The sequence below is a fragment of the Lepus europaeus genome, chromosome 9 (genome assembly GCF_033115175.1).
Source record: "Lepus europaeus isolate LE1 chromosome 9, mLepTim1.pri, whole genome shotgun sequence".
NCBI lineage: Eukaryota > Metazoa > Chordata > Mammalia > Lagomorpha > Leporidae > Lepus > Lepus europaeus.
In genome coordinates this window covers 70655736-70924902 of record NC_084835.1, presented here as the reverse complement: position 1 = coordinate 70924902, position 269167 = coordinate 70655736, and the positions used below count along the sequence as shown (strand labels likewise).

General features: G+C 41.0%; 1 protein-coding gene, 1 long non-coding RNA gene and 1 pseudogene across 5 annotated transcripts; 1 reads left to right on the top strand and 2 right to left on the bottom strand.

The window, feature by feature from the left end:
• Window positions 1-34096: 34096 nt before the first annotated feature.
• LOC133766575 (uncharacterized) lies at window positions 34097-251742 on the top strand. The gene is made up of 3 exons (XR_009866727.1): window positions 34097-34776; window positions 39648-39710; window positions 251726-251742. It is a non-coding gene; the product is annotated as an uncharacterized LOC133766575 (long non-coding RNA).
• Window positions 68678-149466, bottom strand: RBBP8 (RB binding protein 8, endonuclease). Of its 4 annotated transcripts, none has more exons than XM_062201452.1 (19): window positions 149311-149464; window positions 145847-146051; window positions 132249-132291; window positions 124036-124131; window positions 118926-119038; window positions 115976-116042; window positions 111922-112106; window positions 110367-110468; window positions 103829-103926; window positions 100946-101058; window positions 99048-99939; window positions 98845-98971; window positions 96226-96314; window positions 95355-95469; window positions 91280-91423; window positions 88104-88173; window positions 83157-83253; window positions 73429-73570; window positions 68683-68997 (listed from the first exon to the last, which is right to left on the bottom strand). In XM_062201452.1, the coding sequence occupies exons 2-19, from the start codon at window positions 145953-145955 to the stop codon at window positions 68900-68902; spliced, it is 2700 nt and encodes an 899-aa protein (XP_062057436.1). In that variant the 5' UTR covers window positions 145956-146051; window positions 149311-149464; the 3' UTR covers window positions 68683-68899. The 4 variants fall into 4 exon arrangements, with proteins under 4 accessions (XP_062057439.1, XP_062057436.1, XP_062057437.1 ...); XM_062201453.1 differs by having other exon boundaries at window positions 149224-149312; XM_062201454.1 differs by lacking the exon at window positions 149311-149464 and adding an exon at window positions 148826-148905.
• LOC133766691 (poly(rC)-binding protein 2-like) lies at window positions 204844-205904 on the bottom strand (annotated as a pseudogene).
• Window positions 251743-269167: the final 17425 nt, after the last annotated feature.

The window sequence follows — 269167 nt, the reverse complement described above, 5'->3', positions numbered from 1 at the left end:
TGGGCTGACGGGCCACGTGGAACTCTGCTGACCTGCAGAGCTAGGCATAGCAGCAGCATTCACAGCGCTAAACCGTGGAAGCAGCCCAAATGCCCCTGCACGGATGAATGCACAAACAAAATGTGGTGTCCACACACAAGGGCGTACAACGGAGCCTCAAGAAGGTGGGGGAGGGGGACGGGGTGTCGGTCACATGCCGCGCAGTGGTTGGACCTCGAGGACCTCATGCAAAATAGAATAAAGCAGTCACAAAAGGACAAGTGGCGAATGAGCCGCTTCTGTAAGGCCCACGGTCGAAGCAGACTGGTGGTTGCCAGGACCTGAGGGGCCAGGCCGGCCGCCTAGGGAGCTGGTGATCAAGGACACAGTTTCAGCTGTCAACAGGGAGAGCGAGCCCTGTGGCTGGATGGTGGTGCTGGCTGCGCCACAGTGTGGACACGCTCAATGCTGCTGAACTATGCACTTTAAAAACAGCTAAAATGATACACTTTACATCATTTAAATTACATGTATAAGTTTAAAGAGATCAAGTACTAATGGAAGACTAGAAATCAAGGTTCAGCTCTTTGGTTGACCAGGCTGGTGGATCTTCGCCAAGTTCGCCGCTCTGTGTCCCAGTCTCTCCCTCTAGGAAACAGCAGTCCTCGCTGGGACGTTCCTGGATTTGCTGTAGATCTGAGCTGAGGCCTCTGGGCCCACACTGCCTGACACAGTGCTGGGACTCGGGCAGCACTGCGTGTTAGTGTGCACGCAGGCTGCACGCGGTCCCTGATCAGGGACACTGTCTTCCCCCTCACCCGCCTCCCAGACCCATTTGGAGCACTCAGGAGCAAGGGAACAAGGTTAGGCGCAGGCCAGGGATGGCCGAGGGAGCTCAGACAGTGGGTGTCCCCCTGGGTCTTCCTGCCTGTTCGAGGGTCTCCACCCATCCCCACTGAGCCCCTCCCATCCATCCCCCACTGAGCCAGTTCCCCAGGGAGCTCTGTGCGCCTTCCCTTTGCTCTTCTCCACTGACCCCCAGAGAAGGCGCTCCTTCAATGCGCAACCTCCACTAGCGCCCTTGGGCCCGGAGGGAGAGGTGATCATGGGTGTTGACAGCAACAACAGCTCATTTTCTTCTGTTTTGATGAAACAATCATTTGATTGGAAAGTGCTTCCTGGTGTAGCAATTAAGGACTAGCTGGAGGAGAAGCTGAGAGCACTTAACCCAGCTAGTGATTAACAGCCGGGAGATGTTAGACCTGGAGGGGACTCGCGGCTGGTGCACACTCTGAAATTGGCAGCAAGAGAAAAAGAACAAAAGCAAGACCTACGCTGTTTCCTTTTAGGCTTGGAACGTTTAACGCTGGAGCGTGCGTTGCCATAGACACGTTGCTGGCTCTGGGCGGCTCTGGGCTGTCCACGCCTGCACCCAGCTGCCCAGCGATGCCACGTGGCTTTCAGCAGAGCAGCTGCGCGTTGCCAGCGCCTATAATGGATATCTGCAGCTCCGGGCTCCCACGGAAATCCTCAAGCCCTCACTTGTCACCGTAATTTCCTTGGGAAGTGTGTCTAATTACACGTTGCTTGCTGTGTGCTGCAGGCTGTCTTCTTGTATACAATCCACGAATTGCATAAAACCACGAAACTGTGAGGGCGCTCTGGAGTGCTCCAAATTGCTATGTAGTTGTTTTTAACTTGGTAGTTAAGCATTAGTAGGTGTAATAGGGCATCATTTACGTGAACAAAAACAACATTAAAAGAACAGCAAGGATCTCGTTCTTTAGAATTCTCTGTGGAGGTCAGAAACCGTTTCAGCAAGACGGCTATAAAAATGATGGACTTTCCAGCTCTAACCCACACACTGTTTATTTCAACCATGACAGCAGGGGATTCATAAATGATTTTGGAATGTTGCATGGGACCTGCCTTTCAGGAGACTTCTGATACTTTAGTTTCTTGGAGGTGAAGATATCGTTACCTCTGGACTCTCTGACGTCAGGAAATTCTCCAGGCTGTACAGCAATGCTCCGCACTCATTCCTGGAGGAGCCTCTGAAGTCAAGGGGAGTCTGCGTCCGGAAGCGACTGTTGCCTCGTGACGTCATCTCTAAGCTGGCAGGACTGGATAATTCCTTAGCTCCTACGTAAGGGGCAGCTGTCAGTCATGCAGACCGAGAGAGAGACAGAGACAGAGAGAGAGAGACAGAGAAAAGAGAGGGAGAGAGAGCATGGTGGGTTATTCAATGTCCCTTTAGCATTTTTACAGATAATTCAGTTACATAAGCAAGTCGTTTTGTTTGACAGGTTGCTTCAAACCATTTTCCTTTAAGAGCTTGCTCATGGGGGCAGGTTTTTGGCCTAACAGCTAAGACACTGGAGTCCCACATGACAGTGCCTACCTAGGTTTGTACCTGACTGTTCGCAACCCCAGCCTCCTGCCAGTGCAGACCATGGCAGGCAGCCATGAGGGCTCATGTAGTTGGGTCCCTTTGAGCTTCTGGCTTTAGACTTTAGCTCAGTCCAGCCCCCATGGCGTTTGGAGAGTGAACAGAGATCTTTCTTCCCCAACCCCTCACCCCCCGCCAGCCACACACACAAAAAAACTTGTCCTAGGATGAAACAATAGAAACATCTAGAAGCCTGTTAGATGTCCTCTCCTTGGCTCCATTCTCAGCCCCAGCTATAACCTCCATAAGGGCAAAACTCTGTACCACTGGGACCTGGTGCTTGCAGGTGTGGCTACTGGCACCAGGACACCACCAGTCTTGAGTGTCTGTGACCTGGCCTGCTCGGAGGCTTCCAGATTCCAAGCCTGAAGAAGGCTAAGGGAAAACCACATGTCATTGGCCATGGACCCTGTGGGGTGTGAAGCGGAGGGGATCACTCTCTGGGAATCTCAGAAATGAGTACACACAAATGTTCCAGAAGCATCTGTCCAGAGCCCATGGATGGCATTCAAAACTTCCTGACTCCAAATGGGACCTCATTAAAAGTCAGCACATTTTAAAACATCTCCTCACTGGTTCACTCCCCAAATGCCCACAGCAGGTAGGGCTAGACCAAGCCCAAACTGGGAACTAGGAATTCCATCCAGATCGCCCACGTGGTGGTAGGGACCCAACCATTGAGCCATCACCTGCTGCCTCCCAGGGTGCACATTTGCAGGAAGCTGGAATCAGAAGCATAACCAGGACTCAAACCCAGGCACTCTGACGGGGTACGTGAGCAAACCAAGTGGAATTTGAACCACTTGGCCAAATGCCTGCCCTCACTGTATACACTTAAAACGTATTTATAATTTGTGTGTCTTAGAATCAACGGGTGTATACCATGCAAAGATAAGTCAACAACGTAGCCTCTAACCATAGCTAAATACTTTTCAGAAACTGAGATAAGGTTTTAGAAAGAAGTACGTTTGCTTTAAATGAATGAAAAATCCACGTGCCTGAGGTTTGAATAAGCCTGAAATTCACAATTCATTTTTAACACTTGCCTTTGTTCTGCTTTTAGCATGATGATCAATCAACAGACACGTGAGTGAGTGCTTGGAGCAGTGTTAATGCTCAAGATGCCGTGCTAGTTTCATTGTTTCCTGACCAACCAGAACTCTATGTGAGTGAGTTTAATGTTTAATGTCTAGAAAAAATCCTGCCATCAATTCATGCTGATATTAGCGATTTAGAGTGTATTAAAATGTGGGGTAGGGGCAGGTGTCTGGTGCTTGGAACACTGGCATCCCATATCATAGTGCCTGGGATAGAGTCCTAATTCCTAATTCCTGCTTCCTGCTAGCGCATACCCAAGGAGGCAGCAGGTGATGGCTCAAGTACTTGGGTCACTGCCAGCTTTGTGGGAGACCTGGAGCAAGTTCCCAGTTCCTGATTTTGAACTGGCCCAGTGCTGGCTCTTGTGGGCAATTGGGGAGTGAAGCTGTGGATGGGAGATCTTTCTGTCTGTCTCTGTTTCTCTCTCTCTCTCTCTTTCAAATAAAATGAAACTAAATAACTGTTTTTTGTTTTTTTTTTTTTTTTACAACGTGGAGTAGAAGAAGGTTGAAGCCTCAGAATAAGGAGCTGAGAACAGTCTTTGTAAAAACTCAGTTACCAGTACACTGACATGATGTGTCAAAACTTTCTAGAAACTGTCTAGAAAAATTTGTCTTCATGGAAACTCTCCAGCTTTCCCTCCTCCCAGCATTTTATGTGGACCCAGCAGTACAGGAACATGTCAAGTGTGTTGTGTCTCCAGCTGCGTTTCCCAAGGAAAATATGCTGTTATCAAGTGTGTGCATGTTGTGAAATTTGTACAGCTTATCAGAATTTCCTCATTAAAAGAAATATGTGCCAGGAAGCAAGGCAATAACAGACACACACACACACACATATCCTTCAAAAACTCAGAATGCCTGTGTCAATATGATTTCAGATAAGCAGAAACCCAAACATCCAATATAATGTTGGCAAAGCAGCCAATATAATGTTGGAGCAGCCGGGACTCAAACTGGCACCCATATGGGATTGCCAGCACTGCAGGCTGTGGCTTTACCCTCTATGCCACAGCACCAGCCCCTGCAGATTTATTTTGTTCAGTTTGTATCAGGACTCAAATAAGTTAAAAAATTCTTGGCAGAATGGATAGATCAATGCTTTTTTTAAAAAATTGTATTTGAAAGGTAGAGACAGAGAGTGCTCCTATCTCCCCAAATGTCAGGAATGGCAGAGGCTAAGTCAGGCCAAAGCTACAAACTGGGAGCCCAATCCAGGTCTCTCTAGTGGGTGGCATGGAACCACTGGCCGTTTCCTCCAACAGTGTTCATTAGCAGGAAGCTGGAATCCAGAACGGAAGCAGGACTCAAACCCAGGCACTCCTATGTAGGATGCAGGAATCCCAAGCAGTGTCTTAACCCCTATGCCAAATTCCCACCCTGATATTGCTTTTTAAATTTATTCCAGATACCAATCTGTTACTCATTCAACAATTTTAGTGAATATTTTAGTATATTCCAGTCTACCATTCATGGTGCATTTAGGTGAATTTCTCTATCATGTTCAATTTTTTTTTAAAGAATAAATAAAAGGAATTTATCAGAGCATAGGGAGAGGTAGAGAAAATGTTTGGACAAGCTGTTCCCTTGAATTTGATTACACAAAGGCACCCAAAGCCCAGGAACTTGGCCCCTCCTCCCTGTGCAGCAGGCTCGCTCTCTCTCCCTTTCTTGTGCACGCCTGGGCTCGCTGCCTGGAGGTGGCCAGTGACATTTATGTGTATCAGACCAAGGCACAGGTGGCACTCGGCCAATAGAGCTGGGTGGGGAACTGAGGCCAGAGTACAGAGAAACCCAAGGACCTGGGCAGCAGTGACTCAGAAGCAGGCGAACTACAGAAGGGGAGACGCAGGGCTGAATGAGACAAGCCAGAGTCCGAGCACTTGTCAACTAGGACGGTTGGTTAAAATTGAAGTGCAAAGGCGGGACACAAAGGATGAGGCCTGTGCATATTTGCTTCCCTCCCTCCCACTCCTGTACCTTTTACAAGTGCACCCTCTCTTGTTCTATGGTTGCTCAAAACCTGCTCCTCTTGTAAGGTGAGTACTCATTCCCTCTGATTCACAAAGCACTCACTGCCCTCTCTAAGCCACACCTCTTCTTATGGTTTTGACTTAGATTGTGCAACTCACTCGGGACTTGGTCTTCTGGTGTCTCTTGGTATCTTTGCAATTGCCGTTGGAGTGTGGACTAGAACCTGATCAATAGTAAGAGAGGCCTGAGGGGAAGGCCAGACGTTCCTCCCTGTGACAGAGCTGCTGGCCTATGGTTTATTAACATTTTCCTGAGTGGAGAAAAGATTGTTCCCAGAGTCTGAAGCCCAGGCTGAGTGCTGCAGGGTTGAGTGGTCCAAGCCCTGCTGGGAATCTGGGCATGAGTTCCAGTGCTACTTTCTCACTACTTATACCATCTTCTCATTTTTCTCTCTAATTCTGCTTTAACTTTGTGCAACTGCTTCTAGATTCTAGGAAATTCTCCCCTCTTTCTCAGACTTGCAAATGCCCTGTTCTGATTGTATCTCAGCATTGTGTTGACTCTTGAATCGTGACACGCCCACAGTCGTTCAGGCTTGGGCTTTTCTGCCTCACTTCTCTCAGTTCCATGAAGGGCTTTGTGATTCTCCCTCTGTCGTATGTTCTTCCCAGGCCTGGACAGTGTGCCTTGATGATCAGATTCAAAGAAGAGCTCCCTGGACAGCTACTTTCATGCTTTGCTTTCCTCTCTTCAGTGCTGTTCAGTAGGGGGCATTAGTGGTACTGGGAGGGGAAGTTCTACGTCTTTATTGTTGGGTTTTTTTGTCTTTATTGTTTTTTAAAGATTTATTTATTTATTTGAGAGGCAGCATTACAGGGAGAGAGAGAGATCTTCCATCCGCTGGTTCACACCCCAAATGGCCGCAATGGCCGGCACTGCGCCAGGCCAAAGCCAGGAGGTTTTTCCAGGTATCTCTCATGGGTACAGGGGCCCAAGCACTTGGGCCATCTTCCACTGCTTTCCCAGGTGCATTAGCAGGGAGCTGGATCAGAGGTAGATCAACCACGGCTCGAACCAGTGTCCATGTGAGATGCTGGCACTACAGATGTTAGCTTTACCCGATGCACCACAGCGCTGGCCCCCAATTCTGTCCTTAGATTAAAGGAAGTTTAGCACCCTGGCCTTCCTCCGCTTCCTGAGAACCAGCATAGCCAGAAGTGAGTACAGCTGGCAAAAATGTCCTCACAGATTCCCAGATGGCCCCTGGGGAAGGCAGAGCACACCCAAGTGAGTCACTATTTTGGATGTTGCCTCTCCACCTTGCACCCCAGAATGTGCACACACCCTTCCCATTATTGTTTGTGATTCTATCAATAGGCTTCTTCTTTTTTTTGAAAGTTTTTCATATCTTTAAGTCATTCTTCCTTGTGGAGTTTGTTGTATTTTGCCTTGGAATGAGTCATATGCTTATTTTATTTTGTTTTATATTATGAGAAGTGCCAAACATACACACACAAATGAAAACTAATACGAGGAACCCCCATGGATCTGTCATCTGGTAGTTTCAACAGTCACCAACTCAGAGATGATCATGAACCTTTTGGATAAACTTCTTGATACTTTTTGGCTTTTTTAAGCCAACAAGGACTGAGGTGAAACCCTTGTTTAATTCTGTGGAATTGCAGCCTTCCTTAGCCCCCACATTCCTCCTGATTTGCTAGACTGGAACCCTTGTTGTCGCCACCTTCTTGGCTGCCACTGTCTTCTGAGAACAGACAAATGCTCAGACAGGTCAAGGATGTGCAGATGCGCGGATGCAGCAGAAGGAGATGCTCGGCCGCTGTCTGGAGGATGCGGGTTTCATCACTACTCTGTGTTTCGTCTGTGAGCGTCCGCTGCTCTGCAGCGGGCAGCTGGGAGCCACATCTCCCGTTTGGCGGAGTGCAATGCCGTTTAACACCATCTGCGTATCACTCCTGTTTCTGCTTCTGGTGTTTCCTGGAAAGCTCTCCAGCAGCCCTCCTGTTCTGTTCCCTGCCTGTCCTGTTGACTCGGACAAGGGTGTCCCTCTGTGAAGGTACTAATGGGCATGATCATTCTCAAGCTAGCACTTACTGAAAGCAAAGAGACTGATGTTCAGCTTTACCCATAAAAGTATTTTGAAAAAATGGGGCCAGTGTTACAGTGTGGTGGGCCAAGCTGCTGCTTGCAATGCCCGCATCCCATATCAGAGAGCCGTTCTGTGTCCCAGCTGCTCCGCTTCTGACCCAGCTCCCTATTCATGTGCCTGGAAAAGCAGTGAGCAGTGGCAATTCCTTGGGCTCCTGCATTCACTTGGGAGACCCAGATGAGGTTCTGGGCTCCTGGCTCCAGCCTGCCCCAGGCCTGGCTGTTGATGCCATTTGAGGAGTGAACCAATGGGTGGAAGATGTCTTTCCCCTCTGACTTTCCCTCTTTCTGTGTCAGTCTGCCTTTCAAATAAGTAAACAAATCTTTTTTTTTTTAAGATTTATTTTGCTTATTTGAAAAGCAGAGTTACAGCCGGCACGGTGGCTCACTTGGCTAATCTTCTGCCTGCGGCGCCGGCACCCCGGGTTTTAGTCCCAGTTGGGGCGAAGATTCTGTCCCGGTTGCTCCTCTTCCAGTCCAGCTCTCTGCTGTGGCCCAGGAGTGCAGTGGAGGATGGCCCACATCCTTGGGCCCTGCACCCACATGGGAGACCAGGAGAAGCACCTGGCTCCTGGCTTTGGATCCACGCAGCGCGCCAGCCATAGCGGCCATTTGGGGGGTGAACCAACGGAAAGGAAGACCTTTCTCTCTGTCTCTCTCTCTCACTAACTCTACCTGTCAAAAAAAAAAAGCAGAGTTACATTAGAGAGGGAGAAAGAGGAGGAAGAGGAGAGATAGAGGAAGGCAGGGGAGGGGTTGGGAGAATGAGAATATCTTCCACCTGCTGGTTCACTCACCAGATGGCTGCAATGGCCGGAGGTTGGCTAGGCCAGGAGCCAGGAGGCTCATCTGGGTCTTCACTAACCCTGTTGACTTATGGGAAGCTTTTTGAAGGCAAATTGATGAACCATGTAAACACTAAGCTTAACCTGGAGCACTCGTAAGTGTCTACCATTGACTGTGAGGCCTCTGAGCTCTTCAGTTTATCCTGAGCACCGTGACCTTGACCTGGAATGAAACTTTTGAGCCAGTTCTCACACTGAGTCATAGCCCTCCTCCACTTTTTTTTTTCTCCCCTCCAACTCCTTACCTTTGGTTGGGTGTTCAAAAAGAGCCTAGACCTGTGATGGGAAGAGCCTGGACAATTACCTAAGATGCAAGCAGCTACAGTGGAAGGAGATAGATGTTAAATGCTCAAAGCAAGCTCTCCAAAGGAATGCATAGATCTTTATATTCAAGCAGTAGGCGATCCATTGTGCAGAAAAGCCTTGTGGGCATACTTTTCAATTTCCACAATTCTGACTGTTTGATCTTCCTTTGTGCTTGTAACATTACCCCCAGATGAGCAGCTGTGGCAGCATTACTGTTACCATCGTTATTGATGTGGACCACACGAGAGTGATTTTAGCAACGTGCCTAAAACCTCACAGGTTCTGTAGCAAGGCAGTCTGGAGTGCAGGTCTCTGCCAGAAGAGAACCTACAGTTTGCTCAGCTTGGCTGCTCATTCTCTCTGCTTTCGTCAAGGTCTTAGTTGGTCATCATCCTGTCCAGCATAGCCATTTTTAAATTATTCATTTATTTAATTTACTCGAAAGGCAGAGAGACTGACAGAGAGCTCCTATCCATTGACTGGCAACACCTGGGGCTGGGCCAGGTGGAAGTGGGTACCCAGGAACTCAGTTCAGGCCTCTCTTGTGGGTGGCAGGGACACAACTACTGGGATCACCACCTGCTGCCTCCCGGGTCTCTGTTAGCTGGAAAGTGGAGTTCGGAACAGCTGAGACTCAAATACAAGCACTGTGATAGTGGATGCCGGCATTCCAAATGGCATCTTTACTGCTACACCAAAGGCACACCCCCAGCAAGACACTTAAACGGCTACCAGGGAGCCACCAGATCACTGTTGTGAGTTGTGGTCTATAAACACATGGAGACAAGTGGTTGTGGGAGCTCTTTGTAAGCTACCAAATCCTATTCAATAAAGACATGATGTTGATACAAACATCACATGGCACCTCTGGGTGAGCAAGTCATTGGGTCAAATTCTGTTTGCATCATCTCATTTAATCCTCAGAACGATCTGTACTGTTTTGTTGTTATTTTCATATATATGAGAGTACAAATATGGCAACAGCATAAATGTGCTTGACAAGGCAGCTTTTAATGCCACAGAGAGTACTCTGGGCAAAGCCCTCTCCAAACCATTGATGTTTACTAGAAACATGCGAGAGGAACAAGAAAGGCTGATGGGCACCACAGATAAGCCCAGACAGGCAGCTAGTCAGAGCTTTCTCTGGGGCGCGTTCATGCCTCATCGCTCACATCACAGGGATTTCCCGGCGGGACGGTTTATTTTAGGTGTCAGCTTGACTGGCTATGGAATGCCTAGAGAGCAGCTTGAGCGTTTCTGCTGGGTGTGAGGATGCTTCCGGATGACACCTGCCCGTGTATCCATCAACTGAATGGGCACGCTCCACACTCATTTTGGGGGGATGGCATCCAAGCAGAATAAGAAGGTGAAGGAAAGGCAAATTCTTTCTCTCTTCCGGAGCTGGGACAGCCTTCTTCTCCTGCCTTTGGACATCTGAACTCCAGGCTTTCCAGCCTGTGGACCCCGAGACTTAGGCCAGTGACCCCCCACCCTTGACCTTGCACTGAGAGTTACACCAGTGTCTTCCCAGGTTCTGAGGCTTTGGGGCTTGGGTGGAGCCATAGGACCAGCATCCCAGCATCTGCAGCTTGCACACAGCCCACCCTCCTCTGTGATCACACAAGCATATTCTGCTGGGAAACCCTCCCTCTGCTTTCTCTCTGTAGATCCAGAGAACCCTGACTAATATACTAAGCATCTCAAAATATTATTCTTGGGGGCCGGATGTTGCCATTGATTTCTCAACAATGTTGCAGTGGATTCTTTTCTGAGAGGAGGAGCGTGGTGGGGGCAAGAGGCGCGGAGTCACCACACAGACTCCTGGAGTCGGGTGAAAGTAGGCTTGAGGTGAGCAGCCCGCAGACTCATTTATTACAGTTGGAACAACATCTTATATAGCCAAGGCAGCCAATCTGGTCAAGGGGTGGTCTATGCCCCAACCAATCACAGCCTGTTGCCAGGCAGGCTCGGTTGCCAGGTGGGTTTCAAAGCCATTCCTGACTAACTGACGCTCGCTTGCCAGTGGCCACCTTGGCATGGCCTTCTCATTCCACCACATTTCCCCCTTTTCGTTTATTTTTGAGCAATGGGAGGCATGATTCTTGGCCATACCATTGTTGACCCCGTTTCCATGTGGTCTCCGTACGCAGCTGTGCCTGTCTTAGGTTGTCCCCCAGGGGATCTTACCCGTCATTGACTAACCAGCGCTCAAATCGAGAGACCACAGGATTGCTTGCTCAGATAGGGGTAGGAATGAGGAATAATGGTTATCAGGAATGGCATGACCGCACTCAGGCTGTGGGCCATTTGAGTGGCTGACCAGAGGTAGTGGAGTATAAAACAGTAACAGGTATGGCTATGGGCAGTTTCTCAGGGTAGGATGATAGGGCAGGTGCATCTGCTAACAAGGCGGAGTCTCGGTCTTGTTCAGCTGGTTCTGGTTGACAGAACAGCCGGTGCTGTGGTGTAGAAGGTAAAGCCACTGCCTGCAGTGCCAGCATTCCATATGGGCACCTGTTTGAGTCCTGGCTGCTCCTCTTCCAATCCAGCTCTCTGCTATGTCCTGGGAAAGCAGCAGAAAATGACCCAAGTGCTTGGTCTCTGCACCCATGTGGGAGACCCAGAAGAAGCTTCTGGCTCCTGACTTCGGATCAGCACAGCTCCAGCCATTGTGGCCATCTGGGGAGTGAACCCGCGGATGGAAGACCTCTCTCTCTGCCTCTCCTTCTCTCTCTGTGTAATTCAGACTTTCAAACTAATAATTAAATCTTTAAAAAAAACTATTCTTAAGAATTATTATGTAGCAGAGACCTGCAACTTACACAGAACAAATCATCCACTGCCAATCCTGTGGTCCGAGCTCCTGCAGCTTCTTCCTCACTCTGGCTCATTCATAAAACAAAGGAGAAGCCTTCAGAGGAAGGGAAAATGAGACTGAAGACAGTGAAGAAAGAACCAGAGGTTGAGTAGACGAGATGCCAGCTTCTTTCAGGATGATGTTACTTCCTTTTGCAAGATATTAGCTTGCCAAGGCATATGTAGTAAAGTGCTTCCTAAATGTCTAACAAAGAGGAAATGATAAACTACAGTGTTGTTTTAAAGACATATAATGGAATAGTAGGAGATGATTAAAATGAAAATTTTGGGGGGCAGACTTTGGCACAGCTGTTCAGACACCACTTGGGATGGCTGCCTCCTGTATTGGAGAGCCCAGGTTCAAGTCCTGGCTCTGCTCTCCCTTCTAGCTTCCTGCTAATGCACACCCTGGGAGGCACAGGTGAGGGCTCAGGTAGCTGGGCCCTGCCATCCATGTGAAGGACCCAGATGGAGTTCTTGGCTCTTGGCTTTGGCTGCCCCAGCCTTGGCCTTTGTAGGTGCTCGGGGAGTGAGCCAGCAAATGGAAGATCATTCTGCTCTTCTCTCTCTCTCTCTCGCCCTCACCCATTCAAATAAAAATAAATAAATAAGATTTTAAAGGGAAAAAGTTTAATATCTGAAAATAATATAGTGAAAATTAGGTTATAAAACTGTAAATAAGTATGATCAGAAAGCAGTTTTATATACACATATGTAATATATATCTTAAAATGCTAACAGAAATTATTGTTGGATATTGGGGTTATGAGGTTTTTAATTTAATTATTATGCTTTTCATTATTTTTCAAGTATGTACAATGAGCATTTGTTATTTTTATAATAAAAGGTGGATATGAAATAGTAAAGAAACTGTAGTTTGTGGTTTTAGTGCAGATAAGAGTTTCCAAAAACAGGGGCTGGCGCTGTGGTGTAGTAGGCTAAGCCTCAGCCTGCACTGCTGGAATCCCATATGGGTGCCAGCTCGAGTCCCAGCTGCTCCACTTCTCATCCACCTCTCTGCTATGGCCTGGGAAAGCAGTGGAAGATGGCCCATATGGCATTCCATACTTAAACATACTGGTTTAAGTCCCAGCTACTCCCCTTCCCATCCAGCTCCCTTTTAATGGCCTGGGAAAGCAGTAGAAGATGGCCCAAGTGCCTGGGCCCCTGCACCCACGTGGGAGACCCGGAAGAAGCTTCTGGCTCCTGGCTCCCAGCTTAGGATCAGCCTAGCTCTGGCAATTGTGCCATCTGGGGAGTGAACCAGCTGACAGAATATCTCACTCTGTGTCTCTCCCTCTGTCTGTAACTCTGCCTCTCAAATAAATAAATCTTTAAAAAAATAAACAAATAGAAAAACAAAGCAAAGTTTAGATGAGTGTTTCCCAGCCGTTGGCCAGCCGTCAGGGAGAGGAGAGAGGCACAGTCGCAGTACTCTGGACAGGGCTTTCGTGGGGGTTTATGAGAGCACCAAGGCCCCAAGTGTGCGCAACAGAGCTCAGCTTGGGGTCAAGGGCATGGGTGAGCTCCCTTTTAGCTTCCTGCTAGAAGTTTCCAGGTAGAAGAAACAGTGCCCTGTTTGCAGTGGGGACTGTCCTCGCCTCTCTGGCACTTCTACTTGCTGGTTTGGAACATTATTAAGCTCCTTGCCCTCTCTGGCTTGATATAGCGTGAATGCTACTGGAGGATTGGAGAGGGGAGAAGAGGAAAACTCCCCATCCCCAAGATCGAACCACTTGCCCCTTATGGTCATCCCGAATAACTAGGGCCAGGTCTATGTAGCCAGAGAAGGCACTAGGAGGAAGAGGACTCTGTGATGTGCTAGCCAGCATGTTCCAGAGGAGCTGAGAAAGCCTGGATGAGACTGGATTCTGAGCGTGCCGGCTCAGTGAAAATGGAACACAAGGTTGGCCGAGGGAGAGTTTCTCTATGTGGGAGCCCTCTCCCGGTGTACAGGGCACAGTGGCCTGGTAAGGGCTCCAGGGGACAGTGCTACCTGCCGAGCGCATGGCTCTCAGAGGCAGAAGAGCACCGAAAAGCTCAGCGTTACCAGAACCTTTGAGAAACTTGATGGCACTGTCCTCCCTGTCTCTCTGCCTGGAGTGGGGTTCCTGTGTGCAGCCCCCTAGGGTCTGGTGACGCTGAGTCCTGGCTTCCATTTATGCCCCCTCTTCTCCCTGTGCTTCCAGCCTTAGTAGCTTCCCATGGTTGCTACCCTGGTCTCTCCACACTTTCATCCCTCATACAAAGAATTCTCCTGGATTAAGTTCTCTCCAAAATATCCACGCTGGTTCCTGGGACCCTGACAATACAATAGGATTGTGCTGGAAAATGCACTCCAGCTTAAAGGCCCAGGGAGGTCATTCCAAGGATCTCTATGATGCCATACAATGCAGAGGCCACATACACCAGGGCCTGTGTTTGCAGAGAGTTATAAATAAGCCTGTGTCAAAGGAAAACAAGTTGAATATCTTGATAATCCGGCTTTGAAGGTGAGTTATGCTATCCAAAAAGCGATTTATGTCCTCAGGAATGTGCTTGTTGATTCCTGAGGCCTTCAAACAGTGCTTGCTCTCTTGAGAAGGAGCCTCCTGGGAGCACCTACATCTAAGAGAACCTCAACAGAGCCTGGACACAGGACGACAGCTCCACCGCTGTGCTGAGCGTCTCAGGGCAACAGCACATACGTAATTCTTTAAAAACCATCTTGGGGTAATTACTAGCTGCTTTTGAAATAAAAAAATGCTCAACTCTGTATTTATTGTCGGGATCATAATTTGTGAAATAAAAGAATTACCAGCTGTGAGAGTTTTGTCACCAATGGAAATCCATGTGCTAGTGGCCAGCAGAGAACAGTTCCTGGCTGTGCCCCATACACAAAGAAGGAAATCAAAATGCATGCATACACATGCAAATCTCAAGTCATCAATGAACAAGAGTGAGCCGCTCACGTGGCCTGGAATAAGTAGTGTCTATTGCGTGGAGCTTTGGAGGATGGCAAGGCATTGTGCAGGCGCGAGCAGAATAGGATTTCAAGAGCATTAGCTGAGAGAGTGAGCAACAGCCAGGTGAGACTGGAGCAGGGGTAAAACGCGACGGTGGGGTTGGCACTGTGGCGCAGCTGGAAGCTGCCACCTGTGACACTAGCATCCCATATCAGAGTACGGTAAGCACCAGCTGCTCTCCTCTGGTTCCCTGCTTATGCGCTTGGGAAAGCAGAGGATGATAAGTACCTGGGCCCCTGCCATCCATGTGGGAGATTGGGATGGAGTTCCTGGCTCCTGGCTTTGGCCTGGGCCTGTGGCCATTTGGTGAGTGAACCAGCAGATGGAAGATTCTCTTTCTCTCTCTTTCACTCTGCCTTTTAAATAAAACAAATAAGTACTTTTTAGAAATGAGAATTGCTTTTTAAGTTAGAACAAGCAGTTTTGATTTCGTGTTGTGAATCTTTCGGGGCAGGGGATGGTGAACACAGAAAGCTTTTAAACTGAGCTTGGGTTTTGCAAGTTCCTTGCATGTACAAGTTCCATAATATTTGTCAAACTGAATTGTTAAAAGATAATGGCACAGCAGCTACAAATTCTTCTGAATATAATTACAGTGCTTTGGGATGGGAACATTTTCATGCTAGGTGTAGTTAACACCTATTGTCAGTTTCCTAGCAACCATGCATCCTTTTGGTGGAAAAATCTTCAGGGTCACTTGAATGTTTCCACTTGGGAATCACTCTGAGAATGTAGGAGACATTTGTCTAATTCATTCCATACACTTACAGAGACTGCAAGCCATGGTCAGGGACCACCAAGAGCCTATGGAAGTTTGGGGTGGGGGCGGAACTGTGCTTCCGCAGAGAGGCCCCCGGCGTCCCACATGGAAGATGCGGTGACGCTCTCTCCGTTCGTGGGCATCTCATCTGGGTGTGCTCCTTACAGAAAGCGTAAACACAAAGGAGCTTGCAGAGAGAGGCTCAGATAACCTGTGAGGCAGGGGATTGCCGGATGAGTTCTGAGGGTGACACTGAGCGAGGGATGACAAAGGTGAAAGAAGCCAAGGGCTCACTGAGAAACATCAGGATACCAAGCATTGCTTTTGGGATGAAGGATCGCAGAGTGCGCGATGCACTTGGAACTAATGGTGATTACAAAGTCTCTGACCTCCAGGGAGGGCAGCGGTTTTTAATCACCACCAGAGACACTCCTGGGTTCCTCAGCTCAGAGATAGCTCAGAGGATCCACGTAACAAACCTTGCTAAGGCTAGCCCTCACCTAGCATTAGCTTCCCCATACATTGACCTTTCCACAATTTGCTATCCCTAGAAGCTCAACTTGGCTAAAAATTATAGTTTTGCTAAGATGCTCTATAAGCTCAATTTCCCAGCATTCCTTCGGGTACTGCCAAGTGTGTGCATGACACACAAGCTAATAAGCTCTGTCAGTCTTTGGTCAGCTGACTATTCACGGCCCCAGTCAATGAACTAGGATGAGTAAAGTAGAATTTGTCCTCCCCTACATGCAGAAAAATAACCTTTAAAGAAGTTGTCATTATCCTCAATTTAGAGATGAGTGAACAGAATCTTACAGAAGTGGCTTGATGACATTGGCTGGACCAGGGCCTGGGACACAAGCACCGAAGGGCCACAAGACTTACCAATGCACCACGGTGGCCTGCAGCCCACTTGTGCTCAATCAAGTGTCCACGCTGCTGACTGCCTTGGGCCTCTCGCTGGCACCTGGCCCTTTTCTTCTTGCTCTTCACAGCATTGCATGTTTCCCTCTCCTCCTTCCCCTCCCTGCGCCTCCTGCCTCTCCAGCCATTCCTTGCAGGCACCCATGGCAGGCATCTCTTCCTCCGGCCACCCCTTGTTGTTGCCCAAGACCTCAGTCCCCAGCCTCCTCTCATACCGCGAACACTCTGTGATGATTCAGCTACCGCCCTGGCTTCAGCCCCCACTCTCGGGCTGAGGCTGTGTAAATCTACGTCTCCACCTCAGATACTTGGCCACCTCCCAACCCGACTTCGCAGATTTGTATGCGTCTGTGAGGCTGTAACCCTAGAGAGCTCACGAGAAGTACCGAGTGCCAGGTCCTAGCAAGATCAACTCCTTCAGAATCTGATTTTCAACAACACCTCCCAGGCGATTTGTCCGTGCATCACCATTGGAGCAGCCCAGTTCTAAACCAGAGGTTTGCAAAGTGCAGTCCCCTGACCAGAATACCAGCATCCCCTGGGAACTTGTTAGATTGCCCAGCAATCTGTGTTTAATAGCTCCTACTGGTGACTCAGATACAGGCTCCGTTTTGGAAATCAGTGTCCCCCTGGCTGGTGGTTCTTAAATGTGGCTAATGCTGGAATCACTCAGGCATGGGTACTTCAAAGAGCTTATAGGAAGATGGAATTAAAAGACAGGCTTATTTTGGTGCGAAGATTTTTGAGATTCACGCGTACTCATAATGTCCCGGTCTATCTCCTGAGCCCATCTCAGCCTGAGCACTGGGGCTTGGCCTGAGCACGGAGTATAAGCCAAGCCTCCCCAGGTGATCTGATGTGGAACTGTGAGAGCCCCGACTCCTGTTTTCACACTACAAAGCACCCTCAGTGTGAAAACCAGTCACCCTCGGGGTGATTCAGCCTTTGCCCTGCCTCTACCACCACCCGTGTGTGTACAGCTCTTCAGTCCAGGCCCCCACACGCAGTTACACTGCCTTCCAGGCCCATGGGTCTCACATTTGTTTCTGGCTCTCCCATAGTCACCTCAAAGTGCAGTCCCCTGCAAAATCAACCATTTCTTTTTTGTTGTTGTTGTTTAAATATTTTATTTATTTATTTTAACTTTTATTTAATGAATATAAATTTCCAGTGTACAGCTTATGGATTACAATGGCTTCCCCCTCCCATAACTTCCCTCCCACCCGCAACCCTCCCCTCTCCCACTCCCTCTCCCCTTCCATTTGCATCAAGATTCATTTTCAATTCTCTTTATATACAGAAGATCAATTTAGTATAAAGATTTCAACAGTTTGCACCCACATAGAAACACAAAGTGAAACATACTGTTGGAGTACTAGTTATAGCATTAAATCAAAATGTACAGCACATTAAGGACAGAGATCCCACATGAGGAGCAACTGCACAGTGGCCTGAACGCCTATCTGGTTCAACGTTTGGTCAGAATTTGCTCATGCTGGGACACTCTGTTTTCCAAACACAGCCACTGTGTCTCTGGGGCCCCTCAGACAGCAGTAATCCATCCCACAATTGTGGAACAGACATTTTCTCAGCACCTGAACTTGATGCCGGCCCATCCACTCTGAAGGGGACAAGTCTCCATCGGCTGTGTGTGGTTTATGAACCGAACCTTAGCTTTGTGCCAGACATGACTTGTGGTCAGCCCACTCCTCCCTCCCCACTCCCACCTTCCACCATCCAGGGTGATCTCCTTGACTCCGTCAGGTGCGAAGAGGAGGGAGGAAAGGAGATCCTTCCAGAAGTGGGGCCAGCAACTGCTTGGGAGGGAAGCCGGTTGCCTGGCAACAATGCCCTCTCCTCACCATTCCTTAGGTGTATTTGTCATATTCCATTCCTTCCTTCCTTCTGTTCTCAGTATTTATGGTAGCTGGATTTTAGATACATAAAATACATACACATATATACAAAATAGGCACAAAATTACAAAACTATAGTAGTATATGTAGCATATAATGCCTATCAATTTGTTTGACAAAGATTTAAAATAAAGTGTGACAAAATACTGTAATTGCAGTAAAACTGATACACACAGGCTTTTTTTGGTTTGTTTTTTAGTCAGCTCCCACATATAAAGCAGAATATGTGGTATTTGTCTTTCTGAGTCTGGCTTATTTCACTCAACATGATATCCTCCAATTCCAATCATTTTACAATCTGCCCACATGAATGCCGTTGAACATCTTTCCTCTGATCACCATGTGCAGCCCTTGCCTATTTTGCTGCTGGACTAGAATGTAAATTTAAAATAGGTTATTTCCCCCCAAAATCAATTCAATATTAAGTTGGAAGAAGAAAGCTCACATCCTGGGATCAACTGGGCTTAGGTTTATATGCTGATATGGCGGGTCTTAAATATTCAGCTGTTTGAAGCTTCAGCTCTTCTATAAAACGAAGATGGCAACATCACGAAGTTAACTTGTGAGGTCTGTGAAGATTCTTGAGCCCAGAATAGTCCTTATACAGGACAAGATGATGAAACAATTACTATTAGAAGACCACGTGCCGGTGCCATGGCTCAATAGGCTAATCCTCCGCCTGCGGTGCCGGCACACCGGGTTCTAGTCCCGGTTGGGGCGCTGGATTCTGTCCCAGTTGCCCCTCTTCCAGGCCAGCTCTCTGCTATGGCCTGGGAGTGCAGTGGAGGATGGCCCAAGTGCTTGGGCCCTGCACCCCATGGGAGACCAAGAGAAGCACCTGGCTCCTGCCTTCGGATCAGCGCGGTGCGCCGGCCGCAGCGGCCATTGGAGGGTGAACTAATGGCAAAGGAAGACCTTTCTCTCTGTCTCTCTCTCTCACTATCCACTCTGCCTGTCAAAAAAAAAAAAAAAAAAAAAAAAAAAAGACCACATAAGGCTGATAGCAGTGAAGCAACTTATCCATGGTCACAGAGACGTAAGTCCCAGGGCTGCAACCCGAGTCCAATGTTTCCACTCCAAGACCAGACTTGCTTCTATGAACACTGCATTTTTAAATATCAACATGAAAATGTGAGGCTATACCGGGCAGTTTTTCCAAGGAACATTAACTAGATACATTTTACTTTTTCATTTTAAATTTGTAGTAGTGTTATTAATTTTAAAGTTATTCACTGGAAATACATTGTTACAGTGAAGTATTTTTTTTTTAAAAAAAGGAACATTTAAAAACATAAAAATAAAATAATAAAATTTCCAGGTAGGGATGCACATATCATATTCTTATATCACCATGATCCTGAATATGATATTTGTAGATCCTAGAGAAATGCACAATCTTCAAACAAAGATGTCTTCAACTTAGTCATTATTTATTTAACAGATATTTATTGAGTGTCTGCAAAGTGCCTGATCCTTCAAAATATTGAGCTGGGGCTGGTGCTGTGATGTAGCATGTAAAGCTACCACCTGAAGCACTGGCATCCCATAAGGGCACCAGTTCAGGTGCTGGCTGCTCTGCTTCAGATCCAGCTCCCTGCTAATGGTCTGTGAAAAGTAGCGGAAGATGGATCAAGTACTTGGGCCCCTGCACCCTTGTGGGAGACCCGGAAGAAGCTCCTGGCTTCACCATCAGAGAAATGCAAATCAAAATGCTGGCAAGGATATGGGGAAAAAGGCTCACTAATCCCCTATTGGTGGGAATGCAAACTGGTTAAGCCACTATGGAAGACAGTTTGGAGATTCCTCAGAAACCTGAATATAGCCCTACCATTTAACCCAGCCATACCACTCCTTGGAATTTACCCAAAGGAAATTAAATTGGCAAACAAAAAAGCTGTCTGCACCTCAATGTTTATTGCAGCTCAATTCACAATAGCTAAGACCTGGAATCAACCTAAATGCCCATCAACAGAAGACTGGATAAAGAAATTATGGGATATGTACTCTATAGAATACTATACAGCAGTAAAAAAAAAAATGAAATCTGGTCATTTGCAACAAAATGGAGGAATCTGGAAAACATCATGCTGAGTGAAATAAGCCAGTCCCAAAGGGACAAATATCATATGTTCTCCCTGATCCATGACAACTAACCGAGCACCAAAAAGGAAACCTGTAGAAGTGAAATGGACACTATGAGAAACAGTGACTTGATCAGCCCTTGTCCTGACTGTCGAGGAACAACTTACAATTTTATTCCTTTTAGTATTTTTTTGTTCTACTTAATATCATTGGTTGAACTCTTTAATTAATACACAATTATTCTTAGGTGTTTAAATTTAACTGAAAAGTGATCCCTGTTAAATATAAGGCCATAGCAGAGAGCTATGGGACATAAATCTGCACCCATATGGGATGCCGGTGCTGCAGACGGACGCTTAACCTACTAGGGCACAGCTTCAGCCCCCAAATTTTATTATGCATTCGATTATATTTTAAAATCCTTCTCCATCCAAAGACATTATACAGAAATAATAAGTCATGGGGCCGGCATTGGGGTGCAGCAGTTAAGCTGCCACCTGCAATGCAAGCATCCCTTATGAGCACCAGTTTGTGTCCTGGCTGCTCTACTTCCTACCCAGCTCCCTGCTAATGTGCCTGGGAAGGCAGTGGATGATGGCCCAAGCATTTGGTCCCTATCACCCATGTTGCAGGATCAGATGGAGTTCCTGGCTCCTGGCTTCGGCCTGGCCCAGCTCTGGCTATTGTAGCCATTTGGGGAGTGAACCAGCAGATGGATGATCTCTCTTTCTCTCTGTCTCCTGGAGTAGAGTTTCAGTGCTGCTGATCAAGGCTTGGTGGTGCAGCCCCCACAGCTTTGTTGCGGTAACAGCGGCTTCCTCACCGGATCTTTTCTGTGGCTTTGTGTTGGGTGCAGTTCTCTGCTATGTGGTCCTGAGTATAGTGTTTCAAGTCTGCAAATAATTGTGTGTGTGTGTGTGTGTGTGGTGGGGGGGAACTTTTTGCTTAAATGAGCCACAGTCAGTTTCTGTTACTTGCAATTTCCAATTGCATAAAATGGCCTAGCCTTGGGATTTTTATGAAGTAAAAAGAAACTGACCAATGCCAAGATCAGAATGGGAAATCTCAAAATCACTTTCAGGGATGCTCATTTAGTCCATTGGTTAAGATGCCTACACCCAACATTAGAGTGTCTGGGTTTGATGCCCAGCTGCAGCTCCTGACTCCTGCTTCCCACTAATGTAGACCCTGGGAAGCAGCAACAAAAGCTCAAGTCAATGGGTTCCAGTCACCCATGTGGGATACCTGGCTTAACTTCCTGGCTCCCAGTTTGGGCTCCAGGCTCTCTCAGGTTGTCGTGGGCATCTGGGGAGTGAACCAGCAGATGGGAGATCCCTCTCTTTCACATAAATAAATAATTTTTTTGAAGATATGGACTATTTGATGAAAGACTTAAAAACTAATAGATACCAATATAAAAAGAATCCTTTACACAACAAATAATTAAATCATCCAACAAACTATTTAACGAGCACATGCTGTGTGCCAAGTGTTGTTGCAGATGTTTGTCAACAAAACAAAAGCTCTGTTCAGCCTGGTCCTTTCTCCCACTCTTGGCCTTCAGTCACTGTGCTTAGCCTGGCTCAACCTCCTCCCAGAAGGCTCCAGGGGACCCCGCCTCTGTAACAAGTAGTAGCAGTCCCCTCGCTCTGCAGCTGGGGCTCATCAAGGCATCTCTTTGGCAAAAGAAAGCTGCTTCCTGCAAAGAATTCTTACACCACTGCTGAGAGGTTAAAACTGTCTTCATTTTGTTATCTGGGAAATTACTTCTAAAATACTTTTATCTAATCATTGCTAATGGATATAGGATTTCTTTTTTAAGTGATGAAAATGTTCTGGAATTAGACAATGGTGCTGGTTGCGTAGCGTGAATGTACTAAAATCACCGATGTGTTCCCTGTGGAAGGTGGTATGTATAAGTGGTATGTGAGTTACAACTCAGTAAGAAGCATATGACAGATTCAGCTATCGGCCCAGTGCCTGGCACAGAACAAGCGCTCAGTGAAGCTGTTTTAAAAGATGCTTTCTAGTGTTTCTTTCCCTGTCTCACCTATCCTTTAAAAGACAAGGCCCTTAGGAGACTTTATAATTTTCTAGTCTTCTCCCATTCACCACCTACAAACCAAATCCAGAGAGACTCCAGAGTCGATAAAACTTTGTAGCTTCTGTGTGCACCGTTGTGATTTTGGTTTGGACTTTGTGTAATTGGGAATTAAAGGCCTAACTCTTGCTCATTTTTTAAATTCAGTTGCTCAGGTGTTGGGGCTCAGAAGAAATGCCCTGACATATGGAGCTTTGGAGCTCAAAAGGCAGTCTCTGACTTAGTCCTGTACTCCTGTCTCCTTGTTCCAGTTGGATGTGTCCCCCAAAGGCCTACGTTTTGAAGGCTTGGTCCCCACAGCCTAATGCTTTTGGTTAATGGTTTCAACATGGAGAATTGATCCAATTATGGTTCTATTTGATAGGCCCAGTGGGAAATCCTTAGATCACTAGGGGCATGCCCTTGGAAGGTGGTTCTCATGTGAGTTGGGCCCGGCTTCTGTCTGCTTCCTGCTTACCACGTGATTCTCCCTCCAAATGTACTCCACCACCTACTGTTAGGTAGGAAGTTAGGTATGAGCTTATGTGTGCATGACAAAGGCCTAAAGAGAAGACTTCTGTGTCCAGCATATGCATCTACATCTCAAAGTCATCCCTATAATGTTTCAGGGGCAGCCCAGTGTTCGCATCCTGCCCTGCCCCCTTCTACCTGATAACCTGCCGGGTGGGGGTCCCCGCCCCTTCTGCCTGACAAATCTTCCACAATCTCCCAGATGCAGCCCAGTATCTGCATTTCAAATACCCTGCTCCGGATCCCCATTCTCTAGGAGGTCCTGCTCACCCTTCCTCTGAACCCAGGATGGCGCCAGCTAGGCTTCCTCTTGTCTGATACCTTCAAGGGAAAACTCAGATAGGAGCATCTTAATATTTACAGCCATAAAATCCTTTGTTTCAGGAGGAGATGTGTGAAGACAAAGACCCATCTCCTTAAAAACCCCCAGCCTCAGGACGGTGCGCTCAGCCCTCTGCCTCTATGCTGAGTTGGCCGCCTGCCTGGCCAGGTGTACTTTCTCCACTCAACCATGTAACCTTGCTCCTTCCCATGTCCAAGCGACGGCATTTACTCTCAGGTCCTGTCTGGAGAGGTGCCCATCCATTCTTGCGGATGTCCCTACCCTAATAAACCTTGCTACTTTTTACTTTCCACTACTCTGTCTCATGCCTGAATTCTTTCTTGTGCGAAGACAAGAACCCTCCATTTCTCCGGTAACACTGCCACCCTCAAAGATGTCATACCTGTGGGGCTGCCTGATCTTGGACTGAATATCCAAAACCATAAGCAAAAATAGACCTTTTCTTTTAATATTTTATGTATTTCAAAGGCTGAATTACAGAGAGTGAGAGCAAGAGAGTGAGAGTGCACGCAGGAGAGAGATATTTTCCATCTGTTTGCTCACCCCCCAGATGGCCACCATAGTTAGGATTGGGCCATGAGCTTCTCCTGAGTCTCCCACATGGGTGCAGGAGACTAAGTTTTGGGCCATTCTCTGCTGCTTTCCCAGGCACATTAGCAGGGAGCTGGATCAGAAATGGAGCAGCCAGCACTCAAGCTGGTGCCCATATGGGATCCACGTATTGCAGGCAGTGGCTTAACCTGCTACGCCACAGAGCTGGGCTCTAGACCTTTTCTTTTCTAAGTTAACTCCTCTCAGGTATTTTAGTCATAGTAAAAGAAAAAAAAAGCATAGTACACCTCTGCTCCTCTTCCCCTCTACAAAGCAGGCCAGAGAATCTAGAATTTCTTTATCCCAAGGCAGGCCATAGAAACTAAAGCCCCATGTCCCCAAAGCAAGCCATAAAACCCAAATGTATTAGTTAATCTTCCCACATCTTTTCTTTCTGTCTTGGAGCTGACTGTGGAGAACTTCTCTGATCTACCTTGTCTGATAGGAAACCCTAAGGCTCCCTGTTTCCGAGGGGGCTCCTGCCCCACACCCCGGAGGAAGGGGTGCTGCACAGGGAGGCAGCCACGAAGACTCTAGACAGGCCTGGCTGGGTCTGATTAGCCCTGGATGGAACCTTTTGGTCCAATAAATTCTACACAATTGTCAACTCTTCATCCAAAGTAAGCCTCACAACAGAGCAATTTCTCTTTGTCTTTGGTTCTCTCTGAAGGCTCCCATGGACATAAACCTATAATTGAACCAGTTATCCTTTTGTGTTGTTAACCTGTCTTTGTTAGGGAAGCATTGGCCATAACCCTTAAGAAGGGAAAGAAAGGTGTGATATCTTCTCTCCCTTACAATGGCCACCCCATAAATACTGGTGCTGTTTAATGAGGGCAGAACAGCTGCAATTTATATATTTCAGCCTCCCTAAGATTAAAGCTGAGAGGTACTGCAGCTGTTAAAAAGATCTGCTCCAGGCATCTCACCAGGGGCCTTTGTGCTCCCTCCCACTGATAGGTTTATATGAGGCGTTTGTCTTCTAAAGATCCATTTTTCTAAAAACCTTCAGAAAATTACCAAGGCTCTGCTTTCCTGCCTGGTATGTAAGAAGCTTGAAAGTCACCATTCGGCCCCAACAAATAAAAAGCTGAGCAGTAATCGCCTGATGGAGAACTGTAACCAGCAAACTCCAGAGCATCCACAGGTTGGTGGGGTGGGGGTTAGGCACGACTTGTGGAGTTCACGTGCAGGAGTTCTACCACATGCTCACAGGGAAGATTGGAGGAAATCCTCCTCCCGCGTTGGTCGTGGGGGGTGGGGTGGGGGGAGTGGGGATGGGGGTGAAAAGGAAACCTTCTGGAATATGCCTGTGCATTCTCTTCTTTTCTTTTGGACAAGGCTTGCCCTCAGTCAAGAAGCTTGACAACCAGAGCCTAACCTGCTAGGGTTTTATCAGAGGTTGCTGCCCTGGGAGAGGGAAACAGCTCCTCCCTCCAGCCATCCAACCCACCTGGGGGAGCAGAGAAGCAGTAGTGAAGCACACAGCCCAGGCTGCGATCCATGACGTCACTCAGAGCTATGTGTAGTAGTTTCTTCTACTCAAGATATCATGTCTGACTTTCAACAAAAATGAAAGGAAGGAAGGAGCGGGATTGAGAGAGGGAGGGAGGGCAGGCATTATGGTTATCTTCTTGGAATTGCACCTGTGAAATACATAAAATCTGTTCTCTCTATATTAACAAAAATGTTTAAAATTAAAAATTAAAAATAGAATCTGAAAAAATACAAAGGATACTAAGAGGCAAAAAACACCATTTGAAGACACAGAAATATCAGAAACAGAGTTAGATATTGTAGGACTGTTGGCATTATTGGATGAGGAATCTGTAAAACTATGAATACTTACAGTCTTTATAGGAAAAAGAGATGACATGTGACAACAGATGGATAATGAAGCCACAGAGATAGAAATTTTAAGAAGAAATGATAGAGATAAACATTGTAACAAATGAAGAGTGCCTTTCATAGGGCTGAGGGAAGAATCTCAAAGCCTGAGAATATGATGATAGAAATTGTCCAAACTGGAAAAGAAAGAAAAAGATTGGGGAAAATGTAAAAAACAGAATATTACACAACCGTGAGATGATTACCTAAGGTGCAACATATGAATCATGGAAATATCAAATGAGAAGAGAGAAAAGAACAGATGATCTTTGAAGCAATAATGACCAAGAATTTCCCTAAATTGTCAGACTCCAAACTACAGATCAGGGAAGCTCAGAGAATACCAAGCAATCTAGATGCCAAGAAACTATACTTCTGTATCCTATACGAACTTCAGAAAATCAAAGATAAGGGCTGGTGCTGTGGCATAGCAGGTTAAGCGCTGCCTGTGACACTGGCATCCTAAGTGGGCACTGATTAAAATCCCAGCTGTTCCACTTCTGATCCAGCTTCCTGCCAATGCATCTGGGGAAGCAGTGGAGGACGGCCTAAGTGCTTGGACCCCTCACCCATGCGGGAGACCTGGATGAAGCTCCTGACTCTTGGTTTCAGCCCTGCTCAGCTCTGGTTGTTACAGCCATGTGGGGAGTGAACCAGTGAATGGAAGCTCTCTCTTTTTCTGCCTTTCAAGTAAATAAATAAATCTTGAAAAAAAATCAAACATAACAAAAAAATCTTGAAGCCAGAGGGAGAAAAACACTTTACCTATAGACAAGTAAGGGAAAGAATTGCTTCTTACTTTTTCTCAGATACTATGCAGCAAGAAGATAGTGGAGTGAAATGTTTAAATTGTTTGAAAGGAAAAATGGCCAACTTAGAATTCTGTCCCCTTGAAAAAAGAGAAATAAAGACTTTCTCAGACATTTGACCTGCCTCACAAGAAATTTAAAAGCTCTTCAAAGAAAAGGAAAATGATTTAGGTCATCAACTTGGACCTACATTAAGAAAGGAAGAGAATTGGAGGACAACTCAGTGAAGGTAAAATAAAAAGGTCATTTGTCTTAAAATGATAATATCAACAATGCATTCAAGTGTGTATATTCATGTATATATGCATATACATGCTAGGTATGCTTTTGCATAGTAAAATGACTGACAGCCATGATAAAAGTAATGGAAAGGAGGGGTATTTTGTTATTATATTTGGTGATATTTGAAAAATTAACTTGGACTAGTTGTAAATCTAGATTGAAAACTATAGGATGACTACTAAAAAAGTTTTGAAAAAGTATGACTAATATGTTAAGCAAAGACAAAAAACAATTTATATAAACTGCTCAATTAAGCATGAAAGGAACAAAAATGTTAGAAGACAAAAATAAGAGCAAAGATAGCAAACAGAAAAGCATAACAACTATGGTTGATATTAATCCAGTTATGTCAATAGCCATATTCAATGTCAATTATTTAAAAATATCAATTAAAAGATAGATTGCCAGAATGTATCCAAAAATAAGATTCAATTATATGTTGTCTAAAAGGAATTCACTTTAAGTATGAAGGCACATATAGAATAAAAATAAAGGGATAGAAACAGGTATATCATGCTAATATGAATCAAAAGAAATCAGAAATAGCTCTACTGGGGCTGTCACTGTGGCGTAGCAAGTAAAGCTACTGCCTGTAGTGCTGGCATCCCATATGGGCGCCGGTTCGAGTCCTGGCTGCTCCACTTCCGATCCACCTCTCTGCTATGGCCTGGGAAAGCAGTAGAAGATGGCTGAAGTCCTTGGACCCTTGCACCCACATGGGAGACCCAGAAGAAGGTCTTGGCTCCTGGCTTTGGATCGGCACAGCTCTGGACATTGGCGGCCATCTAGAGAGTGAACCAACAGACGGAAGACCTCTCTCTCTCTCTCTCTCTCTGTAACTCTGCCTTTAAAATAAATAAATAAATCTTTAAAAAAAGAAAAGAAAAGAAATAGCTCTATTAATTTCATACAGAGCAGAATTCAAAGCAAGGAAAGTTCTCAGGAGAAAAGAGGGGCATTACACATGATAAAGAATCAATACTCTATGAAGATATAACAAACCTTAATGTGTATGCAACTAACAACTGAGCATCAAAATACATAGGTTAAAGCTGAAAGAACTACAAGAAAAATAGGTGAATCTATTATTATGATTGGAGGTCTTAATAGTCTTCTAACAAAAATGGATAGATCCAACAGGCATCAATAAAAGCATAGCTGAACTCAACAACTCCATCAATCAACTAAAGCTGATCAATATCATTAGAATACTCATCCAACATAGCAGAACACATATACTTCTCAAGCTCATATGGAACACTCAGCAAGATAGACTGCATTCTAGGCCATAATATATATCTTAATATTTTTAAAAGAATAGAAATCATACAATGTTAACCCTCAGACCAAAATGGAATTAAACTGAGAATCAATACTAGAGGGGCTGGCATTATGGTGCCACAGGTAAAGCCACCACTGCTCCACTTCCAATCCAGCTCCCTGCTAATGGCCTGGAAAAAGGCAGTAGAAGATGGCCCAAGTGCTTGTGCCCCTGCCACCCATGTGGGAGACCGAGATGAAGCTCCTGGCTCCCAGCTTCGGCCTGACTCAGCCCTGACCATTGCAGCCACTTGGGGAGCAAACCAGCAGATGCAAGATCTTCAAATAAACAAATAAATATTTTTTTAAAATTTTATCAATACCAGAATGATATTTAGAAAATCCTAATATTTGAAGACGACATACTTCTAAATAACACATTGGGCAAAGAAAACATCTCAACAGAAATTTTAAAATATGTTGAAGCAAATAAGAAGGCAATATAACATAAAAATTTGTGGGATACTGTGAAAACAGTGCTTATGGAATAGTCAACTGGTGAACTAAATTCACAGATAACCTTAGACTGTGGACTTTCAGGTCATAAAAAAAATGAGGCTTCAGGGTAAGTGTAGTGGGTTAAACTGCCACCTGGGACACCCACATCCCATATCAGAATACCTAGGTTCAAGTCTTGATGGCTCCACTTTTGATTCAGCTTCCTGTTAATGCATCCTGAGAGGCAGCAGATGATGGCTTAAGTACTTGGCTTTCTCCCACCCATGTGGGAGACCTGGTTGGCATTCTGGGCTCCTGGCTTTATCCTGGCCCACCTCTGGCTGCTGTTGGCATTTGGGGAGTGAACCAGTGGATGGAAGATCTGCGACTGTTTGTCTCCGTCCATGTCCCTTGTCCCTTTGCCTTTCAAGTAAATATTGAGAGAAGAAAGAAAGAAGGGAAAGAAGGAGAGAAAAAGAAAGAAATAGAAAAGAAAGAGGCAAATGCAAATTCCAAGGCCTGGGCCCATTGCTTTGGATGGGAAACTCTGGGGATGTGGTACAGAGGTCTGTATTTTAGCTCCCATCCCAGTGACTGGGTACACTGAAGTTCAAGGACTCCTGTGTTAATGGCTGATTTTCAGTACAATGCCTCTTGCATAACAGCTCAATAAATATTCAGTAAATAGAACAGTGGATGAATGACAAAATGAAAATTTGAGCTGCTGGTAGAGTTCAGGACAGGATCAAATCTTAGCTTTTTAATAATGGGGACAGCAATTTTAGCTCTTTTAGACTTCCTTGTGCTCCCTGGATGGTTTGTTGGGTTTGTGTGTTGTGTGGGTGTGTCTGTTTGTTCATTAGTTTAGTGATCACCATTCACTGCCAGTTGTAGAAGGCAACAAACGACAAAAACAATACCACATTGACGACAACAGACAAAACCCGAAAGTGCAGGTGCTTTGGGGAGTTGTAATGTAGTGAAACCATTTTGGTTCTAATTGGTACCTTTGAGGAAGAGCCCAGGTTGGTTTGTTAGGTATGAAATGAGCAGGATTCATTGTGAACAGCCACCTTTCTCCTCCCTCTTTCTGGAAGAACACTGAATTGGCTGGCATTGCCTTGCTCAGTTTTTCTTAGTGAAGTTAGAACTTGCTCGGGGATACAAGGACTTCCTCCATGAAAGGCTTTATTCGGTGAAGGAAACGTTTACATCCCTTCCAAGTTCCAACTGGCCACCAGCCTGGCTCTCTGTAGCCCCTTCTTCCCTTGCTCTGACGTTGGCTCTGCTGGGTCTCTCTTTGGCATTCAAGACCATAGAACATTCTGCCTTCCCTGGGAGTGAAATCAAAGCCAAGCAGAACCACTTGAAGTGAGTTTCCAGAGGCTCAGATGGAAGCCCTGGCATGTCCCTTGTGCCCAGAAGAGACTTGGGCTGAGAGATAAAGTCACTTTGGTTTCCTAATATGACCTTTGTCATAGTGGAGCGCACTTTTGACTTTCACTTCCTGTTTTAGTTCTACTAGGAAATAAGAAAATCTGCTGAGATTTAATTTCAAAAGAGCTTCTTGAAGAACTTTCTGTGCCAACTAGAGAAGTGAACAAAAACAGAATAGCTGTCAGCAGGGACTCCTGGCCAGGAGCCGCTATTTGCAAGGGAGGGGGGCGTCAGCCTTGCTTTGTGGAGAGAGGGAACACTTCCTGTGAGAGGGGACTGTGAATGAGGGCTCAAGAAGTGAGCCAGGACATCTGAGTAAAGCAAAGTGGATAACAAAGAACAGGGGCTGAGGGACAGAAGCAAGCAGGCTGCGTGGGGGAGCTGTGGCATAGCAAATGCATTGGGGGTCAGATGGAGAGGGAACTTGTGCCAGGTATTGAATTGTGGACTTGATAGGCCAGAGGCCAGGTTCAAGGTTTTTACCAGAGGGAATGAGCTGAGCCCATATGGTGTCAAAAAGTCACTCTACACAAAAGAAGTAGCACTTGGATGGTGGCTGGCATCCTCCAGGGAAGTGGTGAGAACAGCCAGAGCTAAGGCGGGGTCTTCAGTGGTAGTGGAAGGAGTTGGAGGAGCAGGTGGAACAGAACAGAGACCTTGCTGGGTGGCCCTCACTGCCTGTCCCCTGCGCTAGTTCTCTTTCCCTGATCCCACGGAACCACCAACGTCCCCCCCCAGGGCCTCCTTGGCAAAGCAGAGCATGCAGCGCCTGCTGAGCTGGAGGCACAGTTGAAGACAGCATGCCAGAAAGTTCTTGAAGGTATTGTATTTTGTCTGAAAAAAAAAACCTCATGTAAACCTTTGCAGTCTAATATAAAACGGGGGCTCCATGAAGCTGGGCCGTATCATTTCTTGTGTCCTCTGGGGCTGTCTCCTTCAGGGTGACACATACCCAGGTGTGCAGGGCCCACCCCCACGAGCCTGTCTGCTGACATCCCCTGCCCATGCTACACAGACAAGCAGGCCAGCTCACTTGGTGTTCTGGAGAAAATGGGTGCCCTTCTCTGCAAGCGAAGGGATTTACTGAATGGGATTTCTTTAAATGAATGTCATTGTTTTTCCCATCTAACACCCTTCGCTCCCCTGACTCACAGATACACAAGTTAATTGATTTTGCAGATCAGCAGTCAGCTAATTGGCAGGCCCAGGGTGCCTGAGTCACCACGGGAGGTCTAGCTTTAACTCCCTTGCAGGCTATTTTGTCCTTCAGCTTTGACTGTCCTGAGATTAATCATAACAGTGAGCTGTAAGGGGTACTTGCTGGGTGTCAGACACTACACTGGGGTACCCTATTTCATTTCCTCTTTACAGCAGGCTGAGGTACATGGTAGTGTGATTGTTTTTTCCTGTTTTATGGGTGAGGAAACTTAGAGTTGGAGACAGTTCATGTTTCTCAGAGTTCTATAGCTAGGACACAGACCAGCTGGGAGACGCTCTCAGGCCCTTAAGTTCTTAGCCTCTGTGCTGTGGGAATGACATGGACACTCTGCTGGGTGGCTACACCAGTGATGCTTGAGATCTTCTGTTTGACGCCTTTGTGACCTTTCAGAGGCTCAGTCTGACTCGGGTGGAGCTGGATGAAGCACCGGAGCTGTGAAATCTCACCCTGAAATTCTACTCTTTACCCTGGCTATCACCTGAGATCAAAGGGTGCCTAATAAGACTTCGGAATTAGAAAAAAAGTATGCTTTTTAAATTTTCACTGGACTCATGGGTAGACATTGCACAGATCACTGTATTTCAAAGGAAACCTGATTTTGTTCCTGTAAAACAGAAATGAAGACATCATCTCTAGCATTTAACAGTGCCTCAAGTTCTCCCTAAGCTGGGACGGCAACCTGGCGACCACCACTGCTCTATGCACACACATGGGGGAGGTGGCTTCTCCAGGCTGTGACATCCCTCTCCTTGCCACTTCAATTTTGTCTGGAATGCCCAGTGTGCTCCTCACTCCCTGCCTAACACTCTCTGGCTGTGTTTTATTCTCCTGTCATGGTTGCAAAGCTGTTTTTTTTTTTTCATCCTAGGTTTAAAAAAATGCAACAATCACTTGAAATCCCGCTATGGATTATCCCGTTTTTCTGCCGTGCCTGAGTAGGAATTGCTGCTGTACAAGTTGTGCTGCTGAAGCTCCACTTCATAGCCAGCTAGACACTAGTTTCTTGACATCCATATGGGATTTGTTCTAAGATCCCCTGGGGTATTGAAACTGAACCCCTATAATGCAGAGGCACGGCCCAGCCTCATGTCTGTCTCCCTCAGCCCGAGGTGTTCTTGCCTGCCCTTTGCAAAAAAGAATTCACTAAACGGAGAGAGAGGTACGACTGACTTGACAAGTTTCTGACTGCAGGATTCAAGGCGCCATTTGCTTCTCTTATAGATAAGAACCTTGGCGGCCAGCACAGTCCAGAGGGGTTTGTCTAGGGGAATTCCAGGTCTGGGCAGAATGTGGCTGCCACCTTCACGTGACCCCCCAGACCAACTGGAAGCCCACTGGCCATCATAAATCCCCCAAAACGCATGGCAACACCAGCCAATCCAAAGAAGGTCACGAGTACCGCTGACCAACCAGGAGGTTGGACATGAGCTGATCACGCACTTCTCAGCCCCAATTTCAATTTCAAAGAACTTTCACCTCTAGCCCCTTGGGGAGCTTGAGAGTTAAGCAATCGCTGCCGGCTCTTTGCTCTGGGATTTGCAATAAAAACCCAGTTTCCTCCTCCATCTGTTGTCAGTGACTGACTTTTCCGCATTGGGCAAGCAGACCGGTTTAGGGGTAAAGGACTTGTGGCACTTTCCCCCTCCTCCTGTTTCTCCTCCTTCCCCCTCCCGCCCCCACATCCTCCCTTTTCTAGAGACCCTTGGTGCCTAACCAGAGCCTTCTCAACTCCATGCAATGCAAATGGAAGAACAGATAAGCAGTACGGGGCAGCTAGGAAACAGGTAAGAGGGAAATTCCTAGAGACTTCAAAGAGCCCCCTACTCTTCAACCAGCTGCCTTCTACACTCCCCCCAAATTCCCTACTAACCGGATAAAACCTGAGTCCCAAATGTGCCCTGCGTGCAGTCTCTTCGCAAGAACAGACTGTTGCCAACCTCTTTGCTTCCAATAAAGCAATCTGTCTCTGTTGAGGTCGGTCTCTGTCTTCTTTATCTGTCTCTCTCTCTCTTTTTTTTACAGGCAGAGTTAGACAGTGAGAGAGAGAGAGACAAAGAGAAAGGTCTTCCTTCCATTGGTTCACCCCCCAAATGGCCGCTACGGCTGGCGCGCTGCTCTGATCTGAAGCCAGGAGCCAGGTGCTTCCCCCCGGTCTCCTATGCGGGTGCAGGGCCCAAGCACTTGGGCCATCCTCCACTGCCCTCCTGGACCACAGCAGAGAGCTGGACTGGAAGAGGAGCAACTGGGCAGAACCAGCGTCCTATCTGTCTCTCTTTTCTGGGAGTATAAAAGACCAGAACCCTGAGCTATTCCAGACTTAACGGGGGTACTATTGCAACACCTGCAACTAGCTTAGGGAGTTGCTCAGCAAGAATACCAAACTCCGTGGTGTAAAATGGAGTAGTAATTGCATATAACCTATGCATGTTCTCCCATGTATTTTAAATCATCTCCAGATTATTTTTGATTCCTAACACAATGTAAATGCCATGTAAGTAGTTATTATGCTATATTATGTAATTGTTGAATAACAACAACAAGAAAGCAAGTCTGTACATGTTAAGCACTGATGCATTTTTTTTCCTCAAATACTTTCAACCTGTGGTTAGCTGAACCTGTGGATGTGGAACCCACAAACATGAACAGCTGATAGCACACACACACACACACTCTACAGAACTGCAACCACATTTCTAGAGCACATTCTAGTTTTCAAATGGATCTCATTTACAGAATTTTCTCATTTGATCCCTGGTGATCATCAAGATGAGTATTAATCAGTATCCCCATTTTTCAGGTGAGGAAATTGCACAGGCAATCAAAGCCCAGATTGACAAGCGGGATTACATCAAATTGAGAAGCTTCTGCACTGCAAAAGAAACATTCAGCAAACTGAAGAGACAACTGACAGAATGGGAAAAATTATTTGCAAACCATGCAACTGATAAAGGATTAATAACCAGAATATATAAAGAGATCAAGAAAATCCACAGCAACAAAACAAGCATCCCAGTTAAGAAATGGGAAAAGGACTTAAACAGGCATTTTTCAACAGAGGAAATCCAGATGGCCAAGAGACACATGGAAAAATGCTCAGGATCACTAGCCATAAGGGAAATGCAAATTAAATGACAATGAGGTTTCACCTCACCCCAGTTAGAATGACTTCCATACAGAAATCAACAAACAACAAATGCTGGCAAGGATGTGGGGAAAAAGGTACCCTAATTCACTGTTGTTATGAATGTAAACTGGTAAACCCACACAAGGAAGACACTATGGAGATACCCCAGAAATCTGAATATAGATCTACCATATGACCCAGTCATCCCACTCCTGGGAATTTACCCAAGGGAAATGAAATCAGCATATGAAAGAGTTATCTGTATCCCCATAACTACTACAGCTCAACTCACAATAGCTAAGATATGGAATGAACCCAAATTTCCATCAACTGAAGACTGGATAAAGAAATTATGGGTATGTATACCATGAAATTCTACACAGTGATAAAAAAATGAAATTCTGTTGTTTGCAACAAAATGAATGAAACTAGAAAACATTACACTTAGTGAAATAAGCCTGTCCCCAAAGGACAAATGCCATATGTTCTCCTTGATCTGTAATAACTAATAGAGCACCTAAAAGGTAATCTATAGAAGTGAAATTGACACTTTGAGATGCAGTGATTTTGAACAGCTCTTGTCTTGGCTGTTGAACTCTTTAGAGTTAATCGTATGTGTATAAAATTATTTGAAAATAGGTCTCAGTAAAAATTAAGAATGGGAATAGGAGAGGGAGGAGGAAGAATGGTGGGAGTGTGTGTGAGGGGGCAGGTACAGTGGGAATAATCACTATGTTCCTAAAGTTGTACTTATGAAATGCATGAAGTTTGTATTCTTTAAATTAAAGGTTTCTGGGGGGCGGGAAATACATCAGATTGCCCCACTCCAAAGCAACTCTCAGTCTACATGAAGGAATGTGAAAATATGATTGGGAACAAATGAAAGGATTTAGGGTATGGCCTACTCCTGGCTGAGACAGGGACAACAAAGACAGACAAGACTGTTCCCACACAGCCTGGCTGGGCAGGAGTGAGTGGGAGGTTCAGAAGGAAAAGGCAAATGGGGAGGGTTGGTCATGGTGGAGCCCACTGTTGCAGACTCACAGCCAGATCTTTCCATATAGGGCATGGTACAGTTAACCACACTGCCCAATACTGCCCCCAACGGCAGCAGCCAGAAGTGAGTGGCTCACACTCAGCAGTGTTGGGGCCATATTCCCAGTGACGTGTGACACAGAAGTCTGGCTCCACTCAACATGTCTTGGGCACTCACGTGAATAAGTAGACCAGATGGGTGCCTCCCAATAATAGCAGGCAGCATGTACTCTGGAGTTGGAAAGGGCAAGCCAGCAGAATGGCCCCTCACTTCCTGGCTGCCCTATATGTTTTGCCTGAACCATTTACCATGGCTCTTGCTGGTTGAACTCCTTGCTTTGGCTCTACTTGGCAGATGTCTTTCTTTTTTGCTGGATTGGAGTTAGGATGCCTGGGCCTCATCTGTGTTCTTCAACCAACTCACCCTGAGACTATGGCAAGGCATTTAAATGTCTGTTTCTTCATTTTGAAAATGAGGGCCTGGGCCACTATACTCCCTGGTGTCTCACCTACACCCAGCATTTGCAGAGACATCAGATCAGGGTTATCATTATCTGGCACATCTCACAACCTTCTGATGGACTGAACGGGTTATTTATAAAAGTTGTTCAACTTTAGCAATTCCTTTTGTCAGATACTGTTAAGTGCTCCCCTGCCAATCCCCCTCCCCCATTTTCTTCCTGTCCCTTCTTCCCCAGGTTCAACTGGAAAAAGAGGAATTGGTCATAGGTTGGACACACTGTGTATATAAGAAATCATTGATTCCACTCAGTTTTAAGAGTACTAAATGAGCACAGGTTTGAGTCCCAAATGCTCCACTTTCCAATGCAGCCCCCTTTGAATGTGCCTAGGAAGGCAGCAGAAGATGACTCAAGTGCTTGGGCCCCTGCCACCCACATTGGAGACCGTGATGGAATTCCTGGCTCCTGGCTTCAGCCTGTCACAGCCCTGGCTGTTGTGGCCGTTTGTGGAGTAAACCCGTGGATAGATCTCTTTCTCTCTCTTCCTCTCTCTCTGTAGCTCCATGTTTCAAATAAATAATCTTTAAAAAAGAAAGAAGAAATGAAGCACTAACATATGCAACAATGTGGGTGAACCTCCAAACCATTATGCTAAGTGAAAGAAACCAGGCACAAAAAGCTACATATAATATAGTTATGTTTCTATAAAATACCCAGGAGTAGGCATTCGGAACAGTGGTAAAGTTGCTGTCTGGGACACCTGCGGTCCATATTGGAGTGCCTGGTTCAAGTCCTAGCTCCTCTGCTTCTGATCTACCTTCCTACCAATGAACACTTTGGGAGGCCACAGATGACGGCTTAAGTTGTTGAATCCCTGCTAGTCATGTGAGAGACCCAGATAGAGTACAGGATCCTGGTTTCAGCCTGGCTTAGGTCCGGTTGTTATAGGTGTTTGGGGAGTGAACCAACAGATGGAAGATCACTCTCTCTTACTCTTTCTCTCACTTTACTCTCTCTGCCTTTCAAACAAATAAATAATTTTTAAATAAATATTCAGAATAGATAACTCCAGAGAAACCGAAAGCCAATTGGTTGTTGTTGGGAGGTGCTGGGAAGAGTAGAAGTAGGGCAGAAACTTCCTAGGTGATCAGAGAGTTTTACTCTGGAGTGAGGGAAGCTTTTTTTTTTTTCCTTCAAGATTTATTCGTTTTTTTTTGAAAGGCAGTTACAGAGAGAGAGAGAGAGAGAGAGAGAGAGAGAGAGAGAGACTCTTCCATCCACTGGTTCACTCCCCAAATGGCCACAATGGCTGGAGCTGGGCCAATCCAAAGCCAGGACCCAGGAGCTTCTTCTGGGTTTCCTACGTGGGTGTAGGGGCCCAAGGACTTGGACCATCCTCCACTGCTTTCCCAGGCACATCAGCAGGGAGCGGGATTGGAAGTGGAGCAGCTGGGACTTGAACTGGTGCCCATATGGGATGCCAGCACTGCAGGTGGTGGCTTTATGTGCTATGCCACAGCACCGGCCCTAAGGGAAATGTTTTAGCACTGGGTGGAGGTGCTGTCACCTGACATTGTGAACACACTAAATGTCACTGGTTTGGTTCATGTCAAAGAAATTTTATGTTACATGAATTTCAACTTAATACATTATTGTTTTAAAAACCTAAAAAACAGTCAACAAGGTGAATATGACTTGTACACCATAATATGCCAATTCCTGTTATACAAGAGAGAATGGAATGGCTCAATGAAGGGTGAATTTTTATTGCCAGGGTGTTCAGGGTGTTTGCTGTTATATAATTATTTATCTCATTAAAGAAAAGGAATAAAGCAATTTTTCAAATGTAAAATTGGTAGAATCAAGAATTTCAATGATTTTAATGATTGTGAGGGTGCCTCCAAATGAAACCAGGTGAGTTTTGAGCAGATTTCAGGCTCAATTTAAATCTATTGGCCCGTTTGCTCAGTTTGGAAGGCTTTTACTATTTTTAGAACCCACTGGATGTGTCTCATCCAAATTTTAGGAACTAAAATAAATGTTTGGGATTTCTTTTTTTGGTCAACTTCCTGTTTCTAAGGAAGAACCTAAAAAAAAAGCCTCATGTAAAATGTTCCAGCAGCTTCTGGGACGTCAAAGAATCCCCCAAAATAGGGAATGAGTTTATTGTCAAGGAATCGGAAAAACACTATATAGTTTTCCTTAATAAATAGAGGGACTCTTTCTCAAAGACAATTCAAGGAATTTTGATCAGTTTTCAGTGCAATGACTCCACAGTATCTGAGTCAAATATGAAAACAATGCATGAGAAGACTGGAAGCTTGGGAACAGTGAGGAATTCTCACGTGGGGCTGCACAGATGGCCTGATAGTCCCCTTGCTGTTACTAGGTAATGGGAGCAGTTTGGAACCATGAAGAAAAGTAGATGCTTGCAAAGGGGAAAGAAGTTACTAAGAAACCATGTCCAGGCCAGTTTTCCCCGCATAACAGAGTTGGCCCAGGGCCATTTCCCTGCACAGCAAACACTGATGGATGACTTGTACTCGAAGAATGGCCGTGTTTAAGTTAGGGTAGCCTGAGTTGGACTTTAGAGCCCACTAGTCAGAAGCACTGGCTGACACTAGAATGGCTCACTCTTGAACAGGACAGTCTTCCATGCCTCGTTGCCTCCTAACCCAGGTGCGCAGCATTCTGGGATATCCCCGTCTCCTGACTAAAGCTGGTTCTCCTGGGAAGCACCACTGATTATAGGGTGAGCATCTCTATGCTGAAAATACGAAATCCAAAATGCTCCAAAACTTTCTGAGTTCTGACAGGATCCCACAAGTGGAAAATTCCACACCTGACCACGTGTGATGGACTGCAGTCAAAACACAATTGAAAATACTGTGTAAAATTACCTGTGGGCTGTGTAGATAAGGTGTGTATGAAACACAAATGGCTTTCATCTTTAGACTTGGGTCCCATCCCCAAGATTCCTCACTATCTATGTGCAAATATTACAAAATGCAAATAAAAAATCCAAAATCTGAAACACTTGTGGTCCCAAGCACCTTGGATAAGGTATATTTATCCTGGGTTTACATTACAGTGTGAACAAGTTTAAGGCAATGAAGCTTTCCATCTCGTCAAATGTAACCATGAAATAACAAGTGTGGCTTCTTGAATCTGGTTCAGGGGAGCAGACAGGAATAGAGTATTTCTGGCCAGATGCCTTGTTGGTGATCATGAAATTCACTTTGTGGAGGCAACCAATTCTGCCAAGATGACAGCTGGCCTCACAAGTGTAAAAGTTGTTGACTGGGGCAGTACTGTGGCATAGAGGGGCCCTTCTTGGAGTCCTGGCTGCTCCACTTCCAATCCAGCTCCCTGCTAATGAGCCTGGGAAAGCATCAGAGTATGGCCCAAGTGCTTGGGTCCTTGCACCTACGTGGGAGACCCAGAGGAAGTTCCTGGCTTCTGGCTTCCACCTGACCCAAGCCTGGCCATTGCAGCCATTTGGGGGGTGAACCAGCAGATGGAAGACCTCTCTCTCTCTCTCTCTCTCACTCTCTCTGTAACTTTGCCTTTCAAATAAATAACATAAACCTTTAAAAAAAGAAAGTTGTTGACCTTGGAACTGAGGATGAGAAACCTTGGGATGAACTGTGCATGGTATTTGTTGATAACAGAAGAAAACTACATCCAGGGTGGGAAAAAGGTTATTGGTGACTCATTTTTTTTTTCTTTAGGCTTCATTACCTTTTCCACAATGGGTTGTATCACTTTAAAAAGCAATCGGAATGCTAAAGAAGGTAAGACTCAAAAATTTTCTGCCTGCACATTCTTCTCCCTGGAGCATCCAAATTTCCTTCCAATTTGTCACTGCCACCCTTCCTTTCTGAAACTGCTTCTTAAAATAATTGCAGTGGGAAAATTCCAGGGATGACCTGACTGTAACTTTTGGTCAGATGGATCAATGTTCCCTGTCCACATAGCTGTGGACAGCTCAAAGGATTAGATGTTCCAATTACACGGAGTGTGGACAGATTGCCATGCTTGGTTTGACTGAAAGGGCCAGTTGAGTCATCTGGGAGCTGTTCCGTCCCTGGATGGAGACAGCCTGAGACATACTTGCTCCTTGGTCCTCTTCCCCATGTCCTACGCTAAAATGCTACAAATGCTATGTGCACTGTTCACCATCTCATCTACCCTGTGCAGTTGTGTCTGGATGGGGGAAGGGAGGACTTCTCCCTCCTATCACATCCCTAGTAAGAATGAATTTAGGGGCTGGTGCTGTGGCATAGTAGGCTAAGCCTCTGCCTAAAGTGCCAGCATCCCATACGGGCACCAGTTTGAGTCCCAGCTGCTCCACTTCCGATCCAGCTCTCTGCTATGGCCTGGGAAAGCAGTGGAAGATGGCCCAAGTGCTTGGGCCCCTGCACCCACATGGGAAACTCAGATGAAGCTCCTGACTCCTGACCATTTGGGGAGTGAATCAGCAGATGGAAGACTTTTTTCTGTCTCTCCCTCTCTCTGTAACTCTACCTCTCAAATAAATAAAGAAAATTAAAAAAAAAATGAGTTAAAGAAGGTGGGCCCCAGGATGTGCACCAGCACAGACTCCATGAGACCTGGAAAGGAAAGGAGAGAAAAAGTTAAAATGTATTTAGCATATGTAATCAAATCAACACATGTGTTCAGAACTAGATTTTAAATACTCCTTCCTGTCCAGGTCTCATTGATGCCATTCTGGGGACTCCGTTCATCCATCCACAGACATTTATTGCAGATCAGAGCATGCACTCTTCCAAACATTTCCTCTGATTGTCAGCACCTGCACTGTGTGCTGTGACTGGAAACACAGACTAGTGTCACTGAAGGAAAGCAGGACTGTTTGGCTCTCAAGAAAGTTGCCAGGGGGTCCATGTTGTAGCCCAGCCGCTGTGTGCCACACCGGCACCTCATATCCAAGCACTGCTCCATTTTCCACTCAGCTCCCTGCTGAGATGCCAGGGAAAGCAGCAGACGATGGTCCAAGTACTTGAGCTCCTGCCACCTACGTGAGAGACCTGGATAGGGCTGTAGGCTCCTAGCTTCTGCCTGTCCCAGAACCAACCACTGCAGCCATTTTGGGGAGTGAACCACAGACACCCTGAGCATGTCTTCTTGGGGCAGGAGCCAAGGAGGCTGGTTCTCGCCCCCACTGGCTGTGCCTAGCACATTCTCCCTGGTGAAAGCCCAGGAGAATGATTTTCCCTTTAAATAGGGTTTACAACTTTTTTTTTTCTGTTTAAAAAGAGACTGTGAATTGTTTAATATTTTATCAGAGATCACTGAGGTTGTTTTTTTTTTTTTTTAACATTTATTTATTTGAAAGGTAGAGTTACAGAGAGAGATAGAGAGACAGATCTTCCACCTAGTGGTTCACTCCCCAAATGGCTATAACACCTGGGGCTAGCCCAGGCTGATGCCAGGAGCCAGGAGCTTCATCTGGGTTTCCCATGTGATTGTAGAGGCTTATGTACTTGGGTCATTTTCCACATTAGCAGGGAACAGGATGGGAAGTGGAGCAGGTGGATTAGCAGGGAACAGATTGAACTGGAGCCCAAATGGAGGCTCAGCAGGAGGCAGCTTGACCCACTGCACTATAGCACTGGTCCCATTGAATTGTTTTTTAAAGATGTCTCTGAATGAACCTCCTGGAAATGTACACTGTTTAATGTCTCATTGCATCATAGAGTTTATTAACTTCTTCACCACTTCCTTCTGTGCTACACCTTTCTCAATAGTGGAAACCTATTTATTGGGCAGCCACCCCAAGGATCCAACTGAAGAAAATTCTGCAGGATTTTCCCCTCTCTTTCAACTGCTAAGTCCTTAAAGTGATATTGAGTAACAGAAAGTGAAATACAATTCCCTAGAAGGCCGAGCCTGGGCTAGGTTTTCTCTCAGACCTCGGAGAGGCATGAGTTCGTGCCGCCCTATTTTAAACTTACACCCCTACCATGCCAGAAAAAGAGGAAGAGGATTGGAGAAGACAATGGAAAATGAGCACTGGAAGTTGTGTGCTCATGGAACAGGGAAAGGGAAGAAGGAAGTAGTGGGAGAAACAAGTCTACAACGGGAATGAAAGAAACAGGAAAAACACAAAGATGACAACACCAGGGAGAGCCACAGGGGAAGATGGCCAAGAGCGTGGGATATGTGGGAAATGCCGTTCAGAGAACCCTGCACTAGAGGATAACAAGATCCAAGGAAGGAAAGAGAGAAAGAAGAAAAGCTGAGAGCAATGTTGAGAGGCCCAGGTGACAGGAACACCCTCTCTCTGTGATTCCAGGGGTTTGCTTAGAGTGGGGAGCAGCTCCACGGCTCTGCGGTTCCCAGGAGGAAACAGAATGCTGTGTGGGTCACAGCCTTGGGCATCCTGGCCTGCCAGAGCCAACTGTAAAATATTTGGGGATTTTTGTGACCTAGTTGCTACACGTTGTTTAAAAAATTAGATAAACTAAAAGCACAAACACTACAAACCCATCACTTCCTAATTGTTTTAGTAGGTTTTACTATCCTCTATCTGTGATTTGAAGGTTATCCACACATCTTGTGTGAAAATATTATGATAGTATTACTGCATATGCTTTCCCAACTCTGCCTTCAAATGAGTTCACCTGATAGGCTGAAATAAACCACAGTGGAGTATTTACACTGTGGAAATCAGAAGTCATATCATTCAGGGCTTAAAATATTAGCCTGTTGGGGTGGACACTGGGTGCAACAGTTAAGATGTCAGTCACTTGGGACACCAGCATCCCGTATTAGAGTGCCTGGCTCAAGCCCTGACTCCTTCACTTACTATTTAGCTTTCTGCTAATGCAACCCTGGGTGGCAGCAGGTGATGGTTCAAGTACTTTGTTCCTGCCACCCAATGGGAGACCTGGATTTAGTTCTGGGCTCCTGGGCTTCCGCCTGGCCCAACCTTGACTCTTGAGGGCATTTAGGGAGTGAACCAGCATATGGAAGCTCTCTCCGTGTCCCTTTTTCTCCTGTCTGTGTGCCTTTCAAATAAAGTGGAAAAAAATTAAAAATCAACCAATCTGCCTTAAAAAAATATGACTCTATTCACTCTCTGCATGTAATGACATGGTGGACAGAATGTTAATAATGTAGATTAAATTTAAGTCTATTGAATCTGAGCGATTGCATTGTAAATAACAAGAACTTGGGGAAACACTCTTTCAGTATTTAAAAACTATTATCCATTTCATCAAAAAATCGTTTACATCACTGAAGAATACCATTCTGACATCTTAGGTGTTTCACTTTTATGCTCATCATTAAATGAAAATATCAATCAGCATTCATGTCAGAGTCACATTTGTTCATCAGCTGCAACCATTGTTGACAAAAGTCATTTAAACCATTTCCTGAAAATTAATCAGCTGTGAGAATTTAAAATAAAGAGTCTCCTGGGGCTGGCACTGTGGCGCAGTAGGTTAATCCTCTGCCTGCAGCGCTGGCATCCCATATGGGTGCCAGTTCTAGTCCCAGCTGCTCCTCTTCCAATCCAGCTCTCTGTCGTGGCCTGGGAAAGCAGGAGAAGATGGTCCAGGTGCTTGGGCCTCTGCACTCGTGTGGGAGATGGGGAAGAATTCTGCGCCTGGCAGATCAGTACAGCGCCAGCCATAGCGGCCATTTGGGACGTGAACCAACAGAAGGAAGACTTTTCTCTCTGTCTCTCACTCTCAGTGTCTGTAACTCTGCCTCTCAAATAAATAAAGTAAATCTTAAAAAAAAAAAAAGAGTGTTCTATGTTTATTGTTATTTGCAAATTATGAAACACATTCTTCTTGGAAGAATTTCTAATAAGCTCACATACACATGTTCACAAAAGGTGTGTTTCGTTCTCGTTGGAGAGCCAGTTGTTACATTTTGTAGCATGTCACTGAGTAGTTTGGCCACAAGTCATGACCTCACTTGCCAGTGATGATGCCCAGAATTTTTGCTTTAAAAAACAACCTAGGCTAATCCTCCGCCTGCGGCGCCGCCGGCACACCAGGTTCTAGTCCCGGTGGGGTGCCAGATTCTGTCCCGGTTGCCCCTCTTCCAGGCCAGCTCTCTGCTGTGGCCAGGGAGTGCAGTGGAGGATGGCCCAAGTGCTTGGGCCCTGCACCCCATGGGAGACCAGGAGAAGCACCTGGTTCCTGCCATCAGATCAGCGCAGTGCGGCGGCCATAGCATGCCAGCCACGGCGGCTGTTGGAGGGTGAACCAACGGCAAAGGAAGACCTTTCTCTCTGTCTCTCTCTCACTGTCCACTCTGCCTGTCAAAAAAAGAAAAAAAAAAGAAAAGAAAAGAAAGAAAAAAAAACAACAACCTGTGACCAGCGGAAAGCATCAGCATATTTTCCTTCCTTTTACAAAAAGTGAGGGTGGGCTCTTGGCTTAGTGGTTAAGACATCTTCATCCCATAGAAGAGTGCCTGGTTTCAATGCCCGGACCCAGCTCCTGACTCCAGTTAATGAGACCCTGGGAAGCAACAGCAATGGCTCAAGTAACTGAATTCCTGCCCGCTACATGGGGGGTCTGGAGTGAGGTGTCCCCAGGTGTTTGGGGAGTGAACCAGTGGACGAGAGCTCTCTCTCTCTCTCTCTCTCTCAAACAAATAAGTCTTTAAAAAATTGTGGTAAAACATACCTCACATGGAAGTGATCGTTTTTAAGCATTTTAAAGTGCACAGTGGCATGTTTACGTTCACATCAGTGTGCAGTTGTCACCACCACCCATCTCCCCGACCTTTTCCTCTTCCCAGACTGAAGCTCTGTCCCCATTCCTCCCTTCCTCAGTCAGGTGACCTTATTCTAGCTTCTATCTCTATGAAGGTGCTACTCTATGTCTCTTCTCTAGGTGGAGGCAGGCACTATTTGCCTTTTAGCATGACGTCTTCAAGGTTTATCTATGTTGTTGTTTGGTCAGAATTTCCTTCCTTTCTACTATATGTATGGATGCGCACCTGTTTTGTTTATCCATTTATTCCTTGATGGGCATTTGGATTGTTGCCACCTTTTGGCTATTGTGAGTACGGCTGTTACGAACACGAGTGTGTAAATACAGCGTGTGGTTTTTCTTTTCCTTTGCGGAGGTCTTTAATCCTGGAGCTTCTGCTGGGTAGATGAGACCTGGTTGGACCAACATGCTACCCCAGGGCCATCCCAACCTTCCTCTTCCTAAATGCTCCATATCTGTTTCTGCTCCCTCTTCTCAAATACCAGGCTGTGTGCTCAAGGAATAGCACCCAGAGAAGCCAAGTTCAGCTGCTGATACACTACACAGTGAAGTTCAAGGTGAATCAAGAAACTGGGTGACAGAAACCACAGAGGGGTGTCTGGTGAGCAGGAGGTCTTTTGCACTGTGAGAGGCACCGGCCTTAGGGATTAGGGAAGCAGTCCGGGGCTTGTCCTTTTTCAGGGTCCGGCAATGCCACTGATGCTGAACGGCAAGTGTGGAGTGGATCTACACACACTTTTCGGGAAAATGCTGATAATAATCATCTTTCTTGATCTGTGCCTCATTGCTGAATATGTGACCAGCCTTTCCCAGATGGAATGAATTACTTACTATGAAAAATTCGTTTGAAAATAACATGCCAATCACCATGCTTCATTGTCAGCTTATCTTCCCCACCGAAGAGCTGAAAATAAAATGGAACATGGGAAAAGTTTCCCTTTTTTTTCTGAAGGAGAAAACAGACATTTTGGACTTCTATTTCTCTATTGGAGCAAACGGAAGAGCCATGTTCAGCAAGGCAAGGTCAGCGTAACGAATTTTTTAATGTGACATCAAAGGATGTGCCAACAGTGGAATCCACGCTTGAGAAGCGTACTTTCAGATGTATTTCTCAACTCTTTTGTCAGGCTTAGAAAAGCTTCCAAAGTTGGGGACTGCTGGCCCGTGCTGATATGTTAAGAACCTTGATAAAGTGGGGTAGAGCGTTAAAATGCTGTTAGGATTGCTGACCAAGGTTGAACGGAGAGTCCTCAGAAAGCTGAAAATAAGTCTACCATATGACCAGCCATCCCACTCCTAGGAATCTACTAAAGGAAATGAAATCAGCTTATGAAAGTTATCAGTATCCCCCATGTTTACCGCAGCTCAATTCACAATATCTAAGATATGTAATTAACCCAGATGCCCATCAACCAATGACTTGATAAAGAAAATGTGGTATATATACACTATGGAATATTACTCAGCCATAAAAGAGAATGGAATCTTGTCTTTTGCAACAAAACAGATGCAACTGGAAACGATTATACCTGGTAAAATAAGCCAGTCCCAAAAAAACAAATACCATATGTTTTCTTGATCTGAGGTAACTAATACAGTACAAAAAATTGTAATGTATACTTATTTGCATTGAAATCTGCATAAAATTATTCCTGTGCATAAACTGTTGAGAAGACATGGTTTAAAGTCTAAATGAACTGATTCTTTTCTTTTCTTTTTTTTTTTTTTTTTTTTTTTGACAGGCAGAGTGGACAGTGAGAGAGACAGACAGAGAGAAAGGTCTTCCTTTTCTGTTGGTTCACCCTCCAGGAGCCAGGTGTTTCTCCTGGTCTCCCATGGGGTGCAGGGCCCAAGCACTTGGGCCACCCTCCACTGCACTCCCTGGCCACAGCAGAGAGCTGGACTGGTAGGGCGGCAACCGGGACAGAATCTGGTGCCCCGACCGGGACTAGAACCCGGTGTGCTGGTGCCGCAAGGCAATGGTCATTTTTCTATTCAACTATAGTTTACAGCCATTGTCTACATTCTCACTAACTAGGGTATTTTTGCTTTTTACTCATTAAACTTTTTAAAAATATATTTTATTTATTATTTATTTGAGAGGTAGAGTTACAGACCGAGAGAGAGAGAGAGAGAGAGAGAGAGAGAGGTTTTTCATCTGCTGGTTCACTCCCCAAATGGCCACAATGGCCAGAGCTGGGCTGATCTGAAGCCAGCAGCCAGGAGCTTCTTCCAGGTCTCCCACGAGAGTACAGGGGCCCAAGGACTTGGGCCATCTTCCACTGCTTTCCCAGGCCATAGCAGAGAGCTGAATTGGAACTGGAGCAGCAAGGACATGAACTGGCACCCATATGGGAGGCCGGTGCCACAGGTGGAGGCTTAACCTACTGTGCCACAGTGCCGGCCCCTCGTTAACCTTCTTATGTGGTGAAGTATTAAGCCTTTTTACTGTAATATAAATTTAAAATATGTTATCTCATGAACTGAAAAAAAAAAGATGGAAAGAAGAAGGATGGGAGAGAAGAATGGAGGGAGGGAGGATCATCATGTTCTTAGACTTGTATCTACAAATCGTATTGAATCTGTTAATAATTAATTAAAAGTAAAATAAAAATGAAAAAAGTCTCACAGCAGCCACCTCCACACTGCCTGCACAGTGAGAAATTCTGCTCCCTAACTGCCCACAGCTCCTTGTCTTGGGACCTCTTTGGAACACTCCCAAACTGACTGTGTTCTGGACACAGTCACTACCAAGCGAGGCCTGAGTGACCCTCTCAGCTGTCTCCAGAGATTGCCAAGGTCTTCTCTGTGGAATGGGGCCAGATACACCGCACTGAAACCAGCCACTTTAGTCAGTGTCTTCACCCAAGCTGACTACTACTCCTTCTTTGATGCCCTTGCCCAATGGAACGAGACCGAATCCACAGAGCTGCAGGTGCACACTAGCCCCGGAAGGAGTGGGGGAAGGAACACTGTCCCTCTGCTCACAACACGTTTTACACCGAATGTGGGGGTTTCCTATCTGAGCAATTCTTGAATTCGCTGAAGACCTACTGGGTGTCCTATACTTGTTTCCATGGTGACCTTAACCACCAAGAGAGACAGCAGATCCCACAGCCCCGCAAGACTGCTCCCCACTTCAGGTGCCAATTGCAAGTGCAGGGTGTCCAGGACACTCACACCTCTCTTTGGCGTGCCTAAACACGAGGGTTCCCATAACACCCTCCTTAGAGCCCATCATTTGCTCTAATGGCTCACAGGACTCAGGGAAAGACTTTCCTTACTCTCGGCTTATCAGGAAGGGTACAAATGCACAGCATAGGAAGAGGTACCCGGGATGAGGTCTAGAAGGCACCTGAGTGCAGAAGCTCCAGTCCTCATGAGATAAAGACAGGCAGATAGGATCAAATCGATTAGATTTGTACGCTGGAGACCACGCCTTCGTTCTACCCCCGTGTGATCTCACGCCCCTACCTGACCACACCTGGACACCCACCTGCCAATCAGACTATGTAACTACTCCCCTTTGGGAATAAAATAAAAGCCTTGGAGCACAGTGGGCCCTACCCTTGTTGTCCCGTGCCTACAGGTGTGCGTCTTTCTGGCCGCCCGCTCTCTGCTTTCCTGCCTGCATGATTGCTCCACGTGGCACCTGGCCTGCTCTCTGCTTGGTATGGACCCAACTTGCTTCTAGACTTCTTTCTCCCCTAATTAAAGCCCTCACTTTCCGGTGCATTTCTCACTGAATAAAATGCTTAAAGACTTACCATGGGGCCTGATCTATTTGAGCTGATATTCAGAATTCTTAACTGAATAGATGGCAAGAATCCACAGGATTACTAATATATAAAATTACTAACAAGCTGGACAATATCACATGGAGTTGGGGTGCCGAAGCAATATAAATTCACTGCTTAAGGTTGCAATGGAGGCCACTGATAAATAGCCCAATCTCTAGCTCTTCTCCCCAGAACTGAAGGTGGAGGTGGGGGGTGGGCTGGGAGTTCTAAGCTCTAATGATGCCTTGGGTTTCCAGCGACTAGCCCCCATGCTGACATTGTCTAGGGGCGCCAGCCACCAGTCAGTTCATTAGCATCCAAATGCCCTCTCCTACCACTCTGAAATTCCAAAGTTCTTCCATGCTCTGCTGTCGGGAACTGGCAGCTAAGGCCAAATACCAAAACAAAAGACTCTCCTGTACCCCTCTATCAGGAAATTACATGGTTTTAGGGTCTCTGTACCAAGATCTGGAGATGAACACCAAGTATTGTAACATCTTATCATATCACAATACCACTGAGGGGAATCCTAAGCATCTAGGGAACTGACTTGCTTTATCACTTTTTTTTTTAAACTTTTATTCAATAAATATAAATTTCCAAAGTACAGCTTATGGATTACAGTGGCTTTTTTCCCCCCATAACTTCCCTCCCACTGGCAACCCTCCTATCTCTCACTCCCTCTCCCATTCCATTCATATCAAGATTCATTTACAATTATCTTTATACACAGAAGATCAACTCAGTATATATTACGTAAAGATTTCAACAGTTTTCACCCACACAGAAACACAAAGTGTCAAGTACTGTTTGAGTACTAGTTATACCGTTAATTCACATACTACAACACATTAAGGACAAAGATCCTACATAGGGAGTAAGTGCACAGTGACTCCTGTTGTTGACTTAACAAATTGACACTCTTGTTTATGGCGTCAGCAATCACCCTAGGCTCTTGTCATGAGTTGTCAAGGCTATGGAAGCCTTTTGAGTTCACCAACTCTGATCTTATTTAGACAGGGTCATAGTCAAAGTGGAAGTTCTCTCCTCCCTTCAGAGAAAGGTACCTCCTTCTTTGATGGCCCGTTCTTTCCACTGGGCTCTCACTCCCGGAGATCTTTCATTTAGGTCTTTTTTTTTTTTTTTTTTTTGCCAGAGTGTCTTGGCTTTCCATGCCTAAAATACTCTCATGGGCTCTTCAGCCAAATCAGAATGCCTTAAGGGCTATTCTGAAGCCAGAGTGCTGTTTAGGACATCTGCCATTCTAGGAGTCTGCTGTGTATCCTGCTTCCCATGTTGGATTGTTCTCTCCTTTTTAATTCTATCAGTTAGTATTAGCAGACCCTAGTCTTGTTTATGTGATCCCTTTGACTCTTAGTCCTATCATTATGATCAATTGTGAACTGAAATTGATCACCTGGACTAGTGAGATGGCATTGGTACATGCAACCTTGATGGGATTGAATTGGAATCCTCTGGCACGTTTCTTTCTTTCTTTCTTTCTTTCTTTCTTTCTTTCTTTCTTTCTTTCTTTCTTTCTTTCGGACAGGCAGAGTGGACAGTGAGAGAGACGACAGAGAGAAAGGTCTTCCTTTTCCATTGGTTCACCCTCCAATGGCCGCTGCGGCCGGCATGCTGCGGCCGGTGCACCGCGCTGATCCGAAGCCAGGAGCCAGGTGCTTCCTCCTGATCTCCCATGCAGGTGCAGGGCCCAAGCACTTGGGCCATCCTCCACTGCACTCCCGGGCCACAGCAGAGAGCTGAACTGGAAGAAGAGCAACTGGGACAGAATCCGGCGCCCCGACTGGGACTAGAACCCGGGGTGCCGGCGCCGCAGGCGGAGGATTAGCCTATTGAACCGCAGCACCAGCCTGGCATGTTTCTAACTACCATTTGGGGCAAGTCCGAATGAGCATGTCCCAAGTTGTACATCTCCTCCCTCTCTTATTCCCACTCTTATATTTATCAGAGATCACTTTTCAGTTAAATTTAAACACCTAAGCATAATTGTGTGTTAATTAAAGAGTTCAACCAATAGTATTAAGTAGAACAAAAAAAATATTAAAAGGGATAAAGTATTAAGTTGTTCCTCGACAGTCAGGACAAGGGCTGATCAAGACACTATTTCTCATAGTGTCCATTTCACTTCTACAGGTTTCCTTTTTGGTGCTCGGTTAGTTGTCATGGATCAGGGAGAACATATGATATTTGTCCCTTTGGGACTGGCTTATTTCACTCAGCATGATGTTTTCCAGATTCCTCCATTTTGTTGCAAATGACCGGGTTTCATTGTTTCTTACTGCTGTATAGTATTCTATAGAGTACACATCCCATAATTTCTTTATCCAATCTACAGTTGATGGGCATTTGGGTTGGTTCCAGGTCTTAGCTATTGTGAACTGAGCTGCAATAAACATTAAGGTGTAGGAAGCTTTTTTGTTTGCCAATTTAATTTCCTTTGGGTAAATTCCAAGGAGTGGGATGGCTGGGTTGTATGGTAGGGTTATATTCAGGTTTCTGAGGAATCTCCAGACTGACTTCCATAGTGGCTTAACCAGTTTGCATTCCCACCAACAGTGGGTTAGTGTCCCTTTTTCCCCACATCCTCTCCAGCATCTATTGTTGGTAGATTTCTGAATGTGAGCCATTCTAACCGGGGTGAGGTGAAACCTCATTGTGGTTTTGATTTGCATTTATGTAATGCCACATCTCAAACAAATAAATACATCTTGCGTCTAGGTTCATCAGGGATATTGGTCTGTAATTTTTCTTTCAATGCTGCATCTTTTTCAGGCTTAGGGATGAAGGTGATGCTGGCTTCATAGACCTTCTAAGAGAGCTCAGGATCTCACATGGGATTATAAACCACAGGCAGACTCCCAGGAGAGGTAGAGCTCCCCAGATTCTGCTTTCAGCACTGAACCTGCCAGGCTGGGTGCAGAGACACTGACATCAGGAGCACAGGTAGCAGCCAGATGAAATACCAAAACCAGATGCCTGCAGGAACAGCCACAGCACCTTCCTGGAACCTCTTCAGTGCTTTCTTTCCAGCATCCCAAGTGCTCTGGGCTTCCTGCTGCCCGCAGCCACACAAGAGGGACCCCTGTTGTGCAGAGCAGCTTTCTGGAACAGTGAGGAACTATGGGAACCCAGAAAGCAAACCCTGGAGTGCCCTCCAGCCTCTACTGTGCTGCCTCTCCTGGGCAATGTCTGGTCTCTGTGTGCCATGAGAAGTTGGTGCCTTGAAATTTTCTGTTTTATCTTCAGCAATTCACTTTCCAGAAATCCTACCCTAGAACTTGTTTTCCTTTTTAAAAAAACACTATTTATTTATTTGAAAGGCAGAGAGAGAGAGAGAGAGAGAGAGAATCTCCAATTAGGTCTTCCACATGGGTGACAGGGACATGGGTATTTTGGCCATCCTCCACTGCCTTCCAGACACAGTGGAGCAGAGTAGCTGGGATTTGAATAGGTGCTCCGGTATAGGATGCTGGTGTCACCAGTGGTGAGTTAACCCTCTGTGCTGCGATGCCAGTCCCTAATTTCCCTTACCAGCATGGCGGTAGGTTACCTGAGAAGTGAATCACTGGCAAGGTGGGAATGGCAATTAAAATGGTCAGTGTATTAAGTAGGGTGTTCACATCTTTAAACAAGAGACCCCTGGAGGTAAAGTGCTATTGGGCATTGCCTAAAACCTCCATTATAATATGGTGCTTGGTGGATGTTCGAGGGGCGTGTCTGCGGCTGCTGTGGTTAAGCTACGTAAGATTGGACCACCGGCAGGGATAGGTCTGCTTTAGTTCCGGACACGTGGACAGTGCATGATCCCTATACTTTGCTTAAGATGCCCTTATGCGTGGTCCACCCACACCTGCATGACTTTTCGCTGATTGGCTCTCCTGCTGTGCATGTCTTTTTTTTTTTTTTTTTTATAAGCCTTATAAGCCTGTACACTTCCTCAATAAAGTAGTTCCTGCTTTGACAGAACTCACGGGTGCTTGCTGTCGACCTTACCTTTCCCATTCGCCTTGTTGGGGAGTGCTTGTACTGTTCCCTGCTGGTCAGGGGCCAGCCTCAGGCTTAAGACCCCAACAAAGTGCCTGAGTAGGAAGAAGTAATTCTGTAATGGGGGACATGTCAGTGAGGTCAGAGGCACATGGGCTGATTCTGGAGCCCCTGCAATTACAGCCTGAGGAATTAAATGATCACTTGATTGGAGGAGGAGACAAAAATCTATGCAGCAGGGCTTTGTCTCCTCCCCAGATGAAGGCTATCATTTTTTGCTTCAGTTTCTCAAGGATGAAAAATATGTAATGTTTACACTGTCAGAGGACAAACAGAGCCATGATACATGTCTTTTTTACATAGTTGATTTCATAGGTGATCCTGTTTCTAACACTTCCATGTTGTTCCCCTTTGTAGACGTTTGGACATTACTTAAATAGGCTGTGTTTTAGTATTTGGGAGGGGGGCACGTCTCCTCCTCATGCCTCCCCACTGTCCTATTTTCCAGATTAAGGAGACTTTCACCCGCTTTCTATGCAGAATGGGAGGAAGGGGTGCAATGAGGAGCACCTTTGGATAATTCAGCAGCTGTGTCAGGTTAATGTGGCTATCCCTCTCTTCTGGAACACATGGGGTGCACCTGAGGGTAAGTTTGGGGACAAGTAGTACTGCCGAGTGGAGACTGTGTACCTGAAATGCACACCTACAGGCTGAGCTATCAGCCTTCTGCATGCTGCAACAGCACACGGTCAAATTGGCTTTCCTTTCACGTCCTGAATTATGAAACAGGGTTGTGTGTGTTTTGGAAAGTCCCCTGTGACCGTTCTCTTAAAGTGCCAGTTTGGTCTTTTGGTTCTCATCTGGTCCTGGGCAGACTATTCCACACACCCGTCTAGTCTTTGTTGACTTCGCTGTGAGCAAATAAGTGGTTGATTAATATTTATGGAATAAAATTTGCTCTTCAAAAATGACAGCATTTAAATGACCACAGCCTGGGGGGTGAACCAATGGAAGGAAGACCTTTCTCTCTGTCTCTCTCTCTCACTAATAAAAAAATTAAAATAAATAAAAAATAAAAAAGGGGGCCGGCGCCGTGGCTCATTTGGTTAATCCTCCGCCTGTGGCGCTGGCATCCCATATGGGCACCGGGTTCTAGTCCCAGTTGCTCCTCTTCCAGTCCAGCTCTCTGCTGTGGCCCGGGAAGGCAGTGGAGGATGGCCCAGGTGCTTGGGCCCTGCACCCGCATGGGAGACCAGGAGAAGCTCCTGGCTTCAGATCAGCGCAGCGCACCAGCTGTAGCAGCCATTTGGGGGGTGAAGCAACGGAAGGAAGACCTTTCTCTCTGTCTCTCTCTCTCACTGTCTAACTCTGCCTAAAAAAAATAAAAATAAAAAATAAAAATAAATACATGGCCACGGCCAAGGAGTGACACCTGCTCTGTCTCTGCTGCAGAGTTCGAACATTCAGAAAGTAGGCAAGGGCCAGGCCCTTGGAAAAGATTTTGGCAGGATGGAGCCCCTCTGTGCAACCTTACTCGGAGATGCTGACCTACCCGTCCTCGCGTGCCCTGATGGCAGTGACCTCCTCGCTGGACTGTTGTACTCAGCTGTCTTGTCCTGACTGTCCACCCCACAACCTGCAATGCCTCTCCTGTTCTACTGCCTCCAGGCCTTTGCTCATGTGATCACATCTCCTGTATGAGATCCTGTCTGCCCTCTGCTCTCCCAGTCTTCCTAAATCTTACCTAGATTTCAAGGCTCTGCTCTGGTTCTCACTTCTCCAGGACTTGTTTTCTGATTCATCATCATCATCTCTGCAGGCCTGGAAATAATGATGGCACTGAACACTTGCTACATAGTAGTCACTCTAGTAATCTCTCATCACCTCATTTAATCCTTTTTTTTTTTAGTTTGAAAAGCACCATTACAGAGAGAGGGATGGGAAGAGACAGAGAGAGAGGTCTTCCATTCATTGGTTCACTCCCCAAATGGCTGCAATGGCTGGGGCTGGGCCAGAAAAGAGCCAGGAGCAAGGAACCAGGAGTTCCTTCCAGGTACAGGGGCCTAAGCACTTGGGCCATCTTCCTCTGCTTTCCCAGGCACATTAGCAGGGAGCTAGATCAGAAGTAGAGCAGCATGACTTGAACCGGCACCCATATGGGATGCCAGTGCTGCAAGGCTTCGGCTTTACCCACTAGACCACTATACAACTACGCTGGCCCCTCATTTAATCCTAATAGCCTTATGACTTGTGGGTGTGGGGAGCGCGGAGAATTTGAGAGCACTGGCCATGTCATACTCGATGACAGAGCAGGAACTCCAGCCCTGATCTGCCTGGCTCTGAAGACCATGCTGTCAACTGCTCTCCAGTCTTCCGCCTTCCTGAAAAGTGCTTGTGATCTACTTGTGGGAAGCTGACGATGCTATATGGGACGTCCAAGGTCACACACTGAATTCTCTCATCTTACTGATGAGGAACCTAAAGTCCAAAGTGTTGGTTCAGTCAAGGTAACACGGTGAAGTGTTGGCAGAGCCTAGACAAGCAGCAGCTTCCTGGTTCTGACTCAGTTCTCATTTATTCATTGAACAAGTCTAATGAATCCATGCAGATAGATGTCTTAAGATGAGGATGAGTAAACCCTTGCCTCCTCCTCTTGTAGCTCTGTGCAGAAGCTCCATGTACCACTCATGGCACCAGTATAGTACCCTTGTCATTGGCCTCCAGGCACCTACACTCAGAGCTATGGCAGTTCCATAGGAGAGGGTGTGTGGGAGACTGGAGGGGGACGATGCTTGATTACAGCAGCTTACTCCTTCACAGGACAGTTTAGGAGGTGCTGAAAGACCCTATTTATGAAGCTGATTCACATCTGCTCAGGTAACTCTTTCAAAAATAAGCCTTAGAAAACAGTAGGTCTATGTTGTGTGTATGCATGGGTGCAAACTGTTGAAATCTACGCTAAACATGGAGTTGGTCCTCTGTATATAAAATCAAACTAAAAATGAACTCTAATGAACAAGGAGATGGGTGAGGGAGAAGGAGGTGGGCTGGGAGGTGGGGGGGAGGGTGGGTATGTGGGAAAGAACTACTATATTCCTAAAGTTGTATCTAAGAAAAAAATGCATGCATTAAATAAAAACTTAAAAAAAGACCCACAAGAAAAAAGAAAAAGAAAACAGTAGGTCTAGGGGCCAGCACTGTGATGCAATACATCACATTAACAAAGTGAAGAATAAAAGCCATATGATTGTCTCAAAAGGTGCAGAGAAAGCACTTGATAAAATACAACATCCTTTCATGATAGAAACCTTAAGCAAACTGGGTATAGAAGGAACATGCCTCAACACAATCAAGGCATTATATGACAAACCCATGGCCAGCAGCATATTGAGTGTGTTGTATTGCATTGATTGATTTGTATAGGTTGAATCACCCCTGAATCCCTGGGATAAATCTCATTTGTTCTGGGTGGATGAAATTTTAAATAAGTTGGATTCAATTAGCTAGTATTTTTGCTGAGGATTCTTGCGTCTATGCTCATCAGAGATACTGGTCTATACTTCTCTTTGTTGTATCTTTTTTGACTTTGGAATTAAGGTGATGCTAGACTCATAGAAGCAGTTTGGGAGGATTCCCTGTTTCAATTGTTTTGAATAGTTTAAGAATTGGGACTAGTTCTTTAAAGTTTGGTGGATTCAGCAGTGAAGCCTTCTGGAACTGGGCTTTTCCTCATTGGAAGGCTCTTTATCAGTGATTCAATCTCCCTCTTGATTGTTGATCTGTTTAGTCTTCTGTGTTTTTGTGCCTCAATTTTGGTAAACTGTGTCCAGAAATTTATCCAGTTCTTCTAGATTTTCCAATTTGTTGGAATATAGCTGTTTATAATAATTCCTGATGTTTCTTTTTATTTCTGTGCATCAGTTGCAACATCTTTTTCATTTCTGATTTTATTAATTTGGGTCTTTTGTCCCTTTTTTGGTTAGTTGGGTCAATGGTTTATCAATTTTTTTTTTTTTTACAGGCCAAGTTAGACAGTGAGAGAGAGAGAGAGAGACAGAGAAAGGTCTTCCCTTCCATTGGTTCAGCCCCCAAATGGCTGCTACGGTCGGCGCGCTGCGCTGATCCGAAGCCAGGAGCCAGGTGTTTCCTCCTGGTCTCCCATGCGGGTGCAGGGCCCAAGCACTTGAGCCATCTTCCACTGCCTTTCTGGGCCACAGCAGAGAGCTGGACTGGAAGAGGAGCAACCGGGACAGAATCCAGCGCCCCAACCAGGACTAGAACACGGGGTGCTGGTGCCACAGGTGGAGGATTAACCAAGTGAGCCATGGCGCCGGCCTCAATTTTATTTTTTTTTTTAAAAACCAACTCTTCATCTCATTGATCTTTTGTATGGTTTTTATTTCAATTTTTTTCTTCTCAAATTTTTATTATATCTTTTCTTCTACTAATTTTGAGTATGATTTTTTTATTTTTCTAAGTACTTGATATGCACTTAGATAATTTATTTGATACCTTTCCAATTTCTTGATGTAAATACTAATTGCTGTAAACGACTCTCTTAACACTGCTCTTGCTGTATCCCATAAGTTTTAATATGCTGTGCTGCCATCTCATTTGTTTCAAAGAATTTTTTCATTTTCTTTTTGAATTCCTCCATGACTCACTGTTTATTCAAGAGCACGTTGTTCAGTCTCCATGTGTTTGTGTCTGTATATTTTCTAGTTTTTTTTTTTTTTTTTAATAACGGTAAATGGCGGTAACAACAATGGCATGGGACTTGGAAGGCAGCAGGTGCTTTTTTTTTTTTAAAAGATTTTATTTATGTATTTGAGAGGTAGAGTTACAGACAGTGAGAAGGAGAGACAGAGAGAAAGGTCTTCCTTCTCTTGGCTCACTCCCCAGATGGCTGCAATGCCCGGAGCTATGCCAATCCAAAGCCAGGAGCCAGGTGCTTCTTCCTGGTCTCCCATGCAGGTGCAGGGGCCCAAAGACTTGGACCATCTCCTACTGCTTTCCCAGGCCACAGCAGAGAGCTGGATTGGAAAGGAGCAGCCGGGACTAGAACCGGCACCCATATGGAATGCTGGCGCCACAGGCGGTAGATTAACCTACTGCACCACAGCGTCGGTCCCTAGAGTTTCTTATGTTGTTAATTTCAAACTTCATTTCATTGTGGTCAGAAAAGCTTCATGGTATGATTTCAACTTTCTGAATTTATTGAGACTTGTTTTATGGCCTAGCATATGGTCTACCCTAGAAATGTTCTATGCACTGATGAAAGCAATGTGTACTCTGTGGCTACGGGATGAAATATTCCGTAGGTATTGATTAGATCCATTGGGTCAGTATATAGATTAACTCTGTTGTTTCTTTGTTGATTTTTTTGTCTAGCTGATCTGTTCATTGAAAAAAGTGGGGTGTTGAAGTCTCTCAGCATTATTGTATTGCAGCCTAAGTCTCCCTTTAGATCCATTAACATTTGCTTTAAATAGCTTGGTGTCCTAGCATTGAGTGTAGATACATTTATTGTAGTCACACCTTCCTGTTGAATTGATCTCTTAATCAATAAATAATAACCTTATCTGTTTTACTCATTTTTGTCCTAAAGTCTATTTTGTCCAATATTAAGACAGCTATTCTACTTCTTTTAATTTGTATTTGCATGAAATATCTTCTTCATCCTTTCACTTCCAGTCTCTGTCTACCTTCACTGTGGTAAGATGTGTTTCTTAAAACAAACACATTTAGCCAGTCTGTATCTTTTAGTTGGATAATTTAGTCCACTTACATTCAAGGCTATTATTGATAAGTAATGATTTGGTCCTGCCAGTTTTCCATACATATTCCTAGTGTTTGGTTTGGATTTCTTTTGTACTGTTGCTAGGAACTTTTCTACCTTCACATTCTTTCATGATGCTGATTATCTTTCTCTATTTCTGTGTGTAGTACATCCTTAAGTATCATTTGTAAGGCTGGCAAGGTGGTGACAAATTCTTTCAATTTTGTTTCCTAAGATCTTTATTTCACCTTTATTTATAAATGAGATTTTCACTGGGTACTGTATTCTGGGTTGACAATTTTTTTTTTCCTTTAAGGACTTGGACTATTGCTCTCCATTATCTCCTACCCTGCAGGGTTTCTGATGAGAAATCTGCTATCATTCTAATTGGAGATCCTTTAAAGATAATCTGACATGTCTATCTTGCTTATTTTAGGATCTTTTCTTTATGTTTTACATTTTTTTTTTAAATTGAGCATGTTTGTTTCGGTGTCAGTTTCCTTAAAAAAAAAAAAAAGATTTATTTTGAAAGTCAGAGTTACAAAGAGAGGGAGAGGGGGAGGAGAGAGAGCGGGGTGGGAGAGAAAATCTTCCATCCCCCGGTTCATTCCCCAGGTGGCTGCAACAGCCAGGGCTGGACAAGTCCAAAACCAGGAATCTGAAATTCCATTTGGGGAGTGAACTGGCAGATGGAAGATCTCTCTCTTCCTCTCTTGCTCACTACCTGTGCCTTTTAAATAAAGAAAGTAATTTTTTTTTAAAAAAGTTTCCATTTTCTTAAAAACAGGTTTTTATCATAGCTTCTTACCCTCCCATCCAGTATCACTTTACTATTTGACAAACTTCGACATCTTGAGGGGAAATCTGTGAATGAGGCTCACGTCTTCAGTTTTGTCAGTCTAGTCTCTGGGACCACTGGGAGTTCTGTTGGGTTCTCTGCCTCCTAAAAGTGACCTTCTGGTCGGTGAAGCCTGGACTTCTCAGCCTCCTGCCTGAGCGGAGAACTGCAGAATCAGTTCACCTGGTTGAGATTTCTGCCTTCTCCATAACACTAGTACCTCCAGGCACACTGTTGCTTCAGCAGCTCTCTAATGCATTTCAAAAGACGGTTTCTGTAATTTATCTGACTTCTCTAGTTGTTCTTGAGGGGGGTTCCAGTACTGATCTACAACCTAATCTACTCTGCCCAGAAACCTTTATTTATAAATGAGATCTTCACTGGGTACTGTATTCTGGGTTGACAGGTTTTTTTTTTTCCTTTAAGGACTTGGACTATTGCTCTCCATTATCTCCTACCCTGCAGGGTTTCTGATGAGAAATCTGCTATCATTCTAATTGGAGATCCTTTAAAGATAATCTGACATTTCTATCTATATACTATTCTCTAATTCAGAGGCTTTCTCTAGCTTGACTACATCTTTTTTTCCCTAAGAATTGACTTAAGATATTGCCTAGAGGTTGGCACCGTGGCTAAATAGGCTAATCCTCCGCCTTGCGGCACCAGCACACCGGGTTCTAGTCCCGGTCGGGGCACCGATCCTGTCCCGGTTGCCCCTCTTCCAGGCCAGCTCTCTGCTGTGGCCAGGGAGTGCAGTGGAGGATGGCCCAAGTGCTTGGGTCCTGCACCCCATGGGAGACCAGGATAAGTACCTGGCTCCTGTCTTCGGATCAGCGTGGTGCGCCGGCTGCAGCGGCCATTGGAGGGTGAATCAATAGCAAAGGAAGACCGTTCTCTCTCTCTCTCACTATCCACTCTGCCTGTCAAAAATAAAATTTAAAAAAAAAAAAAAGATATTGCCTAGATCACTAGAAAAATACACCCTTCAATTTTTGCGTTCCTTTCCCTCTTTTCCCCCCATATTTCTTATAAAAATAGAAAAATGGATAGGCTAAAGTTGGTCTATTTCATCTTCTATTTGTTCTTCCAACTCTTGGTTAAAATGTTAGTAAGCAAGAGAAGGGCTGGAAGGATGAATGAGTGATTCAACACCTGAGCGAATAAATGGTTAGGACAAATAGAAAAAAAGAAAGGAAGAAAAAAAAAAAAGCAAATCACCAAGTGGTTAATGAGTAATGGGCACCCTTGAATTAGGGTGGAATGTAACATTTTTGGCAAAATATTCACTATATGATTGCTAGTGAATTCTTGAATATGCAACATTCACTTTAGAATTAGGGATGAATTCACTGCTATTTTTAAAAGCTCTACAATTACAAATGACATGTAGAACAAGTCCCTCATTTACAGTGGAGACCTCATCCAAAGATTCTTACTTATAACGTCCCTTGTTACCACTGGGTTGGTTCTAGGCTCACCGAGGAGAAATTGTGTCTTAATCATCTTTGCAAGCTTGGCTGCCAGCTTTGTTCTATAACACTCATTAAGTGGTTGCTACATCTCTTTTGCATTTCAGTGCTCCCAAGTTGGCCCAGGTGCTCTGCATACTCAGAATATTCTAATAGGTGAGTAGAGTCTGTCTGCACAATGACTCCCTGCCTAACCACCCTCTGCTGTCACCTTCCAAATCCATTTTATGTTGCTGGCTTGATAATTTTATCTAAATTAATGTATTACTCCTAGATCAAAATATATTTTCTGTCAGAGAATGCTTGAAACTTAACGTTTTGCTATTTATTTTTCCCTACTGTCATATTTCTTAATTTGCCTAATTCTAATGATTTGGGAACTTGTTAAAATTATATATGCTCAGAGGCCAGCGTTGTGGTGTGGAAGTAAAGCTGCTGCCTGCAATGCTGGCATCCCATGTAGGGACCAACTCTGGTCCTGGCTGCTTCATTTCTGATCCAACTTCCTTCTAATGCCTTCAGAAAAGCAGTGAAGCATGGCCCAAGTGCTTGGGCCCCTGCATTCATCCGGGAGACCCAGATAAAGCTCTTGGCTTGTGGTTTTAGCCTGGCCCAGCCTTGGCCATGGTGACCATCTGGGGGGTGAACCAGAGGATGGAACACCTCTCTTTCTCTCTCTCTAACTCTGCCTTTCAAATAAATAAAATAAATCTTAAAAAAAAAATGCTCATACTATACCTGAATCAAAATTCCCACAGGAGGAGCCTGAGAATTTCTACTTAAAAGACACCTGGGGCTGGCGCTGTGGCTCACTTGGCTAATCCTCCACCTGTGGTGCTGGCACCCCGGGGTCCTAGTCCCGGTTGGGGGGCTGGATTCTGACCCGGTTGCTCCCCTTCCAGTCCAGTTCTCTGCTGTGGCCCGGGAAGGCAGTGGAGGATGGCCCAAGTGCTTGGGTGCCTGCACCCACATGGGAGACCAGGAGGAGGCATCTGGCTCCTGGCTTCGGATTGGTGCAGCACGCTGGCCGTAGCGGCCATTTTGGGGGTGAACCAACAGAAGGAAGACCTTTCTCTCTGTCTCTCTCCCTCTCACTAACTCTGCCTGTCAAAAAAAAAAAAAATAGACACTTGGGTCACTTTTATGATTAGGTACTTGTGGTCCGTGTACCTGTGGCATTAGAAGCACTTGAGAACATGTGAAAAATACAAACGTTTGGGCCTTAACCCAGACTCACTGAATCAGAAACTTTGGAGTGAGGCCCAGCAATATGTATCAATCCTTCCAAGAGATTTTGACATATGCTGAAGTTTGAATACCACTTCACTATACTGTAACATTGCTTAGGGTAGGGCTCTCAAACTTGACTGTACACTAGAATCATCTAGGGAGTGTGGACCCTACCCTCAGACACCCTGATTTAATTGGTCTGGGATATAGTGAGCATTTGATTGGGATATCAATAATGCTGATTTGCTCTAAGACATTATCTGCCATCTATAACTCTCCTCACAATTTTTTAAAAAATTTTTAATTTTTTTAAAAAATTTTTTGACAGGCAGAGTGGATAGTGAGAGAGAGAGAGAGAGAGAGAGAGAGAAAGGTCTTCCTTTTACCGTTGGTTCACCCTCCAATGGCTGCCATGGCCAGTGTGCTGTGGCCGGCGCACTGCGCTGATCCAAAGGCAGGAGCCAGGTGCTTCTGGTCTCCCATGGGGTGCAGGGCCCAAGCACTTGGGCCATCCTCCACTGCAATCCCGGGCCACAGCAGAGAGCTGGCCTGGAAGAGGGGCAACTGGGACAGAATCCGGTGCCCCGACTGGGACTAGAACCCGGTGTGCCGGCGCCGCAAGGCGGAGGATTAGCCTGTTGAGCCACGGCGCCAGCCTCTCCTCACAATTTTATATTTATCTGATTGGATTTCTCAGCGGATAAATTGAGTGACTGAAACAAATTCAAACCATGACAGATGATTGCTATTGATGTTCTGTATATTTAATTTGAATAAAAGGATCTGCTAATGATTTGAAAATCACAGGCCTATAGAGTTTAAACCCCTGGTAGTTTTGCATTCAAGATGGAAGTTGACTGCCTTTGTTAATAACACTCCACAGGAACTCTCCTTTCTAACATCTATACCATCTATACCAGACTGAGTCCCAGATGCCCTACGTTCTAGTTCCAACCCTTTGGGACTTTGGCAATTGCTAATTTTTTTTTGGGCTTCTCATCACTCATAAGAAAGAGGCTAGAGGGCCAGCGCCGTGGCTCAATAGGCTAATCCTCCGCCTTGCGGCACCGGCACACCGGGTTCTAGTCCCGGTCGGGGCACCGATCCTGTCCCGGTTGCCCCTCTTCCAGGCCAGCTCTCTGCTGTGGCCAGGGAGTGCAGTGGAGGATGGCCCAAGTGCTTGGGTCCTGCAACCCATGGGTGACCAGGAGAAGCACCTGGCTCCTGCCTTCGGATCAGTGTGGTGCGCCGGCCGCAGCGCGCCAGCCGTGGCGGCCATTGGAGGGTGAACCAATGGCAAAAAAAAAAAAAAAGAAAGAGGCTAGAAAGAAATTATCTGTAAGGCCCCTCTGACTCTTACGAATTTAGCATTTTTTTTTTTTAAGATTTTATTTATTTATTTGACAGGTAGAGTTACAGACAGTGAGAGAGAGAGACAGAGAGAAAGGTCTTCCTTTTTTGTTTTCCATTGGCTCACTCCCCAAATGGCCGACATGGCCGGAACTATGCCGATCCAAAGCCAGGAGCCAGGTGCCTCCTCGTGGTCTCCCATGCGGGTGCAGGCGCCCAAGCACTTGGGCCATCCTCCACTGCCTTCCCAGGCCACAGCAGAGAGCTGGACTGGAAGAGGAGCAGCCAGGACTAGAATCCGGTGCCCATATGGGATGCTGGCGCCGCAAGCGGAGGATTAACCCAGTGAGCCATGGAGCCAGCCCTGGATTTTAGCATTTCTACATTGAAGTTAGTTTCCCCTTTTAGATGGTGCTGTTTCTTCCTCTCTGCCTCATTAGATTAGCTCATCCTAAGGCATAGTTTGGGTCCTAATTATCCTCAGGACTTCTCTGGCACTCAGGCTAAGCATTGGTGACCTCTTCGACATCGTTATCTGGTCTGCCACTGGGTGAAACGATCTCACATATCTCCTGGCATCCCTAAATGCCCAGCATGCGGCAGGCACAGAGGAACCTTTTTTTTTCTCCCTCTTGAGACCATGAATTCTTGCTTTCATCATTTGTTTTATTCCAACAATGGCTAGATTGAAAGCTCTTTTTGGTTGAATGAACTTTAATTACTATACAAAGGAACCAAACTCATATCCTATTTATCTGAGAAATTTTCTTTTATGATTGCTCAGTCCCTAGATTTTGACTTATTTCTCCAAAAATGGCTCTCTTCTGGCCTCTGCTGGTGTGATAGTAGAAAATCATTTCATTAATTCTTTGTTAAAGAACTCAAGTGTAAGAACACTTCAGTTTTCTAAGGAACCAAACTAGGGCATTAATTCAACTAAAGACTCAGATGTCTCTGAAGCTGCTAGATATATCAAGAATAGATAGTAGGAACCTGTGCTGTTGGGGTAGTGGGTAAAGCTGCCACCTGTGATACCAACATCCCATATGAGCACCAGTTCCAGTCCTGGCTGCTCCATTTCCAATCCAGCTCTCTGCTGTGGTCCGGCAAAGAAGATGACCCAAGTCCTTGGGCTCCTGCACCCATATGGGAGACCTGGAAGAAGCTCATGGCTCCAGATCAGCCTAGCTGCAGCCGTTGTGGCCATTTGGGGAGTGAACCAGTGGATGGAAGATCTCTCTTTCTCTGCCTCTGTAATCTGCTTTTCAAATAAATACATAAATCTTTTTAAAAGATAGTAAATTTGAGACATAATTCAAATATTTGTATCTGAAGTGGCATTTTTGAAAGTACAATTGATGTTTGTTAGGAAGCCAGGGAGAACGGAGTAAGATTCTAGGTGTCTGCTTCTTTTTTAAAATTAGATTTAAAAAATTATTTATTTAAAAAAATTTTTTTTCATTTGAAAGGCAGAGAGACAGAGACAGATCTTTTATCTGTTGGTTCATTCCCCAAATGCTTGCCATGCCAGGTGGAAGCCAGGAGCCCAGAACCCAATTTGGGCCTCCCACATGAGTGGCAGAGAACCAAACACTTGAGCCATCATCTGCTACCTCCCAGGGCGCACAATAGCAAGAAGTTGGAATTTGAAACAAAGACTCGAACCCAGGTACTCTGATATGGGATGCAGGAGTCTTAAGTGGTATTTTAACCGCTACACCAAACACCCACTCTAGATGTGCACCTTTAGACATTTGCTTCTTTGGAGAAAATTTGTCACAACTTGTCTGATTCTGATGCTGTTACTTAGTATTTTGGTGAAGATAGAGTACTTAATAAAGGTCTGTTAAGTAAATGTTATTTAGTTTATATTAACTCTATTCTTTTGTTTGTAACTGAATTATGAATTACAGACATTCTTGGGAGGAACATTTGCATCTTTTACCTATATTGCCTTTTCCTCCTAAAGATTTATTTATTTATTTGAAAGTCAGAGTTGGGAGAGAGAGAGAAAGATCCTCTATCCACTGATTCACTCACCAGATGACTGCAATGGCCAGGTAAGGACTGGGCTGGTTTGGGCTAGGCCAGGCTGAAGCCAGGGGCCAGGAGCTTCTTTTGGGTCTCCCACATGGGTGGCAAGGGCCCAAGCACTTGGGCCATCTTCTGCTGCTTTTCCCAGGCTATTAGCTGGGGACTGGATAGGAAGTGGAGCAGTGGGGACTCAAACAGGAGCTCAAATGGCATGTCATCCTTGCAGGTAGCAGCTTTACCCGCTATGTCACAATGTTGGCTCCACTTACACTATCTTCTTAAAAAAAAGGTTACAGGGACGGAGAACTCCCAGCCTGGAGGCTGCCTAAGACCTGAGAGATCATCTGGTCTGGCTCTGCCACGGGCAACCAGCAAATCTATAGGAGGCTAATTTTTAAGTTGATAATTTTTTATGGCCATTGAATAAAAAAATATTTGAATATAAATACTCAAACAACCCTTGGCAGAAAAAAGGTTCCCCACCCTTTGAGGACCCTGTGTCATACTGCAAATTTTCCATTTAAATGCATCCTTCGAGTTAACTCAAGTGTTTTTGAAAAAGTGTCTATTTCATTACAGCATTTGAAGGCAGAGGTGGTCAACAGCAGTTAAAAAGGGAGACGGACATCATCAGTACACTCATCCTCACTGGGTGACTGAAGATGAAATAAAACATGCTAGTAACAAATAGGTTGGAAGCCTGTCAAGCTACTATCAGCAAAACAATTTCTACCTCTCTGCCTAGGCTGCTTTTTAAGGCTAAATTGACTTAGAGATACACAGCTCTCACTGATATGGGACAGGCAGGGAGTTAGTGAGGGAAAAAGAGAGAAGAGGCTTCTAGCAGTTTCTGTGCCTTAGCCCTTGCACCCCTAAAAACCCCACCCTCTTCCAATACAGCACATCCACTTTTCCATGATGCACCTGAGCCTCCCGTCAGGCAGCAGATGCCATGAAAAACAATTTGCTGAACTCCACGTGGAGATGCCATGAACTCTTCCCAAATTCCACATTTGTATATTTGGTTAGGGCACTACCACCCAGCCAATAAAGGGGAAAAACTAACGGGTTAGTGCGGTTCTCCACCACGAGACTGCCCACATTTGCTTTTGTGTGTACTAATTTCTTTAAATAAATCCTGCTCCTACTCCCATTATTGCACCTTATCTATGTTTCTGCTTTGAATTTTTTATAAAGATTTATTTATTTGAAAGAGAGAGAGAGAGAGAGAGAGAGAGAGAGAGAAGGTCTTCCCTGCTTGTTCACTACCAAAATGGTCACAATGGCTGGAGCTGAGCTGATCCAAAGCCAGGAGTTTCTTCCGGGTCTCCCACGTGGGTGCAGGGGCTCAAGGACTTGGGCCATTCTCCACTGCTTTCCCAGGCACACTAGCAGGGAGCTGGATCAGAAGTGGAGCAGCCGGGACTTGAACCAGCGCCCATATGGGATACTGGTGCTGCAGGCCAGGGCTTTAACCTGCTGTGCCAAGTGTTGAATTAATTTCTTACGCTGAGATAAGAACCTGGAATAAATACAGCTAGGGACTTCTATACTCCTACAACATAGCCATACATTCTGTGTTTACCTGTTTAAACTCAAATGTCTCTCAAATTCTTATCCTTTAGAAGCACAATATTACATAAGAGCTCTGATTCTGGAACTAGGCAATAGATTTTGACTTCAAAACTACCAGTTATTACAGTTAGCCACCCCTGTGACAATTGTGGCCATTGAGACATAGGGAAAGTTACTGGGTAGGACTTCTTGGAAAATTTTTTCAAAAGGGACAAAACCCCATGGCATGTATTTTTTTTCCCCTTTCTTTTTGTGTAGAACATGGACATGAGGGTAAGGTAGTGTATCAGTCATTCATAACCAAGGATGAATGGCACATACACAGTAAGGAAGGGCAGAAATCTAGAAGTCTGGGTACTAGGGGGTATTACACAGCTGCACCAGTGGCTTAAATGGCTGACACAGGCTTTTTTTTTTTTTTTTTAAGATTTATTTTATTTATTTGAAAGAGTAACAGAGAGAGGGAGAGAGAGAGGGAGAGGGAGAGGGAGGGAGAAGAAGAGGGAGAGGTGTTCCATCCACTGGTTCACTCCCCAAATGGCTGCAAAGGCTGGAGCTGAGCCGATCTGAAGCCAGGAGCCAGGAGCCTCCTCCTCTGGTTCTCCCATGTGGGTGCAAGGGCCTAAGGACTTGGGCTATCCTCTGCTGCTTTCCCAGGCGCATTAGCAGGGAGTTGGATGGGAAGTGGAGCAGCTGGGACTTGAACCATATGGGATGCTGGCACAGCAGGCTAGGGCTCTAACCTGCTGTGCCACAGCATTAACCACTGACCCAGACTTTAAAAAAATAAGAAAAGTAAAGCTAGTCATTTATTGTCTAATCTGTTATTTTTTGTATTTTTTTTTGTAGCTTAACATTATTAAGTGATATAAAAGGTCACATCATTATTTGAGGATTGAAAATGAAAAACCTATAGAAAGAGTGTAACACAGTTCTGGACATATAGTATGTGACAAATAAATGGCCACTGTTATTTTTGGACAATTAGTTGACTGCTAGCAAAGCGTTAAAGTCAATTTGAGAAGGGGAGAAAAATGTTGAACAGAAGTGATGATAGCACTGTAAAATGTAAAAATTGTAAAAAAATTCAGAATCAGATTCAGCGCCAAACAATGTATATACAGTAGATATTCAATATATGCAATTTATTTTCCTGTCCTATCTGTGAGAACACAAACTGATGATATTCATTCACATAAGAACTCTGATCAACAGGAGACTAGACTAAGCAAAGAGGTTTTAGGAACACTGAGAAGTAAAGATCAGATCTATAAGGTCACTTAGATTTTTTGAGGCATTCAATATTTCTTGTATTCCTGCTTACGGAGTACTGTAAAGATATGCATGAATTAAAGGAATACACAAAAGACACTGGAATACACAAAATGCCTCTAGAAAAGGGGACACGGATTTGGTCAGTCCTCTTAATGACTCAGATACCAGGTTCCAATGGAAAAGACAGTTGTTAAGTATAAAAATCTATTTTAAAGTTAAATTGGAAACTCAAACATTAATCAGAGAAATAATACAACTGAACTTGAACACATGGGCAGAGAAGTAAACCAATTCATCTTGAAAACTGTACCAGAAAAATGAGTATAATTGGAAAATATGTGAAGAGCTAGAATACGATGACCAGATCGGAGGATGGTGTTAATTTACAGTATGTGGAACAGGAAAAAGGAGGATGTTTGTGGTCCCTATGAAAGGAATGTACCACAGAGTAGTGAGTATCTCATTCCACTTCAACAAAAGAATCTGGAGGGTTAAAAGGACTATTAAAATTTAGCCTTTTTCCTTTAAGGGAAGATGAAGTAAAAAGAAGATACCAAAGCCAACAACAAATCACAGACTACAACTATCTTATTTTCAAAACTGTAATTAGGTATTACCAAATAAAGTAAATAAACAACTCTTAAGAGTGCAAAATGAAAACACCTTCTTGTTTTAAAGGTGCAAAACCAAGAAAATACAACACAAATATATCCACATTTTAAATAGTTACATGGTGAGTAAATGGCATTTTAAAACATTTTCAATAGAAAACTGATTTATAAGTCAATTTATAGGAGATTCAAAAAATCAAATGTTTAATACCAACTTTAATTATAAATAACTAAAAAGAAAAACCATCCTCTATTCTTCTATTTTTGCATCAACATCTACGTCTTCTGTTCCTTGCCTTTTGGAGAAAACATTGCGTTGTAAGGCTGCCGTCTTTTTGGACGAGGACAAGGATCAAGATCTTCCTTAATGTAACCTTAAAAACAAATTACAAATTTAGAAGACTGCATTTGCAACATATATTTCTCTCAGCACTTTTTTAGTAAACATTTTAATTGATGCCAAGTTGATGTGATTCTCCTGGTTGCTAGCTGTGTGGTGCTGAGGTATGATCTCTCAGCATGAGTTTCTTTAGTAACAATAGCAGCAGCAAACATTTACCACATGCTTTATATAAATCATCTCAGGTAACGCAGATTCTTCTGAAGTAGCTTCCACAGACCTGCTTCACAGACGAGGTGATGGAGACCCAGGCGAGGTAAGTAACTCACTCAAATTCACAAAGCTAGGAGTGAGAGAGCTCTATCTAGTAGCAGAACCAGTGTTCTTAGGATACACTTTCCTCTTCTGCCTCCCTTAGGTTGCAAGTGGGAAAAACTGCTAAACATGAACTCTATTATTATGACAAATTCCAGGTGCTTATCAAAAAGACTTTACAGTAGCTATTTCATTAGATGACATGCCTCTTTACTCTTCAGACCATTAAGACTTTTTTCCAAGGTGTCCTCAGTCACATAATTTCCAGGAGTTGACTGAACTCTGCCATACCCCAAGGCCCCATTAGGACTATAACCAGAAGTTCTATCCAAACTACCTGGTTCTGTGGGATGACAAAGCAGAGAGACATTATGTCAAAGGGGACTTAATCCAGCTTGTTAATGATAAAGTGGAAATATGGTAAATAGCATCAAAGACTTCGCATCTTTCAGAAAAACTAACAGTTGACTATCTGTAGCTTATCAAAATGAGAAAAGTTGTGGTGGGCATTATAGTGCAGTGGGTTAAGCTGCTGTTTGGAATGTTTACATTCCCTATGGAAGTGCCTGGTTCAAGTCCCAGCTGCTCTGTGCTTCTGATCCAGCTTCTTGCTAATGTACCTGGAAGACAATGGATGATAGCCCAGTCTTTGGGTTCTCGCCACTCATGTGGGAGAGCAGAATGGAGTTCTTGGCTCCTGGTTTTCACTTGGCCTAGCGCTGGCTGTTGTGGGCATTTGGGGAGCCAAATAGTAGATGGGAGATTTCTGTCTCTCTGCCTTTCAAATTAATTAAAAAAACTCTTTAAAGAAAAAAGTGAGGAAGGGTCTCTACTTTTCCTCAAACAGACCATCAGAAAAGAAGTGTTGCTATAAAATGGCAATTTTAGGAGGTAATCTTATCATCTGATATGCATTCAACGTTATTTTATCTTCTTCTGGGCAAAGGTTTTATATGTTTATTTACAACTTATAAATACATGCCTGAGACCTGAAGTTTACTAATCAATGAAATCTTTCATAAATCTAGAAACCAAATTATAAATATTCTGAATAGCACTGTATTTTCCAGTCACATTTCAGAAGATACATCATATTTCCAAAAAACTCAGTACTTTAAACTACAAAGTAAGACTTAGCCTTAACTGGGTAGTCTTTAGACCATGTGGAAAAAGAGCAAAAAAATACTAATTAAGTTCAATTAAATTTATTTATGCACACATTTGATGTCAATATTTATCCCTTATGTCTTAGGATGATTTTGAGTTGAAAATTCTTCATAAAATTTGAATAGATCCTCTTATTGAACACTACACCAACATTCCTTTAATTACATCTGAGTTTTAGACTATGTTCCAAGAAAAACCAAACATCCCACCTAAGAATATAGTTCTGTAGGGAGTAAAATCTTTAGAATTAAAGAGGTGCCTTGATAAAGACTATTAGATGGTCTGATAAAATCCGCTGGAATGCTATTTTCACAACAAAGGGCTTGCTGAGTTGGACACTGCTTAGTTGAGTAACTCTTTTAAAGCTATACACTCTAGAGCATTTATTTCATTTAAACCAGTGGTTACAATAAAGTTCAGGCTCAATGACTATGCATGATTGAACTTCCTAAATACTGGGATAGTACAGATGGCTGGTAATAGCCTGGCACAGAAGTGGGAGTATGCTGTCCCAAAGACAGTTACTACGATGTGAGGACTCTTGGCCAAATCTGGGAGAAAATTAACATAAAACCAGGAAAGTCTGTATCCACATTATTTTAGCATAGCACTCACTGAAGGTACGTAGTAACAGTAAGATAATAACAGAAATTGCTACTTATGATCTTTTATTGTCACCTTTAAAGATGTATATATTCTCAAATTATATTAACTACTAAGTGCTGCATGTGAGTGAGCTAGTTGCATGTCAACAGGCAAACCAACATCCTTTTTATTCAGACATGGCTTATGAACATCCAGCATTCTGGGTGAGGTTTTAAATATAAAATTAACATAATAGATTTAAAAAGATACTCTCTTTTTAGCAATAAAAACTTGCTGGCAACTTGTTGCAGTTGAAATAAATAATAATGTCATTTTGACATTAGGATGAAAAAGAAACTTCTTTCTGAAACTTGAATGATAAACTAAGATAATACATGCAATCACATTATAGTAATTACAAACAGTGTCTGGTCTTAATTAAATTACTAGATGAGGGGCAGGAGCTGTGACACAGGGGGTTAGGCTACTTGGGATGCCCACATCCCATAGAGTGCACATTCAAGTCCCAGTTTCTGTACTTCTGATCCAGCTTTCTGCCAATGTATACCCTGTGAGGCAGCTGATGTGGCTCAAGTGCTCTTGCCCCACCACCCATGAGAGAGACAGGGCTCTTGTGTTCAGTTGGTCCAGCCCTGGCTGTTGTGGGCAACTGGGGAGTGACTCAGCAGATGGGAGACCTCTCCCCTTCTCTCCCTTGCTCTTTGACATAAATGAAAATAAACAAACATTAAAAAAATTACTATCTGAGCACCAAAGGGAAAACCTGTTAAGTGAAATGGACACTATAAGAAACAATGAACTGATCAGCTCTTGTCCTGACTCTAGATGTACAACGTAATACTTTATCCTTTTTAGTATTTGTTGTTGTTTTTGTTGTTGTTGTTCTAGTAATAGTGGTTGAACTCTGTAATTAACACACAATTACTCTTAGGTGTTTAAATTTTAACTGAAAAGTGATCCCTGTTAAATTTCAGAGTGGAAAAAGAGAGGGAGGAGATGTACAATTTGGGACATGCACAATCAGACTTGCCGCAAATGGTGGAGTTAAAAATGTGCCAGGGGATTCCAATACAATCCCATCAAGGTGGCATGTACCAATGCCATCTCACTAGTCCAAGTGATCAATTTCAGTTCACATTCGATGACTCTGATAGGTCTAAGAGTCAAAGGGATCACACAAACAAGACAAGTGTCTGCTAATACTAACTGATAGAATCAAAAAGGGAGAGAAAGATCCAACATGGGAAGTGGGATACACAGCAGACTCATAGATTGGCAGATGTCCTAAACAACACTCTGGCCTCAGAATCAGCCCTTAAGGAATTTGATCTGGCTGAAGAGCCCATGAGACTATTGTAGGCATGGAAAGCCAAGAAACCATGGAAAAGAAAAAAAGAAGAAGACCTAAATGAAAGATCTCTGGGAGTGAGATCCCAGTGGAAAGAACAGGGCCATCAAAGAAGGAGGTACCTTTCTCTGAAGGGAGGAGAGAACTTCCACTTTGACTATGACCCTATCAGAATAAGATCAAAGTCAGCGAACTCTAAAGGCTTCCATAGCCCTGGCAACTCATGACTAGAGCCTAGGGAGATTACTGACGCCATGAACAGGAGTGTCAAATTGTTAAGTCAGCAACAGGAGTCACTGTGTACTTACATCCCATGTGGGATCTGTCCCTAATGTGTTGTCTAATGTGCAGTGATGCTATAACTAGTACTGAAACAGTATTTTTACACTTTGTGTTTCTGCGTGGGTACAAACTGATGAGATCTTTACTAATTATATACTGAATTGATCTTCTGTATATAAAGATAATTGGAAATGAAAAAAGGAAAAACCTGGTGTTAAATTGGAAATGGCATAGAAAATTAATTAATTTTTTAAAAAAAATATATTATGTAAGATCTCTGTCTTTAATGTACTGTACACTCTTATTTAATGCTATAACTAGTACTCCAACAGTATTTTTTTTCACTTTGTGTTACTATATGGGGGCAAACTGTTGAAATCGTTACCTAATATATACTAAACTGATCTTCTGTATATAAAGAGAATTGAAAATGAATCATGATGTGATTGGAAGGGGAGAGGGAGCGGGAAAGGGGAGGGTTGTGGGTGGGAGGGAAATTTTGGAAGGGGGAAGCCATTGTAACCCATAAGCTGTACTTTGGAAATTTATATTCATTAAATAAAAGTTTAATTAAAAAAAATTACTATATGAATTGAAGGTAAGCCTTTTATTTTTAGGAATTTGTTTTTATGTCAGAAAATTAGTATCAAAACTTGCAGATAAAAAAGAATCAGATTAGTGTTCAAACTGGAGTATACACAGTATTTAAAAAAAACAATTCTAAACAGTTACAATCTAAACTCTCACCTCTTTCCACGCAAGTCTGAGTGGATGGAAAACCAACTTCCCAGAAATTCTCTGGTGTGCTGGGTGGAATATAACGGAATCGGTGTCTTGAGCAGGAAGCCAACTTCTTTTCTCTTTCTTCTGCTGGCAAATCTGCATAATACTAATGATAAAAACTGGTAAGGTTTTTTTCACTTAGGAATAATACATTAAGTGTTAGACTTATTCATTATGAATTAGAAGCTTAAAGAGCCATTTATTAAAATATTCAGTTTTAAAGGAAGATTCATATTAATATTAGAAATTAATACTTACAGATAGTACTACTAACAGTAATCAGTGCTGGCACTGATCTTTGAAATGTTTGCTTTATAGATGAGAAAAGGAGCTTGTATCACACCAGAAATTAATGTACTGTTTCCTTCAACAATAAAGTCTTGCAACAAACAAAACACTGCCAGCTGAATGTTTTACAATGTGCTAGTGACATAACTGATTTACATACTGGTGCAAACACCTCATCTTTGCCAGACAAGTAACAAAAATTCAGAGGGTCTGCACTTTTCTCATTTGTTATCTGGATATAGCATGTGTGTTTCAAGGTAATTTTTAAGGTTAAAAAATATATTTGAAAGGCAAAGAGAGATTTTCTGTCTGCTGAGTCACTCCCCAAATGCTCATAAGAGTTGAGGCTGGGCCAAGACAAAGCTAGGAGCCTGGAACTCAATCCAGGTTTCCTAAGTGGGGGCAGGTACCCAAGTACTTGAGCTTTCATTGTTTCACGGGAACTCGTACCCAGGCAATCTGATATCAGAGTGCCCACACATCCCAAGTGGTGTCTAAACTGTTGTGCCAAATACCCATCCCTCAAAGTAATTTTTATATAATAAAAATTTATGGGATGGGCATTGTGGCACAGCAGGTTAAGCCACTGGTGGGACATGCATCCTGTGTTGGAGTGCTGGTTGAGTTCTAGCTACTCTGCTTCCAATTCAGCTTCTTGCTAATGCATCCATGGAGGCAGCAGACGATGGCCCAGGTACCTGGGGTGGGCCACTGCCATCCCTGTGGCAATTCCAGATGGAAAATTAGGTTCTGGGTTTTTTGCCTGGCCCAGCCCTGGCTTTTGTGGGCATATGGAGAGAGAACCAGCAGATGGAAGTTCCCAGTCTCTGTCACTCTGCCTTTCAAATAAATAAAAATAAACTTTTTAAAAAATGACACAATTGACCAAGAAAAACAACTTAGAAGAAGATTTGAATGTTGTAGGTTTCATGATGTTACCCTTTTAAAAAAGTTGGATTTTTCTATCAGGATCAAAGGGATACTATACACACACACACACACACATTTTAACAGCTGTCATAATAAAGAACTTGAACTATATGCAAACAAAGATGAAACTTGTTTATGAAAACTGTACAGGTCTTCAGGCTCTAGATCTGAAGAAAACAAAACAATAGTTTGAAACTTAATAGAACACAGGTGACAGGATCACTTAATCCAGTCAATTCCTTCATTTTACATTTGAGAAACTGAAAATCAAAGTGATAAGATATTGCCTATTAAAAATGATAGATGGGGCTGGGGCCAGTGCTGTGGCATAGTGGGTGGGTAAAGCCATTGCCTGCAGAGTCAGCATCCCATATGGGTGCAGGTTCAAGACCTGGCTGCTCCACTTCCAATAAGCTCTCTGCTATGGCCTGGGAAAGCAGCTGTGGATGACCCAAGTCTTTGGGCCCCTGCACCTGCATGAGAGACCCAGAAAAAGCTCCAGGCTCCTGGCTTCGTATCGGCACAGCTCAGGCCATTGTGTCCAACTGGCGAGTGAACCAGCAGATGGAAGACCCTCTCTCTCTCTCTCTCTCTGCCTCTCCTTCTCTGACTTTCAAATAAATAAATAAATCTTCAAAAAAAAAAAAGTGATAGACTTAGGACTAGAATTTAAGTTTGAAGTAAAGGTTTATAATGAATTTTTATTTTACAAAGATTAAAACCTTCAGAGAATCTTTGAAACAACTTATTTTTGAGTATGTTTTTCATCACTCTCACTCCCGTAAGTATAAGCCTTTTTTTATCTTAGTCTGGGTTTTGGGATGAGATAACCTTAGAGAGTGATGGCTTATTTGAAAAAACACTGCCATCAAATTAAAAGCTACGCAAGGAACAACAGTAGGTGAGTGCAGCTGTAACACACTGAATGATGGAAAAGTAGGAGATACGTAGTCAAAGAGAAGAGAGATATCAAGAGTTTGTTGTCCTTGCTCAGGATCTTGGATTCTATTTCTCAGTAAGCTGGGAAGACAACTAAGGGTTTCCAAAGGGCATTATTTAACTTTTACTCCAAAAAAAATCATTAGGAAAAAAAAAGACCACTGTTGAGCTGGTTGAAAGTATACTATAAAGAGATAGAATGAAAAAAAGAAAAGGGAAGAAGGTGGTTTATGGGATCCCTGTATTTTCTGTTTTCCTGCAAGCCTAAAAATACTCTACAAAACAAAGTCTATTAAAAAACAAAGACAAGGAGAGCACTTAGAATATTTGAATAGCCTAGGCAAAATAAAATGGTACCTGGGTTCAGGGTATTAGTGGTGGAGATAATGAGTGGATGGAAATGGAATATGTTTTGAAGGTAGATTTAATGGAATTTGCTGGCAGATCAATTAATGAGATGTGAAATAATGACCTTTCAGTTAAACAGCTAGAAGAATAGACATACAGGCAACACTCAGTGGTGGTGACATTTGGGAGCCAGAAGTAGAAATTCTATGTCTGCTTTTCAACCTGGGAGATTTGAGATTACTATCACACATCTGTATGTGTATTACACATCTCACATGTAGAATAGAGGATAAATTCAGGAAATGTAAGCGTAAAGACACTTTTAAGTACACGGGACTAGCACTTTCACTTCTGGTTATCACAGAGTGATAGAAAGATTCACCCTCGGAAAACTACAGAAGACATATGAAACGATGGTTTTTAAGAGACTGAACAACGGTACAGGAAATGATTACCGAGAAGAAATCAATTAACATTATAGAATGTCTAGCAGAAGAGCTTAATTTTTTAATAATAGGATTACTGAGGAGAGCGGCAAGATGGCGGAATAGGAAGGGAGCACAGTGACAGTCCAGGAAGAGACAGTTTAATAAAAGTGGAGATACTGCAGGTTCAAGGAAGAGTAGAGGAAGAAACAGCATTGGAAACTCTTCCGGAACTAGTGATTCACAGTGGACCTGCGTGGAGAGCGTGGGAGCCCACGGTTCGGGACACCGGTGGTGGAATCAACACACTAGCACTGGAACGTGAGGTGAGCCGAACCTCAATAGCCCGAGACACCAGCGGGAAAGTGGAAAGAGGAGACTAGAGGGAACGAGGCTTGAAACCCCATGGGGAAAAGTTCACCTGGCTAACTAGAAGAGAGAGGAAAAAAAAAAAGTGACCGATATGGACACCACTTTCTCTCTACACTCACCTCTCAAAGGCGAGCAAGACAAAGAGCAGGCGCCATTTTGGACATAAGTCATAAGAAGGGCAACCTCAGTCAGGACTGCACCAGCCCTCAGCCAAGCAGAAAAACCTGACTCGGGGGTGGTGGTGGTGGTGGTGAAATAACAGGAGATTAGGACTTAGTGAATGTGTGGTGCTAATGAAGTGAGATTGTGAAAAAAGAGACGGTGGGGGAGAGAACTCACAGAATTCATGTGAGTACTCTCCAGAGACGCTACAATTCGGTAACCTTGGCAACCCAGTGGGAGACTGCAGGAGAATTTGAGCCCACTCTGAGGGCAGCACAGATTCTCTGTGTGGCCCTTGGGAAAGAGCGTCGGATTGCTGGCTCCTGTGGGTATATCATTTGCCTGCTAACTACCTCCAATTCCGCTCAGCTGTGCGGAATTACTTCCCTTTTGAATCAAAAAAAGAAAGAAAGAGAGAGATTTACCACGCCGAACTTGGGAGTTTCACCTTTGGCACACCCTTAACCTTGAGGAACCAAACAGAACTCTCAGGCCACACCCATTTCAAGCCTCTAAGGCTCCATCAAAAGCAGACAGTCCACTTAATACAGTCATAGTATAACAAGAAAAAACACCACAGCGAGGGAAGGAGAATCCAAAGAATATCTCTACAACGCCAAGCAACAAACGCAAAAACTGAGAAAACAAGAACAAGGATGACATTATGACACCCCCAAATGAACAAGACACCCCAAGCCAAGATTATGAAGATGATGAGGTGGAAGAAATGCAAGATAGATTTCAAAAAATTTATGATAAGAACAATTAGAAGTGTTCAAAAACAAATGCTTGAGGTACAGAATTCCTTACTGGATAGGATAGAAAATCTCCTTCGAGAAAATGAAATCTTAAGGAGGAATCAAAATGAAACGCAGAAACTAGTAGTACAGGAAAGTGTGATAGTGAAGAGAAATCAAAATGAAATAAAGAACTCAACAGGTCAAATGACAAACACATTAGAGAGCCTTAAAAGCAGAGTCAGTGAAACAAAAGAGAGAATGTCGGACTTAGAAGACAGAGCACAGGAAAGTATACAGTCAAACCAAAGAAAAGAAGAGGAAATTAGAAATCTAAAAAATATTGTTGGGAATCTACAGGATACTATTAAAAAACCCAACATTTGGGTTCTAGGAGTTCTTGAAGGCATGGAGAGAGAGAAAGGAGTAGAATGCCTTTTTAGTGAGATACTTGCAGAGAACTTCCCAGGTTTGGAGAAGGACAGAGACATCCTAGTACAGGAAGCTCATAGAACCCCTAGAAAACATGACCAAAAGAGGTCCTCACCACGACATGTAGTAATCAAACTCACCACAGTGAAACATAAAGAAAAGATTCTAAAATGTGCAAGAGAGAAACGTCAGATTACTCTTAGAGGATCTCCAATTAGACTCACAGCAGACTTCTCATCAGAAACCCTACAAGCTAGAAGGGAATGGCAAGACATAGCCCAGGTACTAAGAGAGAAAAACTGCCAGCCCAGAATATTATATCCTGAAAAGCTCTCATTTGTGAATGAAGGTGAAATAAAGACCTTTCATAGCAAACAGAAATTGAAAGAATTTGTCGCCACTCATCCAGCCCTGCAAAAGATGCTTAAAGATGTGTTATACACAGAAACATGGTAATCAATATGAAAGAAGGTAAAAGGAAGGAAACCTCACAGCAAAAGTTCACAGGAAGCTCAAGTATATATTAGAAAATATCTTTGGCAAATGGCAGGGCAAAGTTACTACTTATCAATAGTTACATTGAACGTTAATGGCCTGAACTGTCCAGTTAAAAGACACAGATTGGCTGATTGGGTTAAGGAACAAAACCCATCTATTTGCTGTTTACAAGAAACACATCTTTCCAACAAAGATGCATACAGACTGAAAGTGAAAGGCTGGAAAAAGATATACCATGCCAACATAAATGAAAAAAGCTCAGGCTAAAATTTGTGTTACCTTATTTAAAATGTTATCCTAATTGTGTTACTAGACATGATAGTTATCTTAATGAGAAAGCCCCAGAGGCCTAAAGGGTTAAATACTTGTAAAATCCTACAGGTGCTTTCAAAAATACTGTGAAGTAAGCAAGTGCCTCTTGTTGGCTGATGAGTTTATAATTTTAAACATGGCAACTTAAAAGTCTTTTGTCATCCACAGTTATATATGATTTGCTGCTCATAAAACTAAAGCCTTGTTGGTTCTGTGTTTAGCTGTCCTCCTATAGGTTCCTATGGACTTTTCCCAGCCACTTCTATTGTATTCAGTTCTTTGGGATGGCTCTGTAAACAGATGAATCCAATAATGTATTAATAGTACCAACTGAGAGAAAGTATGGTTAACTGAGGTTACTAAAAACAAAAAGCAATTCAAATCAATTGGCAATTTACAAAAAGAGCTTAAAGACTTTAAAAGCTATTATTAAAATTGCTATATTGGTCTATTATGTTAGGTCATATGTGTGTACATATTGTACGTCCACATGGGAAAATTTTATTAAGAGTTTTATTTTAATTGGCTTATAGATAAGATTGTCCATAAATTTAAGCTGGTAAAATTAATCAAAGATACGTTTCAATTCGTGTGACCTGAATCTCTGTATCATGTTTTAAACTTGTTGGTAGAAAGAAACTAAAAACATTTTGTATGTTTGTGCTTAAGTGTACTGGTTAAACAAACTACACCATGTTAGATATTTAAGAGGTGTTTCCAAATACATGATTCTTAAAATTTATAGAAGGCATTGGACCTTCTGGTAAATGTTTTCTTAAGTTGTTATCTAATGGTTGAAACTGTTTGCTAAGTTTTCATGTGATATTGCTATTGTCAGCAAGCGATCTAGGACTTGCTCCCTCATTTCTCTATTCTAAGCCCAACTTGTTCTTTCATTTCTCTATCCTCTTCAAGGTAGGAAACTAATTCTATTATGAAGGAATCTGTAGGACACACAATTTAATCTTTAGACCTTATAAAAGAGATGGCTAACATTTTTCTGTAATAGCATAGCCAAAATAAGAGCTTAAATTATAATTTCACAGCTAGATTTACTTCACCACCAGTGAAGTAAACAGTAAGTAGAAAAAACCTCCCTTTCAGACCAAAGGGAAAGAAAGTTTTTAAGTGAGAATATAATTTTCCTCATGGGCATTGTCTACCTTAGAAAAACTACTACAGAACATGCCTGTGACTACAGACTTGTAGTTCAGGCCACCGAAGATTAGAGATGGGAAACGGGCACTCCCTTGACTTGCATCCTCTGGTCTGCTTTAACACAAACCAGGAGGAAAAGAAAGCTAGGCATCAGAAGCAATGGGTGGCAGGCCTATTAATGGCTGATCTGTACAGTGATCTGCCCTCAAGGAGACCCAACAGGCCAGTCCACTGCAGTGGCTTTCAATGTGGTAAGCCTGGGCTTCAGCAGAAGTCAGCTTGTGAAGAGCCCTGGCAGCTCTGCCAAGAGTTGGATCACTGGAAATGGACCTGCCCTGGAGTCGAAGGATGCCCAGGTCAGAGCCACAGATCTTATTGGCTCTAAGCTGAAAAGCCCTTCACTCAGCCCAACTTCCAAAGTGACCACTGCAGCTGAGGGGACGGCCAAGTAGGGTCAGCAACATTGCAGACAGAACTATAAATTTCTTGTTAGAGATGCCACCTGCCTTTACCTGGCCAGCTCTCCTCTCAGGCCAGCTAAGTAATGAAAGTCAACAGAGTGCCTTCCCCTAGGAGGTTCACACCTACCTTAGGATGTACCCCATGTGAAGAGATAGATAGGTCTGGGCCTCCTAACTTACAAGGCTAAAGCCCAACAGATTATTATCAAGCCCCTTCTATCAGGTTCTATTTGCCTCTCAATCAGAAAACTTCATTGTAGCTTAGACAGCACCTTTCTTAGCTCCTCTAATAATGACTCTGTCCTTTGTTCTGGGCCCTGTCTAGCGCACTTGGGCCTCATTTCTTTGTAATCATAACCTCTACTCTACCACCAATGGCTCTACTCCCAACCTGTGTGTACTGATGGTCCTCTTCCCCACATAATGCTGTATAATTGTTCAAAATTTCTCTATAGACAAACCCCTCTACCTACAAAAGATGAGTGACTTTTCTCCCAGTCTTGGCTGGAATCAGCTTTCCGGTCTGTTGGGTGTTTCCCAATAAACCCTTTCCATTAAAAAAAAAAAAAAAAGGAGGTGCCTTTCTCTGAAGGGAGGAGAGAACTTCCACTTTGACTATGACCTTGTCTAAATATGATCAGAGTCGGCGAACTCGGAAGGCTTCCATAGCCTTGGCAACTCATGACGGGAGCCTAGGGTGGTTACTGACTGGTGCCATAAACTAGAGTGTCAATTTGTTGGGTCAACAACAGGAGTCACTGTGCACTTGCTCCTCATGTGGAATCTCTGTCCTTAATGTGCTATACATTGTGATTTAATGCTATAACTAGTATTCAAACAGTATGTTTAACTTTGTGTTTCTGTGTGGGTGCAAACTGTTGACATCTTTACTTAATATATACTAAATTGATCTTCTGTATATAAAGAGAATTGAAAATGAATCTTGATGTGAATGGAAGGGGAGAGGGAGCGGGAAAGGGGAGGGTTGCGGGTGGGAGGGAAGTTATTGGAGGGAAGCCATTGTAATCCATAAGCTGTACATTGGAAATTTATATTCATTAAATAAAAGTTAAAAAAAAATAGGATTAGTTCTAGATTATAAAGAATTAGTTATGATTCTAACTAAAAACTGAAGATTTATGTATGTAGATTATGCTTTTAGTTAAGAAATCATGATATAGGGGCTGGTGATATGGCATACTAGGTTAAGTCTCTGCCTGTGGTGCTGGTATCCCTTATGGTCACCGGTTTGAATCCTAGCTGTACCTCTTCTGATCCAGCTCTCTGCTGATGGCCTAGGAAAGCAGAGGAAATTGGCGCAAGTGCTTGGGCCCCTGTGCTCATGTGGGAGACCCAGAAGAAGCTCCCGGCTCCTGGCTTCAGAATGGCCCAGCTCTGGCCGTTGCAGCCATTTGGGGAATGAACCAGCAGATTGAAGATCTCTCTTCTGTCTCTCTATCTCTAACCCTGCCTCTTATTAAATAAATAAATTTTAAAAAAACAAAAAAGAAATCATAATATATTCAAATGATGTTATGAAAAAATAACAATATAGGCAATTTTGCTTTTACTATGACATTATAAAGAGTAATTCCAATTTATACTATTAGTGTATGAGAGCATATTGTTTTTCATCAAATACTTACCTTCACTGCAATTTAATCATGTTTTCACATAAGATTTTCATATGGTTGATTCCAATGTATGAAAGGAAAAATTTAAGTGTTTTAAAGAATGATATGAATACTATTCATTACATTTTCTTTAAGGAGGAAAATGTTTAGGGAAAAAATTGGAGCTTATGGTGATACCAACTATTTAAAATATATATGTATATATACATACATACACATATACATATGCATACATATATATATATATACACATATATATGAGTGTAATTTCCTGAGTATTGGTGTTAGGAATAAAAGGTACAGTTTCCTACTGAAATATCAAAGTTTTCCCAAAATTGTTTGTATATAGGAACCTTTGCTTTGCAAGGGGAAAATTCAATGTAAATAAATATACAAAAGGAAAACGGTATGGATGTTTTACACTGAACATAAAAAGTAGGGCTCAGGCTCCAAATTCACTTGATCTAAGAAATACTGAAGACTCATTTTCATTTATTTGTACCTCTCAGTTCATAGCCAGTATATAATTTACTCCTTTTGTTATTCTTGATTCAACCAAAGTTTCTAGATACAAATATGGTTTGTACTTGTGATTTTTTTTTAAAGATTTATTTTATTTATTTGAAAGAGTTACAGAGAGAGGTAGAGACAGAGAGAAAGGTCTTCTATCTGCTGGTTCACTCCCCGGGTGGCTGCAACAGCTGGAGCTATGCTAAAGGAGCCAAGAGCTTCCTCTGGGTCTCCCACGTGGGTGCAAGGGTCCAAGGACTTGGGCCATCTTCTACTGCTTTCCCAGGCCATAGCAGAGAGCTGGATTGGAAGAGGAGCAGCCGGGACTAGAACCAGAGCCCATATGGGATGCCGGCACTTCAGGACAGGGCTTTAACTCACTGCGCCACAGCACCGGCCCCTGTATCTGTGATTTTTAAATCATGCATTTAGATCTACAAAGCCGTACTTAAAAACAAAATGGATGGTGTTTACATTAATACTCACAATTTCACATTCCTTACACGTGTGCCCAAGCAATTTTCTTCTATCTTCTTTTTTCCGAACCACCTCAATATGAGGAAAATTTTGTACGCCAGTTTCTCTGGGAGAAAAAAAATGAAGTAAACTAAAATTAATTTATTTGTTACTTCAGAGATCTTGGTTTAGGATTTAAATGAACAAAGGTGACAGCTCAGAGGAGAAAGAATCTTAAAACATTAAATTTTTCTTCTTTAAAAGTTTATTAAGTGCTCACTCTATGTCAATTATTATTATTATTATTTTTTTTTTGGACAGGCAGAATGGACAGTGAGAGAGACAGAGAGAAAGGTCTTCCTTTTTCTGTTGGTTCACCCTCCAATGGCAGCTGCGGCCGGTGTGCTGCGGCTGGCACACCACGCTGATCCAAAGCCAGGAGCCAGGTGCTTCCTCCTGGTCTCCCATGGGGGTGCAGGGCCCAAGGACTTAGGCCATCCTCCTCTGCACTCCTGGGCCACAGCAGAAAGCTGGACTGGAAGAGGAACAACCAGGATAGAATCCGGTGCTCTGACCGGGACTAGTACCCGGTGTGCCGGCACCGCAGGCGGAGGATTAGCCTATTGAGCCGTGGCGCCAGCCAATGTCACATTATTTTTATGAGTATTTTTCCCTAATTGAAAAAATAAATACTAGTTTTTATTTTGCTTCTGATTGGCTGAAAATATAATCAGGTTAGTAAGTAAAATAGGATAACATATTTAAAAATGAATGTTGTTACTAAAATCAAGAAAACGAATACTGCCTGTTTTCCAATAGTAAGAATGCTAGCTTAACCTATTCCTCTCCAAAGAACAGACTCTTCTGTTTAGCTGTTGTTTGCTTGAAAACGTACCTTTTGCTACCTCCACTTACCCCGAGTTCTTAAAAATTTTTGCATAATTATCATTTGCACTTTTCTTTAAATGGATCAGATCCTATTATGAATTACTGGAAACCCAGGAAGGGTCAAAGCCACTGAGGTAGGGTTAAGTGGAATGTATTAATGTGTTTTAAAGTACTTTGGGGGAAGAAAAAGCAATCAGGAAGCACAAGATTAAAAAATTAATATACTTGTATCTCATTTTCAAAAGCCAAATATAGAAAAACTTACAAGGCAGTTAAACAAGGAGTTATTTATAGTGTACATATATATATATATATATATATATATATATATATATATTTCATAATGGGAATATTTCCAGTGAGCTTAAACAGTCTAACTCAGAACAAGTGATTTTTAAAATGACTCTTTAGCCATTTATTATCTGCTCCTTTGAGGTATCTGGATCACATGCCCTTCTAATTGGCAAGCTCTTTGTGTCAAAAGAGGTTTCAGTTGCTCTATTGAAAAGTATATAGTTATCAGTCCTTTTTTGTATGTGTTCAACACAAGAACCCTCAAATCTGGAGCAATCTGAGAATTTACAAAAGGAGACCAAGAAAGGACAGATTAAAAAAAATATTGTCACAATTATATCTTTTTTCCGAAGAGTTTATAGACTCCTAAGCTTGTGTAAAACACATTTTGGCCACATTATTCCCTCTGATTATTCTCTATTGTGTTTCTGTATAATGCAGCAAGGAATCTACCAGTAGACTGGCATCTGAGTAGGATCTCAAGGCATCTCCTAGAAGGCTACCCAGCTTCTGGCAACACAAACCATTTTGCCAGTTTGCTAGGATTCTCAGTGGGAATCAGCAGGAAAGAAATCAAACCTACCTGGAGACCTTTACCATCCCTATACTTTTATCTACCTCCTGTTTCTTCAGCTATCTAGTGGCTTCAGAATAACTTAAATTCGTATTTTTTTAAAAAATCAGAGAACCTCTAATGAGAAACATTTAAAATGAGGATCTTTCAATCCTACTTTTAATAATCTATCCCAAAGATGCACAGGCAACAATATGAAAAGAGAATGTGCAAAGCTATTCATTGCTGTGTTGTATGTCAGCATAAACAACCCACGTGCCCACTGCTAAGAAATAAACTAGTCACAGAATGAGGTATTTTGTAGCTCAAAAAGAAATGAGGGATATCACTTTATATAATTTGAATGTTTCAAAGATAAACAGTTAAATGAAAAAGTAGAGAAAGGTACATATAACATTCTAATATTAGTCTAAGAGAAAGAAGAGTATGAATACATATGTATTTGCTCTCATTTTTTAAGATAGAAGAAAAAAATTTTTTAACAGATTGTTACTAATAGGAGTAACAGGCTAAAAGAGCAAAGAGAACAAGGATAGAAGCTAGATTTATCTAAATAAACCTTGCTACTATAGTCTTCAATATAATATACATATTTTACATAATTTTATAAAGAATTAAATATGAAAAGAAAACAATTCCTAAAACATAAAAAACAAAATAAAGCAAACCTAGGTACTGAGTTAGTGGCATAACTATACAGAAAACAACTGTGCCAAAGGATAATATTTGTCTCAGGTACAAAAGTCTATTTTTATTAGTCATCTAATTGATGGCATTACTATACTACTCTATGTGTGTACTGTAAAATAAACTGAGGAATTATGTTGGTAGTGATGAGAAGAAATATTTTCAGTAAGCAGGAAAACAAATATAGATGTAAGACAGAGGAGGTTACATAAAAGTCCTATAATTCTGAATTTCAGTTGCAGCTGTATGAATAAATATCTTAAAACAAACAAACATACAAAAAAACCGTATTCTTAATTGGCCACTTAGAAGGCCCAGAAACAGTGACTAAACCTATCAATAAGCAACTAATGGCCAAATTACGGCCTAAATACCATTTCTCACTAAAAGGAACCAGGGCTCCTAGAGAAATCCTGGGCCTACAGCAGGGAGTGAACAAGGGAGCTGGAACACTGTCAAAATAGAGGTAAGAGAGCTATGAAAAATGACTAAAGCAGCATTCTTTCTAGGGGAGAAAGATGTGACAATTTGAGTATGATATTTCCCTTATCCACAGTTTCAGCTCCCAAGTTATCTGCTATAGTCTGAAAATATTATGTTGACTATTTCAGAAATAAAAAATTCATAAATTTTAAATTGTGTCATTCTGAGTAGTGGGATAAAATCTCACACCACCCTGACTAAGCCATTAACTGTCCCTTCATCCAAGCATTCCCAAGCAGTGGATACACACTGTACATGCTCTTTGCCCACTAGTCAGTAGCTGTCTTGGTTATCAAATAGACTGTTGCAATATTACAGTGCTTGTGCTCAAATAACCCTTATTTTACATAGAAATTGCCTCAAAGTACAACAGTAATGATGCTGGCATTCACGTATGCCAAAGAGAAGCTATAAGGCGCTTCCTTGAAGTGAAAAGCTCAGTTTATCATGCATGTTTAGAAAAAGCATAGTACATGTATGAACTGATATGACTTGGAGTTTTTCAGGCATCCTTTGGTGGTTTTGGAACAAAGTATATGGATAAGGGGGTCCTACTGTATGTATAAGGATAATCCTGCCATAGATTGAAGCAGATCAAATATATTTAAATCCATGAGTTTAATGACACTTAAATAAAAAACTAGCCACATTAAAGATGCTAGGAGATCACTTTGAAACACTGGTAAATAAAGAATTAGCAATTAACAAAATGACAGCTCTTAACTATCTGAATCTCATAAAAATGAATAATTTAGCCTAGTAGACTTTTAAAATTCTCAATAGGAGTAATTAAGTACAAACACTTTACTTATTGAGCAATGCAACTTGCCAACATCGTAACTCTAAGAAAAAAAGCATAAAAATTTTTTGAATGAATTACCTAAATTCATTTTAGAAACGAGTAATACATGCATGAAGATAACAGAATTTTCAGTATTTGCACACAAGGCAGAAAGGTGTATAGTTCAAAATCAAGATGCTTACACAGGGGCCGGCGCTGTGGCGCAGTGGGTTAAAGCCCTGGCCTGCAGTGCCGGCATCCCACATGGGTGCCGGTTCTAGTCCCGGCTGATCCACTTCCGATCCAGCTCTCTGCTATGGCCTGGGAAAACAGTAGAAGATGGCCCAAGTGCTTGGGCCCCTGCACCCACGTGGGAGACCCAGAAGAAGCTCCTGTCTCCTGGCCTCGGATCGGCGCAGCTCCAGCTGTTGCGGCCATCTGGGAAGTGAACCAGTGGATGGAAGACCCCTCTCTGTCTGTCTGTACCTTTCTCTGTAACTCTTTCAAATAAATAAAATAAATCTTTTAAAAAAGATGCTTAAACAATTTTTTAAGGGTTTAAAAATTCTCACAAAATAATTTCAGGAACCAGTGTGTGGTACAGAAGATTAAGCTGCTGCCTGTGATACCAACACCCCATATGGGCACTAGATCATGAACCAGCTGCTCCAGTTCTGATCCAGCACCCTACTGATGTGCCTGGGAAAGCGGGAGAAGATGGCCCAAGTTTTTGGGCCCCTAGCACTCATGTGGAAGACTGGATAGAGTTCCAGGCTTCTGACTCTGGCTGACTCAGGCATTGTTGTTGTGGCGATTTAGAGAGTGAACCAGCAGACAGAAGATGGATAACTCTTTCACTGTCTCTCCTTCTCTCTCTCTCTAACTCTGCCTTTCAAATAGATAAATAAATCTTAAAAAATAAAAAAATTCCAAAGCATAACAACTTAAGGCTCCCCTACTGAAGTTTTACATACATGAAAGAGTATAAAACAAATTATCAAAATTCAAAATAAAACAGAACAAAAATACACCATGTTATAATTAAGCAGAGAAAATAACTATTACTATTACCCAAAAAAAATGGTGGTGGTGCTAAAAATTTGCTTATTTTGAAATCTGTCATTTTTATCTTTGAGTTTCTTTTTTGTTATGATCATAAAGTAAATGATCTTGCTTCAGCCAAAACCACAATTTAACAACCTAGAGATATTCTGACAAAGATAGTCTTGTTGTACTTCTAATCACATTGTTGCTATTAAGACCAACTTACCTCTCATCAGCTTTAAAATAGGGCTCCACAAATGCTTTGTGCTTAATTTTATCTTGTTTATCACCATGAGCTGTAAACAAGACAAGCATATCACAAACTTAGTAAAGAATGAATTTAATGAGAAATAGCTGGTTCCATTTTTTTAATTATTTCATAATTTACATCCCTGAACAACTCACTTAAATTTTCTGTAACTACTTTTTGTTTTCTTTTTCATCTGCCAAAAGAAGAGGTTACTGGTTCTCTCACTCACCTCAGATCTATTAAACAGCTAAAAAATCAGATCTCATAAAGCTAGGAGGCAAACTCCTTGGTGATGGGAAAGGTGTACACTGAACATTATACAAACCTGACAAACCTCCATAAGTCTGTGGGGAAAAAAGCCCTGTCAAACTATTTTCCAAAGTACTAGTAACAAATCCAACTGCTGTTCACCCTTCGGATTTAGCTATGTCTTTTCAACCACTTCAGTGGGCGCTAAATGCTTCTCCTTGCTATTTCAGATATGTGCTGCTGAATCCAGCATTTCTCATTTCTATTTATAGTTAGTATCTTGGTGATCTCACACCATTTCAGTGCTTTAAGCATCATCTAGCTGCTTGCCTCTGACTTTCTGTTACCAAATTATTTCTTTATTCTGGTTTTCTTGTCCAAACTCTACACACATTCCAACTACATACTAAATATGTATTACTTAAGAATTCAGTAAGTATTAATATGTCAGAATTGAGCTTTTGTTAAGTTCTCCTCCCAAATTTCTCTTGCCTATAACGAAGATGAAGTAGGACTTTGAGATAACAGAGTTAAGAAAATGAATAAATGGACAACAAATCCTAAATTATATGCCTGGATGACCGGGAACAATAAAAAAGTCTGAAGGGGTAACTTCATGGGAAACAAAAAGGAACTCAGGTATGTTAAGTTTAAGCTCAACAGACACAAGTATCTAGCAGTTACTCAGAAATGCAGGACTGTATTCATCAAAGAAGTCAACAGATGCAGACATGCATTACTCTTCAGGTATTTAATAAATGCTGTGAAAGAAAACAAGATGTGAAGGAGAGTCTTGGGATACTCTAGGAAGCAGAAGTTTCCAGAGATCAAAAGAACAGCACAACATCATCACAGATTAAGGAGAAGAAAATTTGGAAAGGTCAATGTCAAATGTAACTTACAAAAAAAAAAAAAAAAAAGACATAGATTAGTAAGCACACCTTTGTAACAGAATATTCTTTTTCACTGAAGTGAAACCAATTTGCAAGACTCTTCCGGGGAAGCAGAGTACATTGAATAGCTGTAAATTTTTTCCATGACAGAGCAAGCAAAAAGCTGCTGCTCACTCTCTCTGCTCACTCACTTTGAGCAAAGGGCCATTAATTTAAAAAACTTGATGGAAGCATAAGGGAAGCAGTCAAGACAGACTGTGCCATAACAGGATGAGTGCTCATTTCAGCCAGTGTAAAACAAGCTTTGCAAAACTAAAAATTCTGACTGCCTTATTCACAGTAAGAAAAAGAAATAATTAGCAAGAATTTTAACTTTTGATCCAGATTATCTACTTAAAGTTCAATTTTATATTCTTCTTCTGATTGCTATCTCTCATTGTATCTTCTTATTGCTCTCTAATTAACCAGATTTTAAAACTGATATAAACAGGGGCCAGCATTGTGGCATAGCGGGTAAAGCCACTGCCTCCAATATCAGAGTTCTTTATCAGTGCAGGTTTGAGTCCCAGCTGCTCCACTTTTGATCCAGCTCCCTGCTAATGCACCTGAAAAAGCAGTGTAAGATAGCCCAAAGTGCTTGGGCCCTGCACCCACGTGGGAAACCCAGAAGAAGCTCCTGCCTCCTGGCTTCAGCCTGGTCCAGTCCCAGCTGTTGAGACCATTTGTGGAGTGAACCAGTGGATGGAAAAGCTCTCTCTTGTCTCCCTCTTTCTCTCTTTCAAATAAATAAAATAAATCTTAAAAGGAAAAAAAAAAACCCACTGATATTAATAGTTATTAGGTATTTTGTCAGGATAGAGAAAACATTCATAGCAGAAAATAGAGTTTCAATTATCTGCAAAGGTTTCTCCTATTTCATTATAATTATTCACTAATTAACAGAAATTTCTCAACACTACTATAAACTTCATGAATATGAATTAGCAAATCAAGACTGATTTGTTAGTTTTTTGCTGAGGTTTGAATCATATATGGCTCCTGAATTCATGCAGCCATTAAATTCCAAAGTTTTAAACCAATGATGTGAAGGGGTTGGAAACACCTAGCAATTAGGAGGAAGTTCTGAGGTCACTGGGTACGTGCCCAAGAGAGGGCTGGGTCTCTAAGCCTGAGCCTAGCCCTACCCTCCCAGTTTCCTGGTGTGCCACATGACCCTTCTTCCACCCCTGGTCTGCCATCGCCACCCTCCAGCCACCAGATGATTGAACCAGTGGGGCCTATCCACTGTTGAACGGTGAGCCTCTAAAACTGTGAGCAGAAATAAGCCTCTTTTCCTTCAAAAGTTAGTTTTTCTGAGGTATTCTGTTGTAGTAATGAAAAGCTAACACAGTTCTGATAAACATTTTACAGTTATGTAAGACCCTAACAGAAGGGGAAGCTAAATGAAAGTAGAGGAGAACTCTTTGAACTACTCTGGAGAACTTCCACTAGTCTGAAATTACCTAAAAAATTTTATACAAAAAATACAATTTTTTATATATATATATTACAAATCTTCAATATACCTTATTAAGTCTCCTTAGACTTAACTTACTAATGTAAGTTACTTTTTATTTATTTATTATTTTTGACAGGCAGAGTGGACAGTGAGAGAGAGAGACAGAGAGAAAGGTCTTCCTTTGCCATTGGTTCACCCTCCAATGGCCGCCACGGTTGGCGCGCTGCGACAGGCACACCGCGCTGATCCGATGGCAGGAGCCAGGTGCTTATCCTGGTCTCCCATGGGGTGCAGGGCCCAAGCACTTGGGCCATCCTCCACTGCACTCCCTGGCCACAGCAGAGAGCTGGCCTGGAAGAGGGGCAACCGGGACAGAATCCGGTGCCCTGACTGGGACTAGAACCCGGTGTGCCGGCGCCGCAAGGCGGAGGATTAGCCTAGTGAGCCGCTGCGCCAGCACTAATGTAAGTTACTAATGTAACTGAGAAGCAGTAAAGAGAAAATAGTCGTACTGTTTGGTTTCCTTTTAGTGGTAGACAATTCCTCCTCTTCTTCAGCTATTTGGGGGGAGCTCTCTGCCAAACAGGATTCATATTCTTCATGTGTTGTCCGATCAAACATATCTTCCAGGCTATCATTCATTTTTCTTTCTCCATCTAAGATAAAGAAGAGTGTTTTTCAGTGAGCAGATATATGTAGTGAAATGTTCACAACCATGTGTAAAAGGTGATTTTTAGTTGTAAGTCATCTTGTTAAGTGTTAATTCAGTGAATGTAAGTGGATACTAAATTGCAATGAATGTAATAAAATATTTAAAGACATCTTAAATCACAATTCTTACAGTGCAGTTTAATTTTTATTATTCATGCATGAAGTCAAGAGTAAAATCCTCTAGTATGGGTAGTTAGTGTATATTTACAAAACTTTCATGTCCTATGTGCCCTTTACTCACGTGAAGAGAATGTTTTTGCTATAGACATATATTGCTTACAAATAAGTTTTCTTCTATCAGTTCCTGTAAACTTCAGACTAAACCCAAAAGAGTCTTACCAAAGAAACTGTGAAAAATAGAAAATAACTATTGAAATTTTTTCACCTGTTTTTCTTAAAATTTTATTTATTTTCACTTTATTTGAAAGGCAAAGAGGTACAGACAGAGAGCTCTTCCATAAGCTAGACTACCTCTTGGTACAGAATTTTTGCTTGACATTACTGAATGGCAAACAATTCTCTAGGGGCAGGTGTCTGATACAGTGGTAAGATGCTGCTTGGGACACTGGCTGCCTGGTTTGAGTCTGGCCCCTTCACTTCTGATTCAGCTTCCTGTTAATGTGCATCCTGGTGGCAGGAGATGGAGGCTCAAGTTTCTGGGTCCTTGCCTGCCACACAGAAGATCCGGATTGAGGTTTAGCCTCCTGGCTTCAGCAAGGCCCAGCCCTGGCTATTGTAGGCATTTGGGGAATGAACCAGTGGATGGAAGATCTCTGTTTCTTTGTCTCTGTCCCTCTGCATTTCAAATAAATCAAAATAAATAATTTAAATACACATTTTTTCATGCTAAGGATGATTAATTTGTAAAAAACAATAAAAATAAAAATAAATAAAATAAAAAAATAATAAAAAAAACAACTGCTATGTGCCAGGTACTGTGCTAGGCATTCTGGAAGAACTCTGTATATGCCATTTAATAAGTTACAATGTTAAACTGCTGATCTGGTTCATGTGTATGTCTTACTTCTTACTATGAAATATCTGAAGACAGAGATACTATCTTTTTTGCTTTTTTAAGCTACAGATTTCTTAAATTTCTAAACCTTTTATTTTAGTTATACAAACTTCATGCATTTCATAAATACAACTTTAGGAACACAGTGATTCTTCCCACTCTATGCGCCCCTCCCCCCACTTTTTCTTCCTTCCTCTCCTATTCCCATTTTTATTTTTACTAAGATCTATTATCAATTAACTTTATACACATAAGATTAACTCTATACTAAGTAAAGAGTTCAATATATAGTATAAAAAAAAACCTGTTCTTCAACAGTCGAGACAAGGGCTGTTCAAAGTCATTGCATCTCAAAGTGACAATTTTATTTCTATAGATTACCTTTTAGGTGCTCAGAGATGTTATCTGTATTGATCTATCTTAGCACCTAGTAAGTCTAACATCGGGTAGCCTAATGCAGAGTAGGGGTACAGAAAAACTTTGCTGAATTGCAATATTATCAGTAATTGGGAGCTTTTCTCATTATATTTCCTTTTTAATCAGTTCTAAGTGTTAAAAAAGATTTTACTTTATGGAGCAGATTGTTTTCAAAATACAGCCTCAACAATGTTTCCTATTCCATGTGCTATTTGTACAACATGATGTTGACATTCCTCTCATTGACAGCCACTGAAGAAACACTGAGGTCTATGTTTGCTCACTTTGAAGCTGGGCAGATCTCTGACACTATGCAACTTTCAAGATCATAAAAACGAAATATACCTCTGCTTTTCTCTCTTTTCTACCCCAGTAAGTGGGGTACTCACTGTGGAAGTTTAGCCTCTATGTCATAAGGAAGCTCCAACAAGCCCCCATGGAAAGACCACATAAAGAAGTCCTGAGACTGAAAAGTCAGCCTCCAGCTTCCCAATCCTGCTGTTCCTTATCCTTCTACCATCTGCACACAGCTACATGAGACAGACCTTGAGACAGACCTCTCCAGCTAAGCCCTTTCTGAATTGGTGAGCCACAGAAAATAAAGAAAAGAAAATGACTGTTGTTTAATCCTTAAGTTCCGGGCGTGATTTATTATGCCACAATAGTTTCTGTAACAATTTATTTAATTATCTCTATAAACTAAACTCATTAGTCCAAGTTCTAATCTTATTTCACATGATACTTGCTTCAAATACATTTTGGAAACTCTTGTGTACTTTGAATCAACTAGATAGATTTAAAGCCAAAGTAGTCAGTCATACTTTAGTGTTTTTTTTTTTTTTTTTTTTTGACAGGCAGAGTTAGTCAGTGAGAGAGACAGAGAAAAAGGTCTTCCTTCCGTTGGTTCACCCAAATGGCTGCTATGGCCGGCGTGCTGCACCGATCTGAAGCCAAGAACCAGGTACTTCCTCCCCGTCTCCCATGTCGGTGCAGGGCCCAAGCACTTGGTCCATCCTCCACTGCCTTCCCGGGCCACAGCAGAGAGCTGGACTAGAAGAGGAGCAACCAAGACAGAATCCAGCGCCCCTACTGGGACTAGAACCCTGGGTACCGGCACCGCAGGTGGAGGATTAGCCTAGTGAGCTGCAGCGCTGGCCCATACTTTAGTTTTTTTCCTTCGCTCCAAAAGGAAGGAAAACATTACCAGGAACTGGTACCACGAACAACAACAAAAAAAGCAAAGTATCACCTAAGAACAGTTATTTAAGTGTTACAAAACCGATTTAAATAAATGACTATGAAGGGTTTTTCTTAATAGGTACTGAACCCTATTTAGGCAGCTATCTACTTGATCATGTTTTGTTAGTTCATTACTAAAGAAAAGTAAAGACTTAAGGCAGAGAATCCTGAAATTTTTTCTCACTTAGTTCATTTAGGCAGCAAGAGAAAAGCTGATTCAAAAGAAGCCAGAAAACAACCAGCTGTTTTGTTTCTCAGCCCTGAGCTACAGGTAGACAACTTAAAGTTCAGCAGATGCTAGGGAATGCACACAAAGCCAGAATGTCCTTAGCTCTTCTAGCAGCTGAACATTGGAGAATGCACCTCATTCCCAGGCAGCAGGCCCTAACTCCTGATTAAAGAAGGGTGGTAAATAACTACTGCTCATGTCCAGCTGTTTTCATGGCACATGCCTCTGTCACCGGGAATGGTGCTAAACCCCTCTCCCTGCTTCCATCTCTTCTGGAAAAATCAAGATTTTAGGTGAAGAATTAACAGCTTCCTATTACAAAGGCTGCAATCCCCTAGTTTGGCCAAATCCCTTTACTGGTGGAGGGAGAATACAGTGGATTAATGCAGCATATATGCTGGCATTCATAGTGCTAATTTGCAAATTTATATTAATACTTCTCAAAAGAATTCATCTTTCTATACTTATAAATTGCTTCAGCAAACCACAGTTTCAACACAGGATTCTTAAGATTCTTTATATGCTTCATAAAAAATTTATCTCAACCAGACATTAGCGAACTTTTTCTCAAAAGGCCTGGTAGTAAGTATTTTAAGCATGTGGGGCCATGGGGCCTCCGCACCAACCACTCACTGATTTCCGTCACTGTCTAGTACAAGCAACCATGGGCAACACATCAATACAGAAAGAGGTTCTGTGGCAATAAAAATTTATAAAACCAGTAACTAGCTGTAGTTTACAGACCCCTGGAAGTAACTCGATTTCTTTCTGAAATAAAAATTATTTAGGTTAAAGGTGTTCCCCAACCCCCACCCAAAATACTGAATTGAGCTTTCCTAAGAGGAAAATAAAATTAACAAAGCAGAGGGAAAAAAAAAAAAACCTGGTTTATGGTGAGGAGAACATGGTGCTCATCAGTGCAACAGTACAATGACCAACTTTCCCCCCATATTTTTATAAAAAAAAAAAATCTTACTTGGACTTTTTTCTCCCTTCTGCTCTTGCTTCTTCATTTTTGAAAGTATGGTTTCACTGACCAATGTGCAGTCCATGTCTACTGTTTCTCCTCCCAATCTTGACTGACTGCCATCCTGGAAAAATATTTTTAAAAAAATCTAAAACAATTATCCCTTTGTGGCCTTATATTTACTTTTCACAAAAACAAATTAGTAAAATAAACAATAAATCTTTCAGTTTTTAAGAATGAACTCATATTCACATTTGTATTTTAACAACAGATACAAAGGGAGAGCTACTGACACCAAACTCCCTGGAACTTGTGCTACCTTTCTTCTCCAGTTTGTCTCACTGTAATAAACACCAATGTACACTAATAGCAAAACCAAATATGATTTCTTTCTTGGTATATGTATCACCTATTTAAACATTTTGTTGTGAATATGCTACTAAAGTAAAAGACAACTTCTCAAACTACTTAGAATCATAAGGCAAAAAAGTATTTTCAGTATGAATTTTAATTATAAAAAATAGTCAACTGGGGATATGAATTTTCTTTTTGAAGCTACATGACTTCACAGCTAATCAAGATGGATGATAAATCATTTGGATAACAATTATTTAAAATATTTTACTAGTACTTTATATTACTTATAAAATTACATGAATGTTTTCTAGCAAAAGTCTTTAAAGTCAGGAAATATTACCCTTTCAAAAACATCATAAAGTGAGAAGAACAAGTACCTTTATTTCAGTTTTTTGAGTAAGTAAATGTAGATTTTAAGAGAAATCTGATGATCTTAAGGTCTTAGAGTGAGTCAGGAGAGAAGGTTGACTAACAGTTCACTAGAATTAAAATCAGATGTGTTTTCATTCTACTTGTAACTTACCTTTGTATCTATTACAGTGATATCCATTTTATACTGAGAAAGGTCTGCTCCCGGATCTACACTCCACTGGATATTTTCAAAGGATACATCTTAAATAAGGAGGAAAAAATACGTAAAAATTCCCATCACTTTAAGACATTATAGGGCCACAAAGTAGTACACACGGAACATTATGCGTCTGGTAAAGGGCTTGCATCTAGGTTGCAGAATGAACTTTCACAACTCAATATTAAAAAGATAAATGTCCCAATAAAAGATGGGCAAAGGATCTGATCAGCCAGTTCTTCAAAGAAGATATATGAACGGCCAATAAGTACATGAAAAGATGCTCAGCATCAGTTGCCCTTGGGAAGTGCAAGACCATAATAAGATACTTCGTCACACTGGCAAGAATCAGGGAGACAAATAAATGTTAGTAAGGACATGTAGAAACTGGAGGCCAGCGCCGTGGCTCAACAGGCTAATCCTCCGCCTTGCGGCACCGGCACACCGGGTTCTAGCCCCGGTCGGGGCACTGGATTCTGTCCCGGTTGCCCCTCTTCCAGGCCAGCTCTCTGCTGTGGCCCGGGAGTGCAGTGGAGGATGGCCCAAGTGCTTGGGCCCTGCACCCGCATGGGAGACCAGGAGAAGCACCTGGCTCCTGCCTTTGGAGCGGCACGGTGCGCCGGCTGTGGTGCGCCGGCTGCAGCGCGCAGGCTGCGGCGGCCATTGGAGGGTGAACCAATGGCAAAGGAAGACCTTTCTCTCTGTCTCTCTCTCTCACTGTCCACTCTGCCTGTCAAAAAAAAAAAAAAAAGAAGAAAAGAAAAAAAAAAGAAACTGGAACCCTCCATGTTGCTGGCGGGAATGTGAAAAGGTGAGTTGCTTTGGAAAACATTTTGTCAATCCCTCACAAGGTTTAACAGAGTCAGCATATGGTCCAGTAATTTCTCTCCTAGGTAGACCTTAAGAAAATTGAAAACATACATCCATAGAAAGACTTGTACACAAATGTTCACAGAAGCACTGTTCATAATAGAAAAAACATAGAAACAAATTAAATGAGTGGGCAAATAAAACATGTACAATGTAATGTTCTTCAGTAATAACAAGGAAATATTGATATGTTATAGTATGGATGAAAATTGAAAACATTATGCCAAGTGAAAGAGGTCACAAAAGACCACATATTGATTCCATTTATATGAAAACTCCAGATTAGGCAAATACATGAAAATAGAAATTAGATTAGTGGTACCTAGTTTTTGGAAGGAGTTTGGAAAATGGCAAAAATGTTCTAAATTTAGAATATAGTGGTGGTTGTACAACCCCATGAATATACCAAAACCTGTGAACTGGGCCCTTTCATGAGTGTTTTTATGATGTGAATTATATTTCAATACGAACATTTTTTAAAAAAAGTTAAAATTATAACACTGGAGGGGTTTTTAATGTATGCCTATATAATACATGATAACTACATAAAGTATAGTTGCAGTGGTGCAAATATTACCTCCAATAGATCCTGAAAGATGAAGTAGCTATACTGTAATCCCTGGGGTAACCATGAAAATAGTAAAAACAAAGGGGCAGGTGTTTAGTGTGGCAGGTAAGTCACTGCTTAGGAAACGTGCATCCTATACTGGAGTGCCTGGTTCTAGTCCCAGCTACTCCACTTTGGATCCAGCTTCCTGCTAATGTGCACCATGAGAGGCAGCAGACGATGGCTCAAATACCTGGGTTCCTGCCACTCACACAGGAGATCCAGATTGAGTTCCATGATCCTGGTGTAGCCCTGGCTGTTGTGGGCATTCGGAGAGTGAACCAGCAGAAAAGATGACTCTTTCTCTCTCCCAGGGCCCCACGACCATTTCAAATCAACATGAAAAGTTTTAAAAAAAATAAAAGCAAAAAGCTAAAAAAATTCATGAATAAGATGGTAAAAAAGGTTTTCATGCAGAGACTGAAACTGTCACTGGAAGAACAATTAAAATTATGTGCTTCAGGGAAAAAAGGAAAATAAATCCAGAATGAAGGAGTAACTTGCCAATGAAGGATAAAGGAAAAACATAGTGTACTTGAACTACAGAAGTGTCTGGTGACTGAAAAGACCAAAGGATTTTTTTTTAAACACAACAAAATTATGAAACAATATATATACATATGAAGACAAATAATGTTTTCAAATAAGAAGTTGAAATCTTCTCAATACATGTATGCATGTATTGACAGACATACCTGTAAAGGCCAAGAACAACAGGTCACCCAGGGAGTGAGGAACAAGTTTAGATAAGGAAAGTTCTAATTTTTATTTTTTTAAACTTCTTAAATTTTTTTAACCTTCTGTAAAGAAAACAGGTTCCCTCCCCAACCAAAAAAAACCCTCACAAGTAAATCCATAAAATCACCTATAAAAGCATCAAAAGACCTCAATTACTTTTTTCAAAAAGCACAAGAGCAGAAAAATCACAGTCAAATGTAACCAGTGAAAATTATACTGCAAATACAGACTCATGCAGGAAGAAGTTACGATTTTTGTTTTCCAAAACAACTCAATCTCTTCAAAAGAATATAAAGAATCTAACTTCAAAGTCATTAAAAGAGTGCACTTATATATAAGTATACTTATAGTGTACACACCTTGGTTGTTCTGCAGAGGCTTTGCTTTAGCCATTCTGCACGGATTTAACTGAAGAACTGATGCGAGTTCACATCCTCCCTGGACAGACCTATTTTTTATTCTTATTGGCTCATGAGAACCAGCACCCTGAAAAAGAAATGACTATTAGCTTCTAGATGAGATCACATCCATTTTAATCAAGATCATTAACACTTATACAAACCTTCATGTCATCAAAAAGATTTTCTGTTTCCAAAGTTTCACGTGGATGTAGAGGAATTTTGAAGACAGGATTTTCTTCTTTTATTTGTAATGGTATTTTATTTTCTGGAGAGCATTTACTCAAGGATTGGAGGGTGCACTCCTGTGAATGGGGCTCTTCTGGGGAATCTTTGGGTAACATGCAGCTCCCACCCAAAACCTTGCGGCTTGAGGAAGAGCCCTTGGGAATGGGTTTCAAGGCCTCATATAGAGTCACTTGTCTCAGTCTGTTTTTAGAGGTCTCACTTCCTTGGCTTTTCTCTTGCCGATGAGAAGCTGAAAACCGATCTGACAGATCCAGAGGTTTATCCATCATATAATCCCCATTCAAGGGAAAGTGACTGTCTCTTGGAAAAGGAAAAGCATTTTCTTTATCAAAAGAGGCTTGAGGGCAGCTGACTTCATGTTCATTTTCCTCCTCAGTTTTCTTCCTTTTGGCTGCTCTGCCTCCCAGTGATTTCAAGGGCACCAAAGCTTTATCAGTAATAGAATCTTTAGTATGATCAGTGCTCTCCTGTTCATCAGTGGATTCACTTACATTTTTGCTTAAAAGTATCTGCTTATTAGAAGATGACTGGCTAATGACCTTGTTCACTTCAGACCCTAGATTACGATGTGTGAAAAGGACACTGTCCTCAGATTTTGATCTAGTTTTCTCTGATCTTGAAACCAAAGTATTGTTAAAAGGGGCCAATTTCAGATGGCTTTTTTTCCCAGTCTCTAAAAGAGAAGGGGATAAACTTGTATTCAAAACTAAACTAGTTTTCACATTAGAGGTAGCTCCAAATACAGGAGATGACACCCGAGTAGACACTTCTTCTTGAGAAGGAATCATTGAAGTAGAATCTGAAAACCTAAACAAATAAATAGGGGTAAGATTTTTTTTTTCCTAATAAAGAAATAGGGCAAACATTAAAAGATAAGCATAATGAGAAGTACTTTACTAACACAGAATTAACAGTAAGGTTTTATCTATCAATTAGAAGCAGATGATCAGAATTTAAGATAGTTCATAGCTGTTGGCTTCTGTATTTGGCTGACAAGAGAAAAGCAAAAGAAAATGATACAGGAGAAGTCTTAATATCATAATACATCTATAAAAATTTTTCCTCTAACTTAAGTAACTTTGTTATATACAAAAAAAAAAAATCAGATTTTAACAAATCCTACTGAGGATTCAAATTCTTATACTACAGTACTGAATATAAGTTAAGACTCAGCCTGTCCTAGCAGAGGAGGTAACTGTAGAAAGAAGACTAGGTTTAAGTTTGATGAAAATGTGAGTTGGGTAACAGCTTTGGTGCTGGTACTTACTACTATGCAGCTTTCAAAAAGACATTTAACCTTATGGAGCTACATTTCTGTTATCTCTTTAAAAAATGGAATAGTAAATCTACTTTAATGAGTTATTACGATGACAGATTGAATGTGACATAAGTATCTAAAAACCAACAGCTATCATAAGAAGCAAAATATTCATGTACTTAATGGAGGTTATGAAATTAGCAAAACTGAGACACAAAACAGTCTTAGAAGATCACCTGAGCATACAGATGCATTTGCATGACATATAAATTTTGGAAATACAAATCCAAATGCATAATTGGGTCTTTAAAGAGGGAGAGTATCAAGTTTGGGAACCCTTTAAGTACTACTTGGTGGACATACAGAAGGTATCTACCAATAATACCAATCTCTCTATTGTCCTACAGTTAAGATCACAATAGGTCATAAATTGGTAAGATATTTTTAAGATAAATATTAACATAACCAGAATAATATGCCAAAGGAGAAAAATGGAATTCACTGTAATGGGATCTCAGCCATAGCTTGCAAGTTTTCACCAGTGTCCCAAATTACCTTAAACAATCTTCACTAATTTTTGTAGATTCCTCAAAAGGCTGCTGCTTGTGATTTCCTTCCACACAGGGATAGAGCTCATCACCAAGAGGGCTCCTTGGACCTTGACATTCCTTCAATAATAAAATATGAAGTATATCCATATATTGAAATATTATTCATCCTTAAAACAAGATAAAGTATCAACAAATGCTAGCATGTGAATGAACCTGAAAAATATGATAAAGGAGAGGCAGTGTTGTGGCACAGTAGGCCTAAGTGTCTGCCTGCGGTGCCAGCATCCCCTCTGGGAGCTAGTTCTAGACCTGGTTACTCCACTTTGTGATCCAGCTCCCTGCTGATGGCCTGGGAAAGCAATGGAAGATGGCCAAAGTGCTTGGTCCCTTGCACCCTTGTTGGAAACCCAGAAGGTCCTTGCTCCTGGCTTCAGATCAGCCTAGCTCTGGCCACTGCAGTCATTTGGGGAGTAAACTAGTGGGTGGCAGACCTCTCTCTCTGTCTCTCCCTCTCTGCCTCTCAAATAAATCTTAAAAAAAAAAAAAAGCTGCACGAAAAAAGACTCAATACTTGCATAAAGTACATTCCATTAATATGAATTACTCAGAACAGGAAAACCCATAGGGACAGAGGCTGCAAGGAAGCAAAGCCTGGGGACTGAATGTTTACTGGTGATGTTTTCTTTCTTTCTTTCTTTATTTTTATTTGATAGGTAGAGTTATAGATAGTGAGAGACAGAGAGAAAGGTCTTTTTCCTTCCGTTGGTTCACCCCCATAATGGCCGCTACGGCCAGTGCTGCGCCGATTTGAAGCCAGGAGCTGGGTGCTTCCTCCTAGTCTCCCATGTGGGTGCAGGGACCCAAGCACTTGGGCCATTCTCCGCTGCCCTCCTGGGCCACAGAAGAGAGCTGGACTGGAAGAGAAGCAACCGGGACTAGTACCCGGCGTCCCAACTGGGACTAGAACCCGGGGTGCCAGCGCCACAAGTGGAGGATTAGCCAAGTGAGCCACGGTGCTGGCCAGTGAAGTTTTCTTTTGAAATGATAAAAATACTTTAGAACTAGATAGAGGTCATAGTTGCACAATATTGTCAATGTACTAAATGTACACTTTAAATTATTAATTTTATGTTATGTGAATTCATTTATAATAAAAAAGTGAAATGCCTTTTGTGTATAAAGAGAAAAACAGTAATATTTTAATATCTTACATAAATATATTCTAGTACTGATATATAAAACTTCAACTCAAATAAATGTTATCAAGATTAGGGAAGCAAAGATGATTAACTATACTGGTGGGCAATGAATCTAAACAATCAGTTATGTATCAGTGCTTCTTAAATTTTAACATGCATAGAAGTCAACTGGTGATCTTGTTAAAATGGAAGTTCAGGGGACTGGTGTTCTGAGTGGGTAAAGCCACCAAATGCAGTACCAGCCTCCCATATGGGTGCCAGTCTATGTCCTTGCTGCTCCAGTTCCAATTCAGCTCACTGCTAATGTGCCCGGGAAAAGCAGTGAAGATGTCCCAAGTGGTTGGGCCCCTGTACCCTCGTGGGAGATCTAGAAGAAGCTCCTGGCTTTGGCCTGGCCCAGACCTGGCTATTGCTGCCATTTGGGGAGTGAACCAGCTGACTGTCTCTCCCTCTCTGTAACTCTGACCTGCAAATAAATAAATAAATCAGATAAACAAAAGTGTAAGTTCAGCAGGTCTGAAATTCTAAAAAGATTCAAAACTGATGGAGGCGCAGACAAATGGCCTAGTAATTAAGATGCAGATGGGATGCTCACGTCCCTTTTTGGTGTGTCTGGGTTTGACACTTGGCTCTGGTTCCTGATTCCAGCTTTCTTCTAATGTAGACCCTGGGAAACACCAGTGACAGCCCCAGCAATTGGGTTCCTGCCACCCACATGGGAGACTTGGATTGAGTTCCCAGCTCCTGGCAAGTCTGCCCTACCCTAGGTCACTGCAAGCACAGATGGAGTATACCAGCAGATGGAGCTCTGTCTTTCAAAATAAAAAGATGCAGTTACTGTTGGCTGTGGATTGCTTTGGGCAGCAAGGTTTTAGGTGTCAGCTCCTTTAATTTCTTTGGTGTATAAACCACTGACTTGCCAAGTTTACAGTAAAAGGGAATTATAATTCACTGAAACACTTAAAATTCAAAGATTGAAAACCACCCAATATCATTTGAAGAAGGATTTCAAACTATAGAAGTCAAAAAAATCCAAATGTAATGGAAAATTCAGTTCTATTTTTAGAAATTCAGTGGCAAGACAATTCTGTAATAAAACACACATATTTACTAAAGGAATATTATTTTAAAGCTGTGTTAAAATAGAAGTTTTCCTTAAAATTGAAGAATCAAATTTTCTCTTTCCTAGGGATAAATTAAGAAAAAAAGAAAAAACATGTAAACTTGTCTGATATAAGGAGGCATCAAATAACAAAAAGAAAATCATGAGGGCATTCTCTGACAGTCCCTAGAAATTAGGTCTAAGTGGCTGGCAGTTCTTATCAGTCCCTCAAATTCAACCTGCTTCTCAAACCAAACCCCAGTTAAAAGATGTCAAAAAAAAAGACCTAATAAATTCTTAAATCAAGCCAAAGATATTACGTCTTCTTTTAGATGGAACGAGGGTGGAGAAACAGCAGGCAGAGGGGGTAAGGATGAAGGTTCACAAAATGCTCTGTCAGCATTACTTCCCCAAATTCTGAAGATTATAGATTGCCTGGGATAGACAATATAAATGGGCCTTTCTAACATCATCATTTGTGGTCTAGGTCTTTATCCAATAAGCTTTGAATAAAATATTTTTTCTTTTAATTCTCTAAGAACTGGTCTAAAAGAATATATTAATTCATATTAACACTACTACTTACAGATTCTTCCTGAACACCAAGTCCAAGTGTTTCAGCAACAACTGTAGCTAAGTTAAAAGATGACTTATCAGTGGGATGACTGCTGGTTCCATGTGTTTCTAAGCGAGGAAAAAAAAATTATATAATTGTAGAAACTCAATGTACAAAAATTACCAAAAAGGAGGGCTGGTGTTGTGGCACAGTGGGTTAAGCCACTGCCTGTGATGCCAGCATCTCATATGAAGCGCAGGTTCATGTCCCTGCTGCTCCACTTCTGATCCAAGTCCTTGCTAATGGCCTGAGAAAAGCAGTGGAAAATGGCCCAAGTGTTTGGGCTCCTACCACCCATGTGGGAGACCTGGGAGAAGTTCCTGGTTCCTGACTTTGGCCTGGCCCAGCCCTGACCATTGTGGTCATCTGGGGAGTGAACCAAGGGGTGGAAGATCTCTCCCTGTCTCTATAATACTCTTTCAAACAAACCAATGAATGAATAAATACATAAATCTTTTTAAAAATACAAAATGAAGGAAACATTCAAAAAACTGTTAATTTATAAGGACAATTTTAAAATTTCTGTACAAAAAATTCCAAAATATAAATGGTAGTAACCTGTGGTATGTATCAAAATTTGCCAAGCTTTTTCTGCCAGATTTGCTACTTTTCCTAAATGAAGTGAATGCAATAGGCATATTATTTTTCTTACTGCTGCTACAGAAAACAAATCTTAATGTGGATTTACAATGGATTTATTGTGACCTAAGATATACCATGTGTTTCACATTATATTTAGTGTTTTTCATGAAAACATACTTTGTGGAAGAGATTTCCAGCCCTGCATAATTTTCAAGTTTTAGGCTAACCATATTATTTATCCAGGAATCATCTATGCTCAAGTTCTTTAATAGTGTGTTATACAAGCAGAGCTCCTCTAACTCATCAAGTACTTATGGAGCACCTACTATGCTCCAGGCAATGTGCTAAGTACCAGATGAAAAGAAAAAAGTTCTTATCCTCAAGGAGCTTATGGGCTAGAGTTGAAAGGTAAACAGAATTGCTATAGATTGTAATGAACATTTTAATAGAAGCAGTTATAAGGGTGACTTAAACACAGAGGAAGGACTCCTAAATCTATTTGGGAAATCAGAGTAAGCTACACAGAGTGAGGCCTAAGTTCTGAGAGAAAGAGGAATTTGCCTGGTAAACTGACCTGGGAACAGAAAGTAGGATTCTAGGCATGTTCCACCATCTAGATTTGGGAAAGAAAATTGCTTGTTCAGGGAATTACACACGGTTTAATTGTCAGAAGCCAAATTGCAGAAGATGGAATAAACAGGGCAGAAGTCCAGATAGGTTGGTTAGGGGACAGACAAGACTAAGGAGATTGGAATTTCTCCTGTAGACAATGAGAGATATCTGAGAAGTTTAAATGGAGGGCAGATTTAATATTTGCGCTAAAAAGGTAGAGCTGGTTTTGACAGGCTCACAGGGCAAGAGATAATCACTAACAGGAAAGAGGACTAATTAGATTACTACAACAGTCTTGATGAGAAATGTTGATGGTCTAAACCCGTAGACCCAAGTGCAGAAGAACATGTAAAGAAAATACGTAGGAGGTAGAATCAATCAGTGAAACTTGGATGCTGTTTTGAAATAAGAGATGAAGAAACAGGAGTCTGGTATGAATCATAGATTTCTGCTTTAGTTAACTCCAAGAGGTATGTAGAGAGTCATTCATTGAGACTGCAAATATAAGAATGAGTAGTAGATTTGACAGGAAAGCTTCAATTTTGGACATGCTGAAGGTAAAAGGGTTCCAGGTAGAGATGTTCAACAGCAGGCAGATATCTGGTTTGGAATCTAGAAGCAAAGTCCCAAAGAGAAATACAGATTTGGGATTTATCAGCAGATTGCTACTTCTAGGTGAGATTCCCCTAGAAAGAGACAACAGGCACAGGATCAGACACAGCTGTATCTGAGAACAGCAACACTGATGACCTGCTCCAAAAGCTGTTACAGTATAATGAGTGAAAGGCTGTGCAGGGGCCAGCGTGTGATGTAGCAAGTAAAGCCGCTGCCTGTGGTATCAGCATCCCATAGGGGTGCCGGTTCAAGTCCCGGTTGCTCCACTTCCAATCCAGCTCTCTGCTATGGCCTGGAAAAGCAGTAGAAGATGGCCCAAGTGCTTGGGCCCCTGCACTCGCGTGGGAGGCCCAGGAGAAGCTCCTGGCTTCGGATTGGTGCAGCTCCAGCTGTTGCGGCCATCTGGGGAGTGAACCAGCGGATGGAAGACCTCTCTCTGTAAGTCTGTCTCTCTGTAAGTCCGCCTTCAAATAAATAAATAAATCTTAAAAAAAAAAAAAAAAAAGAAAGAAAGGCTATGAAGAAAGGCTATGCAAATGTGGTCTCAATCACTTGGTTCTTTCTCCCTTCCCCTACATCCCTTTCTCTTCCCCTCTGAGGTAGGGTAAACAAAGGGGAGTAGAAAATCCATATTTCTGAGTGACTGTGAGTTAAGAAAGTGGAGATACTGAGTATATATCACTTTTTCATCTTCGAAGAGAAGCTATAGCTAAAGATGGAAACAATTAAGAAGTGTCATTTTTAAAAGATAGAAGATAACACACATATACATGTTGAAAAGAAAAGACCAAGAGGGCAACTGGAGATAAAGAATACAACTGGTGGGGTGAAGTCCTGGCAGTAGCAGAAGAGAATGGGTTCGAGAGTGTGGAGCGGCAGAGATCTGCCACTCAGTGTTACATCCCCAACAACCCTGTCTGTCTATAATGTGCACACATACTTGTGCACATACAAATACACACATATTATACAATGATTTGTAGCTTTCAGAACACAATTTTCCCATTAATATGAGTGATTAGAGGATGGTGTTTGGTAGAGTGGTTAAGCTGCTGCTTGGCACATCTGCATCCCATATCTGGCGCCTGTTTCGAGTACTGACTATGCTGCCTTTAATCCACCTTGATGTACACCCTGGGAAGCAGCAGATGATGGCTTAAGAACTTGTGGGACTCATGGATTGAGTTCTGGGATCCTGGCTTCAGTCTCCTTCATAGCCTTGGATGTTGTGGGCCACTGGGAGTGAACCATCAATGGAAGATCATTCTATATCTTTCTGTCTCTCTGCTTTTCAAATAAAAAAGAAAATGAACAAATAAAAATTAATAAGAATTATCATTTAAAATAAATAAATAAAACTAGTGATTAACCTTGATCAGTGCTTCCAGCTGGGTTGTAGGTTTTATTTCCTGCCATCTTTTTAAGGATTTAGCTACTGTTCTCTCTTTCTCCCTAATTACTAATCTCCCCCTTTCATCGATCATTCTATCAGCATAAAAATACACTGAACATGCTACTATATTCCATCTTAAAAAACCCACCCTTGGAGGCAAGTGTTTGACCTAGCAGTTAAGACACACAGGTTTCATATTGGAGTACTTAGGCTCCACACCCGGCTCTAGCTTCCTGCCAATGTAGACCCTGAGAGGCAGCAGGTGATGGCTCAACTATTTGGGAGTCTGCTACCCATATGGGAGATGTGGATTGAATTCCTGGTTCCTGACTTCTGCTTGGCCAAGTTCCTGCCACTGTGGGCATTTGGAAAGTGAACTAGCAGATGAGAGCTTTGTCTCTCAAATAAGTAACATTTTAAAAACAAAACAAAACAAAAAACAACTCACAACTCTCCCTTGACCCATATTCCTCTCTGGCCACTGTCCCATTCTCTCATCTCCTTCACTGTGATATGTCCAAGAAAACAGGTCTATGTGTGCTCTTTCTACTTTCTCTATCTCTAGTTTCTCTTCAACTTGATACCAAAAATGTTACACCTTAACAGTTTTTTATCAGGTTAATAGCTTAACACTGAATGATCTCCAAGCAACCAAACCTAATGGGCAATTCTAAGAAGTATTCATCTTAATTGACCTACCAGCACTTTTCTTCTTTTTTTTTTAAGGTTCACTTTATTTATTTGTATGTATCTCATAAATATAACATTAGGAACATAGTAATTCTTTCTATCCACTCTCCCCTCCTCTTCCTTATCCCTCTCCTGTTTATTCTGAGAAAGAAAAAAAGAAAGAATGGAATAAAAAAGCTAAGAGAACTGCCCCTCAACAGTCTAGACAAGGCCTGTTCTACGTTACTGCTTCTCGAAGGTGATTTAACTTTTTTCCCCCTTCCTCTTTTCCCTTCCTTCCTCTCTCTTCTTTCCTTTTAGAAGCTTAATTGTCTTTAAAGAAGAACCCAAGGATGATACATCTTTTGTGAGCTCTTAGACATAACTATAACTTATGAGACATAATAATATCTTCCATTTAATACACTAAAAGGAAATGATTCTTGAGAACAAGTTTTACTATTAAGTCTCATAGTACAACTTTTTGGGGAAAGAGGTCCTGCATGGGAAATTAGAGCACAGTGACTCTTGTGTATTTAACAAATAACACTCTTAGGTATGACATCAGTGATCACCCAAGGCTCTTGACATGAGCTGCCTTGGCTATGGAAGCCTTTTAGATCCACTTGCTTGATAAGGCTACAAGCAAAGTAGAAGTTCTCGCCTCCCTTCAGAGAAAAGCACATCCTTCTTTGGTGGTCACTTCTTTCTACTGGGGTCTAACCCACAGGGATCCTTTATGTAGGACATTTTTTGGCAGAGTGTCTTGGCTTTCCATGCCTGAAATGCTCCCCCCTGGGCTTTCCAGCCAGAACAGAGTGCCTTAGAGGCTGATTCTGAGGTCAGAGCTACCAGCTGTTTTTTTTTTTTTTTTTTTAAGATTTTATTTATTTATTTAAGAGGTAGAGTTACAGACAGTGAGAGGGAGAGACAGAGAGAAAGGTCTTCCGTCCACTGGTTCACTCCCCAAATGGCTGTAACAGCCGGAGCTGCGCCGATCTTCAGCCAGGAGCCAGGAGCCTCTTCCTGGTCTCCTGTGTGGGTGCAGGGGCCCAAGGACCCGGGCCATCCTCCACTGCCTTCCCAGGCCACAGCAGAGAGCTGGATTGGAAGAGGAGCAGCCGGGATTAGAACTGGCGCCCATATGGGATGTTGGCACTACAGGTGGTGGATTAACCTTCTGCTCCATGGTGCCGGCCCTAGCAGCTGTTTTTAACACAAATATTCCTTGCTCTTCCATCCACTTGGCTTACAGAATACTCCTCCTGTCTCAAAGGCAGCTCCTTCTCTGGCTACTTTGTTGGTTCTTCCTCATCTTCACAATCCTTGAATCAAAACCTCAACAGCTGCAATACTGCCTCCAAGGGGGTGAAAAATTGTTCTTAGAGGGACAATTAAGGGGCTGGCGCCATGGTATAGCAGGTAAAACCATTGCCTGCAATGTTGGTATCCCATGTGGGTGGCGGTTTGAATTCCAGCTGCTCTACGTCCAATCTAGCTCCCTGCTATTGTGCCTGGGAAAGCAGTGGAGGATGGCCCAAGTGCCTGGGCACCTGCCACCCAAATGGAAGCCTGGAAGAAGCTCCTAGCTCCTGGCTTCAGCCTGGCCCACCCCTGGCTATTACAACCATTTGGGTTGGGGAGTGAACCAGCGGATGGAAGATTTCGATCTCTCTTTGTAACTCTGCCCTTCAAAATATAAACAAATCTTAAAAAAAAAAATGGTGGTGGGACAAAATAATCTTACTCTTTTTATGTATAAAGCAAAGACATACAAACATACACCCAGCACATAAACAAATATATAGTATTTGTGCAGTATTAAAATTCCATGGAGTAAGTGGTCATTTGGCCTAGTAGTTAAGATGTCATTTGGGAGACCCACATCCCAAGAGTGCCTGGGTTTGGAGTCCCAGCTCTACCCTCTATTCCAGCTTCTTCCTAATGTACACCCTAGGAGGCTTCTGGTGATGGCTGAAGTACTTGAGTCCTTGCTACCCACATGGCAGACATGGACTGAGTTCTCTGAACCAAGTTTCAGCCTGGCCATTGTGGGCATCCAGGGAATGAATCACTGGATGGAAGCTCTCTGTTTCTCTCTTAAACAATTAAAATAAATAATACAATTTAAAATTCTTATTCATTTAAAAAATTTCATGGAGGAAGTCATTAAGAGAGAAAATACCTAAAATAGTTCTTGGAGAGGCTGTGATGATAAAACAAAAGTTGAGAATCAATGTTTTATGTAACAGAGTTCCCTAGGGCTCAGTTCTTGAACCTCTCCTCCCCATGTATAGGCCTTGCTTAGCAATTTCATTCAGTCTCATGGTTTTAGATACAATCTATATGCTCACAACTTCCTTGTTTTTCCATCTTGAACTTCTCCTTAAACCTGAACTTACATCCATCCTCCCACCCAAAATCAAACAGAATATTCCCAAAAGTAAACCCCTGACTTTTACCCCCACACCACAACCAGCAAGACTTCTAAACAACTAGTAATACAAACAGCTAGTAATACAAAAGATTACATGGAAAATATCTTAAAAATGCTATTTAGTGCAGACTGGTGGTCACTCTTGCCTACCAATAACTACAGATTTTAAACTTATAAAGTAATCTAAGTATATTACTTACTAGCCACTGGAGACTGACTTTGATCACAAGTATCAGCTACGAGGATTTCATTTTCATTAGGATGTTCTGGGTGAGTTGAAGGCTTTGAAACTTTTCTCAATTCTATGGAGAAAAAAAAGGGGAAAGACTGCATAATAAACAATCAATCATGAGGAAAAATATTATTAAAATCCCATGTGGTAAGTCAATATAAACCTGTCTTTAAACATTACAAGCACTTAGATTTCACTAACATAATTATCATATTCTAAGAAATAAGTGCCTTTAGTTTCATCTATAAGTTAGGACAGTGGGTGAGGGAGGGCTAGAACAAAAGTTTCTTCTAAGTTTTAACATTTCTTTCTCTTGTAGTTGTTACTAATCAGCAGGTGAGTTTACAATGTGTACTGCATCATGTATCTTCTCATTCTTTGTTTTAAAGTTTTCATTTTCTGGAAGAAAACCTTGAAATATTCATCAGAAATTTTACTGTTTAAGGATTTAATTCAAGAAACCCCCAATCCTGAAAAGAGGACAAAAGGAAAATAAAGCTTTACTTTTGATTTTAATTAAAAGGCAGGCATTTGACACAGCAGTTAGAAGCTGTTTGGGATGCCAACATCCCACATTAGAGTGTCTGAACTTAAGTCCCAGCTCCACTTTCAATTCCAGTTTCCTACTAATGCATACCCTAGGAGGCAGGAGGTGATGGCTCAAGTATTTGGGTTCCTGCCACCCATATGGGAAACCTGGACTGAGTTCCCAGCTTCTTGCTTTGTCCTGTTCCAACCCTGGTTTATTATAGGCATTTGAGAAGAGAAACCAGTAGATCAGTGGTTAGAGAACAGGACTAATTAGTAATTAAATTGTGTATAATTTATTTTAAAATAATTTGCATGGCTCAAAAACTACCTTCAAATCAAAATTTCAAAAGTCATATAAAAGGATAACAAAATTAAAACAAATCCAATTTTTGAATAGTTAAATGCTGCTCTCATACAATGAAGAAATAAAACAATCATTTATACTGGATACAAAAGAAGACTTTTGTTAGAAAAGCAAATTGCTATGACTGGTTTTCTGGATATTTTTATACATGGATTTAAACACTAAATTATGTAGACGATTATTTGTAATAAGTCATGTCTTGACAGATAGCAGACTAAAAAGCCAATCAATATTCATTCTAGATCTATGATCTTCGCTTTAAATTTGGCTTCTAACAGTTCTTTTGTTTTCCACTAGATGGTGTTACAAACCAATATAAAACAGGGGAAAGCTGTGCTGATACCACAGAATCTACTTATTCTTTCTTAAATGAAAATAAAAGAAGCTATTTACTATATTTATAAAATGCATAGTATTTACATATTCAGATGCATATTACATGTCTATCCATAATATAGGTAGAAAAATGCCTTCTCAGGCAATGAAAGTTAAACTTAGCTATACCAGGGGTTACCTGAAAAATGATTATTTATCCGTGTTTCATTGGACAGAATAATGCAAACTAACAATAGATGAATAACTTTTTTTAAAAAAATGAGGTAACTAAAAGACAAATCCAACTTCTTACCATTTGTGCCCACAGAGTGCTCTACTTTATTATGTGTCTGTTCTGTGTATCGGACATGGAGGTTCTCTTTTCTTCGTAGTCGGTTAATGCCAGAAAATGAAAAGGCTGTTATTGGTGAATCTGGAATAACATATTCCTCATATTCCTCACATTCAAGCTCAGTTGCCTGATGCTGTTGATCATTCCTAAAGGAAAATGACAGTTGAAAGAAAACGAATTCAACAAATGTTTATTAAAATATTTACTACCTTGTATGGATCTGTAGGACACAAATATGATACTGTAAGAGATATAGTCTCTTGTACCTAATGTTCCAAACCTAATGATCACAGAAGTATGCGAATGATTACAGGACCAAGGAGGAATTGTTATTGTGAAAAGTGAAGTAGAGGCCGGTGCTGCAGCTCAATAGGCTAATCCTCCACCTGCGGCGCCGGCACACCGGGTTCTAGTCCCAGTCGGACGCAGGATTCTGTCCCGGTTGCCCCTCTTCCAGTCCAGCTCTCTGCTGTGGCCCGGGAAGGCAGTGGAGGATGGCCCAAGTAATGGGGCCCTGCACCCGCAGGGGAGACCAGGAGAAGCACCTGACTCCTGGCTTTGGATCAGCGCGGTGCGCCAGCCGCAGCGCACCAGCTGCAGTGGCCACTGGAGGGTGAACCAACGGTAAAAGGAAGATCTTTCTCTCTATCTCTCTCTCACTGTCCACTCTTCCTGTCAAAAAAAAAAAAAAAAAAAAAAAAAGAAAGAAAGAAAGAAAGAAAGAAAGAAAAGTGAAGTAGAAAGTGTGGTTGGTGGCACTTGAGGTGAAATTAAAAGTACTTTGAACGACAGAGAAGATCTGCAGAGGAGCCATGCAGTTTGAGTAAAGGCATTTAGTACTTCTATTTGTGTTGGAGAAGGGCAACTAGAACTATAGGAAGGAGAGTCTTGTGCAAGTATACATACAATTTATAAAGAGAATGCATGGAAGAAAGAGGTGCATGGAAGCAATGTGACAATTTAACAGCAGTGTGCCAGATGGACGGGGACACATGGAGTAGGGGCAAGGGAATCAATCAGACAGTGGCTATGGTAGCAGAGCTAAGAGCTTCTGTGGCTTGATTTACAATACTGCCAAGTGTATATGGAATGTAAAGGACAGTTATTAAACATTGTGGTAGCAGTATCCGTGTGAGTTGGCAACTGACAAATACAGAATGATAACACAACACTAAGAACTACCAACCTTTAGTATGTTTATACTGCCAAGCACTTATTAATATCACAACTTTGTGAGATATTATTACTCTTATGTTATAAATGAGGAAATGAAGATATAAAGTTAAGTCACTTACTAAAAGAGTAATAGGATTTAAACCCTAGCAGTCAGACTTGAGCAGTTTCTATTGTTAACCACTGGATGTATTATCCTTGGTGTAGACCATGAGTCTATGACTGACCACACTTTAATTGCTTCTACTTAAAGCCCTTATGGTCTTTGAACACAGCAGCTACAACTGTCCTATTCAAACTTTAGTCATACTAATTAAATCCAACTAAAACTCTGCCACATCTCACTCCACAAGACCCCACATGATCTGATCACCCCCTACCCCGTTACCTTTCCATTTCTGACCTCTTTTTCTAGTATACTCTTCCTTCACACTCTCTTCTTTGGGGTTCCTCAAACTCACTACACATGTTCCTACCTTATGTTCTTTGCTCAGGCTGTTCATCTGCTTGGAATGTTTACCCCCACATAGCCATACTGCTAATTTTCTGATCTTCTACAAGTCTTTGTTGCAATATTACTATTTAAAACTGCAACCCCCTTCCCACACCCTAGGACTCCTGCTCCTTGTAATTCTGCTCTATTTACTTTATCCATAAAATTCACTGCTTTCTACCACAGGATACAATTTATTGACTATGTCTACAGTTTACTTGTTAGAATTTAAGCTCTAGGATAAGGATCTTTGGTTCACTGATGAATCAAAGTACCTGCAAAGTAGGTAGTGCATAAATAGTTGATGAATGATTGGGTTTGGACTGAGTGTGGTTATTGAGTAAAATAAAGTTAACGGACTTTCCCAGGTGAAACTATCACTAACCTTATGTGCCAACCAATTCTTACCAGTTGGTCAGATATTTTAGAGTTTAGGTCACCAGATCTGTCTGCCCTATCATACTAATATTAATTTGTAATACTACTTCAAAACAACTATATAACAATTTCATAAATGATGACAAAAGATTTTTAAAAACATTAGAAGACAAAATTCAATTTTTCTTAAAAAAGATTTACATTTTAATTTTTTGGATAATATCACTTGTGGTCTATAATACTATATACTAAGGAACAATCTTTACATATAACAAACATTTTTAAAGATTTATTATTTTTAATTGACAAATAATAATTATACATATTTAGGAGATACAATGTGATGTTTTGATGCTTACTTTGTGGCATGATTAAATCAAACCAATTGCTAAGCCTGTCAACTCAGATACTTGTTTTTTTGTGCAGAAAACACTGAAAAATCTACTTTTTGAAAATATGCAAATCATTAATATTTATAATAGTTCAACATTCTGTGCAATAGATTTATATATAATTTTTAATCTCTTCCTGCAATTCTGCTCTTATTCTGGAAAAAACAGAGTAAGCTGAAGTCACATGAGAAAGCCTTATAAATTAAATTAATGGAGTGTGAAATCTATCTGACTTAGCTTTAACTAATCACGTCACAGTCTTCTTGTGTTTCAGTCATAAAAATTCAACCTGAAACATGAATGAGTCATGAGAAGAAATTGACTTCCTAACAGAGTCTATCTAGAAGCAGCAGTTAGGATCACAAAAATAAAGGGGGGGAAAAAAAAAGAACCCACAATTCAGTTCAAACTAAGTAAGCAAGTTATGGCTCTGTCTTTCTTTACTGCAAAAGGGGGGAAAAATTAACTCCTATGTCTTAACAAAGTTTATTTTTTGAAACATCAGCTCTCTGATTTCCCAAAATAAATTAAGAGTTTAGGCCGCAACCTTTGGTTAAATTCAGTATGTATACCTGTTATTCTCTCCTCTTTCACATTTCCTTCTGATGGCCAGAGAGTAAAATTTTTCAGCTATTCATTTTTACGAGTTGTGTTTATATACAGACAGTAACTACTCTAAGCCAAAAGAATATGCAACATCTGTATAGATTACCAGCATTTCAGTAGATGTCTATTGAAACAGACCAGAATCTTTAAGAACCCTATGACAGCATTAGGATGATACTGAATCTTAGGTTCGGAAAACCATTACATAAGCTTTATGTAAATGGGAACTAAGAGCTAGCCCTATCTCTGCTTGGCATTCATCAGGGCAAATTCAGAAAAATATCCTGCATCTGATACAGTGTTGCCTAATGGAAAGAAAAGAGGCTTTTAAGTCAGAAGATATGGGTCTGAGTGATGGTCTAATTACCTATTAGCTGTGACACCATAGACAAATTAGACTTTCTGAGCTTTGGTTCTCTATTTGTAAAGTAAGGCTAATAAAAACAATTGTGGAATCACAGTGAGGATTAGAAACAACAGTAACTGGCACACAGGGTAAAAGTTACTATTTTTATTCCTTAATAGATCTGGGGAAAGGAGGAGGAGGAAAACAGGAAGGAAGTTCTAACAGATCTGGGAACTAAAAGAGGAATTATTCAGCTTGCTTTTAAAAAGTTTCTGAGACAGGGCTAGAAGGGATATAGCAAAACTCAAATATTAGAAATATAAGTATTCTAATAAAAATCACAATATTACCATTGTTATAAAAAAAACAAATCATTATAAAAATTAAAATATTTTTAAAAATGTTGATACCTTATATACTCACACACTAACCTAACAAGATGTACACACACTCTTTTTGTGTTTTGTATAAACACAAAAAATATAGTGATTTTATTTTTATTAGAGAACATTTTATAACTCTTAAAACTCTGTAACTCTTAAGAAATCTTCACAGTTTGTATAGCAAAGTAAAATAAAGAAGGTTGGGCAGAGATATCCTGCACTACAATTCAAGAAAAATACTCACTCAATTTTCTGTTGTAGTTGTTCCAAAAGCTTTTTATTTTCTTCCTGTAGAATATTCTTTTCATTCACTTAAAAACAATGTGGAAAAGGCACATAAGTAGCAATATTAACATCTATATCAATAGTTTTAAATAAAATGTCAACATTTATAAAGAAATTAGGATTTCTATGTCATGTTATACAGGGCTAACATTACTGTGCAAAAATAATTTGTTCCTAGGCAGTGATCACTCACACTGTTCCAGTCCCATATAACTAACTGATAATTTTATGTAATGCTTGTGGGAAAAAAAGAGAGCACTTCATATACTAAGGAGTATAGCCTAATTATTCATCCTGAAGACAAAACATTCTAATCTGATCACTAAGTTCTATTAATTTCTATCAATAAGTTCAATTATTTCTATTATTAAGTTCTTTTAATTTATATATAAAATTACTTCTTGAAGAGGAAAATGGAGAGGTAAAGGGGGGAAGGGAGAAAAAGAGAAATAGAAACAGAGAGCGAGCTCTTCTCTGGTGGTTCACTCCCCAGAGGCCCATAACAGTTAAGGCTGGGCCAGGTTGAAGCCAGTAGTTAGGAATTCAATCCAGGTCTCCCATGCGGGTGGCAAAGACCCAACCACTTAAACTATCACTACTGCTTCCTAGGGTCTGCATTAGCAGGGAACTAGATTCAGAAATTGAGCTGGGTATTGATTCCTGGCACTCCCATATAGGATGCAGGCATCTTAACTGCTAGGCCAGTTGTCTGTCTCCAAATATAATTTTAGTGAGAGATTTATCTTGAAATTCAATCATAAAAATAATATAATACTGAATATCAGTATAATTTTTATAACATAAGCAAATTCATAAAGTCAAATTTGCTACTTTAGTCATGTTCCATGTTTTATTTAAAATTGCAATATCAGTTATATAAATATATACATTGAAGTAATGAACTATTTGAATCTATCACCATTAAATTTTCCTATTCATTCTTATATAATTTATAAAGCAGAAACCCGATTTGAAACTACAATTTCCACTGAAGACCACTAGTCTTATCAATGCTATGATGTACCACAAACTATCCACCCGCCCTACAGAAAAGCTCTCCAGCCAGGGGTCCTTGTCCCTCTCATTGTGCCACTGGAGTAGGGCCCCTATAAGTCAGAATTTCAATTTTTTACTTTCACTATCAGCAAAAAAGGCTTCTCCCTGAGGCTAAGACTGCATTTAAGAAAATCAAGTTAAGAGATATCAAACTATTAACGTTTAAAAATGGTTTAAAACTAGTTAAAAAGAATTTGCTTCTGGATAAATAATTTTAATACAGGAAAGATACCTTTTATTAAGTATAACGAACATTAGGAATATTTTTTCAAAGGCTCAACTAAAACAAAACAAAACCGTGAGCCAAAACCTGAGCAGTGTAAGTGAGCAGATGTTGGAAGTATGCACTGCACTTAGTTGGAAGGACTGAACTTGAGATCTCAGTGTAGGCCTGAACCCCTGCAATGGAGAGGAGTCAAAGGAATGGACTCCCCATGAATGTGCTAGATGTGATTAAAAAAAAAAAAAAAAAGGCAGTGGCAGGCCTTTGGCAGTGATTAAAATACCGCATGGCCACCTGGGATACTGGCAGAATGTAACACAATGCCTGGGTTTGAGTGCCAGTTCCACTTTAGATCCAGCTTCCTGTAGTGCATAACCTGGAGGTAGCAGGTGATGCCTGCCACCCATGTGGCATCATACTGAGTTACAGGGTCTTGGCTTTGGCCTGGCCAAGCCCTGGCTATTGTGGGCATTTGAGGAGTGAACTAGAAGATGGAAGATCTCTCTTTCCAATTAATAAATAAATTAAAAAAAAAATTTAAGAGGGGCTGGCGTTATGGTGTAATGGGTTAAGCTGCTGCCTGTAATGCCAAAAGCCCATATAGGTACCAGTTTGAGACCCTGGGACTCCACTTCTGATCCATCTCGCTGGTAATGTACCTGGGAAAGCAATGGAAAATGGCTCAAGTCCTTGGGCCTCGGCACCCACGTGGGAGATCCAGATGAAGCTCCTGGTTCATGGCTTCATCATGGTCCAGTCTCAGCCACTGTGGCCATTTGGTGAGTGAACCAGCATATACATATATATAGATCTCTGTGTGTGTCTCTATCACTCTGCCTTTCAAATACATAAATGTTAAAAAAAAAAAAAAAAAAAGGTAAAAGAGAAAGGACTGGGGGAGGTAAAATGAAGGACAGAGATAAACAGAAAAACAAACCTGCATCTGGAAAGACACATACAGGCTGCTAACAGCAGTCACTGCTGGGCACAGAATGAGATTATATTTTTTTCTTATTTCTTTCTAAAGTAACAAGCATGTGGTTATAAATTCTTGCTTATATAACCAAAGGATAGCAACATAGCTAAAAAAATAGTAAAGTCAAAATATGGAATTATTTTGGAAAAGAAGATAGCTAATTTGATTTATGACATGCTGGTTGTACACTACTTATGGGTAAACCAGGTAATGTAATGTAAGGAAACTCTAGATTAAGTGGGTAAGGAGAATAAACTGAAAACAGTACACTTATAATAGTATGTTATAAAAACCAAAAAACATACATCTTTATAAAATTGTTTGCTTTGTATTTAATTTGACTAGGTAATCAAATTACCTGAAATAATGATAAAAACTGAAGTAGGACATGGACATGTCCAAAGGATATTTGTTTCTTGTCTGAGAACTGGTAAGACTGCAAGGCCAATGTGGACAGTATTTGGACAACCTTTCTGAACCCTACTAGTTACTAAAGCAGGAGATTATATCTACAAATAGGGAAAAAGGAACATTCGAACTGTTACCTAAATAAGGAAAAGTATACAGAAACAATCCATTTGATTACAACCAATTTACTAATAGATTTTAACAACGTATTAATTTTTAAATACTTAATAATTGAAAGGAACTCACTAAGCTCTGTAATAAGTTTAAGATTCTGTTGCCGGATATTTTCAAATTCTTGCTGTTTTTTCCTCATATGTTCTTCAGTTACTGCACAGCGATCACATAATCCTGCTCTTAACCTATGAAGCCAAAACAAAACATTTTTCTTAAATTAAAAGACATTTCCCAACACAGGCTGAGTATCCCTTACCAGAAATGCTCAGGACCAGAAAGCTTTCAGATTCTGCAGTGTTTCTGGACTTAAGCATATTTGTACAGATGTTAACTGCTTGAGCATCCCTATAAAAATCTAAAATTTGAAATCCTCCTAAAGCCAAAACTATGAGTGAGAGTTTCAGACTTAGGAGTATTTCAGATTTCTGGTTTTTGAGTTAGGGATATTCAACCTGCATTTGTATTCTGACATTTTTATACTTTATGAAGATCTTAAGAATTGACCTGGTAAATATAGTGAAAATCAACTAGATTAATTGAGTATTGTAGTTTTAACATAGTCTTACATATGCTGAAATCAGGCTATGAAACCATTTTCTAGAGAGTGCAATTCTGAATGAAACTGTGTAAAAATCTACCAATTTTAAACTCCAAGGGAATTTATTAAAGGAACTGAGTTGCTTTTATTTATTAAGGTCAGCACATGAACCCTAGTCCCATACCAAGAGACCAAATTATATCTTAATCAAGTTTATAGCCACTTTGCTCAGTATAGCATATGACAGTAAGTATTCAAAAATGTTTTATTTCTTGAATAAACATTAAAGGTCAGGAAATATGAAGGAATAAAGATGTCATCTTGGAAGTCAGCACTGTGGCATAGCGGGTAAAGCCACCTCCTGCACTGCCAGCAAACCATATGTGAGCTGGTTTGAGACCCAGATGCTCCAATTTTTTTTTTTTAAGACTTATTTATTTATTTGAAAGTCAGAGTTACAGAGAGAGAGAAGGAGGAGAGGCAGAGATAGAGAGCTCTTCCATCTGTTGGTTCACTCCCCAATTGGCTGCAATGGCCAGAGCTGTGCCAATCCAAAGTCAGGAGCCAGGAGCTTCTTCCGGGCCTCCCACGCGGGTGCAGGGGCCCAAAGACTTGGGCCATATTCTACTGCTTTCCCAAGCCATAGCAGAGAGCTGCATTGGATGTGGAGCAGGGAGACTCGAACTAGCGCCCATATGGGATGCCAGCACTGCAGGCAGCAGCTTTACCTGCTACTCCACAGCGCCAGCCCATCCAATTCTGATCTAGTTCTCTGCCATGGCATATGCCGCTCTGTAACTCTCTCTGCCTTTCAAATAAATAAATTTTTAAAAAGTAACCTCATATGCTCCTCTCAACATCAAGAACCAATATTAGTAAAAATTCAAAATGCATTATTATGTAAAAATAGATTACAAATATTTTTTACTAATAATTTGTGAGTACTAAAGAGAAGAAGGCAATACATATATTGCATGAAGGGATGTGGAACAAGGGAAGAAAAGAAAGGTGTATTCTGAACGTTATTAAGAATTATTTTGGGGCTGGTGCCCTGGCGCACTTGGTTAATCCTCTGCCTGTGGCACCGGCATCCCATATGGGCGGCGGGGTTCTAGTCCCGGTTGCTCCTCTTCCAGTCCAGCTCTCTGCTGTGGCCCAGGAGGGCAGTGGAGGATGGTCCAAGTGCTTGGGCCCTGCACCTGCATGGGAGACCAGGAGGAAGAACCTGGCTCCTGGTTTCAGATCGGCGCAGTGCCGGCCGTAGCAGCCATTTTGGGGGTGAACCAACGGAAGGAAGACCTTTCTCTCTTGTCTCTCTCTCACTATCTAACCTGTCAAATAAATTTTTAAAAATTAAAAAAAAATAAAAAGGCGCTCCTCCAGTTGCACTGAAGTGCTCCAATAGCCACACGTCTCTAGCTGCTACCTTATTAGTATAGACGTAGAACATTTCCATTCTCACAGAAAATTCTAACGGACAGAACAAACCTAAAAACAATGTGACATGTACCAGAAGCATGTTTAAAGAAATGACCATGCCAATACATTCTCTCCTATACTCTAAGAATTCAGGTGCTTTTGGTTTAAATTCAGAGCTAAGAGAAGAGTTAACAGAAGACCAACAGGTATCTGATATGGATGCTGATCCTCTAGCTACATAATCATTTCCTTTTTATCATTCATTTATCTGTATTTCTTGCTGACTACTGATCATACATACAAAATAATAATAAAAGTTAAAATAGGTGCTTTGATTAAACTAGTTAAACTTTGATTGTTAAACAAATATGACTACTTTGTCAGAACTGTTCCTACTTACAATTTTGAAAAATTATGTCATTCATGACAACACAGTTCATGTTCAGTCATCAATGAACATACTTGTATCAGGCACACTCCTGGGTATTTTATATAAAGGATGAGTAACTCAACAATTTATATTTTGGGACACATATACACACACACACACAATATCAAAGTTCTTTAACACTAAACATGGGATTATCAAAGTAACTCCAACAGTAGGGTTGGAAAATAGGAAGTCTCTCAGAACATGGAAGAAAATAAACAGAAAATGAGAGAAAAGATAACAGAGAATCAATTTATGACTAAGTACTCAAGAAAGAGACCACAAAAAAGGGAAGAGACACAGTAAAAGGAAACAAATTGTCAGACTTTAGGAAACAACAGTCTTCAGGTTAGTGGGTTGAGTGTGTAACACAATGAAGGAAACACACACACACACACACACATTATGGATAAAAACATCTTAAATTCCAGAAAGGTAAAAAATATCTGTTACCTATAGTGGAATGAAAATTAGAATGACATGACATCTTATCAGAACTAGAATACTAAAAGACAATGAGTAAAAGCCTTTAAAGTTTTGAGGGAAAACTATCTTGATCCCAGAAATTTACAGCCCAAATACCAACTACATGCAATCATCAAATAAAATCACCGTCAGGCTTACAAGAACTCTGAAAATTTACTTCCTGTTTGTTCATTCTCAGCAGGCACTTGAGAGTGAGTTATAACAGAATGAGCATGAAAAAAACAAAAGAAAGGTAAAATAGGTCCAGGTTTTATTGACCATGTTAACTAGTGTATCCTCAAGGTCTAAAACAGTGCCTAGCACAATGCAGAAGTTCCATAAATGTTAAAATAAGGTAAAAGAAATAATGGAATTAATGCAGAGATCCAATGAAGGAAAATTCAGAATGGTCCAAATTAGTATGGAAAGTTTTTCAGCCCGAGAAGTTATATGTCCAATAAAAAAAAAGAATTACAACATAAAAAGATAATAATGGTAGAATAATTAAAACATTAAGTAATATTAATAACGTAGTAAGGAGGGGCCGGCACTGTGGCGTAGCCGGTAAAGCCGCTGCCCGCAGTGCCGGCATCCCCAGTGGGCACTGGTTCAAGTCCCAGCTGCTCTATTTCCGACCCAGCTCTCTATTATGGTCTGGGAAAGCAGTGGAAGATGGCCCAAATCCTTGGGCCCCTGCAACTGCATGGGAAGACCCGGAGGAAGCTCCTGGCTCCTTGCTTTGGATTGGTATAGCTCTGGCTGTTATGGCCAATTAGGGAGTGAACCAGCGGACGGAAGTGAACCAGAGGATGGAAGTGAACCAGCGGATGGAAGACCTCTCTCTCTGCCTCTCCTTCTCTCTCTGTTTAACTTTGAAACAAATAAATATTTTTAAAAAAATAATGTAGTAAGGAAAACATAGTTCTTGTCACAGTATTTTAAAAGGTAGCCAGAAATACTAGGAAAAACAAAACAACAAGTTGTTATAATTATGGGCTGATTTCAGCAACTGCCTGGGGAGGAAGTAGAAAAGAATGTATTTGACCTGGAAAATAGAAACACTGTCCTTCAGTGGCCAGAGAAGTCAAGACATGGACACAAGAGAGTGTCCACAGTGAATACTTACTCCACAGTGAATACTTACATAATTGATTAAAATAAGAGCAAACACACTGTTTACTATTTTACGAAGTCTACAATTAACTTAAAATACAAACGACTGAAATCTTGTAACAAAAAAGAATGTAATGGGGCCAGTGCTGTGGCGTACCAGGCTAAGCCTCCAACTGCCATGCTGGCATCCCATATAGGCTCTGGTTCATGTCCCGGCTGCTCCTCTTCCAATTCAGCTCTCTGCTATGGCCTGGGAAAACAGTGGAAGATGGCCCAAGTCCTTGGGCCCCTGCACCCGTATGGGTGCAGACCCAGAAGAAGCTCCTGGCTTCTGGTTTGCAATCAGCCCAGCTCTGGCCTTTGTGGCCATTTGGGGAGTGAACCAGCAGATGGAAGACCTTTCTTTCTGCCTCTGCCTCTGTCTTTAACTCTCTCTCTCTCAAATAAATACAAAAAATCTAAGAAAAAGAAAAAATATAGAATGTAACTATCGTCACCCTTCACAATAGTCATACTGTAAAGGCTCCACTGATCCAGGGCAGAGGAACAGTGATGCAGGGAAGGGTAAAAACACCAGTAGCTTCCTCTAATATAGTTCAGGGACACAGCTGAGAGGTGAAGGACCATGAAAACAAGACCTAAATACATACAAAGGTTCAATGGTCAAACACAAGAACTAAAATAAAAACTTCAAATGTAGGAGGAGTTTTAAAATGTCACGGTTAGACAGTTATAAAATGAAGCAAAATTCCCTAGCTTCTGTATTACCTCGAGTTTTTCCTTTCAGCTGCCTCTCTTAATAATATATGTGGGGGCCAGCATTGGTGGTGCCCACACCTCATGTTGGAGTGCCAGTTTGTGTCCTGGCTACTCTGTTTCCAATCCATATTCCTACTAATGCATCCAGGAACTGCAGCAGATGATGGCCCAAGTACTCAGGTCCCTGCCACCCATGTGGGAGACCAAGATGGAGTTTTTGGTTACTGGCCCAGCCCTGGCTATTGCAAGCACGAGAAAGTGAACCAGTAGGTGGAATATCTCTTTTTCTGTCTCTGTTGCTCTGTTGTTGAAATAAATGAAAAAGTAAATCTCTTTTTTTAAATAGTATCTATGAAGGGGCAGGTGTTACAAGATCACTTTTAATCCCAGAGCCGATTATATAGTGATTACTAATGAGGGGAAAAACACCTCTTACTCAAGACCCAAGAACCACTCACCGATCTTCTAAAACTTTAATGGTTTCCTGAAGGACTTTCTGTTGCTCTCTCAGCTGTTGATTTTTGGTGAAGAACTCTTCCAGTCTTTGTGCATCTCTAAAGGTCAAGAAATATAGAAGTTTTCCAGGTAAAAATACTCTAAAAGGGTAATAATCTATTCAGAACTTCAAAGTTTGGTCTTACCACTTATATTCCTTCCATCAAAATACAGCAACTTAAAAAGTGAGGTTTGAATATCTTGGTAATCAGAGTGAAAATCACACTAGAATTTGCTCTGCAGTGCTTTTATGTATAATGGAAGTATTACTGTTAAGTGCCAGGCATTCAGTATACGATGCTGGGGCACACAGGAAGGAGTAGATTCTGGGGCGGCCAAAAAATCAACTTTGTCAAAATGAACTTCAAAATGTATGCTTACTGTTATATTACTTTTTTTTTTTTTGGTCAATTGTTGTTCATGTAAATAAGGTATCTTTACTCAGTTTTTTAAAAAGGCATATATATATATATATATGTATACATACACACACACACACATACTTTTTTTAAGATTTATTTATTTGAGAGGCAGAGTTACAGAGAGAGGGACAGAGAGTGATCTTCCATCCACTGGTTCACTCCCCAGAGGCCACAATGGCCGGAGCTGGGCAGTTTGGAAGCCAGGAACCAAGACCTTCTTCCTGGTATCCTACGTGGGTGCAGGGGCCCAAGCATTTGGGCTGTTACTGCTTTCCCAGGCCATTAACAGAGAGGGATCAGAAGTGGAGTGGACGAGACTTGAACTGGTACCCATATGGGATGCCAGTGCTACAGGCAGTGGATTAACCTACTGTGACACACTGCCAGCCCCACCTTTACTTATTTATTTACTACCCAATTAGTAATAAGAAATCAAAGATAGGAAAACAGTCCTGCACAAATGCATGATTTTTTTTTGAAATTCTTTAAATCCCTAAATTTAAAAAATAATGTAAAAGAAAACAAGGGTTTATTTGTAAGGGATTAGGCCATACTTCAGAAATGCTAAATTTCTTAGTCGATAATAAGGGAATTTTCTTAGTAAGTACTACCAAGTACTTACTAAGTACTTGGATGGCTGAATTTGGTAGATATCACCTTTGTTATATCCTCAGTAGAAAATATAGGGATTATTTTTCTTTAAGTAAGGCTGATATAAACAGAATGAGCAGATTCATTAACTGACCAGTAAGACAGGCCGGCGTCACGGCTCACTAGGCTAATCCTCCACCTTCGGCGCTGGCGCCCAGGGTTCTAGTCTCAGTGGGGTGCCGGATTCTGTCCCGGTTGCCCCTCTTCCAGTCCAGCTCCCTGCTGTGGCCCAGGAGTGCAGTGGAGGATGGCCCAGGTCCTTGGGCCCCGTACCCGCATGGGAGACCAGGAAAAACACCTGGCTCCTGGCTTTGGATAGGCGCAATGCGCTGGCCGTAGCAGCGACTTGTGGGGTGAACCAACGGAAAAAGGAAGACCTTTCTCTCTAACTCTGCCTGTCAAAAAAAAAAAACAACAAAACTGACCAGTAAGACAGTCAAAACAGTTGATAAATAATGGATACTGATTGGTATATGTTATCTATGATCAGTGATTAAACAGGTGAAAACAATCTGGCAGAGGATGAATGCTGTGGCACATCAGGTTAAACCGCCATATCCAACACTCATATTCCATATCATAGTGCTGGTTTGTGCTCATTAGCAAGGAGCTGAATCCACAGCAGAGAAGCCAGGACTCAAACGTGCACCCACCATATGTGATGTTGGCATCACAGCTTAACCTGCTGTGCCACAACATCAGCCCACACCCCTTACTCTTATTCTATCTCTCTTCTCTGTCACTCTGCCTTTCAAATAAACAAATAAAGACATCTTATGAAAATAAAAGGATCTGGCAGATCAGGCTCAAGGATAACTTTCCAAATAATCTCACAATATTCAACAGTCAAATGAATTCATGTAAAAATATTAGTCATGTACACAGACAACTTGTAAAATACATCAGAATACAAATCTGAAACAAGTAAGTGTTGAACAAATAGTATAGTTACTGATTCCTTTTATAACTTCTTTTTCCAGGTGGGAATTCCTAAGGACTGTGATAGTTTACATACACACACACAACCCAGTTACTAAACTGCTCCTTCCAGTTGAGAATTCCTAAGGACTGGGATATCTTACAAATATACCTATTCTAAAAACATGGAGATACGACATCATAACTGTTACTGCATCCTAACTGTATACTGTAAAATTTACTGGGAAATGGGGATTATGGTGATACAGGTAAGCCCAATTTCCTGGTTCTACTATGTAGTAAAACAGGGATAGTGAAATAAAAGGGAACTTAGCAACTTACTGTGCTTTAAAAACATACAACCTGGGGCCAGTGCTGTGGTATAGTAGGCTAATCCTACTACTACTTCTGAGAAAGTAATTTTCAACATTCATTTACAAATTTTACCTTTTTTATCTGGATTTTACCTTTTTCACATGGTTATAGTTGTATAGTAATACATTTTATATAAAACACTCGGTATAAAAAGAGCAAATCTAGATCATTTCTAAATTACTTAATCTTCAGGGAAATGATTCTGGTTCAAGTTAAGATAAAATGAATTTTATGGATATACACTACCATTAAAATAGTAATACTTAAAATTTTTAGCCTTATGTGAGGGATCCATTTTAATAAAATCAATTTTCTTCAAGAACATTTAGTGAATTTGGTTTTAAATTGTATAGTCAAATGGCAAACACAATAATTTTTGGGTTTTAGTACTGCTTCTTAAAAAGTGAGCAGCTGTGGCCCAGGAAGGCAGTAGAGGATGGCCCAGGTCCTTGGGCCCTACACCCACATGGGAGACCAGGAGGAAGCACCTGGTTCCTGGCTTTGGATCGGCGCAGCACGCCGGCTGTAGTGGCCATTTGGGGGGTGAACAAATGGAAGGAAGACCTTTCTCTCTCTCTAACTCTGTCAAAAAAAAAAGTGAGCAGCATTTGACTCCTCCTTTAGGGAAGTCACTCTAATCAGCGGTTGGTAATCCAGCATTTACAAAGATCATTAACTTTAATACTGAGCCAAGGTATAGTATAAGGAGCACACTAACTACTAAGCAACTCTGAAACATCAAACCTTTGCTATTAGAAAGAACTCCTATGGGGTCGGTGCTGTGGCGCAGCATGTTAAAGCCCTGGCCTGAAGTGCTGGCATCCTATATGGGCTCCTGTTCTAGTCCCGGCTGCTCCTCTTCCGATCCAACTCTGCTATTGCCTGGGAAAGCAGTGGAAGATGGCCCAAGGACTTGGGCCCCTGCACCCATATGGGAGACCCAGAAGAAGCTCTTGGCTCCTGGGTTCGGATCGGCACAGCTCTGGCCATTCCAGCCATCTGGGGAGTGAACCAGCAGACAGAAGACCTCTCTGTCTCTACTTCTCTCTGTAACTCTATCTTTCAACTACATAAAATAAATATTTTTTTTTTCCTAAAAAAAGAACTCCTTTAAAGCATTGCTATATATAAAGGGAGATTCACAAGATAACTCCAACACACAATTTAGCTATTTTGTTTGGTATGTTGATTCAGTCACCCTACCAAGTAGTGACAGTATTTGTCTTCTGATTAACAGTGCTTGTATAAACCATCACTAGCAGGTTTATCTGACCAATGAAGCCGAAAACAATGCGGCAATTTCTTAACTTCAAATCTCAAATCACTCAAAGAAAACACTTTCCCCATCGAAGAGAATCTGCTTATTCCAGAGTAAAACAAGGTATTTCCCTATTTGATTTCAAGTGAACAAAAAAAGTGAAATTTTACCTATTAACCAAGAAAATGATCTTATTTCCTCATTCAACCAATGCAATTTCTCTCTCTCTCTTTTAAAGATATATTTATTTATTTGAAAGTTAGAGTTACACAGAGAGAGGGAGAGACGGAGAGAGAATCTCCCTCCGAAGGCTCACTTCCCAGATGGCTGTAATGGCCAGGGCTGGGCTAGGTTAAAGCCAGGAGCCATGGGCTTCTTTCGGATCTCCCACATAGGTAACAGGAGTTCAAGCACTTTAGGCCATCTTCTGCTGCTTTCCCTAGGCCATTATCAGGAAGCTGGATCAGAAGTGGTGCAACTGGGACATGAACTGCTGCCCATATGGGATGCTGGTGCTGCAGGCGGCAGCTTTACATGGTATGCCATAATGCTGACCCAAATCAATGCAATTTCATTACATTTATTTTTGGAGTCATTTTTATTATAGGGAGAATTTATATACTTGTACATAAAGTCTTTTTTTCCTGTAATTCAGATGATTCTTGCATAAACAAATGGAAATATAAGGAAATATTAAAGTGTATTGAAAGGCTGGGAAGTTTTTGAAATCTCTATTGCTACCAGAGCAAACAAAATTCATGCCATACAAGGAAATCACGCCAACAGTTCTACTTGCTAGTATCCCTGAGCCACAGTAGTAGGACCTAACTACAGCAACAGTTTTGGTTGTCTACCCAAGAGTCATTTCCTTTCTATTCCTTCCTAAAATCAATGTTCATTTTCTTCAACAGACAGCAGTAGCTTTGAGAGAAGGTATTCTTTTTTAATGTTTCATTTTGGAAGTAATTTCAGACTTATAAATAAGATACAAATATAGAACACAGAGTACCTACGACTCAGCTTCTCAAAATATTAACACTTAGCATTACAGTTTAATTATCAAAATCAATAAATTAACATTGATAAATAGTACTAACTGATCTACAGAACTTATTTTAAAAAACTCTGTCACGGCCGGTGCCGCGGCTCAATAGGCTAATCCTCCGCCTGTGGCACCAGCACACCAGGTTCTAGTCCCAGTCAGGGCGCCGGATTCTGTACTGGTTGCCCCTCTTCCAGGGCAGCTCTCTGTCAACTGCTCCTCCTTTCTCTGGCCCATGACACAACATTGCATTTAACTGTCATGTCTCCTCCATTCTGGAATGGTCTCTCCAGCCTTCTTTGTCTTTCATAACCCTGACACCTTTGAAAGCATTTTTTAGTTATTTTGCTGACTGTCTCCAGTTTGAGTTTGTTTGATGTTTTCCCATAATAAAATTCAAGCTATGCATTTTTGGTAAGACTACAACAGAAGTGATGTTGTACACTTTTTATTGTACCATGTCATGAGGTACATGTTAACTTTGATTTATTAAGACTCAGTCTGCCAGGCTTCTCTGCTAAAGTATTACGATTTTTCCCTTTGTAATTAATAATGTATCTTGTGGGGGATAAACTCTGAATAATTTATAAAATTTGCAAACATTATTTCTCATAATGTCATCCATTTTTTTTTAGCTTCCATTGATGATTCTTGCTTTTAACAATTAATGTTGTGATCTTTGCCAAATGGTGATTTTCCACTGACATTCTTCCTACATTTAACTACTGAAATTCTAGTAAGGAAGAGCTGTGCCTTCATTCCACAACTAGCAGAACATGACCAGCATAACTTCATTACTCAAGTTGTCCTAGATTTTGAAGTTGGGAATTTTTTCCCAAGTTGCCTTCTGTAACCTTTAAATACACTCCCTTTTTGAGCATTTCCTTATTTTCTGGCTCCAGTTTTCCAACTTATCTTGTAACTACTGTGCATGCCCTGATCCTAGAATAAGCCATTTCTCCAAAAAACCTTGACTCCTCTTACTAGAGAACACTGTTAAGAAACCAACATTTGAGTTACTGGAGTGCCATCGGTTCTAACACCTTTCAACATACCAAGCCTGTGAAATATATGGATGTCTTGACACACATGAACATATCTCTGTATTCTTTTAAATCTGTTTAGTGATTTAATGTTTCTTATATTAAAAAGAAGTGCATACTGGTAACTCTAATCCCTACTCAACAACACAGGGTTCATTCCAGCTTTCTCCCTTTCAGTATTTGTAACACCTTTCTCCTGACAGTGAGAATCTCGGTACTCATTACAGAAAATATTTATTTGTTCAATTCTAGAATACATATATAAAGTAGTACAGGAATCTTTATTAATCTGAGCCAAAAAATACTAATTCCTTTGCAGATATTGTTTAGATATTACCAAAAAATTATGGTCAGAAGTTAGAGGAAGGATGCTGGCCGATGCTTCTGGTAAACTGCTGTAATTAAAAAGGACACATGTGAGATTGGCACTGTGGTGTAGTGGGTTAAGCTGCTGTCTGAAGTGTTGGCATCCCATATCAGTGCTGGTTCGTGTCCAGGCTGCTCCACTTCCCATCCAGCTGCATGCCAATATGCCTGGGAAAACAGTGGGAGATGCTTGGGCCCATGTGGGAGATCTGGATGAAACTTCTGGCTCCTGGCTTTGGCCTGGCCCAGCCCTGGCAACCGTGGCAGTCTGGTGAGTAAACCAGCAGATCGAAGATTTCCATCTCTCCTTCTCTATTCTGTAACTCTTTCAAATAAATTTATAAATAGATCTTTAAAGGGGGGGGGCACATAGATGTTCTGCAAGTTTTGATTATAATTATGACGGCCATCTCACTGTTTTGCAGTGAGTCAAGACTAACAGTGGGGCTGGTGCCATGGCACAGCAGGTTAAAGACCCAGCCTGCAGTGCTGGCATCCCATATGGGTGTCGCTTAGAGTCTGGCTGCTCTACTTCTGATCCAGCTCTCTGCTTTGGCCTGGGAAAGCAGGAGAAAATGGTCCAAATGCTTGGGCCCCTGCACCCGTGTGGGAAACCCGGAAGAAGCTCCTGTCTCCTGACTCCGGATTGGCTCAGCTCCAGCTGTTGCATCCATCTGGGGAGTGAGCCAAAGGATGGAGGACTTCTGTGTGTGTATGTGTGTGTACCTCTCTGTGTTACTCTTTCAAATAAATAAAATAAATCTTTAAAGAAAACAAAAGACTAAGGGGCAAGTGGAACACTATAATGGCAGAGAAGAGACAGAGAAAAGAATCTGAGTCTTTGATGATCCTGGGTTACTGATTAAACAATCCTGGAATGTCCCTACTTGGGGCTTTCAATGTGAAAGCATGCATGTGAAAGTATACTTACTGTGAAAGTATTCTTCTGGTTATTCTTGTTTTTCAGAAGAAAAATTAATACTACTAATAAGATATACATGCTAGAGTTACTACTCAGAAAAGACTTATTTAATTTCCACTGTAAGTAAAGAAACATCTCTCAATTGTGGGAACTAAACAGTTTTACCAAGGAAAAAGTAATTTTGTGGCCAAAGGGGTTTAAAATGACATCTTTAAGGTAGGAACACAGACACTTTAAACAAAGCAAAACATTTACAAGTGTTGGTAAATGATAAGAATCAAACATTAATTAAATTTTAATTAAAATATTTTAGAATTTATGATTCTACATTTCTGAATCTAAGTCTACTTCCAAATGACTTTCTGGGTGTGAAGATTTTCCCAATTTTCATTTTCAGGTAACAACATAGAAAACAAGTGAGCATGTGCTAACGGGTGAGCAGAAACTCCAGCTTTCTAGCCTACATGTCTATGCCATAAAGCAAAGGTAGTAACATTTTTACAGTAATACAGATCCCTCCCTCCCCACTTCCTCTTTCCCTCCTCCCCCTCTCCTCTCCTCCCTTCCTTCCGGTACTATTGTGAATCCCAGGTGTTAACACAGCTGAGAAAAGAACGCTGTTGTCAGACACATGAGAATGAGGGGCAGGCATTTATTTGGCTTACAAGTTACAATGCCACTTGGGATGCCCACATCTCATATCAGAGTGCTTGGGCTGAAGTCTTTGCTCTGCTAATTCCAGTTTCCTGTAATGTGTACCCTGTCATATGCAGTTGGTGATGGCTCAAGTAGTTGGGTCTGTGACACCCACACAGGAGACCCAGACTGAGCTCTGGCTCCTATCTTTGGCCTGGTTCAGCCCTGACTGTTGTGGGTATTTGGGAAGTGAACCAGTGGATGGAAGATCTGTCTACCTCTCTAGCTTTCAAATAAATTAATAATAATAATAATAATAATAATAATAAAATATGAGTTAACAGATAAGTTCTCATCTTGAAAAATATTTTATATATATTAAAATACAAATAAATACATGCAATTATTAAGGCTGTAATTAAAAATACAAAGCTATTCTTTTTGCTTTAGAATTTTGAAAACAATGGCAATAATCCAAGGCTCACACCAAGGAAAGCTAATTTCTTTATAAATAAGACATCAGAATTACACACTAATACTTACAAAATTCGTTCCTTTTTCAGTTTCGTTACTTTTACTTGTAAACCTGAAAAATAAAAAGAAAAAACTCTACTATTTTATTTGTACATTTCACTATTTCTAAAGCAGTTATCTAAATGCACTTATGAGTCAAATTCTACAGTATTAAATCTGGCCTCTAATAATAACCAGGTCCCAATTGTTTGTAGAGTATATTCCCCTGATTTGTACCCTAAGGTCACAAAATATGTACAACACTATTGCTTTTACTGTATTATATGACAGCCAAGTAGAATGAAGTTTTCCCCACCTAAAGTGAGTTATTTCCTTTCTAATACCAGAGGCAAGCATGTAATTAGAAGTTCATTGTAAATGAAGGTCTATGTTCTGACACAGCCTATGTATCTGCTAAGAGCAACAGTACTTATATAAGCTCAAGTCTTAAGGGATTAAACTAGATTGTGGCAGGAAGTCCTAGACTAGAAGCACAACTGCTTACAGAAAAGTACTTAACAAAGGACAGTAGTGTTTTCATGTCAACATATCTGCTGTATGTATAAGAGTACCTCAAAAAGTTACTGGAAAAGTTTAATTAAAATATAAGTTTATTTTGGTGCCAGAAAAGCTGAAATCCATGCATAATTTAAAAAACGGTTTTTTCAAAGTATTTACTTATTATTTGAAAGGCAAAGAGAAAGAGAGAGATATTCCAACTCCTGGGCCCAAGAACTTGAACTATCTCTGCTGCTTTCCCAGATGCATGAGCAGGGAGCTGGACTGGAAGTGGAGTAGCCAGTGTTCAAACCAGCATTCATATGGGATGCCAGCATCACAGGCGGTAATGTACAACAATGCTAGCCCCATGAACAATATTTTTTATAAAAATATTTTTCATGAACATTTAGAAGACTCTTGACATTTTTAAAGCACTTACTTGAGAAACAGAAACAGAGATCCATCTGTTATTTGCTGGTTCAGCTAACAGATGTCCAGAAGAGCTAGGGCTACCATCAGGCTGAAGCTAGGAACCAGGAAATTGATTTGGGTCTCCCATATGAGAGGAGGAACTCGAGCACTTGAGCCACCATCCCCTGCTTCCCAGGACTATTAGCAAGTGTTGGACTGAAACCGGAGTCACTGAGACTCAAACTGCGCTCCAATATGGGATGTGGGCAACCCAAGCAGTGGCTTAACCCATTGTACCAGTGTGCCACAGTGCTTACCACTGCTTAACATTCTTTAAATGAGAAAATTATATAGAGATGCAGAAAAGATTATAGGAGGCCAGAAGTTGGAGGGGTAAGAGACTTAAATGAGTGACATGAGGGATCCCTGGTAGTATTTACAGGAATCTACATGTGATTAAACTGAATAGAACGAAATACACACACATGCACAAATGAGCATAAGCCGCAAACCACACACATAAGGGAGTATGTGTAAAATCAGGGCCAGTGTTGTTGCCCAGAGTCTTAAGTCACCATTTGCTTCGCTGGCATCCCGTATCAGTGCCAGTTCAAGTCCTGGGTGCTCCACTTTTGATCATGCTCCCTGTTAATGTGTCTGGGAAAGCAGTAGAAAATAGTCCAATACTTGGGAGAACTGGATGGTGTTCCAGGCTCCTGGCTTTGGCTTGGCCTAGCTGTGGCTACTGCAGCCACTTGGGGAGTAAACCAGTAGATAGAAGATTCTCTTTTTCTCTCTCTCCAACTTTGCCTTTCAAATAAATAAATTGAATCTTAAAAAAAAAAAAAAAAAAAGACTTGGTGGAATCTCTATAAGGCTGGTAGATAGTACCAATATCACTTTCTTAGTTGTGATGATTTACAGTACTTACATGAGGATACTTCAAAAGTTCCAAGGAAAAATGGAATTTAAAGTTTATTTTGGTTCAAAAGATTCTGAAATCCATGCACATGAGTTCTCAAAGTTAATGGAAAAAGTGTATTATGACAAAAGCGAAATGTGTATTATTCATGGAGCTCAAAAGTGTTTTGCAGCAAAATAGCTATTTTTTAATTCCCATTTAATCACAAATGTTTTGAAATACCCTTATAAAAGATGCTCCCACTGGGGAGAACTGAGTAGTGGGTACATGAGAGCTTTTGCACTATTCTTTTCTTCTTGCATGTGTACCACCCACTTTCCCTCTTTGTACTGTTTTTTTTTTTTTTTTTTAAGATTTACTTATTTATTTGAAAGGCAGAGTTAGAGAGAGAGAGACAGAGAGAGACAGAGAGAGAGAGAGAGAATAGTCAATCTGCTGGTTCACTCCCCAACTGGCTGCAACAATGGAGCTGGGCCAATCTGAAGCCAGGAGTCAGGAGCTTCCTGATCAGTGTCCATATGGGATGCCAGCATCACAAGTGGTGGCTTTATTGGCTATGCCAAAGTGCTGACCCCATGTACTACTTCTTACAACTACATATATGAGTCTACTATTAACTCAAAATAAAATGATTTTTTAAAAGATTTTACTTCTTTATTTGAGAGGTAGAGTTATAGAAGAAAGGGAGAGACAGAGATAAAGGTTTTCCATTCACTGGTTCACTCCCCAAATGGCCATGATGGCCGGAGCTGGGCAGTTCCGAAGCCAGGAGCTTCTTCTGGGTACCCAACGTGGGTGCAGGGGCCCAAGCATTTGGGTCATCTTCTGCTGCTTTCCCAGCCATTAGCAGGGAGGAGGATAGGAAGAGGAGCAGCTGGGACATGAACCAGTACCCATATGGGATGAGGGCACTGCATGCAGAGGTTTAACCTACTACGCTACAGCGCCAGCCTCAAGATTTTTAAAATTATGGAAAACTACTTTCCCTAAGAGAACTGGGAAACTGTTAAACATTGAGTAAAAACTAACATGATTGATTTTAAAAAATCAATTTCCATCTGTCAAATTCCCAGCCTGAGACACTTCTCTGTCATATAATGACAACTTCATCAGACCTTGTAAGTACTCAGAGTAATGCATTAAACTATTCTTGAAGAATTAAGAAAGGAAGAAATTGTCTTCCTATTAGGCCAGAGAGTAAAGTCAGCAGTTTTTTTTCTTTCTTCTTTCCTTCCCAAAATGTGTGAAAATTTATTTGTTGACAGGTTTTGTTGTTTTTAGTTTTGGCTGACTTCTAAAACTCAAGTCTGAATTCAGAAGTAAAAAGTGCAGCCAAAGATGAAATGGATTCTTGCCATAAGCCACTTAAAGAAAAGAAACAATGAGACAAAATCCATATAAACTTCAGAAGAAAATTCTTGGGAAACATGGAAAGACTACTCTTTTATCTTACAAGCATTCAACACCTGTGAGATATTTGTTCTGTCATGTAGATCAGTCCTGAAACAGGTATTATGTATGCATATGTGTGTGTTTAAATTTTAGCATCTGCTATTCATCAAGTCAATTAGGCATCTACAATTAGAACCCCTATAAAGTGTGCTTTAATCCTGTTCCACACCCTTCGGAAGGAATGAGGCTATACAACAATGCAGCTCCTGTACGAACAGGTAGTCTGTTCAACAAAGTATTTGGGATTTTAACACTGGCAACCTGAGACACCTATTGAGGAAACAGAGCTCAAAAGATCAAGTACTGTAATACAATTAACCCTACATCTACTCAGATATGATTTTGGAGAAATGAATCAGTCAATGGCCTATACATGTAGCTATAACACACCAGATTCAAGAGCTCAGAAATGAGGCAATGATTTGATGTGACACATAATCAAAAATCACTGCCATGTTAACTCATTTAGTTTCTACCCAGAATCATGTTTTTGATGTATATATATGGTCACTTAAAAAAAAAGTTACTTATGGTTTTGAATTATAAATAAGCTTAATAGTACTTTTTTGAAAACTGGTGACTTCATATCTAGATCAAGCAATTTAACTCATACTAAAAATACTATTACTAGTATTTATATAATTGCCTAAGAAGTAATTTCAATTTCAAAGTGAAAATTCTTGTCTGTTTATGATGCACTGATATTTAAGGCATTACATTCACTTTGCTTCAGATTCAATTATCTCAAAATGAAGAAATTTTAAAAACTGAGAGATGCAAATACAAATAAAAAACAGATGAAAGCATTACTGACAGCACTCCTAGTAATGAGTAAGGCACTAAAGTTATAGATTAAGATTACATGCAATACCTTTCATTGTAAATTTTATAGTCTCATGCTAATGTCTTCCTTTTGAGATTTTAATTACATATCTGAGAAAACAGAGAAATCCAAAACTGAATCAAGAAATGTTTCTCCTGTCACATTAGAGCCTCCACACTTTCCTATTTATTCAAAGGAGTCTTAATTTTGTACCCCAAAGTCTGCTTATTTCTTTACTAAAGTGATTATCACATTTATCAGATATGGAAAATACATTAAATACTGATGATAGAAATGGCCATGGACAGAAGACCTCTTATTAAATTAGTGGCATTCTTAAAAGTAAATATTCTAAATGCAGCTTCATAACCTGTGCTTTTACTAAGCATGACACTAAAAGAGATTTTAAAAGGCAAAAAAACCTGTATCCGAATACATTTAAGACTCTTGAAAATTAAAGATTTCTGAAATCCCTATTAAATTCTAATAAAATGATCTTAGTTCTGAATTCAAAGCATAAAGATTATATACTATCTATAACAATATTAACCACAACAGTAGTAACATAGGACATCAGAATGATCATGAATTCGATACAACAGTCCTTAAAATAAGCCTATAAACTCAGTAACAAATGTCTCCAGAAATTTTCCCCCAAAGTAATCTGGTGTGCATATCATTGGTTTCAAGAGAAGTTGGAAGATTTTGTTTATTCTTTCCTGGTTTTAAAGAAATTCATGTAACTTATTATATTGTGATCAATGCACATACTGTTTTATATAGGGCATACTCTGGCTTTAATTTTGTTACATTTTGGTTAAACAAGACAAAAATATCCTCTAAACATATAAATCAGGATATTCAGATATTTGGATGCATGTAAGTTTCTACAGGTAGATTTCCTTAGTTATCTAAGTAAGAATTATATACCAAGTACTACCACTCATAACGTTTCTCTCATTTTTTACTGACATACTTTAAAAGTAATGAGTCAATTTTGATTCCTATGTACATTTCAAAACCTACAATGTCCAGACAAGTCCATGTTTGATGTCTTTTAAATAGCCTCTTATGCCAGTTTCTCCAAGTGGATCCTACTCCTTCTTTAAAAAAAAATAAGTACCTTTTAGGCATGTCTTTGATGTTATCACACAGAGGATCTAATTTTACATGGAACTATGAACACTGACAAAGAACTGATTTTTTTTTTTTTTTAAAGCCCTGCCTTCAACAAATTTGCAAGGTCCAAACCAAAAGGTTTCTTTTTTTTTTTTTTTTTTTTTTTGGACAGGCAGAGTTAGAGAGAGAGACAGAGAGAAAGATCTTCCTTTTCCGTTGGTTCACCCCCTAAATGGCCGCTACAGCTGGCGTGCTGCGCCGATCCGAAGCCAGGAGCCAGGTGATTCCTTCTGGTCTCCCATGCGGGTGCAGGGGCCAAGCACTTGGGCCATCCTCCACTGCACTCCCAGGCCACAGCAGAGAGCTGGACTGGAAGAGGAGCAACCGGGACAGAACTGGCGCCCCAACCGGGACTAGAACCTGGAATGCCGGAGGCGGAGGATTAGCTTAGTGAGCCATGGCGCCAGCCTTCCATTTTCTTTAAAAAATAATGCCTATTCATTTAACACTTCAAGAATTCTTAAGTGGAAATGGCATTGTGGAGAACTGAGGTAAGCTGCCACTTGTGACTCCAGCATCCCTTACTGGAGCACAGGTTCAAGGTTCATCTTCTCCACTTCCGATCCAGCTCCCCGCTAATGCACCTGGGAAGGCAGAAGATGGCCCAAGAACTTATGCCCTATCACCCATGTGGGAGACTTAGACGTATTTCCTAGCCTCAGCCTGGCCCACCCCCTGGCTATTGTGGCCATCTGGGGAGTGAACCAGAAGATGCAAGATCTCCCTGTATCTCTCCCTCTCCCTCCACTGCTCTGCCTTTCAAATAAATAAACCTTTAAAATTAGAGAAAAAAAAATCATTTTTGATTTGAAATTAGAAAAATACTCTGATAAATGTAATATACCAAAAGTTATCTTCTTTCATCAGCTGATATATATATATATGCAGTATCTACCATTCATAAAACATACAGATACTAATCAGTACATCAACAACTGCTATACTGCTCCCTTAAAGGTTTTCAGAGTACAAACTATTAAGGCATAGCACATAATTGAAAAGAATTATCCACTATGTAATATTTCTGAGTTTTACATATATTCTATAATTCTGATGAATATGGCATATTATTTTGGTAAAGAGTGTAAAATTTAGGGGCCGGTGCTGTGGCATGGCAGGTAAAGCTGCCGCCTGTAGTGGGGGCATTCCATATGGGTGCTGGTTTGAGTCCCAGCTGCTACTCTTCCCATCCAGCTCTCTGCTATGGCCTGGGAAAGCAGTAGAAGATGGCCGAGTCCTTGGGCCCCAGCACCCACGTGGGAGACCCAGAAGAAGCTCCTGGCTCCTGACTTCAGATTGGCGCAGCTCTGGCCATTGCGGTTATCTGGAGAGTGAACCTGCGGATGAAAGTCACTCTCTCTCTCTCTGCCACTCTTTCAAATAAATAAATAAATAAAATTTTTAAGAAGAGTATATAATTTATATCCTTGATGCTTCTTCATCATAAAATAGTCTCCTTGTAGACCTTGCAAAATGAAAATAAAGAACAAATCCGCTAAATCTTTTATACCTGTTAAATTAAGAGTCAAAAACTAAAACTGGCCTAGTTTTAAATAAGTAAGACAACAATTCTGAAATGATAATTATGTATAGTAGGTACAGTATGAATAGTAGTAAGGGGCCATTGTTGTGGCACAGTGGGTTAAAGACCCGACTGGCATCCCATATGGGTGCCAGTTTGAGTTCTGGCTGATCTACTTCCAATCCAGCTCCCTGTTAATGTGCCTGGGAAAGTGGAAGAGAATGGCCCAAGTCTTGGGGCTCCTGAACCCATGTGGGAGACCTGGAAGAAGCTCCTGGCTCCTGGCTCCAGCCATTGCAGCCATCTGGAGAGTGAACCAGCGATGGAAGACCTCTCTCTCTCTCTCTGTCTCTACCTCTCTCTGTTAGTCTGTCTTTCAAATAAAAGAAATCTTCTTAAATAATTTAAAAAATAAGCCAGAAACAAAACAATATATACAATGATCACAAAAATGTAATAATAATCTATGTGTATTTCTTTTAAAATTAGGAAAGAAAAAACAAAAACATCATTCTCATAGACTGGTGACTTACATTTCCTTTCGCAACTTGCTAGATTATCTCAAAACAAAAAATTTAAAGTAGATGGTAATAAAGTATTCCACGGCTTCAAACACAATTGTTGACATTTTCATATACTACAGGTTTCTAAAAACTAAAGTTCAAGAAAAAGTTCCACTGATCTAGCTATAAACCATAGAATCCATTTTTAGACCACTTACTGATTTGTCACTATGGACCAACTAGTTTTAGCCATGGAGATGTAAGATGACTGAGATAGGAACTAAACTTAATAAAAATGTAATGATTTCACTAAAATCAGTGATAACACAACTCTAAGTAAACATTTTTAGGATAAATAAGAACTTTACACTTGAAGGTGGTAAAATGCTAATTCATTTATCAAATGTTTAGTAAAACCTCAAGTATATATGGTCCTACTGAATTATTTCAAAAACGTATTTGCTAAAAGAGTAAATTTTTTAAATTAATATGTAGCAATGATACTCCTGCAATAGTTTAAACTTGAAGCTGTTCTTATTGGTAAAGCTGAAGGCTGGACTCACATCATCATAACCAAAGGAAAATATTGATACCTCTTCAGTGGAAGCTGTAAGACTGATTATTACTCTCAGTTCTAAAAGAGCACATATAGCTTATGACATCATTATTATTAGTGGTCTTGTATCTTATTATCATTTAATTATATAATTATTCTGTACAAATATTTTCCTAAAGAAAATGAATACAAGGATAGGTGCTTATCCAAAGAGTTAACACCAGTTGTTAAGATGTCCATATTAGGTCCTGTATTATGGTGTGCAGGTTAAGCTGCCACTTGCAACACTGGCATTCTGTATCAGAGTGCCAGTTTAGGTCCCAGCTACCCTGCTTTGGATCCAGCTTCTTGCTAATGTGCCTGAGAAGGCACCAGATGATGGCCCAAATGCTTGTGCCCCTGTCACCCATGTAGGAAACCCAGATGGCGTTCATGTCTCCTGACATTGGCCTGGCCCAACCCAGGATGTTACAACCAACTGGGGGAGTAAACTAGCAGATGGAAGATATCTCTCTCTCTTTCTGATGCTTTGTCTTTCAAATAAATGTATTTTTTTAAAAAAAGACACTTGTACTCCACAGCAGAGTACCCTGGTTTGATTCCTAACTCTTGCTCCTGATTCCAGTTTCCTGCAGACCACAGGAGGCACTGGTGATGGCTCAATTGCATTCCTGCTACTCACACAGGAGACCTGATTGAATTCCTAACTCCTGGTTTCAGCCCTGCCTTAGCCCTGGCCATTGCAGACATTTGGGAAGTAAACCACTAGATGTGCGCTTCTCCCTTTCTGTCTGCCTCTTTCTCGCTCAGATTTTTTTTTTTTTTTTGAAAAAGAAAACAATTGTCAAAAAAAATCCAGTGACTTTCTACTCATATCTTCTTAATGCTATCATGCCTAACACACATAAATCAGTAACAATTCACTAACTGAATGGTAAGCCATCATTAAAACTCAGAATCCTTTCTTAAGTTATTTACATTACACTTTCTGGGATAAAATTTGGATAGTCAAATGAAAGGCAGTATTAATGTAAAATATTAATATTTGTCTATAGACATATGATCAAAAACAGTTTATCTGGGGCCGGTGCTGTGGCGTAGCAGGTAAAGCCGCCACCTACAGTGCTGGCATCACATATGGGTGCCAGTTTGAGTCCTAGCTGCTCCACTTCTGATCCAATTCTCTGCTATGGCCTAGGAAAGCAGCAGAAGATGGCCCAACTCCTTAGGCCCCTGTGTGGGAGACCCAGAAGCAGCTCCTGGCTCCGGATTGGCGCAGCTGCAGCCAATTGGGGAGTGAACCAGTGGATGGAAGGCCTCTCTCTCTCTCTCTCTGCCTCTCCTCTCTCTGTGTAACCTGGACTTCACTTTCAAATACATAAATAAATCTGTAAACAAAACAAAAACATAGTTTACTTTAAAATTAGATCTTTATTACTAACAACAAATCAGAATTTCTATTTTTAGACCTTTAAAGTCAACTAATCTGCCTTGGAAAGAAATTGTTAGGAAAAAGGTCAACTCAAGAAGATAATAAAATATACAAAAAGTTCAAAGAAAAACAAATACAAATATTTAATCTCTCCTATTAGGGAAGTACAAATTTATACTGAAAAAATCAAACATTACTCAAGTGCAACGTGGAGATATGTTTAGATACAGATATAAACAAACTGTAAATAACTACAAGAAGACTTGAGATAACTTGAGAAAATTTGAAGTTTTGCTAGTATGATAATTGTTTTAAAAAGACAACCTGAAATACTTTGTAAAGTATTTATAGATGCAATTATGTCAGGGACTTAAAAATCACTGAGTAGAAAAGGAAACAGTGGATAAGTCAGTCAAGTATACTTAACTATGTAAAACAAGGCTGGCCACATGATGGTATAATTGACCCTTAGTATACAGAACTTCATTATATTATTTTCTTTATTTTTATATGTGAAAAATTGCCTAAAATAAAAAAGCTTAAAACTGAAATAAAAACAACATATATTCATATTTCAGAAAACTCTGGAAGAATCACACACAAAAAATAATGAAATTGTTACTTTTTTTGGTGTAGTGGAGAAAACATTTCATTTTTATTTTGTGTTTTGACATTTTTAGAAAAAATTGAAATTTTTTAAATGGAAAGAAAAAACAAGAACCAATTCTGTTGATATTTGGATGTCTACATGAACAATACCACACTCTGATTGCACCAGCAGTTCTGTATGCCAGTCAAGGACTTTAACACAAACACAGGTCAGCATTATCCATCAAAGAAAAAAGAAAGCATCACAGAGCGGTAAAGAATGCAGGTAAAAGAGCAGAAGAACTTAAACTCCAACTCTTCATAAAAACTATCATTGAGAGCTAGACATTTTCATGGCAGCTGAATAATACAAAGTTAACATGCAAAAAATCAGCCAGAGGGGCGGGTGGTGGTGCTGGCATTGTGGCGTAGGGAATATAGCCTCCACTGGGAAGCCAGCATCCCATACAGGTACTGGTTTGTGTCCTGGCTACTCCCTTTTTTTTTTTTTTTAAAGATTTTTATTTATTTATTTATTTGACAGGCAGAGTTACAGACAGTGAGAGAGACAGGTCTTCCTTCCGCTGGTTCACTCCCCAAATGGCTGGAGCTGAGCCGATCCGAAGCCAGGAGCCAGGTGCTTCCTCCTGGTCTCCCATGTGGGTGCAGGGGCCCAAGCACTTGGGCCACCTCCACTGCCTTCCCGGGGCCACAGCAGAGAGCTGGACTGGAAGAGGAACAGACAGGACTAGAAACGGCGCCCACATGGGATGCCGGCACCACAGGTGGAGGATTAACCTACTGCGCCACGGCACTGGACCCTGGCTACTCTACTTCTTATCCAGCTCCCTGATAATGGGCTGGGAAAAGCAGAGGAGGATGATCCAAGTGCCTGGGCACCTGCTACCCATGTGGAAGACCAGGATGAAGCTCCTGGCTCCTGGCTTTCGCCTTGTTCAGCACTGGCCATTGCGACCATCTGGAGAGTGGCCCAGCAGATGGAAGATCTCTCACTCTTATCTCTCTCTCTAACTCTTTAAAATAAATAAGTAAATCTTTAAAAAAATTATTTATGTTTCTACACACTAACCATGAACAATCTGAAAGGGAAATTAAGAAAAGAACTCCATTTACAATAGCATTATAAAAAACAGAATACTTAAGAATAGGTATCACCAAGGAGACTGAAGAGTACAAAAGGTTTCTGAAATTATAGAAGACACCAGTAAATATACAGTCCATGTTCATGGATTGTAAGATTTACTATTAAGATGTGAATACTACAAAAGCAATCTGCAGACTCAATATAATCTCTATTAAAATTGCAACATTACTTTTTGCAGAACCAGAAAAACCTGTCCTAAAATTCATATGCAATCCCAAGAAATCTGAATAGCCAAGAAAATCTTAAAGAGAACAAAGATTCAAGTGTAACACTTTCTGATTTCAAAAATTACAAAAAGTTACAGAAATCAAAACAATTGTTTGCCATATGGACACTGTAGAACAAAGGAAAATGGAGAGATCAAAAGGGAAAACTCAAATGTGGAGTCAAATGATTTTTTTTAATGTTTATTTATTTTCATTTACTTGAAAAGCAGAGAGAGATCTTCCACCCATTGATTCACTCAACAGGCCAAAGCCAGGAGCTTGGACTCCCACAGGGGTGCATGGGTGGCAGGGGCTCAAGCCATCATCTGTTGCCTCCCAGGATGTTATGCCACAATGCCTGCCCTGATCAAATGATTTTTGACAAAGGTACAAGACTATTCAAAAAGGAAAGGATAGTCTTCAACAAAGGATGCTGGGAAAACCAGATATCCACATGTGAAAGAATGTAGCCGGACATTTACCTAATATTTACCTCGCCTCCCCCACAAAAATACATGGAAACTAAGAACTTCCTAAGCTTTTTTTTTTTTTTTTAAGACTTTTAATTATTTATTTCAGGGGTAGAGTTACAGTGAGAGGAAGACAGAGAGAAAGGTCTCCTATCCGCTGGTTCACTCCCTAAATGGCTGCAATGGCCAAAACTGAGCTGATCTGAAGCCAGGAGCCAGGAGCTTCTTCCGGGTCTCCCATGTGGGTGCAGGGGCCCAGGCGCTTGGGCCATCTCTCACTGCTTTCCCAGGGTATAGCAGAGAACTAGATCAGAAGAGAGCAGCTGGGACTAAAACCAGTGCCCGTATGTGATGCCGTCACTGCAGGCGGAGGATTAACCTACTGCGTCACAGCACCAGCCCCTCTAAGCTGTGTTAACCATTCAAATTCTATTTTACTTCCTCTCTGTTTCCCCCTGGAGATCAGTAGTTTTAAACTCATAAAGGAGACAATAAAAAGAAACTCATATGTGAAACTTCTGTTAAGTTTTTCAGAGTAGAGGCAGACATTTGATGTAGCATGATGCTGCCTGGGATGCTCACATCCCAGAGTACCTGAGTTTGAGTTCCAGCTCTGCTTCCAACTCTACCTTCATGAAAATGTGCCTCCTAAGAAGCAGCAGGTGATGGCTCAAGTAGTTGGGTTCCTGCCACCCACATGAAAGACCCAGATTCAGTTTCAGACTCCCTGTCCCAGCCCCAGCTACTGTGAGGATTTGGGGAGAGAACCAGTGGATGAAGATCTTTGTGCCTGCGTGCATGTGTCTCTCACTTTCAAATAAATACAACTTTAAAATTAATTTTTTAAAAAGTTTCTCATTGTATCCAATTGTATAGCTGGAATGGTATACAGCCAGCCCTGATAATACAAGTACTGTGTCTCCAAGTACACTGGGCCTTGCAACATTACTTTTGGGGTTCATATTTTAGAACTCATTAATTAATGACAAGACTATTATGAAGTTTGGACAGAAACTTTTACATAGGAAAGCCCAATATAAACTCACACATAAAACTTTAGATTCAGCTGGATCAGTTTTTTAATGGCCAGTGTAATATTTAAGGTATAAAGCCCAATAGTATTAAATCTATTACTACAATAGATAAATAAGAAATAAATGTTATAGGAAGCATTTCCCAGACTCGAGAAAAGTGTATTATGGCAAAAATCATAAAGTATATTAAAAATTGATATCAAACTTTGAGCTTAACTCTAATAGAAATTCCTTTATATGGAGTATGTTGGAACACAAATAATATTTCTCTGTATATGCATCGCATTTCATTTAAAACTTTCCAGCTCCTATTTCACTGTTGCAATTTCTCTTTATGTGATTTTCTCTATTAGGTTGTAGGTTCTTTTAGGTTCTCTGAGGTCAAAACTACCATTCAGTAGGTATCTCAGTGCTTAGGAACAAACACATTCCCAAAGGTTTGTCAAATTACTTCAGTATCTTTATGTGTATAAATATTCCTGCAAAGAATTTTGCAGAACAAAGTTAAGTTTGGATGTTCTATAACTTGGCCAAGAGCACAGAGCAAGCAGGTAAATGGAACTGGAATTTAAGTCCAGACTTTCAGTCAACTAACTTACAGCTTTTCTTCTATCCTATATATAGAACCACAGTAGATATTTAAGTATTTAAGACAGGAACAAGGAAACTTTTTTCTGTCAAAGGCCATTTGGATATTTATAACATCATTCACAGGCCATTCAAAATTATGAACCCCAAAATTAATAAGCTATAGATTTACTGAATTTCAAGTTCTTTCTGTGGTTGCCTTGGGAGCACCAAAAGATCTCATCAGCCTTATTCGGCCTGCAGGTCAGCTGTTCCCCACCTGATTTAAGACTTTACCTTGTACTTCTTTATCATGACACTCTTTTAGCTTTGTCCAAAAGTCCTTAAAGTCATTAGATGTTTCTGAAGAATTAGGGCTTCCACAACTGCTTCCAGGGATGTTCATTTTGCTTAAAATGTTCCTCACTTTTATTTGCTTAATGTTTTCTGATCTTTTCTGTTACATTATTTGGTGTGAAGTTGTCTTAGGCAGCTGAAATACCTGAAATGACAGATTACAATTTATATGATGCATGCTTTTTAACTTTATGTAATTTAAAATCAGGATGAAACACAAACCCAGCCATTCTTGATTTCCTCATTTATTTACAAGCAATCATTTTGGGAATTTTGGAGGTGATGGAGGAGAATGAGAAAAGACAATTATTGTGAGGAAAAACTCTGATTTCAGTTACTTGGTCTTTATGAAAGGTAAATTTACAGGCAAATTTTCTCTTATTCTCATAGAAGAGTAATTATTTTATGTATTTTATGTTAAACTGAACGGACTCTGACATTGAGAGGCTTATAATCATGAATAGTCAATGCTGACTTACTATTACCAAAGAATTTATTGCTTTCCTAACTTTGAATTGATGTAGAACAACATAATATGCTAAGCCAATAACTGGAAAACATCCTAAAATATTCCTTATTTAAAAAGCATCCACAAATACACATGCATATACCAAGACATGCTATAAAATGGCAAGACAGTTTTACTGTATATGCACACAACTGGATTTCTATAGCTTTCTGAGCACAAGTCAGTAAGATACAGGCATTGTAAAGATCTGTGAATACAGAAACAGATTTAGAGGTACAAGAGTAAGGCTACTGTGTCTCTCTGACTAAAGGTGAGTAAGTGTATTACTTATGTAGCTCTTGAAGGAAACAACAGGATATTATGAAGTTCAGGTGGATTAATACATATTGTAATAGGTGTTCTTAAACGGAAATCATTAACTAGTTACCATGAAGAAAATGATTAGAAAGTGAACCGTCACATCTGGTTCCTTAGACAATGTCCTAGCACGGTTAACAAATACCCAAACTGACTTGTGTCTCTTGCTAACTATTTGTTGAGGTATCTGATAAAGGAGCTAAAATCAGCAATACAATTTCTAAAGGGAACAAGAGTATCTGTGAAGCCACTTGGTAAATCAAAAAGCACTACAGAAATGAACACATACTTTTATTAGGTGCCTCAAAAATTAAGACTTTTTAAATAAAAATACCAACACAGAACAGGCATTGTGCTATAACAGGTAGAGCCTGCAACACTGGCATCCCATATGGCCGCTGGTATCCCATGAGTCCCAGCTGCTCCACTTCTGCTCCTGTTCCCAGCTAATGGCATAGGAAAAGCAGCAAGAAGATGGCCCAGGTGTTTGGGCTCTTGCCACCCACATGGGAGGTGTGGAAAAAGCTCCTGGCTCCTGTCTGGCTCAGCGCTGGCCATTACAGCTATCTGTGGGGTAAACCAGCAGATGGAAGAACTCTTAACAGACTTTCAAATAAACGAATCTTAAAAAACAAACAAAACCCAGCAAAAACTGAGTCTTTGCTGGATTTTAGATAATATTAAGGACTTACTGTTAATTTTCTTGTTTCTTGGGTAATGATCTGGTCTTTTTTTTTTTTTAAAGGCCTTATCTGTTATTTACACATACATACACACACACACAGAGGTGTTTACAGGTATACTGACCTATCTCTCATAGTCTCTGGAATTTGCTTAAAAATACTTCAGGTTAAAACAAACAAAAAATGAGTGCGGGTGGGGAGACAAACCAAGAAGGACCTCTAACAATTACTAAAGTTGGGCAATGGATGAGACATAGGAGGGTTGATAATTCTAGTCTCTCTTGGGTAAGGTTTATTTCCATGGTAAAAGTTTTAAAAATTTGGAATTAGAGGGCCAGCGCTGTGGCTTGGTAGATTAAGCCTCCGCCTGCGATGCCGGCATCCCATATGGACACGGGGTGGTGTCCCAGCTGCTCCTCTTCTGATCCAGCTCTCCGCCGGTGGCCTGGGAAAGCAGTGGGAAGATGGTGCAGGTGTTTGGGCTCCCATACCCATGTGAGAAACCCGGAAGAGGTTCTTGGCTCCTGGTTTCAGATCTGCCCAGCTCCTGCCACAGCGGCAATTTAGGGAGTGTGAACCAGGGGATGGAAGATCTTTCTCTGTCTCTCCCTCTCTCTCTCTGTAACTCTACCTCTCAAATAAATAAATGAATCTTTTTTTTAAAAGTGGAATTAGGCGCACTACAACTGTTTCACAAAGGCTAGTATTTTACTACTTTTTAACTCGAAACCAAGAGGCTTATATTATTATCAATAAAAACCACCACTGATCAAGTATTTAAACAGGGATTTGTCATTTTACATTCATTATTTCACTTAATCTTCTGGCCAACTCTAGCAAACAGCTCCTATTACCAATTTCATTCTAGAATTAGGGAAGCAGGTGTGAGATTAAACGACTCACCCAAGGTGACACAGGTAGGACACCGCTGTGTCTAAGCTGGGAGTCTAATAACTATAAAATATTTCTGCGTAGCAGAATAACATCAACAAAAGCAAACAAATTATTTCTATTAATACAGGTCTAATTACTTTAACGAGTAATTTAAAACTGCTCACTATATCAGTTTAACCTCAAGAGTGCAAAACGTGGGTCCTTTAAGAGATCTAGCTTCAGAGGCCGCTTCAAACAGGTGCCTTGTTTGTTAACCACATAAAACAGTCATCAATGCAAAACTCGCCCATTCCGCTCACAAAACCCTCTCCACCTAAGCCGCCCGCCCAGTGCCCTTGATTGGCATCTCTCTGGGCACTGAACCGTTACTCGCGGCACAATGCACTTTCAGCTTCCGGAATGCACATCCCAGCGGCATTCCGGGCTCCGAAGCCTGTCCTGACAGAACCCACGTCCGCGCATCCCTGGGCAGGGTGACCCCCACACTGAGGGAGAGCGATGCACTTCACACCTCACCTAGTATTCACACAGGGAAGACAGGTGCACGGGGGACGGGTGCCGACCTGCCACCAGAAACGCGCAAGTGCAGCGGCTCCCGCCCACGCCCCTTGGTCCTCGGTCTCCCAGCAAACTCCCGCCCGTAGGTACCCAGCGCGCGCCCGGGGAGAAGGCTCCGACAGCGAACGGCGCCACGGGCGTCGGAAAAGCGCGCGGCGCGCTGGGCGCATGCGCGGGGCGGGATCGGCGCTGGGAGGCGTTTCCTCAGCCCGCGCGGGAGACCGGCACACGGCAGGCGGCGCGAGCTCGGCTTCCCGCCGCGCGCCGCTCCCACCAGCTTCCGCCTGGGTCCAGTCTCCTTCCTCAGACGCTGGCCGAGAGCCCTGCGGCCACCCCCCCGGCCCCGGGAGCCAAACCTCTTTGCTGACCGCGCCGCTCCAGACCGGAAGTCGCCGCTACGACCCAGCGCCCCGGGTTGAGGGGGAAGATTGCTCTTTACTCACAGCTTCCGAGACCGCCTCGAGCGTTCGCAAGCCGCCGGAGGGAAGCAGACGCCCTCGGGGGGCTGCGGAGGGACGGCCGCTGCTTTTCTCCTCCGGCGCCCCTTCCCCTCAGCGGGCTGCCACGCCCGAGGCAGGGGCAGCCTGCGCTTCCCGGGGGTGGGGGAAGGCCGGAGGGCGGCCGGCCGGGCTCAGAGACGGCCCCGGCCCCGCCCCCCGCGGCCGCCCGGCGACGTCACGCGGGAGTTCCCGCCGCGTCACGCCCCTTCCTCCGGCGGCGCCCCGCACGCTGGCGCTCACCCGGGAGCGCCCTGTGTGGTGCGGGGCGCCGCGGCGGGGACCGAGACTGGAGGTTGGGCTCGCCGCCTGCGTGCTGAGGGTGTCCTGAGGCAAGCTCGAGCCCTTTGGTCGGGGTGCTCGGGGTAGCGTGGAAGTTACCTTAACGGTGTGTGGCCCAAAGCTCAGTTCAGGGAAAGCGTGTGTGCGTGCGTCACCTGTGCCCGGTGGAGAATAAAATTCGCTGATTTGGGAGTCAGCACGGGCTAGGCTACCGCAGTTCTGAGCCTTGTAGCCATCATTACCTGCGGTTGAGGGATGCAACCCGACGGGGCTGGTTGGCCGCGCTGGGTCTCGAAATGATGATTTTGCCGCGGCGAAATGCCGAGTTTCTGGCAAACCTGCAATGAGAAGAAATCGGAAGCGGCCAGCATGACTTGTTGGGACGACCTACTATTAGGGAATGTTTTCCAAAGCAAGTCAGATTTTCCTTTGGTTGGTTGGTTGATAGTCCAACTATGTTCTATTTATCTTGATTTTCTCAAATGTTTTTAGATCATTAGAAATTCTACAAATAAAACACAGTATCTTTTACAATACTTTTTTTGTAATACTTGAAAGACCCGGGAAGGTGATGGAGATTTTATTATATAAGCTTTTAAAAATGAAGTAAAAAATCATAAGGACAAAGCATGAAGGTAATTTTACCATTCGTCCCAGATGAGAAGAGTGGCTAAATATCTTAACTTCTTGAATTGGCCATGACAAGACATTTATGTACGATAATAGCACTGCCACAGGGAAGTCGGTGCTGAACCGTCATAGCCCTGTAATACTGTCATTCATTTCCAAGTCTAGTAAGATTTCATAACACTTTGTAAATTTTTATAATGGAAATGCGGAGTTTTGTTATAAATGCAAAAAGCCCGTGATCAGTTGGTCGTTTAATAGCGAATGGAGGCCGGCGCCGTGGCTCAACAGGCTAATCCTCCACCTTGCGGCGCCGGCACCCTGGTTCTAGTCCTGGTCGGGGAGCCGGATTCTGTCCCGGGTGCCCCTCTTCCAGGCCAGCTCTCTGCTGTGGCCAGGGAGTGCAGTGGAGGGTGGCCCAAGTGCTTGGGTCCTGCACCCCACGGGAGACCAGGAGAAGCACCTGGCTCCTGCCTTCGGATCAGCGCGGTGTGCTGGCTGCAGCGCGCTGGCCGCAGCGGCCATTGGAGGGTGAACCAACGGCAAAGGAAGACCTTTCTCTCTGTCCCCCTCTCTCTCTCTCACTGTCCACTCTGCTTGTCAAAAGAATAAAATAAATAAATAAATAAAAATAGTGAATGGAAAGAACAGCGTCCTTGTCATCCGTAGAGAAACTGAGTAGAATGACAACCTGTTCCTATGGCTTCTGCCAGACGCACTAGTTAATCCATTTATGCAAGTTGGAATCCAAAGAATCATGTTGACACTTTTCTTCTCCCTTAATCTCATATGCAATCCATCACCAAGTCCTGTCAGTCTTACTTTCTAATCATCTAAATCCATCCTCTGCCTCTCTCACCTAGGTTATGTTCACTAGACCAACTACCCCACCTAACCCTTTCTCTTCACTGGTGTTCAGAATTTTTGAGCATCTACTCCTAATTCATGTATTATTTGATATTTAATTGTATGCATGTATTAGTGAAAAATGGTACATATTCTAATGAATGAGTTGCAGGCTCTGGAACTAGATCTCCTGGGTTTGAATCCTGCTCTGATACTTCCTGGCAGTGACCATCAGCTCTGCTTAACTTTTCTGTCTCATTCTTTACTCACTGTAAAATGAGGCTAGTAAGAGTATAAGCCTCACAGAGAATGAAGATTAAATGAAGAATGTATGTAAACAAATATATAGTGTTCAGATACATAGTATGTGCTTAATAAAAGCTAACTATAAGTAGTACTTTGGAGCTAATACACTGAATATTACATTTTAAAGATATTTTTAAGAGATGAAGAAAAAATAGAATTAAAATATAACATCTCACCTTAAAGTATGCCCACTTTGAGAATACTTCTCTACACTGCAGCTGCTGTTATTTTGAAAAGTAAATCTGATAATGTCATTATGCTGTTAAACCCCTTCAGTGTCTTCCTGTTACTCTGATGAAAGCCCCCTTTGAACTGTCTACTACCTCTTCAACTTCCTTTCCAAACACTTTCTCTCACGTGGCCTTGCTGGCCTTTTTAGTACCTCTTAGGCCTTTGCATGTTGTTGCCTCTGCCTGTAATTCTCCACCAAGCCTAGCTTACCCTTTTTGATTTGTTCCACTAATTTTCTCTATTAGATCCTCTTGTAGTACCATGTATATTCCCCATATTACACTCTGAACATTTTAATTATTTAATTCAGTCTCCCCATTAGGCTAAGTTTCTTGAAGTCAAAAACAATGTTTTGTTTATCTTTTTATCTCCAGAAATTAACCCAGTGCCTGCCATTGTCAGTACTCTGGATAAAATGAATGAACTTGGCATTCCTTGGTGGATTTCTGTTTTTCATGTAAGTGGAAATCTTTGGATATGTTCAAAATTCTTAGACTTTCTCAGTGAGATTTTATAATGATCACTTAAACAATGGAGATGTGGATGTACTCACAAATATTTGCCCCCAGCAAGAAGCTTTAAGATCCACATGGTGAAATATAAACTCTTAAAGATCTACTAAGAAAACATCTTTAACAGAGAAGCAGTTACTTTGAACTCTTTGTAATACCAGGTTTCTCATATTTGAGGTTTAAAACAGTACTTCCTGAATTTCTTCCATTTTGGCATACGTGGGAAGTAAATACAGCAGGGACTGTTGGACAGGTGGAAGGGCAAAGCTGCTTCCATACAGAGGCAACAGAAGTTGGGACTCGAAACCACTTCAGGCCCTGCACTGTCATCGTCAGGCATGGGCTTTTAATGTCCCAGCACTTCTATAACCCATTGGAGGCCCCTGTTTTGGATGCTTGACTTTAAATTTGTGAAATGGCCAAAATGGTAAAATTTTTTGTCACATATACTTAACCACAACTTTAAAAATTATGTAAAAGCAGTAAAAACTCTAGGTTTCTTGAAATAATGCATGTACATTTTGAAGTTGTCTAATTCAAGAAATCTTACAAATGCAACTCTTGATTGTACAATCTGTGCTTAACTCCTACAACTGGTAATTGAGTGTTATGAAGGGAAGATCATAGATCAGGGTAGACTGATGTCACTAAAATTCTCTGATGTTACATCACATGCAAAGCATCAATAAAATAGCCTTTGTTCAGTTCCTGTTTCCTTTGCTGTCTTCTAAACCTTCACTATTTTCCTCAAGTTTTTGTACAGTGTTTTCACTCTCAGCAGACACCCTAACTTCCTGATTAAACAAGAAAATTGAGCACAACAGGTATAATCTCCCTAAATTTCTCTTTCCCTTTTTCAACTCTGTGAATTAATAGCATTTTTGCAGACAAAAATACACAGTGCTAGGGGCTGTGGTATAATGAGTTAAGCTGCCGCCTGCAGTGCTGGCATTCGACATGGGTGCCGGTTAGCATCCAGGCTGCTGCTCTTCTGATCCAGCTCTCTGCTTATGGTCTAGGAAGGCAGTGGAGGATGGCCCAAGTGCTTGGTCCCCTGCACCCACTTGGGAGACCTAGATAAAGCTCCTGGCTTCGGCCTGGCCCACCTGCAACCATTACAGCCATCTCGGGAGTAAATCAGTGGATGGAAAATCAATCTCTCTCTGCCTCTGCCTCCGCCTCTGCCTCCGTCTCTCTGTAATTCCACTTTTCAAATAAATAAATAAATCTTTAAACAAAAATACAACCGAAATCCCAGTTGCTTCTCACCACTTCCTTTGTATCCACCATGGCCCAAAACACATCACACTTTTCTTTTTCTTTTTTTTATTTAATAAATGTAAATTTACAAGGTACAACTTTTGAATTATAGCAGCTTTTCCCCCATAATCTCCCTCCCACCCACAACCATCCCATCTCCCACTCCCACTCCCACTCCCATCCTTCATCAAGATTCATTTTCAATTATCTTTATATACAGAAGATCAACTTAGTATATACTAAGTAAAGATTTCAACAGACTGCACCCACACAACCGCACAAGATATAGAGTACTGTTCGAGTAGTAGTTTTACCGTTAATTCTCATAGTACCACACATTAAGGACAGAGATCCTATATGGGGAGCAGGTACACAGTGACTCCCATTGTTTAAGAATTCACACTCTTATTTATGATGTCAGTAATCACCTGAGGCTCTTGCCATGAGCTGCCAAGGCTATGGAAGCCTCTTGAGTTCACCAACTCTGAACTTATTTAGTCAAGGCAATATCACAGTGGAGGTTCCTTCCTCCCTTCAGAAAAGGTGCCTCCTTCTTTCCATATCTCGCTTTTCAATAGGAATAGCCTCTAATTAAAAAAATTAATTATCTTTCTATTCCCACTGTTCTTCTGTTACAGTGTGTTCTCTAGTGGCAATCAGAGTAGTTCTTTAAAATTTTGTCAGAACATCACTCTCTCCTGTCCAGAACATATCAGGGTCTTGCCATCATCTTAGATTTACTCTCCTTTCCATGGAGTGAGAGCAACTCAGTCACTGTTTGCTACCTCCTAAATGTAATTTTGACTTAGTGCATTTCCTTCTCCCTCATTCCTAATGTCCTAGTTTAGTCTTTGAATATTACCTGTTTGACAACCTCCTTGCTTCCTGTCTTGTTCTCCTTAAGCAAATTTCTACACAGTTGTCCCAGATTTAAACCATTATTTCTTATCCTGCCACTCCTTTGCTTAAAACCCTGCAATAACTCTCTACTGCCTGAAGGTTTAAATTCAGTCCCTTTAAAATGCCACAGAAGGCCATCATGCTCTGCTATACATTTTGTTAGTTCCCTTTATCAGCAAGAAACTGCTTTTATTTCTCTCTCCCCTTTGCTATTTCTTTGTCTTGGCTCATATAATCCTTTTCTCTTGTAATTATCTCCACCTTCATCTTTTACACATCACCTTTCTACTTATGCTGTGAGTCTCAGCTTAGGTAAACCTCTTCCAGAAGACTACCTAACATCTCTTTACTCCTTCCTACCCGCTTCCACAAATGCCCTCATTCTACTTTGCTAACCCCTTAGCACATATCATTAACACTGTACTTAACGACAATATTTTGTAATTATTTTTATGTTTTTGTCTTCAGACAGAGTGGGCTCCTTCATGTCAGACACTATGCTTTCTTTATAATTTTCAGGTTTTTTTTAGTTCTTAGCACAGAACTATCCCATAGCACCGCATAAATAATTTAAAATTTCCTAATCACATATTCAAAAGTAAAACGTGAATTTAACTTATATTTTATTTAATTCAGTTTACCTAACATTATTTAAATATAATCAATTAAAGTTCATGAGATTTTTTACATCGTTTCCTTCATATTAAAGTCCTCTAGATATGGTGTATATTTTACCTCTATAGCACATCAAAATTCAGACTAGCCCCATTTCAAGTGCTGAAAGTCAGATATGAATAATGGCTACTGTACTGGCCTAGCATATGTAATGGACAAATGAGGTTATGTCATTTACCTAAAGAACCAAAATGGAGCTAGGACTAGGACACCAGTATCTGATTCTTAGTCTAACACTATTTCCGACGTTTGTGTTGGGTGTTTTCCAATTCTTCCTCACTTCCCACTCACCCTAGCATTGAGTGCCTGTATCTTTCCAGGCACAAAATGTAAAATTAAGTTATTAAGCCCATTGTTATTTACATACTTTCTAGCACTTCTAGCATGAACCCACACCACTGGTAAAATGGGGTGACCTGTTACTTGGGCAGTCAGAACTAAATAACAGGACAAAAGCTGAGAGGGGTGGGGAGGAAAAGCTTGAAGACAAGAGAAAATGTTAACTGTCAATATTTGTGCCAACTTAAATGAACCCTTGACTTAATTTTTAAAAACTTGTTTAGAGTAATTAGTAAGTGATGTTTGTGGGTGGATGTATACATCATTTAGTGGTCTTGCCTCATGTGCCAAAATGCTTTGTTCATGATTTGCATTGATGGTGCCAAGATTCCAGTTAGGTTGAACAGTTTTATAATTGTTTTTAAATATATTTAACATCATGGGGTATGTCAATATCACAGTTTTTATTTTGACAGACTATTAGGTGTTCATTTATATGCTTATAATAGATATTAAAGATTACATGTTGCTTTCCAATTAGAGTAGCCTCATATAGTAGCCAATTCCCAAGATAAATGAGTTTTATTTATTTTGAACTTTATGATAGATGCACTGGACTTAATACCATCTTTATTTCCCTCTATAAGCTATTAAAGTCATTTTTAGACATTTTTTTTTAGACATTATTGACTGAGCTACTTCATTTCACATTAATAATTGGCAAAGTTTTACTGGCTATATAATTTGCTCAATTTAGGAAATATCTCTTTATGCTTGATGAAGAAGTTTATTCATAGTTTCCTAGTCTAAGGTGATGATAGGCTGATTAAAAAATGTTACGGATATGTTATTTACAAAATGATTTTTCATCAGTGGGACTGGACATCTGTTTCTTCCAGGTCATCTATCTGTAATGCAATGACTATTTGAGTAATATTTCTTATCTGTGTATCCTGTAGGCTTACGAATCCCAGGAATTTTGTTGTGTGGTTAGCCTATTAGGCTTTCTCTCTAACACTGGTATTTACACAAACCTCAGAACTGAACAGCTGGAGAAATGATAAAAGAATTTAAGAATGATCACTAAAACTATAGCGGAAAGTTTATTTTATTTGGGTAATCATGAAAAACAAATCTTTACCATTTTATCCATTCAATTAAATATTCTGAATTTTCCTGTGTACATATGTATAATGCTACCATGATGGAAGCTGTGGAAATGATATTTATTTATAGTAATGGAAAATATTATGAAAGACTAAGTGTAGGAACAAGTCACTGCCACTTGAAGTCTATTCATTAAAGCATTGTTTAGTAGGTTCATGAGAGGAAACATGTAGTAAACACTGTCTACTGTTAAAAACTAATGATTCATGTTTAGTGGTAATTTTTCCATTTGTGAGTTGATTAATTTATTTAATGCTGGTAAATAGCTGTGCTGTTTAGTGTACTCACAACTCACAAATTACAGATATATCTTTGAACACAAAGGTTTTTCAGTCTTTTCCTATTCTAATTATGCCTCAGAAAAATAGACCTTATTTACAATATTTGTTTGAGAGGGCATTGCCAGTTGGGATGCCCACATCCCATATCAGAGTGCCTGGTTCAAGTGCCAGCTTAGCTGCTTCCAGTTCATCTTGCTAAAGCGCCTGGAGGCAGCAGATGATGGCTCAAGTATTTAGAGTTCCTATCTTTCATGAAGGAGACCTGGATGGAGCTCCTGGCTCCTGGCTTCAGCCTGGCCAGCTCTGCTGTTGTGGGCATTGAGGGAATGAACCAGTGGCGGGGAAGAGCTTTCTTTCTCTCCCACTCTGGCTTTCAAATAAATGAATAAAGGAATACTTTCTTTAAAAAAAAGAATAAAATATTATTTAAAAGAAATAAAATATTGGCTTTTTTTCTTTTCCTAATCTGTGTATTAGTCTATGGTTAAGGAAGCTTTGATAGTTACTTTTCCAAAGGTAAATACAAGAAGTTGTATATTCAAAATTCAATTCTTATAAGAGACTGTGTTTTAGGCAGTATTTTTTTCGTTTATACTTAAGTTTTAAACAGAAGCATTAAAAATTCATATCGAGGCCGGCGCCGTGGCTCAACAGGCTAATCCTCTGCCTAGCAGCGCCGGCACACCAGGTTCTAGTCCCAGTCGGGGTGCTGGATTCTGTCCCGGTTGCTCCTCTTCCAGGCCAGCTCTCTGCTATGGCCCGGGAAGGCAGTGGAGGATGGCCCAAGTGCTTGGGCCCTGCACCCGCATGGGAGACCAGGAGAAGCACCTGGCTCCTGGCTTTGGATCAGCATGATGCGCTGGCCGCAGCGGCCATTGGAGGGTGAACCAACGGCAAAGGAAGACCTTTCTCTCTGTCTCTCTCTCTCTCACTATCCACTCTGCCTGTCCAAAAAAAAAAAAATTTGTATGGAGATTATGTTTTAATTCAGTTCATACTCTTGACGGCTGTTTTTGTGGACTATTTAGGATCATTGGTCTAAACTAGGCATCCTTCTCCTAAAAGTAGTCTTCTTATATAAGGTGAGCATATGTTATGGCTTACTAGAAACAGTCCAGGTTAGTGCCTATTGTTCAAACTTAATTATTAATAGAGCTCCTGTTTACTCTAAAAAATATTTTGATTTTGGTGATCAATCATGGTCAGAAGCTTTAAGGAATTTGAAATATAAACTAATAAAAGAGAGTAGATTTTAATGCTCTTTTATAGTCAGGAGTATTTCCTTCTCACCTATGTACAGACTTATCTAAACTTTCTAGATTATAGTATATATACTGCATTTTTAATTTATTGATAGTACTCTGAAATTCCTGTAAGTTGAGAAGTGTCTTGTTTAATACTGATAGGAAATTAATCAACAAATTAATTAAAATTAATTAACAATGATAAAATGCCATGTAATTTTTTCCTATGTATATTTTCTTTTGAACATAAAATTACTGTCATAAAGATAAAACAGGTACAGTTTTTGTCTTTTCCCAGAGATTGGAAATTTTGTTTAACATTTTAGGTACAAACTAGTAGATTCAAGATGTAGATCCTGGTTCCCAGTTTTCTGACAGTATGTCATACACATCCCCACGCATTCTCTTCAGTACATTAAGCTGTTTTTAAATAATAGAATCTAGGGCCAGCACTTTGGCATAGGAGGTAAAACTGCCACCTGCAGCAGTGGCACCATCCATATGGGTGCGGGGTTGAGTCCCAGCTGCTACACTTCCCATTGCATTCCTTGGAAGTGTGCCTGGTTAAGCAGTAGAGGATGGCCCAGGTGCTTGTGCTCCTGCACCTATGTGGGAGACTCCAAAGAAGCCCCTGGCTCCTGGCTTTAGATCAACCCATAATGGCCATCTGGGGAGTGAACCAGTGGATGGAAGATCTCTGTCTCCCTCTCTCTCTAACTCTGTCTTTCAAATAAATGAATAAATAAATACAAAATAAAATCTTTATTTTTTTCAGTGTTTTTGAGAAAATAATGTTTATGAATTTTGACCAAAACTTAATACCTAAAGATTAATTTACAGTCTCAGTAGATATTTCTGTTTACTTTCAAAAAATTTACATTGCAAAAGGTTAGTAAAGGGCTTTTAGGTTTACTAGCAATTTAATTAGTCTCATGATTGAGGAGAGGAAAATAAACTGATGTCAGTCTAAGTTAAGTGCCTATTGCGAGCCACACCAGTTAATTTTTTAGACTTTCCTGCATTAATTTTATTTGTTAGTAATTTGGGCACATATATTCTTTCTATTTGCCTTATAGTAGGTATGTACATTTAAGGGATAAATATAAATTGATTTTTAATGGAATTAGCAAAACTGTATTAGCTTTTCCAGGTCTGAGTTATGGATTCTCCTATAGTAAGTTTAAAATTAAATAGATTGGGATAGACCAATGGAACAAAATAGAAACACTTGAAATCAATCCAAACAACTATAACCAACTCATATTCTACAAAGGAGCTAAAACCAACCCCTGGAAAAGGGATAGCCTCTTCAACAAATGCTGCTGGGAAAACTGGATGTCCACATGTCGAAGTATGAAACAAGACCCCTATCTTATACCATATACAAAAATCCACTCAACATGGATTAAAGATCTAAATCTATGCCATGACACCATCAAATTAATTGGGAGCATAGGGGAAACCCTTCAAGACATTGGAACAGTCAAAGAATTCCTGGAGAAGACCCCTGAGGCATGGATAGTCAAAGCTAAAATGAACAATTGGGACTACCTCAAATTGAGAAGTATCTTTACAGCAAAAGAAACAGTCAGGAAAGTGAAGAGGCAGCCAACAGAATGGGAGAAATTATTTGCAAACTACACAACTGATAAAGGATTAACAACTAGAATCTATAAAGTGATCGAGAAACTCCACAGCAACAAAACAAACAACCCAATAAAAAGATGGGCCAAGGACCTTAGCAGACATTTTTCAAAAGAGGAAATCCAAATGGCCAACAGACACATGAAAAAATGCTCAGGATCTCTAGCCATCAGAGAAATGCAAATCAAAACCACAATGAGGTTTTACCTCACCCTGGTTAGAATGGCTCACATTCAGAAATCAACTAACAACAGATGCTGGCCAGGATGTGGGGAGAAAGGGACACTAACCTACTGTTGGTGAGAATGCAAACAGGTAAAGCCACTAAGTAAGACAGTTTGGAGATTCCTCAGAAACATGAATATAGCCCTACCACATGACCCAGCCACCCCACTCCTTGGAATTTACCCAAAGGAAATTAAACTGAAAAAAAAAAAAAAAAAAAAGAGCTATCTGAACCTCAATGTTTATTGCAGCTCAATTCACAATAGCTAAGACATGGAATCAACCTAAATGTCCATCAGTGGAAGACTGGATAAAGAAATTATGGGATATGTACTCTAGAATACAGCAATAAAAAAATGAAATCCAGTCATTCGCAACAAAATGGAGGAATCTGGAAAATATACTGGGTGAAATAAGCCAGTCTCAAAGGAACAAATATCGTATGTTCTCCCTGATCTGTGACAACTAACTAAGCACATAAAAGGAAACCTGTTGAAGTGAAATGGACACCATGAGAGACAATGACTTGGTCAACCCTTGTCTTGACTGTCAAGGAACAACTTACAATTGTGTTCCTTTTAGTATTTTTTTGTTCTACTTAATACCATTGGTTGAACTCTTTAATTAATACACAATTATCCTTAAGTGTTGAAACTTACCTGAAAAGTGATGTCTGATAAATATGAGTGGGAATAAGAGAGGGAAGAGATGTACAATTTGGGACATGCTCAGACTTGCCCCAAATGGTAGACTTAGAAACATGCCAGGGGATTCCAATTCAATCCCATCAAGGTGGCATGTACCAATGCCATCTTAATTAAAGTGATCAGTTTAAGTACATAATTGGTCAAAAAGATTACACAAATAAGACCAGTGTCTGCAAATAATAATTGATAGAATTAAAAGGGAGAGAATGATCCTACAGGAGAAGCGGGATACACAGCAGACTCATAGAATGGCAGATGTCCTAAACAGCACTCTGGCCTCAGAATCAGTCCTTAAGGCATTTGGATCTGGCTAAAAAGCCCATAAAAGTTTTGCAGGCATGGAAAGCAAAAAGAAAATGACCTAAATGAAAGATTTTTGTGAGTGAGATCCAAGCAAAAGAATGGGCCATCGGAGAAGGAGGTACCTTTCTCTGAAGGGAGGAAGGAACTTCCACTTTGATATGGCCTTGTCTAAACAAGATCAGAGTTGGTGAACTCAAGAGGCTTCCATAGCCTTGGCAGCTCATGGCAAGAGCCTCAGGTGATTACTGACATCATAAATAAGAGTGTCAATTCTTAAATAAACAACAGGAGTCACTGTGCACCTGCTCCCCTTGTAGGATCTCTGTCCTTAATGTGTTGTACCATGAGAATTAACGGTAAAACTACTACTCAAACAGTACTCTATATCTTGTGCGGTTGTGTGGGTGCAGTCTGTTGAAATCTTTACTTAGTATATACTAAGTTGATCTTCTGTATATAAAGATAATTGAAAATGAATCTTGATGAAGAATGGGATGGGAGTGGGAGTGGGAGATGGGATGGTTGTGGGTGGGAGGGAGATTATGGGGGAAAAGCTGCTATAATTCAAAAGTTGTACCTTGTAAATTTATATTTATTAAATAAAAAAATAGAAAATAAAAATATTAAATAGATTGGGGCATGAGTGTTTGACCTAGCAATTAAGATGCCTGTGTCCTATATTGGAGTATGTGGGTTTGATGCCCAATTTCGTTTCTGACTTTAGCTTCCTGCAAATGCATATCCCAGGAACATTGGTAAGGGCTCAAGTAATTGCATTCCTGCTACTCTCTAGGGGGACCTGGGTTGATTTCCTGGGTCTGGGCTTCAGCAGCCCTAGCCAGGGGGGCACTGCAGGCATTTGTAAAGTAAACAAGTGGATGGAAGCTGTCTCTCCCTGCCTTTCTGTCTCTGCCTCTTAAATTAAAAACTAAATAAGCAAACAGTTTGAAAGGTGTTGAATTATGTCATAATCTCAGAAGAAATCAGAGCAGCAAGTGCTCCCCCAAAAATTGTGTTCATGTTCTATAATCAGTGATGATACTTAATCTTATTCCCAGCCTTAATGCAAGATGTTCTGAGCTGAAAGATGTCTACATGTTTCCTCAATAAGTCTTTATTTCTCCAACTGAAAAGTGAGACTGTTAATACTTACTGTGCCCAAAGGGGTTGTTATAAGAATTAAAGTATATATTTGAAATTTCTTCAAGTTGACTTCCTAAGTTTGAAAAACTGCTTGCCTATTAGGAGCAAAGTGTTAGCAGGTTTTCCAGGTAGAATGCTTTTGCAAGGATTCTGCTGAGGAGAATCATTCTGAGTTCTTGAAACTTCAAGTATATAATAAGGTATTTGTATATGTTGGTATTGAAAAAGCACTAGAAGCCTCATTTAATGTGCTGAATGTATTCTAATTTTTAATTCTAAATAATAATTTAACTTCTCTGTGCTTTTTTTATCAATGAAATGATGATATGTATACACATCTCAATTATATCAACAATCCTGTGATATGTTTCCAAAAATTCTATGTATATATGTATCCAAGCAGTGTGAAAAACTGTTGTTTAATAGTAGATACATTGAAAAACAATAGCTAGTTAGATCTCTTCAATTGCTAAAGTTGTATGTATGAAATTGTTAAATTGGTATGCAAGTTGTGAAAGGGATTAAATTACAATTGTTAAGTGCTTTTACATATATTTATCTCATGATCTATCTAATTAAGTTTAGGCAATGTAGGTAGTATTATTATATAATTACTATCCGAGATATTGCAGGGAATTTAAAAAATCATCTAGCCTGACAACTAAAGTATGTAGAAAGGAAAAACCAATTTATTCATTTATTTCAGTAATTTGTGGTTCTAAGAAATAATTTATTTAATATTGATTTATGATCCATTCAGCTTCAAGTCTAAGAAAGGGAATGTTGGTATCTAGTTAACTATGATCTGAGCTAATGTAATGAAGACCTGAGTGTATTTGATTCCTCCTTTTAAAAATAATATCTAGAGGTAGGTGTTTGGCCTAGTGGTTAAAACACTAGTTGGGACGCCTGCATCCCAAATTGAATACCTGGGTTTGAGTCCTGGCTTGGCTCCCAGTTCCAGCTTCCTGCTAATGTGCACGCTGAGAGGCAGCAAGCGATGGCTCAAGTCCTTGGGTACTTGCCACTCATGTGGAAGACCTGCACTAGGTTTCTGAATCTTGGCTTCATCCTGGCCCAGTCCAGGAATTAAGAGCATTTGGGGAGTGAACCATGGGATGGGAGTGCATTCTCTTACTTTTGCTCTCTTTCTCTCTTCCTCTCAAATAAAGCTTAAAAATGTTAAAAGAAAGTAGTATCTATTACTTGACTTTGTTTAGCAGAGTGCTATCACCCCAATTTCTTATTTGTTGTGTATTCCACAGTTGTTTTCTTATTTGATTCTTCAGTTCATTAGCTACTTTACCTCCTGAGACAGTTATTTTAAAAAGCCAGCTGTTTTAATTATTCTAATAGAATGAAAAGATGATGTTTGCCAGCTTTTTATGAATTTTTAAATTTGTTATACAACTTTAATGTATTTTGTATATACAAATTTAGGAACATAGTGATACTTCCCATCCTACCCTCCCTCCTGCCCACACTCTAATCCTTCTTCCTCCTCCCTCTCTCATTCCCACTCCTTTTTTTAAATTCATTTCTTATTTATTTGAAAGACAGAGTTACAGAGAAAGAGACACAGAGAGGTCTTTCATCCATTGGTTCACTCCCCAGATGGCCACAACGGCTGGAGCTACGCTGATCCGAAGCCAGGAGCCAAGAGATTCTTTCGTGTCTCTCATGTGGGCAAGGGGGCCCAAGGACTTGGTCCATCTTCCACTGCTTTCCCAGGCCATAGCAGAGAGCTGGATTGGGAGAGCAGCAACCGGGACTAGAACTGGTGCCCATGTGAGATGCCGGCACTTCAGGCCAGGGCTTTAACCTGCTGTGCCACAGCACCGGCCGCAATTTTTCACTCTTAATTTTTGCAAAGATCTATTTTCAGTTTACTTGATGACCATAAGGTTAACCCTACACTAAGAGTTCAACAAATCAGATTCCTTTTTTATTAGCACCTATTTCTCCTTCACTTTCTTTTAAGTTCACACATTATACCAAGAAATATGGTTATTTGCTTAATTAAAGCACACGACTAACTTCAGTTTTTCCACTTTTAATGTGCTTGCCTAGAGCCTTCATATAATATATTCTTCATGCCCAAACTCCAGGATCACGTTATGGATTATAATGAATTACTTCTTGTAACCAGACCGTCTTGGCTACAGTCCAAGACAAACTTGTACTATTCAAAATTCTGCGTTTCACTATAATAGGAAGTGTTACTTGGGGGGTCCAATGCAGTCTCTCTGTTTTTACTATAATTTTACCAATGTAAACTTAAAACAGTAAAGTCTTTGGATCAATGCCGAATATAAAAGTATTTACAGAGTACATACTAATTGTTCATTTTGCTGCTGTTTGGCCCTTTAAAGATTGGCAGCCAAATTCAGGAAATGAATTGTAGCTTATTAGAAAGTTGGCCGGCGCCGTGGCTCAACAGGCTAATCCTCCGCCTTGCGGCGCCAGCACACTGGGTTCTAGTCCTGGTTGGGGCACCAGATTCTATCCCGGTTGCCCCTCTTCCAGGCCAGCTCTCTGCTATGGCCCGGGAAGGCAGTGGAGGATGGCCCAAGTGCTTGGGCCCTGCACCCGCATGGGAGACCAGGAGAAGCACCTGGCTCCTGGCTTTGGATCAGCATGATGCGCCGGCCGCAGCGGCCATTGGAGGGTGAACCAACGGCAAAAAGGAAGACCTTTCTCTCTGTCTCTCTCTCTCTCACTATCCACTCTGCCTGTCAAAAAAAAAAAAAAAAAAAAAAGAAAGTACTTTTCTCACAGAAGATCAGGTTTCAGTGCATCTCAGGTTTTGTGGGAATGAATCAAATACAAAATAGGTTGAAGTTCCTTACTTTCCATTAAAAATTGCTACAATATACTCATTTCTGAGAAAATCCATTATAGTTGTTTTGAGTACTAACTAGAATGATACAGGTAAAACTAGAGAAAAACAGTTTGACCGTATTTGTCCTATAATGTGATATATAGGACACTTCTTGGGCCCTGCTTGCTTCAGCCATTTTAGTAGCAGCCAGATTCATGCAGGTGAAACCTGACAGTTTTTTACCTGACTTTTCTGCCCTAGGGGCTTCTCTGAAGCTAGTGGAAACAAGTGTATTATAACTTGAAGTTATAAGAAATTAGCAACCCATGAGGCTACCCTTAACTGATGGAAGTCAGAATCATTGCATAAATGCCCCTCTCTTGTGTTGTCTGGCATGCAATTCTGAGATCATTTCTGGGGCCTAAGAACATACTGGGTTTTGAGCCTTACTTGATCATAGTGGGGGATGAAGTCAAGAATGCACTCTTGTATTGGCTTTCCCTCCTACCACATTTCCTTCTCCTAATCCCCCATTCCTGTTCCTGGGATGACTTCCCAAATACAGAACTTGCACACATGCCAGGAGACTCCCAATCTACTTTCCATAGAGAACTAGACCAAGAGATAAAGGAAAGGGAAGCACGAGATCTCCGTTCACTACTTTTGAGTTACTAATGGAAAATTTAACTTTTGAAAGAATTCAGGCATGGATGGGGCAGTTAGATTAATTGTACAATTTTCAGGATTTTAATGCTGACCTAAGATTTGTCAGACATTTTGAGTTTTTCTGCTATACAAATAAGATTAAAAGGAACTCTTTTATTAGTAGTACATAACTTCCAAAATAATAGTTCTCTGGTTACTTTTTAGACTTTATGTCTTTAATACAATGAGCTATAATGTTCTCTATTTCCCAGTTAAATTTTGATTCATAGCAAGTTTAGGTTAGTCCTGAATTATCCAAATTAGCTATTTATATAGAAAAAATTCTAAACATTTCAAATTTTTATTACTTTTAAATTGTTTATTGCAACATCTACTCTGAATGTATGAAAGTAAATTTAAGTTACATATTAATGAGTAGTCACATAGGATAAATTGTTTATATGCCTAATTTGTTAGTTTTGACAATAATATATAACTAGGAGGATAAATTGGTGAACTGGTACTTTGTCTTTTAGTATACCTTCTACATATAAGCTCTACAATTTAAAAAACAAAATTTGCTTTCTATGTCTATAAACTCGAGTTATAGGATAAGCACAAAGCTTATTTGTATAGCAGTCAAACAATTTTCATTAAACTAAAGTTGATACAAGAAATGAATATGATCAGTTTGTATTATAAATGAAACTATTAATTGGTTCTAATATTAACTCCTAACGTGTTTCCTGTGTTTTATTCATTCTTTGGAGGATGTGTCAACTGATCTAAGTTCAGTTACACAAACTCAGTGTTTATCACAGGATTCTGCATTCCCTTCTGACCAAAGACATAGATTTCAACAATAGCTCCTGTGTCATCTTTGCTCATTAGCAAAGTCTGAGGATAATTTGATAATTAGAAAATGTGAAATCCTATTCTTTATCACATATTATACCCAATACATTTTATACTTACTTTTCTCATCATTATTTGTGATTGAGAGAATCTAATATAATTTAATATTAACCTATAATAAATTTATTTGAAAAGGGAATTCTTTGAAGGAAAAAATACATTCTAGAGTCCTGAAAAAATAATTCAATTGGTAGTAGAAACAGCACAATCTTTAGAGCATATAGAAATCTTTGCTTAACTAATTTGATTCCATATTAGATAATAGATATAAGTAGCATTTGAAACTCAGTTTCTAGGCACACGTGGATTATGAGAATTATCCATTTATCTCTTCCTTCCATAGTTTATATGATTGAAATTTTAATTTTTAAAAAACATTTAATCCTTGTAATCATCTTGGTGTACTGCTCTCAAAGTACTCTTAACAAGGGCTTCTTTGAAATGAATCCACCTGGATTGGATTATATGGGTTTCTTGTTTCTAAAATTTTAAGGTTAAAATGTTTTCCAATATTAAATCTTAATGCCTTCTAATTTACTGACTTAGCTTTTAGCTCTTACAAAAATAAAATGCATTAAGCTTTGACTTTTCTAACTAAAGCTATTTGTTGATGTCTGTTATGTACTCTCTTATCTATTCATGAGCTTGGAAGGGTATTGACTTTTTGCTGAGCACCTACCATCTTCTAAGAACTGTGTTAAGTGGTTTATGCATAATATCTCATTTAATCCTTCCAACAACTCCTAATGAATGGTTTAAGTTTTGTTAGTTTACAGATGAAGAAAAGAACTCAGTTAAATAATTTTCAAGGCTAAAATAGTAGAGCAGAGTCAGTAGTCAAACCCAGGTCAGTTTGGCTTAAAAGCTGATATGCGTTTCAATATGTCTTTTCTCTTGATTATAAAAAGAAGGAAAACAAATGAAAGTGATGCTATTTCGGATTTCATTTGGATGAATTAAAATTAACAAATTTAGAAGCATCCCTTAGGTAGGATTTTTACCTGCAAAAAGATAAAAGGTCAAAGAACTAACATTTAGTGCCAGGAATCAGAATTGAAATTTTTGAGCCTTTGTTTCTTGACCTTTCTGTAGTTCCAATTCCAAGGAATTCCTCAAGTTAAACACGTTTAAAGCATTTTTTGAGCACTTGTATACAAAGAAGCTCACCTCTTACATAATAGATTCTATTGCCTCTAACATAAGTTTTAAGTCCTATAGTTCTAGTTCCATAACCTTACTGAAAATATCTTATCAGTTCTAACCAAATTTTGGAAGTACTAATTTAAAAAAATTCTTTTATTTGAAATGCAGTTAGAAAGAGAGAGAGAGAGAGAGAGAGAGAGAGCAATCTTCCGTCCTCTGGTTCACTCCCAAATAGCTGTAACGGCCAGGGCTGGGCCAGGCCAAAGCCAGGAGCCTGGAGCTCCATCTAGGTCCCCCATGTAGATGGCAGGGGCCCAAGTGCTTGGACCATCTTCTGCTACTTTCTCAGTCCATTAGCAGGGAGCTGGATCTGAAGTGGAAATAGCCAGGACTTGAACCTGCGTTCATATGGGGTACAGGCATCATAGGCAGCAGCTTAACCCACTGTATCACAATGATGGCTCCAAGTACTAACTTCATAAGCAAATGCTAAACTATAACCCTATAAGGGTGACTAAAACAATATAAAAATATACATATCAAGAAAATGAATATTAGTGGTAGTTTAAAGCAATATTAAGTCAGAAAGTTATAGCAGGATCCACAATCTAGGCAAACATGAAAGTAAGGCCTCCTTATCAGTTTGAAACAAAATTATATGATGGCATTAAGAGATTAAGGTTTGAAGTGGTAGTCACTTTAAAAAATTATTTATTTGAGAGGCAGAGAAACAGAGACACACACACTCACACACAGCTCCCATCCATTGGTTTACTCCCCAAATGCCCATAACAATGGGAGCCCAGGCTGAATGCAATCCGGGTCTCCCACATGGGTGTCAGGAACTCAATTACTTGAGCCATCATTGTTGTCTCCCAGGGTCTACGGTTAAAAGGCAGCTGGAGTCAGGAGCAGCAGCTGGGCATTGAACCTGCCAGGAATAGAACCTAGGCACTCTGATGTGGGACATAGGCATCTTAACAGGCATCTTAACTGTTAGGCCAAACTGTCACCCCAGTTGTCACTTTATTACCAATGGCAATCCCATACATTGCACCACTATGCAAAAAATGTTTGGGGAAATCATATATAGATTAAAATATAGAAGCAAAAATATTTTTAGTTCACCAAAGGTTTATTAACATGACTATAGAATCTAATTTACCATCTTACAAATACTTTACAAACCATAGATTAAATTTCATGAGATATTCAGAAGAGTGAATAAATGTAGGAAAAGCTACTGGTCACCCCCTTTATCCTTAGATCATTTACTAGTGACTTAACAGCCTCTTTGGAGTTTTCTTCCTCAACTCAAAAGTGAGGAGTTGAATCCTTTCATTATTCTTTAAGTGTCCCTCCAGCTCAAAATGTCATAATTTAAGCTCCTTAGTTTTAATTTAAATGAATTCATATATCCTTTTATTTTAATCAAAACAGTGCACTGTGTTATTATTTTGAAGGAATCCATTTATGGAGAATACATAAATTCATATTTAATATAGACTTAACATATATTTGAAAATAACAGTTCTATTTAATGGAAGCTGTAGAATACCTTTCCAAAATGTAGAGTGAGACTTGCATTTTAGCCTATTGATTTTATATGTAATATATATCTAGTTCCTATATGTAATGTAAATCTATTTCTACATAGGTTTTCTCCAAATCAAAAACATAAAAAATATTCAGTAAATAAATTAGAACCTCTATGTTTATGTTTAATTTATTTAAAATGCATAATCCCTGCATTTTAAATACAATATGGTTTAACATTTTAAAATTACTGGCAATACTAACAATATGCTCCATTTATATATATATACATATATATATACACACACATACATATATATACATACATACATACACACACATACATCTCACCTGAAAACTGATTGAAAAGAGAAAAACTGAACCAACTGAAAGTTTTGACCTGGATACAATTTATGCGGAATAAAAGTAATTTTGAGTTGCTGAATCAGCACATTCCTTTTGCAGATACATTGCATAGTTTTTCAGAAGTTTAGCTGAATTACCAGAAGCTTCATGTAGTATTGCCTAGAAGTAGGACTAACATATCCAAAGCTTTTCCCTGCAAAAAAATGCAATCTCATCTGAGCATTTTCGCTTTTTGTCTTTATTCTTTATGAACATCCTAAAAACACTATTAATATAGACTTTGAATTTGAACATAATTAAAAAGGATGCATCAGACTTGCTCAGTTCAAAGTCCTATTAAGATGATCTATAGAGAGATATTGACAGGAAAGTATCCTGTATTGCATCTGCTTAAAACTTTCTATGTCCCTATGTAATGCATACTTTAACTGTTATGTTAAATGCTCCAGAAGATATGTGCATTCATTTCACTCTAATATTAACAATTAAAGAGCTAATATGATATGCCAAAATAAATATTAAAATATTAGTAACTTTCATTTTAAATGATACAGTTTACTAAAGTAACTGGATCAATGAAAGAGTGGTAAAATAAATCATTTTAAAATACAAAGAAAAAGAAGATGCAAGTATTCTTTAACCTAAAAAGTTTTTCAGAACTAACAGGCATGATAAAACCTGTCTTCATTCCTTTCTATTCAGCTCAGCAAGTGCTTTTGAGCTCCAATAGTTAATCAGTTACCAGATTCCACAATCTTTGTTTTTCACACTCCTTAATTCTTGCTGTGAATTGTTACTCTAATATACTCAGGATCACAACCAGGCCAATACTTTTAGGCAATTATTATTTTATTCACAATTGGATTTACCATATAAAATTGTTACTACATAGCTATAGCCTGTAAAACATAATAGTATATTATCAAAGAAGTAGATGGCTTGAGATAAATGATTACTATGTGAAATGTATTTAGCAAATTATTCAATTCGGCTTTTTAAAGGAATATGGCCTTGTCCAATTTAAAAAATATAGCAAAAGTATATTCTATACCAAATAACCTTTATCCAAGCAAATCAATGAACACATAGACAAGTGTTATAAAACATTATATAACAGAAAGAGTATAATATAGGTATTACCATTTAAAAAGTATATACCTTCTTGAATATAATTTTAAAATTTAACCTTCTAAAATTGCATAGAAAATCAAGAAATACAAAAGATATAACTTACCCTTCAATTTATTTAGAAAACCTCTGCTGTTGGTCAAAAGCAGGTATGTCACTGCTCACTTTCCCTGAAGCTATGAACTTAAACATTGAATCAGTGGACGCCACCTCTTTGGACCACACTTGAGTTTGCTAGGCACTACTGCTATGTGGAAGAGATCTGCTGCATCTAAGCTATATACTGTGTGCAATGGATAACCTAATATGCCTTTCATTTAACTGGCTGAGCAGGTTTCTACCGTCTGTGGAACATGGAATCAAACCAGAATATGTTGGCATAACAGGCCAGTCAAACCGGTTCTTCTGTAGATCCAGAACTCGTCCGACCAGTCTGCATCAAAGACTAGCTCAACATGCTGCAGCGGCTCAACTCTGCAAAACTTGTACTGGGTGAGTTATCCCCACCTCCGTCAACTCCCAACAAACTACTGAGAATGTTGTAGCCTCCAGCAAAGTAATTCAGAATTCTAGTGGGAGTGGTGGATATGTGTCAAGTATAGTGAGAGTCCCTTGTTATAAGCCTCCTCTGGTAGATACATATAAGCAAGTGGTCTGTTGTCCTCAGGGGTAGGTAATCCTTTTATTTCCGAAGCCTCTGGAAATAGATAATCTACAGTGAAAGAAAAATCTCATAATACCTGAACTTTTCCACTAGTCAACTTGGCTTTGCTTGGACTGGTGTAGCCTTGAGGGGAGAGATTAGCATTCCCTGCCAGGGTAGGAGCCCTGAGAACGAGAAGGAAGCATTTTTAGAGGGAGAGAAGCAAGGTGTAGGTTGACCAAATATTCGCCTGGGTGTGTTATCTTCCTTGTTCTCAACTGATCCTCATACCATTCCAGTCTAAAATTGGAAAAACTACTTCTACATACCAGAGGCAAGTTAGAAGTTTTACTTTGGATATTCAGCAGCTCAACAGAAATAGCTACTAATTTTCAGGAATTCTGCTAGGTAGGGGGTTCACAATGGTGGAAAAGATACATTTAGTAAAACAGCAATGTAAGATTCCAGTTGGACAGAAATTATTTATATAAAAGGAGGTCATGTGAGATTTATTTTTACTCTGTTAATTCCTTGCACATTTAGAAACAGTCTTCTGTACCTACTGACGAAGTGATTCTGAAACTTTTCTGCCCAGGAATCATCTGAGATGCTAATTAGAACCCAGATTGCAGGGCCTCACCTCAAGAGATTCTGATTCTATTGCCTACGCACTTTTGCGCTTCCTTCGATTCTTGGGCAGTGTTCTTGCAGAGACCATAGACCAGATTTCATATTCAAGTTCTCTTTCTGCGTCTAACTAAAGGAAATACACATGAACCAAAAGTTACCATATTCATTTTTGTGTCTCCAGTGTCTAAAACACTGACACTTAGAAATACTTAGTAAATGCTTACTAAGTAAATGTCTACTCAGAGTCAGCATTTGCCAGATCCCAAGGGAAACACTAGTAACTGTTGAGTGAGTCAAACTGTATACAATACTATAATTATAGTAATTGAGGTAGGAGCACAGAAAAGTGAACAAGTATAACTGTACTGTAAGTGTAGAGAAGACCACAAGGTAGACTGGTTTAGAGAATACTTTTATACCCAGAACCAAAAAGTGCTATCTATAGGGTAGTAAAAGGTAAGAAGAAGGGTAAAAAGAATGCCTCTAAAGTTATTATTACTCAGAATTTGGTAATTAAGTATTTTCTTTTTCTTTTTTTTTTTTTTTTTGACAGGCAGAGTGGATAGTGAGAGAGAGAGACAGAGAGAAAGGTCTTCCTTTTTGCCGTTGGTTCACCCTCCAATGGCCGCTGCGGCCGGCGCATCGCGCTGATCTGAAGCCAAGAGCCAGGAGCTTCTCCTGGTCTCCCATGCGGGTGCAGGGCCCAAGGACTTGGGCCATCCTCCACTGCACTCCTGGGCCATAGCAAAGAGCTGGCCTGGAAGAGGGGCAACCGGGATAGAATCCGGCGCCCTGACCAGGACTAGAACCCGGTGTGCCGGCGCCACAAGGCGGAGGATTAGCCTGTTAAGCCACGGCGCCGGCCAGGTAATTAAGTATTTTCCAAAACAAGGGTCAGCCAATTTTTCTGTAAAGGATCAGAAACTAAATATTTTAAAATTTGTGAGCCAAATTGTTTTCATCTTAGTATTGTCTGTAACACTAGTACAGAAGTAGATATAGACAATAGTCAATGAATGGGTGTAGCTCTGTTCCAATAAAACTTTACAGAGCAGGTGGCAGGCCAGATTTGGCCAGTAAGCCATAGTTTGCTAACACCTAATCTAAAGTTAGATTTTTTTTTTAACAGTTAACAAGATTGTGTATTGGGTAGGAAAACTGGCTTTGAAATGACAAAGACTTGGGTTCCATTACAATTCTATTATTAATAGCGTTATCTCTTTAATCAAGCATCAATTTTATTTATAAAATGGTAATAAAAATAATAGTACCTGTACCTTAAAGCAATTAAAAGATCCAAATAACACAATTTACATAAAAGCTTATCTAAAAACCTCATACACAATGAGGGCTCTATAAAATGTCAGCTAAACATTAGAACATGGGCATTTGGTTTTTTATTATTTTTGAAAACCCACTAAAATAACAGTGAAGAACGAAAACAGCATGAACTCTTCAGGATCAAAAGGAATGAGAGAGCTAGCAGACAAGAGATATAGAAGAGGAAGACAGGATATGTGGCGACTGGCTTAGCAGAATAGAGAAAGAGAAGTTTGACTTTGCTGCAGAATGCTGAAAAACATCAGGGTTTGGAAGCACAGTCTACCTGTAAATAGTCTTGGGGTGTGAAGTGGGCTCAGAATTGTATGTTGGTTGAAAATTTGCTTAAGAAATAATTTGCTCTGCTTAAATAATAATCTCATAGCTAGATTTACTTCGCCATCAGCGAAGTAAACAGTAAGTAGAAAAAACTTCCCTTTCAGACCAAAGGGAAAGAAAGTTTTTAAGTGAGAATATAATTTTCCTCATGGGCATTGTCTACCTTAGAAAAACTACTACAGAACATGCCTGTGACTATAGACTTGTAGTTCAGGCCATCAAAGATTAGAGATGGGACTTGGGTACTCCCTTGACTTGCATCCTCTGGTCTGCTTTAACACAAACCAGGAGGAAAAGAAAGCTCGGCATCAGAAGCAATGGGTGCAGGCCTATTAATGGCTGATCTGTACAGTGATCTGCCCTCAAGGAGACCCAACAGGCCAGTCCACTTCAGTGGCTTTCAATGTGGCAAGCCTGGGCTTCAGCAGAAGTCAGCTTGTGAAGAGCCCTGGCAGCTCTGCCAAGAGTTGGATCACTGGAAATGGACCTGCCCTGGAGTCGAAGGATGCCCAGGTCAGAGCCACAGATCTTATTGGCTCTAAGCTGAAAAGCCCTTCACTCAGCCCAGCTTCCAAAGTGACCACTGCAGCTGAGGTTATGGCCAAGTAGGGTCAGCAACATTGCAGGCAGAACTGTAAATTTCTTGTTAGAGATGCCACCTGCCTTTACCTGGCCAGCTCTCCTCCCAGGCCAGCCAAGTAATGAAAGTCAACAGAGTGCCTTCCCCTAGGAGGTTCACACCTCCCTTAGGATATACCCTATGTGAAGAGATAGATAGGTCTGGGCCTCTTAACTTACAAGGCCTAAAGCCCACCAGATCATTATCAAGCCCCTTCTAGCAGGTTCTATTTGCCTCTCAATCAGAAAACTTAATTGTAGCTTAGAGAGCACCTTTCTTAGCTCCTCTAATAATGACTCTGTCCTTTGTTCTAGACCCCATCTAGCACACTTGGGCCTCATTCCTTTGTAATCATAACCTCTACTCTACCACCAATGGCTCTACTCCCAACCTGTGTGTACTGATGATCCTCTTCCCCACTTAATGCTGTATAATTGTTCAAACCTGGTAAATTCCACTCTTAGGATCATTGGTTACTATCCTCACTCTGTCTTTTATGACCTTGTCTAAATATGATCAAAGTCGGCAAATTTGGAAGGCTTCCATAGCCTTGGCAATTCATGACGACAGCCTAGGGTGGTTACTGGCACCATAACCTAGAGTGTCAATTTGTTGGGTCAACAACAGGAGTCACTGTGCACTTGCTCCTCATGTGGGATCTCTGTCCTTAATGTGCTGTACATTTTGATTTAATGCTATAACTAGTACTCAAACAGTATGTTTCATTTTGTGTTTCTATGTGGGTGCAAACTGTTGAAATCTTTAAACTAAATTGATCTTCTGTATATAAAGAGAATTGAAAATGAATCTTGATGTGAATGGAAGGCGAGAGGGAGCGCGGAGAGGGGAGTGTTGCGGGTGAGAGGGAAGTTATAGGAGGGGGAAGCCATTGTAATCCATAAGCTGTACTTTGGAAATTTATATTCATTAAATAAAAGTTAAAAAAAAAGAAATAATTTGCTCTGCAGGTTCCCTAATCGACCCAAAGCCTGGAGACTGTCCCGTCTTCAACCTTGGTAGAAGATAGGTAGGATTTGTGTTTTAATGGTTGGAGTGATTGTCCTAAGTTGATTCTAGTTTTGGGAATACCAGGAAGAACTGAGGGTGAATTGTGAATTATCCCCATTAAAATCAAGGAGATTGCATCATTTTCTATTGCATATAAGACAAATTACATGAAGCTTGGTGGTTTAAGATGATGTAGATTTATCATCTTTCCACTCTGGAGGTCAGAAGTCTAAAATTAGAGTCAGCAGGGCTGCATTCATATATGGAGAATTCATTCTTGGGGGAGAAAACTGTTTTCTTGTCTTTTCCAGTTCCCAGTAGCTGTCTGCATTTCTGGGCCATGGCCTCCTTCCATCTTCAAAGTCAGCAATGGCTGGCTAGGTCTTTCTTTTGTCAAATCATTCTGACCTTGACTCTGTTGCTCTTGTCTTCTACATTTAAATCCAACTGGATAACTCGAGGCAATTTCCCTATTAAGGTCTGCTGATTAACACCACAATTCTATCTGCTACCTAAATTCACCTCTTCCATATAACCACATATTCATAGCTTTCCAGGATTAGGATGTGTGGACATTTTTAAGAGGTCATTATTCTTCCTACCACAGAGATCAAGTCTGTCTTTATGTTGGTTGGTGAGTTACTCAGTCCGTTCCTCCACTAGGCCTACGAATGCTAGTACCCAGGTTCCTATTTTTCACTCACAAAGCAGGGAAGTAGTGAATTTCTGCCTGAAAAATGGTCACATCTCTGATCAGACTAATACAGTGGTTGTATTCTAGGGTTGATTTTGCCCCTTCAGGGAACGTTTGGCAATGTCTGGAGAAGCTTTTGATTATAACAACTATGGAGGTGGGCAGAGGTGTGGTACTGGTATCTGATGGGTAGGGGCTAAGAATGCTGCTAAATATTTTACAATACACAGCAGCTCATCTTCCCACCCCAACAAGTAATTATCCAGTCCAAAGTGTCAACAGGGCCAAGGTTGAGAGACCCTACTATTATGTTAAATCTCCTGGTCAAATAACCCTTACATAAATCAATTAATCCCACACAGAATTACCAATTCGCATTTTGCAACTGATTGGAGAGCATTGAATATGAAAGAAATAAATGAAGAGAAGCAACAGATAAAAAGAACCTAGGGGTCAGTGCTGTGGCACAGTAGGTTAATCCTCTGCCTGCAGCACCAGCATCCCATATGGGCACCAGTTCTAGTCCCAGCTCCTCCTCTTCCAATCCAGCTCTCTGCTGTGGCCTGAGAAAGCAGTGGGAGATGGCCCAAGCCCTTGGGCCCCTGCACCTGTGTGGGAGACCTGGAAGAAACTCCTGGCTCCTGGCTTCAGATCAGCTCAGCTATGGCTGTTGTGGCCATTTGGGGAGTGAACATGTGGATGAAAGACCTTTCTTCTGTCTCTCCATCTCACTGTCTATAACTGTACTCATCAAATAAATAAATTTAAAAAAATCTAAAAAAAAAAAAAAAGAAACAGTTAACAACACAGGGAGCAGAATAATATTTTAAGTCATACTATTTTAATATATTAAATTTAAAAAGACATTACTGGTTATGTAAAACAAGAACAGAAAGATACCTAAAAGTAGAACTTTTAGAGACTAAAAAGGAGATATTGGAAAGTGAAAACATGGTAGTAGAAATAAAGTCAGTAAGAGGAATTAGAAGATAAAGTTGAGGAAATTTCCCAGAAATAAAATAGAAAGATAAAACAAGGAGAAATAGAAGATAAAACATTTTTAAAATCGTTACTAGGGGCCAGTGCAGCAGGTTAAAGCTATAGCATGCAGTGCCGCTATCCCATGTGGGTGCTGGATACAGTCCTGGCTGTTCCACTTATCCAGTTCTCTGCTAATGTGCCTGGGAGAGCAGCAGAAGATGACCCAAGTGTTTGGGCCTCTGCACCCCTGTGGGAGACCTGGAAGAAGCTCCTGGTTCTTGGCTTTGGCCTTGCCCAGCCCCAGTGGTTGTGGCCATTTGGGGAGTGATTCAGCGGATGGAAGAGCTCTCTCCATGGGTCTCCTTCTCTCTCTTTGTAAGTTGCCTTTCATATAAATCATACAAATCAATAAATCTTTTAAAAATCATGAATAAAAAAGCTTTAACCAAGAATAGAGAAATGGAAGATTAAAAATTATCAAATAGTCTGAATTTTTCCCTGTAAACAGAAGACCCAGGTTTCTGATTTGAAAGTGTTCATTAAATGCCTAGCAAATGAATGCAGAAAGGCTGTCCACAAGGTATATCATCATGGAATTTCAGAACACCTGGGATAAGGAAAAGATACAGAAACTTCCAGAGAAAGAGAAGGGAAACTAGCACAACAAAATGATCACATAGAAAGGATCAGGAATCAGAATAGCACAGATTTGGCCGGCGCCGTGGTTTAACAGGCTAATCCTCCGCCTTGCGGCGCCAGCACACTGGGTTCTAGTCCCGGTTGGGGCGCCGGATTCTGTCCCAGTTGCCCCTCTTCCAGGTCAGCTCTTTGCTATGGCCCGGGAAGGCAGTGGAGGATGGCCCAAGTCCTTGGGTCCTGCACCCGCATGGGAGACCAGGAGAAGCACCTGGCTCCTGGCTTCAGATCAGCAAGATGCGCCGGCCGCGGCGGCCATTGGAGGGTGAACCAACGGCAAAAAGGAAGACCTTTCTCTATGTCTCTCTCTCTCACTATCCACTCTGCCTGTCAAAAATAAAAAAAAAGGCCGGTGCCGCGGCTCACTAGGCTAATCCTCCTCCTTGCGGCGCCAGCACACCGGGTTCTAGTCCCGGTCGGGGCACTGGATTCTGTCCTGGTTGCCCCTCTTCCAGGCCAGCTCTCTGCTGTGGCCCGGGAGTGCAGTGGAGGATGGCCCAAGTCCTTGGGTCCTGCACCCCATGGGAGACCAGGAGAAGCACCTGGCTCCTGCCATCGGATCAGCGCGGTGCGCCGGCCGCAGCGTGCCAACCGTGGCGGCCATTGGAGGGTGAACCAATGGCAAAAGGAAGACCTTTCTCTCTGTCTGTCTCACTGTCCACTCTGCCTGTCAAAAAAATAAAAAAATAAAAAAAAAAATAGCACAGATTTAACAGCAACTCAGAAAACTAGATAGCAATGAATTAAGTTTAAAAATTCTGTAAGAATAGTGTTTATAAACCAAGAATTCTATATTTATTCAACTTGAAATCAAGTGTGAGAGTACATTAAGTATAGCTTTGATATATACTGCTTCTAAAATTGTATCTCTTCATCTTCTCTTTTGTTCTTTTTTTTTTTTTTAAAAAAAAAACAGATTTATTTCTTCAAAAGTTAGAGTTACAGAGAGAGGGAGCAAGAGGGAGAAGAGAGAGATATCTTCCATCTCCTGGCTCATTCCCTAAATGGCCACAATGGCCAGGGCTGAGCCAGGAGCCAGGAGCTTCCTCGAGGTCTCCTATGTTGGTACAGGGACCCGAGGACTTGGGCCATCCTCCACTGCTCTGTAAGGCATATGAGCAGGGAGTTGGATCAGAAGTGGAGCAACTGGGACTTGAACCAGTACCCACATGGGATGCCAGTGCTACAGACATTGGCTTAACCTGCTGTGCTGCAGTGCCAGCCCCTCTTTATCTTTTCTTAAGAAATTATTAAAGGATGTGCTACAAAATAAGAGTAAGCTGAAAAAGATGAAAACATAGACATTACAAGAATCTCTGCTTCCTCTTTTCTTGCTTAGGATTCAACATTTTCATTACTTCCAAGATTTATGTGTTATATATATTTATATGATATACTGGTTACCATTAAGTTATTAAAAGCTGTGATTTTTATTTTGAGAGAGAGAGAGAGAATGTGATTGGTTTAGGTCACTTAATTCATTGGATATCCTTGGGTCAGGTGTCCATGATAAAAACTTGGCTGAGTTTTATCATAGTCTTAGAACTGGAAGGTTCTCATGTAACGAGGCTGTAGGCTGGTGCTGGGCTCACTAGGCTAGTCCTCTGCCTGCCGCGCTGGTACCCTGGGTTCTAGTCCAGGTTGGGGCGCCAGGTTCTGGCCTGGTTGCTCCTCCTCCAGTCCGGCTCTCTGCTGTGGCCCGGGAGGGCAGTGGAGGATGGCCCAAGTGCTTGGGCCCTGCACCTGTATGGGAGACCAGGAGGAAGCACCTAGCTCCTGGCTTTGGATCGGTGTAGTGTGCCAGCCATAGTGGCCATTTGGGGGGTTAACCAGCGGAAGGAAGACCTTTCTCTCTGTCTCTCTCTCTCTCTCTCTCATTGTCTAACTCTGCCTGTCCAAAAAAAAAAAAAAAAAAAAAAAAAAAGAGGCTGTGGGCAAAGAAAGCAATGAAACTTGTTATAATATAGTATTTTAATTAAATGTGTAGAAATGTGTAGATACTCTTAGATTTCATTCTACCCAATTATTTTTTTCAGTTCTCAGTCATTGAAAATCATTGAGGACTTTTAGTATCAAAATACTTTGCCTATAGCATCTAATAATGGTAATATTGATAATGATAGCTATATTTTGATGATTTGTGCCACGCATTGTTCTAAGCACTTTTCACATATTATCTCATTTAATTCTTATAATATCCCCAATAGAGAGTTATTGTTTTATTTTCTACTTTTACAGATGAGGAAAATGTGATATATTTGAATTAAGCAATTACTTAGGGCAAAATAACAGTTTAATAGTAGAGCCATTTTTCCAAACCCAGACCTGCCGATGCTTAATCCCAAGGTATTGATTTTTATCTTGAAGCTAAGACCTACCTGTGGGAAAGGGTTGGGTTTTATCTGCATTGTAATTAAAGTCCAAGATCTACTTCTGACCTTTTTTCTTTCCTCAAGAAAATTCTTTCTATGGAGGTTGATTTCATTCAGGTGTTATTTTCATGATAGCAATTGTGTGACTGATCAACAGATTTAATCATCTGTGAAGGTATTTGAATTCCAAAAGAGTAGTTTATTATCCAAATCAATTATAATAGTAGAGTTTATTTAGGAGATACAAATAGACTTTTGTTCTCTTTCCTTTTGCTTCTCACATAGAAATGACATTTATATCAGCATGCATGTGGTCACCCAACATCCATTTCTTTCTCTCAGACATCCATATACTCATTTAGGCTCCATTTGAAATTCATCTAAAATTTAAAATTTTTACTTATTTTCATTTTATTTTTAAAAGATTTATTTCAAAGGTGGTATTACAGAGAAAGAAGGAGATTTAGAGAGATCTTCCATCTGCTGGTTTACTCTCTAAATGGCTTAATGGTCAGGGCTGTGCCAGGCCAAAGCCAAGAGCCTGGAACTCCATCTGGGTGTCAGGGGCCCAAGTGCTTGGACATCTTTTGTTGCTTTCCCAAGCACATTAGCAGGGAGCTGGATCAAAGTGGAGTGGCCAGGATACAACCCAGCACCCTTGTGGGATGCTGGTATTGCAGGCTGTGACTTAACCCTCTGTGCCACAAAAGCAGCCCCTATTTTAATTTTATTTGTCAGAGAGAGAGAGAGAGAGAGAGAGAGAGAAAGAGAAATCGTCCATCCACTGGTTCACTCCTCAAATGCCTCCAACAGCTAGAACTGGGCCAGACTAAAACCAGGAGCATACAACTCAAGTCAGGTCTCCCATGTGCATGACAAGGACCTAAGTACTTGAACCTCCATGAATGTGCATTAGAAGGAAGCTGGAATCAGAAGCAGAGCCAGGGGGCCAGCAGTGTGTTTCTGTGGGTGAGGTCTCTGCTTTCAACACTGGCATCCCATAATGAAGTACCGATTCGAGTCCTGGCTGCTGAGCTTCCAGTCTAGCTCCCTGCTAATATGCCTGGGAAAACAGTGGAGGATGGCCCAAGAATTTGGGCCCCTGCCACCCTCATGGGAGACCTAGATAGAGTTCCTGGCTCCTGGCTGCTAGTTTCAGCTTGGCCCAGCACTGTTGTTGTGTCCATCTGGGAAGTGAACTAGATGGAAGAGTCTCTCTCTCTCTCTCTCTCTCTCTCTCTCTCTCTCTTTCTGCCTTTCAAATAAATAAATATTTAAAAAAAAAAAAAAAGCAGCAGCAGAGCCAGAACTTACACCAGTCACTCTAATAATGGGATGTGGGTGTCCACCTGTCTTTTTTTCCCTTTTTTTTTTTTTTTAAATTTATTTTTATTTATTTGAAAAGCAGAGTTACAGAGAGAGAACCAGAGACAGAGAGAAAGGTCTTCCATCTGCTGATTCACTCCCCAAATGGCCACAATGACTGGGGCTGGACCAGGCCGAAGCCAGGAGCCATGAACTTCTTCTGGGTCTCCCACATGGGTGCAGGGGCCCAAGAACATGGGCCATCCTCTGCAGCTTTCCAAGGCACATTATCAGGGAGCTGGATTGGAAGTGGAGCAGCCGGGACTTGAACTGGTGCACATATGGGTTACCAGTGCTGCAGGCAAGGGCTTTAACCTGCTGCACTGCATTCCTGGCCCCTGTCTCACATGTCTTCACTTCTGAGCCAAATGCCCATCCCAAGGCTCAGTTTTAAAGAGTTTTTTCCAGGGGGAGAAAATATGGTTTAGAACAGTCAATATTTTATTCAGTTATTGAAAAAATTAGTTAACTCTTGTGTTGTCAATTATATCAGTTGTTTTCATATTCAGAGTAACTGTAATAAATAATATTATGTTTAAATTTTAAAGTTTTTCTTTAGAATTCAAGTGTTCACTTTTTCTTTTAACCTAAATGTCCCCCCCCCCACCAGTTCATTTTTCTGATTTCTTTTTGACAATTTCATACAGCAATATTAAATTTGCCATCATGAGAAGAAAAAAATGTTAGTCTACACGGAACCAAAATTACAAAAGTCAAACCATAAAACTTCACTTTATTTTCTACCGTGTAGTTAAGCTGAGCTGCCCCAGAGATTTGGAGAAAGTATGTACAAACATATATGCCAATTTTCATAAGTAAAGGTGTATAACATATTATTCAATAGCTAATAAAACCTGATCATTGTGAAATTAAGAGTGCGTTAAATCAAAAAACTTAATTCTGAGCTTATCTTTTTTTAAGATTTATTTATTTATTTGAAAGGCAGAGAGGCAGAGGCAGAGAGAGAGAGAGATCCTCCCTCTGATAGTTTACTCCCCAAATGGCCTCAATGGCTGGAGCTGGGCTGACACAAAGCCAGGAGCCAGGAGCTTCTTCCAGGTCTCTCAAACAGGTGCATGGGCCCAAGGACTTGGGCCATTTTCTACTGCTTTCCCAGGCTATAGCAGAGAGCTGGATGGAAGTGGAGCAGCTAGGACTTGAACTGGTACCCAATGGGATGCCAGCACTGCAGGTGGTGGCTTTACCTGCTGTGCCATAGCGCCAGCCACTGAGCTTATTTTAATTACTCTTAGTTTGTATAAATATGGGTTAGTTATTTATTTAACATCCTGAGCTTCAGTTGTTTCATTTATAAAATAAGTAAAGTTTGATTGGATATATTCTAATATATACCGAATAGCTATTTGACTCAAAACATTTATTTTAAGGTTTTGGAGGGCAAGTGAGCAATTAAAAAAAAATTACGAGTAACAGCAAAGTAGATTAGTTAAGGAAACATTTTACAGAAGAGCAATGTCTAAATGCAAGATAATTTTTTTAAAAGATTTTTTATTTGGAGAAGTTACACAGAGAAAGAGAGGCACACAGTTTTTTTTTTTTCCTTCTTAATACTATTGGTTGAACTCTTTACTTAACATATTATTAATCATATGTGTATAAAGTCAATTTAAAATAGATCCCAGTAAAAAATAAGAGTGGGAACAAGAGAGGGAGGAGCTGTATAGTTCTGCATACATTTCTGCAAACTTAATTCTAAAGGTACAGCTAAAAACTTTCCATGGGACTCCTAATCCCATTAAACTGGGTGGTAATAATGCCATCTTAAGTGTTAAAGTGATCATATTAAGTGTTAAACTGATCATATAGATAGGATTAAGTGTTAAAAGGAACATATAAATAAAATCAAGTGTATAGTAATATTAATTAGAATTAAAAAGGAAAGAACATTCCAGCATGGGAATCAGTCCACACAGCAGACCCATAGAATGACAATTGCTGTAAATAGCACTCTGACCTCAGAATCAGCCCTTAAGGCATTCTAGTCTGGCTTAAAAGCCCATGAGAAGGCTGGTGCCATGGCTCACTTGGCTAATCCTCTGCCTGCGGCGCCAGCACCCCAGGTTCTAGTCCTGGTTGGGGTTCCAGGTACTAGTCCCGGTTGCTCCTCTTCCAGTCCAGATCTCTGCTGTGGCCCGGGAGAGCAGTGGAGGATGGCCCAAGTGCTTGGGCTCCTGCACCTGCATGGGAGAAGGGGAGGAAGCACCCGGCTCCTGGCTTCTGATTTGTGAAGTCCTGGCCATGGTGGCTATTAGGGAAGTGAACCAGTGGATGGAAGACCTTTCTCTCTGTCTCTCTCTCTCACTGTCTATAACTCTCTCTCCCTCTATCTCTCTCTCACTATCTAACTCTGCCTGGTTAAAAAAAAAAAAATCCCATGAGAGCATTTCAGGCATGGAAAGCCAAGACATTGTGGCAAAAATATGTCCTACATTAAGGATCTATATGAGTGAGACCCCAGAGGAAAGAAGGGGCCATCAAAGAAGGAGGTACTTTGCTCTGAAGGGAGGAGAGAACTTGCATTCTGCTTATGAGCTTGTCTAAATACTCATGTAGATTGTGGACTCAAAAGGCTTCCATAGCTTTGGCAGCTCGTGTCAAGAGCCTTGGGAAATCACTGATGTCATACATCAGAGTATTAATTATTATAGTAACAACAGGAGTCACTGTGCACTAACTCTCCATGCAGGACCTCTGTCCTTAATGAATTGTACTATGTGAATTAACTGTAAATCTTTTTGGCTGGCGCCACGGCTCACTTGGCTAATCCTCCGCCTGAGGTGCCGGCACCCCAGGTTCTAGTCCCGGTTTGGGCACCGGATTCTGTCCCTGTTGCTCATCTTCCAGTCCAGCTCTCTGCTGTGGCCCAGGAGGGCAGTGGAGGATGGCCCAAGTGCTTGGGCTTCTGCACCCACATGGGAGACCAGGAGGAAGCACCTGGCTCCTGGCTTCGGATTGGTGCAGCACGCCAGCTGCAGCACACCAGCTGTAGCGGCCATTTGGTTGGGGGGGGGGGGGTGAACCAATGGAAAAGGAAGACCTTTCTCTCTGTCTCTCTCTTTCTAACTGTCTGATTTTGCCTGCCCAAAAAAAAAAAAAAAAAAAAAAAAAAAAGAATCTTAATGTTGAATGGGACTGGGAATGGGAGAGGGAGGAGGAGGTGGGGTGAGAGTGGTGGTGGGAGGATAGGTATGGTGGGAAGAATCACTATATTCCTAAAGTTGTACTTATGAAACTTGTACTTATTAAATAAATGGTTTCTTTGGGAAAAAAAATGTATGATGGAATTTCAAAGAAGTTACTCACATCATTTGATGTCAGGAAATTGGAAATAAAAACAATTAGAGGTAAATATCCCATTTTACCTTTGCATTCAAATGGCAAATCATTCAGTCTGAGGTCAAGAGCTAAGCCCAACAAAATTCATTGGCCACTTGGCCTTTCAGCATTGGATCACTTTTACTTGAGAGAGAAAGAGAGAGGCTCTGAGAGCAGGAGAGAGAAAGGGAAAGAGAGAGTGTGGGAGAAAGGGGAGGTGGAGGGGAGAGAGAGAGAGAGAGAGAGAGAGAGAGAAAGAGAGAGAGAGAGAATCTTTCATCCATTTCTTTATTCCCCAAATGTCTGCAACTGATGGGACCAAGCTGTTGCCAGGATCCTGGAACTCAATCTGGGTTTCCCACGTGGGTGGCAGAGACCCAAGTACTTGAGCTATCACCTGCTAGTTTCGAAGGTATACATTAGCAAGAAGCTGGAATCAAGAGCGAAGCCAGTCTGATATAATTTAAGTGCCTCTCATGCAGTTACTTAACCACTATACCAAATGCCCTCCCTGTTTTTGTATTTTTACAAGCAAAATTAAACATGGAATTTAAACATTTGCAAAATTTGCTTTGGTTAATTTATTGAGGTTTGTTTAGCATTGTAAAAATAGAGTAGAATAGGCAGTGTAATACATCTTATAGTATTTAAATCACATTTACTGTGAATTGTTATTTTCACTAAATTGTACATTTTTATTAAACATTTCATGTTTCAGTTATAAAAAAGAACAAAACTGCAGTGACTATATTAATGTTAGACAAAATAAGTTTTAGGTTAGAGTATATTACAAAAGATAAAAAGGACCATTTTTAGATGACAAAGGGTTACCTCGTCAAGGAAACCTAATAATCTTATACATTTATGTCTCTGTTAGAAATAAAAATAGGTGAAGCAAAAGGTAACAGAACTGAAAGAACAGGTCAAATCCAAAACTGTATCTCCTAGTTGTATTTTGAAACACTCCCGTCTCAATAATTGATAGAATAAGCATACAGAATACCAGTGAGAGTATAGGAGGCTTGACATTATAAGCCTATTGGATGTAACTGACATTTTAGATTACTTCACCCTAAAACAACAGAATATATATTCTTTTGAAATGTACCTGAAACATTCACCAATTTAGATTATATTCTGGGTCATAAAATAAGTCTCAAATTTAAACAGATTCAAATCTTAGAAAGTATGTTTTCTGACTACAATGGAATTAAATTAGAAAACAATAACAGGATGAGATATGGGGAATCTCCAAATATTTATAATCTAACTCGCTCTGACATAACTCATTTATTAATGACAAAATCATACAAGAAAGTGCTTTAGACAAATGATTATGATAACACAACATGTTAAGATTTGTGTGATGTTGCTAAGGCCAGTATGTGGTGGGAAATTTATAGTACTATGTTTAAAAAAGATCTCAAATCAATTACTTCAACTTCTACCATAAGAAACTAGAAAAAGAAGAGAAAGAAAATTATAAAAATAAGAATATAAATCAGTGAACTTGAAAACAGAATAATAGAAAAAGAACAGTGCAGCCAAGAGCATGAGATACTTCTTTGACAACAACAATAAAACTGATGAACCTCTAGCTGCCCTGATTAGGAATAGAAGGACAGGTTAGAGAGTAGGGGAGGAGAAAACACAAACTGTAAATTAGGAATGAGAGAAGTGATGTTGCTACAGATACAATAGATATGAGCAGTAAAATTAGGGGATGTCATGAACATCTTTGTGTCCACGGAGTCAACCTCCTAGATGAAATGGATGCAGTTACTTGAAACACATAAGACATCAAAACTCACTCAAGAAGAAATAGTTTTTGTTTTTTTTTTTTAAGGGAAAGAGTTTTTGGGGGAAACACGACAGACAGGAGGGAAGGGACAAAGAAGGAAAAAGAGGGAGGAGAGTGTAAAGAGAGAGCAAGAGAGAAAGATCAAGAGACAGAGAAAGAGAGAGAGAGGAAGAGAAAGAGAGAGCCACGTGCTCAGGAACAGGTCTTCTTAAACCTTTGCTGTGGGGGCAGGCAGGGAAGTAGGAGCAGTGAATCCCATCAGGCTGGGCGTGGAGCTGACACTGGTGGTTGGGCCATGTGGACACCTGGCTTCCAGCAATGGCGTAAATAGCTTTATTAAAGAATTCTAGGCCAAGGGTTTCACTGGTGAATGCTTTCATCTGTGAATTCTTAAAAATGTCTGAGGAAGAAATAACACAAGTCATCTCGAAACTTTTGTAGAAAATCAAAGAAGAGGAAGTATTTCCCAACTCATTTTATAGGGTCAGCATTATTATTTTATTAAAAATGAAACAGACAATACAAGGACTGAAAACAGATTTGTATTCTGATGAAATAGGTGCAAAATTCTAAGTTGGATATAAATCAGAACATAAAAAGATTATATATAAAAATAGAAATCTTATGTACTGTTTTTTAATTTAAAGCTATAACTAAATTGTGGCTCTGGGGTTAACCACCACATCCTTCAATAGGATATTGCAAAACCCTCCATCATTAGGTCTTTGACTCTGGCCACTGTGGCATTGCTAGCCTGTCCTATTCTGTGTCCCAAGTTAGTTCATTCTGGACTGGTCACTTTCTTCTCCAATCAGATACTAGAAATCTAGAAAGTTCTCAGTCTGTCTTGGAAATTGATAACATTAAAGATTTTACACTAGCTCCTTTATAATAACAACTAGTATTTGTGGATATTTGCCACTCCTAAGTACTTTTTATCTAGTAACTCATTTAATTCTCACAAAACCTTATAAGATGGGAATGATTTAGAGATGAAGAAATATTTACAGGAATATTGGCAGCCTGGCTCCAGAGCTCATGACATTATTATATTATTCTGCCTTAGAGATGAATCAGATTTCATCCTCAGATAGATATTATAGCTATTATTTTAGCTACTTTCACTTATTCTTATTACTATTGAGGAGATAATGACTTTTTAAGCTCTCTTCAATAGTTGACCTTCTCTTTTCTGCCACTCAGAGGGCAGAAAAGATTTTTTTTATAGTCACCTCCTCTTAAGAAAGAATCTCCCTACTGCTCTGAAGCCCTTTCTTCTGTGTTAATTTATCCCAGGTGTATCTGACCTCAGAACATTCTTTTTTTTTTTTTTTTTTTATAGCATCCTTATTAACCTCTCCACCTAAAACTGTATGGAGTCTTCTGCAGGATGATAGTTGGAAAAACAAGACAATGCTATTACTCACTGTATTTTTTTTTAAAGATTTATGTATTTATTTGAAAGTCAGAGTTACACAGAGAGAGGAGAGGCAGAGAGAGAGAGAGAGGTCTTCCATCCACTGGTTCACTCTCCAGATGGCCGCAACAGCCGGAGCTGCACCGATCCGAAGCCAGGAGTCAGGATCTTCTTCTGGGTCTCCCACACTAGTGCAGGGACCCAAGGACTTGGGCCATCTTCTATTGCTTTCCCAGGACATAGCAGAGAGCTGGATGGGAAGTGAAGCAGCTGGGTCTCGAACCGGCGCCCATATGGGATGCTGGCGCTGTAGGCCAGTGCGTTAACCTGCTGTGCCACAGCGCTGGTCTCACTCATTGTATTGTAGTATCAAATGTCCTACCTTGAAATACAGCCAGTGATTAGACCTTGGTCTTGTTGTTTATTCTTCCTGCCCCTTTATATGTATATTATACAATTCTTAGTTAAAGTTCCTTTAGTCACGGGTGAAACTAACATGAGAGTTACTTTAACCCCCAAAAAGGCAGGGATGTATTTTTGGGCTATAAAATTACCCTATGAAGAGTATAGGGATGTAAGTATTTCAAGAGCAGGAAGTCAGTCTGGCAAACAAATAGAACCAGGAAACAGAAAGCCTCCTTACTCTCAAGTTCTATCTCGAGGAAACTTGGTCTTTATTTCTGAGTCTACTTGTAAGTCTACTGCATTTTCCCTTCTTTGCAGGTCCAGATGCCAGCTAAAATATCTCAGCAGTTTGAGATTTAGATAGTATTGACATGAGCTATATTCCATGCCCAGCAAGACTCAGGGGGCTTCTGTGAGATTTCTGTAGGCTTCTGACTGAGACAGTGGGTAGGGGAGTGCTGGGCTGCTGTTCTCCTGGTCACCTCTGGCTCTGGTCCCTGTTTATGTATGTAGTAGATTTTGTTGAAGATTTTTGGGTTTATATCTTAGCAATATAATCTGCACTTACTACTGGGGATACTTTCCGAGACTGAGAAATTCTTTTGTGCCTTTATGCAAAATGACCTTCCTCTTTAAACTTCCTTCCTGTGATTTTTGTCCTCCTCCTTTCCTCAGGAGGGAAACATTTTTTTCTGGTGCTGTCTCCTTTGTTTCTGTTGGCTTCAGTACCTATGCCCTTTGGGTCGTGCATTCTGTCCTAACTAGCCCAGATAGGGCTGTGTCTCTTGATGATTGTATGAATTTTCTAGGGCTGCCGTAACAAAGTACCACTGAGTGGGTGGCTTAAAAACAGAAATTTATTTTCTTACATTTTCAGAGGCCAGAAGTTCAAGATCAAGATGTCAGCAAGGCTGTATTCCTCTGGCGTCCATGAAGGAAGGGTATATTCCAGGCCCCTGTGCTGATAGATGGCTGTCTTCTCCCTGTGCATTCACATCATCTTCCTTCTGAAAGTCTCTGTGTCCGGTGTTCTCATCTTAACAAGGACAGCAGTCATAGCAGATTAGGGCCCATCCTAATGACCTCAGTTTAATTTATTTACCTTGGTAAAGACGATATTGCCAAGTACAGTTACATTCTGGAATCCTGTAAGTATTTGGAGGAAGCTGGGGCCCGCACTGTGATGCAGCAGGTTAAGCCATGGCCTGCCTTGCCAGCATCTCATATAGGTGCCCCACTTCTGATCTAGCTCCCTGCTATTGTGTCTGGGAAAATAGCAGAAGACGGCTCAAGTCCCTGGGTCTCTGCACCCACGTGGGAGACCTGGAAGAAGCTCCTGGCTCCTGGCTTCTGTTTGGCATAGCCATTGTGGCCATTTGGAGAGTGAACAAGGAGGTAGAAGATTTCTCTCTCTCTCTCTCTGTGTGTGTGTGTGTGTGTGTCTTTTTTCTCTTTATCTGTAAACCTACCTTTCAAATAAATAAATAAATCTTATAAAAATAATTTGGAGGAAGGGCCACAATTCAGCCCATGGTGCTTTTTGTTAAGATAATATAATTTATGGCCAGCGCCGTGGCTCACTAGGCTAATCCTCTGCCTTGCGGCGCCGGCACACAGGGTTCTAGTCCTGGTCGGGGCACCGATCCTGTCCCGGTTGCCCCTCTTCCAGGCCAGCTCTCTGCTGTGGCCAGGGAGTGCAGTGGAGGATGGCCCAAGTCCTTGGGTCCTGCACTCCATGGGAGACCAGGAGAAGCACCTGGCTCCTGCCACCAGATCAGCGTGCTGCGCCGGCCGCAGCGCGCTACCGCGGCGGCCATTGGAGGGTGAACCAACGGCAAAAGGAGGACCTTTCTCTCTGTCTCTCTCTCTCACTGTCCACTCTGCCTGTCAAAAAAAAAAAAAAAAAAAAGAATAAAAAAGATAATATAATTTTTACTTTTGGTACACTTGCTTCAAAGAGGGGAAAAAAGTTCTCTCTGCAGCAACCTAGTTTAAGTGAACGGCCTTGCTGTTTAGAATTAGATCCCAATCCCAAATCCACAAAATGAAGAATCAGATTAATATAGATTAGATTATATTTAAACTCTAGAACATTACTAAATAATAGTACAACCAGATTGATGGTGGGGGCGGAGGGGGGGAGCCTATCCTTATTCACTAGACAATTTCCAGTGAAATTAAATAGGAAGGGTTAGCCAGCTTTAGCATTATCTACCATTAAAAATACAGTGTAGGCGTAGGTGTAGTGATACCGCACTTGCTGCTTCGGGACTCCTATATTCTGTATTGGAGTGCCTGGGTTTGAGTCTTACCTCTGCTTCAGATCCAGCTTCCTGCTAATGTGCACCTTGGGAGGCCGCAGGTGAGGGCTCAAGTGCTTGGGCCCCTGCCACCCATGGGAGACTGGATTGAGTTCCTGGCTCTTGGTTTCCCCCTGGCCCAACTCCAGCTGTTGTGGGTAAACTAGAGGTTGGAGCATTCTTTGCCTTTCAAATAAAGTAAATTAAAAAATTTTAAGCCAGTAAACAATGAAATGTATTTAAAATTTTTTAAAAAGAGCACTTTGTCGGCGAACCCTAAAGGCTTCCATAGCCTTGGCAATTCATGACTAGAGCCTAGGGAGATTACTGACGCCATAAGCAAGAGTGTTAAATTGTTAAATCAACATCAGGAGTCACTGTGTACTTACGTCTCATGTGGGATCTGTCCTTAATGTGTTGTCCAATGTGAAGTGATGCTATAACTAATACTAAAACAGTATTTTTACACCTTGTGTTTCTGTGTGGGTGCAAACTGATGAAATCTTTACTTAGTATATACTGAATCGATCTTCTGTATATAAATATAATTGAAAATGAAAAAAAAAAAACAACGTGGTGTTAAATTGGAAATTGCATAGAAAATTAATTAATTTTTAAAAAATATCATGTAGAATCTCTGTCCTTAATGTGCTGTATATTGTGATTTAATGCTATAACTAGTACTCCAACAGTATTTTTTCACTTTGTGTTGCTATGTGGGGGCAAACTGTTGAAATCTTTACTTAATATATACTAAACTGATCTTCTGTATACAAAGAGAATTGAAAATGAATCTTGATGTGAATGGAAGGGGAGACGGAGCGGGAAAGGGGAGGGTTGCGGGTGGGAGGGAAGTTGTGGGGGGAGGAAGCCATTGTAATCCATAAGCTGTACTTTGGAAATTTATATTCATTAAATAAAAGTTAAAAAAAGGAGCACTTTGGTATATTTTCCAATTTTACAAGCTAAAACTAACTTCTTTGGTAGAATGTATCCTTGAGAATTTATTACTTAGAAAATTTTATGATTGATCAGACTTAAAAGAAAAAGAGCTTGAAATGGTTATTTTATATCTTTATTTAATATCAAAGTAATTGGTGTATTTAAACTTCTAATATGAAGTCATAGAACTACAAAGCAAGATGAACTTATAGTTAAATATTGCAACTTACTTTGTCCAAAATTACCCAAGTACCATATAGATGTTAATGAATTCTCCAACTTGAGGAGACTTGTAGTAAAATTGCATCACTCTTTGCTTCTGTGTGCTGCTGTTAGAAGTGCTTATTTTTCCGCCCATAATTTTTTCCTTTAAATTGTTACCTTGTACCAAATAAGGAGATATGAATTTGCAAATGGCTTCATTTTACATGCCAGCAATAATTACACTTGCCAAGGAAAACTAACCTCAGCCACCTTTACAAAAATCAGTATCTCCTATTTCTTCCTCTCACTTTATATTGTGTCTTTACAATTTATTTTTTTCTGTGACACATGTTAGAGCTTTACTGTGTCTGAGACTGTGTCATGACTGGTATCTTTAATGACAGAGAAGTCATAATTATCTAGAAACATGGCCAGAGGTCACATATTTTTAAGTAGCAACATGCCATTACTTCTGGCTTGGAAGGCAGAGGCAAGCCCTTATGTCTCTGTCCCCCTCCAGTCCTTCCTTGCCTCGTATTATGGGTTGGTTATATGGGTTTCAAGAAAGAGAAAGGCCCTGGTTCTCATTGTACATAGCCATGTACTAGCTGTAAGGTCTTGGGGAAGTTACTGGGCTTGTAAATTTGGTTTCTTCATCTGTAAATACAGTGAGTAAGATTATTATACTATTAAATGGGATAGTATTTGCAATGTGCTTAGCAAGAACCTGGCATACAGTCAATGTTTAAAAAGTAGCATCAATAATTAATTGTAATCATAAGCATGATTTTCAGTGAAGGCTTAAGGAAACAAGTTGTAGGGGGCATGGTCCTTGTCTTCAAGAAACTTACAGACTGAGTATGGGACTCAAAAAGGATCACTGGAGAGGGGTGGAAGGATTGGAGAAATACTGATAAGAGGTCACCAAATTTCAATTAGATGGGAGGAATAAGTTCAAGAGACCAATTGTACATCACTATGACTGTAATTAATGACAAAAGATTACATACTTGGAGAATGCTAGAAGAGGACAGCCACGTGGGTATCATATCCCCTAACCTGAAGCATATTCAAGCTAGACAAGTGGTCAGTGCTTTAGCTCAGTGGTTTCTGAATCTTTCTGAATGCTGATACTTAAATGTATCGTATATTTATATATATAATATACATCTCAATGTATAGTATGTTACATAATATCTCAATGTATAACAAAGTTTATTATTACTGATAATTATAATTATTTTAAATAGTTTTAAGATAATTTCAGATTATTTTGACTAGCATCTGTCCAGAATTTTATTATATTGTTACTGGTTTTATTTTATTATTTTCATGTATATATTTTATTATTTATTAATTTATTGGAAAGACTGGTTCACTCCCCAAATTCCTGCAGCATTCCCTCACTGGGGTTGAATTTGGGAGCTGGGAATTCAGTACAGGTCTCTATGTGGGTGGCGTGTACCCAACTACTTAAGCCAACATCTGCTGGTTCTGAGAGTGAATTAGCTAGGAATTGGGAACCATGACTCCTAGGAGCTGGGACTTGGACCCAAGCACTTAAACATAGGATGCAGGTGTATGTCCCAAGGGGTAGCCTATCCACTATACCAAATGCTTGCCCCTTGTTACTGTTTTCTAAATGAAGATAGGGCTGCTGCCGAAGAAATTCTGCTATTTTATTTTTTTTGGGTGTTGTCCTTGCATTATTAGCACTATCTTAAATTTGCACCTGCTATGTCGTAATGTGTCTGTGAGTTCACTTAGTAATCCATAAATGTACTTCAATTGGGCACAAGTAGACAAAAATACAGTGTATATTAAAAACCAGTGAAAAATGAGAATGCCCTGTTCATTTTCTACTTTCTACTAGAAAACTCCTGCTCCTCCTTTAGATTACCTTTGTTTGTTTGTTTGACAGGCAGAGTTAGACAGTGAGAGAGTGAGACAGAGAGAAAGGTCTTCCTTTTTCCGTTGGTTCGCCCCACAAATGGCCACCACGGCTGGCGCGCTGCGCTGATCTGAAGCCAGGAGCAAGGTGCTTCCTCCTGGTCTCCCATGGGGTGCAGGGCCCAAGCACTTGGGCCATCCTCCACTGCCTTCCTGGACCACTGCAGAGAGCTGGACTGGAAGAGGAGCAACCGGGACAGAATCCGGCACCCTGACCGGGACTAGAACCTGGGGTGCCGGCACCACAGGCGGAGGATTAGCCAAATGAGCCGTGGCGCCGGCCGTTTGTTTGTTTTTAAAGATTTATTTATTCACTTGAAAGAGTTACACAGAGAGAGGAGAGGCAGAGAGAGAGAGCTAGGTCTTCCATCTGATGGTTCACTCCCCAATTGGCCACTACGGCTAGAGCTATGCCTATCCAAAGCCAGAAGCCAGGAACTTCCTCTGGGTCTCCCACGCGGGTGCAGGGGCCCAAGGACTTGGGCCATCCTCCGCTGCTTTCCCAGGCCATAGCAGAGAGCTGGATTGGAAGTGGAGCAGCCGGGCCTCGAACAGGCATCCATACAGGATGCCAGTGCTTCAGGCCAGGCTGTCAACCCACTGCGCCACAGCGCCAGCCCCTGTTTTTTTTTTTTTTTTTTTTTTTTTTTAAGATTTACTTATTTATTTGAAAGTCAGAGTTACGCAGGGAGAGGTCTTGCACCTGCTGATTTACTCCCCAATTGGCTGCAACAGCCAGAGCTGTGCAAATCTGAAGTCAGGAGCCAGGAGCTTCCTCCAGGTCTCCCATGTGGGTGCAGGGGCCCAAGGACTTGGGCCATCTTCCACTGCTTTCCCAGGCCATAGCAGAGAGTGGATCAGAAGTGGTGCAGCTGGGACTCAAACCATCTCCCATAAGGGATGCTGGCACTGCAGACAGCAGTTTTACCTGCTACACCCTAAAGCCAGCCCTTAGATTACTTTTGGATCACATGGAACATATGTTCTTCCCTAATGTTGTTAAGAGAAATAGTCACAACATAATCCTTCAGTTTTTTTTTTTTTTCTGAATTATTAACAGAGAATGCTGGAAGGAATGAAGAAAGTATCATTTTGTTTCTTGTAACAAAGAGCGACAAAGTGATGTATAGGACTGTAGAAGAGAAAGGTGGAAGTGAAATAGATGAGGTTGATTACCAGAGGAGGTGAGTCCTGGTAGAAAGGGATTAATAAGATCTTTTGACGAGGCTTTACTATGTGCAGTTGAAGTGGCCTGTCCTCTGTATCTCACATTTTTTATTTTAGCTATATATTTTTGACTGAATAAAAATGCTACACTCTTTTAAATGTCTCAGTAACAGAATGCTTATAGCAATATACAAAATGACTTCCCTTGCTACTTGCTACTTGCCTAACTAAATCCTGCCAAGATCCAGATCCACTTCTTCCAAGTAGCTTGTATCAGACTGTATTTTCTAAAAATGGCAGTAGTAATATTTTCCATCTCACATGCTTTTCTTACAAGGTGACCTTGGTACTCTTCCCTTCACCAAAAAGGTTACACAGATGCAAATAAGTGCTTGAAAAGATGTTCACCATTTGTAGCTACTAGGGAAATGCAAATTAAGACCACAATGAAATATTCCCAACATCCTTATTAGAACAGCTGAAATGTAAAAATTATGACACCACCAAATGCTGATGAAGATATAGAGAAACGGGATCTCCTCTACGTTAATTATGGGAATGTAAAATGGTACAGTCATTCTGGAAAATAATTTGGCATTTTCTTTTAAAACTAAACATATGCTTAACATACCCCTCAATCAAATTCCTTGGTATTTACCCACTAGAGTTGAAAACATGTTCACACAATAGCCTTCACGTAGATGTTCATGGTTGCCTTATTTGTAATAGTTCCAAACCATAAGCACCCAAATGTCCTACAATAGGTGAGTAGTCAGCAAACAGTGGTATATTCATCCTAGAAAATACTACTCAGTAATAGACAGGAATGGACTGGATGGATGGACCCCAAGGACATTCTGCTGAGTGAAAAACACCAATCTCAAAGGGTCACACACTGCATAACTTTGCTTCAGTAACATTCTGGAATTGACACAATGATAGATATTGAGAACAAATTAATGGTTGCCTGGGGTGAGGGATGGGGGTAGTGATCCGACTACAGTCTCATGGTGAGAGGTCTTTTGTGGTGATAGTTCTGCATCTTAATCTCAGTAACAATTCCATGAATGTACACATGGAATAAAGAGGCACAGAAAATGTTGATGTCAATTCCCTGATTTTAAGTAACTATGGTTACAAAGATGTATTTATTGAGGGAAGCTAAGTGAAGATTATATATGGCTGTTTTGTACTATCTTTGCCACTTTATTTGATTCTTTAATTATCTCAAAATTATGTTTTCCAAGGTGTCTACACTATTTTACATTTCCAGTAGAAGTATATGAATGTTCTGGTTTTTCCAGATCTTTGCTAACACTTGGTGATTGTGTATTTTATCTTAGTGGGTGTGAAGTAGTCTCTCATTGTCATTTCGATTTGCATCCCAGATGGCTCGGGATATGGAGTATCTTTTCTTGTATATATTAGCCATTTGTCTGTCTTCTTTTAAGTCTGTCCATTCAAATCTTTATTGGTCTTTTGTCTTTTCATTATTGAGCTCTCTCTCTCTCTCTCTCTCTCTATATATATATATATATATATATGCGCATACCTATATATATATACTCGGTCTCTCTCTCTCTCTCTCTCTATATATATATATATATATTCTCTATATATTCTAGATGTAAGTTCCTAATGTGATTTGCAAATCATATAATCTCCCATTCTGTGGACTTTTTGCTTTCTTTTTCTTTAAGATTTATTTATTTGAGAAGTAGAGTTACAGACAGAGAGATGGAGAGACAGAGAGAAAAGTCTTCCATCTGCTGGTTCACTCCCCAAATGACCACAATGACTGGAGCTAGGCCAATCCAAAGCCAGGAGCCAGGAGCTTCTTCCAGGTCTCCCACATGGGTGTAGGGACCCAAACACTTGGGCCATCTTCTACTGCTTTCCCAGGCCATTAACAGAGAGTTGGACTGGAAGAGGAGCAGCTGGGACTTGAGCCAGCACCCTTAAGGGATATAATGCCACAGGCAGAAGCTTTACCTGCTATACCATAGCACCAGCCCATTTACTTTCTTAATAATGTCCTTTGAAGGGAATATCATATGTTCTTAGAACTGTATTTACAAAGCACATTGAATCTGTTAAAAACTAATTAAAAATTAAAATTTAAAAAATTTTAAAGATTGTGTCCTTTGAATCACAGAAGTTTGATTTTGATGATGTCCCTTTTATCTATTTTTTCTTTTGTTGCTCATCCTTTTGATGTTATATCTAAGAATACACTACTTAAAGCAATGAATTTTATTTTTTGTACTTTATGTTTATACCTTTTTTTTTATTTAATGAATATAAATTTCCAAAGTACAGCTTATGGATTACAAAGGCTTCCCCCCCCATAATTTCCCCCCCCCACCCGCAACCCTCCCCTTTCCCACTCGCTCTCCCCTTCCATTCACATCAAGATTCACTTTCAATTCTCTTTATATACAGAAAATCAGTTTAGTATATATAAAGATTTCAACAGTTTGCCCTCACATAGCAACACAAAGTGAAAAAATACTGTTGGAGTACTAGTTATAGCATTAAATAACAGTGCACATCACATTAATGACAGAGATCCTGCATGATATTTTTTAAAAAAGATTGATTACTTTTCTATGTAATTTCCAATTTAACACCAAGGTTTTTTTTTTTTTTTCATTTTCAATTATCTTTATATACAGAAGATCGATTCAGTATATACTAAGTAAAGATTTCATCAGTTTGCACCCACACAGAAACACAAAGTGTAAAAATACTGTTTCAGTACTAGCTATATCATTACTTTACCCTGGACAACCCACTAAGGACAGATCCCACATGGGACGTAAGTACACAGTGACTCTTGATGTTGACTTAACAATTTAACACTCTTGCTTATGGCGTCAGTAATCTCCCTAGGCTCTAGCCATGAGTTGCCAAGGCCATGGAAGCCTTCAGGGTTTGCCGACTTCGATCTTATTCCGACAGGGTCATAGTCAAAGTGGAAATTCTCTCCTCTCTTCAGAGAAAGGTACCTCCTACCTTGATGGCCCCGTTCTTTCCACTGGGATCACACTCGCTGAGATCCTTCATTTAGGTCTTCTTCTTCTTCTTCTTCTTTTTTTTTCAGAGTGTCCTGGCTTTCCATGCCTAAAATACTCTCATAGGCTCTTCAGCCAGATCCAAATGCCCTAAGGGCTGACTCTGAGGCCAGAGTGCTATTTAGGACATCTGTCATTCTATGAGTCTGCTGTGTCTCCCCCTTCCCATGTTGGATCCTTCTCTCCCTTTTTTTGGTTTTATCAGTTAGTATTAGCAGACATTAGTCTTGTTTGTGTGATCCCTTTGACTCTTAGATCTATCAGTGTGATCAATTGTGAACTGAAATTGATCACCTGGACTGGTTGGATGGCATTGGTACATGCCACCTTGATGGGATTGTATTGGAATCCCCTGGCACTTTTCTAACTCCATCATATGTTTATACCTTAATATTTGTTATTACTTGTAAGGACTATATTTTCTGAACATATTTTCCTATATATCATTGAATATGGTTATAATAGCTTCTACAAGTGTTTACTAAATGCAACTTCTGGGCCATCTCAGAGTTGACTTATGTTGATTATTGTGTCTTTTAAAAAATATTGGTTTATTTATTTGAAAGGGAGAGTGATGGGGGCAGGTATGAGGGGAAGAGAGAAGGATCTTGGTTCAGTGGTTTACTTCCCAAATAGCTGGACCTAGGAAAGGCTAAAGCCAGGAACCAAGAGTTCCATCCAGTTTCCCATGTGGGTGGCAGGTACTTGAGCACTTGAGCTATCATCTGCTGCTTCCCAGGAGCATTAGCAGAGAGCTAAGTCGGAAGCAGAGTAGCCAGGACTTGAATTGACGCTCTGCTACAGGATGTGGCTGTCCCATGCAGCTGCTTAACTGGCTGTGCCACGATGCCCACCCCTGCTCTTTGGTGACTGTAGGTCGCTTTCTCTTATTTGTTCTTCTAGGCAGGGTCTTATGATGGACTGTGTTCTCATCTAGCACTTCAAGTCCTTTTCTAAGTTCATTTGTTTCCCTGTGGTTGTATCACTGAGATCTGCTGCATTTCCTTGCTTCCCTTCAATCAAAGGCCACTCTCAATTCCTAGAGGCCACCTGCATTCTTTGCCAAATGGTTCTTTCATTTGAAAGCCAGTAATGGAGCACTTTTTTATGCGTTGTGATTTCTTCTGGCTTTAATCTCTGGCTTCTTCTGTCCCTACCTTAGGCCCACTTGGATAACATCCCTGTGTAAGTTCAACTGATTGAGGAGATCAACAAAATTTCTTCACACCAGTACATAGATTAGTGTTTGAATAACTGAGTAAAGCTGTGTTTATGCTAGGCTTGAGGATCTTGGGGCCGTCTTCAGTTTTGTTTACCACAATTAGTACAGTTATACCCACTTTTAACTTTGTTAATGATTGCCTGGTATACCTTTTTCTTTTTTTTAGAATTTTATTTTATTTATTTGTTTATTTTAAATTTTTGACAGGCAGAGTGGACAGTGAGAGAGAGAGAGACAGAGAGAAAGGTCTTCCTTTGTGTTGGTTCACCCTCCAATGGCTGCCGTGGCCGGCGCGCTGCGGCCGGCGCACTGCGCTGATCTGATGGCAGGAGCCAGGTGCTTCTCCTGGTCTCCCATGGGGTGCAGGGCCCAAGGACTTGGGCCATCCTCCACTGCACTCCCTGGCCACAGCAGAGAGCTGGCCTGGAAGAGGGGCAACCAGGACAGAATCCGGCGCCCCGACCGGGACTAGAATCTGGTATGCCGGCGCCGCTAGGCGGAGGATTAGACTGTTGAGCCACGGCACTGGCTAGAATTTTATTTTATTTTTTTGACAGGCAGAGTGGACAGTGAGAGAGAGACAGAGAGAAAGGTCTTCCTTTGCCATTGGTTCACCCTCCAATGGCCGCCGCAGCTGGCGCACTGTGGCCAGCACACCGTGCTGATCTGAAGGCAGGAGCCAGGTGCTTCTCCTGGTCTCCCATGGGGTGCAGGGCCCAAGCACTTGGGCCATCCTCCACTGCACTCCCTGGCCACAGCAGAGAGCTGGCCTGGAAGAGGGGCAACCAGGACAGAATTCGGCGCCCCGACGGCGACTAGAACCCGGGGTGCCGGTGCCGCAGGCGGAGGATTAGCCTATTGAGCCGCGGTGCCGGCCACCTTTTTCTATAATACTGATTCCAAGGGGCAGCATTGTGGCATGGCAGTGAAAGCTGCTGCCTGAGATGCTGCCATCCCATATAATGCTAGTTGTGTCCCAGCTGCTTCACTTCCCATCCAACTCCCTGCTAATGGCCTGGGAAAAACAGCAGAAGATAGCCCAAGTGCTTGGGCCTCTGCCAACCACGTGGCAAGTGAAACCCTTGGCTCATGGCTTGTGCCATCAGTATCAGTATCAACAGAATACGGCAATGAAACATCTTTTTAAGAACTGTGGTAAATTAATTATCTACTTAAAACTATATAGCTACCAGAAATATCATTTAAGAACAAAATTCTTGAATACTAAATGACATGTTGATCAGAAGAAAACTGAACACTTCAGAAGAAAGGAGAATGTTATGAGAAGTAATATTAATTGAAGAGACTGGTAAATAAACTGGTGAATTTTTTTAAGTATGAACTGTAGGAAGTAATACCAGAAATAATCTTGTGGGATGGTTATTTCCCCGTTTTGACAGATGAGGGTAAGAAGGGAAGAGAAGTGTCAAACTTGTGTGAGGTCACACAGCTAGGAGAGTGAGCGTCTTTTTGTTCAGAAATGGCCTGCAACTCAAAAAGTACTAGCATTCTATGCTAATTTTTTGAGCTAATTTGTAATCCAAAGAGTTCTTGTGTCTATGCATTCTAGAATGTATAAGTAAAATTCAGTCAGGTCTAGCCTTTGAATTAAAGAGAGTATGGAGCAAGAACGTCTTCTAAAAGTAAACTGTAACAACTTATGTTACTTGGAATCCCAGTTGCACAGAATTTTTTTTCCATCACTAGCACGATTACATAAACTTTGAGAAATATTAAATAACTGATGGTGATAAGCCCATGTTAAGAAATCAAAGGCTAGAAGAGAAACCAAACTGAATCAACAAAATTGCTCTTAGTGTATAGCAAAATGTAGAGTTTCTCTATATTTGGGTATAAATTCTAAATAATAAAACACATGTGATGTTTTGTTTTTTAAAAATGATCACCTGATTTGTTCTTTAGCCAGGCTTATAAGCTGTATTGTAATCTTTTAAAATTATAGGTAATTACAAAAAGGCACACTAAACCTCAGTTAATCACAGTTGTTTCAAAAATATGTCCCTTCTCTTAACAAAGCAGTAAACCAGCCAAAACTTGGATAAACTGGCATTTCCCTAGATCACATGTTTCATTCCTAAACACAATGCCCCTTGTGTTTCTTTCAGGTGTCCATACTTTCTCTGAAAAATAGAGCTCCCCTTCCAAAGCTTGAGCTTTATCTGCTCTTTGTTTGAAAATAAATGCATTGTTCATGTGTGGACTCGTAGCACAGGTGTTTTACCTCTCTTTTCCCAGTCAAGCTGATTTTTAAGCCTTCCTTGAAATCAGTGCTGTTCAGTTAAATCTCTGACATCCATTTTTCATTCCCATTTCCCTTTATGGTCATAGTATGTGCCCCAAATGCAACCAGATCATCTTTCATTCCATTATGTTTACATTTTTAATTAATATCTTAAGAATTGCCAACATTCTGCTTCTTTCTCAGCCCTCAAAGGCTAATTCCAGGACAAGGCCAAAGTTTGGAATAAGCATTAGCTGTCCTGGCTGCTTTGTTTCTTCCCAAACTCCAACTGCTGTCTTAAGATACCCATTTGCTTCTGTGACTGGAAAGCACTGCCTGAAAGCTTTGCATGAAATTAAACTCCCTGGGGTGTAACTGAGCTAAATAAACCACAGAAGCCAGTATTGAAGCAACTCTTCCTGAGCAGGGCATGTGAAACACTGACGTTCTTAACACAGCAAGGACTGGTATTGGGTGTCAGGTAACTGATTCTGTCTTTCGAAGTATAGGGTTTCAACCCCTCATTTTATTTTCAAACAGTCACTTTCATGTTATTCCCCGGAGAATGCAGAGGGCATGATCTCACATCACTGGGCAAGCTATAGCTGAGAAGGGAGAAAGGGAGCAGAATTAAAGACTTCAGCTCTTCAGTGCAAGAGATAGTAATTGATATTATTTGTCAAAGTGTCTCTGTTCTAGTTGTGACACATGAAGTATCAAGCAATTTATTATTGTAATTCATGTCTCTAGGATTTATGCCTAATCTTTTTCTGTATTTCAGTAAAATACAGTGCATATTTTAGGTTTCATTATTCTTGTTGCTTTCATGACTAATGATTTTTAAAACTCATCTTCACTATAAATGTTAGAAATTTTATATGAAAATAGTAGATAATCAATGAACACTTTAGCTTCTTTTTCTAATTGCAGTGTTTTACTTAACATAACAATGTACTCTATTGTTTCAAAGAATATAACACATTCCAAGTGTATATTTTTGATTCATTGTCCAATTTAGCAAACATAGCCAATGGAAACTTAATCCTGAAACATACTGTTCCATTTGGAGTGTCTGTAAAGTTCCTGTATAATACTGCAACTTCATTTCTCTTATTGAATTTTATTTTTAAAAATCGAAGAGAAAGTCTCTGCACACTGGAGCCTCCACTGACTGGCTCACTAACCGAATGCCTGCAATGGGAGGAACAGGATACTGAAGTCATCTCCTGCCCTCCAAAGTAGGAGCTGGAACTCAATCCTAGTCTCCCACATGGGTGGCAGGAACCCAGTTAGATGAGTTATCACTGCTACCTCCCAAGGTCCGCGTTAACAGAGTGCTGGAATTTGGAGCTGGAGCCAGATCTTTAACCCAGGCAAAATAGAAATCAATATTAAGATGATTTTATTGTATATTTTTGGATTGATAATTCTATGGAAAAGTTTAAATTAGAGTTTGGTATTCATATTATATACTGGCAACTCTCTGAAATGCTGTGGGCTATAGTTCAAATATACTATAGAATGGAAGTCAGCATTTTGTGAAGATATTAAAGAGATTTTATTTACAAGAGGTATATCATGCCCCTGACCATAAGAAAAAATGTTAATCAAGACATTTCAGTGTTTATAGAGATTTTGATATTGATGGCTGAGGTGAATTTGTTCATAGCATAATGTTGAACCTGTACTCAAGCATAGTCTATTTTTTGTAGTTGTATGTAAGCATAGGTCATTTATTTATGTTAGAGCCAGCTAACACATATTTTGTATTCCCTCAGACAGCAAAAGAAATATCTACCCACTACATGTGGGAAATATCACTATGAAATCCCTTGCTTGAGACAAGGAAGGGGTAGAAAACAGTTTTTGCATATTGAAGTTAAATTTTTCAAATATAATTTATCTAAAATGTCTAAAGAGTTTTAAGCTGTGAACATGTTAGTGGATTGATTCAACAAATGTTTTTGTCCTTTTCAACTTTATTAAGGCATAATTAATTCATAATAAATTGCATCCACTTAAAGTATATAGTTTGTTGAGTTCTGACAACAATCAGAACCACAATCAGAACACAGAACATGTTTATCCTCCCCAAAGATTCCTTGTACTCCTTTGTTGTTCCCTTCTATCTTCTGTCCTCTATCCCTCTATATTCTATGCCTCAGCTATATTATGAGTATGTCCTCCAAATAATATGTGTTGAAAACTTAATCTCCAATGCAATCGTGTTGAGAGGTGGGACCTTTAAGAGGTGATTATTTCATGAAGTCCTTGCTCTAGCGGATGAATTTGTTATCGCAAGAGAGGGCTTGTTATAAAAGTGAATTTGGTTTTCTTTCTCTATCACCCATGTGATGTTACACACCATGTTATGATGTACCAAAAATGTCCTCACCGGATGAAGCCCTTCTGTCTTGAACTTCCCAGCCTCCAGAACTATGAGCCAAAGACATTTCTGTTCATTTTGAATTACCCAGTCTGGGTATTCTGTTATAGCAGCACAAAGTAGACTAAGAAACCTTTCTCCTCTATCCCTTTAACCTTAACTTCTACAGAACTACCTTTTATTTGTATTTTATACAGACAAAGTCATATAATATTTATTATTTAGCATTTGGCTTCTTTATTCCATATAACGATTTTAAGACTCATCCACATATTTTTATATATATTATTGCTCCTCCATTTATACTGCTGAGTATTCCATTATGTTGATATACCACATTTTGTTATCCATTTACCTCTTACTGGACATTAGAGTCATTTCCAGTTGGGGGTTCACTCAACACATACTTATTGTGCACACATTGCTGTCCAACTAAATTTTTTTCTAACAATAAAGGGAGATAATGATGAATGAAACAGAATCTAGGCCCAAATGAAGCTTTTTGGGGGGAAGACTGAGAATATTATATAAATATGCAAGTAAAAAATAAACTAGGATAAGTGAGAAAGGAAGTCCTGCCTTGGTGGCAGATTCCCTTTTATAGAGGATGGCCAAGGAAGGCCTCACTGATGAGGTGACCTTTGTACAAGTCCTCAAGGAAGGAAGTGAATGACCTATGGCAGACATCTGAGATTTTTTTTCTCTATTCACAAAGATAAAGCTCCAGTCCATCTTTTAAATTTTTTGAAAAATTCCTGACATTACAGAACTAAACTGAAATGTATTAATATTCCACTCTTACATTTCCATGACAAACAGAAAAATTGGTGATCCAAAAAAAAAAAAAAAAACCCAAAAGATAAAAATAGGGAGAAGCTTATAAAACTAAAGATGAATCTCAGTATTAACAGCTGAACAGAGAGAAGAATTAAAATGCTTATAATTTAAAAATCACCAATAGATGATAAAAATGTGTAGAAATTGAAAATTTACAAATTATTTAAAACCTGGAATTTCTGACTGTTCAGCAACTACACAGATGGATCATGGGTGGTGATGAACAGCAGAAAGGGATTATGGATGAATCTGCATTGTCCCCTCCCCCCCAAAGAAACCTTTTATTTAAGGAATACAAACTTCATGTGCTTCATAAGTACAACTTTAGGAATATAGTGATTCTTTATCTGCTCCCCATGACATTGATTAGATATTGAACCAGGCTAATGCTGGCAGCAGATCCGGTGATGATAACCTGACCGTCAGTAGACTGGGTTCACAATTTTGACCTGCACCCCAGACATCTGACGGATCTCATTGATTTTGGCACCTCAATGCCTGATTATGCAGCCGATCAAATCATTTGGAATGGTGAGTTCATGAGAAGTAGTCTGGACAGATGTATCCGGACCTGCCCAATAGCCTTTCACCTCTGGGAGCTGGAGTCAGTGCCACTGAATCCAGTATTGCCATGTGTCTTGGGAAATGAGACTGGTGCATTGCCAGCTGGTACAGATTGGTCAAATCTAGCTGCCGAATGGCATACTGTCCTTGAATGGTATAGACTTCTAGAGATGGGCCCTCCAGGTCAGGGTTGAGGCACATGGACTGGGTGGTGTGGGGAAAGCTTGCACTGCCTGTGTTGTACCTGTCCTGACCACTTGCAAAGATGACTGAAGAACTGGACAGCTTGTGCAGGTACAGGATGGCCATACCCTTCCGAGGGACTCCCACATGACCACGCAGAGATGTTTGTCACACTCAGTGATGGATTGTGGGATGCCAGCAATAGTGATGGCCTGCTCAGTTGTGTTGGGGAGCATATCCTTTGCCGCCTGAACTTGAGCCCCTGTGCTCTCTTGTATTTTCTTGATCTTGCAACCACCTTTACCAATGAGCCACAATAACTAGCAGGAACCACAGCCTCAGGGTAACTAGAGTTCTACTGGCAGCTGTGCTGTTGGTCATAGAGCTGCTGATGTCCTTTTCTAGTTTGTCAATGATCATAGCAAATACTTTGAAGATGGCATTGGTGGGTCCAGCCAAAGTGGTCATTCTCAGGATAATCCCCTTCTGAGATGTTGATACGTGCACCATTCTCCTCGTGCTTCTTAAGCTTCTTAACAGATTCTCCTTTCTTTGCAATGATACTGTCAACTTCCTGGCCATGCAGAAGTAGCAGGATGGTGAGGTGACGTTTAATCCACCTTCAATCATATCCCATACTGGAGTACCTGGCTTCATATTTCGGCTCCCAGCTGATTCCAGCTCTCTGCTAATATGCACCCTGGGAAGCAGTTGGTGATAGCCTAAGTGCTTGGATCTCTGCCTCCCACATGGAAGACCTGAATTGAGTTCCTTCTCTTGGCTTTGGACTGGCCTAACCCCTAGCTATAATGGGCATTTTGGGAGTGAACAGCAAATAAAAGATCTCTCTGTCTCTATGCCTTTCAAATAAAGTGAAATTAAATTTAAAAAATTTTAAAAGGCAATTGATAGAGAAAATCTCAGTGTAGAGTCATCTACTACAACATTCACAAAAGGGGGCTCTTCACGCTCCCTTGCTACAAGAAGTAATCTGGGTAATCCAGCACACCATCTGCTAGAGTATTTTTGTAAGTATATATTTGAAATGAATTCCTATAAGTGGTACTGCTGGATTAATAGGAAAATATATATGTATGTAATTTTACTAGACATTACTATTTTCTTTTCTGAAGGAATATTATCTTTCATTTTTGCCAGCAATGTACAAGGCCTGTTTCTCCACTGTCTTGCTAATAGAGCATACTTTTTTTTTGTTTTTGTTTTTAGGTGTTTAAATTTTTTTTTTAACTTTTATTTAATGAATATAAATTTCCAGTGTACAGCTTATGGATTACAATGGCTTCCCCCTCCCATAACTTCCCTCCCACCCGCAACCCTCCCCTCTCCCGCTCCCTCTCCCCTTCCATTTGCATCAAGATTCATTTTCAATTCTCTTTATATACAGAAGATCAATTTAGTATAAAGATTTCAACAGTTTGCACCCACATAGAAACACAAAGTGAAACATACTGTTTGAGTACTAGTTATAGCATTAAATCACAATGTACAGCACATTAAGGACAGAGATCCCACATGAGGAGCAAGTGCACAGTGGCTCCTGTTGTTGACCCAACAAATTGACACTCTAGTTTATGGCGCCAGTAACCATCCTAGGCTGTCGTCATGAGTTGCCAAGGCTATGGAAGCCTTCCAAGTTTGCCGACTCTGATCATATTTAGACAAGGTCCTAAAAGACAGAGTGAGGATAGTAACCAATGATCCTAAGAGTGGCATTTACCAGGTATGAACAATTATACAGCATTAAGTGGGGAAGATGACCATCAGTACACACAGGTTGGGAGTAGAGCCATTGGTGGTAGAGTAGAGGTTATGATTACAAAGGAATGAGGCCCAAGTGCACTAGACAGGGCCTAGAACAAAGGACAGAGTCATTATTAGAGGAGCTAAGAAAGGTGCTGTCTAAGCTACAAGTAATTTTTCTGATTGAGAGGCAAATAGAACCTGATAGAAGGGGCTTGATAATAATCTGGTGGGCTTTAGGGCTTGTAAATTCAGAGGCCCAGACCTATCTATCTCTTCACATGGGGTGAAGAGATAGATAGGTCTGGGCCTCTGAATTTTTTTTTTTTTGACAGGCAGAGTTAGACAGTGAGAGATAGAGAGACAGAGAGAGGTCTTCCTTTTTTCGTTGGTTCACCCCCCAAGTGGCTGCTACGCCGGTGCGTTGCAGCCGGCACGCTGCGTCAATCCAAAGCCAGGAGCCAGGTGCTTCCTCCTCGTCTTCCATGTGGGTACAGGGCCCAAGCACATGGGCCATCCTCTACAGCACTCCCTGGCCACAGCAGAGAGCTAGACTAGAAGAGGAGCAACTGGGACTAGAACCTGGCGCCCCGACCAGACTAGAACCCTGGATGCCGGTGCCGCAGGCGGAGGATTAGCCTAGTGAGCCATGTTACTGGCCAGAGTATACTTTTAAACTTTTTGATTGCTGAAGCCAGCATTGTGGTGTGTGGGTTCAGCCACTGCCTGCAACACCAGTATTCCGTACGAGTGCTGGTTCATGTCCTAGCTGCTGCACTTCTGATCTAGCTCTCTGCTAATGGCCTGGGAAAGCAGTGGAAGATGGCCCAATGGAAGACCTCTCTGTTTCTCCCTTTCTCTGTAACACTGTCCTTCAAATAAATAAATAAATAAATCCTTAAAAAAAGAAAGAAACCTTTTTGATTGCTAACCCAAAAGCTGAGAAATGGTATTTCAGTGTTGTTTTACTTGAAAATTGCCTTTAATGTTAGGAAAAACTTAGAAGCAGCCTGTCAATCAAGAAGGGATGAATTTAATTATGGTGACTATAATCTGTGTTAATACATTCTGTGGAATAGCTCTATATGCACCATAATGATCTGTGAGATATGTTAAATGAAATAAAAAATAGCAGATTGCTATAAAGTATGATCTCATTGTATATAAGCGAAGAATATTCATATGTCTTTGAATTTGCACAGAAAATGTCTGGAAGATTACCAAAAAAAAAAAAACTATATAAAACTGTACTGGGAAATGTGATTACAAGCTGAAGAGAGAGGTAAAGCTTCTTTACTTTTCATTTTATGTCCTTCTCAACTGTTTGACAATTTTATGGCAAGTAGTATTGAATTAATTTGACTTATTTATTTGTTTATTTAAGTCAGAGTTACGGGGATGGGGGGACAGAGAGAGGGAGAGAGAGAGAGAGAAAGAGAGAAATCTTCCATACTGGTTCACTCCCCTTTGGCCACAATGGTCAGGGTGGGCTAGGCGAAGCCAGAAGCCAGGATTTCTCCACATGGGTGACAGGGGCCCAAGCACTTGAGCCACCCTCTGCTGCTTTTACCAGGCTGTTAGCAGGGAGGTATTCTGGGAGTGGAGTAGCTGGGACACGAACCTGTGCCCACAGGGGATTCCAGCATTGCAGGTGGCAGCTTTATCCGCTATACCACAACACTGGCCCAATTTGATTTTTTAAGATGATGTTGTTATCTATCCAATAGTGATCATTTCTCACTAGAGGTTTTTCTCTCATTTCATGCCTCATTCACTTGCTGAACCTCTTGGGGAAAAAAATAATAGCTTAGAAGTGGCCCCTGTATCTCAGGTACTGTAATGTACACTGATTCTCAGTCTCACAGCTTCCCTTTAGCCTCAGTTCCTTCTGGCCTTACGTTCCACTATGGAGACTCCAATATACCTAAGGCTCATGGTTACCCAAATGATGACTAGGGCCTTATTGTTTCTGTGCAGTTACAGCAAAGCCTCTGGTCTAGGAGGAACTGGCAAATGAAATTGTGCGCCTTTGGACTGACTTAATTTCTTCTATTTGACCAAATAATCTGGTACATTCATTGTTTTTCCGTTTTATACAACACTGTTATGATCATAATCCAACTTTTGAAGAACAGTGTTGAAACCAGTTTCACAGGTGAACATATGAATGCTAAGAGAATTAATAGAACTTATTGGATGGTCTCAGTGAAATAATTCTTTGGTTTGAGTATTAAATTATCCTATAATAAATAAATACAAAAAGAAATACATGAATAACTGGAGAATATGCAGGTTCAGTTCTGCCACCCTCTTTCCCCCAGTAATATAGCAACTAGAATTCTAATAATGGATTTAAACCACATCTTTTTCTTTGAATGGCAATCAGAGAGAGACAGAGAGACAGAGAGAGGTCTCCTATCTGTTGGTTCACTATCCCAAATACAGTCAGGCTGGACCAGGCTGAAGCTGGGAGTTAGGAGCTCACACTGGGTTTTCCATATGGTTAGTAGGGACCTAAGTACTTGAGCCATCACCTGTTTCCTCTTAGAGTGTGCAATAGCAGGAAGCTAAAATCAGGAGTGGAACCAGAGCTCAAACCTGAACATTCCAGTATGAGATCTGGGTGTCCCAAGCAGCGTCTTAAGTGCTATACCAAATCCCAGCCTCTAAGCTTAATCTATTTCTATCTCATCAGCTTTTTGTCCCAGATAAAGCAGGAAAAATGTGCATACTCCTCAAAATTTTAACTAACAGAATCTCACAAGACAAATACAAAAATACTGTGTATTCATCTACTGAGTAAATAACTTAAAGTGAATGTTAAGCACCTGATGGAATAAATAAGATAATTATGAATTGGTGTGTTTCTTGAGAATTTGTTTTGTTTTGTTTTGTATGGAAGACAGAGAGATAGAGACAGAGACAGACAGAGATCTTCCATCTGCTTGTTCACTTCCCAAATGTCTGCAAACAACAGCCAGAGCTAGGCTAGGCCAAAGCCAGGTTCTTGGAACTCAATCGAGGTCTGCTGTGTGGGTAATGGGGACCCAAATATCTGAGCCATCATCTGCTGCCTCCCAAGGTTAATATATATATATATTTTTTTTGACAGACAGAGTGGATAGTGAGAGAGAGAGAGAGAGAGAGAGAGAGGAAAGTCTTCCTTTTGCCGTTGGTTCACCCTCCAATGGCCGCCACGGTAGGCGCGCTGCGGCCGGCGCACCACGCTGATCCTATGGCAGGAGCCAGGGGCTTATCCTGGTCTCCCATGGGGTGCAGGGCCCAAGCACTTGGGCCATCCTCCACTGCACTCCCTGGCCACAGCAGAGAGCTGGCCTGGAAGAGGGGCAGCCGGGACAGGATCGGTGCCCTGACCGGGACTAGAACCTGGTGTGCCGGCGCCGCAAGGCGGAGGATTAGCCTAGTGAGCCGCGGCGCCGGCCCCAAGGTCAATATTAGTAGGAAGCTGGAATCTGAAGCAGAGCCAGAGCTCAAACGTAGGCTCTACAGTATGCGATGCCAGTGTACTAAGTGGTATCTTAACCACGGCGCCAAATGTCTGCTCTAATACCTTTTTGTTTCTCAGAGAAGTTAGGTGTTCTGAAATCTCTGCCAGGAAATGGATATAACCTGTTCACTTTCAAATGCAGATTAACACTTGTCTACAAATTTTCCCAAGTATGTCATCCATTATTCTGACACTCTGTTTTATTTACACAGAGCAGGGTAAAATTTTAGCTTTTAGTTTTACATTCTACTTCGGCTCTGCTAGGAAGTATTCCATAGTCTTTAGCATAATCTTATTGTTGGTCTTTAATGAAAACACAATATGGACCAGTAATAGCGAACTCTGTATTATGATTGAGAAATCATTCAGTTCAGCTTCCTATTTTAGCTACTGCAAGTCTTGATTGATGAGCCCAATCACCAAAAAGTTAATAATGTTTTCTAATAGTCAGAACATTCATATGCATCTATTGTAGATTTAGCATTGCAACTCAATTTTCTAGATTTTCCTTTACAAATAGTACCTTCGGCTCTTGAACACAGTGGCATAAGGAAAATGCAAGGCTCTTTCCTGCCACATCTGTCACCACCCTCCTTGCAGGCACCATCCCGGTTGGTGAGAGCCGTCTAGACCAGATATTGTCTGAAATTTGGGACTTTTAAAAAAAGGGGCTATTTAGAAGGTATGTTGAAAATACTTTAAGCTTTTCTCTGCACCAAGGCAACAAAGAAAACCTGTTGGCATTCATAGAGAGCGAAACAAAACAAAACAAAACAAAACAAAACAAAAAGACAAACATTAGAGGCAGCTATTTGGGGATAAATAAGTCCCTTGTCCACACACCAGCTTCTGTTGTTCCTGTGCTGGATGACTTCCAATTGTACACTATACCCTTCTCTACCCAGTTTTCTGCCCAAGAGGACGACCTGTTTAGATTAAATCTGGTTTTCCAAGTGTGACCCCTGGATAAGCATCATCATCCTCACCTAGAACTTATTGAAAATGAAGATTTTTCAGACCTACTGAATAAAAACTCTGGAAGTGGGCCTGAAAATCAGTGTTTTAACACACTCTCCAAGTGATTCTGCTAGATGCTTCACCTTTGAGAATCATTGTACTGCATGGTTAAGCTCTCTTGCATCCTCTGGTTGGATTTTGTCAGTGGGGAGCACCAGTAGGAAATCTGCAGGAAGGAGGAATGTGCTGTTGGGCATTTATTTTTCCAGCTCTTTCCCTGTAAGGCCACCACTGATTGCTTGTATTCCTCTAAGAGGGCTACATCTCCTGTCAGGAGGCCCTCTGATACATTATTTTCTGCAGGTAGTAGTAACCATTCTTCCTTTCTTTTTCTTTTTCTTTTTGACAGGCAGAGTGGACAGTGAGAGAGAGAGACAGAGAGAAAGGTCTTCCTTTGCCGTTGGTTCACCCTCCAATGGCCGCCGTGGCCGGCACGCTGCGGCCAGCGCACCGCGCTGATCCGAAGGCAGGAGCCAGGTGCTTCTCCTGGTCTCCCATGGGGTGCAGGGCCCAAGCACTTGGGCCATCCTCCACTGCACTCCCGGGCCATAGCAGAGAGCTGGCCTGGAAGAGGGGCAACCGGGATAGAATCCGGCGCCCCAACCGGGACTAGAACCCGGTGTGCCGGCGCCGCAAGGTAGAGGATTAGCCTGTTGATCCACGGCGCCGGCTCATTCTTTCTTTCAAGGCTCTTATTGTTGCTGGGCTCACGAGATTCTACATTAGCTCTTACTAGCTTCTCTAAAATCTGCTCACATTTTTGTAAACAGTCCCTTTAATGTACTTTTCTCAATTGTTCATTTTGACTATGACTGGACCATGACTGATCCATTTCCCAATGGCAATTGTTTGTACATCCATTTAAGTGACTCACTTTACTTCCAAGAATACCTTCGCTTTCTTCATAGTGTTGTTGGGAGGGCTAAGCAAGTTAGTATGCTTATCACAGTGCATGGCTCATAGATGTTTGACATGCAGTAATTATTTGTAAAAGTATTACAGAGCCCTCACTGTGTGTCTCATGAATTAACAATATGTAAATGTCCTCAACTCCACTGCTTTCTCTCAACTGTTCACCTCTGCCCCTTGACCTCCCACTATTAAAGTTGATTTCCTTATTGATTAACTAATTTTAGGTGGAGGAATTATCAGAACTTCAAAAGAGGTCAGCAGTTTGGGGATCACTGATGAGTTAAACATTAAATCCTTTTTAAAAAGTACCATTAAGCTCAGTGATTAAATGTTGATTATTTTTGAGATGATGAAACATGTAGAAAGGTTTTCATTTCGTTGTGAACAGGTGTTTGTTTACATGGACTCAGAGTATGCTGGCACTACTGTGAATTTCTCCTCATAGGAAGTAACACAAGACGATATATATGGTCATCCAAACAGGCAAGAAGTTAGAAGAAAATGAGTGGGTCTTAACAGTGACTTTTATCTCAATATGTCTGTCCTACCCAGGCCTAGCTTCACTGGTGTGTGACCTGTGCTCAGAAAGGTTCAGGACTAATGTAATGATCTGGTTTAGAATTTTTAACTATTTTTTGATAATGGGCACCACGTTTTCATTTTGCACAGTATTCTAAATTATGTGTTTGGCTGTTGCCCTGTCATATTTACACTTGTTTGCAGTGACCTAATAAATATGGTCACCATCAAAAGTAAGGTCTAGGGGCCGGCATTGTGGTGCATAGCAGGTAAGCTGTCTGCTCCACCTGTGATCCAGCACCGTGTTATTGGCCTGAGTAAAGCAGCAGAAGATGGCCCGAGTGTTTGGGCCCCCATTTCCCACATGAGACACCTTGATGAAACTCCTAGCTCCTGGCTTTGGCCTGGCCCAGCCCTGACCGTTATAGCCATCTAGGGAGTGAACCAGCAGATGGAAGATCTCTCTATATATCTTTCTTTTTCTCTATTTAGCTCTGATTTTTAAATAAATGAATAAGTCTTAAAAAGTAAGGTCTACTACTATTATTATAGTTATTAATAAGTGCTTTGTTGATATGGATCTCTGGATGAAAGGTTTTGAACTCCAACTCTCATCATATTAAGCAAATATATTTCTCTAAAATACAGAAAAATAGCAACATCTGTATTATTATTTCTATTAAAATATAACAGGTAAGGAAATAAATAAGACCTAAGATATCGGGTCTTCAAGGTTATGTTGGAAACACTGAGGCTAACTTTTGGCTCTAAGAGGAATTGCTCTTCTATTGCTCCAGGAAACCAAGCCTTTAAGACCTTGACTCAAAGCTACAGACACAAAGAAAAAATTTCTTTCTGCGGAAAGTTTTTCTTTGAGAATAAAATAAGAAATAGTATGTATCTATTATGGCTTGGCAACAGGTATATATATATTACCTAAACAATAATAAAAAGAGACTATTTTCCCTGAAGAATCTAAAATCATTGAGGGGAATTGAATCTCTTTGGTTTGAAGAGAAACTTTTCCTACAGGCTGATACTTGTCTTTAGAAATGAAAGTAATTTCTGGTTAAAAAATCATTTCCTGAAGGAATAAATATCTAATACCTGACATAAGGGTGCCTCAGAATGTCATTATTTCCATTTTTGACATCCAATGTACAAATCTTGGAAAAGGTTACATGTGCCAATTAGGAGTCTTTCCCCAACATAGTGAAGAAACAGTCTCTTCAATTATGGTTTGCAGTTTAGGCTGACCTGTCCTTGTGGGACGTAACACATGATTTAATAATATAAATAATATAGTTGGGTCCTTTCAAATAACTTACCCAATTGTATGTTCATAATGCACGGAGCCTTGCCATGGCAAGTCAAGAAATCTTACTACCCAAAGAAGCTGTGGGCTAAAAGAATGCCAGGGCTTGCAGAGACAGATATATTGGAGGCTTATAATGTGTGGGTAGAATTGCAAGACCTCATGCTGATGCACAGATATCACATCTAGAATTAAATGCAGAGGGCCTTTCAGTACCTTCTTAGCACCTAGAAGGTTACCCTGTACTCCTTTTTTTAGAGCAAATATTTCATAAAGCTATTCTCTCTTTTTTAAAACATTCATTTATTTATTTGAAAGAATTACACACACACACACACAGAGAGAGAGAGAGAGAGAGAGAGAGAGAGAGAGAGATTGATTGATTGATCTTCCATCTACTGGTTCATTCCCCAGATGGCTGCAATGGCCAGGGTTGGGTCAGGCTGAAGCCAGGAGCCAGAAGCTTTTTCCAGGTCTCCCACATGGATGCAGAGGCCGAAATACTTGGAACATCTACTCTACTTTCCCAGGACTTAAACCAGTGCTCAAATGGGATGCCAGCATTGCAAGCAGTGGCTTAACCAACTATGCCACAAGCATGAAAGTCTTATAATTCGGGGTGGCATTGTGGCATAATGAGTTAAGTCCTGATTGCTTCTCTTCAGATGCAGCTCCCTGCTGATGGCCCTGGGATGGCTCCTGGCTTCGGCCTGGCCCAACCCCAGCCATTGCAACCATTTGAGGAGTGAACCAGTGGGTGAAAGATCTCTCTCTCTCTCTCTCTCTCTCTCTCAGCCTTTCAAATAAATAAATATTAAAAAAGAGAAAGTCTTATAATTCACTGGGCATCAGATGGAATACTCAGAAAAGATGCTGTCTCAATGATGTGGCAATTTAACCTAGACTAAAATCTATTCTGATCCAACCTAACAAAGCTTAAATGTGGGGTTGAAAGGATCAAATTGTTTTCAAATAAGTTAATTGGATCTCAGAACAGAGTTCAGAATTAAATTATGAATACAAACATACCCAGTATCCAAAAAAATAAAATCACAAAGTATGGCATTAGCATTGGACAGTAAATATCACCAAGCATGCAAAGAATCAGACAAATATGACCCATAATAAGAAATGGACACTATGGGAAACAATGACCTGATCAGCTCTTGTCCTGACTCTAGATGTACAATGTAACACTTTATCCTTTTTAGTATTTGTTGTTGTTGTTGTTGTTCTAGTACTAGTGGTTGAACTCTGTAATTAACACACAATTATTCTTAGGTGTTTAAATTTTAACTGAAAAGTGATCCCTGTTAAATATAAGAATGAAAAAGAGAGGGAGGAGATGTACAATTTGGGACATGCTCAATCAGACTTGCCCCAAATGGTGGAGTTAGAAATGTGCCAGGGGATTCCAATACAATCCCATCAAGGTGGCATGTACCAATGCCATCTCACTAGTCCAAGTGATCCATTTCAGTTTGTTTGTGTCCTTTGCTCATTTCATAACTGGATTGTTTGTTCTGTTGTGGAATTTCTTGAGCTCTTTATAGATCCTGGATATTAATCCTTTACATGTTGCATAGTTTGAAATATTTTCTTCCATTCTATTGGTTGCCTCTTCACTTTGTTGAGTGTTTCCTTTGCAGTGCAGAACCTTCTTAGCTTGGTGTACTCCCATTTGTCCATCTTTTGTCTTTATTGCCTGTGCTTCTGGGGTCTTTTCTAAGAAGTCTTTGCCTATGCCAATGTCTTACATATTTTCCCTGAAGTTTTAAGCTAATATCTTGATGTTATCATGACTTGATAACATCTGCAGAAATAATTTCACTTCCTCCTTTTCCATTTGTATCCCTTTGATTTCTTTTTCTAGTCTAATGTCTCTAGCTAAAACGTTGAGAACTAATTGAATAGAAATAGTGAAAGTGGGCGTCCTTTTCTGCTTCTGGATCTTAGTGGACATGCTTTCTTTCTTTTTTTTTTTTTAAAGATGCATTTATTTATTTGAAAATCAGAGTTACAGAGAGAAGGAGAAGCAGAAAGAGAGAGAGAGAGGTCTTCCTTCCACTGGTTCACTCCCCAACTGGCTGCAATGGCTGGAGCTGCACCCATCTGAAGCCAGAAGCCAGGAGCTTCTTCCAGGTCTCCCACGCTGGTGCAGGGTCCAAGGATTTGGGCCATCTCCTACTGCTTTCCCAGGCCACAGCAGAGAGCTGGATCAGGAATGGAGCAGCCAGGACTCAAACCAGCACCCATATGGGATTCCAGCACTGCAGGTGGTGGCTTTACCAACTACACCGCAGAGCCGGCCCCAGGAAATGCTTTAAAATTTTCCTCATTCAATGTGATACTAGCAGTGGATTTGTCATATATTGCCTTGATTATGTTGAGGAGAATTTATTCTATACCCAAATGCTTAAGGTTTTTATCATTAGAGGATGTTGTGTTTTAGTAAATGCATTCTCTAAATCTACTGAGATAATCATAAGGTTTTTATTCACTACTTTGTTAATGTGATGCACTACATTTATTGATTTGCATATGTTGAATCATCACGCATACCAGGGATAAATCCTAATTGGTCTGGGTGAATGATCTTCCTGATATGTTGTTGGATTCCATTAGTTAGTATTTTGTTGAGGATTTTGAGTCTGTTCATCAAAGATATTGGTCTATAATTCTCTTTCTTTGTTATATCTTTCTGGTTTTGGAATTTTTTTAAAAAGATTTATTTATTTATTTAAAAGTCAGAGTTACACAGAGAGAGAAGGAGAGGCAGAGGCACAGAGTGAGTTCTTCCATCTGCTAGTTTACTCCCCAGTTGGTTGCAATGGCTGGAGCTGTGCTGATCCAAAGCCAGGAGCCAGGAGCTTCTTCCAGTCTCACGCATGGGTGCAGGGACCCAAGGACTTGGGCCATCTTCTACTGATGTCCCAGGCCATAGCACAGAGCTGGATTGGATGTGGAGCTGCTGGGACTTTAACTGTCGCTCATATGGGATATTGGCATTGCAGGTGGTAGCTCTGCTCCCTACACCACAGTGTTGGCCCTTGGTTTTGGTATTAAGGTGGTTCTGGCATCATAGGAGGAGTTTGGGAGGATTCCCTCTGTTTCAATTATTTTGAATAATTGGAGAAGAATTGCAATTGATTATTTTTTAAAATTTGTTAAAATTAATTACTAAAGCCATCCAGTCCTAGGCTTTTCTATGTTGGGAGTGTCTTTATTACTGAATCAGTCTGTCTTGGTTATTGGTCTGTTTAGGTTTTTTAGATCTTCATGACTCAATTTTGGTAGGTTGTGTTTGTCCAGGACTCTATCCATTTCTTCTAGATTTTCCAATTTTTTGGTATTTAGCTGTTTGTAGTAATTCCTGATGATTCTTTTTATTTCTGTTGTTACGTTTCCTTTTTCAACTCTGATTTTATTGATTTGGGTCTTTCCCCTTTTTTTTGGTTAGGTGGGCTAGTGGTATATCAATTTTGTTTATTTTTTCAAAAAACAAGCTCTTCATTTCATTGATTATTTTTGTATTTTTTGGTTTAAATTTTGTTTATCTCTTCTCTAACTTTAATTATTTTTTCTACTACTAATTTTGGGTTTGGTTTGTTGTTTTTCTAGGGCCTGGGATGCATTGGTAGATAATTTGTCTGATGCCTTTCCAATTTCTTGATGTAGGACAATAATTGCTATAAACTTCTCTCTTAACACTGCTTTTGCTGTACATAAGGGGTTGTTTTAGATTTATTTTATTTATTTGAGTTACAGAGAGAGAGGTGGAGAGATATATAGAGAGAGAAAGAGAGAGAGAGAGAGGTCTTCCATCCACTGGTTCACTCCCCAAATGGCCACAATGGCCAGAGCTGAGCTGATTCAAAGTCAGGAGCCAGGATCTTCTTCATAGTCTCCCATATAGGTGCAGGGGCCCAAGGACTTGGCCATCCACTGCTGCTTTTCCAGGCACATTTGCAGGGAGCTGGATCCAAAGTGGAGCAGCTGGGACATGAACTGATGCCCATATGGGATGCCAACACTGCAGGCTGGGCCTTTAAGCTGCTGTGCCACAGTGCCAACCCCTCCCATAAGTTTTGATATGTTGTTTTGTCATCTTCATTCATTTCCAGGAATTTTTTGAGTTCCCTTTTGATTTCTTCTATGACCCGCTGCTGATTCAGCAGTATGATGTCAGTCTTCATGTGATTGCATATTTTCTAGAGTTTCATAAATTATTAATTTCTAACTTCATTCCATGGTGGTCAGAAAAGGTACAAGGTATAATTTCAATGTTTCTGAATTTGCTAAGACTTGCTTTATGGCTTCTCATATAGTCTATCCTAGAGAAAGTTTCAGGCACTGATGAGGAGAATGTATATTCCACAACTGTGGGATGAAATGTTTTGTAGATATCAATTATATCCATTTGGTCCATAAGGTAAACTAACTCTGGTTTTTTTTTGCTTCTTTTTTTTAACTTTTATTTAATGAATATAAATTTCCAAAGTACAGCTTATGGATTACAATGGCTTCCCCCCCGCCATAACTTCCCTCCCACCTGGAACCCTCCCCTTTCCTGCTCCCTCTCCCCTTCCATTCACATCAAGATTCATTTTCAATTCTCTTTATATACAGAAGATCAGTTTAGTGTATATATATATATATTTTTTTTTTTGACAGGCAGAGTGGATAGTGAGAGAGAGAGACAGAGAGAAAGGTCTTCCTTTGCCGTTGGTTCACCCTCCAATGGCCACTGTGGCCGGCGCATCTTGCTGATCTGAAGCCAGGAGCCAGGTGCTTCTCTGGGTCTCCCATGCAGGTGCATGGCCCAAGGACTTGGGCCATCCTCCACTGCCTTCCCGGGCCACAGCAGAGAGCTGGCCTGGAAGAGGGGCAACCGGGATAGAATCCAGCGCCCCAACTGGGACTAGAACCCGGTGTGCTGGTGCCGCAAGGCAGAGGATTAGCCTGTTAAGCTATGGTGCTGGCCTAAGTTTAGTATATATTAAGTAAGGATTTCAACTGTTTGCACCCACATCGAACACAAAGTGAAAAATACTGTTTGAGTACTAGTTATAGCATTAAATCACAATGTACAGCACATTAAGGACAGAGATCCCTCATGAGGAGTAAGTGCACAGTGACTCCTGTTGTTGACTTAACAAATTGACACTCTTGTTTATGGCATCAGTAATCACCCTAGGCCCTTGTCATGAGTTGCCAAGATTATGGAAGCCTTTTGAGTTCACCGACTCTGATCATATTTAGACAAGGTCATAGTCAAAGTGGAAGTTCTCTCCTCCCTTAAGAGAAAGGTACCTCCTTCTTTGATGACCTATTCTTTCCACTGGGATCTCACTCGCAGAGATCTTTCATTTAGGTCATTTTTTTTTTACCAGAGTGTCTTGGCTTTCCATGCCTGAAATACTCTCATGGGCTTTTCAGCCGGATCCAAATGCCTTAAGGGCTGATTCTGAGGCCAGAGTGCTGTTTAGGACATCCGCCATTCTATTTAACTCTGGTTTTCTTGTTGATTTTCTGTTTAATTGATCTGTCCATTGATGACAGTGGGGTTTTGAAGTCCCTCATTGTTGTATTGGAGTCAGCATCTCCCTGTAGATCCATTAGCATTTGTGTTAAATAGCCAGGTGACCTGGCATTTGGTGCATATACATTTATTATAGTCACAGCTACCTGTTGACTAACTTCTTTTTTTGTCTCTTTTAGTAGTTTTTTCTGTTAAAGTCTATTTTGTCTGATATAAGGATGAGTAATCCTGCTCTTTTTTGCTTTCCATTAGCATGGAATTTCTTTTCCATTCTTTCACTTTCAGTCTGTGTGTATCTTTGTTGGTGAGATATGTTTCATATAGGCAGTAAATAGATGGGTTTTGTTTTTTAATCCATTCAGTAAGTCTATATTTTTTAATTGGAGAATTTAGACCACTTACATTCAAGGTTATAATTGATAAGTAATGACTTGGTCCTACGATTTTTTCTGTAAGTATTCCTATTATTTGCTTTGTATTTCCTTTGTACTTTTAATATGATATTTTCTGCCTTCATATTCTTTCATAAGGATGACTATCATTGTCTGTTTCTGTGTGTAGCACATCCTTAAGAATCATTTGTAAGGCTGGACAAAAATTCAATTTAAGTTTATTTTGGAATGTCTTTATTTCACCTTCATTCATAAATGAGAATTTTGCTGGGTATTTATTCTTGGTTGATAGTTTATTTTAGGACTTAGATTATGTCTCTCCATTCTCTCCTAGCCTGTAGGGTTTTTAATGAGAAATCGGTTGTTAGTCTAATTGGGGATCCTCTGAGGGTAATCTGGCATTTCTCTCATGCAAATTTTAGGATCTTCTCTTTCTGCTTTACAGTTGAAAGTTTGACTATAATGTGTTGTGGTTAAGATCTTTTCTGATAATGTCTATTAGGACTTTTATGTGCTTCCTGTACTTAGATGTTCCTTTCTTTTTCCAAATTAGGGATGTTTTCTGCTATTGTTTTACTGAATAGGCCTTCTAATTCATTCTCTATTTCCATGCCTTCAGAAGCTCCTAAGACATGTATGTCTAGATGTTGGATAGTATCCCTTAAATCTTGAACATTTTTTTCAGTTTTCTCTAATTTCCTTCTTCTTTTTTTTTTTTTTGTCTATTTCTAACTATTTGTTTTCTAGCTCAGATATTCTTTCTTCTGCCTCACCAAGTCTGTTGTTTAGGCTTTTCACTGTATTTTCTATTTGTCAAATTGAATTCTTCATTTCTAATATTTAGTTTGATTTCTCTTCAATATCTCTATATCAGAAAAATTTTTCATTCATATCATGTATGGATTTCTTTATCTCATGAATTTGTTTTTCTGAGTGTCTGAGTAATTTTATGATCATTCTTTTGAATTCATTTTCAGGCATTTCATCAATTTCTTTATCTTCACATTCTAACATTGAAGTGTTATTGTATTACGTTTGGGGAGTGATATTTTCTTCCTTGTTTTTGTTTCTTATATTTCTGTATTAATTTCAGGCATTTGTGGAAACACTTGTTAGTTTTCTCCTCTGATGGCTTTTATCTTTGAATTATGTCTCTGTGGCTTAGTGGAGTGTCTGCTCCTTTGGTGGATATCCAGAGATGTGTGCTGGGTGGCGCCAGGGAGCTCTGGTCAATGCTCAAGGGTAGGGTGAAAGTCTAGGGTGACATTCAAGTTGGGTGTGGTAGATCTCCTCTATTGTCAGCAGTAGGGAGGGTATGATCATATCTGTTGGCATAATCACGGCCTCATTTCCTGTCTTCCAAGGTGATTGATCCCTGGGGTTAGCCCACAGTGGCTACAACCACTGCTCATACAGGCACCTGAACCACACAAAGGATCTGTGTGATTCTCATTGTGAGCGTGGAATCCTCTGCAATGACCCACCTCAGGCAATCAGGGAGCTTTTGGCCTCTGAGGCCAGACACAGTGATTGCCCAGAGACTCACACCCTATTGTACGGTCATTGAATTCCCACAGTCATAGCATGAAAGGATCCCACAATCACAGGGTGCAGAGGATCCACTCTCAACCATGTGGGCCTGCACTGTCCTTGGATAGAGTAGAGGCATTCCTAGAGACAGCTGCCTGTGGTGCTCTGCCTTGGCAGTTTGATCCTTGGAGTCTGTGATAGGGTGGGGGTATGGGAATGCCTCACAGTCCTGTGTGGGTGCCCAACCCCCTGCCAACCCTCCTGGCCAGACTCAAAGTCAGGAGAGAACATGGATTTTTCCCTCCGATAAAATGGCTATTCATACAAAAGAGAGCTGCTGCAGCCTGAACTGACTCTTTCTTCCTGCTTTTCGGAGGATGGTGAGAAAAAAATTTCTTTTCTTTTACAGGGCCCTACTAGGGCTCCAGGCTGGACTCAAAGTCAGTAGGATCCACAAAGTTCTCCCTCAGGCAGTGTCCCTAGGGAGCTGCTGCAGTCTGCTCTCACCTTGCTCTCAGAAGCTGGCATCTCCTCCAGTCTCCAGCTGCAGGAATCGTGAGTGTGTCTCTGCTTGCTGCAGTGTGTTTGTACTGTCCACGCTGCTCCATGGTGTCTCTCTTCTTTCTGTAGAATTTCCACTGCAAACTCTCCAATTCTCCCCTGGGAATGCACTTTCTCCATTTTTCTTCTGTTACCTTCCCCTGGTCAAAATCAGCACATCTTTTCTCTATTCAGATATCTTGGAAACTCTATCTCATGGCTTTTGTGTATCGAGAGTCTGGGAATGGATTAACTGTGTCCTCTGCTTAGGGTCTCACAAAGCTATTATCAAAATACTGGGGAGGTGATCTGTTTTTGGGCACACTCAAGTTGTTGGCCAAGTTAGTTTCTTTGTGATTGTAGCACTGGTGATCCTGGATCCTGTGTGATGTCAATTGGAGGCTTCCCTCAGCTGCTAGCAACAGCTTGCAAGTCCTTGACGCTGATCAGAGTTCCTTGCAATGTGAACGTTCCCAACGTGGCTGTTTAATTCACAAAGCCTATAAGGAAAGTCTCCAGTGTAAGTCCACCAGCAAGACAGAGTGGTATATAACATAACATAAATATAGGAATGACAGGACTTCCCATTATCTATGTCATATTTTATTGGTTAGAAGCTCACATTCAAGGGGAGGGGATTAGATAAAGCATAAACTCTAGAAGGCAGAGGTCATGTGGAATCAATTCACAATCTGTCTACAATATATACTTAAGAGGCATCAGGAAAAGCAGACCCTTAAATAAAATAGATAGAATCTAACAATTTGTAAAAAGAGTTATACAATATGACGAAGTGGGATTTATTTCAAGTATAAAAACCTAGTCTAACATTTGAAAACCAAGTAATGGCATCCATAACATCAACATCCAAATGAAAAAAATCCCATAATCACATCAATAGATGTAGAAAAAGCATTTGATAAACTGCAACACTCATCCATGAAAAAATTCTTAGTAAATCAGGAAGAGAGAATTACCTCAACTTGATAAGAATATCTGCAAAACATATACAGCTAGCCTCATACTTACTGTTAAGGAACTGGAGGCTTTTCTACTAAGACCAGGAAAAAGACAATGATGTCCCCTCCTACCATGGCTTTTCAGCATCATCCTGGAAGTCCAATATGACAACACAAGAAAAGGAAATAAAAGCCATGCTGACTTAAAGGAAGAAATAACTGTTCAGAGAAGACATTCTTATCTCTGTAGAAAATCTGATATAATTGACCAAAACCATTTCCTAGACCTAATAAGCAAGATTTCAGGACACAAGATTAATATACAATCAATTTTCTGTGTGCCAGAAATGAACAAGTGGAATTTGGAATTAAAAACGCAATATTATTTATATTAGCACTTGCAAAAGTGAAACACTTAGGTATAAATCCAACAAAATATGTCTGAGATAGTCTGTGAGGAAAATCACAAAACTTAATCTATAGAATCAAAGAATTATGTAAATGGAGAGATATTTCATGTTCATGGCTTGGAAAATTCAATAATCTTAATAAATTAGTTCTTACCAACTTGACCTATAGATTTAATGCAATCCCAATCAAAGTCCCAGCAAATTGTTTTGTGGTTTGTGAGAAATTGATTCTAAAGTTTACATATAGACCCATAATAGCCAACATAACATTGAAAGAAAAGATCAAAGTAGGAGGATTGACATTACCCAGTGTCAGAACTTATTATGGGCTTACAGTAACCAAGACAGTGTGGTATTGGCAAAAGAATGGATCAATGGACAGTATAGAGAGCCAAGAAATATACCCACATAAATAAGTAATCTGATCTTTGACAAAGGAACAAAGGCAATAAAATGGAGGAAAGATTGACTCTTCAATAAATAGTACTGAAATAACTGAATGTACATATTCAAGAAGGATGAATCTAAACACAAAACCCCCACTCTTCACAAAAATTAACTCCAAACGTATCATGGATAAAGTGAAACATAAAAGTACAAATATCATGGAAGATAATAGGAGAAAACCAGTATGATCTTGGATTTGGTGATAACTTTTTAGATATGATGCCAAGAACATTGATAAGCTAGACTTCATTAAAATGAAAAATTTCTGTATTTTGAAAGTTATTATTAAGAGAATGAAAAGGCCTGGATTATTAAGAGAATGAAAATAGCCTGGGAGACAATCTTTGCAAAAGATATATCTGATAAATGACAGGTATCTAAAATATATAAAGAAGTTCTAAAACTTAACAATAACAAAAGCAGTGTCCAGTACAGTGGTTAATACACTCCGTGGGCCATCTGAGTTTCATATTGGAATGCCTATGTCCCAGCACCAGATCCACCCCTGATTTTAGCTCCCTGCTAATGTACACCCTGGTAGGCAGCAGGTAAAAGCTCTCTGCCACCCATGTGGGAGACCCAGATTGAGTTCCAGGCTTCTTGCTTCAGTCTGGCCCAGGCCTAGCTGTTGTGGGCATTTAGGGAATGAACAAAGGATTAGGAGATCTCTATCTTTTCTGTTTCTCTACCTTTAAAATAAAGAAAATTAAAAGTAAAAATTTTTAAAGGGAAGAAAACTCAACGATTAATAACCTAATGATTTAAAAATTAGTCAAAAATCTTAAAACAGATACATCAGCAAATATGTGTATTGTCACCAGGGAAATGCAAATTGAAACAACAATAAAATACCACCATATACCTAATAGACTGGCCAAATTCCAAAGCACTGACAACAACAAATTCTGTTGAGGATGTGAAGTAACAGTAATTCATACTCATTGCTGGGGGAATGCAAGTTGTACAGCCAGTTTGGCAGTTTCCTACAAAATGAAAAATTCCAGTAGTTGTGCTTCACGGTATTTACCCAAATGAGTTGCACACATATCTGCACAAAAACTTGCATACAGACATTTATTGCTCATGCTTGCCAAAATTTGGAAGAAACCAAGATGTTCTTCAATGGAGGAATGAATAAGTTAGCTGTAGCACATGCAGAGAATGGAATATTATTTCACACTAAAGCAAAAATGATCTACCAAGGTATGAAAAGAAATGGAGGAACCTTAATTGTGTATTACCAAGTGGAGGAAGCTTATCTTAAGAGGCTACATACAGTGTGATTCCAACTCTATTGCATTCTGAGAAAGACAAAACTATGGAGAGAGTGGAAAGATAAGTAGTTGCCAAGTGTTAGTAAGGAGAAAGGGTTAAATAGGAGGAGAACAGAGAATTTTTAGGGCAGTGAAATGATTCTGTGCTGTACTCAAAGGGTAGATACCTGTCATTATACATTTGCTTGAATCCATAGAATGTACTATAAGAGTGAAGTCTAAAGTAAGCTGCGAACTTTGGGTAATAATGATGTTGTCTCATTACTTGTAACAAATGTACTGCTCTGGTGGGGGATGTGGTCTATACCTTTCCCTCAATTTTGTTGTGAACTTAAAATTAATCTAACAAATGAAGTCCAATAAAAATTATTTTAAAGAAGTAGTAATAACATAGCTATAATTCTAAACAAATAAAATATATGTAAGAATATGTATCGAATGATAAATTGGTTTGGTCACTTTTGTTTAGAGATTACTTTTAAACACACAAACTATTTGACTTAAATAATGTGTATATTAATTTATTGAATAATCAGACATTTTTGTGCTGTAATTATTTCCTATGTAAATCTAATGTTTCAATTTTGGCTGTAAGTTTTTGAAGACAGATATCTTTCTGATATACACAAAATCTTTTACCTTATTAATGGAAACATGTAAGAATTCTGTGTTTAGAAGCCCATGATGAATTAACTTACCGCATTCCCCAAATGGCCAGTGACTGGGGCTGGGCCAGTGTAAAGCCAGGATCCAGGAGCTTTTTCTGGGTGTCCTATGTGGGTGCAAGGGGCCCAAGGACTTGGGCCATCCTCTGCTGCTTTCCCAGATGCATTAGTAGGGATCTGGATCAGAAGTGGAGCAACAGGGACTCGAACTGGCATCTATATAGGATGTCAGCGTCGCAGGCCGTGGCTTAACCTGCTGTGCCACAGCAATCTATTGCACATTCAAAAATAAAAGTAAGAGACAGGTGTTATGATACAATGGATCCCAAGCTGTTAGTTGGGATGCTTTGCATCTCATATCAGAGTGCTGGTTTGTAAGTCCTGGCTACTCTGCTTCTAATCCAGCTCCCTGCTGATAAACCTGGGATGCAATGGATGATGATGACTCAAGCACCTGAGTCCCTGCTACTCACAAGGGAGACCAAAGGGAGTACCCTGGCTCCTGGCTTTGGCCTGGCCCAGCCCTGGCTGTTGTAGACATTTGAAGAGTGAATCAATAGATGATTCCTCTCTGTCTCTCTGTTTCTACCTCTCTCTCTTTAGTCTGCCTTTCAAATTAATCAATCATTAAAAAAATGCTAAAGTGTTTTGGCTTCATCTATTTTCAATAAGACATTATTAGGTTCAACTCGACTTGAAGTTTGGTAAAATAATATGATTTATTTGATTTAGGATTCATTATAACAAATCTTTTAAATAGAAAAACTAAATGGTTGTATAAGGTTTTATGTTTGAAAAATTTTTTAGTTGTAGAAAATTTTATGAGTTAGTGATAATCCATTATTATTGTTAAATGTAATTCATTTCCATTCTTAGAAGCTTTCTTTCTTTTTTAAAAAATGATTTATTTATTTATTTGAAAGAGTGACAGAGAGAGATAGCTTCCATCAGTTGGCTCACTCCCCAGATGGCTGCAATAGCCAGGTACCATAGCCAGGTGCCAAAATCAGGAGCTAAGAACTTTATCCTGGTCTCTCATTTGGGTGGCAGGGGCTGGCCTTAGTACTTGAGCCATCTTCCGCTGGCTTGCCAAGAACATTAACAGGGTTCTGGATTGGAAGCAGAACAGCCATATCCTATCCGAAATGGGACATCAGTGCCTCAAGTGGTAGCTTAATAAGCTGTGGCACAACACTGGCTCCAGCTTTCTTTCTTTAAAAAAAATTTTTTTTTTCTGACAGGCAGAGTGACAGTGAGAGAGAGAGACAGAGAGAAAGGTCTTCCTTTTTCCGTTCGTTCACCCCTCAATAGCCACTGCGGCTGGTGCACTGCGCTGATCCAAAGCCAGGAGCCAGGTGCTTCTCCTGGTCTCCCATGTGGATGCAAGGCCCAAGGACTTGGGCCATCCTCCACTGCACTCCCAGGCCACAGCAGAGAGCTGGACTGGAAGAGGAGCGACCGGGACAGAATCCGGCACCCCTTCTGGGACTAGAACCCTGGGATGCCGGCACCGCAGGCAGAGGATTAGCCTATTGAGCCATGGCACTGACCTTTTAAAAAAATTTTTAAGAAGATTATTTATTTATTTATTTATTTGAGAGAGAGAGTCACAGACATAAAGAGGGAATGAGAGAAAAGTCTTCCGTCCACTGGTTCACTCCCCAAATTATTGCAACAGCTGGAGCTGGGCTGATCTGAAGCCAGAGCCAAGAGCTTCTTCCATGTCTCCCAAATGTGTACAGGGGCCCAATCACTTGGGCCATCTTCTGCTGCTTCCCCAGGCCATAAACATAGAGCTGAATTGGAAGAGCAGCAGCCGGGACAAGAATTGGTACCCACATGGGATGCTGGTGCCTCGGGCAGAGGCTTAGCCTATGGCACAGCACAAGCCCCAGAGCTTGCTTTCTTAAAGGAGAGAAAGTTGTGTTACCAGAAATTGTACTTGAACTATTATCCTTCTTCTCCCTTTGCCACAACCTTTGGCAACTAGCCATATTAGGTTTTTTTTTTTTTTTTTGAAGTTTTTATTATGCACACTTTTCTTTCTTTCTTTTCTTTCTTTCTTTTTTTTTTTTTTTTTTTGTGTGTGTATTTAAAGGTAAGATTTATTTAAGTCAGAGATCTCCAGCCAGAGTGGCCTGGAGGGGGGATCCAAGAGAGGCAAAACCCAAAGGGGCTGGTGGTACTGGGGTTTTTAAACACAATTTTGGGGGAAGAAAAAAATCTTATCAGTTACAAGACAAGGGCAAAACCCATCAAAAGACCTGATCTGTAATCTTTTTATCCTGTCTGAAAACAAAAGAGCCATCAGAAGGTTGGGATACCTAATTTTTTTTTCTTATAGTAAACTGAGAACTCAGAAGAGTGGAGTCACCACTACCTTGATATTCTCTATATAAGTCTGGAAGCTCCCAAGGTGTGGGGCAGGTGGGGCTTTTGACCTTGCTAAAGATAACTTTTGGGGTAAGAAAGCATTTTGCACCCTAAATTTCCACTGGGACCAAGCTGACTGCCTATTAACTCATCTGACTCCTCACATCATTATACTTAAAAATTAGTAGAAATTCCTTAATGTCATCAAATATTCAATCTCTTTTCAATTTCTCTAGCTGTCTCATTAAAACAAAAACAAAAACAAACAAAAAAGTAATTGGGACCAGTATTGTGGTGTGGTTCATAAAACCGCCTCGTACAATGCTGGAATCCCATATGGGCTGCAGTTTGTGTCCCAGCTGCTCCATTTCTGATTCAGCTCCCTGATAATGGCCTGAGAAAAGCAGCAGAAGATGGCCCAAATGTTCAGTCCCCTGCCATCTATGTGGGAGACCCTGAAGCTCTTGGCTCCTGACTTTGGCCTGGCCCAGTGGTGGCCATTGCAGCCATTTGGGGAGTGAACAAATGAATTTAGCTGTAAAGCCACCACACAACACACCAAACACCGGAGTTAAAGGAAAGGGTTATTGTCGGGTGGTGGGAAATCTGACATGCTGGGGGGAGAGGGTGATAGAGGGCAGAAAATAGGGGCTGAGAGAGAGAAAGAGGACAAGAGAGCGCTTATGTGGGAAGCAGGTCCTATTATAGTTTTGCACGAGGTAGGGAAGTGGGGGCAACAAATCCTGTTAGGGTGGTGGTGGAGCTGACACTTATTGTTGGGCCATTTAGTCACCTGACTTTTTAAAGGTTTTTAAAGTTTTTTTTTTTTTTTTTTGACAGGCAGAGTGGATAGTGAGAGAGAGAGAGAGACAGAGAGAAAGGTCTTCCTTTTGCTGTTGGTTCACCCTCCAATGGCCGCTGCGGCCGGCGCATCTTGCTGATCCGAAGCCAGGAGCCAGGTGCTTATCCTGGTCTCCCATGGGGTGCAGGGCTAAAGCACTTGGGCCATCCTCCACTGCCTTGCCGGGCCATAGCAGAGAGCTGGCCTGGAAGAGGGGCAACTGGGATAGAATCCAGCGCCCCAACTGGGACTAGAACCCGGTGTGCTGGTGCCGCAAGGCAGAGGATTAGCCTGTTAAGCCACGGCGCCGACCTAGTCACCTGACTTCTAACAAGCCAGGATGGGCTTAGGACCAAAGCTACTGTACAAGATGGCGACTAGGACCAGAGCCTAGGATGGTGCCCAAGGTTTAAGACCATGCCATTTTACTAACAGTATCAGGATTTGTGTACTAAGTCAAGACACCTCTTCACAGGGAGTGGTCTTTTATTATGCCAGCATAAGACTCAGATGGAATTTCTTATCCAAAATCCTGAGCCCTGAACAAAGAAGGGTTTTTTCTTATATGTGGTTTTAACCTCTTTGAATCCCTTATATGGTCACCTATATACATTTGATTGGATATTCTGATGTTACATTGTGGCCACAGTAATGATAATATACTGAGGTTGTGAACATAGGTACTGAATTTTGTTTTACACATATACTGAGCCTAAGCTATCTGGCAAGGGTTAACATCACTTCTCTGTACTAACAAGCAGAACTTGAAATGCTTACATATAAGTAGACAGTAACTACAGTTGAAGCATTCACAGGCAAGCAGAAAACAACTACATTTCATTCCCAGGACAGATTCCTCCCTTTTTCTTCTTCTGACCTTGGGAAGGCTTTTACTACAACTTTAATCATGTCAGTTAGAAACAAGGTTAATTAAAAGACAAAGGCCTCTCCCACAGAACGAAAAATCTCTGTCTCTGTCTCTCTCTGTAACTCTGACTTCCAAATAAATATATAAATCTTAAAAAAATTTCTTTTAGTTATGTTTCAAACAAGGTTCATATATTGTACTTTCTTGGTGTATTTCAAATATATAGATCCCCCTTTAATTTTTAAAAATGATTAATTTCATTCATTTGAAAGGCTGAGCTACAAAGACAGAAGAGAAATGGGGAGAGAAAAAGATCTTCCATCCACTGGTTCACTCCCATATGGCCACAAGCCAAGGCTGGACCAGGTAGAAACCAGGAGCCAGGAGTTCTATCCAGGTCTCCCACATGGGTGGCAAGGGCTCAAGCCCTAGGCCATCTTCCACTGCCTTCCCTGACATACTAGCAAGAAGCTAGATTAGAAGTAGAGCAGCTGAGACTCTGACTGGTGCTCATATGGGATGCCGGCATTATAGGTGGTGGCTTTATCCACTGCACTGCAGCACTGGCCCCTTGTTTTATTTTAGATACATGAATAGAATCCCTACCTTAAAATGATTAGAGACCTGGGGAAGTTGTCTAATGTATTCTATAACTTTCTTGTCCAACACGTAAATTATTTTGGGTAGAGATGTGCTCTCTGAGAAATTTTTCGTTTTGATGAAATCAGATGTATTGCATTATCTTTTTCGTTGAGATACCTGAGATTGTGGAGATATCTCCATGTGTAGAAAGGAGATGCCTACATTTCATTACTGTGCACAATTGATTTAACGGCTGGAAAGTCCTCTTGTTCCAACTCCGTTAATTAGGACTTAGTTTCACTCCTTACCTGCCAACAAGAGATTTTCTTTCTGAAATGTGAGGATTTACTTGAAATTTCAAAGAACTCATCTCAATGGAAGAATTTGTCTAGGGGAGTGATGTGTCCTTTCTGAGAAAGGACTTCTTTGAGATTCTTAGCCTCATCAGAAATCCAGTTATCCAGTGTTTATGTGCTACTTTATATTGTCAAAGAGTAATTGGTGTTTTCCTTAGAACCCTGGACAAATTCCAACTCTGATAAATACATTCTACTTCCCTAAATTTCCCCTGCAATGTCAAATGGATTCAGTATCCTTAATTACCTGTCCCAACCTGTTGCTTGGTGCTGAAGTTCACCTATTAAGCAGCTGCTGCTTTTGGCCCCAGAGGAATCCAGGTAAAGATGGAAAACAACTGTGTATGTATGTGCTATCAAGGACTTTGAGGGTTCTAGAACTTAAGCTTGTCCTCTGATATGAAGAAACTAAAGAGAGACAGACACACACACACACACATAAAGAGAGAGAGAGAGAGAGAGAGAGAGAGAGAGAGAGAGAAAGAGAAATATAGTCATTACAGAATTATGGGGCCTTTTATTTGGCCAATAAATTTTTATTAGGAAGTTTGTATGTGTGAGACATTGTTTAGGTATTTTGGGTGATACAAAGATGAAGTTCTTGCCTTAGAAAATATGTACTTAATATTAGGCAGTGTTAATTATTTTTTTAAAGTCTTCCTTCTGGTAGACAAAATCTTGGGGAGTTACTAACTACTTTGATTTAGGTTTTATCATCTATAAAATATAAGTAAATATCTCAGATTATTTTGTAAACATGTTATGATTTAAAGCATTTAAGATATTGCCTGGCAAATGCTAAAGTGCTCAAAGACTATTATTATGGATTTTTAAATGTATCACTTGGGTCAGCTGCTAGGAAAATGTTTATGTTATGGAAGATTGTATTGTGTTGAACATCCAGATTGAGCTACCTTGATTCTATGTTACAGAATCCTGGAGGAACAGCTCACTCACCATAAATGCCAGGGTTTCTGGAGAATTCCACACCCAAGTGCTTAGCAGTCTGTCCATCTTGAATTTACTAGTTTTCTCATAAAGATCATAAAGTCAGGAGAAGGAATTGGTGTGTCCTCCTGTTCTCACCCCATTATCTAATTTAAAATCCCAAGTGGCGTTAGGGACTGAGATTTGGAAATTCAGACCTTTTAAAGCTGTTAAAACAGGAGAAAATAAAAACTTTACTGTTTGACATTGGCACATATTCCAAAGTCCCTCCCTGTTTAATGAGCTTTTAGCTTTCATTTGAGACATGAGACACTTGAGGGAAAAAGTATTGCCACAAGGCTAATGATGACAACAGCTGCCAGCGCACCTTCCATCAGAAGCAAGTGAAGACTTGAAACAAACCTGAGCGCTGGTTTGTTTTAGAAGCATCACTGTGACATGCCTGTGCCGGCAGAAGTTCAGGATGCATTCCTTAACACTAGGGTTCTGAGAGAAGTACTGGATGCCAGAAACACAATGGTAATGAGAGCAATTGTGAAGCTGCCTTTAGATGGTGTTTTCATTATAGGCATGCTGGCTCTGAAAGTTTGGTGCAAGGAACTATAAGAATGAATAGGATAATTCCTTTCATTAATCAGAGATTATGGTCTGGCTAATTCATTCATTCATCCCCTCATCCCCTCTGTATTCAAAGGCTCTGTGTTGGTGATTAAAACAACTAAAATAGTATCTTCAGGACTGACATTAGGTTATAAACTTCATATCCTATTCTGTGAATGTTTTATAGAAAATCTGCTGGGATAATTTAAATCAAACCAACCAATCAGTCTACCTATCCATTATCTATTACAAAAAGTCATGAACTTGACTTTCTCATATTGAGAATTTGCCATGTACAGAATACTAATCTATGTACTGGGGAAACCCTAAAAAGAAAATGGCTGGACTCTAATTACTAGATCGATGTGGGAGAAGATGAATTCATCAGCTTTACAAAAGGGAATCTGGGTATTTTTTTTCCTGAAAAACTTACTTTGCTTATAAACATGTGGCCCTTTACTAGGTCTTTCTTAATACCTGTGTACCAGGTACATGTTTTTTCTAAAAACTTTATATTGGTGAGTTATGTTCTGATCTTCATGGTGGTTTGTGTTTTTTTTTTTTTAATTTGACAGAGTTATAGACAGCGAAAGAGAGAAAGACAGAGAGAAAGGTCTTCCCTCCGTTGGTTCACTCCCCAAATGGCCACTGCGGCCAGTGCTATGCCGATCTGAAGTCAGGAGCCAGGTGCTTCTTCCTGGTCTCCTATGTGGGTGCAGAAGCCCAAGCACTTGGGCCATCCTCCACTTCCCTCCCGGGCCACAGCAGAGAGCTGGACTGGAAGAGGAGCAACCGGCACTAGAACCCGGCGCCCATATGGGATGCCAGCACCACAGGTGGAGGATTAACCAAGTGAGCCATGGTGCCAGCCCAGTTTGTGGTCTTTTCATAGAGAGATTTGCTGCGGTCATTTTCTCCCCTTTGCTTTGGGTTACTGGTTGAAACTCATCTTACCCCTTTCAGCATTTTAAAAGGTTATCGGAGAGCGGCAAGATGGCGGAATAGGAAGGGAGCACACTATTAGTCTGGGGGGAGAGACAGTTTAATAAAAGTGGAGATACTGCAGGGTCAAGGAGGAGTAGGGGAAGAAACAGCAGAGGAAACTCTTCTGGAACTAGTGATTCACAGTGGACCTGCGTGGAGAGCGTGGGAGCCCAAGTTCGGGACACCAGCGGCAGAATCAACACACCAGCGCTGGAACGCGAGGAATGCGAGGTGAGCTGAACCTCAATAGCCCAAGACACCAGCGGGCAAGCGGAAAGAGGAGACTAGAGGGAACGAGGCTTGAAACTCCGTGGGGAAAAATTCACCAGGCTAACTAGAAGAGAGAGAGGAAAAAAAAAGTGACTGATACAGACACAAGTTTCTCTCTCTCCGCTCACCTCTCAAAGGCGAGCAAGACAAAGAGCAGGCGCCATTTTGACATACGTCATAAGCAGGGCGACCTCAGGTCTGCACTGGCCCTGAGCCTAGCAGAAAAACCTGACTCTGTGGGGAGGGGTGAAATAACAGGAGATTAGCATCTAACTTGGCAACCCAGTGGGAGACTACAGGAGAATTGGAGCCCACACTGAGGGCAGCACAGATTCCCTGTGTGGTCCTTGGAAAAGAGCTTCCGATCTCTGGCTCCTGTGGGTATATCATTTGCCTGCTAACTACCTCCAATTACGTTCAGCTGTGTGGAATTACTTCCCTTTTGAATCAAAAAAAGAGAGAGAGATTTACAACACCTAACCTGGGAGTGTCATCCTTGACACACCCTCAACCCTGAGGAACCAAACACAGCTCTCAGTCCACACTCATCTCAAGCCTCTAAGGCTCCACCGAAAGCAGACAGTCCACTTAATATAGAGCCATAGTGTAACAAGAAAAAACACCACAGTGAAGAAACCAAATATCTCCAACATGCCAAACAACAAATGCAAAAACCGAGGTAACAAGAACAAGGAAGACACTATGACGCCCCCAAATGAAAAAGACACCCCAATTCAAGATTACGAAGATGATGAGATAGAAGAAATGCAAGAAGCAGATCTCAAAAAATTGATAAGAACATTAAGAAGTTCTCAAAAACAAATTCTTGAACTACAGAAATCCTTAATGGACAAGATAGAAAATCGCTCTCGTGAAAATGAAATATTCAGGAGGAATCAAAATGAAATGAAACAACTAGTGGAACAAGAAACTGTGATAGTGACAAGAAATCATAATGAAATGAAGAATTCAATAGATCAAATGACAAACACATTAGAGAGCCTTAAAAACAGAATGGGCGAAGCAGAAGAGAGAATATCAGACTTAGAAGACAGAGAACAGGAAAGGAAACAGGCAAACCAAAGAAAAGAAGAAGAAATTAGAAATCTAAAAAATATTGTCGGGAATCTACAGATACTATTAAAAAACCCAACATTCGGGTTCTAGGAGTTCCTGAAGGCATGGAGAGGGAGAAAGGATTAGAAGGCATTTTCAGTGAGATACTAGCAGAAAATTTCCCAGGTTTGGAGAAGGACAGAGGCATCTTAGTACAGGAAGCTTACAGAACCCCTAATAAACATGACCAAGAGAGATCCTCACCACGACATGTTGTAATCAAACTCACCACAGTGAAACATAAAGAAAAGATCCTAAAATGTGCAAGAGAGAAACGTCAGATTACTCTTAGAGGATCTCCAATTAGACTCACAGCAGACTTCTCATCAGAAACCCTACAAGCTAGAAGGGAATGGCGAGACATAGCCCAGGTGCTAAGAGAGAAAAACTGCCAGCCCAGAATATTATATCCTGCAAAGCTCTCATTTGTGAATGAAGGTGAAATTAAGACTTTTCATAGCAAACAGAAACTGAAAGAATTTGTTGCCACTCATCCTGCCCTGCAAAAGATGCTTAAAGATGTGTTACACACAGAAACACAGAAACATGGTAACTATTATGAAAGAAGGTAAAGGAAGGAAACCTCACAGCAAAAGATCACAGGAAGCTCAATTTCTCTTTGACATAGAATTAAATGATGCTCTGTTAAAGCAATGTGTTAAAGTAATCTATTATGTTCTCTTGATGTCTGTTAAATTCTAATTGTTCAAAAACAGCTGAATTTTTATTAAGAGCTATGGGTTATTTAAATATGTGCTTATTTTCAAAGATTTGAATAATCACCTTGTAACAATGATCAAATTTGGTCTATGTTAAGCCATGATTTTAAGGAATCTTATTTCAACCAGATATTTTGGACTTTGAACCTTCATGGCATTCTTGACAGGCATTCAAAAAATCAAAGTTTCAAACAATCTGGTCTCTAAAATTTCCAGTAAATCCTGGACTTTGGTTTTTCCAGTTTGGGCCCAACTGAAAAAAATCGAAGGACCTATGTCTCTCATCTTATAAAGACACCAACTAATCAGGCTATTTGGAGTATATTAGAAGTACTGTCAAGATGTGATGTGGTACCAAACTTTAAGTTTCTATAATGGAAAATGCTATTAATACAAATGTTTGAGAATTAAAAAGTCTAAGGATCTTGTGTTACTAGACATGATAGTTATCTTAATGAGAAAGCCCCAGAGGCCTAAAGGGTTAAATACTTGTAAAATCCTACAGGTGCTTTCAAAAATACTGTGAAGTAAGCAAGTGCCTCTTGTTGGTTGATGAGTTTATAATTTTAAACATGGCGACTTAAAGTCTTTTGTCATCCACAGTTATATATGATTTGCTGCTCATAAAACTAAAGCCTTGTTGGTTCTGTGTTTAGCTGTCCTCCTATAGGTTCCTATGGACTTTTTCCAGCCACTTTTATTGTATTCAGTACTTTGGGATGGCTCTGTAAACAGATGAAGCCAATAATGTATTAACAGTACCAACTGAGAGAAAGTATGGTTAACTGAGGTTACTAAAAACAAAAAGCAATTCAAATCAATTGGCAATCTACAAAAAGAGTTAAAGATTTTAAAATCTATTATTAAAATTGCTATATTGGTCTATTATGCTATATTATATGTGTGTACATATTGTATGTCCACATGGGGAAATTTTATTAAGAGTTTTATTTTAAATGGCTTATAGATAAGATTGTCCATAAATTTAAGCTGCTAAAATCAATCAAAGATACATTTTAATTTGTGGGACCTGAATCTGTGTATCATATGTTTTAGACTTGTTGGTAGAAAGAAACTAAAAACATTTTATATGGTTGTGCTTAAGTTTACTGGCTAAACAAACTACACCATGTTAGATATTTAAGAAAACATACTTTCTAAGATTTGAATCTGTTTAAATTTGAGACTTATTTTATGGTCAAGTAGAAAAAACCTCCCTTTCAGACCAAAGGGAAAGAAAGTTTTAAAGTGAGAATATAATTTTCCTCATGGGCATTGTCTACCTTAGAAAAACTACTACAGAACATGCCTGTGACTACAGACTTGTAGTTCAGGCCACCGAAGATTAGAGATGGGACTTGGGCACTCCCTTGACTTGCATCCTCTGGTCTGCTTGAACACAAACCAGGAGGAAAAGAAAGCTAGGCATCAGAAGCAATGGGTGGCAGGCCTATTACTGGCTGATCTGTACAGTGATCTGCCCTCAAGGAGACCCAACAGGCCAGTCCACTGCAGTGGCTTTCAATGTGGTAAGCCTGGGCTTCAGCAGAAGTCAGCTTGTGAAGAGCCCTGGCAGCTCTGCCAAGAGTTGGATCACTGGAAATGGACCTGGCCTGGAGTCGAAGGATGCCCAGGTCAGAGCCACAGATCTTATTGGCTCTAAGCTGAAAAGCCCTTCACTCAGCCCAACTTCCAAAGTGACCACTGCAGCTGAGGGTATGGTCAAGTAGGGTCAGCAATATTGCAGGCAGAACTGTAAATTTCTTGTTAGAGATGCCCCCTGCCTTTACCTGGCCAGCTCTCCTCCCAGGCCAGCCAAGTAATGAAAGTCAACAGAGTGCCTTCCCCTAGGAGGTTCACACCTCCCTTAGGATATACCCCATGTGAAGAGATAGATAGGTGTGGGCCTCTTAACTTACAAGGCCTAAAGCCCAACAGATTATTATCAAGCCCCTTCTATCAGGTTCTATTTGCCTCTCAATCAGAAAACTTCATTGTAGCTTAGACAGCACCTTTCTTAGCTCCTCTAATAATGACTCTGTCCTTTGTTCTAGGCCCTGTCTAGTGTACTTGAGCCTCATTCCTTTGTAACCATAACCTCTACTCTACCACCAATGGCTCTACTCCCAACCTGTGTGTACTGATGGTCCTCTTCCCCACTTAATGCTGTATAATTGTTCAAACCTGGTAAATGCCACTCTTAGGATCATTGGTTACTATCCTCACTCTCTCTTTTATGACCTTGTCTAAATATGATCACAGTCGGCAAACTTGGAAGGCTTCCATAGCCTTGGCAACTCATGACGACAGCCTAGGGCGGTTACTGGCGCCATAAACTAGAGTGTCAATTTGTTGGGTCAACAACAGGAGCCACTGTGCACTTGCTCCTCATGTGGGATCTCTGTCCTTAATGTGCTGTACATTTTGATTTAATGCTATAACTAGTACTCAAACAGTATGTTTCACTTTGTGTTTCTATGTGGGTGCAAACTGTTGAAATCTTTATACTAAATTGATCTTCTGTATATAAAGAGAATTGAAAATGAATCTTGATGCAAATTGCAAATGGAAGGGGAGAGGGAGCGGGAGAGGGGAGGGTTGCGTCTGGGAGGGAAGTTATGGGAGGGGGAAGCCATTGTAATCCATAAGCTGTACACTGGAAATTTATATTCATTAAATAAAAGTTAAAGGTTATCATTCCATAAGTATGTATGGAGATAAACAGTTTATAATTAGTATCTCCACTTTAAACCATATTTGTTTTTCACATGTAGAATTAGAGAGTGCCTTAGGCACATTTGTACAATCCTGTTAAGATCTGTGCTATTTATCAACATTTTATTGGATAAGGAATGCTTTATGTAGTGAAAATGTGCTGGATTTCTAACTTGTAAAATATCTATGAACAAATGGGTTTTATTAAACTGTTAAAATCAATTTGATTTACTAACAGAAAACTACAAATTCTCTTTGTCCTCTGAAAAGCTATTTACATTAGTTTATAGCCACTCTTCTTTTCCTACCATGTTCTTAAGACAATAGGTAAATTTCATTTGACCTCTTTCCACATATAAACTATTCACTGTGTTTTGAAATACATGAAATTTACTCCTCTCTGCCCTTTCTATATGATCTGTCTTTATGTGTCTCCTTTAATATTTAGGCTTACAGTTCATATTCCTTTTTTAAAAAAAGATTCTATTTATTTGAGAGAGAGAGACAGTTACAGACAGAGAGGGAAAGAGAAAAAAGGTCTTCCATCCTTTCTTTCTCTGGCAGTTCCATTTACCAGGCATTATACTTAGCCTTATAGCATATATCAGAGTAGCTGGAACTCAAACCAGTGTCTCAAGTGGCACCTTAATCTCCTGTGCCACAATGCAGGGCCTCAAGTACTTGAACCACCATTTGCTGCCTTCCTAGGTGCTTTAGCAGGGAGCTGGATTAGAAGTGGAGTAGCTGGGATTTGAATCAGCATTCTGATATGTGATGTTGGGGCTGTAAGAGACAACTTAATTCATTGTACCACCATGTTGGAATGAGAAAAAAAATTTTAAATGAACAGAAGTCTATAGATGTAAGAGACAATACTGAAAGGTCTAATATTCATGTGATTAGAGTCTCAAGATTAGAAGAGAATGAGGAAGAAACATTTAAATAAATAATAACTGGAAACTTCTGAAATTTGGTGAAAGATATAAACTTTCAGATAGAAGAAACCCAGTGAATCCTAAATGGAATGAACCCAATGGAACAATGTGTGCCTTTACATATCATAATTAAACTGCTAAAAGTTTAAGAGAAAATATTTTGAATGCAGCAAGAAGAAAGTGATATATTACTTAAATAGCTAGTTTTCTCATCAGAAACTGCTTGTGCAAAAAGACATTGAAAGTACATGTTTAAGCACTGAAAGAAAAGAATTTTCAATTCTGAATTCTATACCTATCGAAAATATCCTTCTAGGGTGAAGGTTAAATAAAGACATTTTCAGATGAATAAAAACTAATAGTTCCTATTAGTCCTATCTAAAAGAATCACTAAATGAAATTTGTTATTAAATGAATACTAAGTGAATTTCATTATTCGGTGAAGAATTCTTGAGAGAGAAAGGAAATCATGCCAGAAACAAATGCTGAACAGGAATGAAGAGCCATGAAAATGGGCAAATACCTGGGTAAATATAATAGACTGCACTTTTCCTTTTAAGCTCTTTAAAGATATTTAGTTGTTGATAGCAAAAACTAAAATATTATCTGACTGGTTTTCAACACATGTAGATGTAATATATGTCAATTACAACATGTAGTTTGAAGGGTAAAGGTATTTGTATTATGGAAGATGTTTTACATCGCATCGGAAATGGAAATATATTGATTATAAACATGCTAAGAAAGTTTAAGTTTAAAAGATCTCCTTACCCCTTGCCCCATTCATTTAACAAAGATAAGTAATAAAAATATAATAGAAAAATTTAAATGGGATACTAAAAAATGTTCAAATATGGGATGGGCATTTGGTACAGCAGTTAACCTGCTACTTGAGATACTTGTATCCCATATCAGAGTGTCTGGATTTGAGTCCCAGTTCCACTTCCATTCCAGCTTCCTATTAATACACACCTAGGAGGCTGCAGGTGATGGCTTAATTACTTGGATTCCTGCCACCCATTTGGGAGGCCCAGATTGAGTTCCCAGCTCCTGGCTTTGGCCTCAGCCCAGTCTCAATTGTTGCAGGCATTTTGGGAGTGAACCAATAGAAGACTGATCCCTCTCTGTTCTCTTTCGAATTAAATAAATGAAATTTTATAAATGCTCAAATAACCCAAAATAAGGAAAGAAAAGGTAACAGAGGAAGGAAAAACACAGGAAAAACAAATTGATCTCTTTCTGTTCTCTCTCTTTTGAATTAAATAAATAAAATTTTATAAATGGTCAAATAACCCAAAATAAGGAAAAGGTAACAGAGGAAGGAAAAACATAGGGACCAGAAATTAAATAGTAAAATGGTAGATCCAAATCCAAACATATCAATAGTAGCATTAAATATAAATGACTTAGCTGGCGCCGTGGCTCAACAGGCTAATCCTCCGCCTGGCAGTGCCGGCTCACCGGGTTCTAGTCCCGGTTGGGGCGCCGAATTCTGTCCCGGTTGCCCCTCTTCCAGGCCAGCTCTCTGCTATGGCCCGGGAGTGCAGTGGAGGATGGCCCAAGTGCTTGGGCCCTGCACCCCATGAGAGACCAGGAGAAGCACCTGGCTCCCGGCTTCTGATCAGCGAGGTGCGCCGGCCGCAGCGTGCCGGCCGCGGCGGCCATTGGAGGGTGAACCAATGGCAAAGGAAGACCTTTCTCTCTGTCTCTCTCTCTCTCACTATCCACTCTACCTGTCCAAAAAAAAAAAAAAAAAGTAAACACAAATTCAAAGACAAAGATAATCAGAATGGGTAAAAAGGTATCATCCAACTATAAGCTGACTACAAAAAACTTACTTCATGTATAAAGACATAGGAAGGTTAAATGTCAAAGAATGGAGATAAAGGATGGCATTGTGATGTAGTGTGTAAAGCTGCCACCTGTAATGCCAGCATCACATATGGGCGCTGTTTTGAGTCCTGGCTGCTCCACTTCTGATTCAGTTCCCTGCTAATGTGTGTGGGAAAGCTGTGGAAGATGGCCCAGGTGCTTGAGCTCCTGCACCAAAGTGGGAGACCTGGAGGAAGCTCCTGGCTCCTGGCTTCGGTCTGGCCCAGCCCTGGCTGTTGCAGTCATTTGCAGTGTGAACCAGTGGGTGGAAGACCCCTCTCTCTCTTTCTCTGTCTATCCCTCTTTCTCTGTAACTCTGCCTTTCAAATAAATTAAAATAAATCTTAAAAATAAAGAATGGAAATAAGCATATCATATGAATTCCTCCTCATATCTTTGAATTACAATTCAGCTGTCACAGTCTTTGGAAAATAAGCCCTCTGATAACTTTCCCTTGCCATGTTATGTCTTTATAGTTCTGTTTATATATATGTGACGAGGTAGTACAAGTATTTGTTCACTTACCTGTTTTTCTCAATAGAATGTGAGCTCCTTAAAGAGAGGAAACTCTTTTTTTTTATTTCCATATCTTGAATCCTATACCAGTGTCTGACATAATATTCATCCATTCCATGCTTGTGGAATGAATGATTTACCTACTAAAATAGCTAATGCACTTTTGATGATTTATCACTTATTCATGAGGTAAACACCTACCTTGGAGAATCTGGCACATGTTGTTCCTGATTTCATAAATTTCCCTTTATAATGAAGTGAGTGTCTGAAAGAAGTTGTGAAACTCCTGTGGCACAGCTTGTTCCCTTCTTATTCATAGACTCAGGCCCAGGCTCCAGAAACACTGGAAGAAAGTTATGACTGTAATTATTAAGCAATCCTCTTAGAATTCCTAAGCATGACCAAGTGTTTGGCATACAGAATTAAATTTAACTTAAAGCTCAAGGAATTCAAGCCCCCCAAATATTTTGGATTTTCTTTCCACATGTAATCTAATAAGTACTAGTATTCCATATCATAAAAGTATCTCTTTGATAAAGCCTTGCTCAGAGTAGGTACTTAATAAATATTTGTTAAGTGGATTGGTTTCTGCCCATCCCCAGCATCTAGCAAAATTATAATAGCAAATGGCACCTACACATAGATTCTTCTGTTTTTCAATATATAAACATGATCCTGTCGCTCTTAGAGTGATAGACTATTAGACCTAGGATCTTTGAGTTTATCTTATTGAGCATCCCCAATTGAAGAAATTGAGGTCCAGAGAGATGAGACCTTGCTTGAGTTGAACCATGTGAAGTTACTATTTGTATTTGTTAAAAATGGTCAATTTCATTTGTTGACATTTAAAAAAGTGTACATTACATGTTAGGATACAGCACCCCTCCTAAGGGTGATAAGAACAAAAGAATTAATGTCTAATGTAAAAATTAAACACCAAAAGGGCTAACTACCAAGTTGTAGAAGAGAGATTGTGTTCTTGTGGCTTTACCAGTTACACATGATCAGGGATTACATTTGAATCATAGGGGAAGATATAATGGCTTGCACTGAATATCAGGTTGGGAAGCTTGTAAAGAAATAATGGATTGATTGTGTTTTAAATCAATGAACTATGAACATTTCCTTACTGAGCTTTCAGAAAACTTGGTTTTAGAAGCTCATGCCAAGTTAGCTGCTGTGGCTGTGTTTCAAAAGGCTAGAATTTCTCAAAACATTCCTGTTCCCTGAACCTTCTAGATCCTACCTAAAATAAAGAAATGTAATTAATTGAAAGTGAGGATTATTTTGTTTACTCTGTCCTGTCTTCATGGGAAGCTAGCCTTACCATGGAACTGCATTTCATTTTCGGAATGAGCTTTCAGCAGGAAGCAGTGTGCTCATGCATGCATGACAGGAGAGGAATGTGCCTTGAGATGATATTTTCACCCAAGAAAATGGCTCAGGGATTTCTTTGGGAAATCTCATTATGATATTTTCCCTCTTGACACATGTGGTACAGTTGGCATTTTTCTTCATACATGCATGCAATTCAACCCAAGCCACCCAGTGACCTTTTTCTCTTTTGTTATCTCTTGTTTCTACAGTCTTCCCATCAAAAGAAATGTGATATTAGGTTTGGGGTCAGAGAAATCATCATGACTTGAGAAAATTCAGAGGTTTCTAATCTTAGAATCAGGGCCTTCATTACTAGAGCCTAGGGAGATTACTGACGCCATAAACAAGAGTGTCAAATTGTTAAAACAACAACAGGAGTCACTGTGTACTTACGTCTCATGTGGGATCTGTCCTTAATGTGTTGTCCAATGTGAAGTAATGCTATAACTAGTACTGAAACAGTATTTTTACACCTTGTGTTTCTGTGTGGGTGCAAACTGATGAGATCTTTACTTAGTATATACTGAATCGATCTTCTGTATATAAAGATAATTGAAAATGAAAAAAAAAACTTGGTATTAAATTGGAAATTGCATAGAAAATTAATCAATTCTTAAAAAAAATCATGTAGAATCTCTGTCGTTAATGTGCTGTACATTGTGATTTAATGCTATAACTAGTACTCCAATAGTATTTTTCACTTTGTGTTGCTATATGGGGGCAAACTGTTGAAATCTTTACTTAATATATACTAAACTGATCTTCTGTATATAACGAGAATTGAAAATGAATCTTGATGTGAATGGAAGGGGAGAGGGAACGGGAAAGGGGAGGGTTGTGGGTGGGAGGGAAGTTATGGGGGGGGGGGAGCCATTGTAATCCATAAGCTGTACTTTGGAAATTTATATTTATTAAATAAAAGTTTAAAAAAAAAAGAATCAGGGCCTATGAAGAACCACCCATAGATGAAATGGAATACAAATTTATTTTCCTGGACAATCAGAGTAAATGTGTTTTTCTTTGTTCTTTACTTTTGGATTGTTTAATTAGTTCAGTTCATTTGAGGCAAATGCTCAGGTAATTGTTTCTGCTCACTGTTTTTCTTTATGTTTACTGAAAAAAAAAAACAACACTGAGAAATGCTTTAAAAATGTCTCATGTTTCTAATTTTATTTTTTGTTGTTTTTTCTTCTGTAAATTTCTTTTTTTAAAATTCACCCATAGTAGTTGTTTATCTTTGTGAGGTTACATGTAACATTTCAATAGATATATACAATATGTAATGATCATATCTGGGTAACTGGCATACTTATCATCTCAGACATATATTTTATCTGTTTTGGGAACAGTCAAAATCTTCTCTACTAGCAGTTTTACAATATTCACTTAGTGATTATCAATCATAGCTTTCATAGTACTCTATAGAATATTAGAAGCTATTCCTATTATCCAACTGTATCCCTGTATGCATTAAGTATCTTCTGTCCGAACCTCCCCAGACTGTAGTAACCACTAATCTCTACTTCTGCTTCAGCTTTTCAGTTCCACATATAAGGGAGAACATGTGGCCTTTCTGTGTTTGGCTGATTTTACTTTACAGGGTTTCCTCCAATTCTATCCATGTTGCTGCAAATGACAGAATTCCATTTTTTAAATAGCTGAATCATATTTCATTGTATACAAATTACACAGTTTCTTTGTCCATTCATCAGAAATGGGTACTGGCCGGCGCCGTGGCTCACTTGGCTAATCCTCCGCCTGTGGCGCTGGCACCCCGGGTTCTAGTCCCGGTTGGGGTGCTGGGTACAAGTCCTGGTTGCTCCTCTTCCAGGCCAGCTCTCTGCTGTGGCCCGGGAGGGCAGTGGAGGAGTGCAGGATGGCCCAAGTGCTTGGGCTCCTGCACCCGCATGGGAGACGGGGAGGAAACACCCGGCTCCTGGCTTCGGATTTGCGAAGTGCTGGCTGTGGCGGCCATTAGGGGAGTGAACCAACGGAAGGAAGGCCTTTCTCTCTGTCTCTCTCTCACTGTCTATAACTCTTGTCTCTCTCTCTTTTACTATCTAACTCTGCCTGTCAAAAAAAAAAAAAAAAAGAAATAGATACTTAAGTTGATTCCACTTCTTACTACTGTGGATAACAGTGCAATAAACATGCAGAAAATGCAGAGGTTTCTTCAACATTGATTTCAATTCCTTTGAATATATATACCTAGTAGTGGGCTTGATGGATTATATGATAGTCCTATTTTTAGGTTTCTGAGGGAACTCCATAATGGCTGAACTATTTTACATTTCAAGCAACAGAAAATTCCCTTCCCTCTGCTTCCTTATGAGAATTTGTTAATTTTTTGTGTTTTTAAATGTCATTCCAAATGAGGAGAGATGATACTTCATTGTAGTTTTGTTTACATTTCCCTGATGATTAGTGATACCAAACAGTTTTTTCATGTACTTGTTGGCTAGTTGTATATTTCTTTTTGAGTAGTGTCTGTTCAGGCAATTCATCCATTTTAAATTGAATTATTTGTGAGGTTTTTTTTTTTTTTGGCTATTGTTTGATTTCTTTATTTGTCTCTCTCACTGTCTATAACTCTACCTGTCAAATAAATAAATAAATAAATAAACAATTCAAATAATTAAAACAAAACAAAAAATATTAATAATTCTAATCCATGAGCATTGGAGATCTTTTTTTTTTTTTGGTGTACTTTTCAATTTGTTTCTTTTTCTTTTTCTTTTTTTTTATTTGACAGGTAGAGTTACAGTGAGAGAGACAGAGAGAAAGGTCTTCCTTCCATTGGTTCACTCCCCAAATGGCTGCCACTGACGGCGATGCGCCAATCCAAAGCCAGGAGCCAGGTGCTTTCTCCTGGTCTCCCATGCGGGTGCAGGGGCCAAGTACTTGGGCCATCCTTCACTGCCCTCTCGGGCCACAGCAGAGAGCTAGACTGGAAGAGGAGCAACTGGGACTAGAACCCGGTGCCCATATGGGATGCTAGCACCACAGGTGGAGGATTAACCTAGTGAGCTACGGCACCGGCCCCTCAATTTGTTTCTTTACTATTTTATAGTTTTCAATGTAGTTATCATTTACTTCCTCACTTAAATTTATTCCTAGATACTTTATTTTATTTTTTGTAGTCATTATGAATGAGATTACTTTCTCAGAAATTTTATTAGTTTTGTAGAAACAAGCACAAATAGTTACATGCTGACTGTATATTTTGAAAGTTTATTGAGTTCAATTCTCAGTTCTGTTTTTTTTGGTGGAGTCTTTAGGTTTTTCTATATATAAAATCATTTTGTCTTCAAAGAGGGCCAATTTGGCCTCTTTCTTTCCTATCTTGGTACCCTTTGCTTGTACTTCTTTCTCTTGTCACTGTTCTAAGAATTCCAAATACTATATTGAATATGGATGGTGAAAATGGACACCCTTGTTTTGTTCTCTTTTTTAAAGATTTTATTTATTTATTTGAGAGGTAGAGTTACAGACAGAGAGAGGGAGAGACAGAGAGAAAGGTCTTCCATCCACTGGTTCACTACCTAAGTGGCTGCAATGGTTGGAGCTGGGCCCTTCTGAAACCAGGAACCAGGAGCTTCTTCTGGGTCTTGCACGTAGGTGCAGGGACGCAAGCACTTGGGCCATCTTCTGCTGCTTTCCCAGGCCATAGCAGAGAGCTGGATTGGAAGTGGAGCAGCTGGGACTAGAACCGGCACCCGTATGAGATGCCAGTGGGCAGGCGGAGGCTTAGCCTACTAAGCCACAGTGCCAGCCCCATTGTTTTCTTCTTGATCTTAGAGAAAACAACTTCAGCTTTTCCTCTTTTAGTATGATGTAGTCTGTAGATTTGTTGTATATGTATGGCCCATGTTGTGTTGAGGTACATTCCTTCAGGACCTGATTTTAAAATTATTATTTTTTTTGGCCGGTGCCGTGGCTTAACAGGCTAATCCTCCGCCTTGCGGCGCCGGCACACCGGGTTCTAGTCCCGGTCAGGGTGCCAGATTCTATCCTGGTTGCCCCTCTTCCAGGCCAGCTCTCTGCTATGGCCCGGGAAGGCAGTGGAGGATGGCCCAAGTGCTTGGGCCCTGCACCTGCATGGGAGACCAGGAGAAGCACCTGGCTCCTGGCTTCGGATCAGCGCGATGCGCCGGCTGCAGTGGCCATTGGAGGGTGAACCAACGGCAAAAAAAATAAGGAAGACCTTTCTCTCTGTCTCTCTCTCTCTCACTATCCACTCTGCCTGTCAAAAAAAAATTATTATTTTTTTTTATCATGAAGGGATGTTGAATTTTACTGACTGCTTTATCTTTTGATTTGAATGTGTCATTTTTATCCTTCATTCTGTTGATATATTAAGTTTATGATTTGCATGTGTTGAACCATCCTTGCATCCATGGAATAATCTTTTTGATATAATATTGGATTTGATTTGCCAGTATTTTATTGAGAATTTTTGTATCTCTGCTTCTCAGGAATATTGGTCCATAGTTTCCTTTTTGTTGTCATGTCCTTGACTGGTTTTGGTATCCTGGTAGTAGTGGAAGAATGAGTTTGGAAAGAGCCTCTCTCTTTCATTGCCTTGGAAAAGTTTGAGAAAAATTGGCCTTAGTTCTTTAAAAGTTCAGTGACATTCAGTAGTGAAACCATTTAATCTTGATCTTTTCTTTGTTGGAAACTTTTTGTTACTGATTTAATGTCTTGTTGGTTTCTTTCAGTTTTCTGTGTCTTCACTGTTCAGTTTTGGAAGGCTATATGTGCCTAGAATTCCATCCACTATCTCTAAGTCTTCCCATTTGTTGGTATATAGTTGTTCATAATGATCCCTATGGAACCTTTACGTTTTTGTGGTTGTTTCTGATTTTATTAATGAACCTATTCAGATTTACTGGGGAGCCTATCGGATTAATTTTAAAGACAATAAAAAGGAATGTTTTATGGCTTCTTGCAAATATAGTCTATGTTTGTATGCACAATTTTATGTTCCAATAGTGCAGAACTTTCTGTTTTGTTCACTGGCAAATCCCTAGTATCAATATTCTGCTTGAAACAGCAGGGGCTCAATAAATTCTGATCAACAAGTATGGAAATAGAAATATTGACCTTGAACTCTTCAAGAGGTAGCTACCTAGATTTATAAGAATTAATTTATGAAATATTCAATTATGGGAAATAGAGAAGACATAAAAAATTCTTATTCTGATGTAAAACAGAGAGGCAAATGCCTATGGGAAGATTTAACCCCAAGTCTGGCCTTTCAAATATGGGTGTCTTTCAGCCTTAAAATCTAAAGGAAATTGTAGAGTTTATTATAACGGGTGAATTACTTTTTGACAAAAGGTCTTCCAGCCTTCAATTAATCAACACTCATATGGTGGTTAAAGAGTTCTTAGTAGTAAATAGTCTATTTTATGGGAAAATTCTGATCGCTAGAGTGTTTTATCTTTCTGAGCCAGACTTACTTACTTGTCTGTTATTTCCATACACTGGCATTGATTCTTCTTTCTGAGACTGCATGTGATATGTCTGATGGGGGACCAAGCCAGATCTGATTTAAGATCTGATATCCTTTATGTTGGCACTAGTGTAGATGTATTTTGGGATAAGGCTCAAACTAGATAATAAACCTCCCCAATTTTTGCCATATAATGTCTGAATTAGTATGTTTAGCACCACCTAGTGTTCTTATCTCATTGTTTGTAGGCATATAAATTGATAACACTTCTTTCCAGAGCTGTTTGTCACTACATGTGTAATTGTACTGTTGAATCCAGAAATTCCATTTTTAGAAATTTACTTTGGCTGGCGCCGCGGCTCACTTGGCTAATCCTCTGCCTGCGGTGCCGGCACCCTGGGTTCTAGTCCCGGTTGGGGCACCAGATTCTGTCCCGGTTGCTCCTCTTCCAGTCCAGCTCTCTGCTGTGGCCCAGGAAGGCAGTGGAGGATGGCCCAAGTGCTGCTTGGGCCCTGCACCCAAATGGGAGACAAGGAGGAAGCACCTGGCTCCTGGCTTTGGATCAGCGCAGCATGCCAGCCATAGCAGCCATTTTGGGGGGTGAACCAATGGAAAGGAAGATCTCTCTCTCTCTCTCTCTCTCTCTCTCTGTCTCTCTTTCTGTCTAAATCTGCCTGTCCAAAAAAAAAAAAATGAAAGAAAGAAAGAAATTTACCTTTAAGAAATACCTTCAAAGTTGTACAAAAATAGAAAAATAAAGTGCCCATAGATGATCTGGGATACCCATTACAATTTTTTTTAAGAACTTTCTTTTTATTGTTTAACTCATTTTTCTTAGGAACATGTATAGGTTTAGTATTTTTTTTATTTATTTTTCAAGGAATACAAATTTCATAAGTATAACTTTAGGAATATAGTCATTCTTCCTACCATACCCACCCTCTCATCCACACTCCCACCTCTCCTCTTTCTCCCTCTCCCCTTCCCAGTCCCATTCTCCATTAAGATTCATTTTCAATTACCTTCATTAAAAATTTTTAAAACAATTTAAGTATTTAGCATATCTAAATAAACTGAATATATTTACTCAATGAAAGAGAGTCATGAAAAGTAATGAGATAGGGCTAGGTATGATTATATCCAGTTGAACAATGTCCATGTTGTATTATTATTCTTTAGAAAATTTTTTAAATTTCAGAAGTTTTAAATTTACATAACAAAAATTACAGTGTGTACAAATAGTTTCCATATACACCACACCCTGCTTCCTCTATTATATTTGTCACAATCCATAAACCACTCTCAACTTCCCCTATATTTTAATCCAAACTCCCTGTATCCCTTCCACCCCTCCCAGCCTCTAGTAATCAACATTCTGTATTTATATAGATTTTTTTTTAGCTTCCACATATGAGAGAGAATATGTGGTATTTGTCTTTCCATGTCTGACTTATTTCTCTTAATGTGATGTCCTCTGGTTCCATGCATTTTGCTACAAATGACAAGATTTTATTCTTCTTTAAGGCTAAATAGTATTCCAGTGTGTGTGTGTGTGTGTGTATCACATTTTGTTTATCCATTCATCTGATGATGGACAACTTCCTTGATTCCGTATCTTGGCTATTACAAATAGTGCTGCAAGACTGAAGCATGGAGAGAGACAAAGGATTAGAAGGCCTTTTTAGTGAAATACTAGCAAAAAACTTCCCAGGTTTGGAGAAAGAAAGAGACATCCAAGTACAGGAAGCACACAGAACTCCCAATAGAAGTGGCCAGAAAAGATCCTCACCACACACATTGCAATTGAACTCACTACATTGAAACATAAAGAGAAGATTCTAAAATGTGCAAAATAAATGTCACATTACTTTCAGAGGATCTCCAATTAGACTCACAGCAAATGGAAGGGGAGAGGGAGCGGGAGAGGGGAGGGTTGCGGGTGGGAGGGAAGTTATGGGGGGGGGGAAGCCATTGTAATCCATAAGCTGTACACTGGAAATTTATATTCATTAAATAAAAGTTAAAAAAAAAAAGAAAAAAGAAACACAGAAACATGGTCATCAATATGAAAGAAGTTAAAGGATGAAAATCTCTCAGTAAAAGATCAAAGGAAGTTCAAAGTATAAATTAGGCATATCCTTGGAAAAATGGCAGGGCAAAGTCATTATTTATCAATAGTCACATTGAATGTAAATGGCCTCAACTCTCCAGGTAAAAGACACAGACTGGCTGAATGGATTAAAAAAAAACAAACCCATCAGCCGGCGCTGTGGCTCACTAGGCTAATCCTCTGCCTGCAGCTCTGGTACTCCGGTTCTAGTCCCGGTTGGGGTGCCGGATTCTGTCCCGGTTGCTCCTCTTGCAGTCCAGCTCTCTGCTGTGGCCCAGGAAGGCAGTGGAGGAGACCAGGAGGAAGCACCTGGCTCCTGGCTTCACATCGGTGCAAGTGTGCCAGTTGCAACGCGCTGGCCGTAGTGGCCACTTGGGGGGGTGTACCAACTGAAAAAGGAAGACCTTTCTCTCTCTCTCTCTCTCTCACTGTCTAACTCTGCCTGTCAAAAAACAAACAAAGAAAAAAACAGTGCTGCAATAAATACAGTGGAGCATGTATCTCTCTGATACAATGATTTCATGTTTTTAGAATATATATAGGAGTTCTGGGTGTCGCATGCTGATTTCCATAGTGGCTGTACTAATTTTACATTCTTACCAACAGGATATAAGAATTTCCTTTTATCATTAGGATATAAGAATTTCCTTTTATCATTTCCTCACCAGCATTTGTTTCTTTTTGTCTTTTCTGATAATAGCCATTCTAACAGGGGTGAGGTGATACTTCATTGTAGTTTTCATTTGCATTTCCCTGAGATTAGTGATATTGAGCATTTTTTCATATATCTGTTGGCCATTTGTATTTCTGTTTCTGAGATGTGTCTACTCAGATATTCATTTCTTAACTAGTTTGGTTCATGATATAATACTAATGAAAAAATAAATATCAGAAAAGTATGCATGACATTATTTAATTTTTTAATTAATAGCATAATAATATGAGAGTATGGGGCCAGCACCATGGCACAGTAGGTGAATCCTCCACCTTCGTTGCCAGCATCCCATATGGGCAACAGTTCTAGTCCCAGCTGCTCCTCTTCCAATTCAGCTCTCTGCCGTGGCCTGGCAAAGCAGTAGAAGATGGCCCAAGTGCTTGGGCCCCTGCACCAACATGGGAGACCAGGAAGAAGTACCTGGCTCCTGGTTTCGGATCGGCACAGCTCTGGCCATGGCGGCCATTTGGAGAGTGAATCAGCGGATGGAAGACCTTTCTCTCTGTCTCTTCCTCTCACTGTCTGTAACTCTACCTCTCAAATAAATAAATAAAATATTTTTTAAATTATGAGAGTACTTAATGGAAGGTAGAATTAAAAGTTCATGGAAAGTAGAATTAAAAGGTACATTTTTTGATACAAAAAATTTTATGGTTTATTTATTCGAGAGAGAGAGAGAGAGAGAAAGAAAGCAAGAAAGAGAATCTGTTATCTTCTGGTTCATTTCCCAAGTGTCTGCAACAGCCAGGCTCAGCCAGCCAAAGCTGGGAGCCTGGAAGACCATCCAGGTTTCTAAGTGTGTAGCAGGAGCCCAAATACTTGGACCATCATGTGCTGCCTTCCCAGGTACATTAGCAGAAAGCTGGATTGGAAACAGAGTAGCTGATATGGTATGTGGACTTCCCAAGCAATGGCTTAACCCACTGTGTCACAATGCTGATTCCTCCAAAATATCTTTTTTTTTTTTTTTTTTGACAGGCAGAGTGGACAGTAAGAGAGAGAGACAGAGAGAAAGGTCTTCCTTTTTCCGTTGGTTCACCCCCCAGTGTGGCTGGCACGCTGCGGCCAGCACACCGCACTGATCTGAAGCCAGGAGCCAGGTGCTTCTCCTGGACTCCCATGTGGGTGCAGAGCCCAAGGACTTGAGCCATCCTCCACTGCACTCCCAGGCCACAGCAGAGAGCTGGACAGGAAGAGGAATGACCAGGACAGAATCCAGTGCCCCAACCGGGACTAGAACCCGGGGTGCCGGCGCCGCAGGTGGAGGATTAGCCTATTGAGACGCAGCACTGGCCCCCCAAAAATCTTGAAATCCATGCATATTGGGTATTCAAAAGTTCATGGAAAATATGTATTATGGAAAAACTATGCTGGGATTTTAAAATTATTATTCTTTAGTAATAATTTAAAAATTTGTAAAGATTTTATTTATTTATTTGAGAGGTAGAGTTATAGACAGAGAGAGGTCTTCCATCCTCAAATAGCTGCAATGGCCAGAGCTGGGCCAATCTGAAACTGGGAGCCAGGAACTTCTCCTGGGTCTCCCATGTGGGTACAGGAGCCAAAGCACTTGGGCCATCTTCCACTGCTTTCCCAGACCATTAGCAGAGAGCTGGATCAGAAGAGGAGCAGCTGTGACACAAACCGGCACCCACATGGGATGCCAGTGCTGCAATCAGAGGCTTAGCCTACTACTATGCCACAGTGCTGACCTCTACAATTATTTTGCACCAAAATAAACTTATATTTTAATTCCATTTCCTATTAATTTCTTGAAGTAAGTTTTTGTTGTCCATGTTGGAAAATCATAGACAATTTTGAAAACTTATATACCAAATGATTAATACTAGTGTCTGAGGGATAGCATTATGATGGACTACTAATTTTTACTTAATATATTTCTGTATTCATTGAATATTTTTAAATGGGCAGATGTTATCTCTATATACAGAATAAAATCAGACATTTAAAAATGTTACCTGAGGGGCTGGTGCTGTGGTTTATTGGGTTAAGCTGCCTCCTGCAGTTCTGGCATTCCATGTGGGTGCAGGTTTGAGTCCTGGCTGCTCCACTTCCAATCCAGCTCTCTGCTAATGCAGCCGAGGATGGCCGAAGTCATTGGGCACCCACATGGAAGCCCTGGAAGAAGCTCCTGGATCCTGGCTTTGGCCTGACCCATTCCCAGTTATTGTGGCCATTTAGGGAGTGAACCAGTGGATGAAAGATCCCTCTCTCTCTCGCTCTCTCTCTCCCTCCTTCCCTCCCTCCCTTTCAAATAAATAAATAAATCTTTTTAAAGAAAATGTCACCTGGGCCGGTGCTGTGGCTCACTAGGCTAATCCTCTGCCTGCAGTGCCGGCACCCCAGGTTCTAGTCTCGGTTGGGACACCAGATTCTGTCCCGGTTGCTCCTCTTCCAGTCCAGCTCTCTGCTGTGGCCCGGGAGTGTAGTGGAGGATGGCCCAAGTGCTTGGGTCCTGCACCCACATGGGAGACCAGGAGGAAGCACCTGGCTTCTGGCTTCAGATCGGCACAGCGTGCTGGCTGTAGCAGCCACTTGGGGGGTGAACCAATGAAGGAAGACCTTTCTCTCTGTCTCTCTCTCTCTCTCTCACTGTCCACTCTGTCTGTCAAAAAAAAAAAAGTCACCTGAAAGAATTATAGATTATTAAGATATTAAGACTGGAGTAGACCTTGAATTAAGTAGGAAGAATCTTTAAAATAATATACTCTGGCTCCTTAATTTTAGATTTTTAGTTTTTAAAAAATATTTATTTATAAGAGTTACAGAGAGAAAGAAAGAGATCTACCATTCACTGGTTCATTCTCTTAAAATGATTGCAGTGGCTAAGGTTGTGCCAGGCCAAAGCCAGGACCCAGGAGTTTCATCTGGATCTACCACATTTGGGCCGTCTTTCTCTGCTTTTCCCAGGCCATTAACAGGGAACTGGATCTGAAGTGGAGCAGCTAGGACTTGAACTGGCACTCATATGGGATGCCAACAGGGGTTGACTTTACCTGCAGCACTACAACACTGGCCCCTGACACCTTAATTTTATAGATTAGAAAACTGAGCTCAACAAATGTAAAATAAGTTACCCAAAGCCCCATGGTGGTAGCAAATCCATTTTTTTTTTTGGACAGGCAGAATGGACAGTGAGAGAGAGAGACAGAGAGAAAGGTCTTCCTTTTTGCCGTTGGTTCACCCTCCAATGGCCACTGCGGCCGGCGCATTGTGCTGATCCGAAGCCAGGAGCCAGGTGCTTCTCCTGGTCTCCCATGCGGGTGCAGGGCCCAAGGACTTGGGCCATCCTCCACTGCCTTCCCGGGCCATAGCAGAGAGCTGGCCTGGAAGAGGGGCAACCAGGATAGAATCCGGCGCCCCAACCGGGACTAGAACCTGGTGTGCCGGCGCCACAAGGCGGAGGATTAGCCTGTTAAGCCACGGCGCCGGCAGCAAATCCATTTTAAAACCCCGATTTAGCACTCTGAATTATACCACAGTGCCTTTAAAAACTACTATAGATTTTGAAAAGAATCAAGAAGAAAAGTATTTACTTATAAATATCTATACTTTTTCTTTTTAAAAAAATGTCTCATCTTTAGAGTGATAAAAATCTCACAAATTGTGAGTTTTTTAAAAAAAAATCTGGAATCTTAGAGATGATTATTATCAGTGTACTCAATCTCAGAAGAAGGCATTAAAGCTGAGTGATTTGTAGAAGATTATATAGTACAATAGCAGCACAGCTGGAACCAGAACCCTGGTCTTTGGATTCCCAATGACTTCATCAATTTTGCCACATTGCTTTCTACTGCATTAATTAAATAGCTATTAGGTACTGCTGCTAAAAATATAGTAGGTGCAGTCCACACCTTCATAAAAGAAAATAAAATGTGCAATAAAATGTACATCCAAGAGACTTCAGCATAGAGAAGACCAATTAAGCTGAGAAAGCTTAATGAATTAACTCTCAAAATTTGATCAAATTCTTTCACCTTACATTAAAAATGGTACATAGGGGAACTTTCCTCCCAATCCTAATTAAATATATCAAGGAATTCTATATAGTTATATAGAATATCACAACCTTCTCAAAGAGAAGTGTTATTAATTCCTTAGGAAATAAAGACACAGAAGCATTAAATGGTTTGTACATTAGTCACCATGAATAAGAATAACCCCAGAATGCCTTAGTTCTGAATGATTCCCAGAAAAACACACCTTTCATGGATCCAAATTAACTTCGGAGCACTCCTAGAAATGTGGACCTATCTAAAAAGTGCACTTGATTTTAGGTTAAGTCAACCACAAATCTGACTGACTTGACTCATCTTAGCAGAGTCCACCAAACTATGGCTTCTAATGTATTTTTCTTCTACCAGCACTGGGGAAACATTTATTATTCTGTGGGTGAGGCTGCCTACATCAGCAGCCAAGTCTACAACAGTTGAATGGAAACCACAAAATTAAAGGTGTTACTGGCACGAAGACCCAAACTAAAAATGCTGATCCAGGAATGACAATCTCTGAACACTTTCAGACAAGTTAGTAACACAATTAAGAGCAGCTCCAGGCAGATCCTGTTTGTGTAAATGGCACTAGCACAGAACTTACTGTACAGTGCATATTCACTGACCTTGGCACTGGGGCTGTGTAAGCCCCTTTGTGCCCTGACTGTATTTTATGCAAATTTTAAGATGCAAAGCCATTTTTTTTCCTGGTTTATTTTCTTAATAATCATTAGATTATTCTTCCCTTAGCAGATTATCTTCATAGTAGTTAAAATAAAGAAATAAGTAAGTATTTGATCCCCTGGTATAGCTTTAAAACATTTTGATTCCTGGAAGAAATGCAGATCCTTTCTTCCATTGTCTTCAGGTTTTCAGGTGTTGTAGTTTGGGTCCACCAAAAAGCAGGTTTATTGTGGAGGGAGCAAGAGGAGATAGGGAGAGCCTTAACTCACCAAGAAGACAGCAAAGAAAGGAAGTTTGGGTAGATGGAGTCTCAGAGCAATGCCAAGAAAGATTCAATGATTTGAATACTCCTAAAGTTATGCAGCTAAATGCCAAAGTTATGAGTTGATGGTACTAAGAGAGTGGAAACTTAATCTGATTATGATGTTTAGGAGGTGGGTCTAGTGGGAGGTCCTTAGGTAACTGGGGGTGTGTCCACAGAAGCTAGTTCTTGAAAGAGTATTGGTTATAGAAGCCTGAGCTTGGCCTAGCCATTCTTTCTGTGCTTTTTGGCTTACCTAGTGATCCTTCCTCTACCTTTGCTCCTTCCTGTCATGTGATTCTCTGTGCTGCCTAGGGATGCTACCAGTAAGAACACCACCACCAAATATTGAACCAGTGGAACTGCTGAGTCTTGGACTTTGAGTTTCCAATACTGTGAGCCAAATAAACCTCCTTTCTTCATGAGTAACTTGCCTTTGATATTTTATTGTGGTGAAAAGCAGCCTAGCATAGCTAGGTTCACAGGAAATCCTAGAATCAGAGTCACTGAGGAGTCCTGCAATATTGCTGGAATGGGCTACCTTCATACCTCTGCTGGGCTCGTGATAGGTAGGAGCAGCCCATGAGAAGTATGGCCTCAGGGCAAATGCAGCACTGGATCTGGAGGGATGGGCTCTGAGGCTATTGGTCACTTATGTTGTCCATATAAGGGGATTTGACATGAGCGTTTCCATGACTGCCATAATCTAACTCTTGTGTCACACAAATCTACTTTTTCGCATAGGTTTGGGGAGCAACTCCTCCATAATTTCTTAGACCTTATATTTCTGTGAGTGAAATGGGGATAAATAGGCAGGCAGCTAGATAGGCTTGTGTGAGCTGGAAGTACCAGCAAGCCACCCCTGCAATGTAATTCTATCCCCGTACATGTCAATCAAAATGCCCCCTTCCTGGGATGCCCTTGCTTCATCCAGGACATAAGGGGACACCATGAAAATGTGCACTTTAAGCTCCACATGGGGCTTGTGGAGGTAGCATAAAATTCTCAAGTGGCTTCCTGCCTGTAGAGGTACCATCTATCTCATAAAAGGGGCCAAAATTGGGAAGGTGCTCTCTATCTTTTGCTGGGGACCACGGCTGGATACGCTCCATAGCAAAGCTCTCACCTCCCTCATCCCTCCTCCCTTTGGGCAATCCTCTGGCCCACTGTCCACTCATGATGAATATTTCTCTGTGTGGGGCAACCCACACTCACACATGTATGAAATTCTTTCTCACTTTTTGAATAGATTTTCTTATTACTTTGTGTACCTTAACATGTCTGCATTTAGAATGCTAATCTTTCTGTAAAAACAAGAACCTCCATGGCATAAGATTAATACACCTGTGTCCACATCAAGAGGACACTTAGAATAAGTATAGTGGTGCCATGTTTGGCAGAGTAGCCATGGTCACGGATACTTCACTGAGCTTGTGATTGTCCATGAAGATAGCCTTTCTCCAAGATGACTTTCAGGGGTCATATTGTGAACTAAATGAAAACGTTATGGAGCCACCATCTTTAGATCTTTAGTGATAGCACTAATTTCATTTTCTCCATGAGTTTCATCATCTTCACTATGCAGTATTGTTTTTGACTCACTGTGTTGGCTGTGAGGATAGACAGTTTTAAAGATTTCCACTTGGCCTTCCCCACTACTATTGCTCTTACCCTGTAGGCCAGGGGCCTAATCTTGGGATTACTTCAATGCCAAGTTGCTGTGGCTGGTATCATAGGAATAATTATAGTATATACTCTGTGGTATTTAGTTCCAGTTCTGAAAATCTGCCCATGTCTGGGAAGGATTATATATGTCACAAGTGTGACTGCCCTTGGCCTCTCACTCTCATTCTTACCCATTTTTAAGAGATGTTAAATAGCACCCTTGCTGCGTAACTTTCTGTATTGCTCCTGGGAAAATCATGCTTTATCAACCATCTCCACAACTCTCTTAGAGCAAACCCCTTGGCTGCTTTGATCTAGCAAGTCACAATGTACTTGCAGCCTCCCAACTTCTGCAGTTAAGTGCTGTCACCTGGTCACTGTTATGTTGGAGTACTTTGTCATCTCCAAGAATATGAATGAGCCTAGCTCTGTAATGGCGTCTACAATCGTTCCTAGTCAGCAGAGGAGCCGTTATTGAACTTCTTGGTGCAGCTGCCCTTCTTAGTGCATCCCTGATGGTTTTGATGGACGATATGTGTCTTCTGGGCCTTCTTGGTGTAACTTAACACTCTGGGGTGTCTTCTGGCCTTTCATAATGTGTGCATTATATCATGCCCACTTCCAAGGCCAGACTACTGTGAAGCAAGAGACCTGATCTTGTATGACCCTGAGTGTGAGTGGCTCCTTGAGTGTTGCCTTCCAGATTGATCCCCTGTCTTTCTCTAGTTTTGGCCTTTCCCACTTCCCTTAGCTTCCTTATTCTTTCCTCTAGCATCTAAAGGGTGATTTGGATGTTTCAACTTTTCTGAGTGTTGGTTATAATTTTTTTAAAAGTTGTATTATTTATTTGAGAGGTGGAGTAATAGACAGAGAGGGAGAAAGAGAAAAAAAGTCTTCCATCTGCTGGTTCACTTCCCAAATGGCTGCAATGGTTGGAGCTGAGCCAATCTGAAGCCAGGAACCAGGAGCTTCTTCCAGGTCTCTCACATGGGTACAGGGACCCAAGCCCTTGGGCCATCCTCCACTATCTCCCCAGGCCATCAGCAGAGAACTGGAGTGGAAGAGGAGCAGCCGGGACATGAACCAGTACCCAGATAGGATGCTGGTGCTGCAGGCAGAGGCTTAGCCTACCACAGCATAGTGCTGTCCCGGTTATCATTTTTTAAAAATATTATTTATTTATTTGTAAGGCAGAACAGGAGGGAGAGGATAAGGAGGAAGACAAGGGAATATCTTCCATCTGTTTGTTCTCTGTCCAAATGCCGCAAACCAGAGCTAGGCCAGGCTGAAGCCAGGAGTCTGGAACTCAATCCATGTCTCTCCTGTGGGATTGAGGGACCCAGCTACTTGAGCCATCATCTGCTATGTGCTGCCTCCCAGAATGTGCATTAACAGGAAACTGGAATCAGAAGCAGAGCTGGGACTCAAACCAGGCACTCTGATATGGGACACAGGCATCTCAAGCTGCAGTACAACCTGCTGCACCACAAAGCCTACTGTCTTTGTTATCATTTTGCTTGGCTTTTTAGAGCAGTGAACTTTCTGATACTTTGGGGTCCTTGCCGGGTTTTAAATTTCATGTCTCAGGAAAGAACCTTCATGCCAATGAATTCTTTCTTACCCAACCCAGTCTTACTTTCTGACTCCTTTGATCAAGCACCCTTACAATCCAATCTCAGGGTTACTTTCCTGTCTCCTGCTGGTACATGCTAACTAACTCTTGCAGCATTTCTGGCATGGAGTCTCTTTCTCACCAGACCCAGCCGGTCCTCATATGGGTAACCAAGAGTGGAGGAGATGGCAGCTCCCAAGGGAGGCATCTATTTCCTTCCAGAGGAGACATCCCTGCAGCATTTTCCAACACAGACGGAGGTGCTTCCTTTACTGGGGATGAGTAGGCCCCGTCTCCAAGCTCGGAGGGTGCAGGAGGATTGCACACCTACTGTCTTCAGGAGGCATTCATCCAAGGTTCCCATCTCATTTTTCTTGGTACCAGTTTTTTTTTTTTCCTCAATGAGGGTTCTGACTTTGTCATAACAGACTTGCTTTGGCTGACCCTTCGGTTATCTCTGGAACTCTGCTGCATTAACTATCAGATACTCAGCTTATTGCTCTTTTTTTTCCTTTCCCACCACAAGGGTTAAGAGCCTCCTGTGGAAGCAACTAAAGAGGTCCTTTTAAGTGCTTGTCAATAACCCTGTTTCTCAGTACGCCTCTGCAGGGCATCAATACAAGTCAGCAGCAACCATCAGCCTGGTTGTGTTAGTAGCCATTTTTCTGTATTTCAAATGCTAGAATGACTGGACCTAAATGGATGTTTGCTCCCCGGGACATTTTTGCTGGTCATCTCTGGTGAAATCTTTAGGAATTTGATCCCCAGCTTGACCAGGAATTATCTATTCTCTACATACTGCACAAGGTGGATCCTACCAAATCTGCTCTTTAGAGAGTGAGACATTCCCAAATCCTCATCTTCCTTTCTGTGTTCTTAGATCACCCCCTTATCCATCCACCCAAGATAAATGCCAAGATGGGATTAGACATGAGAATTTTACTAGGGAAAGCAGCAGCAGGAGGATGAGAGACTCTACAGCGCAACGATGTAGAAGGGAAAGAAGGGAGATAGGAAGATTAGGCCAGAGGGATCTCTAAGTGTGGTGCCAAACAAGATTTGGCCAGGTTCATGGGTAGTCTTCGAATCAAAGTCACAGGGCCGGCACTGTGGCGCACTGGATTAATCTTTTACCTGTGGCACTGGCATCCCATATGGGCACCGGTTCTAGTCCTCTTCCAGTCCAGCTCTCTGCTATGGCCTGGGATAGCAGTAGAGGATGGCCCAAGTGCTTGGGCCCCTGTACCTGTGTGGAGACCTGGAAGAAACACCTGGCTCCTGGCTTCAGATCGGTGCAGCTCTGGCTGTTGTGGCCATTTGGGGAGTGAACGAATGGAAGACCTTTCTCTCCGTCTGTCTCTCTGTCTGTAAATCTACCTGTCAAATAAATAAATAAAATCTTTAAAAAAAGAATCAAAGTCACTAATGAGTCCTGCATTTTGCTGAAATGGGCAGCCTTAGTTCCACTACGGTGCCGTCATTAGCTAGGAGCAGCCCATTGAAAGTATGGCCTTGGGGCAAAGGCAATGCTGGATCCAGAGAGACAGGATCTGGTGTGCTCATCACAACAGGGGGTCTGCGAGGGGAACCTTCATGACAATCATACACAGCCACTCAGCTGCTGCTGATGTAGAATCTTACCAGGCTACACATGTTTGTATTTTACAGTTTAAGACAGCTGAGAGATAAACTGTAGGTAATTTTGGCATATAGTATTTTTTATAGATTTATTTATTTATTTGAAAGTCAGAATTACACAGAGAGAGAAAGAGAGGCAGAGAGAGAGGCTTCCATCAGCTGGTTCACTCTCAATTGGCCTCAACGGCCAGAGCTGCGCCAATCCAAAGACAGGAACAAGGAGCCAGGAGCTTCTTCCAGGTCTCCCATGTGAGTACAGGGGCCCAAGAACTTAGGCCATCTTCTGCTGCTTTCCCAGGCCATAGCAGAGAGTTGGATTGGAAGTGGAGCAGCAGGACCCTAACCGGCACCCATGTGGGATGCCGGCACTGCAGGTGGTGGCTTTACCTACCATGCCACAGCATGCAGTAGAGGCGGGGTGGGGAGGGGAGGGATTTGTTCTTTTTTTTTTTTTTTTTTTTTTTTGACAGGCAGAGTGGATAGTGAGAAAGAGAGACAGAGAGAAAGGTCTTCCTTTTTGCCGTTGGTTCACCCTCCAACGGCTGCCGTGGCCGGCGCACTGCAGCCGGCGCACCGTGCTGATCTGAAGCCAGGAGCCAGGTGCTTCTTCTGGTTTCCCATGCGGGTGCAGGGCCCAAGCACTTGGGCCATTCTCCACTGCACTCCCGGGCCATAGCAGAGAGCTGGCCTGGAAGAGGGGCAACCGGGACAGAATCCGGCGCCCCAACCGGGACTAGAACCCGGTGTGCTGGTGCCACAGGCGGAGGATTAGCCTAGTGAGCCACAGTGCCAGCCAGGGATTTGTTCTTATTGTATTATCAGGGGACATTCTTCAGATTCCTGTATGGCTGAGCTAAATCCGGTAACTTGGTACCTGTCCCTCTTCAAAGACACCTTGGACTTACAATGGAGATAAAGCAGAGAAAGGAAGGATCACAACTTCAGTGACCCCTGTCAGGGCAGTAGGAGGTCCCTAAGCCTAATGAATAAACAGCTTTGTGATCAGGGTCAAAACAGAAACTCTGTGCTGAGGTCAACAGTTGGTTTATTCAGGAGTCTGTAAGCTCATGAGCACTATTAAGTTTGAATTTTTAAACTCTAACCAATAGGGCTGTAGAATATATGTAGTTTCTGAAGTTTATTTTTCTTTTGTGATATATTTACCATCCTGTGATCTGACAGCATATCATGAAACATTGTTATTGTGCTTTCTTCTCCCATTTCTTTTTGATGGTTACTCAACCTAAATGGTGTAAGGAAGGAGATTTTTGGAAGACACCAGCTCCAAGGCAGTTGAAAAGATTGCGTTGGAGAATTAACCACCTTAGCTTTCTAGGAGGGTCTGGCTCTCCGACAGTTTCATTCCATGAGCCTTTCTGCCTAAACTTATTCTCAAACCCCTCCCCAAAAGAAATGCAACTTAATCCAAATTTTAAAAAATCAAAATAACATATAAAGCAAATGAATTCCATGTGGATGTCTTCATATTCTTGGAGTGGGAAGAACAATTGTAATTTTGTGTGTGTGTAAAATACTAGTGGAGCAAAATATGTGGAAGAAATTGGATGATTAGAGATTGAGAAAAAGGGGTAAAAGCTATGAAACTTTTGAGTAGGAAGCTTTGATTTAGAAGTAGTGTTCTCTTTACATGGAAAGAGTTATTTGCATCTCCATTGCTGAAATTAGACCCATTTATAATTATTCTTTCCATCTTCTCTCCCCTCCCCTCCTTTCCTACCCATTTTGTGTCAAAGTAACATTGTTTAAGAGAGATTTCGTTTTCCTAAAAGAGGCATCATAGAACAAGTCAAACCATTACTTCCTAATTATCAGCATTTAAAATAAATTATTCTTTTAAAAACCATTCTAGGGCTGGGCATTTTCCACAGCATTCCATATCAGAATGGCCTAGTTTGAGTCTTAGCACCTCCACTTCCAATCCAGCTTTCTCCTGGCGCATACCTTGGGAGGCAGCAGCTGACGGCTCAAATACTTGGGTACCTGACACTCACATGAAAGACCAGATTGAGTCCCAGGCTCCTGGATTTGGCCTGGCTTAGCCCTGTCTGTTGCAAGGATTAGAGAAATAAGCCAACAGTAGATTGAATAGTTCTCTGTCTTTCAAATAAAATGAAAATAAGTGAATAAAAAATTAAACCCCCCAGCATTCTAATCCAGAGAAAGACAGACCAGCCATCAGGTAAGGGAACATAAAACCACAGCATATTCCCTTGTATCAGGAAGGGGCTGCTCTAAATTTTTCCTGAGATGCTACAATGGTCTTATATTTAATCTTATAGATCTTACATTCCATCTCATAGAGACCGTATTTGTAATCCCAGTCCTGGTATCGAATAACAACCTCTCTTTTGAGGAGAAAACACCAATTATGAGGTGAGAAAACATCCCATATCTGACTTGGGAAGAAAAGAGAGAATAACCTTTGACAGCTGATGAGTTTTCCCTCAACACTCAGCTTTCTTGATTTTCCTAACTCAGCAGCCATTATTTTTGTTTCCTGTACTGATTCATACTCTTCTTCTCAACCTATGAATTTTTTTAAAGATGTATTTATTTACTTGAAAAGCAAAGTTACAGAGAGGCAGAGGCAGAGAGAGAGGAAGAGAGAGAGAAAGTCTTCCATCCACTGGTTCACTCCCCAAATGGCTACAATGGCCAAGGCTGGGTTGATCTGAAGCCAGTAGCCAGGAACTTCTTCTGGGTCTCCCACATGGATATAGGGGCCCAAGCACTTGGTCTGTCTTCCAGTCCTTTTCCAGTATTGGAAATGGAGCAGCTGGGACTTGAACCGGCACGCATATGTGATGTGGGCACTGCAGGTGGTGGCTTTAACCACTATGCCACAGTGTCAGCCCCTCAACCTATGAATGTTCAAATGACTCTGAACTCATTTTTTTGGACTTCTCTTAAAAATACACACTTTCCCTGTAAAATTTATCCTAAGAGCTTTAAATAGCAGATCTATGATGATGATTTTTTTTTTTTGACAGGCAGAGTGGATAGTGAGAGAGAGAGAGAGAGAGAGAGAAAGGTCTTCCTTTTTGCCGTTGGTTCACCCTCCAATGGCCGCCGTGGCCGGCGCATCGCGCTGATCCGAAGCCAGGAGCCAGGTGCTTCTCCTGGTCTCCCATGCGGGTGCAGGGCCCAAGCACTTGGGCCATCCTCCACTGCCTTCCCGGGCCATAGCAGAGAGCTGGCCTGGAAGAGGGGCAACCGGGATAGAATCCGGCGCCGGTGTGCCAGCACCGCAAGGTGGAGGATTAGCCTGTTAAACCACGGCACTGGCCTATGATGATGATTGTAAACATATATCTTCAGCTTAGACCTTTCTCCTAAAGTTGAAGTTCATGTAGATAACTTTTTAAAAAATATCTTCTCTGGAGTGTCTAATGGCTATTTCAAACTTAGCATATTTGTGCACTCCTCACATCCCCACACACAGTCTTTCTCATCTTAATAGCATCTCTTTGCTTCTAGTTCAAGACAAAAGCCTCATCTTTGGATCTAAAGTGAGTCTCTTTTAGGCAGTATAGTTTGAATTCTTACCATTTTTAGAGATTTATTTATTTATATGAAAGGCAGAATTACAGAGAGAGAGAGAGGGAGAGACTGGGAGAGAGAGAAAGAGAGAAATCTCCCCTCCTCTGTTTTACTCTTCAAATGGCCACATTAGATGGGGCTGGGCCAGGACAAATCTAGGAGCCAGGAGCTTCATCTAGGTCTCTCACAAAGGTGGCAAGGGCCCAAGTACTTGGGCCATCTTCTACTGCTTTACCAAGCCATTAGCAAGGAGCTGGATCAGAAGTGGAGCAGCTGATACATGAACTGGTGGTGCCCATTTGGGATGTCAGTTGCAGGCTGTCACTCAACCCACTAGGCCACACTGCTGGTTCCTGAATTCGTCTTTTTCCTTTTCTTTTTTAAGGATTTATTTTATTTATTTGAAAGGCAAAGTTACAGAGAGAGACACACACACAGAGGGAGAGAGAGAGTGCTCTCGTATCACTGTTCACTCCCCAAATGGCCACAATAGTCAGGGCTTGATCAGGCTGAAGCTAGGAGCCAGGAGCTTCATCCAGGTCTCCCATGTGAGTGCAGGGTGCCAAGGACTTGGGCCATCTTCTGCTGCTTATCCCAGGTGCATTAGCAGGGAACTGAATCAGAAGTGGAGCAGCCAGGACTTGAGCCAGTGCCCATATGGGATGCCAGGATGACAGGCAGCAGGTTAACCTGTTACACTACAATGCTGGCCCCCGTGATTTATGTTTTTAATCCATTCTTCTGGTGTCTACCTTTTAATTTAGGTATTATTTTTAAAGTGATCACTGATAAAGAAGGACTTTTTTCTATTTATTTTCTATATGCCATTATGTTTTTGTTCCTTACTTCCCTTCATATTGCCTAATTTTATATTTGACTGATTTTTCTAGTGTATCATTTTGATTCTCTCATTTCTTTTTTTATATATTTTTAGTTATTTTCATAGTAGCTATCTTGGAGATTACAATAAATAATCTTATTTTTATAAAGTCTGCTTTGAATTGATGCCAACTTGAATTTAGTACATATCAAAAACTTTGCTTCTACATAGTTCCACTTTCTTTATGTTGCTATTGTCACAAATCAAATCTTTTTTTTTTTGTCTTTTCAAGATTTATTAAATTTGCTAGGAAAAAAAATCATATAGTAAAGTACTTTTTAATGATTAAATGAAACGATTCAAACAATGTATTTTATAGTTCAACCTTTAAAACTTTTTAGGTAACTAGGCCCAGAAAAGTAATTTTATTGCTAAAGGTTACATGATAATTTGCTGGTGGAGGGAAAGGTGAGGCCTCCTCCATATTGTCTTGGGATAGATAGATGACCACAAATATTTTCTGATTTCTTAAAGTTCTGTAATTTCTAGGTTGTTCCACACTGAACAGTATCTATAATATTACAGTTACTATAGTAGAATAGCCTATAATGATGAGTAAGTAATATTGCTATACATCTAAATGTTTATAACTCTTAAAAATCACCATTTAATTCCACTTGTACTCACTTAATAATTACCTGAAGCAAAACATTGTAGTACATATCAGAAAGTAAGAGTTCTTTTTTTAAAGATTTATTTATTTATTTTTAACTTTTATTTAGTGAATATAAATTTCCAAAGTACAGCTTATGGATTACAAATGGTTCCCCCACCATAACTTCCCTCCCACCTGCAACCCTCCCCTCTCCTGCTCCCTCTCCCCTTCCATTCACATCAAGATTCATTTTCAATTCTCTTTATATACAGAAGATCAGTTTAGTATATATTAAGTAAAAATTTCAACAGTTTGCACCCACACAGAAACACAAAGTGAAAAATACTGTTTGAGTACTAGTTATAGCATTCAATCACAATGTACAGCACATTAAGGACAGAGATCCTACATGAGGAGTAAGTGCACAGTGACTCCTGTTGTTGACTTAACAATTGACACTCTTGTTTATGGCGTAATCACCCTAGGCTCTTGTCATGAGTTGCCAAGGCTATGGAAGCCTTTTGAGTTCGCCGACTCTGATCATATTTAGACAAGGTCATAGTCAAAGTGGAAGTTCTCTCCTCCCTTCAGAGAAAGGTACCTACTTCTTTGATGACCTGTTCTTTCCACTGGGATCTCACTTTCAGAGATCTTTCATTTAGTTTTTTTTTTTTTTTTTGCCAGAGTGTCTTGGCTTTCTATGCCTGAAATACTCTCATGGGCTTTTCAGCCGGATCTAAATGCTTTAAGGGCTGACAAATCAGATCTTTATATACTGTGTACCCATCAACATAGAATTATAATTATTATTTTTTTTGCATTTGGCTTTTAAATCATACAGAAAATTAAATAGAGGAGTTCAAACCAAAAATAAGATGAATCTTTTAGATTTACCTATATAGTTACCATTATTAGAATTCTTTATATCTTCATACGGCTTAGGGTTAGTGTCTAGAGTACTTTTGTTTCAGTTTGAAGAACTCTCTTTAGTGGTTTTTTTTGGGGGGGGGGCAGGCAGAGTTAGACAGTTAGAGAGAGAGAGAGACAGAGAGTTATAGACAGTGAGAGAGAGACAGAGAGAAAGGTCTTCCTTCTGTTGGTTCACTCCCCTAATGGCCTCCATTGCCGGCGCTGTGCCCATCTGAAGCCAGGAGCCAGATGCTTTCTCCTGGTCTCCCACACAGGTGCAGGGGCCCAAGCACTGCCTTCCCAGGCCACAGCAGAGAGCTGGACTGGAAGAGGAGCAACCGGGACTAGTACCTGGCACCCCAACCGGGACTAGAACCCGGGGTGACAGCACTGCAGGGGGAGGATTAGCCAAGTGAGCCATGGCACCAGCCTAGTGCTTTTTTTTTAGAGAAGGTCTAACACTGATGAACTGCCTCATTTTATCAAAGGATGTCTTAATTTTTCCTTTTGACAGAGTTTTTCTAGATATAGAATTGTTTTTATGAAACTAAAAAAATTAATACATAATAATTTTACATATTTTATGGTTAGATAAAGTGTGACATTTAGTTATATGTGCACATGAGTTATAATCAGGTCAAGGTAATTGGGATATAACTCCAAATATTTATCGTTTGTTTTTGCTGGGAACATTCAAACTCGCTAAGTAGCTATTACGCCTATCCAACCATATCGTAATGTGTGTTAACTGTCCTCTCTCCATCTCCATGAGTTCTGCAAGTTCATTGATCTTTCCTTCTGCAGTAAATAGTCTCTTCATTCCACATGGAGATTTTTCACTGACGGACTGGGGTTTTATTCTTTAGGAGGTTTTTTTTTTTTTTTTTTTTTTTTTTTTTTTTTTTTTTTTTTTTTTTTTTTACAGGCAGAGTGGACAGTGAGAGAGAGAGACAGATAGAAAGGTCTTCCTTTGCCGTTGGTTCACCCTTCAATGGCCGCCGCGGCTGGCGCGCTGCAGCCGGCGCACCGCGCAGAGCCGAAGGCAGGAGCCAGGTGCTTCTCCTGATCTCCCATGCGGGTGCAGGGCCCAAGGACTTGGGCCATCCTCCACTGCACTCCCAGGCCACAGCAGAGAGCTGGCATGGAAGAAGGGCAACTGGGACAGAATCCGTTGTTCCGACCAGGACTAGAACCCGGTGTGCTGGAGCTGCAAGGCGAAGGATTAGCCTATTGAGCCGCGGCACCGGCCTGGAGTTTTATTATAAATAAATAATTTTTTAAAAAATTTATTTGACAGGTAGAGTTACAGACAGTGAGAGAGAGAGAGAGACAGAGAGAAAGATCTTCCTACCGTTGGTTCACTCCCCAAATAGCCGCTACGGCTGGCGCACTGCGCCGATCCGAAGCCAGGAGCCAGGCGCTTGTTCCTGGTCTTCCATGCGGGTGCAGGAGCCCAAGCACTTGGGCCATCCTCCACTGCCTTCCCAGGCCACAGCAGAGAGCTGGACTGGAAGAGGAGCAACTGGGACTAGAACCCAGGGTCCATATGGGATGCCGGTGCCGCAGGCAGAGGATTAACCAAGTGAGCCACAGTGCCAGCCCCTCTTTAGGAGTTTTAATTTATTCATTTTATCCCCTCATTAGGTTACTGCTTTCTTTTAAATACTTTCATATACTTATAATAGCTATTTAAAATTCCTGCTCTACTAACTTTATGGTTTCTGTCGTGTCTGGGTCTGTTTAATTGATCTACTTTTATTTTGATTATGGTTTACTTTTTCTTGCTTCTCTAAATATATAGTAATTTTTAATGCAACTTTGGACATTGTGGCATACTGTATTTTGTTGTGTTCTTTGAAGAACATTGCGGGGGTGGCTGGCACTGAGGCACAGTGGGTTGGGCTGCCATTTGCAGCAGC

Excerpts from the sequence above, each read along its gene's own strand:
- RBBP8 (XM_062201452.1), bottom strand. The coding sequence starts at position 145,955 with ATGAACATCCCTGGAAGCAGTTGTGGAAGCCCTAATTCTTCAGAAACA. Across the intron at positions 110,469-111,921 it reads GCACTCTGTGGGCACAAATG|AATTGAGAAAAGTTTCAAAG; the intron begins GTAAGAAGTTGG and ends TTTTCTCCATAG. Across the intron at positions 68,998-73,428 it reads TCAGACTTGCGTGGAAAGAG|GTTACATTAAGGAAGATCTT; the intron begins GTGAGAGTTTAG and ends TTTGTTTTTAAG.